This window comes from Vulpes vulpes, chromosome 9 (assembly GCF_048418805.1).
Source record: "Vulpes vulpes isolate BD-2025 chromosome 9, VulVul3, whole genome shotgun sequence".
NCBI lineage: Eukaryota > Metazoa > Chordata > Mammalia > Carnivora > Canidae > Vulpes > Vulpes vulpes.
The window spans coordinates 106,518,349-106,758,808 of record NC_132788.1 but is presented as its reverse complement, the minus strand read 5'-3'; the positions used below and the strand labels follow the sequence as shown (position 1 = coordinate 106,758,808).

Here is a 240,460-nt window from a genome sequence, read left to right as displayed (position 1 = left end):
GAAAGCGAATGTGGCAGAGGGTGGAGATGAGAGAGGCCAGCGTGGCCGGCTCACACCAGTTGGGTGTGTAGGTCGTGGTGTGAGATTCACCCTAGGGACCCACTCTGAGGATCCTGCTAGAACTTTTCAACCCTTGTGAGGTTCTGAGTACCAGAGAGAAACAGGCCCTAGCTAGCAGAGCAGAGAGAAGTTTCCAGGGGCTCCAAGCCCGGGGCAGGCTGCTGGGGTGATGGACAACAGGAGGGAGGGCAGAGGGGAGGGGGGCCCAAGACTCACCCCAGAACTGCACCAGGGGGACCAGCGCTGTGCCCAGGGACTCCATTCCTGGCCCACCAGGCCCCCTGTCCTGGCTGGTCTGCCCCCCAACCCCCCTCCTATATGACAGACATCCTGCCACAATCTCCCCACACACACACGCCCACCGCCACAGAGGCCGGACAGCAGATGGCCTGCAAACTAATGCTGCTTAGGGCTCCGCTTCCCAAAAGATTTTTTGTTTTTAATCTGAAGGGCAGTTTGTGTATGTGATCGGGATAATGCGTCCCATCCCAGCGAGTGGAAATCTTTCTGGGAGGTGCTATATAAACACGCCTGAGCTGGGGTGGGAGGGGGGCAGGTCGGAAGGTTAGGTGATGCAGGTGTGGGGCCCAGGAGCGGGCAGCAGAGGCCTGAGCTTGGATTGAAGACTGGGATCCCAGCTTCAATTATTTGGCCCCCAGTGGTTGAGCAGCTACCTTCGGCTCAGGGCGTGACCCCGGGGTCCCAGAATTGAGTCCCGCATCCGGCTCCCCGCAGGGAGCCTGCTTCTCCCTCTGCCCATGTCTCTGCCTCTCTTGGTGTGTCTCTCATGAATAAATAAATTAAATCTTTTTTAAAAAATGAAATTCAGAGTAGATTTTTGCTGACGGCTTCAGGTCTCATGACAGGTATGGGGGGTTCCCCTGTCCCCAGAGCCTGCAGAGAAGTTTGGGGGCCTAAGCCAGGGTATACATAGGCCCTGAATTTCTCCCAGCCCTGCATCTGTCACCCCGGGGCTGGGAGGAGATGACGGACTCTAGGTGTCACCCCAACCACGGTGCCAGGACCTCTTTTCTCACCCAGGAAGAAGGCCTATGGGCTCCCCAGCACCGTTCCCATCAACCACAGGATGGCCGGCGGGGCACAGAGCGCACCCCAGCCCAGGGCCACACAGCTTCCCCGCCTCCCCCGTCCAGGCCACCGCCTCCCTTGGACTTTCTCAAACTCCACCCTTTCCCCACCCTCCGCCGAGAGGCAATGCTGAGGATCCTGGCTAGATCCTGGATAGATCTGGCCGCAGGCTGGATCCTGGATAGATCTACCCCAGGCTGACAGGGAAGACCAAGCTGGGCACAGGCATTCAGAGCCCCGTGGATTCCGGTCGGGCAGAGAGGCGTCTGGAGGAGGAGACCTGAGAGGTTGTGCCTTGGGGAGAGAAAGGAGGCATCGGATGCGGAGCATCTGCTTGTGCAAAATGTAAATGCCAGGAGTAAACGCAAGGAGTGTGAGCGGTGAGGGGCCAGATCTCACGGGGGGTGGGGGGGTAGGGGGTGGAATTCCAGCCTTGGGAGCAGCCGAGGAGCGGCAGGGGTGCAAGAGTGGAGGGGCTTGGGCACCACGACTAGGTTTGGGCTGGAGGCCGGGCGGCAGGGCCGGGGCTCGAACCCAGGCAACCTGCTGCTCAGCTCCCGGCTCTCGGCAGCTCACTCATCACTACCAGCCTCTCGGGGGGCGGAGGGGCGCGGAGACCCCGGCGCGGGACTACGATTCCCAGCATGCCGCGGGGGGCGCGCGTGCGCACTGCGGCCAGTGATGGAGCGCTGACGGGGGGCGCGGCGGCGGCGGCGAGGGCTCGGCGGGCCATTGGCTCGTGGTCGCGGCGAAGGCAGCTTGAGGACTCGGAGGGCGAGCGGGGCCCGCGGGCCGGGCCGGGCCGACCTGGGCTGCAGCCATGGAGGACCAGAGGGTAGGAGCGGGGCGGGGCGGGGCGGACCCGGGGCGGGGGGGCGCAAGGGGGAGGCGACCAGGTGATGCCGCAGCCCCCCCACCCCCGCCGCAGCTTTGCGGCCGAGGCCCCACCCCCGCCGCAACCACGCGGGGATCCAGCCCCTAATTCGGGACGCAGAACCCGCCCCCCCCCGGTTGCCCCGACCTCTCATCATCTTAGCCCGGGTCCTGGCGCATCCCCTCCATGCTCCCCACACGCGCCCAGTATCCCGGCCCCAGCCGCGACCCATCCCCCCTCCTTCCATCGGGACTGCGGACCAGGTGTCGGGACCCTGCCCCACCCTGCCGTGGAGGACGTCCCTCCAGCTCGGCAAGGTGGTCCCACCGATCCTGCACCCCCAGGAAAGGGACACGTCTGGGGCCTGGGTCAGGGTTGGGGCCCCAGCAGGATCCTCCCACGCGGTTTCCTTCTCTCCAGGCGTCCCCTCCCCCAGAGGTCCCTCCCCCACTCACTTACCTGGGCTCTCAGGCACCGGTTCCCCAGGTCCCTCCTTTCTTCTGGCCAATCCCTGTTCCCAAGGTATCCCCTTCCCCGCGTTAGCAACCCCTTTTCTACAGGCATCATTTTGCTCTGCGGTTTTCTTTCCCCAAGGTAGCCCCTCACCCCAGATCATGCCCCGCCCTCAGTGTATAGGAACAAGGTCGAAGGCTTTGTGTTGAGACAGCGCTGGCTCAGGCCCAGGGGCTGCCCCTTCCCCAGAGGCTCAGTCGTGTCCTTTCCCCCCTCTCCCACCCACCCCCCGCCCCCCGTAAAATGGGCATGCTTGCAGCAGGTATCTGCTAGGTGAGGGAAGGTAGGGCCAGAGCCTCGCCCAGGACCTGCCTCGTGGCGGGTGCCCGAGCTCACTGGCGCGCTGGCTTCCACATCTCCTGGATCCCCGGAAGGGAGAGCAGGGAACCCCAGGTGGGAGAGCCCGGCCAGGCTGAGGGGCTCACCAGCCCTGCCTCTGCACATGCTTCCCGTGGGGCAGGAGGCGCTGCGGAAGATCATCACGACCCTGGCTGTGAAGAACGAAGAGATTCAGAGCTTCATCTACTCCCTCAAGCAGATGCTGCTGAACGTGGAGGTGAGGAAGGCACCTCCACAGAAGGGATGGAAGGCCGTGGGGAAGTCTTGGACAGGTGGGTGGAAGGGACAGTGGGAGGGGGCAGTGGGAGGGTTAGCCTGTTCCTGCTGATGTCCATCAGACTTGGCCTGGGGACCGAGTCCAGGCCTCAGTTTCTCCATCCAAGTGAGCACGGGGTTTGGCCAATCCTGGCCCTTCTGACCACACGACATCTCTCCAAGGCAAACTCCACCAAGGTGCAGGAGGACCTGGAGGCAGAGTTCCAGTCCCTCTTCTCCCTCCTGGAGGAGCTGAAGGAGGGCATGCTCATGAAGATAAAGCAGGACCGCGCCAGCCGCACCTACGAGCTACAGGTGTGTGTGTGTGAGGGGCTCTCCCACACCCCCACCCAGCCACGATTCCCCACTGCACCCCTCAGACTCAGCAGAGCCCATCTGGCCTCAGCGTCTTCCTCCAAACCTGCTCCTCCCCCCACATCGCTCCTTGGAGATGCCTGCAAGTGTCTGCAGTGTCCAGAACCAGACACCCCAGTGCCATCGGCCTCATCTCCTCTTTTTCCTGGTCTCTTCTCTGCCCCCTCCCTGGCTGTGATCCATCAGTCCCCACCCACCTGCTCTCCTTGATCTCTATTCCTACCACCCACCTCCACCGCCTCTTCCCTGTCCCCAGGGCCCCACCCCTGCATCTGGCTGCTCCTCCCCTCCAGTCCTCACCCAGGGCCTCCAGTTTCTCAGCCCTTCCCACTGGTCCCCGTATTTGGCAGCATCATCTTTTGCCGACCCCCCCCCCCCAATGGCTCCTGTGGGATCTCAGATTCTAAATTGAGGCCCTGGGGCTGCATCAAAACCTCCTGGACCACTTTCTAGCATCCCAGATTCCCATCCCAGGAGAATTGGGGGCCTCGAGGCTCAGGTGTGGCCCGGACATGTGAGTTTTTAAGAAAGGGATCCCCAGGTGATTCTGAAGTACTGCAGGGGGTGGGGGGTGAGGCCCAATTTCCCTCCACCCTACCTCCCCCACTGGGAGTTGGAGAAAGGCGTGGTGTCCTGAATCCCAAAGGCAGTGGGGAGGCCCGGAGGGTTTGATGCAGTGGGGTGAGGTGTCTCTTCCTTTGGTGCCGTGCTACTCCCAGAACCAGCTGGCGGCCTGCACTCGGGCCCTGGAGAGCTCAGAGGAGCTTCTGGAGACAGCCAACCAGACCCTGCAGGCCACAGACAGCGAGGACTTCCCTCAGGTGGGCACCTCAGAAGCCAGACCAGTAGGGCCATGCAATAAAATACAGGACACCCAGTTAAATTTGCACTTTAGATCGACCACAAGTGATTTTTAAGTGTAAGTATTGCCCGTATTACATTTAATATAAATATGTCCCAAAGATCACATGAGACAAACTTATACTAAAAAATTAGTTGCGGTTGATCTGAAAGTTAAATTTAACAATGGATAATTTGTTTAGTATGAGTATATCCCACGCAGATGTTTAGTATAAGTATTTCCAGATGTTGCATGGAACATATTTGTACTAAAATATTTGTTAGGTATCTGAAATTCAAATATAACAAAGAATAATTTTAAAAAATATTTTATTTATGTATTTTGAGGGAGGAAGCAAGAGAGCAGGGGGAGGAGCAGAGGGAGAGGGACAAGCAGACTCCATGCTGAGCGTCGAGCCAATGTGGGGCTTGATCCACAACCCTGAGATCATGACACAAGCTGAAACCAAGAGTTGGATGCTCAACTGACTGAGCCATCCAGGCGTCCCCAAAAGGGAATAGTTTTTTAGTTTTTTACATCCATCCAATATTTAGAGTGGGACGTAGTTCTACCAAAAAATCATATTGTTTATCTGAAATGCAAATTTAACTGGGCATCCTCTATTTGTATTTGCCAAACTGGCTAACTGGATATAATGGGCACTAGGCACTGGGGGTGGAGGTATGAGCCCATCTTTGCCCCCATCCCATTGGGGCCCAGCCAAGTGTTTCTGCCCCAGTGGTGGGGGACTTTGGCCAGGGGCTACCACTCTGGGTCTCAGTCTTCCTGTCTGTATAGTGGCTTTCTGATTCAATCAAGAAAACTCTTTGAATTTTATTATGTTGCTTTTTCTAGGCTGCCAAGCAAATCAAAGATGGGTAAGATGCTGGGATCTGGTTCCCACCCCAGTGCCCCACCCCTGGTGTGAAGGTGGGGATACCCAGGTGAGGGTCTCTACGCCCAGAGCTCTGGACCAGAAACAGGGGGAGTGGGTCTCCCACATACTTCAGAGAACAGAGCCTGGGCCCCCTTGAGATGCCTGCCAGCAGGCTGCCTCCACCTTTTCCCTGCAGTGTGACAATGGCCCCTGCCTTCCGCCTATCATTGAAGGCCAAGGTCAGCGACAACATGAGTCACCTCATGGTGGACTTTGCACAGGAGCGGAGGATGCTACAGGCACTCAAGTTCCTACCAGGTGAGAAGGGAACTTTGTTGGGGCCTGGAGTCTGGGGTACCCTGAAAAAGGCCCAAGTAAGCCTGGCATTGGAACTGACCCTGGGGGTGGAGCCCTGAGGACACCCTGCCCCTGTGGGTGGAGCCATGAAGAAGCCCGCCCCTGGTGGCCAAACCTGAGAGGCCCCACCCACAAGGGGTGGGAGTCCCACGAAGGCCAGACCCTATCACAGAATTCTGAAAATATTCTGCCTCTAAATGGTGGAATCCTGAGAAAGCCCATCCGGTTTTGGGTGAACCCTGAGAAAGCTGTTCCCCATCACCCCACCCTAGTGAGTCCCTGGGAAGCTCCTTCCCCAGGCCCCGCTATCCGGAGGGGCCCTGCCCCCAAGAAGTGCAGGTGGAGTTGCAGTTAGGGGCCCCTGCAGGCCCAGGACCCTGACTCCCACCCCCACCCCCTCTGTCCTGGACAGTGCCCGGCGCCCCTGTGATTGACCTGGCTGAGTCCCTGGTGGCAGACAACTGTGTGACGTTGGTGTGGCGCATGCCGGATGAGGACAGCAAGATTGACCACTACGTGCTGGAGTACCGGCGGACCAACTTCGAGGGCCCGCCCCGCCTCAAGGAGGAGCAGCCCTGGATGGTCATTGAGGGCATCCGGCAGACGGAGTTCACCCTGACGGGTAAGGACAGCTCAACCCTGCCACTGACACACACCCCAAGCCCGGGGCAGCTCAGCAGTTCAGGATCCCCTTTCCCCTTTCAGCTGGGGGCCTGGCTGAACTGATTGGAGTAGCTGAAAGTAATAATAATGAAATCGATATTGATGATCGCTGCTGCACCACTAGTGGAGGGCGTAGCTTGCTGCGTGCTGAACATTTTGCCCACAGGCAGTACATGTGCTCATCTCATCATTAGCATTTTACAGACGAGGGAACGGGCGGGGAGAGAAGGCCTTCTCCATCCCCGTCTTACCTGTAGGATCCAGCGCTCGTTCATTTCAGCATATTGAGCGCCTGCAGTATACCAGGCCCTGCCCTGGCACTAGTGAGCAAAGCGGACGAGAATCCCTCTGCTCGTGAAGCTGGCATCCTCCCAGGGTTTGGGGATTTCCTTGGCAGTTGTAAGAAAGCAGAAAGCATGGGGGATTCCCCAGCCGGTGGGGGAGGGTCTGAAGAAGGGTAAAATTGGGGGTCCCCAATGAGTTTCAGAATCCATTTTGAGCCAAGGGAAACCCTCAGCGGGGGGAGAGCCTCACTGACAAGATAACGATCACCATAGCTCTCGGGCTGTAATCAGCCAGTTCTTTATCTGTAATTAGCATACATGGTTAATAATGAGCATGCTAATTGCTGGGAAGAAAAGCTACCAGCCGGCAAGAGGACCCATTCTTTGCATAGGAATCAGAATAAACATACCCCACTTTTCCCCCAATATATTTATTTTTATTATGGCAAAATGCATATAACACAAAATTTCCCATTTTCATCATTTTTAAGTGTCCAGTTTGGTAGTAGTAATTACATTCATAATGTCGTAAAACTATTAAAACTGTCATACCATCCTCGTAACTTTCCGTCCTGCAAAATGGATACTCTGTCCCCCTTAAACGCTAGCTCCCCAGCCCCCAGCTCCCACCGTCTACTCCCTGTCCCTGTGACTTTTACTGCTTCTAGTACCTAATGTGAGCAGAATCCGACAGGATTTGGTCTGTTGTGTCTGGCTTACATCACTGAGCTCAGTGTCCCCGAGGGACATCCCTCTTGTAGTGCGGGCCAGGACTTCCCTCCTTTTTCGGGCTGAATAATGTTCCTGGGTTTTCGCCACTTGCAGTGGCTTCTGGGATTGGAGTTCAGTGTCAGATCCGAGGAACCGACATGAACACGTTGTGCTGTGTCGGTCCGCATTTTCCCAGTGATATATACCTTCACCCACCTGTGCGTGGGGAATCGCCTACGCGGTTTTCTCCCATGTGCAAACTCATGTAACCGCCACCGCGATCAAGGTGGAAGCCTGCTGTATCACGGGCTTCCTGACGCATCACCCCCTCGCCATGCCCTCTTGCCTTCTACAACATTCCTAGCGAGTGAATTGCACAGGGTAGGACGTTGAATCCATCCAAAGGTGTGTGGTACTGAGGATGTGGATGTGTACACTCATCTAGCTAACTCACCCATGGGGTTATTTGTCACCTACCTGCCATCTCCATGGCTTGGACAGTCAGGAGGGTTTGGGTTTACTGTTCATAACTGATATGCTTCGACCCATCTCATCCTCATGTGAACCATGCTTAGGATGGGGAACACGATGGCCGGTTTGCAGAATAGGAAACTGAGACCCACTGTGAGTCCAGACCATCCATAGTCAGATGGGTTCCAGGTTTCTGAAACAGAGAGTTCTGGTTGGTTCTGGGGGCAGTGGATGGTGTCACTGAGCAAAGTGCTGAACTCTCAGAGAAGGGGATCCAGAGAAGGGTGAGACAGTCTTGGACACCAGGAGGAAGTGGCAGCCATCCTGAGGCTCGAAAGAGAAAGGGTGAGTGGAGAACAGCCTTCTTTTTTTTTTTTTTTTTTTTTTTTTTATTTATTTATTTTTTTTTTTTGAGAACAGCCTTCTAAGCAGAAGCGCAGCCTGATGGAGGGCTCAGAGGCCAGAGCACTCTAAGCCTTTGTCTATGGAACCTGTTGAGTTTGCCACCTACATCTGTGGCGGGGAGTGAGAGGAGGAGTGGGGTCTTTACAAGGCAAGGGGAGCTATGGAAGGTTTTAGAACAGGGGGTGCTGAGTGCTCTTTGGATAATCAGAGAACAGGCATCCCATAGGGAACACTCAGGAGGAACCTGGACATGTGATCTGGGCTGTAGGTTAGGCTGTGGGTTCTCCTGTGGTTGAAGGGTATCTGAAGGGCAAGAAGGGGTCAGGGAGCAGAGGGAGATGAGTAAGGGCCCCAGATGGAGTCACCTCGACATTTAAGGGTGTCGAGGAGGGAGGAACCTGCAGAGAAGACCTGGGGAGAACAAACAGAGTGGGGCAGCCGGGAGATCGCAGTAACATGGCTGCCAAGGAAGGAGAATGTTCCAGAGGGAAGGAGTGGTCAGCCAGAAGGTCCTACAAGGTGGAAACTGACAAAGCCAGAGGAAGGAGAGGGAGCGAGGTGACTGAGAGGAGGTAAGGATGTAGACAGCTGTCCAGAGGCTTAGCTTGAGGGGAAAGACAACAAAAGACACCTTGGTGATTGCTTTTTATTTTTATTTTTTAAAGATTTTATTTATTTACTCATGAGAGACAGAGAGAGGCAGACACAGGCAGAGGGAGAAGCAGGCTCCATGCAGGGATCCCGGGACCCCAGGATCACGCCCTGGGCTGAAGGCAGGTGCCAAACCGCTGAGCCACCCAGGTGTCCCTGCTTTTTATTTTTTAAGACTGGGAGAAACTCGGGATCCCTGGGTGGTGCAGCGGTTTGGCGCCTGCCTTTGGCCCAGGGCGCGATCCTGGAGACCCAGGATCGAATCCCACGTCGGGCTCCTGGTGCATGGAGCCTGCTTCTCCCTCTGCCTGTGTCTCTGCCTCTCTCTCTCTCTGTGACTATCATAAATAAATAAAAATTAAAAAAAAAAAAAAAAGACTGGGAGAAACTAATACAGAAAGGAGGACAGAAGGGAGTAAGGGACATAGCCTAGAAGTAGGGGAAATCTTTAAATAACCCCACATGGAGCCAGGGTTCCAGCAAATGCCTTGCTCACTTTTGCTCCCTGCATTTGTTGGGTCTGGGGGCTGCGTTGTGAAGGAGGCTTGTCAAATGCGCTGATAAACTTTCCCAAGAGTAGCTTCCCCCTAGCTGGCCAGCCCAGAGAAGACAGAGACTCTGCTCCCTATAATATAAACCCAGTGTCCCAGGAAAGGTTCTTATTGGCCAGTTTGGGTCACATGCTATTCCTGAGCCAATTGCTGTTACTGCCTCCTAAAGCATCCTGATTGGCTGCTCCGGGTTGGAGGCGGAGCCAAGTAACCCACAGCCCCAGGGGTGAATGAGGTGGTTTTTCAGGGATAAGAGGCCTTTTGCCAGGTGCTCCATAGAATGAGGAGTGGCGGGTTTGCCATGGGACACAGGGACCGTGGCTTATTGCTCCCAGCGTACACAACGTTGAGATCCCTCTGTTGCTCCTAGGTCTCAAGTTTGACATGAAATACATGAACTTTCGCGTGAAAGCCTGTAACAAGGCAGTTGCAGGCGAGTTCTCCGAGTCGGTGACCCTGGAGACACCAGGTGACTGGCTCCCACCCCTACCCTGGCTGTGACTCCATAACCCCTCACCCTGGGGCCCCAGGTACTGGTGTGTAATGATAATCTTATAATCAGGGTTCTGTGACCCTTTTTGCTCTGGCTGCCAGGAAGCTCAGAGCTTGGTCCACCATAGATTCCTCAGCCCGGCTGTCTAATATAAACCTGCTGTTTTTTTTTGTTGTTTTTTTTTTTTTTTTCTGCTGTTGTTTTTTGCTTTTGCAGTTGATCCCATTTTTCCTGGATGGTTTTTATACTTTCTCTTTCTCTCTCTCTCTCTCTCTTGCACACACACACACACAGACACATACTCATCTCTTCTAAAAAAATAGATAAGGGTTCTTAGAGTTGGGGATGGGATGTAACACCTCTGCGTACCCTTCGAGGAAGTCCTTCCGCAGTCTAGCTTCCCTGTCGTCCTATTGCCCGGCCCCTTTCCTGCAGTTAAGCCCCGACAGAAGCCCGGAGCACAAGTGCTTTGGAGAAGCCTGCAGACCTAAGGGACCTTGAGGCCACGAGCCCTCGGCCTTCACGGCCCCGGCTGCAGGCTCTGCCCCTTCTGCTCTTGTCCATCTGTCTGTCTGTCTGGGTGTCTTGCTGCCTGTCCTCTCTGTATCTTCTGCCTCTGAGTCCGTCCGTCAATCCCTCTCCCTCCGTCTTTCTGTCTTAGGCCCTGTCGTCTGGTTTCTGTTCCCTGTCCCTGTCATGGTCTGTCTTGGTCACTGCCTGTCTCTGTGTCTCTGTGTCTCTCCGGGTTTCCCCATCTCTGTGACTCCCGCGTCTGCCCGGCCCCAGCGTTCATGTTCCGCCTGGATGCGTCCACATCTCACCAGAACCTGCGGGTGGACGATCTCTCCGTGGAGTGGGACGCCATGGGCGGGAAGGTGCAGGACATGAAGACTCGGGAGAAGGACGGCAAGGGGCGGACGGCGTCTCCTGTCAACTCCCCGGCCAGGTAGGACCCCCCTCCGCCCCAGCCCAGCCGCCCTCCTGAGTGTCTGGGGGACAAGCGGGCTGGGCAGGGTGGCCTGCATGGTCAAGGCTGGGGTGGAGGGAGGGACGCGGGGTGGAGGAGCTCAAAGAGTAAATGGAGGGAGAAGAGGTTTGGAACTGGTTTTTTTTGTCTTTGTTTTTGATTTTTTTTTAAGATTTTATTTATTTATTCACGAAAGACACACAGAGAGAGGCAGAGACATAGGCAGAGGGAGAAGCAGGCTCCCTGCGGGGAACCCAATGCGGGACTCGGGACTCGATCCCAGGACCCCGGGGTCACCCCTGAGCTGAAGGCAGATGCTCAACCGCTGAGCCACCAGGCGTCCCTCTAACTGGGTTTTGACAGTCGAATCATTTTCCAGATGAGGAAGGGCACGGGTGTGTTCTGATAGGCGGGGCCCAGTGCATGAACAGAACCAAATCCTGTGAAGGATTGATGGAGGGTTCTCGGTGGCTGGGTGGACCAGGAAAACCCTCCTCTGGGGGCAGCGAGGGCTGAGCGAGCCTTCCCCTCCCTGCCGCTCACAGAGGTGTGCCATCCCCCAAGAGGATGCCCTCCGGTCGTGGGGGTCGGGATCGCTTCACGGCTGAGTCCTACACGGTGCTGGGTAAGGAGGGGCAAGGACAGGAGGACAGAGGGACACTCTGGGCAGGGCCCTGGAGGTGGGAGGTGGGCGAGAACTCCCCTGGCTGGGGAAGCTGAGGTAGCCACCAACAAAGCTCTCTGGGAACGGTTCCAATAACCTGTTGCTGTGGTGCTGGGGGAGTGGGAGGACTGGGGGGTGGGGGCCTCCTGGGGGTGGAGAGAGCTTTTGGAGGCTCTGGCCTGCAGATCGGCCAGGGGCTGTCCTGGGGTTTGTGGAGTACCTGGGATTTGCAAGTAGCTGGGAAGAATGGTTGCCAACACGGCCGATGGGTTTATGGACGAGTCAGAGAGGGTCGCCGGTGTGGGAGACAGTGAGCACTGGGGTGAAGGAGAGGCTGGGGCATGGGGAAGTCAATACGGACACTCGCACCTGGGAGGGGGCGGAGTTGGAGAGCAGCTGTGTTCTGGAGATGAGCTAAGGTCTGGGGAGAAGTTGAGGTTCTGTGGAGGACCCGGATTTTCTGGAAAGCATCTGGGATTGGCTAGAGGTGGGGTTCGGGGAGGAAGCAGGGGAAGGGGCAGTGGTGATGGTGGTGGGGTGGGTTTGCAGAGGGAAGAGCCCAGCCTAGCTGAGATTGAGGGAGTAGCTGATGTCTGGGAGGAGCAGACCCAGAGAAGACATGGGTGTGAGGGGCTAGCCCTGTGCCTGCAGAGGAGCTGACGCAGTAGATGGGCAAGGGCAGTGGGGCGGGAGGGGGCAGGAGCGTGCAGAGAAGCTGAAGCTCGGGAGTCGCCGGGTCAGGGAGTAGCTGAGCTGGCAAGAATCTAAATCTGGACTTGGGAGAATGTGCACTCAGGGATTAGCTGAGATCCAGAGGGCATCTGAACCCTGGGAAGAGCTGAGGCCTGGAAGACGTTGGCTTCCACCAGGAGCCAGGGGTCTGGGCACAATCTAGATTCACAAAGCAGTAGGAAAGAGGCCCAGGGTGCCCGGGAGTATCCGCACTCCGTAGGACATGAGGCCTGTGGGAATACTTGGAGTCGGCCAGGAGCAAGGGTCTGGGGATTGTCTAGTCTCTGGGATGAACTGAGGACTGGGGAGTATCTGAACGTGGGGAAGAGTGGGAGACGTTTCTAAGGCCTGGAAATATCTGGAAGGAGTAGCTTGGACTTGCAGGGAATCTGAAAAGATCAGTTGAGGCTTGAAGAGCAAATCTGAAAAGATCAGTTGAGGCTTGAAGAGCATCTGGGCTGAGTATCTCGAGGAAGTGGATGCAGCCTGGGGACCACCTAGAAGGAGTAGCTGGGAACTGAGGAGTATCTGGAGGGAAGAGCTATGGTCTGAGGAGTATCTAGGTGACAATCCCTTTGTGGAAGGGCGTCTGGGACGCGAGTCCACCCGGTCCCCGCCGCCCACCTCACCCCACAGGGGACACACTCATCGACGGTGGGGAACATTACTGGGAGGTGCGCTATGAGCCGGACAGCAAGGCGTTCGGCGTGGGGGTGGCGTACCGCAGCCTGGGCCGCTTCGAGCAGCTGGGCAAGACGGCCGCGTCCTGGTGCCTGCACGTCAACAACTGGCTGCAGGTCAGCTTCACCGCCAAGCACGCCAACAAGGCCAAGGTGCTGGATGCCCCCGTGCCCGACTGTCTGGGCGTGCACTGCGACTTCCACCAAGGTGACCCCCGAGCCCCAGTTGGAATCCCTCGCCACCTCCCTGGGTCGGCTCTCTGCCGCAGACGCCTCTCATCAGGCCCCTCTGTCCCTCTGTCTCCACCCCAGGCCTCCTGTCCTTCTACAACGCCCGTACCAAACAGCTGCTGCACACCTTCAAGGCCAAGTTCACACAGCCCCTGCTGCCTGCTTTCACAGTGAGAGCCCTTCGGTGGCGGCGGGGTTGGGAGGGCTGGGGTGGGGGGGCCCTGGCTTTGCTCCTGAGCCCCCGCGCTCCCCTCACTGGTCCGCAGGTGTGGTGCGGCAGCTTCCAGGTGACGACAGGCCTACAGGTTCCCAGCTCTGTGCGCTGCCTGCAGAAGCGGGGCAGTGCCACGAGCAGCTCCAACACCAGCCTCACTTAGGCCACTGGACTGCCCCCGCCCTGTCCGGCTGATTTTGGGGAGGCCCCTCCCACCCCCAGGCCTTGGTTGTTTCAGCCGGCACCCTCTTCTCACTTGCTGCTTGGAGCCTTAACTCCTGATTGGGGGGGTCACCAGTGGGGAGTGGGCACCAGGGCGGGCCCTCGTCCCCCACCTCACCTCCTAATAAAGGTCAATCACTGGCCAGGCCGTGCTGATGGTTCTTTGGGGCTGGGTGGCACTGACTGTGCCCCGAACCTCTCTGGACCTCCACTTTCCTGGCTGTAAAATGGGCCTTTCTTGTAGGGTCAGGTGGTAGGTTTTGCTGAGTGGGGCCTGCTGTGGGAGGACATCTGACAGACCCTCGCTGCCCCCTCCCCACCCCAAGCCAGGCCAGACACATAGGCCCCCGGGTCACTTGAGCTTTTATTCTGGGAGGAGCTGTCTGCCTGGCTGACTTGCACACCCCAAGACCGGCTCACTGATCCCCAGCACGTCCAGCTGAGTGCTCCAGCGCCCGCCTCCTCTGCAGTTTCTCTTCCAGCTCTGCCGTCAAATCTGCCAACCCTGGGTGAGGGCGGGGGGTGACCAAGGCCTCAGTTGCCGCAGGGAACCCCAGGCCAGGCTGTCCTCCCCACCCCACATCCACCAGAACCTGCTGCAGAATTTGCAGGGCCCAGTAAAAAGTAAAAACGAGGAATCTCGAGACAGCACAGCATTAGACCAAGCGAGGGACCCTTCGGAATGGGGGTCCGTGTGATCGTGCAGGTCAGCCGCCTGGGAAGCCCGGACACCTCACCTGTTGTGGGGAATAAGGCCTGCGCTGAGCCGACTGCCAGCTTCTTGGCCAGGCCACCGTTGACGCCTTTGGGCTCTGGAGGAGAAGCAGGGGGAGGCTGAGGCTGGCTCTTGCCGGATGAGGAAGGGCTGGGGAGGAGGACCCCTACCTGGCTTGGGTGCGATGGGCGGCTTTAGAGACTTTGCCAACTTCCTGGGCTTCGGGACAACCTGCCAGCTGGGGGAATGCACTGTGTGGACAAAGGTGTGGTGTGTCACAGCTTTTAGCCTCCTCCCCACCCCGCCCCTGTCCCCGTGTCACCCACTCCCTCCCACCTACCATCCTCATTCTCGTAGTCGGCAGCTGAGGCGTCTGCAATGGGGATCACGTAGTTCTCGTTCTGGTTCAGAAGTTGGGGTGGCTTGTCCTGGCTTGGCGGAGGTGTGATGGGCACGGGAGGCAGCTGCTTGCGGCCACCCGAGGCGGGTGCAGGCCCTGGTGGGAACCAGAAGTCACTGTCTGGGCCCACATGTTGCAGGGACACCTCAGTGTGGCTCTGTGTGCCTCCGAATGCGGATGCATGTATGCGCGCCTGGATCTGGGCACGGGACCCTGTGCATGTGTGTGTTTTTGCACGTGCCCATTTAGGAGTCAGTGTGTTTGTGCCCCTGTGTGGCATAAACACGTACGCTTGAGTGCATCTGCATAGTTGAATATATGTAAAGGGTTTGTACACACACACACCTAAATGTGTGCGTACGTGCATGAGACTGTGTGGATGCTACAGTATGTCCGCAGCTGCTTGTCTCTGTCTGTGTTTACCCGCCTACCTATAAATGTCTGAATCTATGCTCGTGAGCATTTGTGTGTACACGCGGGCGTGGCTTATGTTTGCTACACAGGACTGGAACTGTGTGGCACCCTTGTCCACGTGGGGGTCTACACATGAGCAGGTGGATGCAGTTCGTGTTCGTGAGTGTGCAGTGTGTAAGTGTGTACATACATGCCCACTGTGCACAAGGGTCCCCCTGCCCAGCCCCGGGAGGCCCACACTGCTCACCCCATGGACCTTTCCAGCCTCTTCTTCCTGCCCCATAAACTGGACCGCCTCCCACCCCTTTCTCAGCAGCCACCCAGATGCCGGTCTCTGGGGGGTCCTTGCTCCAGATGAAGCCCAGCTCTACCTACTGAAATCGTTTGAGACCTTAAGCAAACACCCCCTCCTCCAGGAAGCCTTCCCCCTACTCTACCGCCGCCTGCCCCAAGTCTAGGCACCGCTGCCTTCAGCCCCAGGTTCAACTGCACAGGGCTGGAGTGTGTGCAGCTGTTTCCCCCTCCACAACCCGCAGGGCAGGGTCTGGGTAATTTCTGGGTCCTTGCAACTCCGGGTACAAGATCAGACTCGGGCGGCACCCTGTGGGTCCCAGGTGTCCCCCCAACTCTGTCCCAGCGGCGGCCGCTGGCGGGGCCTCACCTGGGCCTGGGGCCACGGGGGCCGAGCTCGCCACCCACACACTCTCGCCGTTCTCTTTATCCGCCTCCACGTGGCCTAGAACAGAGAGTGGTCGTAGAGGAGGTGCGGCGGCTGGGCGTTGGCCCAGGGGTGCCCCGTGGGAGCAGGGGCCCCCCGGTTCCCTGAGGCCGCACCTAGCACCTTCTCGTAGTCCTCGTTCAGCCGGAAGGGCACCAGCCTCCTATTGCTGTTTGATACGAAATAGTTGACCACGGCATCCAGCGAGGCACACGAGAGCTGGAGGCGCACAGGGTCGCGGTCAGGGCCGTGGCGGAAGGGGCGCAGACCCCACCACTGAGCTTGCGGACCCCGGCCCAACGCTCACCGGATCCTCCACGTCGATCACATATTTGGAGCCGTCACGCTTCACCTTGTAATGCCGGAACACCGGCGTCCTGCGCGGGCCGGGGTGAGTGGGTGGACCTGCTCGGCCGGGGAGGACCCCGCCCCGTGTCCTGGCTCCGCCCCCACCGAGGGCCTAACCTCTTCCTGCTCCCCGCACACTGACCACGTCCCGTCCTGGCGTGGCTCTCTGCGGAGGACAAGACTCAACTGACTGCATCCTCCGGGAAGACCTAGGCACTGCCCCCGGGGAGCACCGCGCCCTGATGGCTCCACCCCAGGAGGCCCCGCCTCCCTGCTGGCTCCGCCCCCAGGGTTCTGACCCCACCTTCGACTGGCCGGACCCCTCACCACCGTCCCAAAGGAGGCCGCAGTGCCAGGTTCCGATCCACGCCCAGAGTGGCTCCACCTCCAAAGCCTGATTCAACCGCGGCGGGGAGGGCGGGGCCAGGATTCCACCCAAAGGCCCTAACTCCGCCCAAAGGGCGGGTTTCCACCCCTGGATTTGATTTCTTCCCTGCTGCAGATGCCAGACCCAGCTCCGACTCCGCCCCGAGGGCCGATCCTAATCCAAAGGTCCTAATCCAAAGGTCTGACTCGCCTCTAGAGTCTCGTCCCCGCTCCAGGCATTGACACCTTCCCGCCACCCCGGGCCCCGCCCCATGAGCTCTGGCCCCGCCCCGGCCCTGACTCCGCCCCCGCGCTCGCCCCTCCTCCCACCGCGGCGCCGCGCATGCGCACCCGTGGAGCGTCTGGCGTGTGGTGACCGACACGTTCGCGCCGTCGCCGCTGGGCCGCAGCAGCAGGTTCCCGCACTCGGGGTAGCGCTCCAGGAGCAGCTGCGCCTCCAGCCGGCTCACCCTCAGGAAGCAGCTGGGGGGCCGCGTCCCTCACTCAGGGCAGGCCCCGCCCCCGTGGAGCCCCGCCCCCTAGATCAGCCCCGCCCCCTAGATCAGCCCCGCCCGCCCAGGAGCTCCGCCTTTAGCCCCGCCCCGAGCCCCGCCCTCTCAGGAGCTCCGCCCTTAGCCCCGCCCCCACGGAGCCCCGCCCCCGCAGAGCCCCACCCCCGGAGCCCAGCCCCGTCCCTGGCACCTGGACCAGTCCCCGAGGACCCCATCCCCGCGCTCCGCTGGCGGCCCCAGCTCCCCACCACCCCCGCCCTCCCGGGGCACTCACGGGGGCACCTCGAGCGCGCGGCGGGCCTCCTCTTTGGCCAGGGCCTCGGCCATCATGTACAGGTGTCCGGGCAGCAGGGTCAGGTTGGACGGGACACGCAGCTGAGGGGCGAGGGGGCGCCCGAGGGCACCCAGCCGTCAGGGCACAAGCGGCTTGTGCCCGTGTCACACCTACGGGCAAGGGGGGTGCGGCATGCGGGCCGCGCCAGGATGGGAACCGGGGTCTGGGGGCCCCTGGAGCCGCCTTGCACCTGGGGGGGGCGGGGCAGAAAGGCTTTGGAGGGGACATGAAGACACTTGGGCGATGGGAGGGCAGATGAGACTCTAGAATGTAGGGTCTCAAACCCAGCGGCCTGCAGGGGCCAGGCAGAGGCCCGATGACTGAAAGACAGATGGGGCATGTTGACCGAAAAACCCCAGGCTTTTAAGCACTGGCAGGTAACTTTTACATTTTTTGCATAAGACGTTTGTGGGCTCCTCCACGCCAGAGAGGGGGCTGGCAGGAGGGGTGTAGGATGGAGAGAGCAGGCAAGCCGTCCTACCTCGACCACCGTCAGGATGAAGCCTTTCCACATCTCCCGACACTCCAGGCTCTCCACCTGGGGAGGGAAACAGAAAGGGTCCATGTCGCTGAGCCTCACCCTATTCATCTGTGAAATGGGAATGAGGAATAGTAGTTGTTCCCAAGGTTAAATGAGTAAAGTCGGATTAATCTAGGATGTCTGAAGGGAAGTCCTTGTGGGATGCTATTCTGCAATGTCACCAAATCAATGTTTATTTATCGTATCTATTCGTTTATTCTACATTGACTTTTTATTTATTTTTTTCAAATTTATTTATTCATGAGAGACGCAGAGAGGCAGAGACACAGGCAGAGGGAGAAACAGGCTCCCTGCAGGGACTCCGATGTGGAACTCGATCGCAGGACCCCGGGGTTACGGCCTAAGCAGAAGGCAGACGTTCAACCGCTGGAGCCACCCAGGTGTCCCTATACGTTGACTTTTTCAAAGATTTTATTTATTTTTTAAAAGATTTATTTATTTATTTATTTATTTATTTATTTATTTATTTGAGAAAGAGAGAGAGCGTGCAAGGCACAAGCAGGGGAGAGGGAGAAGCAGCCTCCCCCTGAGCAGGCCTCGATCTCAGGACCCTGGGATCATGACCCAAGCTGAAGGCAGATGCTTCACCAAGTGAACCACCCAGGCGCCCCTATTTTATTTTGAGAGAGAGAGAGAGAGAGAGCGAGGGAGCGAGAGAGCGGGAGAAGCAGACTCGCCCACTAAGCCACACTACATGGACATTTAAAGCAACATAAATCTGATCGTATGTCTCTTGTGCTCTCAACCCTCCCAGGACTCCCTCCTCCTTTGGAGTAAGTGGGGTGCAGAGGGCCGTGGGGTGCAGGCCTGCCCCCCCCTCCTCCCTCCTCTTCCCTCCCCTTGTCTCCCCTGCCCTCGCTCTGCTCCAGCCACCCTGGCCTCCTCCCTGCTCCTGCAGCACACCAGGCCTCTGCTGCAGAGCCATTGCACAGGCGGCCATGTGGCTGGCTCCCTCACGTCCTTCAGGTCCTAGGTATGCCGTCCCTGGTCACCCTGTGTGACGCTGTAACCCCAACCCCCCTGTGTGCTTTCCCTAGCACCTGCTGCCAGCTGACACTCCAGACATTTCACACATTTAGGTTGTTTGTTGTGTGCCTCCCGCCTCCACCCAGACTCTAAACTCCACAAGGGTGGGAGTTTTAATTGTCTTGCTCACTGCTGTGCAACCAGGAGAATGCCTGGCACACAGTAGGTGCTCGATCACGTGGGCTGAGAGGTCGCGGGAGGGCAGTGACCCATCCGCGGGCTCCAGGCTTGTTCTGGCTACTTTTCCCGTGTTACCCCGCCCTGCAGTTGTAGGAACTGGGGTGTAGAAAAGTTAAGTGACTCGCCCAGTGTCCCCAACCGAGCGGTAGACCCCATGTGAGATCACGCTGGTGTGTGTTAGTGGTGAGTGTGACAGGGAGGGGCAGGCCTACCTTGAACTTGATCTCTTGGTTCCAGAGGACCAGGTTGAAATAGATACCGGGGTCTCTGGGGTTTCCGCCGGGCGCCTCATCGCTGAGCCTCACAAATGCTCCGAGGCCCAGCTTCTCCACGTGCTGGGGATCCAGAGGCAGGACCTGAGCGCGGGGCTTGCTGCGTCTCAGGCCCTCGGACTTGGCGACACCCCCGTGCTCTCTGCTTGGTCCCTGCGGTCAGGTCTTGAGCCTCATGCCCATCCTTACCTGCGAGTCCCGATTGCTATTATAGAAATAGAGAGTGCAGCCCTGCAGGCCCGCCCAGAACTTCTTGTAATCCTGGGGACCAAAAGTAGAGGGCAGAAGGTGAGAAGGCAAATCTGGGGACCTCCATGACACCCCCTCCTGCCTCAGGACCTTTGCACTGGCTCTTCTTGCTGCCTGGGTACTCTTTCCCCGGACCTTCACACAGTTTCCTTCATCACCTGCTTTGGGGCTTTGGACAAATGTTGCCTTCCCTGGGAGGCCCACCCCATCCGTGGCCCAGCTTCTGGGGATCCGTTAGTCATTATTCTTTGAGGAAGGACCCAAGAGAATTTTGATGGGATGGGAGATCCAGAGCTGCCTCCCTCTATACCCCTCTGGAGGGTATAGAGGAAGGAGCTTGGCACCTGGGTGGCTCAGTGGTTGCATGTCTGCCTTAGGCTCAGGGCGTGATCCTGGGGTCCTGGGATCGGGTCCCACATCAGCCTCCCTGCAGGGAACCTGCTTCTCCCCCTGCCTATGTCTCTGTCTCTCCTTCTGCATCTCTCATAAATATAAATAAATTAATTTTAAAAAAAAGGAGCTCTAGGGGAGAGTTGAACTATCCACCCACCCACCCATCTGTTTACTCATCTGCACGTACTCACATCTCCCTTCTCCTTGCCCACCCAATAAATGTTTATAGGGATCTCCTAATTTCACAAGGTTCTGGACCCTTGAAATCCTGCAGATTCAGGTTTTCTCCCCCAGGATTTTGAATTATAAGTGTCCTAACTCTCTGGAGATCTTAGGGGCTGACATAGCTGAGATTGTAAGATTCTAGGGGTTTTTCCCAGCAAATATTCCCCGAACGCCTACTCTGCACCCAATTGTGTTCCAGGCAAAATAATAAATGAGACGTGGCTTCTGTTTCTAAATAGATCATTTTCCAGAAGAACATAGAATACACAGTTACTAAAATCTGGGGGTGCCTGGGTGGCTCAGTTGGTGCAGCGTCCAACTCTTGGTTTTGGTTTGGGTCATGATCTTGGGGTCCCAGGATCAGGCCCTGCATAGGGCTCTATGCTCAGTGGGCCATTGGCTTGAGGCTTCTCCCTCCCTCCCTCTGCCTCTCCCCTCCCCCTGCTCATGTTTTCTCTCAAATAAATAAAATCTTAGAAAGGGGGGGGTGCACCTGGGTGGCTCAGTTGGTTTAGCCTTTGGCTAGGGTGGAGATCCCGGGTCCTCGGATTGAGTCCCACATTGGGTCCCTGCTCAACGGGGAGTCCGCTTCTCCCTCTGCCTCTGTCTCCTCTCCTCTGCTCATGCTCTCTCTCTCTCAAAGGAATAAATTTATATAAAATAAATTATATATATATATATATATATTTTAAATATTTTTTTTTCATTTTCTTTTTTTTTTTTATTTTTTTTTTAATTATTTATTTATGATAGTCATACAGAGAGAGAGAGAGAGAGAGGCAGAGACATAGGCAGAGGGAGAAGCAGGCTCCATGCACCGGGAGCCCGATGTGGGATTCGATCCCGGGTCTCCAGGATCGCGCCCTGGGCCAAAGGCAGGCGCCAAACCGCTGCGCCACCCAGGGATCCCATATTTTAAAGCACAGATACTAAAATGCTCCTGGGAAGAGAAATTAGAACCCCAGAAGGGACAGAACATGAGCCTTGAGATCACAGAGGAGGAGAAAGGCCTTCCAAGTGGGAATCTGGGAAGACTTCCTGAAGGAGGAGTTAGTTTAATTAGTCCATAATGACAAAGAGGCTAGTTCTCCCGTTGACGGCTGGCATCCGCTCATCAAGCCGCCTATTCCTCCTCCCTTGGCTGCCCGTCCGTCCGTCTATTCATCCGCTAATCTACCCACCCACCCGTCCGTCCTTAGGCACATACATATATTTGACATTTACTGAGGACCTACTCTGTGCCGGCCACTGGGGATAGAGCAGTACGTGATTAAACTCAGCATGGTCGGACCTGCTTCCTCAGCGACTCACTATACACCATTTCACAAGGTATCTAAGCTGCCCCGTGCCTCAGTTTCCCCACCTTTAAAATGGCCATAGAGAAGTACCTATGTGGGAGGATGTTGTGAGAATAGGGTGCACGCATACCAGTGAGGCACCGGGGCCTGCAGTCAGGTCCGCAGACCACTGAGGGCGCCCCCTCTCCTTGTAACCATGACTACGGCCCTGGCCTCCCCCTTTTGCACTGGAGAAAGCCCAGGCACAGAGATGGAGAACCCCTTGTCAAGGCCTGGGAGTCAGGAAGGCGTGGAGCAGGGATGTGAACCTGGGTCTCGCCCTCTGGGGCCAGGCCTTGCTGAGCCTCTGCTGTCTAGGTGCTGCCTGGGCTGTGCAGGAGGTGGGCCCTTGGAGGCACAAGGAAGGGAAGAGGGAACTGCATTGACGGTGGCTCTGGGGATGCGCAGAGGAGGCGGTGGGCGCTTGTTTGGGGGTGTAGCAGGGATGAATGTGAGCAGTGGGGAGGAGGAGATGGGGCTTCAGGGGAGGAGGGCCGGGCTTGCCTCAGTATCTGGTCCCCGACGTGTGGCACCCCCAGCTTTCACTGTCCCCACATGCCACCTGTCCTGGCCTTGCCCCAGGCAGCCGAGGCTCTCGGGTCCCTAGGGGCTGGGGGGTAGGGCATGGGAGTCAGGAGGCTTCCCATTTCCTGGTGGAAGCCCCTGGTCCTGTTTGTATCCAAGAGACAGAGAGACCACGAGGGAGACAAATGGAAACAGGCGGGGAGAGGCACGGAGAGAGGCAGCCAGATGGCGGGCGAGGCTCTCCCGGACCCCAGCGCACGCCCTGCCACATCCGGGACCCACAGCGGCCCAGATGCAGAGTCCAGGCTCAGGGAAGTGCTGCCAGCCACCCAGGGGCCCAGCGGTGCCTGCCCCCGCCCCGCCTCACCTGGTCATGAGGTCCCTTCTTCTCCAGAAAGCTCTCATAGTAGTGTGAGGGTAGAGCACCCTTGGCTTTGGGGACCCGGGGTGGACTTAGGGCTGAGGCCATGGTGGCCAGGGCTTTGGCCTGGCCTCTCCCTCCAGTGGGTGCCCCAGCTGGGCAGGGAAGCAGAGAAACAGGTTCCAGGGGAATTTCCTCTTCTGTCTGCCAGCTCTGGGTGGGTGCTGGGCCGGGCTTGTCCTCCGGGAATCCCAGCCTCTCTGGTCTCCCCCAGAGGTCTGGGAAGCCTGCCCTGCCCGCGTCACGGAGGAGGAAGCCACCGGGAGGCTTTCAGGGCAGAGCAAGGGCTGGGCAGAGGGTTCACTGGGAGGAGGGACCTGCCTAAGCAAAGGTGCGGACGTGAGAAAGGGAGAAGCCAGGTGCCAGAGTGGCAAGGGCTGTGGCAAGGGAGGTCACAACAGGAAGGAGCTTGGGGCCCCGAGTGCCCCTGAGGCTGCCCGTACTTTAGACCATCCTGGCCTAGACCCACCAGGAGACCCGCTGGGATTTTGATAGTGTGTCAGTCGGGGAAGACCTGACATCTTGACTATGTTGAGTCTTTTTTGTTTTTGTTTTTAAATAGATTTTTTAAAAAGATGTATTTATTTATTTATGATAGACATAGAGAGAGAGGCAGAGACACAGGAGGAGGGAGAAGCAGGCTCCATGCTGGGAGCCCGACGTGGGACTTGATCCCGGGACTCCAGAATTGCACCCTGGGCCAAAGGCAGGCGCCAAACCGCTGAGCCACCCAGGGATCCCAGATTTTATTTTTAAATAATCTCTGCATCCAACGTGGGGCTGGAACCTACAACCGTGAGATCAAGAGCCACTCACCACGCTGACCCACCCCTATGATGGTCCATCTTATCCATGGACATGGTCTGTCTCTTTGCTTATTTAAATCTTTGATTTCGCTCATCAGCACAGTATACTTTTCTCATATGCGTCCTGTCCCTGTTTTGTTAGACTTACATCTAAGAATTTCTTTTTTCTTTTCCTTTTTTTTTTTTGAGCAGTTTAAATGGCAATGCACTTTTCGTTCCAGATTTCACTGCTAGTACACAGTCGTGCAGTTGATTTTTTTTTTAGGTATACATTTAAAAAAATTTTTTTTAAGTAACCTCTACACCCAGTGTGTTTCTCAAACCTATAATCCTGGGATCAAGAGTCCCATGCTTCACCAACTGAGCCAGCCAGGTGCATCTATCTATCTATCTATCTATCTATCTATCTATCTATCTATTATTTTTAAAAAGATTTTATTTATTTATTAGAGAGAGATAACACAAATAGGCAGAGCAGTAGGCAGAAGGAGAAGATGAAGCAGACTCCCTCTCGAGCAGAGAGCCTGACACAGGGCTCAAGCCTGGCTGAGATCATGACCTGAGCCAAAGGCAGAAGCCCAGTCAATTGAGTCACCCAGGTGCCCCCATATGAAAAGTTTTTATTTAAGGGGTACCTGGCTGGCTCAGTCAGTAGAGGATGCAACTCTTGATCATGCGGTGAGTTTGAGCCCCCCCCCCCCCCGCCTTGAGGGGGCGGTAGATCGTACTTTAAAAAATCTTTAAAGTTTTGTTTAAATTCCAGTTAAACGCACATGTTATATTGGTTTCAGGTGTACAAGATAGCAACTCAACACCTTACAACACCCAGTTCTCAACAAGTGCACTCCTTAATCCCCATCACCTATTTCCTCCACCCCCACCCCCACCTCCACTGTGTTCTCTATAATTAAGGGTCTGTTTCTTGGTCTCTCTCTCTCTCTCTCTCTCTCTCAATGTCATCTATGAATCAATTGCTTCCAAACTCCCAGTACTGTTAATATTTTGCCCTCTTCCCATGAGCCACACCATAAGCATATAATAATAATGGAAAAGCTTGAAATATTATGAGAATTACCAAAATGTGACACCGAGACACAAAGTGAGCAAATGGTGTTGGAAAAATCGTGCTGCATGATTGTCATAAACCTTCAATTTAGTTTTTAAAAATGTGAAGCACATCAGCACGAGGTATTCCTGTACATTTCTTGGCATTTTCCATGTAGACCATCACATCATCTGAAAACAGGGCTGGTTTTCTGTCTTTCTTTCCAATTTGTATGCCTTTCATTTCCTTTTCTTCCCTTATTGCAATGGCTAGACTGTGTCAGTTACGGGTGCCCTGTTCCCTCTGCTATGGGGGAAAATGTTTAGTCTTTCACCATTAAGTAAAATGTTAACTGAAGATTCGTGGATTTTCTTCAGCAAGTTGAGGTGGTTTCTGTCTTTTTGTAGTTTGCTAAGAGTTTGTATCATGCGTGGGTGTTGAATTTTGTCAAAAGCTTTCCCTGAATCGATTGAAATGCTCTTTCGACCTTTCATCCTTAGTTTGTGTGTTAGTTTTCTGTGACTGCTCTGGGCAAATTATTGTATAAGTAAAGGCTTAAACAATACAGATATGTTACCCTACAGCTCTGTAGAAGTTGTATACGGATCTCACAAAGCTGATATCAAAGTGTGGGCAGGGCTGCATTCCTTTCTGAAAGTCCAAAAGATGAATGTATTTCCCTGCCTTTTCCAGCTTCTAGAAGCTTCTTGCATTCCTTGGCCCATGGTCCCCTTCCTCCTTCTACAAGACCAGAAATGCAGCTACAATCCTTACATCATATCACTCTGAATTTCTTCCGCTGTCACTTCTCTCTTCTGCGTCTAGGAAACTATGATCACATTGGATTCACACAAATAATCCAGGATAATTTCTTTCAAGTCAGTTGATTAGCAATTTAAATTTCATCTGCACCTTAAATCCCCTTTGCCACATAGCCTAACATATTCACAGGTCCTGGGAATTAGGATATGAACATTTTTAAAAAAGATTTTATTTATTTATCTGTGAGAAACAGAGAGAAAGAGAGAGAGAGACAGAGACAGAGACCCAGGCAGAGGGAGACCTGATGGGACCCCAGGATCATGCCCTGAGCTGAAGGCAGACGTTTTAACCCCCTGAGCCACCCAGGATGTGAACATCTTTAGGGAATCCTTACTCTACCTACCACAGCTTGTTAAATATGATAGATAACGTTGATTCTTGAATACTGAACTAGCTCTGCATCCCTGGAGTAATCTCCCCCTCCATCATGGTGTGTAATTATGTTTATATGATGCCAAATTCTATTTCCTAATATTCTGTAAGGATTTGTTGCATCTGTTCACAAAGAATATGGTCTATAGTTTTCTTTTTTTCCTTCTTTCTCCTCTCTTTTCTTTTTCTTCTTCCTCTTTTTTTTTTTTTTTTTTTTTATGTTACCCTTATCGGGTGTTGCTATCAGGGTAATGCTAGCTTCGTAAAATGAATTGGGAAGTGTTCTCTCCTCTTCAACTTTCTGGAAGAGATTATTTATTTTTTTATTTGAGAGAGAGAGAGCAGAGAGAGCACACAAGTGGTGGGAAGGGACTTGACCCCAGGACCCTGAGATCGTGACCTGAGCCAAAGCCAGATGCTTAACCAATTGGGCCACCCAGGCGCCATTGGAAGAGATTATTTTAATTAATTAATTAAATAATTAATTTGGAAGAGATTATTTTAAAATGGTGTTAATTTCTTCTTTGAAAAAAAAAAATTTCTTCTTTGAAACTTTGGTACAAATCTCCATCCCGCCTTGGAGATTTCTTTTGGAGGAGTTTTAAAATTACAAATTTAATTTCCTTACTTGCTATAGGGCTGCCTGGACTTTATACACATAGCAAAAATAGCCTTTGGAATCCATTAAAGGGGTGTGTGACTTGGCAACATCTCCACCTGATGAGCTCTTATAAGTTGATAACAATACCTGCCATAAAGGGGCGCCATAAATGGTTAGTGAGGTCACAGCAATTTATTTTGACTTTATTTACCAAAGGCAATGGGGAGCCATTTAAGGATTTAGAGCAGGGGAGGGAGGCGGTCACAGTCACCTTTTCATAAGATCCCTCTGGGGCCGTGGTGGAGACAGATAAGGAAGATGGAGGGTATGGAGACCTGAGGCCCAAGGCTACGACCAGGGTCCAGCTGGGAGAGGCAGGAGGTCTGGCCCAGGGTTTTGGGAACAGAGTCAAAGAGAATAGGAGCAAGGACAAGGGGGAATAAACTGAGGTCAGAGCCTGGAGGTACTGGGAATGCCCGGTTGGTGGCTGGACCTGCGGTGGGAGGTGGGGGTGGTGTGGGGAAACGTGGGGAGGCATGGAGTTGACAAAAATTTGTCCAGCTCTTATTTTATTATTTTTAAAATTTCATTATCATTTTTTAAAAGACTTTATTTATTTATTTGAGAGAGAGGGAGAGGAAGCATGAGCAGGGGGGAGGGACAGAGGGAGAGGGAGAAGCAGGCCCTCTGCTAACGGGGCCTGATGAGGGGCCCAATCCAGGAGCCTGGGATCATGACCTGAGCTGAAGTCAGAGCCTTAACCAAAGGAGCCACCCAGGCGCCCGCAGCTCTTCTTTCATTAGGTGTCGAGCCCTGTTCTCCAACAACCCCGACGTCGATATTATTATTGTCCCAATGGTGAAACACAGAGAGCCACATGGGCAGTCCCTGGGTCCCGTGGGACTCCAGACCACGCTCCCCGCACATCCCCGCCCCCACCCCGAGGTCCCGTCCCCCCTTGCAGACCGGCCGAGCAACCCCGCCGCCGGCTGAGCCCACCCTGGGCCCCCAGCAGCCTGGGGAGCCTCCATCCCGGGCTTCCCGCCCCGCCGGAGGCTGGGGACTCTCCGTGCAGGGAAGTGTCGCTGCGCCCCGGGCCAAAGGTCCCGGGACAGGGACCGGGGACAAAGGACAGGGCTGCAGCAGCAAGGCGACCTGCCGGCGCTTGATCCGGGATCTGATTGGCTGGCAGAGGACCGGACCCTACAACTGAATGGCTACGTGAAGCCCGGGGGCTCCTGTTGATTGGCCGAGAGGACAAGCTTGGCGGAATTAGCATCTTAACACCGATTGGCTGGGGGAATCCGGCGGCTGCTGCCTATTGGTCAGAGTTTAAACGACCGTCTTCTAATTGGCTGCTGGGTCTGCTCCAACCGCGCAATCAGCTCGGGCTGGAAGGTAACCCTTTAGAGCCTGCGCCCCCGGGCGCCGTGACTCGCTCTCCCGGCCTCAGTTTCCCTCCAGGTCTCAACGACCGAGGCCTCTGGCCCCTCAAGTGTCTCATCTCGTCCCCACAGTCCCCCGTGGCCCGCAGCTCCAGGCCTCCATCCACCCGGTCGGCTCGGGTGGAGCCACTAGTTCCCCGAAAGCAGGGAAGCCCCGGGCCTCAGTTTCCCCGCGCGCCGCGGCAGGCCGAGCCCCCCGCCCGCCCCCAAGCCGCGGCACCTCCCCCTCGGGGCGGGGCCGTGTCACGTGCCGGGAAGAAAGGGCCCGCGGCTCGCCGAGCGCTCGGGGCGCCCGGGGCGCGGTGGTCCCCGGGGAGCGTCATGGCAGGTACGGCGGGGGCCGGGGGGCGGGGGGCACCGAGGGGCGGCGGGGGCGCGCGGCCCGGTGCAGCCTGTCGCTGCCCGCAGCTCCGGAGCCGCTGTCCCCGGCGGGCGGCGCGGGCGAGGAGGCGCCGGACGAGGATGAGGACGAGGCGGAGGCCGAGGACCCCGAGCGGCCGGCTGGAGCGGGAGGCGCGCGCGGCGGCGGCGTCGGCGGCGGAGCAGGAGGCGGCGGCGGAGCAGGCGGCGGCGGCGGCGGCGGCGGCGGGCCCGGGGCGGCGGCGGGGGCGGGGGCGGGGGGCTGCGGCGGCCCGGGGGGCGCGCTCACCAGGCGCGCGGTCACGCTCAGGGTGCTCCTCAAAGACGCGCTGCTGGAGCCGGGCGCCGGGGTGCTGTCCATCTACTACCTGGTGAGCGCACGCACCCTCCCATCCCCGCGGGGGCAGGCCGGGGAAACTGAGGCCCAGCAGGAGCCCTTTTGGCTGGGCGACCCCGTTCACCCGGCGCCGGCTGCAGGGGGGAGGTGAGCTGAGGACAGCACCGCTCTCCCCGCGGGCGGCGTGACTTTGCTCAGCCTCTCCACATCCCAGTGTCCTCGTGCATACATTGAGATTTTTTTTTCCCCCTCGCGGGGTTGTATGAGGATTAAGTGAACACGGCGCCCAGCGGGGTGCCTGCGACCCCTTGAGGGCCTTAGGGGTTCGTTGCTGTTGCTGTGAGTCTGTGAGTGGGAGCAGTTTATGGACCGAGCGCTTGCTGCGTGCCAGGCTGTGCTCGCGGAGACCCCGTCCCTGCCCTTTGGGGGCTCACAGTCCACTGCGGGGTGGGCAGGCCCAGAACTGGGCGCTTTCAGCCCAGGCCCATGAGGACTGAGAGTGGACATGCAGGTGCTGGGAGGAACGAGCCTGGAAGGCTTCCTGGGAGGGATGCTGTGGGCGGGACGGGTGCCCAGCCCTGGGGAGCAGCAGGTGGCAGGTGGGGGCCTTGGTGGGTAAGAGGCTCTGGGCCCAGCCAGGCCACTTTGCTGCAGGGAAAGAAGTTCCTGGGGGACCTGCAGCCCGACGGGAGGATCGTGTGGCAGGAGACCGGGCAGGTGTTCAACTCACCCAGCGCCTGGGCCACCCACTGCAAAAAGTTGGTGAACCCGGCCAAGAAGTCTGGCTGTGGCTGGGCTTCTGTCAAGTACAAAGGCCAGAAACTGGACAAATACAAGGCAGCCTGGCTCCGGCGACACCAGCTCCACATGCCCACAGCTGCTGCCGACGAGGTGCGTCCTTCGGCCTCCCGAGCAAGCTCTCCCTGACTCATTGTAGCGCCAGGAGTGCCCCGAGTGAGGACACTGGAGCTGGGGCCCTGTGGGATGAGCAGGAGTTTGTCAGAGCAAGAAGGGAAGAGTTTTCGGAGGGAGGGGGTGGCACAGCAACGCCAGGTTGGTAGAAGCGACCCAGCGCCTGCAGACCCAGGATTAGCCGATGCAGCTGGAGGCTCACATGCCTTAGGTAGCTGAGGGGACTGGAGACATTGGCAGGGGCCGGGTGGACTTAGCCAAGCACCCACTCCGGTCCTAAGTCGTGTCCGTAAGTAGAATGAAGATGATCACAGTCCCCGCATGTATCAGATAGGTGCGTCTGGCTGGCAGGTCCGGAGCCTGTAGGGCCGCTGGCAGGCTGGAAAGAGGCGGGGAGGACTCGGGCTTTTACCCTGAGGTGGGTGGGAGCCCAGGGAGGCTGTGGGCAGAGGCTGGACGCACCTGACTCACGGGCCCACGGGTGCCCCCTGGTGGCCGCTGTATGCAGCACAGACGGGGGGCGAGGGGGGCGGCTGGGGACTGAACTGGTCCGGTGGGAGATGATGGGGTGCACCATCCTGACAATTGATGGGGGAAGACGTGGGCAAGTTTTGGCTGATTTTGAAAGTGGATCTCTCGGGAATTGCTGCTACACGAGACGTTGGTGTTAAGGGAGATTTTGTTCTGAGCAAGCGGATGCCTGGAGCTGCCCTCGGCAGAGGTGCGGGGATTGGGGAGGAGCAGGTGTGGGGGACAGTCGGTGGAGTGTGGCCGAGCTGCGTGAGGGACGCCCCGGAGCCCCCCCGGCAAGGAGGCCTCCAGGGTCAGCTGAACCCCGAGTCTGGAGCTGGTGAGGGGTGCCTGGAGACAGGACTGTGGGTGTCATCCTGGCATCGACAGGGGGAGAGCAGAGGAGACTGCCCCCGAGGGGTCCCAGCCTGGGCTCCGAAGGGGTGGGGGGTGGGAAACCGAGGGTGCCGGACAGCGGGGGAGGAACCCAGGTCCCTGAGGAGTTCCCAGGGGAAGGGGGGACGGGCCAGTCGGTCCCTGCAGCAGCGGGGAGGATATGTGACTGTTGGATTTGGACCCTGGGAAGTCGCCCCAGCAGGAGCAGTTAGGGGAGATCAGGAGGAGAGATGGTTGAGAGCATCTGGTAAATAATCCCCTAGGCACGGGCTTGCCCCGCGAATTGGGTGGGCAGGCGGCGGGCTGCTTGCTTTGCAGAGATTCTCCCTTCTCCCTGATGCCCCCCCTGTGCAGCTGGAGGCCAGTGTCTGGTTTAAAGACGAGGAGAATAGAGCTCAGGGAGCTTAGGGCGCTTGCGGGAGGCTGCACGCTGGGAGAAGGCAGAGGCCAGGTGGGCCCCTCTGCCAGGCGCTCAAACCTGCGCTGCGGCTGAAGCCTAGGCCGCTCCTGCTCGCTCCCGCCCTCTGGTGGGCATCCGGGGCGGCGGCAGGAACCTGGGGCTCGGCGGAGGCGTGGGTGGGCCGCGGTGGGGGGGGCGGCACCCAGCTGAGCGTCCTGCGGCCCTCCCCACCCCCACCCCACCCCACCAGAGCCCGGCCAGTGAAGGCGAGGAGGAGGAGCTGTTGATGGAGGAAGAAGAGGAGGAGGTGCTGGCGGGGGTCTCCACGGAGGACAAGAGCCGGAGGCCACCTGCCAAGGGACCCTTGGAACCTGCCCACACAGGTAAGAGGCCCGGGTCAGGCCTGGCCTTTTTCTCCGCGTTCCCAAGATGCCTGGCTGACGTCCTAGCCCGCTGCCTAATTTCTTTCCCACGCTGCCCAACTTCCATGCTCCCTGTAGGATTTCTCTGCCTCAGTGCCTGTTCCTTTGGCCCCCTGCCTGCTTCTCTAGGTCCTCACCTGATTTCCTAAGCCCTTCATCTGGTATTTTAATCTTCTTTTTTTCCTACTTGTTAACCCGCCGCCCGATCTCAGTTCTGCAGCCTGATTTTTCAAGCGGCCTCTGGAGGGTTTTTTTTTCTTCCTTGGGCAGCCTGGTCTCTATTTTCCAGTTCTGGGCTGGGAGGGCTTGATTGCTGCCCTTTCCCCCTTGCCCCACATCCTGCAGAGGCCGTTCCCCCTGGGAAGCGGGTGGAAAACAAGATCCGGGTGCCTGTGCGGTACTGCATGCTGGGCAGTCGAGACTCCGCCAGGTCAGACACGCCCTGTGCCCGCCACGCACACGCACGTGCGCGCGCACACACACACACACCCCAGTGTACACGCGCTCTGCGGGAGTGGGTGGAGCGGGGGGCAGGAGTAGGGTGGGCTCTGGGCCTCCCCTGTGCACAGCTGGCTCTGGAGGCCCGGGGAGCCAGCTCGGGCGTGAGTGCCTGAACTCTGGGCCCCACTGGCTCCCACAGGAACCCCCACACCCTGGTGGAAGTAACCTCCTTCGCTGCCATCAACAAGTTCCAGCCGTTCAACGTGGCCATCTCCAGCAACGTGCTGTTCCTGCTGGTGTGTGCCCAGCCGCCACCCTGTCCCTTGCGGGCCGAGGGCCAGGCCTGGGCAGGTGGCTGGGCAGCTGGGAGGGGTCCCTGGAATGGTAGCTCTGAGGGCATGGACCTGTCTGGCCTGTTCATTACTGGTATACAGTAGGCACTCAGTGTTGAATGAAGGAGGCTGGTGGGGCGGTCCTGGTACACCGCGAGGGCTCCGGCCCTGAGGATAGACATTTGGGGCCAGGCCACAGCCTGAGCCCTCTCCCGATGTCCATCCCCTCCCAGGACTTCCACAGCCACCTGACTCGCAGCGAGGTCGTGGGGTACCTGGGGGGCCGCTGGGACATCAACAGCCAGAGTGAGTATTTGGGGCAGGTGGGCAGGGGGGTGTTTGAGACCAGGTGGGCAGGGGGTATTTGGGGCAGGTGGGTATTTGGGGCAGGTGGGCAGAGGGGTGTTTGGGGCAGTGGGCAGGGAAGTGTTTGAGACCAGGTGGGCAGGTGGGTATTTGGGGCAGGTGGGCAGAGGGGTGTTTGGGGCCAGGTGGCAGGGAGGTGTTTGGGACCAGGTGGGCAGGGGGGTGTTTGGGGCAGGTGGGTATTTGGGGCAGGTGGGCAGGGAGGTGTTTGGGACCAGGTGGGCAGGGAGGTGTTTGGGGCAGGTGGGCAGGGAGGTGTTTGGGACCAGGTGGGCAGGGGGGTGTTTGGGGCAGGGGGGTGTTTGGGGCCAGGTGGGCAGGTGGGTATTTGGGGCAGGTGGGCAGGGAGGTGTTTGGGACCAGGTGGGCAGGGAGGTGTTTGGGGCAGGTGGGCAGGGGGGCGTTTGGGGCCAGGTGGGCAGGGGGGCGTTTGGGGCAGGGGGGGGTTTGGGGCAGGGGGGTGTTTGGGGCCAGGTGGGCAGGTGGGTATTTGGGGCAGGTGGGCAGGGAGGTGTTTGGGACCAGGTGGGCAGGGAGGTGTTTGGGGCCAGGTGGGCAGGGGGGTGTTTGGGGCCAGGTGGGCAGGGGGGTGTTTGGGGCCAGGTGGGCAGGTGGGTATTTGGGGCAGGTGGGCAGGGAGGTGTTGCAGGGAGGTGTTTGGGACCAGGTGGGCAGGGGGGCGTTTGGGGCCAGGTGGGCAGGGAGGTGTTTGGGGCAGGTAGGCAGGGGGGCGTTTGGGGCCAGGTGGGCAGGGAGGTGTTTGGGGCAGGTGGGCAGGGGGGCGTTTGGGGCCAGGTGGGCAGGGAGGTGTTTGGGGCAGGTGGGCAGGGGGGCGTTTGGGGCCAGGTGGGCAGGGAGGTGTTTGGGGCAGGTGGGCAGGGGGGCGTTTGGGGCCAGGTGGGCAGGGGGGCGTTTGGGGCCAGGTGGGCAGGGGGCATTTGGGGCCAGGTGGGCAGGGAGGTGTTTGGGGCAGGTGGGCAGGGGGTGTTAGGGCCGGGTGGGTGTCTACACCTTCTCCCCGCCTCTGTGCAGTGCTCACGGTGCTGAGAGCCTTCCCCTGTCGCAGCCGGCTGGGGGACGTGGATATGGCAGCCAGCATGGAAGAGGAGGTGAGGGGGGCACAGGGGGCCAGGGCGCTCCGGGGAGGGCTAGGGTGGACACAGCTGTTCTGGCCACCGGGTCCTGGGGGCTTGCACAAGTGTGCAGATGAGTGTGCGTGAGCCCACGGCCCTGCATGCTCTGCACAGGCAGCCAGCACCCTTCCCTCTGGCACCCGTTTCCTAGCCGTGCCTGGCAGGTAGTGACAGCCCAGCGAATGTTAGCTGCCACCCCAGTAGTGTTTTCTGACACGCCCACTGCCCGCTGGCACCCCCAGTGGCTCTTGGGGACAGGCGACTAGGGGTGGGTTCGGCCCACCTTTCTTGCTCCTGGGGCCAGCGCGGGGCTCTGCTTGCTGAAGCCCCGGGGAATGCCGGTCCTGCTCAAGGGCACACACGTCCACCCAGCTGTCCAACCATTCGAGTGCCTGCTGTGTGCCCAGAATTGTCCACGAGCTAGGGATACAGCAGTGCCCCCAATAAACTTGTGGCTTTGCTCCCTGACAGGTGCAGCTTTTTAACGTATTTGTTGACCGTGGCCCCCGCTGGCCCCTTTGAGGGTGGGCGCCGCTCTGTCTTGGTCCCCGCTGTGTCCCCAGGCCTGGTACACAGCAGGCGCGTCCGAAAAGCGGCCTCACGTGGGGACGGAGCTGGGCGGGTGCGCGGGAGGCTGGTTGAGCCCCGGCCTGGCCTGTGCCCCCAGATCTACCAGAGCCTGCTCCTGCGGGGCCTGTCCCTGGTGGGCTGGTACCACAGCCACCCGCACAGCCCCGCGCTGCCGTCGCTGCAGGACATCGACTCGCAGATGGACTACCAGCTGCGGCTGCAGGGCTCCAGCAACGGCTTCCAGCCCTGCCTGGCCCTGCTCTGCTGTGAGTCCCGCCGCCCCGCGCCCGCCCCTCCTGGGCCGCAGACCCTCCCTCCAGGCCCAGCGCCCGCTCTCTCTCCCCCTGCAGCCCCTTACTACTCCGGCAACCCGGGCCCCGAGTCCAAGATCTCCCCGTTCTGGGTGATGCCGCCCCCCGAGGTAGGTGGGGCTGCTGCCGGCGGGGGTCGGGGGGCGCGCCCCGGGCCTCAGTGTCTCCCGAGAAGCGGGAACAGAAGCCCTGCACCATCCGAGGTCCCTGAGGGACCTGGAAAGGCCTGGCCTCCAAGTGGGCCATCTGCCTTGCTACTAAGGCGGCCGCCTCCTCGAACCTTCGTCCCCACGTCTGTGCTGGGGTCACAGACGGGCTTTGGAAAGCCATCCTCGGCCTGTCCTGCTGTGGGCAGGGCCACGTGGCCTTGAAGCCGGTGGCAGCGAGGAGCCAGGCCCGGAGTCTCGATTCTCCCTTGGATTGTGGGCCCAGGGCACATCCGGTGGATGGGGTGCTGGAGGTGGCTGGTGGTGACCGGCGTGTGTCCCTGCCAGCAAAGGCCCAGTGACTACGGCATCCCCATGGACGTGGAGATGGCCTACGTCCAGGACAACTTTCTGACTAATGACATCCTTCATGAGATGGTGAGCTCACTCCCGGGCGGGGCGGGGCGGGGCCCCAGCTGGACGGGGGTGATACTGCAGGACTCCGGGGCGCCCAATGTGCCACATCAGGGCATGGGTCAGACTTCTCTCCTGCGGCCGAAACTCAAGTCTCGGATTCTTGCCCACCTCCTCCCTCCCCACACCGCCGCCAACCTCTTGGCTGTTCTGGAACTTGCTGGAGGTGCCCGGCCTCACACCTCTGCCCCTGCCACTGATTGTCCAAATGAAGACTCGTGAGGGACTTCAGCTGGCGCCCAGATGAATGTTTTCAGTGCCCAGGTCCCAACAGCCGTTTAAAAAGCAGCTAGTTGGTCACACCTGTGGGGTTGGGCTACACTGTGGCCTGGGATGAGGCTACGCGAGGGGGGCGGGGTTGCTCAGAGTCATGGGTGCCTCCCTCTTCGGGGTCCTTCCGCCCCCCCCTCCAGGGGCCTCCTGAAAGCTCCCTTAGTTCTCCCTGGAGATGCTCCTCAGCGGTCTCTCCGGGGTCCTGGGTAGCTCCTATATGCTGTATAGGCCTGGAAGCCCCATGAAGGGCGGCGGTGGTGTCTGGGCTGCTCGCTGCTGTATCCTGGGCACCCAGGACAGAGGGTGGGAGCAAGGGGGACCCATCGGCCCCCTGTCCTGTAGATGCTGCTGGTGGAATTCTACAAGGGCGCCCCCGACCTCGTGAGGTTCCAGGAGCCCTGGAGCCAGGAGCACACGTACCTCGACAAGCTGAAGGTAAGACTCACACCCTCAGTCTCCCATAAAGCCCTTTAGGAAGACAGTTCTTGGGGAGCCCCCCAATAATCTAACCCTGGGCAGCCTGGGAAATAGTGCTGACCTAATTTCTTCCGTAGAAAGTATCTCACCTGGCTTTTAAAGCTGCAAGGAGCCTTGTTTAGTCACAGGTGGATGGTGACAGTGACAGGGAACCAGTATTAGGATGCAGATGAAAGCATAAAAGGTCGGAGCAGCTCTGCTGGGCCCCCACAGCATGGGTGCTGCGAGCGAGGGAGCAGGGAGCCTGTGGAAGGGGCTGTGGTCTGGTCCAGAGCCTCAGTGCCAGCAAAGTTGAACCAAGCAGAGAAGCTGGTGCACTGAGGGGTTTCTCCAGCCCCCTGGCCCTACCCTCAGGGGACACTTAAGGGCTTGGTGGCCGCGGAGGGTCTTACTTCCGGCCTGGAAGTCCTTCTCAGAAGGCATTTTCAATTGCACTTGGGAGAGAAAGGCCGTTTTGCATGCTTGCTTGTTTTGTCGAAACTTGAGTGGCCACAGCTTTAGCTGCCATGGGTCCCCTCCACCCTGTCACTGGGCTGGTGGGGTGGGGGCGGCTCCCCACCCAGGTGAGAGCCCGGCAGGGAGGCCGCTGGGGAGAGAGCAGGATGTGGAATGTGCAGATAGAACCCCCTTTCCCCGCCAAAACCCAGAACATTCCACGAATGGGCCTCCTTTAAAAATAAAACCTCACTTTAGAACACATTGTGTACCTTGGTTAGTAAAACCCCTCTGCCCTCTGGGGGTGGAGTGAGGCCAGGACCACTGGGCACAGCCCTGAGGTGTCAGCCCTGCTCGTTTCAGATCTCCTTGGCCAGCAGGACACCCAAGGACCAGGGCCTGTGCCACGTGCTGGAGCAGGTTTACAGCCTTCTCAAACAAGGGAGCTGAGGCATCGCCTCCGAGGGCCTGGGGGGCCTCTTGGTCAGACTCTGAACCCCAGTGGTTCCGGCTGAGGAGGAACAGGTCTGGGGTTTTGTTTGCAGCTATGCTGCTGTCCCTCTGCAACTCAGCTGCGCAGTGGTTGGGGCGCAGACAATAAAGGGAGAAGCAAACATCCTGGGCGTGTGTGTCACCTGGGGATGCCTTCCCCTCCCCGCACGTGTCACCGGGTTCTTGGCTGGTATGGGAAGGATGCCTTTTGTGCAGCCATGGTGGCGTGGACTTCCTGGGGCTGGAGCTGCAGGGAGCTGTGGGGGATCTACTGCCGCGCCGGTGGCCAGCACATGACCACTGTCCCTCCCTGGCTTGTGGGGGGCTAGTACTCTCCCCGGAGTGGGCCCGGACAGGGGACCCTACTGGAGAGCTGTGCATGTCTGGGTGAGCTTGGGGAAGCGCCACTGCCCCCCCCCCCCCACCTTGCACCATAACAGATGTTGTAGAAAGAGACATTTAATACTTTTCTTAAAAAAAATTCAGGATTACATTTCAACCTGCCCTCGATTGTGACCAAGGCTACGCTGCTCATCTTAGCTGGGATGCACGTGCGTCCCTCGTGGAATGGCAATGAGGGGAGCCTCAGGAGCAGAGCTTGGTGTCCCCGGGGCTTTGCTGGGTCATCAGAGAAGGGGAATGTGATCCAGTCCCGAAGTCCCCCGGTTTAGCCAATTTTTGGATGAGGCAAGACAGGAAGTGGAAGCAGGGCTGGGCTCTGCTGGTCAGGGCAGCTGCCTGCCTTGGTCTGAAGGGAGATGGCTACGGCCACCGGCTTAGGATGGGGGAGGTGCCTGTGACCCTCCTGAGGGGTAGTCCCAGCAACCAGGGGTCTGGGAACATTCACTCATCAAAGCCTTTGTATTTGACCTTCAGCAGAGCAGAGGCTGGAAGACTCCTGTGGTCCCGTTTGTGGTGCACACGTGAGTGCCGTGTGCATAGCTGGTGGTGGCAGCTCGTGCCAGAGAAACGTTCCGTGTGCTTGTCTGGGGTGGGGTACCCTACGTGTGGGAACAGAGGAGGGGGTGCGGGACAGGGTGGAGGGCACTGGTGTGCAGGGCTCAGTGCCCTGCAGGGAGAGACGACAGCAGCTCAAGGGCTGCTCAGGACAAGGCTGGTCTTTAGGGGAACCCTGAGAACCCCAGGATTGTCTCTCCCCAGGGAGGTGGCATCTGTGGGTGTGCCAGGGCCTGGGGAGCCCTGGAGTTGGGGCCAGGAAGGAGTGTTGGAAGGTAACTTAAAGACAGGGTGGTGAGTCCTGGCCAGGGATCCTACTCAGAACAGCCAGTGGCACAGATATTCCAGCTCATGCTGTTAAGGGCAGGTCTCCTGGCGGGTGGGGGGACCCCAAAAGAGGGGAGGAGCGAGGGGGGCCCACCTGGAGTTACCCATTCCTGGAGAGGTATTCCTGGGGGGCGGGAGGAAGTTAGTGTTTCTAAGAGCACCTTAGTGTTAGCCCCTTGGGGCCCTGGGCAGGAATCCTACTCCCTGGGCCCTGGACTGCTGCATGGAAAGGGGACTGTGGGTGACTGCTAGTGGAAGCGGGCCCCTGCCTCCCCGGGCCCCCCGCCCCCTGGCCGCCCCAGCGGGGCCTGCCTTCCCCAGTGGCCCCAGGAGCGCAGGCAGGCTCAGCCCTGGCTGCAGAGGCAGGTGGGATGCAGGCCGCCTGGACCGGGCTGACAGGGTCACTGAGGCAAGGGCACCAGCACCTCCACGTAGCTGAGGGGGAAGAAGCCCGACTGGCCGTGGAGCATGCCCTCGTACCAGTTCTCGTCGATCTGGTTGGTCAACGTGATGACGTCACCCTCGTGGAAGCCCAGCTCCCCGGCATTCTCAGGCTCAAAGTCGTACAGAGCTTTGCAGCTTGGCTGGTCCAGGGGTGCTGGGGGCAGGGGCTCGGCTCAGACCCCTGGCGCCCTCCCTGCCTGCCCACCCCACCCTCCCACCCGGGTCCCTGTGAAGGACAGGTGCTATTTCCTCTGTTGCCCATAGCCTTGTGAGAAAAGAGGGACAAAAGGGAGGGACATGGGCTCCATCAGTGGTCACCACAATGCTCCTGGGGAGAGCCAGGTATGCCCAATGGCATCAGGGTGACAGAATGACCAGAAGCCCTCAGGCTGCCTCTCGGAGAGCCTAGAGGCTGTTGGACACCCTGGGTGCTCATAGCAGGGCCCCACACAGATGGGAAGGCCCCAGCACCTAGCTCCTCCCCTGCCCGAGATGGGCCAAGAGGCCTTCTGCCAGAAAAGCGGAGAAGGGCCCTTCTGAACAGACTAGAAGGCAGTTAGACACGGAGGCGGGGAGCTTGTGAGGGCAGGGCAGGGTCTGTGCCCACAGGGACACTCACGCATGCTCCTACTGGGGGTCCGGATGGGCTTGTCAGAAGATCGGAAAGATGACGAAGCTGTGTGCAGACAAAGCAGAGAGGGTGGGCCGGGAAACCGGGGTTGGGCCCCTTCCCTAGAGGGAGTGGGGTGGGCCTGGCTCTGCAGTTTGGATGGAGCGTTGCACTGGGGGTGGCCCCCTCCCCACTTCTTACCTGGAATCTTGGGGGCCGTGGCACAGGGGAAGCCCCCATTGGACTGCTCAGGCTCCCCCAGGTCGAAGGGCTCCCGAGGCTTGGGCTTGTATTCCCGCTTGGGGCGAGAGGAGGCGTCTCGCATCCTGTGTGCAGGGAGGAAAGCCGTGAGCAGCCAGCAGGGCCTGAGCGGTACATGCCAAGATGAAGGAACTTCTCCGTCCCTACTGCTGATGCTGCTGCCCAGGACTTGGGGTAGGAGGGTGGGCCCTGGACACAGAGGCCCAACAGGTCTAACCACAGGGCCCCCTAGTTGGGCAGCTCCCCCAGCTCAGGGCCTTCTCAGAAGCCGCCAAATGGCCAGATCCTGCCAAACCCTACAGCCCCCTTAGCATGCCCACCCCACCTGGGGACACGGCTGCTCAAGGTCATCTTTCTCAGGCCCTGGACTAGTGGACAGCTCTCAGAGGGGAGCCCTGTCTACCCTTGCGCTGTGTAGCCTACCTCCCCAGGCCCTGGGGTGCGGGAGGAAGTTAGTGCTCCTCCGTGGGGGAGGAGCTGAGCTCTGAACTACCTCATTCTCTGGCCTCCCAGCCTCAGGTCACTCCAGTCCTCCCCTCTGACAACTGCCACAAGCCTGATGAGGTCTTGCTGCTTCCCTGGAACCCCCACCCTGTGAGCGCAGTCTAGAGATTCTTTATGAAAAGAAGCCAGCCACCCTGCTCTGACACATGCTCTGAGCAAGGCTGGACAGTTGGGGGAGGCTAGTGGTGGTGTCTTGGGAGCCCTGAAGGGCTGGCCCAGGACTCCACAGGACTGACTCTAGGTTTTCAGGGCACCCCAACTCAGCACAAAGCAAGATGGGGCTCCCACATGGAAGGCCAGGGGCTGGAGCTCACCTTCGCTTGAGCTTGTCGGCCAGTTCGTCCAAGATCTGCACGGCCTGCCGGTGGTAGTCCAGCTGGGCGTCCACCAGCGCGCAGAGCTGGCTCACCTGCTCGATCTGCAAGTGACCAGCACGCTGAAGGGGCAGGCCTCCCTGTGACCCCTACCTCCAAGGCCACCTCTCAGAGAGCTGGGCCAGAGTGCTCCCAGCATAGGGGCCGGGCCCCCCTCTCCATCTGCCCACCCTTGTGCTGCAGCTGGAGTAGAGTGGACGATTTCAGGGGGCCGGGGAGACTGCCCCTTGGGTCTTGCAGCTGCCCCTTGGGCCTAGGAGCCGGGCATGCATGACTCCACCCACTGGTTGCGCTTCCTCGGGCTCCCCACCAGGAGGGCCCCAACGTACATCAGTCTCCAGGAGGTTGTGCATGCTGGTCTCAGCCACCTCCTTGGACTCTTCGAACTTCTCCAGGGCCTGGCGCAGCTCCTCATCGGGAATCCTGCCCTGTCGCTTCTTCTTGTAGTCAAAGTCCAGGCGGCGGCCCTCTAGCTTTTTCAGGTGGTGCTGCAGGAGAGGGAGGGCATTGGGACTATGAGGCAAGTGCTAGGGTCTGCACAGGGAGGACTGGCACGCTGGGCACGGTGTGTGGCAGGGGACAGGTGCTGGGGGGGCCACAGGAGGATGGCATGCGGGGCAGGGCAGGGTGCAGGTCGGGGGGCAGCACCTGGATCTCCTTCAGGTCTTTGTCGCACAAGTTCTGCAGGGGGTCGATGAAGTTCTGCTTGACCTCTATGTCCAGGGAGTCTTTCACCTCTGCCAGGCGCTTCATGGACTCCCCTGCGTCCAACAGGGCGTCCCCTACAGCAGGGCAGGGAGTGGGGGAGTAGCTGTCACGGGAGACCGTGGCCTGGGAGTCCAAGACACCCCAACTTCTAAACTGCTCTCTCATCCCATGGACCAGATGCCAGAATTCAGGACAAACCAAGGAACCCTAAAGTCTGAACCTGAGCCCGAGCAGCCAGGAGGAGCTGGTGATGACAAATATCAAACACCCTCTGCCCCCATTCCCTAGCATCAGTTCTGGCTTGAGAGGACAGGCCTTCCAAGGGGTCTTGGCCCTGTAGGCAACACCCCAACTCTCCATCCCCACAGAGGATGGCTGGGTGTCCTTGGGAGCCTCTGTCACCCTCGTCCAGGGGATTACCACGCACTGCAGGAGGCTCTGGGGCAGTGGCATCCCGCCATCCAGTGGTAGCCACCCCAGCCCTGCAGCCCACCCGGCCGGCCCTCCACAGCCCTCACCGAAGTTGGACTCGCCGCCCAGCTCCTTCCCGTGGCGGATCATGCACTCGCCCAGCAGGCCCTCTGACTGCGGGTAGCCAGGGTTCTTCACTTGCCCTCGGATTTTGGACACCGTGTTGAGCATTGTCAGCTTGGCCCGTGAAGCTGCAAAGGAACGGGCCAGGTAGGTGTGCAGCCAGTCTGTCAGGAAGCCACCAGGCCTGCCCTTGGCCAGAACTGCGGGCTGCTCCCCTCTCTGGGTTCCTCCCTCTCCTCAACACCCTGATTTCTAAAGTGCAGCCCTGGCCCAAAGAATCTTGGTTCCTATGCCTGCTTGGTTCCAGCCAGGCTCTGAGAACCTCCTGCATAGACTTTCGTCCTCTGGACTCCTCTGGGCCTCCTCGTCCTGGAGCACAGCTCTGATCACAGAAGCTCCCTTCCCTGGCCTGCGGAGTAGCACCCCAGGGCGGAGGGCAGGTACAGGCATGTCCAGGTGCCCCAGACATAGCCCTCCACCTGGCGTGGGGGGAGGAGCTGAGCACTTGCCTTTGCCTGCTCAGGTTGGTCCCTGGCACAGGCCTCAACGGGAACTGGCTGGTGTTACTGCCTGTCCCACACCCATCACCTCCTGCTCGGATTTGGATTTTCCTTAGGGAAAAGTCCCCATCTCTCTCTCTCAGACTAGGTGACTCCCACCTCATGCTCCAAGGGTGGGGAGACAGCTGGGGCCAGGCAAATGGGTGGGCAACCTGTTCTGATGGATCCAATGGGTTGCTTAGGTGGAAAGACGCTCTTTTCTTCCGGGACTATTAGCTGTAAGGGTGACTTCACACTAAGGCTGCCATACAGAATGAGAGCTGCCTCATGAAATAGAAAGGAAATGCAGGACTCTAGGGATATCCTCTGGACCCTTGGATCCAGCCACCCATGAAACCCGCCTGCCTATCCCTGGCCATTTCAGTTCTCTGAGCCCATACATTCCTGTTCATGCTCCAGAAGATTGCTGGTTGACATAGGCCCCTCCTGGCTGGCTGGCCCCCCTACCTGGGTTGGGCTGCAGGTACTCAATGGTTCTGGCCAGCACTTCTGTCACAGCCTTGCTGGTAACATCCACCTTCTGTCAAGAGAGGCAGTGTGTGGGGTTTTGTAACCATTGGGAAGCCAGAGGCCAAACCAGGAGTCCCTGGACAGCCCTTGCCCTGCACCCCAGAGCCCACACAAGAACCGCGTGCTGCTCTGAGGGCTGTTGTCTGCCCTGCTTCCCAGGGCTGGGGGGTATCCATCCATCTACAAGCCCCACCCATGGCCCAGCTGTAGCACTGCTGTGGCCCATGAGGGTAAACAGTGCTGGGCATCAGACTGGTACCTTCTCCATCTCTTTGAAGTCTTCATCAAGCTTGGTCCCTTCAGCCCCTCCGACCTTCTCACTGACCAGCTGGGGGACAGAAGGAGGGAAAACAGTGTGAGCTTCAGATGAAGAGGAGCCCTGAATATGCCTTCTAGCCATGTCCACTGCCAGTGGGAGCATGTAGAAGGGTCAGCTCGTCCATATCGGCTTCCCAGGGATGCAGCTGATGGCCAGATGGGTGGCTGAGCAGGGCCCTGGTTCCAAACCCACACCCTCCTTCCAACCCAGGGTGGGGGGAAAGGAGCTCCTGCTGGAAGCCTTCCCTGGCCAAGCAAACCCCTCGAGTGCCCACCACCCCTGGAGACCTGCCTGGGGGCAACCACAGTTGAGTGATGTCCCCTCTCGGGGCTGAGGTGCCCACACCCAGACAGTGATGCCGCCCTCCCCCACCCCTGGCTGAAATCAGTTCAGCTTCAGGTGTGGCAAAGAGGTTCACCAGAGCCTCTTCCCCCAGGGATCTCACACTTCCTTTTCCCCACTGAATTCCTGCCTCTTTGGGAAGGAATCCTGTGAACCCAGGGGCCAGCACTTCCTCAAAATACATTCTCCCTGGGCACCTCTGGGAAACAAGCAGGTCCGTGGTGAGGAGGAAGTTCTGTGGCTGAAGGGACTGAATGGACATGGGGATGACCCGGTCCACAGCTTTGTGAACGCCCCCACCCCCCTCCAGCAGGATCCAGAGGAGACAGGGCCTTGTGCTCCAGTGGGTTTATACCTGGCTGAGCCGCAGGTGTAGGAGAGCTAAAACCACCGCAATGGGGGGACAGGAAGGAAGCAGGGTCTGCCCAGTGACTGCTGCCACCTGCAGCAGCTTGGGTCATGCACTATCCTCTAGAGGACCTTGTGGGACGGGCAGAGGCTGCCCTCCTGCTTCTGCTAACCGCTCCATAAGGAAAGACCCTGGTCTCTCCCTGGGCATTTATGGGCCGTCCCAATTTATTTCATGGGACAGTTTCACTTCTTTTAATGATGGTAAAACAGGACGTTCTCAAATTCAGTGGTTGCCAGAGAGGGAAATGAGTGCACTGCCTGACGTGAGATGAGACTCTTCTGGTGAACTAGGAGGGAGCTGAAGCGTAGGTGCTCAAAACCACACCTTCCGGGGCCCCGGGGCTGATGGCCTGGCTCAGTGCAGGAAGACATGGTGTGGGGCAGACAGGGACACGTCTCCCAGGCAGGAGCCACATCCTGCCCCTAGGGGAAGGCATGGGCAGACCCCGCAGCCTGCCTGGGGTGGGGGGGTCGGTGGCAGAAGTGCCTCCCCTGGGAACCCAGGAGGCCTCAGCTCCTCAGGCACGCGTGGGGCTGGTTTTACTAGGCACCGGAGCACACAGGAGGCCACGCTGGAAGCACCTGGGCCCTGCCAGTCTCCCTTCACCATCTAGGAGCTCAGAACCCATGTCCCTCAGGCTGCAGATGACCATTCTCTCCGAGGCTCACAATCTTGGAACCGGCACAAATGCATAAAAGGATGACAAGAGGCCAAAAGGATAAAGGAAAACCAAAGGAATCGTGTGCTGATCAGAGCAACAAAGGGTGGCACCTCTGAGTGTGGGGCTCCCCAGGGTGCAGACCACGTCTGGCAGAGAGGAACCCAAGTGCTTCATGGAAGAGCTGGACATGGGGCTGGCAAACAGGATACATCTTTGGGCACGAGCAGCAGGTTTTTCAGGGACCATGGGCCTTCCATCACTGAGCAGCCAGCCCCAGAGGCTCAGCGGTTGGGATGCTGCCTGAGTGGAGGGGCAGGAGGGCGGCAGGGGGCCCTGCCCTTGAGGAAGGCTATGACCCTGACATTTCAGTCCTGCCCGGGAAGAACACACACATATCTTCAGACCCAACAAGCGCAGCAGACACCACCATGGAAACCCCACCTCCACCTGCAGAACCAGCACGGCACACAGAGCTCGCCCCCCAGGCTCCCTCAGTGGTAGGTCACTACAGCCCGATCCTGCTCTCATGTGGGCTGGGAGGAAACACGCAGTGCCCGGTGGGGCCCGCTCTTCCTCTCCACATCTGAGAACAGCCAGGGACTCCCATGAGCTTGTGGCGTGGAGGGCCTGTTCCCCACTGGCTGGGCCCTGTGTGGCTGTGGCACCTTGGAGGACAGGAAGGTGGATGGTGACCACCGCCCACTCTCTGCAGGCTCCTGGCCCCACCCAGATGCTCGGAGCCTGAGTCACAAGCAGTGGTCCCATAATGGCTGCCAGTGTGAAACCTATCCCCACCGCCTCTCTGAGGCCAGCATGAAGCCCAGCCCCAGGTCAGGGGCTCTCCAAAACCCTGCCCCAGTCCAGGCGTTAGCCTGTGCCCTAGCTCCCACCAGGTGAGATCCAGGACCTGGTGGCGGCCTGCTGGTGGTAGCCTCTGGAGGTGAGCTCCCTATTGCCCAATTCCTGACACTTTCCAGCTCTTTTCAAGACTGGCTCCTGAGCTCTACTCTGCCATGCCCACCTAGGCTCCTCGCCTGCTTGGCCTGGCGCTGCCTGCATGGTGGGCCTCAGGGTAGTGACTGTGTCCACAAAGGGCCCAGAGTGGGGTCTCTCCTGGGCAGCTGTGTGTCAACGCCCAGGACACCAGGTACCTGCTGGTGAGTGCGGCTGCACTGTGGCACCTCTGAGCAATGAGGCTCCTATCTTCTTCAACAGCCTTATCAAGATTCTGTGGGCCTATCCCAGGATCTACTGCTCATTAGTTACCCTTGGATGACGGAAGAGTTTTAGTGCCAGCACCTCAATCCAGCCTCAGAACACCGCCAGCAGCTAAAAGTTCCCTCTCTTCTCTCTACTGGTACCTCTTCTGGAAACTGCATGACTGGACTCACACCATACATTTGGCCTGACTGATACTACCCCCATACTACTTTTGACTTTTGGGAAAAGCATGCTCTACCCCCAACCCAGATGGCAGGCACTCCAGGATGGGGCAGGAATCAGTGGCTCCGTGCGCCCTAAATTTAGGCTGCAGAGATGGGTACTGCTGGGGAGGGAGCAAGAGGCCCTGCTCCTGGACGCCTCCCTGCATGCCCAACCCCCTCCTGCTGCTTTCTGGCTACTCTCCAGGCGTATATCCCACCTGGCCTTTGAATGATCATATTTGCAATGGCATGTCTGCAAGTGACTGCATTGGGCAGACAGTGCAAACTGTCACAGGCTCCTGCATTGATTAGTAGTGGAGCCGCATGGGGAGATGGCACTACCTGTGACTTGGGCACCTGAGAGGTGAGCAAACCTGGAACACAGCTAGATCTTCACCCACATGACTTCCATGCACAAATGTTGGCCTGTGGGCATTCATAATAAAGACCAATTGCGGGAGAGGCTATTCTTTCAAAGCCTGGTGTTATCATTCCAGACCTTGGCCATCTTTGGAGAGAAGCAAGGAATCTGACTCTTGGGAGAGAAAGAGCATATGCAGTGGAACTAGTCCGAGAAAGGACTAAGGAAATACCGCATGCCATGAGCCAGAGGACAGCTGCTCCAGGAGTCAGGTGGAACTCAGGCAGGAGAAGTTTCTTTTACGGTACGTGGGTGAAAGGCGGCTGCCTGCACTGGCGTGCATGTCCCAGGAGGCCTCTTGGTGGTAGTTGGAGAAGCAGTTCAAATCCTGAGGAGTGGGAGGAAGCCAACAGCAGACCTCCCAACTGAGATGACTCCGCAGGGAAACCTGACCAACACCCGTGACAGGGAAAATGAAAGGACCAATCTGCAGGCTCAGTGACCTGGGCAGACGATCTGCTTTGATGACTTAAAGATTTAAGAGAAAATAAGAGGAGGAGGAGGAGGAGGAGGAGGAGGAGGAGGAGGAAGCCGGCATAGAGGAGCCAGGAGGAAGGGAGATGTGCCGGGCCACTCAGGGCCTCACTGTCCCAGATCGTGCTACACGTCTTCCCACTCCAGCGTCCTGCACCTTGTCCAGCCGCCTCATGCATGGGTGGCCACTGGCGGTCCTCGAGGACCTCCTCCCAGGTTAACATCAGAGGCCACTTGACCTCTCCTGGTCCAGGCTCCCCCCAACCCGTGTCTGCGGAGCTGACTGGTCGCTGCCTATCTGTGGGTTCTGGGACAGCATTTCCCACGCTAGGCTACAGAGGTATATGTGAGCCCCAGACCAGGCATGGAGGGGAGAGGTTGCTGCTAGGCCTTGCTGGAGTGCCATGGTGAATGGCACACAAGAGGTGACTGAGACACAGGCCCAAGGGCAAAGAGGGCCTTGAGGGTCCGGCCCAGCCACTTGCTATGGCCCTACACTAGCTGTCCTAAGGATCTGGGCCAGCCAACAGGCCTCTGGCTCTCAAGAGTGAGCACCGCTGCCTCCAGTTAGCAAGGGCTGTCAGGATAGGGGTCAATAGGCCTGTACCAGCAAACTACCACATTGCCAGATGAATTGTGTATAAAGTGGGAGGGGATACAAAAGGGGCATGAAAGTCTGTCCTGGACTTGGGGAGCACCCCTCTGGCAAGGGAGAGGAGGATGTCTGATAGAAAAGCAATGCAGAAAACAATATGGTAAGAATCACAAAGGAGGTGTAAATATGCCCAAAGGGCAACAGGACATGGCTCCCAGCTGGATGAGCCACAAAGCCAGTGCTATCTGAGCTGAACCTGAAAGGGCAGGGTCCCAACTGGCAGAGCCAGGCCAGGTGGGCAGAGAGAGTTCTGGATGAGATGCAGGTTTGGGGCACAAGGGCTACCATTCCTGGGCTATTACATGCCAGGCACTGGGCAGGTACATACATCCTATCTACTCAATGAGGGTGCAGGGACCAGCAGGCCCATTTCAAGGATGAGGAAACTGAGGGGTGAGAGGCCATGGAGCTGTAAGTGGAGGGCATGAGTGCTGTGCCCAGACGTGTCCGACTTGCCAGTCCACCTGTGCTGTGTCCTATGCTGGAGGATAGGTCAGCGACAGGATGTGGGTGAAGCCTGGGGCCTGCAGGGCCTCTGAGGGCTGTGGGGAGGTGTCAGAATGCCGTGTGTACAATGCCTGGACATGGGAGGCCCCAAGAGCCAACAGTTGATGATCCTGGGCAGAGCTGAGAAATTTCTGAGCCAGAGTGACAGCATAGGGTGGGGAGGGGAAGGGCCTGAGGAAAGACATGCTCCCTCCAGATCCCTTCCAACTCCACCCACCCTCCCTGCCGCCTCCTAACATCTGGAGGGCTTGGAGCCAAACTCTGCAAAGCAAACCCCTCTAGTTTCCATCACGGTCTTCTGTCTCGTGACTCAGAGTCCACGGCATGGGCAGAGCTGAGGCTTGGCTGCTGCCCTGCTGAATACGAGGCTGCTGGCCTTCCTGCAGCTGCCACTCCTCTGCCCGTGCTCCTGGGCCCCCACTTTAGGGGCACTGGCAGACACACCAGCTGGCATTCTCTTTGGTTAATGGGGCTCTCTTTCTGGAAGGGCAAGGTGAGCTGAGCACACTCCTGGGGAGGTAATGTGTGTGGTGCACTGGCTGCCCCCCAAGAAGCCTCCTCCTCTTGTGGTCTCCATCCCTACCCAGAAACCTTCTGGGGCCCCTGGCATCACCAAGATACTCGGGACAATTTCCAAAGCCAGGGCCCCTGTGAGTTGCTCGAGGATGAGCTTCTTGCTGACTGAGGTGGAGTTCCCACGTGGCTCTGAGAGCAAAGGCCACGAGACATGGGGCTGGGCCATGGCTCTGGGGGTGAGGAGGAGGTGCCAGTGAAGTAGAGGCCAGAGAAACATCATCTGAGCCCAAATAGACCTTCATACCCCTCCTGGGAGGAACCAGAGGATGTGAAGGAGACATGTTAGCAAAAGACTGAAGGCTCTTGGCACGGAGCAAGACATTTCATCTGTCACAGGTCCTCCGTAAATATGTGAGCTGACTGAGAGAATAAGTCACCACTCCTTTTGTTAAACCCCAGAGAGGTTCTGACAAGTCAGAACTTCCTTTTTTTTTTTTTCTTTTAAAGATTTTATTTATTCATGAGAGGCAGAGAGAGAGACAAGAGAGACAGAGAGTTCTGCCCAAGTCAGAACTTCCTAAGGTATATTGGGGGATTCTGAAATTTCCCCAGATTTGCTGGTACCCTTGTCATGACTCAGGGCACACTTTCCTCTCCTTGCCATTGAAACTAAATGTTTTCTTTCCTTTATTTTAAAAAAAATTTAGGGGATCCCTGGGTGGCGCAGCGGTTTAGCACCTGCCTTTGGCCCAGGGTGCGATCCTGGAGACCCGGGATCGAATCCCATGTCGGGTTCCCGGTGCATGGAGCCTGCTTCTCCCTCAGCCTGTGTCTCTGCCTCTCTCTCTCTGTGTGACTATCATAAATAAATAAAAATTTACAAAAAAAAAAGATCTTAAAAAAATAAAATAAAAATAAGAAAATTTATGCTTTATTATTTTTTAACTTTTTACATTTTTAAAATTATTTTTATTTTTTAAATTTTATTTTACTTTTGGGCAGCCCAGGTGGCCCAGCGGTTTAGGCTGCCTTTAGCCCAGGGCATGATTCTGGAGACCCAGGATCAAGTCTCATGTCAGGCTCCCTGCATGGAGCCTGCTTCTCCCTCTGCTTATGTCTCTGTGTGTGTCTCATGAATAAATAAATAAAATCTTTTTAAAAATTCTTTTATTTTACTTTATTTTTAAATTTTTTATTATTTTATTATTTTTATTTACTTTAAAAAATTTTTTTTATTTTTTTTTATTTTTTATTTTTTAAATTTTTATTTATTTATGATAGTCACAGAGAGAGAGAGAGAGGCAGAGACACAGGCGGAGGGAGAAGCAGGCTCCATGCACCGGGAGCCTGATGTGGGATTCGATCCCGAGTCTCCAGGGTCGCGCCCTGGGCCAAAGGCAGGCACCAAACCGCTGCGCCACCCAGGGATCCCTAAAAAATTTTTTTTAACTAAATGTTTTCTAAAAAGCAGCTTTGCAAAAAGGCACAGTGGAAATGATCAACCAGGAAAAGTCTGCTGGGGCCCCTGGGAGGCTCAGTCAGTCAAGTGTCTGCCTTTGGCTCAGGGCATGATCCTAGGGTCCTGGGATGGAACCCCACATTGGGCTCCCTGCTCGGTAGGGAGTCTGCTTCTCCCTCTCCCTCTGCTGCTCCCTGTCTATGCTCTCTCTCTCTCTCAAATAAAGTCATATATATATATATATATATATATATATATATATATATATAAAAGAAAAATCTTCTTAAGTTATGTTACACACAGAAACTCCAAGTTGGGCGCCTCCACCACCAGATCAGGCCCCAACAGGCAAACACGCACCCTGGACACACTTCCACACGTGGTACAGCTGGGGTTCACTGGGAACCTAGTTTTGGCACCAAAGGATCATGGCTTCTGAAACCCTAAGCCACAGGGGCTGCGGTGGATGAGATGCTGGCTCAGAAGCAGAAGCCGGAGGTCCCCCAGACTGCAGGGACGTGCCGGCTGCTGGTCCTCTAGCTGGAGTGAGCCTGGCTGTTGTCTGGGGAGAGAGCCAGAAAGCTGTGGAGAGGAGCCTGGCATGGGGGCCTTGGTCAGACCTGGCCTCTTGCCGCCTAAACCCCGTGGTCTTCTGTGACCTGCAGGACTGGTCGTTCAGGTCACGTCTCAGGCTAGCTCAAGCTTTCCACATCCCTGCACAAATGAAGCTCAGGGCGGCTTGGCTCCCGGCTCCTCGAGATGAAGGATGGAACTCTGGGCTGGCACGGGAAGATAAAGGCTTTGCTGTCTGGAAGGCAGCGAGCTGAACACCACATGAAGTCCCAGCTGCTGCTTCCCTGCCTGGCACATGTTGTTCAAATGCCGAGGGGAACACTCAAATAGGAAAATCCCTTAAAGTCACCTGTCTGGCTTAATCCAAAAATCTGAGCTGGCTATGGCAAGGGCACCGGGAACAAACCAGGAAGTGACCACTGGAAAGAAGTGACTTTAGAAGGAAGTGGCGAGGCAGGCAGGGGACTATCACCCAGTGGCTTTCAAGGACAGAGTGGTGAGCCAGATGACAAAGCTGTGTGTTGCCATTGCAGAGATATGACAGGGATGCAGCTGAGGCCTGCTCTTAAAGAGCTGACCTCTGCTTTTGCAATGCAAGTCCGAGTCCTGGTAGTGAGATGCTCCCACTGGGCAGATACCGAGAGTTGCCCTTTCAGGTCTGGGCTAAAAAGAACTTTTCTTCACTGACAGCAGAGGCTGCAGACCTGCGCTAGTGCCTGGTTCAGCAGTGTTCCCTGCAGCTGTCACACGGTTCGCCTGATGAGGCCTACAACACTTAAGGATCTGTCACAAGGGCCCTGTGTTCCTCTGAAGCCCTCCACATGCCTGAACCAGGCCAGCCCCCACCCTGGCTCGGACTTTCCTCGTTCCTCCCCAGGTCTTGCTCCTGCCTACTGTCCAGAACCCTCCATGAGTCAAGTTGGGGCCTGCCACAATCTCCTGCCACCTGCCCTGTTTGCACTGCAGCCCCCAGGATCGCTCCCTTCCCCCTGGTCCCCTGTCCACCACTGAAGCCTAATCCCTGCGTGGAATCAGAGGCCTTGGCTTCAGTGCAACTTCCTGTTAGAGTCCCTGAAGCCTGTCAGAGCTCTTCCCGTTCTAACTCTGCATGCCATGCATGCCATGGATCCCACGTCTGTCCCTGGCTGACCACAAGCTCCTCGGGTGCAGGGACCCCCTATGTCTGGCTTTCTGGCCCAACCCAGCACACTGCGTGGGTTTGATGGCTACCATCTGACTGGCTGGCCCAAGCCCCACTTGCAAAGGGCAGGCTCAAGATGAGGCCTTTTCTCACCTCCCAGGGTGTGGCTAACAAAACACAGGCACAGTGGTATGGGAAGACCTGAGGCTGGGAAAGATCTGTTGCATAGGAGGCCTCGGAGGAACAGTGAGGGGCTGAGCAGACAAAGGCAGTTGCAAGGTGCCACTTCTTGTTGCTCTAGTCCCAGTTACCAGAAGTTATGGAGCACACCTCAGCCCTCTCTGTTGGAGGGAAGTGCCTTGTTCCTCCCCGCAGGGTGACTCAGCAGTCCTAGGAGATGGGGTAACCAAGAGCTCACCCTGCCTGGCCCCAGCTCCACGTGAATGGTGTGAGGAGAGGGCAGGCGGGCCAGCACTGGCCACAGGCAGGGATTTCCCCTCACATTCCATCTGGCCAGCAACCAGGGGCTGAGCACCCTCCCCAGTGGCCTAAGGTCCCAGGCCCAGCTCCTCTGGGGGAGCCTCCCAGTGTCCAATCAATGAAATGGAATGTTGGCCCAGGTTCAACTGTAAAGACTGGCAAACCTGGGATTTTCACAAAAGTGCCAAGTTCCCCCAAACTTAACAGAACTGGTCCCTGCTTTCATCAATGGTTAACCAATTGCCTAGTTGATCTCAGAGAATCTGGGGGAAGAGGTGGAACCTGCTGGGTATTGAAGATAACCACCTTCTAGCTCTGAAGCACTTATCACTTGCAGAAGGAGGCAGCATAGCAGGAGCTGAGAAGGGGTCATGCAGCCCAGATGCATGTTCTGTGGTCTTGCTCCCCTGACCCCGATGGAGGGAGAGAGCTGCTTAAGACCTCCAGCAACCGCCTGGCCCAGCTGTAGCCTCTGGGCAGGTATCCTCACTTTATAAATGGCATAGCTAAAGCCCCAAGAGATGATGTACCTTGCCCAGGGCCAGAAAGTACAATGCGCAGGTGCAGGGGTGATGGGGGGTGCGCATGTGTGTGACCAAGCCAGGCAGAAGTCCCAAAATAGTTAAATCCAACCCAACTCCAGAGGCTGTCGGGTTCTCTGGAGTTGTTTCCTCATTTTCAGAGGCTAGCTGGGTGTCAGGGTGCTGGGAGATGAGGGAGCTAATAATGAGCATGGGTCTGGAGACTGCGGCTAGCACTTGAGGTGGGCTGCAAACCCCAGCCCTCCCATCAACGAGTGTGGGGCCACATCTCAGGCCCTGTAAGTGGGTGGTTAGGAGGACCTTACCTGCTCCTGGACGCCAGGCCAAGAACCCAAGTCTAAAGGAAAGCAGCCACCCAAGACTACTTTGAGTTAACCACACTGGCCCAGACGCCAGAGACCTGAAGTCTAGGGCTGGCTTTGCCCTGAGCCTTCTGGAACTCCACACGATATCCATGGCTCAGGGCTGACATGAGGCCAAAGCTCCTGGAACATTACAGAGCCTGTGTGAATACCAAGGGGGCACCAGACCGGAGCTGTTCAGGGGATCCACCAGTCTCCCTCTTGCAGACCTCTGCCTGCGGCATGGTGCTGCTAACTTGGAAAGAATTGGACAGGACCTCTCTCTCACCTTCCTGCTGACTGCGGCTTGGCCCAGAACATATCCCAGGAAAGTGATGAATCTGGGCAGCACCAGACTGTGGGGGTGGTGGTGAGGGGGTGACAAGCCATAAAGCTCATTCTGTCTCCTTCCAGGACAGGTGGAAGGAACAATACCTGCCGTGCAGGGGACTCAGCTGGGCCTGATCCCAGCTGGCGTCCCTGGCTGTATAGATGGCTTTTACCAATGACCGAGATGCCAACAAATACTTTTAAGGCTCATCTCCCTGGAAGAGATCACACCTGGGACTCATGGTAGGGCTAAAATGTCAGGGTATATATTGTTCTCCTATGTTTTATCTTCTGATCTTGGGGATGAGGCAATAGGACTGCATGTTATACAACTCGGAAAGTCAATTTTAGATGAAAACTCATAAAAAGAAACACCCAACCTACAAATAAATGTAATCCCCCCTGCCCCCAAGTCCTGCCTGGCTGGGCAGCGCCAGCTCTGCATCAGTGTGTGTGCCATACGGCGGCCGCCAGCTGCCGGTCCACAGCCAGGGTGGCAGAGCACGAATGAGTTCCGCATTCGTGCAGAGATGATAAGGGCATTCTGCAAACTCATCTGGTATCAATGGTAGAACTGACGTGAGAATAGCCCTTTGGGAAAAGGCCCTCTGCTCTGAGGCTTGGAAATCTGCTTGGCCCCTGGAAGGCACTGACACAATGTCCGTATCAAACACTGTGAGCACAGCCCACCACACAAAGGCCAGGCACCCAGGCACAGGTCTCAATGAGGGGTGACATGTACCCCAACCATGACAAGCTACAGTGGCCCACTGATCAATCTAAAAGCCCAGAGCCCTTGCCACCTGAAATACAGATGCCACCTCTCCTGTCTCTAAGACCCTTTCCATTTTTAAAGCTGCCTCTTCCAAGAAGCCCTCCTGATTCTCTACCACCTGCCTCCTTAACTGGATAGGAGTGACATGGCCACTGTCCACGTCTCCCATCACATTACTGGTACCTCCTCTCTCAAGTCCCTGCCCACTTCGGACTTCACCTTGGACCAGGCTCAAGTGGGCTGTGTTTTCTATTCTGTGAAGTCAACCGCCTCATTCCTACCTCCTTATGGTCTTCCACCCACTGGACTGTGAACTTGAAGTGAGCAACCCCATCCCTGATAGGAAGCACTTTGATATGACTCCATACAGCACTGTATGGTGGCTACACTCTAAGAGGGCAGCAGACTCAGGAGCTGGCCGGATGGCAGCACCCCTCCGTACCCACAACTTCCTTTTGTTGCCTGCTTGTGGGAAATTCAGGTGAGGCTGGCACTCTGGCTGGAGGCTGCCAGTCCAATTTCCCTGCTCTCCACCCAAGGTCTTCCCACAGCTGATTCCCTCACCAGAGAGCAAAGGGTTGAGTTAATTTGCAAAGAAAAAAAACCTGAGGAAGCCAGGCCCTGGCCGGTTAGTATCAGGGGACCTGCCCCGCCACCAACCGCCACCCCCCCTACCCCCCAGAGTGGGATGGTTTCTCAATGACAGGAACCCCCGTGAAAGCAACAATCTGTGGTTTGGGAGGACACAGCACAGGAAGGCTGACAGCAAACAGGCTCTAAAGGCCAAAGAGAAATGTGCTCGATTGGAGTTGGGGAGCGTGGGGCGGGCAGAGCTCAGACTTGGAGCTCCTTTAGGCAGCTCCAGGCAGCAGCTCTGAGTGGGCGCTGAGGAATGTACCATCACCTGACTCTTGCTCGCCTGTCATATCAGGGTGGTGATAACAAGCTTGGCTGACGGGTGACTCATGGCCATGGTGGCCTATGGCCACCAAGACCAATCTCTTCAGGAGTGGCTACATAAGCACCCGGGCAGGTGCTGACCCCAAGACAGCACGTGGCAAGCAGGAGAAGGTGAACTGGTCAAACCAAGGCCTGCTGTGGGTTAATGCTACGCACTGTGAGTGGGTCGTGTGCAAAATGCCAACATTCTGTCACCTTGCCTGGCCACTCCTCCACCCACACACACCCTACTTGTCCAGGGGCACCCGCCTATCGAAACTGCAGAGTCAGTCTTGGAAAGCCACAGCTGGAAGGAGTCTAGTCTCAGAATCACTGTCCAGCCACCTCAACACAGATGAGGCCCAGGAGGAGGGAGCTGTCAGTCAAGTAGGCAGTTCCCGTGGTCACAGAAGCAAATGGCCCCTACTTCCCCAGCTGCCACCCACCCTGTAGTGAACAGAGTAGGTGGGCCTATCCTTCCTCACATGTGTGCGCACGCACGCACACACACACACACACACACACACACACTCATTCTGCTGTCAGCACTCATGCCCCAGCACTGGGTGAGCGCCCAGACCTTCGAGGTTCCCAGAGATGCTGCTGCAGACCACAGATGCAAAAGTACAGTTCTCGGGGGCCCTTTCTCCTCCCTCAGGGCTCATCTTCATGCCAGCGATGCCACTTGAGACAGCCTTGCTCCACCTCCTCACTCCTACTCCCCAGTCCAAGGCTCTCCATCCCCAAACATGAACTTCCGGTCGGCAGTGAGGCTACTGTGAGGAGCTGGGAGGACAGCATGGGACTGGGTCCCAGTAGATGCTTGTGCAACCAGTACTTGTTGAGATAATAGATACATGTTGGGCCTGCACACCCTGCTCTCCAGGAGCTCCTGGGAGGGCTCTCTCAACTGAAACAAGCACCGCCTCTGCCTACCAGGCCATGACTATGAAAGAACGCAGACTCTGCTGAGCCTCAGTTTCCTCAACTGTAAGATGGGAAGTAGGGATGACATGCTGCGGGACTCAAGTGTGAATGTGCTTTAGAACTCACAGACTAGGGGTGTCTGGGTGGCTCAGTCAGTTAAGCGTCTGCCTTCAGCTCGGGTCATGATCTCAGTCCTGGGATCAAGCCCTGAATCAAGTTGGGCTCCCTGCTCAGTAGGGAATCTGCTTCTCCCTTTCCCTCTGACCCTCTACCCTGCTCATGTGCACACGCTCTCTCCCTCTCTCAAATAAATAAATACTTGAAAAAAAAAAAACAAAACCCACAGACTACAGGTATGCACCTGTTGCTCACTGCAGAACAAGTCACCCGAGGAAAGGAGGCCAGGAGTGCCATGTGCAGGCAGCTGGGGCAAACATCCTACAACTTGGGCAAGGTCCAGCAGCAGGATCTGCCAGGTGGCCCACACAACAGGGTGAAAGACTTCCAGGGGAGCCCTCCTGAGGGATCAGTGCCTCCTCCCCCTACCACATGACCACACATAGCCAGGCAGCTGTGTCCACAGCAGGCTGACCTGCTAATTCTTTTTTGCAACAGAAGCTCCAAGAGATCAGTGATGGGACCTCGACTCCACAAAGCTCTCAGCACTAGGAATATCTGTTGGTGGGCGGCTTTGATAAACAATCTCGATGCTCTATTTGGGGGAAAGGGAGAGAACAGGGCATAGAGATGAAACAACTTGGTCTGAAGGAAGATGGCGGGTAGGAAACCCCTAGTGGAGAGTAGCTGCTGTCACACAACAGCTACCGTGTCATGACCCAGCTACTCCAGTCTCCAGGCTGCCCCTCTTCCCACTTTCACCCAGCCACCATGGTGGCTTGTTGGCCAACCCTCAACGCCTCTCGAGCAGATGTCTACCCTCCATCCTGGCTAATAGGATTCCTAACCCTCAGCCTCCCCACCCGAGATGCCCGTTCTCCCCATCCTTCAGATGGCGCTGGTGTGGGCATGCATTCCTGAATGCAGCAATGAAACTCTATGAATGAGAGTCCACCCCCACAAGCTGGGGAAGGGGGACGGCTATGCTATTCTGACTCACGGTACTCCTCAGCAATGCTTTTTTATGTTTTGCAGGAGAAAAGCAACCCTGTCTTCCAATCTGGCTGCCTTTCTCCCTAGGCCTTCCTGCTCTCTTGTCACCCCTGTGATACATGTTGCTGCTTTTTAAGCTAGGAGCCGTAAAAGTACTCAAATCCCTCTCCACCTCGTGATGCTGATCTAGCAGCCAGGGCTGCCTCCCGGCACCCAGGGCTGCCTCCACTTCCCCAGAAGGACAGAACTCACCAACGGAATGTGTATGACTCCTGGATAAGTGGGGGAAAGAATACAAAAGGGCAAGCCAGCAGCCCTGAGGCTCCAGCACTTGCTCTAGCTGCCTGCCTAGGAAACCCTGTATGCTTTTTTGCTTTCTTCCTCCCATGGCCAAATGCGAAGCCAGAGTCTAGGGTCATCCTGGGAATCATCCCTCGTTCCTCTTTGCAGGCGCTTGTCATAGGACCCTGTGTTACTGAATCAGCCCTGTTCCACTTAGTCAGCACCCGTGTTTGTGATACTCTCCTGCTTGGAGTTGATCTGCTCTGTCGGAAGGGGGATGAACATTTGGGGTCAAAGTCAGAAGTCCAGATCCCCCCACCCCTTTGAAAAGGCTGCCCTATTCATTCAACAACTATTTATTATTATATATAACGAGTATAACAGAGGAACAAAAGATTAGTAAAATCATAGGCAAAAAAGATTAATAGCAGGGTCTAAGCTAAGGGACCTATACGGAGAAGTCACTTCCTCCCTGTGGGGAAGAGAACCAGGGACAGTTCACAAAGATGACCCTGAACTTGGCTTTGAAGGATGAATTGATGCAGAAAGGAGAAAGGGACATGATGTGAGGAAAGGCAGAGACAAGGGGTCACGGGATCTGCACCAGCGCAGACGACGCTGGTTGAGGGCTGGCATGGAAACAAATGCCCAGGATGGGGTTCTGAAATGTCTCTCTTAGAGATGTGGGGAGTTGTTAAGCAAAGAGTATCTGATGTCAGTCTCCAGGCTTCATGATGGGAAGAAAGGGACCTTCAGGCTCGAGAACCGCCAAGCTCCTTCTATCCAGTTAGCAGGAGCCAGAGTAGGTCGAGATCCCACCATAGTATTTCCTGTGATGTGCTGCCCTGAGGTGTAGATGCACAGCAGTGTTTTTTGCATAAAACCTGAACACAGAGCCAGTTTTCAAATTCATGTTAAACAATGGTGATGGAGATTTCCTATCAATCCATCAGCTTTTAAGTCACCAAGGTGGGATCCAGGAACCAGGGACTGACTTCTGCAGAGCTTCAGATTCACTTCACGGAACCCTTTAATTGAAGATGGCCATGAGGGATGTGCTCTTAGCATGGTGACACAACAGTGACCCAGAAGTTGACCTGGCAAGTGAACCGATCCTATTTTCTTGCTGACGCCGGCCATTAAGTTGGAGGCGAGAGCTAACGGGGGATAAAACATGTGTACATGTGTGCATACACCCACCCCTTTAAGAAGGAGCTCTAAACTTTTCTATCAGGACAAGACTTTAAGACAGGGCAGACCTATGGCTGCCATAACAAATTACTACAAGCTCAGCGACAAAACACAAATTTCCCAAACAACACAAAACATTACAAACCTGATATTAAAACAACAAAAAAATAAATCTTGCCTCTCCTGGCTTCTAGAGCAGCCCCCATTCTTTGGCTGTGGCGTGGCATGGCCTGTCCTCAAAGTCAGTGATGTAGACCTGCCACGCTCCCTTCCCCTGACGCCCTGCTCAGCAGTCATACTTCCCTCTCACCACAGAGGGGACAGGAACCTGCCTTTAAGTGCCCTGATCACTAGACAGGGCCTACCAGGTTAATTCCGAGGGATCTCTGCATCTCCAGGTCCACACACACTCTGGCTCCCATCGGCAAGGCCCCTGCGCCAAGGCAGCACATTCACAGGAACTGCTGGCAGGTCTCACCACTCATTCATAGCTGTTCTGTTCTAGAAAGTCACTGTGAACACTCAACTGTTGAATATGGAACCACTTCTCGTGGGAGAAACAATGGGGTTCGGTTCTTGTGAGCCTCTGGTCACAGCGAATCAATACCTAACACCTCATGTTACATGCATTTCTATCTAAATACACCTTATAGGGATCCCTGGGTGGCGCAGCGGTTTGGCGCCTGCCTTTGGCCCAGGGCGCGATCTTGGAGACCCGGGATCGAATCCCACATCAGGCTCCCGGTGCATGGAGCCTGCTTCTCCCTCCGCCTGTGTCTCTGCCTCTCTCTCTCTCTGTGACTATCATGAATAAATAAAAATTTAAAAAAAAAATTAAAAAAAAAATAAATACACCTTATATAATACATGCTATTGACTCGTCTACACTGAATTTGGCCAGCAGCGCTGTAACCCCTTCCTGAAGGAAGCTCATCTGATACATGGGTTTCCTGCCTAAGGCACAACATGGCCTTCCTGCACTCAGGAACATAAGCTGGCACCATAGCTCTGCTTGGGGTCATTTCAAACAGCAAAATCACCCACAAAAAGCACAAAGATGCAAAAAAACATGGCACTTAAAGTATACTGCAAGGACACTGGTTAATAGTCTGGGCTGACACATCTCAGCTGGGAACATCGGGAGACTCAAAATTCTTTGCTGCTCTGCAAATTTGCAAATGACTGCAAAGTGCCCTGAGTATTGATTTGGGGGCTACAAATAAATAGTAGCAAACAGGTGAAAGTGCATGCACAGAATCTCCAATCAGGGAGCTCTGACTGCATATGCCAGTGCAAGCGGCCCTTCGTGACAAGGCTGGATGCCAGGTGCTTTCTGCAAAAAGCTCTCCTCACTGTGGAGAGCAGAACCGAAAACACAGCTATTGAGGAACTGACAGGCTGATGAGTAAATGAATTCTGTGAGGAGGACACAGGGCAGATGGAGGGTTCTGGGTGCTGCCTGTGGCTGCAGGTTTCCCCAGGGTTTATCCCTGGTCCATGAGCCCTCTGGACCACCCCCAACCAACTCTGTGCCTACAGACCCTCTGCCCACCCACTCAGAGTCCTGGCTGAGGCCCCCAGGCAGGCAGCAGAACACACTTGAAATATCACCCTTAGGAATGTTCAGACACAGGTCTCCCCCAGCTTCGGCCTGGACTTTAGGTCATGCAAATTGAATACAATGTGGTTTTTTTTTTTTTTTCCAGACTGGTACCAGGGAAAACCTATACTGTTATATTAAACAAGGTGTAAGTCTGGAAAACCTCTCAGACACATCCCAAGGGGGACATCTGCAAGAGTGCTCACTGCCACACAGTTTGAAAGAGCCAAGACCTGGAAACATCGTCAATCCCCACTGGCAAGGGTTGGATAAGTGCCCTGCTGTACAGTCACACCGGGGAAGGCTATCCAGCTAAGCAATGAAACTAGGGCTACATGCATTCGGGTAAACGGGAAACACTAACGGTACTGAACAAAAGAGCAGCTTACACCAATAACCACATGACAGACAGCATTTAGAGGGGTAAACCTGCAAAACAAGATTGCATACTTTTTGGTGATAATTCATGTGCAGTAAAGTTGTAAATCAGGGAGAGGCTTTGCCTGTGACTGCACTGCTCTTAGTGAAGCTCTTGTGGGCATGTGGCTATTTCTTTGTATCTTTTCCTATGTCTGAACCACTTGATGATACACCAACAACAGCAGTGATGCAACACAAGACTCATACACAACCTTATCTATTCACATGTAACTCAGCAGCTAGATAATGGTTATTGACAATACATAACATGGTGCGTGATTCCATGTAGCCAATCAATGCAACCATGTTAATAGTGAGGACATAAGGATGTGATTAACGATAAGGAATGCTAATAACAGCAGTAATCACCTTATCACGGCGCCTGAGAAGTGACGTGCCCTCTACAGCACCCCAGCACCGACTGCCTCCGGGCCTGGTGACCGCCCTGGTAGCTACTCAAGTGACCTCTGCAAGAAGGTCAACCCTGTGGGCTCTGCTGCAAAGCCAAACGGACTTTTGGACTCCAGAAGCACAATGGAGGCAGTTGGGCAAAAGGACTTTCTCCCTGCCCCCCTGACCAAGTGCACTTTCCTCCTGAGTTGCAAACACTCCTCTTGTCTCTGCAGCTTTCCACCTAAGACTCCACTTGTATTGAGGTGGTAGAGAGGCTTCACTCAACAGAAGGGGCTTGTCAGTGCCTCCTGCCCATCCTGAGCTGAAGCTGTGGAAGCTGTGGGAAGCACAGGCAGGATCAAACACTCAGGTGCCCCTGAGGCTGCTGGAAAGAAAGGAACCTTTCATGGAGCCGGACACAAATGCCTTAGACTTCTCCGCTATGAAGACATTCCATGCCAAAGCTGGGAGAGAACCACATCTGGATTTGGATTTCCAGGACCTCACAGCCCACCTTGATGTGGGGCATCACTTGCACATGTTTCAGGGCCCTGACCCAGACATCCACTCGATGGTCAGTGGGGAGCTACAGCAGCTCCTATGTTCCACAAAGATGGGGAAATGTTGCCTTGCGCAGAGCAGAAAGCAGCAAGAGACTAACCCACAGCAAAGGTTCTCAAATCTCAGGACCTAAGGGTCAAACCTAGACCAGCCAGGTTGGATTCAAGGATGGAGAAACCTCACCCCAACCCTCAGCTGCCCTCTTCTGAACCACAAAGGCTGGCCTTCAAGGGCCAGCACTGGGCATCTGACTCTAGACAATCACGGCTCTGATGGATGTCTGCCCATCTGCCCCAAGAAAAGGAACAGGAAGTTCCCAGTTTCCTTTCTTTTTTTTTTTTTTTTTTAATTTTATTTATGATAGGCACACAGCGAGAGAGAGAGAAGCAGAGACATAGGCAGAGGGAGAAGCAGGCTCCATGCACCGGGAGCCCGACGTGGGATTCGATCCCGGGTCTCCAGGATCGCGCCCCGGGCCAAAGGCAGGCGCCAAACCGCTGCGCCACCCAGGGATCCCCCAGTTTCCTTTCTAGAGGGGTTTCTTAAGAATGTGGGTCTCTGCTCAATCCTGAGGCTGAGGTTCAAAATGACAGTTCATCATTCAATCATTGCACTTTAGAAAAAATTGGGCTGGGTGGAGGGGCACTAGTGAAAGATAAGCGAATTATGGTCCAACGTGATGTCTGTGGACTCCCTGAGAGTATCAACTGAACTGTGACCTTACTGTCATGCTAATCCAAAGCCAAAGGGACAATCTCTGAGCTTTGATTTCTTATTTATTTTTTTTTAAAGATTTTATTTATTTATTCATGACAGAGAGAGAGAGAGGGGCAGAGACACAGGCAGAGGGAGAAGCAGGCTCCACGCAAGGAGCCTGACATGGGACTCGATCCAGGGTCTCTAGGATCAGGCCCTAGGCTGAAGGCGGCACCAAACCGCTGAGCCACCCGGCGGCCCCGATTTCTTATTTTTAAACCCGTTGGACCTGTTTCTGATGGAGGGCTGTTAGCCCCTCTACTTCCCTAGAGTTCTGCCTAGGCTAAGCAGAAGCCACCCCCAGGGACATTGTAGGAGGCCACTATCACTGTCACTGGACTGCCCCACTCCCACTCTCAGAAGGAGCCCACCATTTCTGACAATTTGGTCAGTAAGCCATGGCCCAGGGAACCCCAGGCCTGTCACAAACCACCAGGCAGCCCTGCTTTGACAGGAGCTCAGGTTTGATGAGAAGAAAAGCACATTCTGGTGTGAGGACGTGTTTGGCATGTGGCATGTGGGCAGGAGAGCACTGAGGTGCACTGGTCAGATGCCCAGAGGACGGAGAAGTCTTTCCAGTGAGTGGCCACAGGAGAAGGTGAGGATAAAGAGACATACAAACAAGGCTTTAAAGGGCAAGCAGGAAGTGGACAGAGAGACCAGTTGGGGTACAGAAAATGAGGCACAAGGTACACGGTAGTACAAGGTAGCTTACTGAGCAGGCAGACCGGTCAGACTGGAGCCGTCAGACTGGAGGGTGCCACCCATGAAGGGAAGGGGTAGGATTTAAAATTGGGACCAGGCAGAACTCCAGGAGGTCCTGAATGCCAGGTCAGCTGGGGATGTTTACACTTCCCACCCATCCCAGGCTCTGCTTCCTTTAGGCCTGCTGACCCTACAGCTCTGGCATCTGCACCCACAACCCATGATGCAACCATTTGCTCACTAGTGTGCAAATGTCCATCCATCCAATACCAACAGTTCCCAAAACAGGCCAGGGGCTGGGCTCAACTGGGCACACAATAATAGCAGAACCACACGGGCCTGGCCTACAAAGACTTAGGATCCACCGACAAAGATGTCAATCTCCATTCTCGATTGGAAAAGCAGCTATAAAAGAGTCTGAGAGGTGGAGAGACAGAGGCTCTGAGTGCCTCAGAGGCTGGGGAGACACATGAAAAGGCTGAAGGGACACATGAAAGATGAAGTGATGTTTGCCAGGCCAAGGGGAGGCAAGGTTGCTGGAGCCGGGAGAACAGTCCCGCGTCCTCTCCGACACTCAGACACTCAGTGGATACCTCGCATGGTTCTGCTAGGACAGTACTCCCTAGACTGGGAGCCCTGCTGGGCCAGTAGCTGCTGGGTCTGTGGTCTCAGTGACGCCACTGGAGGTGCTTGATTCCCAGGTGTGGACCTCTGAGCAGCTGGGCAGTGACCCGATGCTGAGTCAAGTCCTTTGGAGGAAATCACAGTCTATTTTCCTGCTGTGGTTGGGAATCGCCGCGTGACCCCCGTTCTCTGGGCTCAGTCAGCAGGTTTTTTTCTAGGAGCTGAACGGAAAAGGAAGATGGAGCTGTCCTCTGGGATCCTGCATTCGTTCGTTCGTGGAACCCTGGTTACTGCCTAACAGGAAATGAGCGGAAATGTACCCAAACTGCAGTGCTCAGTAGAAGCAGCTGCCAAATCCAGCCCTGTGAGCGGCTGGGGGGTGGGGGGGTGAGGGGGTAGGACAAGGGAAGGCAGGGAGGAAGGGGAGGGGGAGGGAGAGGAGAGAGCAAAGATGAGGGAAGACAGAAACCAGCTGCTGCCAATCTGACACACTCCTCCATCCAGCTTGCCAGGAACAGCTTTGAAAAAGAACCAGAAAAAGCTGCCCCTAACACTTCACCAGGCAGGAAAAGCCCTTAGGGTTTGAGTACTGGGGTAAAGACACCTCAATAGGCCTGCAGAGCTCCTAATCCCCTGGAGCTGGAAAACTTCAGCATCAAAACCTTCCTACAGCTTACAAGTTTCACCCCCTGCATTGGAAATCGGGAACAGAAGACTAGTTGACTTTCCTCCGGCCAATCCTCCACCCCCAACTTGCCACAGTGCCAAAACGTGCAACACACTCGCCTCCAAAATCCTACGGAGGAAACTGGCTACAGGGATCAGTTTCAAAATATCGGCAACAACAGAAGAGGAGGAGAAGGGCTAAGATGGGCCAGAGCAGAACTAATCGGCCTATGTCCTTGGGTCAAAGGCCACGGGACACACATGCCAGAGGCAAAGGGCAGGCCTCAGTAGGCCCTGTCACTGCATCAGAGCACTAAGTGTTTCCTCTGAGGGAAAAAGCAAGCAGATGCACATATGGACACCTGAAGAGCAAAGGAATGGGACAGCCCCCAATTTCTGAAACTGAGCAGGGAAACACTATGAAACCCCTAAGCTCAGTAACTCGCAGACTATAATTAAGTATCCTATGGCTCTGCCTTCACGCTGAGCCAAATAAGTAGGGAGAAGTGTACCTGGGCACGCTAACTGGTCTTTAATAAACACAGGGTTCTGAGTCAGACCTGAACTTGCCACCTCATGTTTGGCAGACACAGGTAGCGAATCAGAGTATGGTGCCCTCTTGGTCCTGGTTGTTAACAAGAATATGTGGGACTCTGCTTGGTTACAGAGTGCCTCCATGACTGTGGACAGTGGTCAGGTGAACTCAGTTTTACAGACAGGCCTGGAAAGTGGTAGGGTTTAAGGAGGTCCCAGGATCCCTCAGGGGAGGGCGGTCTCACACTTCTGTAGCTCCACAGTCCAGCCTAGAACACCAGGCTGGTTATTCTATCCACCCAGCAAGTTGGTGACCCAAAGCCCAGTGGGAAGAGGAACAGCTCTGGCCAGGGTCCCATAGGGTCTTCTTACAGAGGGAGTCAGGAGAGTTGCTTCCAGCAAAGTTGGACTTAACCAAGTTCCCATTACATATGGATATGGCCAATGGCCAAAGCCATTTCCACATCTGGTGCCCCAAGGCAGACGGTCTTCAGAAAGTTAGCCTGCAGCTGCTGAGCTCAAGGATCTGGGGCAGGGACCCCATTTCGCCTGTCACCTGTTATTCTCAGCACACAGGTTCCATGCTTTTGTTCATACTCAGGCAAAAGATCTACAAGTTCCAGACTTTTGTATCTAAGACCATTCCATGCTTATTACTTAACAGGCCAAACTCTTTGCTAGGAAATCAAAAGCCTAATTCCTCACAATAAGATTTTTTTTTTTTTAATTTTTCTTTATTTATGATAGTCACACAGAGAGAGAGGGAGAGAGGCGGAGACACAGGCAGAGGGAGAAGCAGGCTCCATGCACCGGGAACCCGACGTGGGATTCGATCCTGGGTCTCCAGGATCGCGCCCTGGGCCAAAGGCAGGCGCCAAACCGCTGCGCCACCCAGGGATCCCCTCACAATAAGATTTTAAAAATAGTTCAGAGCAGGTAGTAACTGGGGACGTTCCAAACACCAGCCATGTCCCCCAGACAGTACTTATTCTTTTTTTTTTTTAAACTTTTACATTTTTTTTTTAATTTTTTTTTTATTTATGATAGTCACAGAGAGAGAGAGAGGCAGAGACACAGGCAGAGGGAGAAGCAGGCTCCATGCACCGGGAGCCCGATGTGGGATTCGATCCCGGGTCTCCAGGATCACGCCCTGGGCCAAAGGCAGGCGCCAAACCGCTGCGCCACCCAGGGATCCCTGACAGTACTTATTCTAACAGGCTGGGGTCCCAGGTGCCCCAGCCCACTCCTCACCCCATGTCTTTCTACAAAGTCTGATCTTTCCTTCTGGGCACAAACCAGGGCCTAGCAAGCATCCAATGAATTTCAAAGCTATAGGAGGAGAATTTTCCTCCTAGCTCTGAAGGAACCAATCTTTCAGTTCAAACTCTCTCTCCCTCCTTTCAGGCCAAAAGAAAAAAAAAAAAAAAATCCAGCCAGCACTCCAGGCAGCTGCCAGCTCTATCCCTAGTTACACTCTCAAATCTGGCCTGACCACAAGAATTATCAGAAACCAGCAAGCAGCTCAGGCCTGGAAATTAACATTGTATCACAATGAGAAGTGAACTTCCAAGTTTGGATCTCACTGTCAGGGTCCCCTTGCCTTCCTTAGTCCCCTAGAAATACGCAGATTCAAGCACCTCCGCCAGTTCTAGATGTACGTAAGTACCAGAGGGGCCCAAGGGCCCAGACAGACACCGCTTCCTTCTAGCACTTTCCCCTACAGATTCTTCACCAGGCCTCAGTCCAGCAGCGGCCAGCTCTTAACAAGAAGTAAAAGCGCGCGCAAACTTTCTACTCCAGCCCAAACCGACCTTATAAGAGACCTGAACATTTTCACTAGAGACGAACTGGCACGGAATTTGCCCAGATGCTGCCAGATTACTAATAACTCATTATTAATAACTCATTTCTTACCAGCATCATCAGAGAGATCAGAAACTTTTAATTAACATCATAGTCTCAGCTGCTAGAAACCAAGCCTCTCCATGCCCCACTCTCTCCCACATCCACTTCTCAATTTAGAAACAACACTGTTCCAAGCCTCTGAAATCAACCTGTTTCGAAGCATTGTTTCTCAACCTGGTGCCACTGACATTTGGGGCCTAATAATTCTTTGTTGTGGGGAAGGCTATCCTGTGTACTATAGGATGTTTAGCAACCACTCTTAGCCTCTACCCACTCAATACCAGGAGCACCCTTCTTCCCAAGTGCAGACAACGAAAAACCTTCTCAGACATTGCCAAACATCCCTGAAAGGGCACATGGAGTGGAGGGTGGGGAGGACTTGTCACCCCAGCTGAGTACTGATGCAAGCTTAGACCTTCTTAAAGATACCAGATGCCAAAGATACCCTGGAGTTCTAACAACTTGGGATCTGGATGCTGAGTTTCATGTAGGTGTTTATTTGTGTAGATGTGGTCATCCATGTTTTGAAAACTAAGAAAGGCAGGCAACTACCACAAGAATGGCCCAGGTGAGATTTTTGTTGTTGTTCTATCGGGTTTTTGTTTTGGTTTAATTATCCCTGCTTTTCTCAAATCGTAAAGCAGGGTTTCTCAACCTCGGCACTACTGACATCTGGGCCCAAATAATTCTTGGTTGTGGGACTGCCCAGTGCGTTACATAGAGTGTTGAGCGGCATCCCTAGCCTCCACCTACTTGATTCTAATAGCAACCCAGGTTGTGACAACCTAAAATCTCTCTAGATATTTCCAATGTCTCCTAGAGAATAGAACTGGCCTTGGTTGACAACCACTATCCTATAGGAAGATATAAATGTCCCCACATTGTGCTCGCTTCGGCAGCACATATACTAAATGTCCCCACATCATTTTGTGTAAAAAGAATAGTATGTTTATCCTTATGGCAGATAAATGAGACTAGTGGCTAAAAGCATACTGCCTGTCCACAAGGTGAGAGTTCAACAGATGTTAACTACTGCCTTATACTTTTCAACAGCCAACCCTACTCTAAGGACAAAAGGATGAAAATGGGTGTACTGAGGATAAGAAAAGAATCACACAAAGAGATGGACACGTTTGGATAAACAACAGAGATGCTGGGGGCCTGTGGAAACTATTGCAGAAGAGAGTGGAGCACAGCCAGCATGATTCTTGAGAGCACAACTCAGCAGAGGATTTATCAAGAATCCAAGACAGCCGCTCCCAGAGTAGGATGTGGCCATCACAGCAATTCTTTGGGATGGGCCTCAGAATGGCGAGATCACAAATTGGATCAGAACCAGCAGCTTATACTACACAGTGTCTTCCATTCAAGGTTTCCCTCACAGATTTGAATGCAGGACACCCCCCTACCCCTGCCCCCTCAAGAAAAAGCTCTGGTGGCCAGTCTGAGCAGCCTAGCCAGTTCCTCTAGCAGAGTGTGCCTGCTTGGGACAGTATGGCCCTCCAGCATAGGCCTTGAGAGCTAGGGGTTGGGAGGAGAGGGCTTCTCCTGCAGGAGGGACTACATCAAGGTCCAAGACAGCAAGCACCATCCCCAGTTGCTCTGGTCAAGCCCTGGTGGTCTGATGCCTGTTGGGCAGGGTCCAACCCAGGGCCAGGTCACTTAATTCTACCCTGCTGGGACAAAGGGCTGTACTCTCAGCAATAATGCCAGAACCACCCCCCACCCCCGGATTAAGTGTCTCTTCCTCTAGGGGTTAGCCATCATCTGGGGTTTGCCCTAGATAAACACTAGCGTGGGGTCATGACTTTTTTCCATCAAGGGGCAAAAGGTTCCAGCTGAGTTACTGTAGACTTATTTCTCTTCTCTCCTACTGAACTTTTCTAAATTGTGGGAAAAGCCCAGTTTGCCAGCAGGGCCCACACAATCCCTAAGATGGTCGCTCATTCCTCCACGGATTCTATCCACACAAAGTGCCCACCTACGGTTCTTAATCTGGGATGCGGGGATCAAGAGGATTCAAGAAATCTGGGGCTTCGTGGATCTGAAACTATAAACTGAATCTCCCACTTGCTCAGCTTTCTGGAGAGTGGGATCCACAGCTTTCACCAGATTCTTGAGCAATGGGGCTGGGACATTCCAAAAAAACAAAACAAAACAAAACAAAACAAAAAACAACAACAACAAAAAACCACCCTATACTTACTTGTCACGTGTAAAAACATACATACTCTCGGATTCAGCATTCTCCTTCTGGAAATTTATCCTATAAACCCAATCCCACCTCTGAGCAAAGATATTCACTGGCTATTCATTGTGTGTAGCACAAACTGACAGGAAATGATCCACACATACATCAACAGATGACTGGTCAAAATTTAACCAGTCCCCCAAAGTTAACTGGAATACCAGCACCCATTAAGATGATCAAAGAGAGGGGATCCCCGGGGCGGGGGGGGGGGGGGGGGGGGGTGCTCAGCGGTTTAGCATCTGCCTTCAGCTCAGGGTGTGATCCGGAGTCCTGGGGTCAAGTCCCACATCGGGCTCCCTGCAGGGAGCCTGCTTCTCCCTCTGCCTGTGTCTCTGCCTCTCTCTCTCTCTGTGTGTCTCTCATGAATAAATAAATAAAATCTTAAAAAAGAAAAGAAGATCAAAGAGACTCTAGGGGTATGCTCCAGGGCAGTGGCTCTGGGGTGGGGGCAGAAGGGGACATTTGGTAGCAGGGGGAGGTATGTGTGGTGTCAGGACTGGGGGGGGGGTGCTCCTGGCATCAAGCGGGTGGGGCCAGGGATGCCCCTCATCGCCCCCACAGTGCCCAGGACAGCGCGGTCTGAGGCGGAGAATTCCAGCTCTAGCGTTATCTCCGAACACATGGAACGGAAAACCGAAAAAGCCGAAGCACAAAGGGCTACACAGACCACGGTACCACCGTGTGCGTGTGCGTGTGCGTGTGCGTTTTTCTAGGAAAGGTGTAACCGATCTTCGGAAAAGATGCCGATGCCCCGGGGGACTGGAGGCGGAAGCGGGGCTTTCCCCTCCACCCTTTCCCAACTTTGTAGCGGGTCCATCAAAAGGGGTTTTCGTTTGTTTGTTTTGGAGAACGGCTGCGGACGCCAAGTTTCCCTGCCCCCGGGCTCTCTGGCAGGAGTCCTGTGTCGACAGCCTCAGGGCAGTGTCTTCCTCGCCCGCTCCGGGCCCGTCTACGCGAGGGAAGGCGACAGCGTCCGGGTCCGCGTCCCGGGGCGCCGCCGCCCCTCCCCGGGGTCTGCCCACCCTCCCGGGGAGACCCGAGCCCACATGGCGGGCGGGCCTGTGGGCCGCCTCGTCGGCAGCCGCCGTCCCTCCCGGGCGGGAGACCCCCTCAGCGGACGCCGCGCGCCGACGCCGCGCCTCCGGAGCCGGCGGCCCCCTCACGAGCCACGTCGGGCCTGGCCGGGTCCCGACTCCGCACAGCCTGGGGGCGCGGCGCCAGCTCCCCCGCCTCGGCCGCCGCTCACCTGGCTCGCCTTGTAGAACTGCTTCTTCAGCCCCGCCACCGACATGCTGCCTCCCGCCGCAGGGGCTCCCGCCCGGACCCAGCGAACCGGAGGGACCGCGCAAGCGACAGGCTCCCGGGCGCCGCCGATACCCCGCGCGCCTCAGCGGGCCCCGTCGGCGCTGCCTCCACCGCGCTCTCGCCAGCTCCGCGCCCGCCCCGGCGCCGCCTCAGGCCCCTCGCGCGCCCGCGCGGCCAGGATATTACATGGCAACCGCACACTTCCGGTGCCGGCCTGCGCGCGCCCCCGGCCCCGGCCCCGACCGCGCACGCGCGCCCCCTGCCGGCCGGAGAGCGCACGCGCACGTCTTGCCCTCTCCCCTCCCCCGCTTTGAGGCCGCCTCCGACAGCGAGCCGACAGGAACGAGCCTAGAGAGACCCTGGAGGCTACAGCGCCTCCTGGCGGCCCGGAGGTAGTCCTAGCGTTTTAGGAAAGGCGCTTAAATCCTGGAGAGGTTGGGAGGCCGGGTTTGTAAATCAGACGTCGTTCGCTAATCTCAGCCGACCCAATTCTCTGTGCATTTAGTCCCTTCCACAAGCACCGCCTTCAGCCCTGCCACGTGCTCATCCATTTAGTTGCCCTAGTACGACATCAGGGTGTCCCTTTATTGCTTTTCTATCCCCCTGGCCTCCCTGCCCAGGCCAGACTATCGCACCCAGTCTCCTCGCTGGTATGCCCACCTGCAGGTTCCCCCTCCAATTTTCCCCCTTAAAAATACTCAGAGGGACGCCTGAGTGGCTCAGCGGTTGGGCATCTGCATTCGGCTCAGGGCGTGATCCCGGGTGCAGGGATCAAGTCCCACGTCGGGCTCCCTGTGAGAACCCTGCTTCTCCCTCTGTCTGAGTCTCTGCCTCTCTCTGTGTATTTCTCATAAATAAATGAGTAAATTCTTAAAAAAAAAAAAAAAAAAAGATGCTCTATAACAAAATGTATATCACATTAGTCTACTATCCTCACAATACACTCTCAACTTCGTAGCATGGCCTTACAAAGCTTACAAATTTTGGCTCCATCAACTCTTCTGACTTCAGCTCTCTTCCTCTTCTATAACCCATGATCCCTGTTTACTGTGGGCCTTTTCTAAGGTTGTTCTTTTCTGGCACATTTTCCCCCAATCTCCCCTCCCCCGCCCCCCATCCTTTGTGCATAAAAGAGAAATCTGTTGGGAATGTCACCTCTTTCAGGAAATTCAGTTTTATACATGTTAATTGATTTTTGTTTTTTATATCAATTGTTATTGAATTAACTGGAAGTTAATAATAAATTGGAATGGATAAATTAATCTGAAAAGAGGAACAAGAAAGTGGCTAGAGCTAACGTGCTTGCAACTTCAGTGCTGAAATCTGACAGATCTGGGTGCTCTTCTGAAGCAGAAGATTGCTAGAAGTTTCCAAATGCCTCAACAGAAGGTACTGGACTAGATGGAGGATTATTTCAGATTATGTATGCCACAAATCTCCCTCCCTAAGATCCTGATGGGGCTGTTACCGAATAGTTTGTTTGTTTTTTGATTCCCCATGTGATTCTGAAAGGCACTCTGAATGGTGACCTACTGGTTTCAATCATTGCAAAATGCCAGAATGTCATGATTCATACGGGGAAACTCAGGCATTGAGTAAGACATGACTTGTCCAAAGTGATTTTAATCTGAACTCCCTATTTCTCCACATTGCTTCCAAACAATTCAGCTTTAATTATCCAATCTATAAATTCAATAGAATTCTAAACTTGATCTAAATTTCATCTTCTTTCCTCACTTCTCTGCTTGACAGATTAATTGGTGCTACAGAAAACCAACTCTAGGACGCCTGGGTGGCTCAGTGGTTGAGCGTCTGCCATCAGCTCAGGTCAAGATCCTGGGGTCCTGGGATCAAGTCCCCCTTTGGGCTCCTCGCAGGGAGCCTGCTTCTCCCTCTGCCTATGCCTCTGCCTATCTCTGTCTCTCATGAATAAATAAACAAAATCTTGAAGAAAAAAAAACCAACTTGAAGGCTCACAGGTTGACACTGAACGTCTGTGTTCCATGTGAAGCTTGTAATCAAATGGAGTTTATGCATTTGCTCATCTATTTATTGAGCCCTTGCTAATGCATCAATCATGGAGAGGTACTGGGGATACAGGAATAAATTATTCCTCCTCTCTTGGAGCTGGTGACAAAGACACATACTAAATCAAATAACACGCTAATAAAAAAAAATAAGCTGTAATTGCTTCAGAAAAAAAGAACTGCAAGGGAAAAAAGGGCGGGGGCGGAAAAAAGGGGGGGGAAGAACTGCATTGTAGGAACTTCACCTTGTTGAGGACAGGGAAAGGCTCCCCAAGGTGCACATCTAAGATCTGAAAGTTAGGTGGAAACTAGCCACGAAGAGAGCTGCGGAAAGTTTTCTAGGTGAGGAAAGACCCTGTGCAAAAATGCTGAGGATAAAACCACAAAGATCCATTTCATTCATTCCCTCTGAATATGTTTGGTGCGCATTAAATGCTTCTAGAGCGCTGCACAGAATCTATTTAACTTATTTTCTCTTATAAAAAGGCATTTATAATTTTGCTACTGATGATACTCAACCAACATCCAACGAGGATCAACTACAAGCCTCGCTCCTGCTCTAAACCAGTTTCAGATTGTCACCCACCACCCTACGTAGATCGTTTCGTCATGACGTAAGAGCTGGCCCTCCTCCTGCCGACCTATCCCACGCGCTCAGCCAATCACAGGGCGGAACTCTCAGTTTGACATCTTCCGCCTCCAATCGCAGGGCACCTCCTCCCCGCCAATGACCGGCGGCCGAGAGGAAGCCCCGGTCCTCCGCGGGAATATCAATAGGGGAACCCTGGGAGGAATGGAAGACGCGGCTCTCGCGAGGATGCTCCCGGCGCTCCCTTCTTCCCGAGGCGGGTTGTCACGTGACGCAGCCTCGTCCAATCGCCGCGCGGCCTGCGGGGGTCGCCGCGGTTCCCGCCAAATACGAGCTCGGCGGCCGCGGCAGCAGCGGCGCGGGCGGGAGGGCGAGCGGCAGTGGCCGCCTGAACGGAGCCCGCGCCTCCGCCGCCTGAGGGGAGCTCTAGCCGCCGCCGGGGCGATGCTGGAGGAACTGGAGTGCGGGGCGCCCGGCGCCAGGGGAGCGGCCGCAGGTCGGTTCGGGCCCGCGCCGAGGGGAAGGGGGGGCGCGGCGCGCGGCCTGCGCAGGCCGAGGCGGCGGTTGGGGGCGGACGGACCTCCCGGCCTCGGGCCCGCTCCTCGTCGGCGGCCGTTGGGTCGGTGCGGCCGTTACGGTCGGAGCTAGGGTCTGGCGACCCGAAGGGCTCCCTCCTTGACGTTATTGTTGCGGCCGCGACCATTTTTCTTCCGGCGCTTTGGCTTCAGTTCGTCCTTGCGGGGCTCTTTTTTTCCCCCTATGCTGACGGGTCGGTGTGGCCCGGGGGGTGGAGACTGAGGCCCCGCGAGGCGAAAGGGCTGCCTTTGCAGGTTGCCGAATGCGTCTGTGTCCCCCGAGCAAGTTGGACCGTGCAGCGGCCCTCTGGCCGGGTGGGGAAACTGAGGCCCGGGGGCACATGAGCTCGGGGACCAGACAGCTGCATCTGCGGGTCAGGGCACGCCCAGGTAAGAGGTTTGGGTGGTGGGATCGCCAGGGAGATGCGACTCCCGGCTTCTTGATCCCGCTCGCTCTGCGGGGTGAGGACCTGTCTTCCCCTCCCCCACCCCACCTTGGGAGGGGGCTTTCTAGCACCCGGTGGGGACCTCCGAAACGGGCGATGGTGAACGGGCGATGGTGAACCAGGCCGCCTGTCTGCCTTGCTTGACTCCCATTTTGTCCCTGGCACTTGCACAGTGCTTGGCACAGAGTACAAGTTGGTTGGCTGAATTAGGGGTTGACAGGGAGATAATTACTCCACCCCAGGGTCTCTCAACCTGGCCACTGTTGACATTTGGGGCTGTCCTGTGCACTGTAAGGTGTCGGGCAGCATCCTTGGCCTCCACCCGTTAGACCCTAGTAGCAAACCGTTTTCCCTATTTGTGAGGACCCAGAATGTATCCAAGCATTGCCAAGGTGCCCTGGGAAGGGTTGCAGAATCGCCCCCTCCCTGTAGCTGAGAACCACTGCTCCAGTTGTTTCCAGACTTTGAAATTTCACAGAGACATAAAATTCCCATCAGTAAAGTTGGAACCGATTGTCATGGGCCGTCGTTTGATCCAGTAACAACATTTAATTTAGAAATGTAAAAAGCACTACTTTGCGGTGACCATTCTACCATACAAGGAAGGGGTGTTTTAATGCTACGTAAAATTAGGAGGCATGTAATCTCAAAATAAAGAGCGTTTGGTAACTTTAGACACGAAGTGTGTGTGAATGGTATGTGTACCTTTGAACAGTTGGGATCTCTGGGTAGGCTGTTCCTTTATGTTGACCCGGGGTAGCTTCTAGGCTTAGGTCACTGTGTTCCACTTGTTTCAACACTGGTGACTCAGGGCCACACTAGTGAATACTTGTGGTTGACCTAAAACTACATTTAAATAGGTAGAGATTATGTATACTTTGGTTGAAAGGTGAAATTATGTCTTTAGTAACTAAGGACTTAAAAGGGTATTGAAATGGGTAGAAAGGAAATGTGAATCCTCAGGGTATTTGTATTCCAAGCATAGGGGGGTAGGCGAGAGCAGTTTCATCTGCTGAGTTTTTTTAGAAACTTTGAAAAAAAAAAAAGAAGAAGAAATAAAGAAACCTTGATCTGCTTTTTAAAAATACTCACTTGTATGTATTTTTTTACAAAACATGTAGATTGCCCCAAATAACTAACCTAGGTTTTTTGTAAGACAGATCTCCTAGCAGGTGTCATTTTCTAAATTTATTTTAACCAATTTAAGGATGTTTTTCCAAAGACTTAGTCCTATTTACAGTCATTCCTGTATCAGCTTCGATATTATTAAATGCTTTTTTTGAAATTTTTTTTTTTCATGCAGGAAAACATTCTCCCTTGTTTCTTCACTTCAGCTCCAGCCTGGCAGGCTCAGTATGCTTTGAATTGTTTTACCTGTATAGGCTCTATTTTTTTTTTTAAGATTTTATTTATTAATTCATGAGAGACACACAGAGAGAGGCAGAGACACAGGCAGAGTGAGAAGCAGGCTTCCCATGGGGAAGCCCAATGTGGGACTCGATCCCGGGACTCCAGGATTGTGACCCGAGCCAAAGGCAGACGCTTAACCACCGAGCCACTCAGGTGCCCCAGCGTATAGGCTCTATTTTGAAAGAAAATAAACCATATTCTGATTTTGCACATTTGGTGGTGGGGATGGGTTGATTGGAGGAGGACATTTTGGGGTCATTAATTGTGAAATCGGTAACGCAGTGTTTTCTGTCATCTGTACTCGTTCCCTTTCTCTCTCTCTCTTTTTTTTTTCCTTAAGATTTTAAGTAATTTCTGCGCCCAGTTTGGGCTTGAACTCACAATTCTGAGATCAAGAGTTGCATGGTCTACAGACTGAGTCAACTAGGTGCCCCGTCATTCCCCTTTTCACTGTCCCTGTTACTGTGCTCATTGGTGTCCCACTATGTGCCAGTTCTGAGCTACGTGCGAAGGGTACAGTGTGGAACAAGTCTCCCATTGTGTTGGGAAGGGGGGAGACGTCATGTAAGTTTCAGAACGATAATCACCACATGAAGATGAGAAGGAGTGAGAGAGTTGAGAGCAGAATTTCTCAACCTAGTAACATTTTGGGCAGATAATTCTGTCGTGGGTGCCATCCTGTGTATTTTAGGATATTTAGCTGTATCTCTGTCCTCTACCCACTAGACACTTCCCCCCTCATGACAACCAAAAATGTCCCTAAACATTGAACCCCATGGTGGGGGTGCCATAATCACCCCTATTGGACAACCACTTTGGACATGTTAGGTGTTGCATATTTATTTACTGCTTCATTATTTCCAACTTTTAATAACCTATCCTTTGACATTTTCATTCACAGCCGTGGATTGCAAAGACAGACCAGCTTTTCCAGTCAAAAAGTTAATACAAGGTAACTTTCTGGGAAGGTGTTAAATACTGTTCCTAATTTATATCCTTCATTGTCTCATCAGTTGTATTTTTAATTTCCTTTGAGCAGAGGTCTTCTGCTGGGGTCCTCAGCAGAAGCCTCAAGGGCTGGGGGGAGATTAATGGTTGCATCTTCCAATCAGAACCTTGGGAACCCATGTGATTATGTTACTGTTTTCTTAGGTTCCCAGGAGCACATCTAGTGGTTATTGCCTTTACTAGGGTTTCTCTACTTCAGCATTATGGACATTCTGTAATTTTTTGTCAGGATATGGGGCTGTCCCATATATTGTAGGGTTTAGCAGCGTCCCTGGTCACTCACCTAAATCATGATGACCAATAATATCGCCAGACATCCCTGGCAGGGACAGCTGCCCCTGGTTGAACCACCATTGTACAGGAAGATAAATGTGTTCAAATCCTTTTGTGTGAAGAGTGGTTGGTATTTTTACCCTTAGGCTAGATTAGCTAAGTGACTATATACAAAACTGAGGCTTCTGGTTTTTAAAACTTGGTATCTCGTTCCCCTGTAGCAGCTTTCCTCCTCCTATGATGACTGATAGCAAGTTTGGTGTTGAGGGGAGTCATAGGAAGAGCAACAGTCTCTGAGGGGCAGGGGCAAACTTGAACCCAAGGGCATGAGTGGTTTACAGAAATCCCCATCTGCCGGCCCCACCTCCATCCCAGCAGGTTGATACTTGTTGAGCATTTGGAATATTCAATTATTGATGGGCTGTTGCTCTTTACACTTTCCCTGTAAAGATGGCCTCCTCTCTATGTTTCAGCTCGTCTGCCCTTCAAGCGCCTGAATCTTGTCCCAAAGGAGAAAAGCGAGGACGGGTCGGATGACATGAGGAGCTCTGAGGGCACTCCTGCACAAAGTCAAGTACCTGATGTGGAGACCTCTTTGGATACCTTGGAGAACAACTGTCATTCGGGTTCTGATATAGATGGTAGTCCAAAACTTGTCAATGGGAAGGGTCCCTTAGATAACTTTTTAAGAAATAGAGTCAAAACCAGAATTGACCAGACCATGGTCATCATTGATTTGACGGAGGACTCAAGTGACCAACTGGATGATGTTGTGGCCCACAGTAAACTAAATTCTGCAGCCTCTGCCTCCGAGGAGGCTGTAAGCAGAGTCAGAGAAGAAGCTGGAGGTGACAGGGGGCTGCTGGAGGCCAGTATGGAGGATGAGCTGACGTGTCCTGAAGAGACCCTTTCAGACACTCCGTGCAAAACAGAGAACGAGGGTGCTGGCTCAAGGGGCACAGAGAGGAGTGGAGATGGGCAGAAAGGCTCACCCCCAAGCTGCCGTGTGCTGACGGGTGGTCCAAGAACATGCTTCGAGAAGGACCAGGATGGTTGGAGTGAAGCTGGGGGCATTTTTTTCAAAGGGAAGGTGCCTGTGGTGGTCTTGCAGGATATCCTGGCTGCGAAACCTTCTCAAGCCAAGTCTCCAACGACACCTGCACACCAGGGCATGCCCTCTGAGAGTGAGATGCTGGAGTCTGGCCCTGAAGAAGACTCTGTTCTTAGCCACTCATCCCGGGGTTCTTCCTCTCCTAGCAGCTCACCTGAGGGGCAGTCTGCTTCCAGAAAGCAGCACAGCAGTCCCAGGCCCTTCCCCTCCTCCACACCTATCCGCAGAGTAAGTATCTCTGCTGAATGCCAGTGTGGCAGTGCTGACGGGATTCAGCCTCTTGCTCTTCACCTGGGAATACTGTGTCACTCAGGTGTTTGGTGGCTAAGCAGGCCACAAACAATTCTTTTGGTATCAAAAAACCACTAGTGGTGTTCTGTTAAATGTGCATTGTGATGTACCGGTGGCCCTGTTAATCACCAGTGTGTAAAGTGTCTTCTGTGAACTGTCATCTAGGTAGCCATGGTTGTTCACACCTAATGAGTGGTGCTAGTCAACTTAGTACTTTTAATTAGGAACGCTTTGTAAGCAGGCAGCTGTGACCCCTCGTGTCACATGTTAGCTCCCTCCAGTTTTCCTTGCCATTCCAACACAGGCTTGTAAGGGTGTTGATGGTAAAGAGTCAGGCAGCATTGGTGAAGAGACCCCAAGACAGCAGGAGAAATAAAATGGGGATTCCGTAGGTTCGGTTCTTGTCAGCCTAGCCACACATCTGAAAAACCTCACCCCAGAGCAACAAGAATAAAAGGAAAACCTGGCACCATTTTTAAGGACCACAGAAGGATGACTTAGGAAATGCTTGTTTCTATTACTGATTTGTAATTAGCACAATGGCAGCAGGGTCTTATGGGTAAAACAGATAAAATCAGTCAAGAATCCAGAAATGTGTTTAATTAACAGTGTTCTTTGTTTTGGGTATTTTGGTTTTTGTTTTTCTGTTTTTTTGTAGAATTTTTGTGTACATTGCATTTTTGTTTAAGTAGGCTCCATGCCCAATGTGGGGCTTAAACTCGAACCCAAGATCAAAAGTTGTATGCTCCACTCACTGAGCCAGCCAGGTAACCCTAGGTTTTTTGGTTTTTGGGTTTTTTTTAAATGTAAGATCAGATTCTGGGTTGGATCATTCAATCTGTACTTTATCTGCTTGATTTGACCTTCATTACTTTCTGAGATTTGATCTCTAAGGGTCTAATTTTTCTAGATGATTCTATGGCTTTTATCTCCTGAAGAGTTTAGAAAAAAAGAAAAAATGACTTTCTTTTTAAGTTTTCGAAGTGTCAAGAGTGGAGCGATCTGTTTTTCTTGTAGATGGAGATACATTTTTAAACTTCCACCTGAGCCATTATTCAGTCTCTTAGAATCAGAGTTGAAGAGTGCATTTTTGCCGCCAGCTATCTTTCTTGGTCTGGCCAATTGCTTGAAATTCTTCCAGACTGCTGTTTCTGTTTTTTTTGTTTTTTTTTTTTTTTAGATTTTATTTATTTATTCATAGAGGCACACACACAGAGAGAAAGAGAGAAGCAGAGACACAGGCAGAGGGAGAAGCAGGCTCCATGCAGGGAGCCCGACGTGGGACTCCATCCTGGGTCTCTGGGATCACGCCCTGGACTGAAGGCGGCACTAAACCGCTGAGCTACCCGGGCTGCCTTGCTGTTTCTATTTTGTCGAAAGCCTCTGTCGTATGACATATTTAAAGCCAGTTAGCCTAGAAAACGGGACATGTGTACATGTGTTTCATTCTTAAGCACTTTTTAAAAATTTATTCATTAGAAACACAAGAGAGAGGGAGAGACATAGGCAGAGGGAGAAGCAGGCTCCCTGCGGGGGGCGGGAGGGGGGAGCCCTATGCCAGACAGATCCTGGGATTCTGAGATCACACCCTGAGCCCAAGGAAGATGCTCAACTCCTGAGCCACTGAGGTGTCCGTTAAGCACTTTTTTTTTTCTTTTTTAAGATTTTACTTATTTATTCATGAGAGACCGAGAGAGAGAGAGAGAGAGAGAGAGAGAGAGGCAGAGACACAGTCAGAGGGAGAAGCAGGCTCCTTGCAGGGAGCCCGATGTGGGACTCGATCCCAGGTCTCCAGGATCGAGGCAGACGCTCAGCCCCTGAGCCACCTGGGCTGCCCCAAGCACTTCATTTTTTAAGTTTGTTTTTATGCCCAGAGCCAAGCCCAAGAATCCCAAGAATTGGGAAGTGACATAGTTAGCCATTGTTATGAAACTTTTTTTTTTTTTTTTAAGATTTTATTTATTTAGGAGAGACAGAGAGAGGGGCAGGCTCCATGCAGGGAGCCTGACGTGGGACTCGATTCCAGGACTCCAGGATCACGCCCTGGGCTGAAGGCAGGCGCTAAACCCCTGAGCCACCCAGGGATCCCCAACAATTTTATTTCTGTCTGCTGGCCCACAGGGCACTCAGGACAGCTGAGCAGGTGAACTGAGTGTAGTCACTTAGATCCTGCATCTGATTTGCCGGGTCTTACTCTGAACACAGGCTTAGAGCTCTGAAATGCTCTAGAAGGCAGTGTTATCACATGGCTTGGCAAATAATTTACACTGAGTGGTGAAGGTTCAGACCACCCCAGAGCCTGTGGCAGAAATCTGAGGCTACCACCCACAGATGGGCTGGTCCATCACAAGAATGGAAGTAGAGCCCCTTGATGGTCATTGACACCAAGTGATCATCAGGTGCCTCTGGGTGCTTTGAGAGTGAGACTCCTTGAGGGAGTGGCTGGAGACAGACCACTTGCAGCCACAGGCACAGCCTTTTACTTTATCTCCTATCTCCCCCCTTCCCCCCCAGCAGGAGTTTCTTGATTTGCTGGTTGGTTTTGTGTTTGGTGTCAACTAACATCTCCTAGGGGGGAGGGGAGTCAAGGTTTTCCTGATGCTTAGGAGTGTAGAGAATATTTTTGTTTTTCCACTTTTCCTCCACCTCCTCCTTTCCAAGTTGTAGCTAGAACCTCACTGGAAGCTTACATGTTGTTTCATGTTACTAAGCAACATGTTTGGTTTTAGTTGGGTCTGGTAGTCCTGGAGTTAGTACCATAAAATCACCGCTGCATTTGGAATCCCTAGGCATTCTCTGATCCTCTATTGTGTGTGTGTGTGTTTCCCTTCCAAGGAACTTGTTAAATGCAGATCCTGCTGTTTCTTCCCAGGGAGTCTGATCTAGTCCGCCCAAAGAGCTTCTTCAGTTCTATTTTGTTTTTTAAAGTACTCCAGGGGTTCTAGAGAATCTCAGTTTGAAAAAATTATTTAGGAACACCAGTTTTAGATAATTCAGGGTCTTCTGACTGGCCAAACAGTGACTATTTAGCATTAGAGCATTTTACCATTTGGTATAGAACCATTTCGGAGTTTGCATTTTAGCTGTGTAATTCAGCCTGCCTTATTAGTGATTCAAGATTTTTTTTTTTCATACATGATGATGTTGATGCAGCTGTGTTACTGGAATCTCTGCATCTATACAAATAAACCCAGATCGCTGGAACTTTTCCATGTATAACTGAAATTACACAAGTATTAAGTTCTTCATTTTTTAAAAGATTTTATTTATTTATTCATGAGAGACACAGAGAGAGAGAGGCAGAGACACAGGCAGAGGGAGAAGCAGGCTCCATGCAGGGAGCCTGACACAGGACTCGATCCCCGGTCTCCAGGATCAGACCCTGGGCTGCGAGCGGCGCTAAACTGCTGTGCTACCGCCAAACCGCTGTGCCACTGGGGCTGCCCAGTTCTTCATGTTCTAATGGAAGCGTGACAATCTCAGACCTCCCAGGAGGTTCTCATTATTTCACATTTCTCTGTGTGGTGTCTGTGAGAGATCTCTTGGGGAATACACAGTATCATTTTGTTTCTTTATGTGAGCCATGTGTTGTAAATATGTTTCTTTTTCATTCTGGAGTGTCTTCCACTATGGCCTGGGAAGATCTCTTGTCAGTTGCCATGTCCTGTACCTTGCTGTGGAGCTACTGCAGCTTGCAGAATCATTCTCATTGGTGGATGTTTCCATTGTCTTTAATTCTCAGCCTTGACAGAATAACTGTAATGAGCTTTCTACATGTTTCCTTGGGCTGTTGTTAGATAGCATATCCAGCTCCCAGGTTAATCTTGCCTGCTTGCTCTCCATCACGGCTGGAGCAGTTGAGTTCTATCTCTTCCCGGCTGCTATCTCTCCCCTGCCGGTAAGTTTTTAGCTGCTTCTGTTGCCTGCCCACCTCTCCTTACCTCATTCGCTGCTGCTGCTGAGCTAAGAAACTAGATCTCCTTATATGTAAAATCAGACCAAGTGGCTCTAAAAGGATCCTGCAAAATAAAGTGCAAGGATATTGATGCACATAGTTAAATCAATCTTGACGACATGGGATAGGTGATATGTGTATTTTAGCTTCCTTCTGGGATCTTGGGTCTTGTTTTTGGCAGCTGAGTTCCAGATAGGTAACACATGTGGCCTCTACTTGGCAAGAGTTCCATAAACACTTGTGTCACACATATCAAGAAGATAACATTTCAGACCTGTAAGGCCCACCTGAGTGCCTAGTGAAACAGTAGATATTAGTTCTGCATGAAATCATAATTGCTCTGGTGGTTGGAGATCATTAGCTGGCTCCTGGGAATCATGTCAATTCTGCTGTGCCTGGACTCCCAGCAGGGGAGGCATTGTAAAAGGCACTGATTCTGCATCTGAAATTCACCAAATGTGGGCGAGACTGTGTTTTCCCTTCAAGTGCCCTCGCTTGGGAGTGGGAGTGGCAGTCGCAGTCACATTTGGTACTGTAAGTTTGAATGCAAAGGACAACAACAGATATAGTAACTTGCAGATTCTGCTCTTGAATCTTTTGTGGTGGGGATGAAGTCCAGAGATGTGACAGGCATAGTGGACTCTCGAGAGGCAGATCCTTTTTCTCAAGCCCTTGGTAAAACCGCTTTGGTAACAGACAGGCTTGAGCATCCCCGCACAATGTTGGTGGCTTTTGACAAGGTCCTGCGGCATGTGGCTTTCATAAGACTGCTCACCCATGTCCTAAGGGAAGGCTTAATCCAAAAAATTCAGTGTGTCCCAAATAAGAAGGATGTCTTCTTGAATTTATTAACCTTTAAGTTTTATTCTGTAAGAGATCTTAGGCTTTCTCAGATGGAGAAACCCTTGCCACCTAGCTTTTGTCCGTATGTCAGAGCATTTTAAGAGAAATGGGCCTTTGATTTTTTCAACACTTCAGTCTTACATTTTGGCTACCTTTCTGAGTCTCAAAGGAGTCTGGAAAGTTCATGTTTTTCCAGTCTGCACTCTCTCTCCCCACCGATGATTTAGTTTTCAGAATTTCCTGCTCTGGAGGTAGCTTAGGCTAGTAGTCTGAACTTGTTCATGCTCAGTGTGGTGAGTGAATCAAGCAGTGTGTCTTGGTGAGTCCCTGCAACCCGAGTTCACTTGACAGAAGGGCAGTAGAGAATGTTGTGCTTTAGGATGCAGGGGTCCTAGACCAGATCACCACCTCTGGCAAGCTGACCTTATTTCCTGAACATTTGCTCCACATTTCAGAAAGCAGGGAGTACACATTGGTGGCTCATGGGAATCCAACCAATAGATGTTTTATTTGATTTACAGTGATTTTAGATGTTACCTACAAAATATAAATACAATTCCCAATATCAGCCCCTCTTAGAAAAATCGGAAGGGGCAGCAGTGCCGGGCACTACTTGCCAGTAAGAGCCCTGTCCTTATTGGACAGGGTGCATCCTCTGTTCTCCATGACAAACCCTTCTCCACGTTACCTGCCTGATGCCAAAACTGGCTCTCCACTGCCATTTAGGTTTGAGCCTACCCTGTTTCTTCTGTGCTTGGCCCCCTTCATTTTTGTGATCTATCTCCCCAGTCTCCTGTTTGTCCCTAGATGCATGCACATGTTCATTGGCCTTCATGATCCCACTATGACATGTTGGTTTTTTGGTTCTGTTTGGTGGGAACTGGTCACTGGAAAGGTTTTCATTATGCTCTTGTGAAGAAGTTCTTAATCATGCAAGTCCCTTATTCCCCCCTTCCCTTTCTTTCCCAAGTGAGTGTGCTATGTATTATATGTGCTATAGTGATTGTAACAATTCATGTTTAAAGAGAAATGTCTTTCATTTCAGATAACTAAGAAACTGATCAAAGCTTCTGCAGAGAAGGACAAGCTCAGACTGCAAAGAGTAAGATGTTTCCCCTGAAATAAAAAGTTAACCTATTGTTCTTTTTGCCTTAAGTAGTAAGCAAGGCCCCATGCACCTCCTTTGCCCATTGTCACCTTTCCCCGCTTGTCCTGACAGTGCCTTTGAGTCTTGCTTCATATCTCACAACTGTGCCCCGGGACTTGCGGTTTGCATCATTTTTGACTTTGCTAAATCACACTAAGTTTTTTTTTTTTTTTTTTTAATTTATTTATGATAGTCACACAGAGAGAGAGAGAGAGAGGCAGAGACACAGGCAGAGGGAGAAGCAGGCTCCATGCACCGGGAGCCTGATGTGGGATTCGATCCCGGGTCTCCAGGATCGCGCCCTGAGCCAAAGGCAGGCGCTAAACCGCTGCGCCACCCAGGGATCCCCACACTAAGTTTTTATGTAGCCTTTTCTAAGCTTCTCCTATTATTATCGTTGTTATTACTACCGTCTTGATAGTTGCGTATCACATTGTAGTTGAAGCTTGCCTCCCAAAGAGCCAGTCCCTTTCCCTGAGTCCCAGACCCCTTCCCATGTGCTCTGTTAGTTTGGTGGCCATGACGCTAGGTGGGTGATTATTATCTAGTTTTGCCTTCTGAGTCTTCACTTCTGTTATCTTGGGGTCACCATGTGTTGCACACTGCAAAGCAGAGGACTTTTTTCTCATTGCCATAAAGAACAGAGAAAGCCAGTGGGCTTCTGCCTCCATGCCAGCTTGTGGGAGGGGTGGTGATGACACTGGATCTGCGCTCACCCAGTACTTCCTGTGCTATCCGCCTATGGCTGCATTCAATTTTTATGAGTCACATTTAAAAAATATATATTTTATTTTATTATTTTATTTTATTTTATTTTATTTTATTTATTTTATTTTATTTGTTTATTCATGAGACACACACAGAGAGAGGCAGAGACACAGGCAGAGGGAGAAGCAGGCTCCCTGTAGGAGCCCGATGTTGGATTCAATCCTGGGACTCTGGGATCATGCCCTGAGCCAAAGGCAGATGCTCAATGCCTAAGCCACCCAGGCGTCCCTATGAGTCAGGTTTTGGTGGCGGTTTTAGAGTTTCTCTTATTCTTGGAATTTCAGAGGTGGGCACACGTGGGGTGACGATGCACGTGAGGTTCAAGTATGGCTGGTTTCCAGAAGTCTTCTGCCTTCTTATTTAGCAATGGGGACAGATGACTCCTTACCACCTTGCACATTTTCCCCAGACCAGGCACCTTCTTCAAGTATCCCATCCATCAGAAGAAAGTGCTTTGTAAGAACATCTCTAACAGGGCACCTCCATGGGTTTCGTTAAAGCAGCCAAAAGTTTCTCAGAACAGAGGGTAGGATATTCCCTAGAGACAAGGACATAGCCCTATGCCCAGAGGGAAAGTGGAGTTGCCAGGCTCTTCATGTGGGGAAATCCATTTCTTTTCTTTATTTTTTTAAGATTTTACTTATTTAAAAAAAAAAAAAAAAAAAAGATTTTACTTATTTATTCATTAGAGACCCACACAGAGAGAGGCAGAGACACAGGCAGAAGGAGAAGCAGGCTCCCTGCAGGGATCCTGATGCGGGACTCCATCCTGGGGCTCCAGGATCATGCCCTGGGCAGAAGGCAGGCACTCAACCGCTAAACCACCCAGGCATCCCATGGGAAATCCATTTCTGATGGAAATAGTCCTTGAAAATTACCTGGTGCTGTGGCAGAGAATGAGCCCCCCGTGTCTGGCAGGCGAGCATTTGAGTAGGAACTCAAGCTTATGTAATAACACAGTGCCTCAAGCATGTACCAGTTGTTGGGAATGACAAACTGATGTAAAGATAAAAGCAAATTCATTTCCCCCCCCCCCCCCGACATAACAGGTTCCAGGTCCCTGTCTCACTCTGATCTTCTATTTCAGAGGAAATAAGATCAACCTTATAATCTGATCTGGTTGGGTAGCGGGATGTGGGAAGAAAAATGCTCTTGCTTTAAAGATAGGGAGGCAAAACCTACATGTGTTTTTGTGTCTTTATTTTACCACGGTTTTATGATTAGGTAGCCCAGATCTTCTTATGTCATTGTTTCTCATTAGGTAAAAAGATAAACTCCACCCCATGTTTAAAGATGGTATTTTGAGCGAATCTTATTTTGAATGGCCCTGAGGTCTTGGGACAAATGGCCAGTGGACATCACTGTTCTAGTGGCGGGCAGTGACAGGTGCTACAGGGTGGCCCGTGTGGGAGGGCGCTGGCCAGTGGGGGGGTCCTGGGCGGGCCACCTCTGCTCCATCCAGCTGTCTGTGGGCCCTCCTGGGAGGCACAGGGGCACAGCTGTGGGACCATCTCTTGGCTGCAGGATAAGGAACGTTTGGGCAAGCAGCTCAAGTTACGGGCCGAGAAAGAAGAAAAGGAGAAGCTGAAGGAGGAGGCCAAGCGGGCCAAAGAAGAAGCCAAGAAGAAGAAGGAGGAAGAGAAGGAGCTGAAGGAAAAGGAGAGGCGCGAGAAAAGGGAGAAGGATGAAAAGGAGAAGGCGGAGAAGCAGCGGCTCAAGGAGGAGAGGCGCAAGGAGCGGCAGGAGGCGCTAGAGTGCGTGTGCCCTTGGAAGGTGGGGGTGGGCAGGGAGGCGGTGCAGGGCCTAGGCGGGGCAGGGAAGCAGGAGTACCTCCACCCCCTACCCCCAGCACACAAGCATATCCTCTCCCCACCTCCACCCCCCCACACACACACCACACACACACTCTCCTGCAAGGGACCTATGAGCCACACCTGGGGCTAAAGCCAAATTTCCTGTCTCCCAGGGCAAAGCTGGAGGAGAAGAGGAAAAAAGAAGAGGAAAAACGGTTACGGGAAGAAGAGAAGGTAGACTGTCCTCCCAAACGGCTGCTGGTGTTCCCTCCATCTGGGGAAGCCAGGTGGCCCCCGCCAAGACTGGCTGCGTGTTGATGGGTTTTGAGAGCTCATATCAAAAGAATGCTTTCAGCTTAAAAGTGCTGGGGCTCCTGTTCTAGAGGCCACTGTCCCTCTTCATTTCTTCATGCTCATCTCCTTTTCCGTTGCAGCGCATTAAAGCAGAGAAGGCTGAAATCACGAGGTTTTTTCAGAAACCAAAGACCCCCCAGGCTCCCAAGGTGAGCTTCTGGCTTCCTCTGGCTTGGCTTTCTCGGTCATGTTCTTCCTTTTGAAAAGTATAAGGGTATTTTCTGACCAGGTAGCTCCCCTTTCATCAAGAGAGGGCCTCTGCTTACAAGGGAGCTTTTATTTTATTTTTTTTTTAATTTTTTTAAATTTGTTTATGATAGAGAGAGATAGAGAGAGGCAGAGACACAGGCAGAGGGAGAAGCAGGCTCCATGCACCGGGAGCCCGACGTGGGATTCGATCCCGGGTCTCCAGGATCGCGCCCTGGGCCAAAGGCAGGCGCCAAACCACTGCGCCACCTAGGGATCCCACAAGGGAGCTTTTATTTCTGGTAGAGTCTGAAGACTCAGTATTTTGTTATTCGTTATGTCTTTGAAAAGGCTAAAAGTGGCATGTTTGCTAAAACTGCTAAGCGTTAAGTTGCTTCATGAACAGTTTTGCATTAGGAGCTATGTGGAAAGGTGTCATCGAAGACCTAGTCCTTACCTTCAGAGAACTGAGGCTCGGGATGGGAGGCAAGATTAAGCGTAAGTCAACAGTCTAGAATGCAGCCCAGGATTCTGCGTCCCTATCCTGGTGTTTGTCACCCTGTAAGCAGCACCTGCTTCTGGAAACCCCAGACTTCCTTCCCTGCCCCTCGGTGCTCCAGAGGTAACATGTAGTGGTGTCGTCTAGAACTTTGACTACATTCACACCTCCATATATATTTGTTTATATACATAATGATTCATGAGTTTGTTATGTCTCTATTTTGTTTACATAGCTGTATCTTGGATTCTTGCCATGCTGGCTCCTTTGGGTCGGCTTTGTTCTCTCTTGCCACTTAACATTTCATAGTGTGGATGTTGTCACAGTTTGTGTGTCCATTGCAGTATCAATGCCCCATCGGTGGCACGGTGAGTGTCACTGACCCTCCTCTCTGCATACATGCCTTTCTTTAGGACAGCCACCGGGAAGTGGGCTTGGCCCACAGTCCAAGGATACACACTTCAGAATCACTAATTGTGTTAGTTCCTATCTGGGCACCCTCCCAGTGGGAAGTGCTAATGTCCATGCTGGGCATCATGGGGAAATATGCTCTTCTCTCCTGCACTAGCACTGAATGGAACATGCTTTCTTTTAACCTCACCAATCTAGTCGGCAAAAAAAAACATTCTTACTTCATTTTACATTTTTCCTTGATTCCACTTGGACATCTTTTTGCGTGTGTTTGCCATTTTATTTATTTTTTAAGATTTTATTTATTCACGAGAGACACAGAAGGCGGAGACATAGGCAGAGGGAAAAGCAGACTCCTCAGAAGCCCAATGTGGGACTCGATCCTGGAACTCCAGGATCACACCCTGAGCCAAAGGCAGATGCTCAACCACAGAGCCACCCAGGCATCCTGCCACTTTATTTCCTCTCTGTCTTGCCAATTCCTATTTTTTACCTATTTTTCTATAGGATTGGCTTTTCCTCTGAACTCTAGGAGTTATTTTTACAGCCAGGATTTTCTTTTTTACTCATTTATTTGGAGAGGGGGGAAGAGAAAACAGGGAGGAGGAGACTCCCTATTGAGCAAGGCACCTGATACAGGACTCTATCTCAGGACTCTGGGATCATGACCTGAGCTGAAGGCAGATGCTTCACCAACTGAGCCACCCACAGCCAGGATTTTCATTCTTGGTGACACATGCTGTAGATACTCCCTCTCAGTCTGCTACTTGCTTTCTAACCTGTATATTGTGTCTTTTGTCCTTCAGAAATTTTATGGTTTTTTTGTTTGATTTTGTAAGATTTTATTTATTTATTCATGAGAAACAGAGAGAGGGAGGCAGAGACACAGGCAGAAGGAGAAGCAGGCACCATGCAGGGAGCCTGACGTGGGACTCAATCCCGGGTCTCCAGGATCACACCCCCCGGCCGAAGGCAGCGCTAAACCGCTGAGCCACCCAGGCTGCCTGAAATTTTATTTTTTAATGTCAACATTATAAATTTTTTATGGCAGTGGGCTTGTGGTCACAAAGCCTTGTTTACCCTGTAGCCATTGACAGACACATTCTCTTTCTTAGTTTTTTTGTTTTTTTTACTGTTTGTTCTAGTTCATCTGTTTTTAAAGATTTTAAGTCACCTCTACACCCAACGTGAGGTTCAGACTCACAACCCCAAGATCAAGGGTCGTATGCTCTACCAACTGAGCCAGCCAGTCCCCTTTGTTCGTTTTTGTTTTTTTTTTTTTTTTAAGATTTATTTATTTTTTCATGATAGACATAGAGAAAGAGAGAGGCAGACACAGGAGGAGGGAGAAACAGGCTCCATGCCGGGAACCCGATGTGGGACTCAATCCCGGGACTCCAGGATTGCTCCCTGGGCCAAAGGCAGGCACCAAACTACTGAGCCACCCAGGGATCCCCCCCGCTTTGTTTGTTTTTTTATGTATAGTTCCTTAGCTTGACCAGAGTTCCTGGTCATATGGGCTTGGCCCTAACTCTGTCCCATATGGATGCCTGACATCCCAGCACCTGTTCATTAGTGAGGTGGTTCTTGGCTTTGGCTCTGTTTTGGGAATCCCCAGGGAGCTTTACAAAAATACGGAGCCTGGATCCCATCCCTGGTGTGGGCATTGAGGTTTTCAGCAGCCTCCAGATGTCCTGCTGTGTGGCCATGGTGAAGGCTGTTGCTATAGTGCTCTATCCTCAATGGGGTCAGAGGCTGGCTTTCCTATACTGAGCTTTATAGATCTAGGCTCTCCTCCTGACTCCCCAAGTCCTGCTGTGCTGCCAGCTTTGGGATCCACTGACCGACATGGGAGATGCTAAAGCAACTCTGAGGGGCAAACTAAACCCACCAGAATATGTGGCGGTTAATTCTTAGGGAAAAGGCACCGACCTGTCAGGTTTGTGTGTCCGCTTTCAGTGTTGAGATGGGATTGGGTTGTAAGTCATCTTGTTGTCAAGGTTTGGCTTTGGATAAGCGGTCAGTCTCCCCGGGGTCTCAGTTCCCTCACCTGGGAATTCTGGTCCTAATGTAGCCCACCCCCTTCTTTTTAAAAAGCCATGTTTTTTGAGGTGTAATTTATGTAAAATTCTCTCATTTGCTGAGTTCTGACAATGGACTCCACAGCACCCCCGTGCTCCCCCATCCCATACTCAAGGTCTAGAGTATTTCTGTAACCTCACTTGGCTCCCTGTAGTTTTGCCTTTTCCAGAAACTAGTATAAATGACATCACGGAGGGTGTAGCCTTTTGTGTGTCTCCTGGGATTTAGCAACCTGGATGAATGTGAAAAGCAATGTGCACATGCCATGTGTCCAGCATCTCACCCTCATGGCTGCTGAGTGGTGGGCGTCCCCTCTCATAAGCATGCTATCACATCCTCTTCTCCATTTCAGACCCTGGCCGGCTCTTGTGGGAAGTTTGCCCCTTTTGAAATTAAAGAGCACATGGTTCTCGCCCCTCGGTTTCGGACTGTCTTTGACCAAGACCTTTGTGATCAGTTGGACCAGCTCCTCCAGCAACAGAGTGGTGAATTCTCCTTCCTGAAAGATCTGAAAGGCCGTCAGCCCCTCAGGTCCGGACCCACCGTGGTTTCAAATCGAAACACGAATATTTATAACAGGTTAGTGGGTGGGGAGACAGCCTTTTGCCTGTTGGTGAAATCAGAGCGCAGTTGGAAAGTCCTGGAGGGCCCAAGGCAGAGTTCTGGGTTTAGGCCCGCTGCTGGCTCATCGTGGCCAAGGGCTAGTTGTCTTCCATCCTGGACCTAAGGCCTGAACCTTCAGACCTTGCTTTTTTGGCTTCCCCTGAGCTTCTGAAGTCTCGTGTGCAGTGGCTTTGCCAAAAGCCACAGTGCAGACTGCTTGGCTTGGCCTCCTGGTCTCTCAGAGAGGGGATCTTATTTCTATGCTGGCCTCCTGGGAAGGACATTTCACTGTTCTCTTTGATCTGCTTACTCTCCACGACCCCACTTCTGTAAATGCTGTGAGCCAGCAACTTGGCAGTTTTGTTTCTCCCTCCTCCTTGCTCTGTGTCCCTGGAATAAACGTCCCTTAGCTTTCTTGGGAGCAGGTGGTTGGTTACCCATCATGGTAAAATGTTGATGGCCTATTTTTTTGGGAAGCCTGGGTGGTCAGCGGGTGGGTTGTGTAACAGGCACATTACTGGGTTTCCTTCTCAGTGATGTGGTGATCGTGGAGAGCGGCAAGGTCGACGGTGTTCCTGAGAGGAAGAAGTTTGGCAGGATGAAGCTCCTACAGTTTTCTGAGAATCATCGACCAGCGTACTGGGGAACGTGGAATAAGAAGACAACCATCATCCATCCAAGGGACCCCTGGGCCCAAGACAGGGTGAGCAATGGTCCAGCCTCACCTGCCTTTCTACATTTCCTTCTCATTTTGCCTTTTTTGCACTGGTCTCCTGGATTTCATAAGCATTGTAGCTTTTCTGCTCTGCCACCCCTGAAAGACAACCATGACGCCCTGCATCCTTGTTTTCTCAGAAGCTCCTGGACTATGAGGTGGACAGTGACGAGGAGTGGGAAGAGGAGGAGCCAGGCGAGTCCCTGTCCCACAGTGAGGGGGTAAGCACACACCTGCACCTGTGGTTTCCCCCAGAAGGCCAAGGCAGGCCCTAGGCTGAGTTCACTCACAGCCAGCCTTTGACCCGCGGTGTCATCTGAAATTTCAGCCAGATCTCAGGGCTACCTGGGAGGCTCAGTTGGTTGAGGGTCCAACTCTTGATTTTGGCTCAGGGTTTTGAGATTGAGTCCCATGGCAGACTCTGCACTTAGTGCAGAGTCTGCTTGAGATTCTCCCTCTGCCCCTCCCTCTCCCCTCCCACTCTTTCTCTCAAATCAATAAATAAGTAAATAAATAAATAGATAAATATTTAAAAAAAAAAAAGAAGTTAAAAAAGAAGTTAAGAAAAACTAGGTTTTCAACTTCTCTTGAAAATCCTATTTGGTGACACTAACCCACTTGGCAGTGGGACCAAGCAGCGTCTACCCTGTTAAGTGGGGCATGCTTGCCTGTGTTCCACCCGACTCCCATGTCAGTGTCAAATAATGGGATTCATTCATGGGATTTCTCCCAACCCTTGAGGTGTCCATAAGAATGATGCCCAAGGCAGTAGATGGCTTTTCATTCCTTAGATGTTTGCAGGTTAACCTTTTTTTTTCTTTTTTTGCAGGTTAACTTTTTTTTTTTTTTTTTTTTTTTATGATTTTATTTATTCACGAGACAAGAGAGGCAGAGACACAGGCAGAGGGAGAAGCAGGCCCCATGCAGGGAGCCTGTTGTAGGACTCGATCCTGGGACTCCAGGATCATGGCCTGAGCCGAAGGCGGCGCTAAACCACTGAGCCATCCAGGGATTTCCCGCAGGTTAACATTTTAAATGAGACATACTTTGTTGGCTATGTATTATGAACTTTTTTTTTTTTTTTGAGGATGATGATGATGAAGTAGGAGAGGATGAAGATGAGGATGATGGTTTTTTCGTGCCCCATGGGTACCTGTCTGAGGACGAGGGAGTAACTGAGGTGAGGCATGAGCTGGGAGGTGACTGTCCCTGAGAGAGCTCGGCCGGACCGAGCTTAGTGGCTGTTAGCCTGTTTGTGACCCCAACAAGTAGTCATCTATGGGGTTGTAGGCACCTGGACTTAAGTTTTACTGGGGAGGGTAGTGGGATCTGCAGAGGTAGGAGAGACTCCCGGGGTGGTGACCGCATGAGCAGAAGGCTGAGTTAGAGAGGCTGGGAGGTGTGTGGGTCAGACTGCTAAACCCCTTTTCCTTTTATGGTTTCTTAGTTGAGGCATGATGAAAGTATAAGAAAACACACAGATCCTAATTATTGAGCACAGCGAGCTTTAATGATTGACATTTGTAAATCTGTCGCCAAAAATAAAATCTAGAACTTCCCGTCTCTCCAGATGGTTCCTCCATGTCCCTTTGAGGCATCCCCCAACCCTTGTCACCAACATTCTAGACAGACTCGGCCAGATGGTGAAACTTTGAATGGGCTGGTTTTAGGGTTCGGACAGCTTTTCAGGTCGCAGTGCTTGGGTGGTGGAGAAATGTTGGAAGTATGACTGGGGGAATGGTTTTGTCTCTCCAAATCAGATGCAGGGGGAGGGATACCTCATATGTGTGTCTGTGGAGCCCATGAGTCTTCTGTCTTTAAGTGCGGTGTTGGAGCGTGGGAGGGGCCTAGCCCTGAGGGTGAACTGGGCGTGGGATTTGGGGTTGCTGATTGCATGACCCTGGCATCACACCCTCCCCAGAAAATCCAGAGTGGCCTTGAGTAGCTTACTGGTGAGGTTAAGAGAGTACCTGAGACTGCCAGTCATGGCCAGAGAGGACGGTGCATCCTGAACAAACAGCACAGGGCATAAGTGCCTGTCTCCATGGAGTCTAGGAAAGCACTCTGCTGTTTCCCAGATGGTAATGCTAGGAAGAGGGGTGCAGGATACAATGGGAGCTGATACGTGCAGGGTGCAGCAGCCCTGATGGCGGATGAGCAAGCTCTTCCCTCCTGGTGTCTGGGAGGCGGGAGGCGAGGGCACAGGGGCCTGGGCGCCCTGAGTAAGCATTGCTCTCCAACCTGCAAGGAGTGTGCTGACCCAGAGAACCATAAGGTTCGCCAGAAACTGAAGGCCAAAGAGTGGGACGAGTTTTTGGCCAAGGGGAAGAGGTTCCGCGTGCTGCAGCCTGTGAAGATCGGCTGCATCTGGGCGGCTAATAAGGACGGTGGTGCCGACCTGAAGGTGCTGCAGCAGTTCACGGCATGCCTTCTGGAGACAGTCCCCTCCGAGGAGGAGCAGACACCCAAGGCCTCCAAACATGAGAAGAGAGACCAGCAGAGTGAGTGTCTGTGCTTGGTGGGAATGGGAGGGGACCAGGCTTCTAGCTGTCCTAGGCCCAGGGAGACTTTATTAGGTGACTGGATCCTGTGAACAAATAACAAAAGCCAGTGCCTGCTGAGCACATCTTTTCGTTCTTCACTACAATAGCAGTCTGGGCACTCCTTTACTTAACACGCTTCCCCAGAGTGCCTGGCCCGCCCGAGGTCACACATATCCCTAAGGACTGTGCCTCCTTGCTCTTCAAAGCCGGAGAGGCCCAGTGGCTCAGAAGGAGAGTGTGGTGATCCCGACTAGGGAGAAATAAGCACACACCGTGAGGCGTGCTAGTTTATCCAGAGAAATCCCGCCTGGAGAAGGTTGGGCTTCCCGGCCTCCTGCAGCCGCCACCCCAAAGCTGACCGCGTCTCTGACCTTGGTGACAGACCAGGGAGCCTTGTGCAATGTTTGCTCTGTCTCTCTCTCTATCTCCCCCGCCAGTCTTGGCCCAGCTGCTCCCACTGCTGCACGGGAATGTGAACGGAAGCAAAGTGATCATCCGAGAGTTCCAGGAGTGCTGCCGCCGGGGGCTGCTCGGCAAGGACACAGGCAGTCCTGACAGCAGCTCTGCCAGCCCGGCCAGCCCCGGCTCTTCCCGCCCACAGACCCCCACCACCAGCGAGGACACCACCGTCCCCTCCAAGGCCAGGCTCAAGCGGATAATTTCTGAGAACTCAGTATATGAGAAGAGGCCTGATTTCAGGATGTGCTGGTACGTCCACCCCCAGGTGCTGAAGAGCTTTGATCAGGAGCACCTGCCTGTGCCGTGCCAGTGGAGTTACGTCACCATGGTGCCCTCAGCCACCAGGGAGGACAGTGGCAGCGTCCCCGCCACAGGACCCAGCCAGGGGACGCCCGTCTCGCTGAAGCGGAAGTCAGCGGGCAGCATGTGCATCACGCAGTTCATGAAGAAGCGCAGGCACGACGGGCAGGTGAGGGGTGGGGTGGGGTGGGGGCGGCTCCCCCACAGGGGCTTATTTTAAACTTCAATAAAGTTTATATTTTTTAGAGCAGTTTTAGATTCACAGCAAAAGTGAGCAGAAAGTGTAGCAATTTCCAACGTTTGCCCAGCCCCTGCGTGCACGGCTTCCACCTCTATCAACACAGCCCCAGAGCTGTGCGTTTGGCATAGTCGACCTGTCATTGCACCCAGAGTCCCCAGTTGATGGTCGGGGTCACCCTTGGTGCTCTACGTTCTATGGGTTTGGATGACTGTGTGATGCCGGGTGTCCACCCCTGTGGCTCCTACAGAGCTTCACTGACTTACACATCCCCCCGTGCTCTGTGTCCTCGCCTCGTCCCTCCCTCCAGTCTCATCCACTTACTGTCTCTGGTTCTGTCTTTGCCCGACTTGCAACCACACGGCATGTGGCCTTCTCAGGCTGGCTTCTCTCACTCAGGGATTGCCTCGAAGGTTCTCCATGTCTTTGCCTGGCCCGGTGGCTCATTTCTTTTCAGCCCCTACCAGTGTCCCGTGTAGTTACTTTTTCCATTTTTTTTTTTTATGTTTTTGTTTTCACATTCACTTACCCTAGTGATGTAGCATTTATGCTACACCAGGGCCTCTGCTAGACCTTGCACGCACAGTGACAAGCAGAACCCATCTAACTGGAGCACAGACAGGAAGTTGTCACACGAACGGCTGCCTAATCACAGATGGGCCGCGCTCACGGGAGCAAGTGCAAGGAGCGGGGCATCGGGACCTGGGGGTGACCGTGCTGCGCAGTCTCCAGTGCCGGCTGCGTGCTCAGAGGGGCAGGGGTCCCCAGCCACAGCCTTCGCTGATGTTGGTATATATATATTTTTTCCTCACTGGATAGAATTATGAGGAGTTTCGTTTCTTTCACGCGTCGCTTCTTACTGGAAACCTATTTTGCGTAGTGAGCCCTGGGTCATCTTAGGCATCTTACAGAGTTACAGATTTTGAGAGACTGGATTTTATGAGGAGATTGAGATGAGGGTGTCTTTTAAGAGCTGGTTCTCCGGCTCTGTCCAGTGCCCTCTTTTTTGGGGGGGGCGGGGGAGTATGGCTTGGGGAGCTGCATAAGCTACGTCCCGGAGGCTGGGTGGTGACGCCCTCTTGCCCCCCAGCTCCTGCTCGCTGCTTCTGGACATGAATCACCATTCAGCTTAGAAAATAAAGTGGCTGTCAGAACAGGGAGGCAGAGAAATTGCTCCTGGAATGAGGCCTGGCCTTTTCCCTGCTGCCCACAGGTGGATGATGCTTTGGATACGTTGTAAACATGCCTCTTAAACTGTGACTGTCCCTGGCCTGAGTACACGGCCGGGTACAGGGCTCCAGCCCACCTGTGGACACAGCTTGTACCTTGCCTCATGGGGAGCCTCCTGGGTGAGGAGTTGGGGCCTCAGACAGGCACATACTAATTTCCCTGAGCCTCAGCCCAGGTGATGGGCTGTGTTAGATCTCTTAGGTGTTCAAGCTGTGTTTGAGTGGGAGAACCTTTCCATGGGCCGTATTATTGTTACCCCAACAGTCTTAGAGGGACCCCGAGTGTGGCCAGCTCCAGTTGAAACCAGTGGTGGGAACCCCAGCTTGAAAATAGCTGAGCTGAAAAGCAACCTGGTTTGTCCCTTTATGTGTGCAGCACGTGCAGGCATCTGCAGGCATCTGCCCCGCAGCCCTCCCTTGGGACCCCGCTGTGTCCGTGGCTGTGGAGTCCCACATGTTCTCATGTGACAGTCATGGCTGCATCCTGAGCTCCACCGCGGCTCCCCCCTACCCCCGGGGTGGTCCTCTCTTGTGTTCCTGCCTGATCTGCTTGCATGGAGGACAGTGGTTTTAGCCACTATTATGTGTTTCTTCAAATGCTGTGTACTGTGCTGGGCGCTTTATGTGAGTCTGTACATTTTGTTAGTAAGATGCTTTGTTATCTTGCGGAGCCTCCAGAAAAGAAAAAAACTCCCAGTTAAACTAGTGTGGTGACAGTGCCTGCCCAGGTGACAGGTGGATGCATGAGAAAGTGTGTGTCTGGGGATCTGTGAAATAGGTTTCATCTGATGATACACGCCTGAATAGCCCTCTGCTCCCTCTGCACACCCGTGGGGCCTTGGGGAGGCTTAGCAGTGTTGGGGGCTCCTCGGAAGGCCACACAGCAAACAACCATGCTGTAGGCCCCCCGTGGGGCTTACCTGCTGCACCCGGCATTCTAAAACACTCTGGGCAGAAGGACCACCTAGAGAGTGGGCTAAAACCTTTCTGGGCATGCTGGACCCGGTGATTCTGATTCAGTAGGTCTGAGTGAGGAACCCGAAGTCTGCGTTTTATTTTACTTTATTTTTAAAGGTTTATTTTAGAGAATGAGTGAGAGCACAAGCTGGGTAAGGGGCAGAGGAAGAGGAGAATTTCCAGCAGACTCCCTGCTGAGCACGGAGCCAGACACGGAGCTCCATCCCAGGACCCCGAGATCAACCTGAGCTGAAGGCAGACGTTTTGCCAAATGAACCACCCAGGCACCCCTGACGTCTGCATCATAAAAGCCCCTCAGAGGGGAGCCTGGGTGGCCTGGACGGTGAGGCGTCCAGCTCAGGTCGTGATCTCGGGGTTTGTGAGGTTGAGCCCTCCCATCAGGCTCCGCACTTAGAGTGGAGTCTGCTGGAGATTCTCCTTTCCCGCTTCCTCTGTCCCTCCGCTTGCTTGTTCACAAACATGAGCATTCTTTCTCTCTAAAATAAAGGTTTAAAAATAATAACAGAAGCCCTTTAGGAAATCTCATGTAATGGGCCCGGGATGCAGGGGGTGGGTGGGTGGTGACGCAGTGTGTGCCTTGCAGGGAGGGAAGCCCTGAGACCCTGCCTTCTGGGGATGTTCAGTTAGTGTCGCCCCTGCTCTGCATAGTGGTCCCTGGTGTTGGGCCGCTGGTAACAGGCCCTGACATCACAGCTTCAACACATGGGGGTTTGTCTCAGCAACAAGGGGTCCTGAGCTCCTGCCAATGACAGGCGCTCCCTGTGTCCTACACCCTCCTTGGTGTGTGGCCTTTGTCATCGTGGTCACAAATGGCTGTCACACTTCCAACCAGCAGGATCAAGGCAGCAGAGACTTTCTATTTAGCTGTAAAGGGAAACCCTCCCCAGCAGCCTTCCACCTGAGTCTGGCCAGAATCCGTTGGCACAGCCTCCCCGGCTGCAGGAGAGACTGGGTAATGAGGCTGGCCAGCAGCCATGCACAAAATTCCAGGTCTGTTTTAGAAGGATGAGGTGGGAGAATGGCTTTGGGGCATGCATGAAGCAGGGCTCCCGCCACTGCACAGCACCCACAGAAAAGCAGAAGACACAGGTAAACTTCTAGAAGGTAAGATTGGCGGCCCGGGAGCGTATGGAGTGCTTCCACTTGTGTTTCGGCAAAGCCGCGACTCGATGCTTCTGTACCCCTGGGGGTACATATAAAGGTGCACGGATATTTTAAATATTTTTTTATTTATTCATGAGAGACAGAGTGTGTGTGTGTGAGAGAGAGAGAGAGAGGCAGAGACACAGGCAGAGGGAGAAGCAGGCTCCATGCAGGGAGCCCGACGTGGGACTTGATCCCAGGTCTCCAGGATCAGGCCCTGGGCTGAAGGCAGGCGCTAAAACCGCTGAGCCACCCGGGCTGCCCCTGCACGGATATTTTAGATTGGGTTGGGCTTTTTTAATTTGTGGGAATTTAAATTTTTCTCCAAATTTTTATTTAAATTCTGGTTTTTGTGGGGGGGGTTTTGTTTTTTTTTTTTTTTTTTTGGTGGGAATTTTAAAATCTTTTTGAACTCACAGTAGTCCCAACACTCTGTGTGTTCACAAGGTGTTACGATCAGTAAGATGAACGGGCTGCGGCGTGGCACCAGTTTTGCTGCCAGAAGTCTCGTGTGGCCCAGGGTGACTCAGGCTCTGGGCCTCAATTTTCTAAGATGGGGAGAGCCCAATTTTCCCTTTAGGTCAAAAACCAACTGGGATCAAAATGACCCTGAAGAGGTGTCACGGAATTAATTTCTTTGTCGTGACTAAACGCCGTTGGCCCCTGCTGGCAGTAGTGGCAGCTGAGGGGCACTCAGGATGTCCCCTGGACTCCCGGTGGGGGCTGAGTGCCTGTCCTGCAAGTCCTCCTTGAGGGCTGCAGATGCGGACTGCAGGGAAAGCCTTGTTCCTCTGCACGTGCGTGTCCTGTCTGCAGGGCCCGTGAGCGGGGAGAGCTGAGTACATCTGGTCTGTTCCTTTTCCTTGACAGACACAACCAAGTACCTCCCGATCAGCAGAGTTGAGAGCCGGCCTGTGTTGAAACAGGAGGTTAGGGATCCCTGGGTGGCGCAGCGGTTTGGCGCCTGCCTTTGGCCCAGGGCGCGATCCTGGAGACCCAGGATCGAATCCCACATCGGGCTCCCAGTGCATAGAGCCTGCTCCTCCTTCTGCCTGTGTCTCTGCCTCTCTCTCTCTCTCTCTCTCTCTCTCTGTGACTATCATAAATAAATAAAAATTAAAAAAAAAAAAAAAACATTAAAAAAAATTAAATGTTTAAAAAAAAAAAAAGAAACAGGAGGTTGGAAGGTGCCCTTGGCATCCTGCCTGTGACAGCGCTGCTTGCTCTGGGGGCTGTGCTCGGGTCCGTGGGGCTGCGCCAGGGCAGCGGTCTGCACACCAGAGAGTCCTGTGCTGTCCCCCATTTTCCAGGAAAAGGCAGGTTTCTGTAGCAGAGGGATTGGTTTCAGGAGTGTTTTTGAGAAATAGTCCCCCTTTTGAATAAGCCCATCTCTGCCTCTGTCAGCTCTTTGTTCAGTTACAGAGCAGGGGTGCTTGTAGGGGTGGTCGGGGTTTAACACTGGTCCTCCTTTCCACGCTTTCTGTCCCCTCTGCTGAAAGCCAGCAAAAGCAGCTCAGCAAAGTCGGTGGAAATTATGCACTCAGTGGAGGCCCCGCCTGCCCTCGGCCCGCAGTGGCTCAGGGGGTGTCGTCCCAGGCCAAAGTGGTCTAAGCAGGAGAGTTGTTGGGTGCCGGGCCGAGGGACTGAGCCCCTGGGCAGAGAAGGAGACGCTGGTGGGCTGAGTTCTCTGCTGTTTATTTCAAGAGAAAGTGGGTCCTTTATCACTGTCTCTTTCAGACCAAACCAGAAACCCAGATTGCTGATTCAGGAACAGTTGGCAAATCATTTTTGTAATGTAAATACGGCTGGTGGTCATTTTCAGAGATCTGAATGAGGTCCTTTGAGGGAACCTTCTCTCCCCGCACAGGGCTCCTTTGCTCACCGGCTCTCAAGCAGTCACCTTAAACTTGTCGGAACGGGTAGCGGTGGTGCAGGGTCCCGGCGGCCCATCTGCTGCTGCTCATGGCCGGTGCACCCTTGTCTGTCCAGGTTGGAGCTGGGGACCTGGATGGCTTCCAGGCAGACACGGAGGAGGAGGAAGAGGAGGACGGCGACTCTGTGATCCTGGACATCTCGGATGTTGGGGGTGAGAAGGGCCCCCACACTCCTCTTTCACCAGCCTGGCAGGAAAGGAAGAATGCACGCCCTCTCATTCCCATACACCACCTGTCTGTAAACTGAGGGGCTGAGTCAAGAGACCTCAGGAGGCGCTGTGCGGGCTGGCCAGGTGTAGGCAGGGGGATCTGGTCCAGGGTCTGCAAGATCTGACTTGTCTGAAAGCTGCCGTGTGCACCCCAGGACGACTGCGGTAGCCATAGCAGAAATAGGTATGGTAACGCCGGCAGCTGGGTGCTGACCACAGCGTGGCGCCGTTCTGGAGGCCTCCCAGAGACCCCGCAGGACTGCGCCTGCAGTGCCAACCCATGGGCTGAGTCCTGGGAGGGGAGCGGTACAGTCCTGGAGTGGCCTCGACTGTAGATGGGCCTCAGGGAGACCTGAAGGAGGGGGAGGGGAGCGGAGTGGGTGGTGAGGGGGGCCAGCATTTGGCTCTTCCCAGGTGAGCTCAGGAGGGGACAGGGTCTGAGGGCTGGGAGCAAGTAGCTGTCGGAAGGGGGAGCTGTGGGGGCAGGGACTCAGGCCCCTACCAGGTCTAGGGGTACAGCCAGCTAAAGCCCCCTCCCTCTCTTGCCTTGCAGAGGCCCAGGCCCCATGTGGAACCACTTCTGGAACTGGGGGGTCCGTGGGAATGGACACCAGTGAGAGCCCCCTGCCTGCCAGCTCGCTCGGCCCCTGCTGAGTGCCCCGCTGGCCCGGTGTATGTATGTAGAATGGTTAGGGCATTCACAAACGCCTCTTGGATACTTGAAAGTCCTATGAGTCCTGTGTAAAGAGCACTTTGTCCTGCTTCGCAGACCTCCCTGGAGGTCTGGAAAGTTTTATATAGGATGTTTGATTTGTTCCTTTTAATACTTGTAAAAATCCCCCCCCCCCAAAGCTGCATATTAATCTTCCTTTTAATAAAGCATTATTGCGATGTGAGGACCTGTGCGGGGACAGCCCGGTTGCGCCTGCGGGCCCCCAAGCAGGTGCTGTGATGAGATGCTTGTAAATGAGTTGGAGCCCCCTGCGGCTCTAGACCTGATGTGGGTGTGTATAAACTTACTGTCCAGCCCTGACCCGGTGCATCTGTTGTCTTTTCTAATGTCGTTTCTCGAGAGTGGGTATGTTCCATCACCTGGGGCCGGGCCCCCGCTCTGTGCTGTGCTGGTGGGTGTGCACCCCCTACCCCGTGCGTGGTCTGTCCTTGTAGAAAGGGTTACCCCTTGCAAAAGCACCATCCCAGTCCTTTGCTGTGAAATCCTCAACCGCTATGCTGTCCTCGTTCCAGGTGCAGCTTCCAGAAAGTGCTTCTGCTGGTCTGTCCCTCCTGCCCACCTGTTAGGGAACTATGGCTCCGGGCTGACATCTGGCTTGGGCCACACCTGTGCCTGAAGCAGCCCTGTGTTGGGGCTGTGATAGGCCCCGCAGTAGAAGCCTGGAGCGGGGGGCGGGGTGGTGGTGGCAGGTTTTGGTAGAGCTCCTGGACTCCTGGCCGCTCTGTCGAGTTCTGTTCCTGCTGCCCCCGCGGAAAGGGGCACCTGCCATGTCAGTGTTCAGCATCCACCGGATTCAACTGAGACAGGGTGAGCCACCCCACCCTCAGGACACTGGAAGGCCAGGACCCTGATCCTCCTCCAAGGGCTCCACGCCTCCCACCCCGCTGGGTGAAGGCCCTGGCCAGGCTCCCTGCTGGAGTCCCTGAGTGCAGGGACTACCCCAGTCAGTCAAGTCCCCTGAAACTCGTTTGAGTTGGCCACCTGACAACTTGGAAGTCAATTCCAAGTCACCGGTGGGGAGGAGACCGAGGAGGGGGCAGCAGAGCTGTGGGGAAGCTAAGGCACATGCAGGGGCTACTTGCCGGCCAGGGGCCTACGGGGGCATTTTTGGTTTGGAAATCACATTGGGGCCTCAAAGCTTCAAGTCTGTCCATCACCGAGCTGGTGGCGGCCAGAGAAGCAGCCCCCATAGGCCTCTGTGCAGGGAGGAGAGTGTCTGGAAGGGGCTGGGGTCAGGGCCGGCTTGGAGTGGGGGATGGTCTAGGTGAGCGGTTAGCTCCCCTTGGGGTGTGACCAGGGGCAGGGCCTCTTGTGCTCCAGACTCCGCCTCTTGTGCCCCAGACTCCGCTTCCCTGCCTACTCGTTTCCTGTGGCTGCTGGAACACATCACCACTTACTTGGCTTGAAGCCAAACTTGTTTTTACGGTTCTGGGAGTGAAAAGTTGACATGAGGCTCACAGGTTAGAAGCCGGGGGGGGCTGGGCCTGGGCGGCTCAGCCATTGAGCTGCTGCCTGTGACCCCCAGGGTCCCGGGATCGAATCCCGCATCAAGCTCCCTGCATGGACTGCATGGAGCCGGCTTCTCCCTCTGCCTCTCTCTCTCATGAATCAGTAAAATCTTTTAAAAAAAAAAAAAAAAAAAACCAGAGTGGGGTGCCTGGGAGGTTCTGCTAAGCGTTGCCTCAGGCTCAGCTCAGGCCCTGGAATTGAGCTCCTGTGGGGCTCCCTGCTCAGTGGGGAGTCTGCTCCCTCTGCCCCTCCGCAGCCTGTGCTCTCATACTCTCAGATAAATCTTTAAAAAAACAAAACCAAACCAAACCAGCGCGGGCAGGGCCAGTTCCCTTTAGAAGCCCTGGGGGACAGCCACGGGCCTGCCTCTTACAGCTGCCCGTGGCCGGGAGGCCTTGCGGTCCCTCCACCTCACACCTACTTGGTGTCTTCCATCTCCTCTGCCTCCATCCCCTCCCTTCAGATGCTAGGACCCCGTGGTGATGTCACACGCACAGCTCCTTTACAGTCACATAGTTGCCACCACAGGGACAGGGCTGAGACCGCACCACCCACGGGGCCCTTGCCGCACAGTAGCACAGTAAGATGACCGAGAACAGGGCCTGGAAGAGGCCCCTGGGCAGCCGGTGCTTGGCAGGTACCCACCTGGCCCCGTCCCCCAGGAGCCACACAGGCCCCCCGTGGGGCAGCTCGGCAGCCATGGCCCCCACCCTGCGTGGCACAGCCTTAATTCAGCACCAGGAGACTCGTCAAATGTCCTGTTTATTCAGATTCAGTTATCACAGAACCGTGTCCTGATAGGCCCTACATCTATCTCCCTCCGCTGTCACTGTCTCCAGCAACCCCGTGGCTCAGCATCAGGGCCAGGGTGGCCACCTGGCCCACGCGGCAGGCCCACTCTCCCTCCTGGGGGCTCATCAGGTGGCTGTGGCGGGCTTGCACCCAGGGGGATGACGGCAGCGGCCCCCCGGGAGCCCTCTCCAGGCAGCGGCGCCAGGCACAGGTCTCGGCCATGCTCCTCCCCGGTGCCCGCAGTGCTCTGTGCACCCACCAGGGCAGGCAGTTCTGCGGGAGGGGGACTTCCGGGGGGGCGGGGAGGAAGCAGGAGAGCATGAGACAGACCCACGCGGGCTAAAGCCAACCCTGCTTTTATTTCATGAGAGCTTCTCGATGGTCGCCAGGAGCTCCGGTTTCAGAATAGATGAGTTGGGTTCGGCCCCAGCCGCCCTGATGTCGTCCAGCACAGCTGCGTCCCACGAGAAGGTCAGGAGGGCCGAGGGCACCTGGGGTGGGGCGACAAGCCTCAGTCTCCCTCTAGCCTCGGTGATGGAGCTCGCCTCTCCACGCTCAGGCCCTCGTGCTGGAGTCGGGGCCACACTCGCCCAGGCGGCTCCCTGCCAGTGACGGCAGCCGCCACAGCCTGTTCCCGCAGGCTCAGGCACCGGGCACCTGGCGGGACTCCCGCGTCCTCCCAGGGCGTCCCTCATCCCCCATCTGCCGCGGTTCTGCCCTCCAGAGAACTCCGGGTCGATAGGTGGGAAGCAGGCACAGGCACGTCATTTGGGGGGACGCTGCCCGAACAGGGGAAGGTGGGACTGGAACCCAGGACCCCGGCCCCCTGCTCTTACAGCGCACAGTGCTGAGAGTGGCCGCCCTGGGAGCCCGTCACTCACCAGCCCGCACTCGTTGAAGGCCAGGCTGTCCTCCTCCGACAACTTCTGCCCCCCCGAGGCCAGCAGGTCGAAAGGCAGCCAGTCGCTCTGCAAGGCCTCCCGCACGAAGGCGTACAGTGCTCCCACCCGCTCCCGGGCGTAGAAGGTCCCTGGGTGGGCGGCACGGTCAGTGGGGCTACAGTCCACAGAGCACCCACTCCCAGGGAAGCCCCCCGGAGCCTCCCCACCACAGCACCGGCCCCCACGGGCACCCACCCTGGAGGAGGCAGCCGTCGGGGAGGCGGACGCGCAGCAGCGTGTAGGTGTACTTGCGCAGCTCTCTCTGCTCCTCCCTCTCCCGCATGGCCTTGGTTCGCAGCACGCTCAGCCGCTCCACGGCCTCGGACCGGAGCCTCTGTTCCCGCTTGATCTCTTCCGCCGTGAGGTTAAAGAAGTCCCCGGGCAGGTCAAACTGGGAGGCCATGGGCGAGGGCCGGAAGACCCGACGCTGGCGGGCCAGTGTGGCCCGCACGGGCTCGGCGACCAGCAGCTGATCCTTGTGTCTCTGCAGGCTCTGGGGTTCGGCCACCGCGGCCTCACTCAGCACGTAGAACTCCTCTGGGCCCTCTGGGGTGCGCACAGATGTCACTCTGCTGCCGCAGGGACAGCCCCCACCCCCTCCCAGCAAAGCCAAGACCCTGCTCTGCCTCCCTTACCCTGATCGGGAACCGGAAGCAGTGCCTTCTGGAAGCCAATGGCCTCAAAAAACTCGTGGGTCCCTTCCAGGCAGTTAATGCGCTCCTGGGAGTGGAGCCAGAGGTCACATAAGGGCCTGGGGCCTCCGGAGGCCACTGGCCTCGCTGCCCACCCTGCCCAGCTCAGGCTTCCCTGTCTTGGAGCCACTGCTAGCGGGGTGAACCCGCTGAAGCCGTCTCCAGACCTGAGCACGAACATGCTCGCCTCCACCAGCTGCTCGCAGAGGGCACGGGACCCCCGAGGTCAACCACCAGGTGAAGGAGGAAACTGAAGAGCCAAAGGGCAAGCAAGAGAAGGGTCCCAGAGGTGGGGGAGACAGGCGGCGTGTGACCCTGGAGGCAGGAAGGGGCCAGGTGGCATCCACAGCCACCAGGAGACGCCAGGCGCCCTGCCAGTGGTACATGCGCCAGGGCGGGACCAGGAGATTTCTCCACAGGAACCACAAGTCTGTGTTTGCAGAAGAAATCTCACCAGTGCCGACGACGTCTTCCCCACTAATTGAAATCAAAGTCAAGGTGCGCCAGTGATGGCGGGCAGTGTGGACAAAATACTTTATGCACGACCTGTGTTCACAAAGCCCTGGCTCCCCGGCTGCCACCTGCCGCCCACCTCCAGCTGGCCGCCGGCGGGCCACCTAGCTGCTTCCACCCTCGCTGGGGCCGGGCGCGCACAGGCCCTGAGGGACTGAAGCCACCACGGTGGCAGCCTCACCTGGAACACTTTGTTCTGCAGCTTGATCTTCCTATATTTCTCCTCCTCTGGGTGCAGGCAGATGTTGTCCAGGTACCTGGGTGGCGTTGGCGGAACAGGGAGCAGCAACTGAGAGTCATACCCGGCCTTGTGGTGGGAGTGACCCCAGAGGGGTGCCGTTGCACCTTGGCCACCCCTTGCAGCCCCTCCCCACCACCGCTTCTGGGTGCTGACAGCTCCCACTGCTGCCCCCGACACAGCCCACGGGGGACCGTCGTTGGGCCTCCTCCTTGGTCCAGCCTCCCCTTGAGAGCAGCAACACACAGTAATGGGGTGCAGCAGGTGCATCCAGAGAAACGGACCATAGAGTCTATGGGTCCCCAGGGGTGAGGGGGCTGGAGGAACACGGACTTCCTGGCATTCCGTCCTGCCCCAGGCCTGCTCGAATAGGTGAGAGTGGGTGCTACCCGGCCCCCTTCACACGTTGCTATGATGATCCCCAAGGAAAGCCAGGGCTGGGACCCCCCCAATTTGGTAAACCCCCTTCGTTTTACAGACAGGTAAACTGAGGCCCTGAGAGGCCAAGCCCCTTTCCTGAGGGCTTGGGGAGTGCCGGGTGGGGCCTGGCTGCACTCCCAGTGCTGTGCGCCTTCCAGGCACCCCCAGCAGGTTGTGGTGGAGGCCCCGGGTGCGGGGAGGGGTGGAGAGGGACACCCTGGTGGGAGGGCAGCCGCATGCTCACTTGGCAATGGTGTCCACACCCAGCTTCACCTTGTCCCGGTCTCTGTTGAACGTGTGGATCTTCATGATGGAAGCAGCCACTGGGTCAGTGGAGAAGTGCTGGCGGGAGGGACAGAAATGCATCAGGCATCCCCTCCCTCCTCCCAGCAGCCCGGTCTCACTACTCAGGTGACACAGGTGACAACAGTCAATCCAGTGGCAGGCCACGAGGGTTTCACTGAAATAAACTCAACTGTGCATTCTAGGCAAAGGAAGAGAAGAAGACCCCCTTCAGTGGCTCCAGCCTAGGCCTCACCCTGCCCTCCCCTCTAGGGAGGAGGGGGCATCACAGCCCAGATCATGCCACCTCCGGTACTCCACCTGACAGACCTTTGCCAGCCCAGTTTTCCATTTCAGTTGCCAGGGTGGGACAGGAGGGGACACAGACGTAGAATGGCTGAGAAAACAGGTCTGCAGAGGACAGGTGGACACACAGCAGTAAGAGGGGGGATATTCTCAGGACGTGGCCGGGCCCGAGTGACCACCCCAGCCTCCTCGGAACCACTGCAGACCCCACCCCCACCCCCCAGGGAAGAGCAGCTGCTCTTCACAGGACATAGGACAAAGGAGCAGAATGTCCAGAAAGGAGGCAAATCCATAGGAGAATCTACTTTGTGATAAAGATAGATTTTGCAGCTAGGACCAAAAAGCAGATTTTCAATAAAAGGAGGGGGGGGGGGGGGGGGAGAGGGGTGAGGTTGGGTAGCTATTAGGGGAAAAAACACTGGGCAGCCCGGGTGGCTCAGCAGTCTGGTGCCTGCCTTCAGCCCAGGGCGTGATCCCGGAGTCCTGGGATCGAGTCCTATGTCGGGTTCCCCGCAAGGAGCCTGTTTCTCCCTCTGTCTGTGTCTGTTCCTCTGTGTATGTGTGTGTCTCATAAATAAATAAAATCTTTAAAACAAAACAAAACAAAGTTTTAAACTTTAAACAAAAACCAAAACAGAAAAACACTAGAAAAACTATGGAAAAGGGACACCTCGGTGGCTCCGTGGTTGAGCGTCTGTGTTTGGCTCAGGTCGTGACCCTGGGGTCCTGGGATGAAGTCCACATCCGGCGCCCTGCAAGGAACCTGCCTCTCCCTCTCTCTGCCCGTGTCTCTGCCTCTCTCATGAATAAATAAAATCTTAAAAAAGCAAAAACAAAAACAAAAAAAACCAGAAGAATCATCTTAATCGTAAAGTGGGGAAGACATTTCTAAGTGTGCCACAAAACGCAGAAGCCCCAGGACCAACACATTTAATTACAAAGATCAAACACTTCTACGTGGGGAAGCAACCACAAATGCAATCAAAAAGTAAAAAATGAAAAGAAAATATTCACAGTTCATGTTATAGGTAAGAGAACAGTTTCCCTAACCTGTAAAGGGCACCTACAAATCAAATTCAGAAAAAGTCCAGGGGCCCTGGGTGGCTCAGTTGGTTGTGTCCAACTGTTTAGTCTCAGCTTAGGTCTTGATCTCAGGGTTGCGAGTTCAAGCCCTGTGCTGGGCTCCACACTGGGCATGGGGCCTACTTAAAAAAAAAAACAACTCCCAACAGAAAAATGAGCAAACGATGCATTCTCCTATGAAAACACGGCCAAGGGGATCCCTTGGTGGCTCAGCGGTTTAGCGCCTGCCTTTGGCCCAGGGCGCGATCCTGGAGTCCCGGGATCGAGTCCCACATCGGGCTCCCGGCATGGAGCCTGCTTCTCCCTCCTCCTGTGTCTCTGCCTCTCTCTCTATGTCTATCATAAATCTTTAAAAAAAAAAAGAAAGAAAAAGAAAACACGGCCAATCTGAGCCAAAATGTAGGAAATGCACATTAAAACTATTCCGCGATGTTTTCACCTATTGATTCGGGCAGGGAGAAAGAGTCTGCACACCCGCAGTGACACAGGTGCTTTGTGAGGCGCTGCTGGAGGAGCGGGATGGGGACAGCTGCCACGGGAGGCTCGGCTTTAAAAAAAAAATTTTTTTTTAAAGATTTTATTTATTCATGAGACACACCCCCCCACACACACACACACCTCCTTCCTCCGGGGCTCCCTCCCCGGGACCTGGCCCACAGCTCCAAGCAATGAGCAGCCAAGGCTCCATCACCCAACTGTTCTCCATGTGCTCCTCAGCAAGGGGCCGGCCAGAGCCACACGGCTACAGGACTCAGGTGAGGTACTAGCAAGAATGCACAGCTTCCCCTCAGATGGTTCAGAAAAAAACTAGAAAGGGGCAATAGAGTACTGGGGAAAATCCTTAACACCTGGGACCTCGGGGAAGGGCGACAGGCGTCCCCATCCTCAGTCCTCGGTCACGTGACTATGCTTAGCTCCTCAGCAAGAGAGCAGTAAGGAGGCAGATGGAAAATTAAGGCTGCTACTGGGGGGCCCTAAAGCAGGGAGATTAGCCTGGATCATCCTGGTTGGCCACGTGTAACGTCCAGGTCCCTTCAAGGGGAAGAGAAGAGAGGTAGAGACGGGGCCTGGCCTCGCTGGCTCTGAGGACAGAGGCAGACACCACGGACGGCCTGGACGCTGGACACGGCCAGGCCGCGCACTCCGCCCTGGAGCATCCGGAAGGAACTCGGTCCTGCTGCCACCTTGATTTTGGCCCAGGGTGACCTGTGGCGCGCCCCTAGCTTCCAGGACTGTGAGGAATGGGTGCTGCTCAAAGCCACCAGCTTTGTCACAGTTATGCCGGTGACAGGAAACTTGTACCCTGGGTGAAGGGGGCTCAGGGGTTCGACAGCTCTGTGTATATGGAACCTCTCTCTGAAAAGGGTTGGAAATCACTTAGACTGGTGGCCTCCAGGCAGGGAAGCCTCCAGACAGGTGGCTCTTGCCCACCCACCCTGGCACACTGAATCTCAGACCTGCCCAATACTGCCTCTTCAGAGACAGGAACACACACCATCCACGCAGGCGGCGGCGTCACCAGGGACCTGTGCCACCAGCTCTCTGAAGCGGCTCTGGAACCATGGGGGGCCGGGGGGAGCAGGGGGGCAGGACACGGGCGGGCACTCACCGAGAGGATGGCCTCTTTGATGTGGGCGTCCCGCTGGTCCTTCCTGAGCGTGGCCCCTGTGAGCGGGCACGTGAAGCACACCCCGGGCACGGCCAGGTGGGCTGATCCCTCCTCTCTGGGCTCAGGCACCTGGGGGGATGGGGGTGCAGGCTCGGAGTCTGACTGTGGACAGAGGCCGGCTCGAGCCACAGCCCAGGGACACCGGGCCCCGCACCCAAGCCCCTCCGAGCCCGCCTTCTGCTCCATAAAACTGCTCTGCGGGGCCAGCTCAGAACTGAAAGAGGTGGGAACAGAAAGCACGTGGCAGCTTTGGACAAGGAGCTCGTGGGGGAGGGGGGGCGAGACTCATCGTGCCCTAGATGAGCCCAGACCGCTCTCTGGACCTCGGTCCCTACGCCCTGTTCAGGGCCTCTCCCACTTAAACCTCAGTGAGACCTCAAGGGTCAGGCTGCTCAGGTCCTTTCTGCCACGCTGGCCTTTAAAGTCCACCTCCCCCAGCAAGGCCTCCCTGATTACACCAGTCTCCGAAGAGCCCTCCTACCTCCCCGGAAAGTGGCTGAGGGCAGGAGTCAGTACCACTTCAACCGCAGCCTGCCTCCACCGTTCCAGGCAGGGTTCCCCACGCTGCCTTTGTGCGCAAGGCCAGACCTCTACCCACCCCGGCACCGTGAGCTTACAGCCCCGGGCTGGGCACCCGACTGGTAACGAGGAGATGACCGACCAGACCCTGCTCCGGGATGCCCCTCGGGTGCCCTGCTGCCACGCGGAGGTTTTTACCATGTTGGTGCCAGGGGCCTCTGTGCTCCCACTGACAGTTGCTTCAGCTCGAAGTTCCTTTCTCACTGGAAACAGGGCAGAGACGGGCGGGTTGTCGGCTCGGCTCTGTCCCCAGGCACCCCCACCCTCCCCTGAGACGGAAGTGGGCCAAGTTCTAGTCCTTCCCCCTCAGGGTCCCCCTGCCTGAGCCTCTCCCAGCCGCCCCTAGGCTTCACCTGACCGGCTGATGGCAACCCCGTCCCAGCTCCCTTCCCCCCTCTTCAAGCTGCCAGACCCCAGAGCCCTGGCACCTCCCGCTCTCACAGCGTGAGACTTCCAAGCCTCCAGAGCTGCTAGTCATGTAATCACTTGCACCGGGGGCCAAGCACAGGCCTCGCTCCACCTCCCTGCCCCGCCTGGGAGGACGCCACAGCTCACCCTGGTTCCTGATGGACTCCTGAGACGTGGGGCCCCGGGCCTTGGGCTGCTTTTGTTCAAGCCGGGCCAGGGCTGCTGCGGCTGCCATCTGGGCCTCATTGGTGGGTCCCTGGCGGGGCTGCCGCACTGCTGGCTGGTTGGGTTTTTCTTTGGGGGCTCTCTCCCTGGGGAGAGACAGAGGGAGAGGTGACAGGGGGTCAGCCAGAAGCGCTTCTGTCCCTCTCCCACTCCTGCCCCATTGGACAGACCATCCCTCTTTCCCAGGGGCCACCCGCGGCCACTAAAAGGTTCTAACAGAGGAGCCCCCGCGGCCCCATGGCAGTCCTGCTCCCAGCTCTGCCCCTCAGGGCACGTCCTGCGTGGGCGAGGCCTTGGGTCATAGCGGCCCCCCACATGGGCAGCCTGGTGCAGCATGTGAGCAGACGCCCCATCGCCTGCAGAAACCTATGAGACTCAAAGACGTCACCCCTCTCCTGGCTTCCCCTCCTGAGTGAGAGCAGCCCTTCCAGGCCAGGACAGCCAGGCGCACGGGCCATGTGCCCAGGACTGTGCCAGGCCGCACGGTCACACCTGGGAAACAAGCTCGGGCTGCGTGTTCCCGGGTGCACTCAACGCAGAAACGACCTGCCTCCCCTGCGGGAAGTCCTCCCTCACACCCTGCTGAGTCACCTGCCTCTCCTCCTTCCCTCCAGACCTCTCCCGACCCCACAACTTGGAATTACCTGTATTACACCCGCAGAGCTTTCTGATTAGCCAAGGCTCTGGCTTCGTGGCCTCACCCCTCCTGCTCTGCTCAGACACACAAGTGGCCGCCTTTCATGTCCCAAGGCCTCTGGGACCTGCTTCCTGCCCATCCCTGCCCCTCTGCCCTCAGCTGACTACCTCGGGTTGCAGAAAAGATGAATCCCGTAGCCCCACCCTAGCCCCATGTGACATTTACTTCTATAAAAACACCATTTTTAAGACACCTCACCTGCCATCCCAGGCTCCCCTGGGCAGCCACGGGAAGCCTTCTAAAACCTAAGCCCAAGCTTGTCGCTCCTGCACCAAGCCCTTCCACCACTTGCCCGACATAATCCTGAGGCCCCCTTCACAACCTGCCCGTTCCCCGCCTTCACACCTCTCCATCTACGTTGCTTTCCCGCTGTTGCTCCCACAGGCCCAACTGGGTCCAACCACAGGGCCTTTGCACATTCTGCACCTTCTGCCCAGAATGTTCTGTCTGCATGTAAGATGAGGAAGGAGGTCTGGGAGCTGCTGGGGCTGCTTCAGGGTGTGTGTGTAAAAGGAGACTGATTTCCACATGGCTGAACCTCACCTCCTCCAGCTCTCGGCTCAGATGTCTCCTTCCCAGAGAGGTGTTCTGGGATGCCCTAACAGTCCCCAACCTCATTTGCTGTCCCCTGACCCGGCTTATGTTTCTTCCCGGCCCTGAGTACCACGTGATCTCTCACCACATGTGCACTGGTTTATCTGTCTATCTCTCCCCACTGGAAGGCGAGCCCTGAGACCGACACCCGAGACACCCATGACAGTCCTTGTCACACACTCAGCCCCAGGCCTGCCCCAAGTGTGTCACAGAAACCTGGATCTCCACGCTACCTCCCTTTTCTCTCCTCCCAGGCCTCCTGGTGGACACAGCCATTGTCCCCGCGGCCCCCCCTTCCTGGAAGGCTCAATCCCAGCTCCGCCAGCCGCCCCTCCCTCCTCTACTTGCTGAACGGCCGAGTGGACCCCCTCGTCTGGTCCATTCCCCCTCTGATCCCCCCCGGCCCTCTCTTAGGCTGCCCTCCTCTCTCCCAGGACCTGACGCAGTCCACCGGGCCTCCCTCCCCGACTCAGGAACCTGGCCCTCATGGGGCTCCTTCTTCCCAGTCCCAGGAACCCTGGATCCCCATGACGGATGCCCTGATGTCATGCACCCACTCTCCCTCACCCACCCCCGCTGCCCCACGATTCCCCTGCCGCCCTGCCTCTCCTGCATACCCCTCACAGCCTCCCTCTCCACCACTTCCCGTCCTAGACCCCACTCAGTCCCCAGGGCCCCCATCCCTGAACACCCCCTTTGCTCGTGCCACCCCCAGAGGAGCTTCCTTCCCAGCCCACCGGGGCCGCCTCCGACGGCCCCTGCTCCAGCTCCACCGGCTCCCGCCCACCGAGTCTCCAGACTGGCCCCAGGCCCTTTCCTTCCGTCCACAGAGGCCTGCGCGTGTACTCCCCCGACCTTCCCTCTTTCCGTCGGCCTCAGGACCTCCCTCCTGACTCAGCCTTCGCCCACAAGGTCCCCATGTCCCCCGGCACGAGCTCCCCACCTCCACCAGCCGGCCTCCGCGTCCCTCCCCGACCTTCCTAAACCGCTCGGACCCCCGCTCCTCGCCCCGCCGAGACCTCTTCCAACACCGCCTCGGGCTCCCCGGCCGAACCACACTCACCCCGTCCTCCCTCCACCACTGGGGCCGGGCCGCTACCGCCGCGGACGCTACGCCTCTGCACCTTCACGACCCCAACTGCGACCTCCGAGCCCTCGGGTTCCCCCGAATCTAGGCGATGCCCCTCAGGGCCCTCCCCGCCCACCTGCTGCCCTGCGGCCTCTCCGCGGACCCCCACCGCGCTCCCTGCAACCCCGCCCCCCGGCCCCCGCCAGCCCCGCCCCCTCGGGCCTCGCTCCCCGCCCCGCCCCCGGAGGCTACCCACCCCCCTCGCCCCCTCGCCCCCCGTGCCCCGCCCCCAGAGGTCTCCCACCCGCCCCTAGCCCCTTCTGGCCCCCCGCCCGTCCCTGCTCCCGGGCCTCTACACCCAGCACAGGTCACGCACCCCACGGACTCCGTGAGCTTCTGACCGGGCCCCGCGCTCTTGAACTTGATGTCAGCCTTGATCTCCTGGAAGAATTTCTTCATGGTGGCGGCGGGCCCGGCGGCGGGGGCCCCGGGGGGCGGGGGGCACAGGGCCCAGTCGGGTGGGGCCGGCGGGCGCGAACAACCGGAAAGAAAATACCTCGGGGCCGGAAGTCCCGCCTTCGCGCGGCCGCCCACGTGACAATCGGCCGGGCGTGCCTCTCTAGCTCTCCGCGCCTCGCTGGCCCGCGGCGGCCGCTCCGTACGCTCGCGGCGCGTCTCGGTGCTTCTTCCGGATACTCTGTTGCCAGGGGCGACGAGCGCGCTTCCCGCCCGAGGCTGCGCGGGCGCTGCTTGCACCGCGTTCTCCAAGGCGGCGATGGGAGAGGGTGGGACCGGGCCACCGAGCCTCGGCCTGCGTGGGGGCGTCGGGGCCGAGTGGAGCCGCGCCCGTGCCCGGCGCTGGGGTTCCCTCGGGCACACGCGCTGGGGGACGCGGCCCCGCGGGGCTTGGGCCGGGGCGCCCTGACGTCATCGTGGGGCCTCTGGGATTCCGGGAAAAATCCGGTGCAGCCCCAACTGACCCTGCGGAGCTTGGGTTCCCTGAAGCGCCCGCCTCGGAGGAGGATTGCGGGGCTCATGATGCCGTCAGAAAGCTTTCAATAAATGTCACCCGTTATAACGACTCATTTCCTATTTGGGAGTCGGCCTTGTTAGCAGCGGGGAGGGAAACCACTCCCTGACCTCGCAGACCTCGCGGCGTCGTCGACGGGTCAAGTCTGCGGCAGGGCAGGGCAGGTGGGGTTAGGTGCTCGAGGGAAAAGGTGGACGCAGGGAACGAGGCAAAAGGTTGGCAGGGCGGCCGCGAAATGCAGGGTGTCTGGGCATCAGATGCTATAAAGGGTCTTTAGCAGACTCATTTTTAGGAGAAGCACACCAGTAGCTGCGATTCATTTGGGTTTTGTTCTCTTTTCAATGCTTTCATCCATTTTCCCCACCGCCCTGCCCCAGGCAACCCACCCACCTGCTCTCCTTATGGATGAGCTCGCTGGGGTTCTTCATGTCCTCACTTTTGTTTCTGTTCCTCATATGAAAGAGATCCTATACTGTTTGCTTTTCTCTGACTTACTTCATTTATTGCCCTTGGGGTCCATTGATGTTGTCACAAATGGCAAGATTTCATTCTTTTCTTGGGTGAGCGATGTTCCGCTCTATTTCCACACTACCTCTTCTTTATCCATTCATCCATCGTGGGCGCTTGGGTTCTTTCCATAGTTGGCCATTGTGAACTGTGCTGCAATGAATGTGGGGGTGCGTGTATCTTTTCTAATGTTTTTGTTTTCAGGTACTCAGAAGTGTAATTTTTGAGTTACATTACTTCTATTTTTTTTAATATTTGAGAGATTTTATTTATCTAACAGAGAGATGGACAAGCGGACTCTGCACCAAGCTTGGAGCTGATGCAGGGCTCCATCCCACAGCCCTGAGATCATGTCCTGAGCCAAAACCAAGAGTCAGATGCTCAACTGACTGAGCCACTTAGGCACCCCTGATACTTCGGGTTTTAATATTTTAGGGGCCTTTATTTACACTGTTTTCCACGGTGGCTATAACAATTTACATTCCCACCAGCAGTGGATGAGGCTTCCTCTTCACATCCTCACCAACACTTGTTTGTTGTCTTGATAAGTCATTTTAGCAGGTGTCAGGTGAAAGTTTGTAGTTTCGATCTGCATTTTCTTTTTTTTTAAATTTTTTTTTATTTATTTATGATAGTCACAGAGAGATAGAGAGAGAGGCAGAGACACAGGCAGAGGGAGAAGCAGGCTCCATGCACCGGGAGCCCGACGTGGGATTCGATCCCAGGTCTCCAGGATCGCGCCCTGGGCCAAAGGCAGGTGCCAAACCGCTGCGCCACCCAGGGATCCCTCGATCTGCATTTTCTTAATGCACCTTGTTGATCACCTTTTCATGTACCTGTTGGCCATCTATATGTTTTCTTTGGAAAGATGTCTTCAGATGGAGGAAGGAGCCCTGAGCTAAGAAATGCAGGAAGCTTCTAGAAGCTGGAAAAGGGAAGGAAAGGGATTCTCTCCTAGAGCCTCCAGAAGGAGCACCATTTGGCCAACACATGGATTTTAGGTCAGTGAGACTCTCAAAAATGGAAAAGGTAAACTTGCATTATTTTAAGCCACTGAATTGTGGTAATTTCTTACATAAACAATAGATAAGGAAAGCAACCCCTAGACTGTGTGACCCTATTTCTTTATTTCTTAATAAGCTCTGATATTTCTTGCCAATTTATTATTTTTTTAAAGATTTATTTATTCATGATAGAGAGAGAGAGGCAGAGACACAGGGCAGAGGGAGAAGCAGACTCCATGCCGTGAGCCCGATGCAGGACTCGATCCCAGGTCTCCAGGATCACGCCCTGGGCCAAAGGCAGGCGCCGAACTGCTGAGCCACCCAGGGATCCCCTTCTTACCAATTTATAAGGGAGGTTGCAAAGTTCTAAACACACTGTCCGTAGTCCCACAACTTGCAGAGGGAAGATTCAAACCCAGGACCAGCAGATCTAATGATACTTAATTAAGTGCTTCACAAATCATAATGCACACTCGAGTCTCACGGAAAGCTTGTTTATTACTATTTTTTTTTTTTGAAAGCTTGTTTAAATGCACATTCTGATGCATAGGTCTTGAGGAGGCTATGATTTTGCATCCCCATCCTCTCTACCTCCCACCCTCGCACAAGAGTGCAGGAGGCTGTTTTAGGAGGACGAACTTCCCCTGGCACTGAGCAGGCTCATGACAGATGATTATGTTACCCCTACAGCTCAGATAGGGGGCAGCTCTTGGGTAAGTGGAATCCAACACCCTGGGGGGTTCCAACCCCTGGTACTACCCCTCTGTCTCAATTTCTTCATCTGGAATCAGGGCTGACAAATAACTGACATGGGAGTGAAATTAACTATGTGAAAAACATACCACATAATAGGGCTTGGGAGCACCTGGCTGGCTCAGACTGCGGGGCATGCAAATCTCCATCTCAGGGTAGCAACCTCTCGCCCCCCTCATTGGGGGTAGAGGTTATTTAATAAGAGGGGCGCCTGGGTGGCTCAGTCAGTTAAGCATCTGCCTTCAGACTGGATCAGGATCTCAGGGTCCTGGAATCCAGCCCTGCATGCTCAGTGAGGAGTCTGCTTCTCACTCTGCCCCTCCCCTGCTCACTTGCACATGCTCCCTCTCAAATAAATAAATAAATCTTAAAAAATTAAAAAAAAGAACATTTAGGGAAATAATTCAAAATGTTATTAAAGGTGCACTTGGGTGGCTCAGTTGGTTAAGCTTCTGCCTTCCGCTCAGGTCATGATCCCAGGGTCCTGGGATTGAGCCCCGTGTCTGGCTGGCTCCCTGATCGGCCAGGGAGCCTGCTTCTCTCTCTCCCTCTGCCACTCCCCCTGCTTGTTCTGTCAAATAAATAAAATTTTTTAAAAAGTTATTAAAATTAAAATGATAATGTGCCTGGAACATATTGACTGCTCAAGAAATGTTACTGAATTTTTAAAGACTTTATTTAAAAAATTTTTTTTATTAAAATTTTTTAAAGATTTTATTTATTCATGAGGGACACAGAGAGAGAGAGACAGAGACAGAGAGACAGCCAGAGGGAAAAGCAGACCCCACGCAGGGAGTGCGATATGGGACTCGATCCTGGGTCTCCAGGATCGCGCCCCAGGCTGAAGGCAGGTACCAAACCGCTGAGCCACCCAGGCTGGCCTATCTATTAAAGATTTTAATTAATCTTTATTTGAATTCATGACCCTGCGATCAAGAGTCATGTGCTCTAGGGACTGAGCCAGGCTGGTGCCCCTGAATGTTACTTATTATTGTTCTTGGCTAAGTGTGGAATAAATATTTCCTCATGATCAACCCCCAGTAAACTGGGACCAGGCCTGCAGCACACAGTAGGTGCTTAGGCTATCTGCTGGTGAGAGGGGGCTGTTGCAGTTCTGGGTGGCAGCGGTGGCATCCTCTCTAACTTGCCTGTTCTACCAGGTGCCAGACCCCATTTCTTAGGGAACAGGAAGTAACCTCACCTCCACAGGTGATGACTCACTGCTCAACTGTTGTCTTCACTGGCCTCCAGTCTGGCAGGAGGACATGGATCCTTTCCTGCCTCCGCCTGCCACTTTGGCGGGCCCTCCCCACCTTCTGGGATGGTGCTGGCCCCATCTTTCATCAAAACCTGATAATTTCCCAGCTGCTCAATGTAGCTCAGTGAGGTCTGGGCAGGAGGTCTGGTTTTCTGCACCAGTTCAAGGTCTGGGGGAAATGTGTGCACAGAACCAGGAGGGCTTTGGAAATGGGGATCCACAGAAGTGGCATTTGAGCCCTTGGACCTCATGTATGAACTCAGGCAAAGCATGCCCCCCCCCCCCCCCCCCCCAGCCAGGGCCTCAGGCCTCATCTCTGTATCTAATTCAGGCCCCTCCACACCATCTTCCTCACTCCTTGTTTGACTTCCACGCTTGTCCCCTGTGTGATTTGGCAAATATAAGGGCAGCCCGGGTGGCTCCACGGTTCAGCAGTTTAGCACCGCCTTCGGCCCAGGGCGTGATCCTGGAGACCTGGGATCAAGTTCCACGCCAGGCTCCCTGCATGGAGCCTGCTTCTCTCTCTGCCTGTGTCTCTGCCTCTCTCTCCCTCTGTATCTCTCGTGAATAAATAAAATCTTTTAAAAATTTTATATTTTTACTGTGGTAAAACACACACAACATAAAATGTACCATCTTAACCATCTCTAAGTGCACAACTCAGCGGCATAAGCACACTCACACCATCATGCATCCACCCCCATTATCCATCTCCAGAACCTTCCATCTCCCCACAGGGAAACCGTGTCCCCAGGAAGCATTGCCTTCCCCACCCCTGGCTCCCATCATGTCCTCTCTGTCTCAGTGGATGGGTCTCCCCTAGCGACCTCCTGGGAGTGGGGTCATTCAGGATTTGTGATTTGTGTCTGGCTTATTTCATTGAGGATAATGTCTTCAAGGTTCAGCCATGTTGTAGGATGTGTAGCAAGTAATTTTCTAGTCTAGGTATGTCACAAATATTCCATGAGACAAACAGAACATACACTGAAAAGGTATTTGTTGTGTGTCTGCAATTCAGATTCAACGAGGCCTTTGAATTATCTGAAAATTCTACCTCACAGCCCTTCTCAGCCTGAGAAATCATTGTTAGACACAGCTTCGTTGATATGATTTACATACCCGAAATTTCACTTATTTTAAGGATACAATGCAATGAATTTCATTATATATTTGCAAAGTAGTAAAACCATTACCACAATCTAGAATTTTCCATCACTCCAAAAAGAAACCTCATACCCCTTTGTATGAAATTATAAATTTAACTCTGGATTCCTACCCCTAACTCACGGTAACTGCTTTCTGCTTTGAAAGATTTTGCCTTTTTTTGACATTCCATCAAATGGCATATGGTGTTGGGAGAATATGTGACCTTTTGTCCGGCTCGTTTCACTGAGTATAATATTTTTGAGACTCATCCAGGTTGCAGTGCGTGTGTGTCAGCGCTTCTTTTCTTTTTATTGCTGAACGGTGTTACTTGAAAGGATATGGCACATTTGGTTTATCCATTCACCTGTCGATGGATACTTGGGTCTTTCCACTTTTTGGCTGTGTGAATCATGCTGGAATGAGTTTTAGTGTACAAGTTTTTGTAGGGAGTGTGTGTTCATTTCTCTGGGGTAGATATCCAGGGATGAAATCGGTTGGTCATGTGGGTAAGTCTATGTTTAACTTAAAAAAATATATATATATTTTGAGATCTATTTCATGTGCACAAGGATGTATCTTGAGGGCTCCCTGGGTGGCTCAGGGGTTTGGTGCCTGCCTTTGGCCCAGGGCATGATCCTGGAGTCCTGGGATCCAGTCCCATTTCGGGCTCCCTGCATGGAGCCTGCGTCTCCCTCTGCCTATGTTTCTGCACTCCCCCCTCTCTGTGTCTCTCATGAATAAATAAATAAAATCTTAAAAAAAAAAAAAAAGGATGTATCTTGAGACCAAAGTATTATCTTTGTGCCCTGTGATCAGATCTCTCCAAAGTTTTCCCAAGAAGCTAAAAATAAAAGCCAAATTTCTCACAAATGTCCACAAGGCCCTGGGATAGGTCCTCTGTGGACCCCTATCGCTTTCCCTGCCTGCCCCACTCACTTGCTCCATCCTCTCTAGCTTAGAGGCTTGCGTTTGCTATCCCCTCTGCCCTAAGTGCCCTCTCAGTATCCACTTTACTCTATTGGGCCAATCTTTATTTTTATTTTAAGATTTTATTTAGTTATTCATGAGGGACACATACACAGAGAGGCAGAGACAGAAAGAGAAGCAGGCTCCATGGAGGGAGCCGGATGTGGGACTCGATCCCGGGACCGTGGGATCACTCCCGGAGCCAAACGCAGACACTCAACCGCTGAGCCACCCAGGCATCCCTGGGACAATCTTTATTCACCCTGCATCTCCAGCAGAACTACATCCTCCAGAAAGCGCTCTCTGGTCCCTCCCCCCACTACCCCGCATTTTAAGCACTCTGCCTCTTCCTTCGAGTTCCTATCAAGGGTCCTCAATGCACAGAAAGGAACGGGGCAGGCTGAAGGCATCTAGTGCTCCCGGCATTTCGGAGGGCTTTAGGGCTGATGAAGTCACTTTTACGCCCCTCCAAGATTGGTACCATTACGAATCCCATTTTGCAGGTGGGTAGACTAAGGAAGGCACGGGGCTTAAGGAACGTGGCCACGCGGCGCACAACACGTTTTTTCTAAAGGTCTTACTCATTTATTAGAGAGAGAAAGCACAAGTAGGGAGGGGAGGGGGAAGCAGAATCCCCGCTAAGCAGGGAGACCGATTGGGGGCTCGATCCCAGGACCCCAAGATCATGACCTGAGCCGAAGGCATTGACTTAACCAACTGAGTCACCCAGGCTCCCCCACTTTTTTTTTTTTTGAATGAACATGCAAATCGAGCATCTTGAGGCCCTAGCACCGGTGCTCAAAACCCTTCCACGAGTCAAGCAGGGCAGCCTCGCGTCGCCGGGAGGCTGTTTATCCCAAGAACGCCCCGCGCCCCGCCCCTCTGCGGGCCCCGCCCCGTGCCCCGCCCCGAGCTCCGCCCCTCGGACCGGCAACGGCGCGTCCCTGTTTTGAGTTGAACCTCTGTCCCCTTACCCAATGGCGAAGAGCTGCTTAAGCCCCGCCTCCCGCGGTAGCCAATGGCCGCTCCCTACCTTGAGGCCTTCCCGAGGGGTGGCCAATGGTCTGCGGCTCTCCGTTGAGCCCCGGCTCCGCGGAGCGGGAGGCTTTCCGGGCCTCTCCCCCTTTGTGGATTAGGCCCCCTTCCAGTGGTAGCCAATGGCCGGCCTCCTGCTTAAAGGCCCTCCTTCTGCGGAGGTTCCTGGCCCGCCCCTCTGCCCCAAGCCCCGCCCCGGAGAAGCCTGGCGGCCCGCCTCAGCGCTCCCCGACAGCCTCCGTTTCCCTCCTCCCACCTTTCCCCTTTCACCTCCCATAACCTCCGCCCCGCTCCCATTAGGCCTCTGGGTCACGCCCCTTGGCTCCACCCGTTACCCAATCCCGTTAACTTGCTCTGCTCCAACCCCTCTTCTCATTGGTCCTCGTGCTCCTCTATCCCCGCACGTGGTCCTGAGCGACGGCGTCTCCCGCCCGTGACGGCCGGAGGGCGGGACTTCCGCAGACGCCCAGTCCAATAAGCACCCGCCGGCCCTCTGCCCAGGCGGCCGCCCCCCGCCCCCTCGGCGCCCCGCTCCCGCCCCCGGCTTCGCCTCCCGCTGCCGCCGCCGCAGCCGCTGCCGCCGCCGCCGCTGCCGCCGCCGCCGCCGCCGCTTCCTGCGGCCTGGGCCTCCCGCCGCCAGCATGCCGCATGCCTTCAAACCCGGGGACTTGGTGTTCGCCAAGATGAAGGGCTACCCGCACTGGCCCGCCCGGGTGAGGCCGCGCGGGAGATGGGCCAGGCAGGGGGGGTGGGGCAGTAGGGGCGCCGGGCGTGAGGGACCCGCGCAGCTGGGGTCCGGGGGGGGGCCCCGGGCTTGAAGGACCAGCGCAACGGGGTCTGGGGGCCTCCGGGCCTGGGGGAGCCCGCGCCGGGCGTCTGGGGGTCCCCGTCCCTGAGGGAATCTGCGCCGGGGGTCTGGGGGTCCCGGGGCCTGAAGGAAACCGCGCCGAGGTGGGGGTGGGGGGTCCCGGTGCCTGAGGGACCCGCGCCGGGGTGGGGGTGGGGGGTCTCGGGGCCTGAGGGACCCGCGCTGGGGTGGGGGGAGTCCCGGCGCCTGTGGGGACCCGCGCCGGGGTGGGGGGTCTCGGGGCCTGAGGGACCCGCGCCGGGGTAGGGGGAGTCCCGGTGCCTGTGGGGACCCGCGCTGGGGTGGGGGGTCCCGGGCCTGAGGGACCCGCGCCGGGGTAGGGGGTCCCGGGGCCTGAGGGACCCGCGCCGGGGTGGGGGTGGGGGGTCCCGGGGCCTGAGGGTCCCGCGCCGGGTTGGGGGGGTCCCGGGGCCTGAGGGGATCCGGGGTGGGGGTGGGGGGTCCCGGGGCTGAGGGTCCCGCGCCGGGGTGGGGGTTCCCAGTACCTGAGGGGATCCGCGCCGGGGTGGGGATGGGGGGTCCCGGCGCCTGTGGGGACCCGCGCCGGTGTGGGGGGAACTGAGGGACCAGCGCCGGGGTAGGGGGAGTCCCGGTGCCTGTGGGGACCCGCGCTGGGGTGGGGGGTCCCGGGGCCTGAGGGTCCCGCGCCGGGGTGGGGGTTCCCGGGGCCTGAGGGGATCCGCTCCGGGGTGGGGGCGGGGGGTCCCGGCGCCTGTGGGGACCCGCGCCGGGGTGGGGGGGACTGAGGGGCCCGCGCCGGGGTGGGGGGTCCCGGGGCCTGAGGGAATCTGCGCCGAGGTGGGGGTGGGGGTCCCGGGGCCTGGAGGACCCGTGCAGGGGTAGGGGTGTCCCGGGGCCTGAAGGAAACTGCGCCGGGATGGGGGGACTGAGGGACCCGCGCCGGGGTGGGGGTGGTCCCGGGGCCTGAGGGAAACTGTGCCGGGGTGGGCGGGTCCCGGGATCTGAGGGAAACCGCGCTGGGGGTCTGGGGTTCTAGGGGTCCCCGTGCCAGAGGAAGCCCGTGCGGGCAGTTTGGGGGTCCTGGAGCCTGAGGGAGCTTGCCTCCGGGATGTGGGGGCCATGGGGAGGCCCAGAGCCAAGGGAGGTGGGGTTTGAGGGACCTGGGGCCTGAGGGGGCAGGGTTCGAGTTTGAAAGAGCAGTCGGTGTGAGGGGAGCTGAGGAACATGGGGTTTAAGCAGAGGAATCGCGCTGACAGGAGGGGGGTGCCTCAGACTGAGGACCTGGTTGGGAGCGGGCTAGGGACAAGGGCTGAAGTAAGGGAGAAGGGTTGAGGGTGGAGCCTGTGGGGGCTGAGGGAGGCCAGGGCTGGAAATGAGGCTGGGGGCTGTGTTCACAAGGTCACTGGGGCTGAGAGGACTCCTCTGATAATGTGCGCTGCCAGGGACCAGAGCTTGGAGCAAGACTCGCTTGCGGGACCCAGGGGCCTGGTGCCCTGTGAGGAGCTCCTCTCCGCTCCTGGGGTGGAGGAGGCTGGCTGGGGTGTGGAGTTGAGGGAGATCTTGGTGCCCCTCCATGATACTTGAATCAGATACCTTTTTGGGCTCAAACCCAAAGAGATCATCTGAGGGAAGAGGTTGAGTCCAGGGGACTTTGGGGATTCCATGTAGGAGTTGAGATCCAGGGGACCCAGAAGGTCTGACGGGTGCAGGTCTGAAGGGCATCCCAAGCCTGGAATTCCCACAATGGAAATTCAGGCACTATCCAGGGTCGGCCGATGTGGAGGAGGGACCTGGAGGTTGTCATCCCCAGGTCATAGGGATAAAGTCACCCCAGAATCTAGGTTGGTGGAATATGCATGATAGGACTGAAGGAATTTGGCGGTGGGGGGTGGGAGGCCCAGGCAGCAGCAGGGGGCATGGGAAGGGTGAGGCTGGAACTGAAGGAGCACAGCTCCAGGCTGTATTATGAGACCATTGGAGGTTTCAGCCTCGCTCCCTGCTGGTTGGACCCTCCTTCCCTCTGGGTGGGAGTAAGCAGAAGGGCGTCAGGCAGAGCTGGGGGTCTGGGTCCAGAGAGGCTGCCACGGGCCAGGAAGGGGCCCAGGGATACTGACCAGATGTCCTGAGAACAGTAGGAGCTGGTGCCACCGCTAGGATGGCCGAGCCTCAGGCTCAGAGGCGGGTCCTTGGTGAGCCCAGAGCACAAGCCTGGCCTGCAGGGTGTGGCAGGCTAGTGCTCAGGGTGATGAAGTTTGGAGAAGCTTCTGTGCAGGAGTGGGGTGCTTGAGATGGATGGCGGAGGCCCAGGGATCAAGGACTTTGAAAAGTAGCCCAGAGAACTGAGGAAAGAAGTTGGGTGAGGGGGGAAAGTTCCAGCAGCCCCCAGGCCTCGAAGAGGATGGGAAAGAATTAATGGGGACCAGAAAACTCACTTTAACCTGATTTGCTTGGGGTTATTTTCTTGGGGGACACTAGAGCCATGAAACTTTATAGGTACTTCCCTTCCTCCCAGAGTACCAGCTTCTCCCTCTCCTCTGTGCCCCTCCTGCCAGCTCTCTAAGCCCGGAACATTTCCAAGCACCTGATTGGAAGTGAAGGGGCTGCTAGCCTCCTGTGGGGAGGTGACTGACAGCTGCCGGGGCCCATGGGCCTGTAGGGAGAGGGTGGGACTTCCTGGATGCTCAGGGCCTGTCTCCTGCAGCCCACCCCCCACCCTCTGCATCCTTGGAGCTGCCAGCTGCAGCTTCTGGGAGACCGACCACCACCGATCGCCTCTTTGCGATCGCCTCTTTGCGGGAGGGGTTCTGTGGGAGGGCCCTGGGAGTGTTTAGAAGCTGGGCTTGGCCCCACCTCCTGGCTGCTCAGGGGACCATATTTGGCTTTGCCCAGGTGAGGCACCTACCCTGGAGGCGGAGAACACTCTGGGGGGAGGGGACAGGTATGCACCGAGGGGGGTTTTATAGAGAATGCAGATGCCTAACTGGAAGGTGATGTGTCCCCCTCAGTTGAAGGCTTTCTTCCTCCCAGCATGCTTTCCCCAAGTAACTTAGCTGATTTCTTGATTTCCTGGGCCAGTGGGTGAAGCTGTCCCCCAGCCACCTCCTGACCTGCCTCTCACTACAGATCGATGACATCGCCGACGGTGCTGTGAAGCCCCCCCCTAACAAGTACCCCATCTTCTTCTTTGGTACACACGAAACGTAAGTGTCCCCAGGCGGGGCTTGATTTTCCCACCTGGTGCCTCCTGGGTGACCTGACTCACCTGGGACTGGCCCCATGGTGCCTTTCTCCAGAGCCTTCCTGGGACCCAAGGACCTGTTTCCTTACGACAAATGTAAAGATAAGTACGGGAAACCCAACAAGAGGAAAGGCTTCAATGAGGGACTGTGGGAGATCCAGAACAATCCCCACGCCAGCTACAGTGCTCCTCTGGTGAGTACCTGGGGATGGGGGACGGCTGGTGTGGCATCTGCCGAGTCCAAGTCATGCCAGGCACTTGTGCACCCTGGGCACCATAGGTGGTCTTAGCTTGCCTCATAGGAAAGGAGCAAGGGCTCATCCTCCCTTGGGACTACTGACCATCAGCCATCGTTCTCTGTCAGGGTATCCTGGGACGTCCCAGGCACTGTAGGGTGAGTAGCATCCCTGGCATTCCCCACTCCATGCCAGTAGCATCTCCCTTCCCCCCAAGTCGTGACACCCAAACACGATGTTGCCAGAGTGCCCCTGGGTGGGGTGGAGGGCTGGAGGGCCGCCTCTGGTGAAACCCATTGCTCTATAGTAAACTTGGATTTATAATAGTGTTATTATCGCTCTTAAGAAACCTTTTGTTTTCTCAGGGAAATAATTTGTTTTTTCTCAATAGCAGCCCTCTCTTTCCCTGCAAGATTTTAGGCTTGGGAGAAAGCTGTAGTTAATAGATGTAAGAGTTCTTGCTTAGGTGGGAAAAAAGTGCCAAGAACCACAGAAATGGCATTGCAGTGGTAGATCAGTGTCCAGAAATGTTCAGGGAAAGAAGGAATTGAGAAAAGTTGAAAAATTCATGGAAAGCCTTGGAAGGCTGCAGAAGGGTTGCAGAGAGCTACCTCATTCTGGGCAATTTGGTTTGAGGTGCAGATGAGGGGAGGCTGGGCTGGGGTTCTCTGTTCTGCTTTTAGCCACTGTCCCCCAGTGTTTGTTTTGTTTTTTGTTTTTTTCTGCGGGAGGCACAAGGATGCAGAGTAGTCTGGCTTCAGGCAGGGTGGGTGTCAGCTTGGCTGGGAGGCCAAGCAAACAGACTACAGGGGGGCAGACGGCAGGGGGCAGAGCATCCTTCCTGGGGAAGGAAAGGGTCCGCTGTCTGGTCCATGGGGAGGGACACAGGAGGCAGAGAGGGTCTGGTGTGTGTGTGAGTGGAGACCAAGGAGCTCTCTAGTGTCTTATCTTGCATGAGAACTTGGGGTCTCCAGCCTGTGCCTCTCCTGCGGCTCAGCCACCACTGATCCAGTAGGTGCTGCTGTATTGAGGGATCAGCAGTCCAAGGTGAGGCAGGCCCACTTCTTACCCCCTGGGAGCTCACAGTCCAGAATTCCGGGTTTGTTTACCCTGTCTTTTGAGTGTTGAGAGTTTGGCACCCCCTTATCAGGGCCAGGCTCATGTTTAGTGGATGTTAGTGATGTTCTACTTTTAACTCATTGGGTGGGTCTAGGGGAGGGAGGTTCCGCCTTTGGTGCCTGCTGCGCCTCCCGGCTTCGTGGGTGAATGGGTCAGAAGGTCTTCAAGTGAGTTGGGTTCTATGTGATCCTTTTCTGGCCCCGGCTCAAGTACTGTTGGATATGTCCTAACCTTATTGCTGCTGGTGAATCATCACACCATTTAATATTTATTACACGCCCACGGCTTACTAAGTGCTGTGTAGATGCCTGCCCTCGAGGAAATAAACTCAAAAATGGTTCAACCTTGACTTTTAAACTGGCCCCACACAGACTCCCCGGGTTGAGAAGTAGCTGTTAAGTGTGAGAGCTTGTCTTGCTGTTGGCTGTCTGAAGAGCCTTTGGTGCCAAACAGAACGTCTATTTAAGATGCAGATTTGTGGGGCACCTGGTGGCTCAGTAGGTTAAGCATCTGCCTTCAGTTTGGGTCATGATCCCTGAGTCCTGGGATCAAGTCCGGAGTCGGGCTCCCTGCTCCTTCTGCCTCTTCCCCCTCCCCTGCTTGTGTACCCTTGCATGCGCTCTTTCTGTCTGTGTGTGTGTGTCTTTCTCTCTCTCTCTCAAATCAATCAATCAACCAGTCTTAAAAAAAAAAAAAATAGATGCAGATTTGTGGGCCCTGCCTGTGGAAACTTTGGTTTCAGGGGTCAGGCCTGGGACCCCTGATGTGTTCCATAACCATGCATCAGCCTAAGTGTTTCTGAGAGAGCCAGGTCGCAGGCACTTGCGGAAGAGGCACTCTCCAGGTGCCTGAACAGTCTCTTTGTTCAGCCTTCAAGTTTCTCAATTATCTTTCCATCTGAATGGGAACACAGATTCTCGGTTCAAAATTGAAAAGATACAAAGGTGCATAAGAATAGTGGGAAGTCAGCCCTGCCTCCTGGTCACTCTGGTGCGATGTCCTGTCAAGGTAGCCACTGCTCTTCATTTCTTGTATATCCTCCAAGGTTCTGTATTCATATCACACTCTCCACAGCTTTCCTTTCTAAAGTATAGAATTCTTTTTGTTGTTGTTAAGATTTTATTTATTTGAGAGAGATAACAAGAGAGAGCACAAGGAAGGGGGATGGGGAGGGAGAAGCTCCCCACTGAGCAGGAAGGCCTAGTGTGGGTCCCAAGACCCTGGGACCATGACCTTAGCCAAAGGCAGATGCTTAACCAACTGAACCACCCAGGTGCCCCTAAAGCATAGAATTCTTAACTTTATTGTTCTCCAAAATATATCTTTCTATGTAAGTTATTTATTTTTAATAATCTCTATACCTATCATGGGGCTTAAACTCATGACCCCGAGTTAAGAGTTGTATGGTCCATCGACCAAGCTGTCCAGGCACCCCCAAAATACATGTCAATTATTGGTCTACATGCAGAGAACAGCCTCATTCTTTCCGACAACCTTAACTCAGTTCTCCCCCAAGAGAGGATGGCAAACCAGGTTCCCGCATCTCCTTGCCAAGGCGATGGAAGTGGTATCTGAGTGTGGTTCCAATGTCATTGTCCTTTGGTCCACACAGTAATCCTGAGAGTCGCCTTTTCCATTTTCCAGATAAGCAAACTGGCCCAGAGTGACCCGGCTAGAATCTGAGACCTCTTAGACTTAGACCAGGGTTTTTCAATATTTGTGGCTGGATTGTTCTCAGGCAGAAGTAGGGAGGGGCCTCCTGGGCACTGTGGGGTGTTTAGCAGCATCATTGGCCCTCACCCACTTGATGCTAAGAGCACCCCAGTTTTGGCAGCCCCATATGTCCCCAGGAATTGCCAAATACCTCCAAGAGAACAATAGTCATTTCTGGTTGAGAAACATTCTGGGTGGCTCAGTGGTTGAGCATCTGCCTTTTTGGCTCAGATTGTGATCCCAGGGTCCTGGGATCGAATCCCATATTAGGTGCCCCACGGGGTGCCTGCTTCTCCCTCTGCCTATACCTCTGTCTGTTTCTCTCATGAATAAATAAATAATATCTTTAAAAAAAAAAAAAAAAAAGAACCATTGACTTAGGAGGAGTGTAGAAATGGATGCTTGTCCCTTGATAGAGGAAGAGGGACAGATACCTGCCTGTTCACGGTTCTCAAGCTGGTGAGAGTAAGCTGGAGCTAAAGCTCAGGCCTCCCATGTCCCAGGCTGGAGGAGGGCCCAGAGAATAACCTCTGCACTGTGGGTCTGGGATTAAGGGCCCTGCTGTGTGAGCGCAGGGACCTGTGTTCAAGTCCCGGCTCTAGCACTTGCTTACCATGAGCCTAGAGGGTCCACCTCACCTCTTTGAGCCTCTGTCTCCTCATCTAAGACAGAGGGTCATGGTGGTGTCAGCATCTCACAGGTTGCTGGCGGAGCCCCGTGAGCAAACACGCAACAGGCACCCAACACAGGAACACAGTGCTGAGCAGGCGATGAGGTGCTAGTTGGGAGTGAGGCCAGGCTGAACATGTCCTTCCCTTTCCACCTGTCACCTTCCTGAGCCATTAAGGCAGTGAGAGAAATGAATGCTCACCTCATTCACCTGACCATTGGGTTGGGGATGCTTGGAGGTTGGCTGGCTCTTGGTGTTTGTCTCCTGGTTCCTCTCTGTACCCCATGCTTCTCTGTGTGGATCAGATTTCTCAAAACCTTTGCCAGCAGGTAGATCCCGTGGGCCGACCCCAGGAGATCCAGAGTTCCTGGCTTTAGCTACAGGCACAATGTAGGGCTGGTCACTTACCTTCCAGAGTCATTTTTTCAAGTTGTGGGACAGGCCTGTTGGCCCAAGGCACCTGGCCAGATATGAGAGGCACAATTTGGACCCCAGTTGGCTAGGAGTTTGGCAGAAGCAAGGAGGGGTTTTAATTAGCAGTAGCTGCGTCTGGTGGCCTGGGCTTAGAGGCCAAGGCATACCTGGCTGGCATCCCGCCCCTGTCACGTACTTGCTATGAACTTTCTTGCCACCTTTCCCTCATCTGCAAAATGAGGGTGACAATTCATACCCAGTACACACAGAGAGATAGTAAGCTTGGGGCAGGGGCTCACACTGAACTAACACCAGCTCTTACTGCCACGAAACTGACCCTTCTGCAGAAGAGCCTTGGGCCTCGGTCACTTAGCTTCCAAGCTTCTCTGCCACCCCTCCTGTGGAAGACAGGGGTCATATCTCCCTTCCTCCTGCCTGGGCTGTCATGAAGAGAAACCGTGCCCTGGCGGGAGGTGTGATGGAAGTCCACCGAGAAAGTAGGATTATCCTCTCCCAGCGTTTTAGGTTCGGGGCCTGACCTACACAGTATTACATTCTTCAATTTTAATTTTGTTATACAGATCAGGCCCTGTCATCACGCCACAGGGAAGACAAAAGGTGCAAAGGTGCTCAATGCCAAGTGCGAGGTCTGGCCAACACCTGGCCTTTATTTTTCTCACCTGTTGACCCAACCATGTAAAGGCTGAGTAGGCATATATCCCCTCAGTCAGGGAAGGACTGGGGGCTTCCTACAAGAGATCATGGACAGGCTGGGTTCCCTCCCGCCCATTGCCTCTGGCTGCCCCCACCCTGGCACCCACATTTCCAGTCTTCTAATGCATTTCCACGTTATGTGCCTTGCCTTGTCCTCTGTCCAGCACTGGCAGGTTCCCTTCCCTCCTAGGCTCCTAGCGGCTCATGCTTCTGCTTCTCCTGCTTCTTGGTCCCAGTCTTGCCACATGCATCCCGTTGGTGTGGCTATGGTGGGTCTCACACGTGTTCTTGTTCCCTTCTTGGCCTCCCTGCTTTTTTCTTTTTTCTTGGCCAGCATGCATGCCCCACTCTGACCCATTGATCCCTGGCAGTGATTACACCAAGGGAATGTGACTTGTTGTTGTTGTTGAATTAGGGAAATTCACTATTTTAACCATTTTAAGCAAATACTGCAGTGCTTTTATACATTTATAGTGTTGTGCGATCATCCTTGCTATCTAATTCAGAACATTCCACCACCCCACAAGGAAGCCCCCTCCCCATTATCTGTCACCCCCATTTCTCCCCTTCTCTTATCCCCTCAGAACTTTTTTAAGTAGGCTCCATGCTGATGTGGGGCTTGAACTCATGACCCTAATACCAAGAGTGGCATACTCTACTGACTGAGCTGGCCTGGTGCCCTAGCCCTAAGAACTGATCACATTCTGTGAATTTGCACATTCCACATATTTCCTATAAATGGACTCATATTTGGTCCTTTGCTCCAGGCTTCTTTCACTGAGCATGTTCTGGAGGTTCATCTGTGCTGTAGCCTGTATCAGAGCTTCATTCCTTTCTATGGCTGATTAGTGTTCTGTCCTATAGCCATCCCATGTTGTGTTTCTCTATCCGTAGGGGGACATTTGGGTCATTTGCAGAGAACGTAGCTCTAAAAAATATCAATCTCTTTCATTAAAAAAAGAGAGAGAGAGAGAAATCAGTTATACAGTCAAGAAATACCATGAAATAACATGATCAGATTTTGCATTCAGGCTTGGCTGCAGAGGATGCCCCAAGACGTTGCAGCACCTCCTCGTGCCATGTTATAGCTGTGCATTTCCTTTTTTATTTATTTTTATTTATTATTTATTTATTTATTTATTTATTTTTATTTATTTATTTATTTATTTATTTGCTGTGCATTTTTTTTTAAAGATTTTATTTATTTATTTTATTAGAGACACAGAGAGAAGTAGAGACACAGGCAGAGGGAGAAGCAGGCTCCACGCAGGGAGCCCGATGTGGGACTCGATCCTGGACCCTGGGATCACGCCCTGGGCCAAAGGCTGATGCTCAACCGCTGAGCCACCCAGGCGCCCCAGCTGTGCATTTCCTAATCAGTCTCCCCGTTAGCCCATGAGCTCCCCGAGGGCAGGGGTATAGTCTGGCTCATGTCTAGGCCAGGCCTTCAGCACAGGGCCATATACATTCAGTGTTCTGTGGCATGCTCTGGATGAAGGAGTGATGATGAAATATGACTGGGGCTCATCTGTTTTCCTCCCATGAACATCAGACATCCCAAACAAGTTCAGAAACTGGCCTGAGCAAGCCCTAGGGTCTGGCCGTCATTGTGCCATCTACCAGGTGCCCTAGATCCTCCATAACCCTGCATAAGCCCCAGCTCAGCCTGCCAACTTTTCTTCTGCCTACCTGCACAGTCCCGGGCAGCCCCGGTGGCTCAGTTTTTTAGCGCCGCCTTCAGCCCAGGGCGTGATCCTGGGGACCGGGGATCGAGTCCCACGTCGGGCTCCCTGCATGGAGCCTGCTTCTCCCTCTGCCTGTGTCTCTGCCTCTCTCTCTCCTCTCTGTGTATTCTCATGAATAAATAAATAAAATATTTTTAAAAAAAAGAAAAGAAAAGAAATCGCAGTCCCTGGCAGGTCAAGCCTGGAGGTCCTGTGTTCATAATGATGAAAGTATTAGTAATAGAAAAAGCAAACTCTGGGATGGACCTCTGGCCAGTCTGGGTGGGCACTGTCCTTGGTATGTCACATACCACTACTGCCTTATCTTGGCCACAGCCCTGTGAAGCCAAAATGGTGTTATCCCCATTGCTCAGATTGGGAACTGAGGCACCAAGAGGCTAAATCACTGGCCTGGGATTTGATCTGTAATCCTAGCACCTACCACACTTGTCCATCTTGCCCTCCAGCCTTAGTTCTCTGGACTTTCTGGGCCTTGGAAAGTGAGGAGACCAGACCCTGACGTTTGAGACCCTGTTGTGGGTTTAGCCCTCTGGGTCACTATCCTGGTTAGGAAATCCACCCCAGCCTGGTGGTGACTCATAGTCTGTGCTGCCCCCCGCCCCACCCCCAGCCGGTGAGTTCCTCTGACAGTGAGGCCCCTGAAGCTGACCCGGCAGGTGGGAGCGAGGACGACGAGGTCCGGGGAGTCATGGCTGTCACAGCTGTGACTGCCACAGCGGCCAGCGACAGGATGGAGAGTGACTCAGACTCAGACAAAAGCAGCGACAACAGTGGCCTGAAGCGGAAGGCAGCAGCCCTGAAGGTAGGGGCGGCCCCTGGGGGTGGGTAGGGGGTGGGGCGAGGCTTGGGCCCTTCCATCTCCCCCAACTCCCACCCTAGGCCTCTGGCAGCCTGCACTCCCCACCCTGCCTTTCTTGTTTTTGATATGCGGTTTCATTCCGATTTACTTTATTATTTATTTTTATTTATTATTCTTTGACATGTGTCATCTTATTAATCTTTATAATATTGCTCAGTAGACATTACCGTTTCCACTTTGTAGATTATCATCTCGGGAAGGGCTGTGTGCTTAGCGCAGCTCTCTGGTGTGCAGTTGAAATGCTTTCCTGTATTAACCCGACCTTTTACTCAACACTAGCCAGACTGAACAGATACTGGCAAAACTAGAATGCATGTGCTTGCTCTTGGCTTTTCCCTCCCATGAGACTCCTAGTTGAAATTATCCCCTTAGTCTGAATATGCAAATAATTTTTCTGCATGTTTAACATACTTTTTTTTTTTTAACACGCTTTTTAAAAATTGAGATATCATTCACATACCACAGCATTACCCTTTCAAGATACACAATTCACTGGTTGTTAGTACATTCATGGAGCTGTGTAACCACCACTGGCTAGTTCCAGAACATTCTGTCATTCCAGAAGAAACCCTGTCCCTATCAGCCATCACTCCCCACCCCTTCCCCAGCCCCCGTCCCCCGCAAACCCCCTTCCCATCCATGGATGAGCCCGTTCTGGATGTGTCACACATGTGGACTCACACACCATGTGGCCTTCTGTGTCTGGTACCCTCCCTGAGCATCATGGGGTCAGGGTCTGTCCCTGGGGCGGCGCTTATGGGCATCTTGCTCCTGTTCATGGCCAGTCATGTTTCCAGGTGTATGGTGGATACATTGTATCTGTTCATCAGTTGATGGACATCTGGGTTGTGTCTCCTTTGCTGTGAACATATCACTGAGTATGTGTGTGTGTAGGTCTGTGGGGATGTGAGTGTTTGGTTCTCCTGGAAGGAGCCTCTTTCTTGCCTTGTCTTGTCTGCCTTTTGCCTGCTTCTAATCATTCGGTTATAGAACGGACTAGGATCTAGCATCAACTTCTTTGGCAGAGTAATACTTTCCTCTTATTATTTACAAACATAACATTTGCTCTTGGTTCCAATTGTAATGATAAACCATGCTCATTATAAGTTGTAAGATGTAAAAAGTGTGGAAAAGCTAGTAGAAAATGCCCATGTTACGTGGGGGCCTTCCATGCCGAGGATCACAAGCACCCAGATGTATTTCTTTGCAATCCCACATGTACTTCACACAGGGTATGGCTGCATAAAGCCCATAATTGGTGATCATACACACCCAGTGTGTTTTGCTGAGCATTTCTTTGTCGTTAAATATTAAGTCGTGGCCTTCAGCAGTTGAGACGTAGTTTGTGATGTGGGTGATTTCTAACCAATATATTATTAAGACTCTTGGCTTTTTCCCCAGTTTTTATGATATAGTTGGCATCATTTTTTAAAGTTCCCTGTGATTTCTGTTTACAGTTGCTGGGGATGTTAAACAGGAGGGTGTAGGAAACAGCCCCCCCCCCATGCCACCCCTTAGAGGTAAACCCCTATTTGTAAGTCAGTACTTATTTAGGTTTTTTTTGACCAACTTTACATTAAACTGATCTAAGGTTTTGGGTTGAGGTTTTTTTTTTTTTTTTTTTTTTTTTTTAGATTTTATTTATTCATGGGAGACAGAGAGGCTGAGACATTAGGCAGAGGGAGAAGCAGGCTCCCCACAGGGAGCCCGACCCGGACAAGATCCCAGGACCCTGGGATCACGACCTGAGCCAAAGGCAGGCACCAGATGTCCCAAACTGATCTAAGTTCTTGTTACAACACCTTTTAACCACACCAGGGAACATTTAAGAGACCTTTTCCCTGCCTTTTCCTGCTAGCCTCATGGCACTAGCACATCCACAGCTCTCCTTTCCCTGATCCACAAGGGATGGTGGTTTTCCTGTGGGGACGACTTTCTATGTTCTCTCTTTGGTTAGCATTAACTTGGTGTTTTTCTGTGGATCCACGTTCTGCTCTTCTCATCTATCCTCTGGATGACTCTTAATACTTCCTTCATGGGGCAGCCCCAGTGGCGCAGCGGTTTAGCGCCGCCTGCAGCCCAGGGCATGATCCTGGAGACCCTGGATCAAGTCCCATATCAGGCTCTCTGCATATCAGCCTGCTTCTCCCTCTGCCTGTGTCTCTGCTTCTCTCTCTCTGTGTCTCTATGAATAAATAAATAAAATCTAAAAACAAACAAACAAACAAAAACTTCCTTCATGAGGACTGTATGGCAGGCCCTGACCCCAGCCCCGAGGCCCTGGTAGCTCAGCATTGCCTGCCCCCCACCCCTGGATCTGTTCTCTCTAGGGTTCCAAGATCTCACTGCTCGGGGTCCCTCCCCACTGCCTCCCCTTGTACCCTGGTGTGTGGATATCGGGAGAGAGGGTCCTGGGTCATTTTAGTCCTCATGATTCCTGCCTTTTTGTCCTAACTGGAGTCCCTGAGTGCCCGGGTTAGAGTGCTAGTGAGCTAAGAAGGAAAAGCATGCAGCGCTCCTAGGCCATAGACTGCCTCTGCCCCGAGAGGGAGTGGGGAGTGTGAAGTTCAGTGAGCTTTGGCTCACTACCTGTGAAGTAGCTCCAGGCTCCAGACACAGCCCACACAGCCCTGCAGGTCTGGCCCCAGCCAGGCCCCATCCCCATCCCTTCCCTGACCAATCACCAGCCTCGCTGCCTTCTACCCGTGGGGCTTCATACATGCTATCTCTTCCATTCTTCCATCTGTCCCTCTTTCCCTCTGGCCTCCAGAGTAACCTTAGATTCCCATGGAATGTTTCAGTTTGCCTCTCCTGAATAGAACATAAACTGTACGATGGTAGGCCCCTTAATCTCCCATTGGTGTGTCAGAGTGTACAGGTGTGCCAACTGGCCTAGGAAGGTCATATGGACTAGGCAGCTTTCACACCAGAAATTAGTCTTGCAGGCTGAAGTCTGAGATCAGGTGTCAGGAGGGCTGGTTCCTTCTGAGGCATCTCCTCAGCGTGCAGACAGCAGCCTCCCATCCTCATGTGATTGGCCCTTCTGTGTCTCTGTCCTGACCTCCTCCTATAAGGAAATAGGTCATACTGAATTAGGACCACTCCACTGACATCATCTTTTATTTATTTTTTAATATTTTTTAAAATTTATTTGAGAGAGAGATATTACAGAGGGAAAGGGAGAAGCAGACTCGCTGCTGAGCAGGGAGCCCAATGTGGGGCTCAATCCGAGGAGCCTGAGATCATGACCTGAGCTGAAGGCAGATATCTACCAACTGAGCCACCCAGCTGCCCCCAGTGACACTGTTTTAATTTAATTACATCCTTAAAGATCCCTGTACCCAAACACTGTACCCTTCTGAGCTCCTGAGGGTCAGGGATTCAACATAGGAATTTTAGGGGGACAGGGCCTGGAGTAGAGGAGATGCTCAGGTGGCTATTGTTACGAGAACTAACGTGTCTCGGGTGTGACACAACAGAGGGAAAGTGTTGAATAACTCAACAGTTGCCAGCTAGGAATACCCAGGTCATCCCTGGCCAAGATTTCTAAAGTTTGGTTTGTTCTTTATGAAAGTTCTCCTGTCAGCCTCTTTCGGTGGATATCAAGGAATGCATGAACCCCTGAAACTGAATCCAGGCTATATGCACGTATGTGTGTATATGTGTGTTTTTAATTTTTTATTGAGGTGAAATTCCCATTAAAAAGTAGCCATTCGGGCAGCCCCGGTGGCGCAGCAGTTTGGCGCCACCTGCAGCCCGAGGTGTGATCCTGGAGACCTGGGATCCAGTCCCAAGTCGGGCTCCCTGCATGGAGCCTGCTTCTCCCTCTGCCTGTGTCTCTACCTCTCTCTGTGTGTCTCTCCTGAATAAATAAATAAATAAAATCTTAAAAAAAAAAAAAAGTAGCCATTCTACGGTGTGCAGCTCAGTGGTGAACGGTCTCTTCCCAGCCTTTGTGCAGCTGCCTCCTCTGTCTAGTTCCAGATCGTATGCATAGGTGTTCTTCTGGGGAAAGGATATCTGGGGCAGGTTTCTTCCTTTTTTTTATTGAGGTAAAGTACACATAATATAAAATTTGACAGTTTAAGTACACAACTCTGTGGCATGAAGCACACTCACACTGCTGTGAAGCCACTGCCATCACTGTCTCTAGAAATTTCCATCTTCCCACATGGAGACCCTGTCCCCAGGAAGCACTGACTCCCCAACCCTTGCCCCACCCCTGGCTCCCACCATTTCCTCTCTGTCTCTGGGGAGACTTCCGGGGAGTGGGGTCATGTAGGAGGTGTCCTTCTAGGTCTGACTCCCCTCTCTGAGCACAATGTCCTCATGATTCAAGAACCCTTCTTTTTTTTTTTTTAGAGAAATGCAGAGACACAGGCAGAGAGAGAAGCAGGCCCGCCCCACGAGGAGTCTAATGTGGGACTCAATCCCAGGACCCCAGGATCACAACCTAAGACAGAGGCAGATGCCCAACCACTGGGCCACCCAGGCGTCCCAAGATCCCTGGTTTTTTTTTTTTTTTTTTTTAATTTTTTTTTATTTATTTATGATAGTCACAGAGAGAGAGAGAGAGGCAGAGAGACACAGGCAGAGGGAGAAGCAGGCTCCATGCACCGGGAGCCCGATGTGGGATTCGATCCGGGGTCTCCAGGATCGCGCCCTGGGCCAAAGGCAGGCGCCAAACCGCTGCGCCACCCAGGGATCCCCAGATCCCTGGTTTTTAATCAGATCCTAAAAACAGTCCCTGCCTCCTCCCAGAGGTTCCAGAACCTCAGCTCTTCTCCGGGGTGCAAGTGGCCAGGCAGGAGACAGCTCAGCAAAACACACAGGCTTTCTGATGGCTGATCTGTTTGGGCTGCTTGCCTTCTAGATGTCAGTCTCAAAACGAACTCGAAAGGCTTCCAGTGACCTGGATCAAGCCAGTGTGTCCCCTTCTGAGGAGGAGAACTCAGAAAGCTCATCTGAGTCAGAGAAGACCAGTGACCAGGTGAGCAGGTGGCTGGCTTTGTGGGCGGGCAGACATGCACACATGGGAGCTGAGCAGTGGCCAGCCAGAGGGGCCCATGCTCAGCCCCCTTCTCTCTGCCCAGGACTTCACCCCCGAGAAGAAAGCTGTGGTCCGGGCACCTCGGCGGGGCCCCCTTGCAGGACGGAAGAAAAAGGTAGAGGTGTTTTGTTCCCACTGCTTATCTGTAGGAAACCCTGAGAGATCTCTCCATGGTCACCAGGCACTGTCCGTGGTTACAGTCAGTCTTTTTTGGAGGAGGGTAGGGAACAGGCCATAGTGCCCTTGGGACCACCATCTTCCACCTGTCTCCACTGATGGCCTCACCTATAGTTTCTGAGTTTCTGAGTTCAGAGCACTTTTCTGGAGCCGAGGAGTGTTCCTGCTCCCGAGAGGAACATAGAGACCGGTTTGGGAACCAGGATACTAGAACCTTGGCTCTGGAAGGAAGTAGCAAGGTGCTCATAGGGGCCCCACATGAGGGATGGAGAGTGTGTGTGTGGAAGAGAATGCAAGCCTGTCACGTATATGTGTATGCACAGATGCTGTGAGCAGTGTGTGCATGTGTCCCAGTATGTATGTTACATGCATGTGTGCACAAGTGAGTATGTGCCATGGGTGGGGGGAGATAGGAGGTGGGCAGAGATAGCAGGAGGAGGGGAGCTCATCTAATTGGGCCTCCAGGCCAAGTTTTGTGTTAGAAAGAGTTTTAACCACTGGAAACAACAGTGGTTCTCTCTGCCTCCCCCTTTTCACCAAGGAGAGGGTAAGGCCTGGGGGCATCACCCACCATGACTGAGCTGAATGATCAGGTGGCTGCAGGCACATCTGGGGCTGCCTGTGATTCCTGGCCAACATGAAGTGTTTCTAGATGGAGGAAGGCAGAGGTTTGTAGGTCAGGGGCTGCAAGGGGCTGGCACTGTCCTTGGCCTGTGTTCTGCTGACCATGCCCTGGCCCCTCTTAGAAGGCACCTTCGGCCTCCGACTCCGACTCCAAAGCAGAATCCGATGGAGCAAAGGTCGAGCCAGTGGCTGTGGCCAGGTCAGCGCCGTCCTCCTCCTCCTCCTCCTCCTCTTCCTCCTCTTCCGACTCGGATGTGTCTGTAAAGAAACCTCCTCGGGGCAGGAAGCCAGGTAGGGTCCCGGCGGGGTGCCCCCTCACCTCTGACTGCCTAGGGGGCCACCCTGAGGAAGAGAACCTGGGTAGACAAGGCCATACTCCCCTTTGCTGTAGCAGAGAAGCCACCTCCAAAACCACGTGGGCGGAAGCCAAAGCCTGAGCGGCCCCCGACTAGCTCAAGTAGTGACAGGTGGGTGAGCAGCAACAGGTGGGTGATGGGCTAGGGTTATGTGGGTGGGCCTGGCACCTCGGTCCTCTAACTGGCATGCACCCCCAGTGACAGCGATGAGGTCGACCGCATCAGCGAGTGGAAGCGCCGGGATGAGGAGAGGCGGCGTGAGCTAGAAGCCAGGCGGCGCAGGGAGCAGGAGGAGGAGCTGCGAAGGCTCCGCGAACAGGAAAAGGAAGAAAAGGAGCGGAGGCGCGAGCGTGAACGCGGGGAGGCCCCCGCCAGCGGGGGCAGCAGCGGGGATGAGCTGGGGGACGAGGATGAGCCCGTCAGAAAGCGTGGCCGCAAGGGCCGGGGCCGGGGACCACAGTCTTCCTCTGACTCGGGGCCTGAGGCTGAGCTGCAGAGAGAGGTGTGTGCTGTTGGGGTGCGTCCTGAACTCCTGGAGAGGGTAGTGACCAAGGGGCTTCTCTGTCACACCCACCCCTTCCGGCAAGTCCATTCCTGACTTCCACACATTGAATGAGCACCAACTGTGTGCTGGGTGCTGTGCTAGGACCTAAGGGCCAGGGATGTAGTGATAAAGCAATGAATGAGACACAGAGACCCCCACCGTGAAAGCTGACATTCAAGCAAGAGAGATGGGACAACATGAGATGCATTTCACACTGTTCTTGCTAAGAACAAGAAAGCAAGGTCAGAAAGAAAAAAAAAAAAAAGCAAGGTCGGGGGGCATAAGCTTTTGGGGTGAGGTTTTCTGTTTTAGGTAGGGTAAACTCTAAAGGCTTTAGTTGAGAAGGTGCCATTAAGTAAGGATCGGGACAAAGTGAGAGGTGGTCTGGAAAGCTACCCAGTGGGGACAGCACTCTAGGCAGAGGGTATAGTCCATACAAACGTCCTGGGGCAGCAATGGGCCTGGTATGTTGGAAGAATTAGCCAGTAGTCCGTGTGGCTGGAGCAGAGTGGGTGAAGGGGAGAGAGGGGGTCAGGGAGCATAGGGAGGGGATGGGCAGGTTGAGCGGGGCCTTGGGGACAGAGGGGAGGACTTGGGCTTTCAGTGAAGTGGGAGCCCTGGAGGGCTGTGGGCTGGTGAGGACTTGACTCAGATGCTCATGGGCGCCCTCTGGTGCTGCTGTGGGGAGGCGGGACTCTGGGTGAGCCTGGAGCAGTTAGGAGGCCTCTGATGAGCCTTGGTAGTGACCATCAGGCACTGTGCAGTCCCCGCAGGCCTGTCTACTGCCCACTGTGTGGTCCACCTGAATCTGAGCCTGACTTTCTGGGCCTGTCACCTTCTAGATGGAGCCCCATATAATAGGAGGACGGGGGAAGCAAGACAATACTCTGTTCTTTTTCTCTCTTCCTTTGATCACAAAAAGGAGACCAAGACCCTTGCCACAGGAGAAATGTGTGCGGTGGGGTTGCCCCACCCATTGAGGGAGTAGTCCTTTTAGGGCCTAAGAGGCCACTGCCTGGGGACAGACTGGACACGAGTCCTTCCCACCTCATCCTGCCCATCACACCAATTCCCAGCAGTGCAGAGGTGGTGGCAGGCAGTGTCCGGCTATATCTCTAAGGAGGAGAGCCCCCACTGCCCGCCATTCCAGCCTTCCCTTTCTCTGGCCGCTGCAGGCAAAGAAGACAGCAAGACAAAGCACAGAGCCTACGAGGAGACCCAGCCAGAAGGAGAAGAGAGGGCGCCCCGAGGAGAGGCCCCGAGCCAGGTCAGCACCCGCTTTGCCTCTTTCTGCCACAACTACCTGGGGGTCCAGGTTGCCCCATGCTGGTCCCTGTGGTTCTCAGCCTCCTGGGGACCCATTACCCCTCACCCCTTTTGGAAGGGACCCAATTTCCAAATTTAGTCTTAGATCCAATCTAAGTGTCCCATTCTTGGGGCCCCATCAGCTTATGTAGGAGGCACTGCTCTGGGATTGAGATTCCACCCCCAGGGGATACCACTCCATATCTGTGGTGTCACACTGAGGGTGCTCCTGGCATCAAGGTGGGACCAGGACACTCCCCAGGAAAGTGACCAGTGGTTCTGAGACCCTATGTCCAAGGCCCACCAAGACAGGACACTGTTCCTTTCCCTGCTCGCTGGCCAAGTGGGATTCCGGCATCAGTGAGTGAACCTGCCCATGGGATTTGGCAGCCAGCTGCCAAGTAGAACATCAAGTCTGAGCTGTGGAAACGGGTGTCAAATTGGGCTACCTTTCCATAATTCATTCACCCAGGTTTTTGTTAAGAAGCCACTCGCCCGGGCAGCTCCAGTGGCGCAGCGGTTTGGCGCCACCTGCAGCCCAGGGTGTGATCCTGGAGACACTGGATCAAGTCCCACATCAGGCTCTCTGTATGATGCCTGCTTCTCCCTGTGCCTCTGCCTCTCTCTGTCTCAATGAATAAATAAATAAAATCTTTAAAAAAAAAAAAAAGAAGAAGCAACTAACTCTCAGTTGCATATTAATAATGGTAATTCTAAGACTTGATGTCATTTGCTGGAAAGAACCCGAGGTTGCTTGGGTCACCTTCCCGGTCGCTTCAGGTACCTGCCTAGACCAGGTCATGATGGGCCTGACCCACCCCTTCCCAGCTTCCAGGGCTCCCTGAGGGTGTCCCTCACAGTGGCTGTGGGTCCATCACCACACACTCAAGGACACCAGTGGCCGGGATGGGCGGGACTAAGGAGTGTGACTTCACAGGCCTGCGAAGGTGGAGCGAACCCGGAAGCGGTCAGAAGGGTTCCCACCTGACCGGAAGGTCGAGAAAAAGAAAGGTAAGGAGCCGGATCACTGAAAGGGAGGAGGTGGTGCTGAGGAGAAGCTGGCTCCCGTCACCTCGGTGGTGCTGGGGCAGGTCCTCAGGCAGCACCAACAAAGGGGTTGTGGGAACTGGTTGGGTGTGGGGGTCCAGGCCAGGTGGCTCCCTTGGCCCTGCGCAAGCCCAGCTGCTGCCTTCTCTCCTGGCTGCAGAACCTTCCGTGGAGGAGAAGCTACAGAAGCTGCACAGTGAGATCAAGTTCGCCCTGAAAGTTGACAATCCGGTGAGGTCCTTGTCGGGGCCCCGAGGCCATGGCATAGCCACATCCTCTAAACCAGGGATTACCCCAGTCCCTCATGTCTGCAGCTCCCTTAGAAGTCTTAGGAAACCAAGGCAAACCCAGGGTCTTTGTTCTTCTGGGTGTTTTCACGGAGGGCCCAACTTGGCCACCTCAGGTGCATTGCTTAGCATCTCCACAAGGTGGTGTCAGCCAGCCCTCCCAAGTTCTGCAGCACAGCCACTGTCCCTGGGGTCCCCTGGCACTCCCTCCCCCTCTGCCACCCAGGTAGCCCCATGGGGCCCCATAGGGTTCTTCAGCTAGGTGCTGTCCCTCCTCACTCACCCCTCCACCCCCCAGGATGTGAAGAGGTGTCTGAACGCACTAGAGGAGCTAGGAACCCTACAGGTGACCTCACAGATCCTGCAGAAGAACACAGATGTGGTGGCCACATTGAAGAAGGTACGGTGGCATCCCAGCATTGGAAGGGGCTGGTGGCGGGCAAGGCAGGGGTGTGCCCAGGGAGCCTGGGTTCCCGGCCACAGCAGCTCTTGGTCAAGGAGGACGCCGGTGAGCCGGCAGGCAGGAGTGCGCTGTGCTGTGGTCATGGGAAGCACTGCCAGGGGTGGCAGCCCTGGGGGCGGGTCTCTGGCGGGGGGTGAGACCAGCTGCATCTCCTGAGCCAGGCCTCTTGCCGGCCAGATCCGCCGTTACAAGGCCAACAAGGAGGTGATGGAGAAGGCCGCGGAGGTCTACACCCGGCTCAAATCTCGGGTCCTGGGACCAAAGATTGAGGCCATCCAGAAGGCGACCAGAGCTGGGGTGGAGAAGGAAAGGGCCGAGGTGGAGAAGGCCGAGGAGGCGCTGGCTGGAGAGGAGGCTCCCATGGAGAGGGTAGAGGACGAGGCGAATGCTGGTAAGGAGCAGGGCAAGAGCCCTCTGCGTTCCCCGTGCCCCATAGTGGGAGTGGCATGTTCCTGCTGGCACTCTGCATGCCTGGCTGTGTCCCCACAGTTGCTGAGGTCTGGTGTGCACACACACACCTGAGCTGCTCAGAGACCCTCAGAGCCAGGCAGCACTGGAGGCCATGCATGCGGTGGGGTGGGCCATGTGTGGGAGCGTTGCTAGGATGAAAGAGGTTATCTCCCATAGGGGCTGTGGCACTGGTCCTTACCAAATGGGAGGACCTTCTTCCTGCTGGGGTTATGTGGTGCCCATGCTGCTGAGAGGTGTTCCTTCAGACTGGGGCAGGATGGCTCAGGGACGCCCTGCAGGGGACATCACCTTATTTCTGTCCAAGCACCTAGCAAGCTTTTTCCTGTTGCCCTTGGCCACTCATTTACTGGCTTCTTTATCTTTAGACTTACATGGGCTGGGGCCATCTGGGAGGTGCATCTGAGAGGTGCAGGGGTGGGGGATGTGGGCATGCCCGGGGTCAGGGACCTCAAGGCCGGTGGAGGCTCCTTCAGGGCCCCTGGCCCCGAACCAGCTCACTTGCTTGCTCTCGGCGGACAGGGCTACAGGGTCCCATGAGTCTTTCTCCCGCCAGATCTCTCGGCCCCGGTGAACGGTGAGGCCACATCCCAGAAAGGGGAGAGCATGGAAGACAAGGAGCAGGAGGGAGGACAGAACTCCGAGGAGGGGCTGGGCTGTGGCTCCTCTGAAGAGCCATTACACAATGAGTAAGTATTGCCAAGGGCCATGGCTCCAGAGGCTGCTTCCCGAGAAGGCCTCCACGGTGTGGGCTGCTCGTTCTGGCGATGGCCACAGGGACCTGTCCCATCCTCACCTTTGCAGTTGACCCTCAGGTCCCCCATCGAGATTGCTCTGCAGCTCCAAGCTGCTCTGGGCCCGGCCCCTTGGAGGATCGCCTCCTCCTGGCACTCCGGGAGTGGGCACCATGAGCTGCTTGAAGCTGACGTCGCCGTGCTGAGGACCCTGGGCCTGCCTGTGCTTGGCGGGGGCCTGGCTGGGGCGGTGTGGGAGGCTTTGGACACAGGCTGTGCTCCTAGGGTGCTCGAGTGTCTGCTGGCGGTGGCAGGCCAAGGGCTCACCCCCACCATGCTGTGCTCCCACCAGCAATGCGCGGGAGGGCTCCGAGCTGGATGCACCCGGGAAGGAGCGGCAGGAGCGTGCAAGGGTGCGGATGGACTCGGAGTCCCTGGACGAGGAGGACAGCTGAGCCCTGGCGGCCAGGCCCACCTGTCACGCGTAGATGCCCCAGGCCTGCCCCGGCCCCCACCCGCCACCTGCGGAGCAGAGACCTGTTGGGGAAACGCCATGCTGTCCCTTTGTATCTGTCCCCTGGGTTGTTTTTCTGCCTAACTTCTGTGATTTCCAACCGACATGAAATGACTATAAAGGGTTTTTTTAATGAAAGTCACTTTTATTGGCTCGATTTTCTAGTGTTGCTGGTACAGCTGTCCAGGGCTCGTCCAGGGACAAAGGGTTTAAGCCACAAGGTCACTGTTCACAGCAAATGCTCTGACACTGCCCTTGCTGGGTCTGGGCCTGCAGGGCTGATGGTGAAGGAGAGGGGAGAGGGGAGGGGGGAGGCCTTTTCAGAAGTAATGCAGCCTCAAGTGGAGGCTGTGGTTTGACCCCAGACAGTCTTGCAGAGCCTTGCTCCCATTCCTGTTCCTACCCAGGCTGCAGGTGGTTCTGGGGCCCCCGAAGCAGCAGCTCAGGGGCACTCAAGCCATTCAGGCTTCGGGGTTGCTGTGAGCTAGCCGTTGTCCTTGCCATTCAGAGGGTGTGAGTGTTGGGGGCAGGCCTTGCTCTGTGACCTTGGACAAGTGGCACTCCCATTCTGAGCTTCTCATTCCTCACCTGTAAAGTGAACCCAGGGTCGGCAGACAGACCTGTGTGCAGCTCCCAGCCAGGTACCTGCACACGGCAGTTGCTGGTTAAACAGTGGCGTCCACTGTGTGTCCTCCACCTTGCCCCTGGCCAAGTGCCTCCATCTCAGCCGAGGTCATGGTGCAGTGTGGCACTTCCTGGGCCTGGCATCCCCTGTTTGGTCTGGCTGGATATAAGCTCCAGTCACTGTGCTCAGTTTGTGTGAATGACTGTGCCCAGCACCTCCACCCGTGGTGGAGACTGAGGACGGACAAGCCTGAGGGGCTTTCTGACTTGTCCCCCCCGCCACCTCTGGTCTCACCACGGCTGGCTCCCAGGAGCCAACAGCAGCCCTTTGGGGAAGGCTGGCCTCTCGTCCTGAGCTTGGAGCCCCCAGTCATTTCGGAGAAGAGGGTGGTATGAAGGCACCTCAAGTCCCCTTAAGGGAGGGAGGTGGCCTAATGCGGGAGTTGTAGGTGGGATACGGTTCCAGGAAGCAGGGCTTACCTGACAGGGTTCCCCCCAGCTGGAGGACAGGTGAAGCCCAGTGAGGGAGCACCTCAGCTTTCCCACATGCCATCCATCTCACGTGGCTTCCCTGGGCGTTTGGGGACAGTGTGGCCAGGAAGGAGGGGATGCTGCAGGTGTCCTAGCCCCTATTCTCCAGCCTGGGCTGAGCGTGGGACCATGTTGAGCATATTTTATCTCATTACCCTTGGGGCCCCACTCCCACCCCGTGAAGAAGCCCTCTCCTTCCTTAGCCTCAGCCCAGGGGCCTTGGGGACCACAAAACATCAGCACAGGGCGAGGTGGGGGGATGCGCTGAGGCGGCAGGGCCCCCCAGTCTGATCCCCCAGCTGGGCCAGTGCATAGGCATAGTTGGTGGCTGCTGCAGCATCACACTCAGAGCCCCTCGGCCACACCGGGCATCAGCAGAGGCGGTAGAAGCCTGCCGCCAGGTGACAGTAATATTCTGGTACTTTCTGGTATAACAGAACATGGTTGCTGAGAGCCAGGGTATATGCTTCTGGGATGAGGACAAAGCTCCAGGAGCCCAGGATGGACCCAGACTGGGGTGCCCCAAAGATAAAGGGGCTCCTAATGGAGGCTACTGAATGGAGAACCTTCTAGACCTAGGCATGTTTCCACTTCTCTTTCCTAATTGGAGTGCTTGGTTGAGACCTTCAGGCAAAGGCCCTCTGTCAGCAGTCATAGCAGCCCTGGGCCCCTAGGCCAGGAGAAGGCCCAGGGGTCCTTGGGAAGAAAGGGTGGACGGCATAGGTAGGGCCAGAGCTGGGTGTGCACACGGCCGAACTCCAGTAGTTGGTGCTCCTGCTGGTGCCAGGCAGCGCCAGCCTGCAGGGTCCGGACCTTTAGGGAGTTGGTGGGGGCTGGAGAGAAGGCTCGGCAGAGGGCTCTGTGGGCAGGAGGGACCTACAGCTGCTGCCCAGTGGGGTGCAGGGCAAAGGGCCCCACCAGCCAGCAGAGCGGCGGGCCGTGCTGCACACTCTCCAGCAGCTGCTCCAGCTCCCGCCATGCCTGGCACACAGCCCCACGGCTCTGGGCCAGGCGCTCTGCCGGCAGCTCTTCCACGGAGCTGGCCGAGGAGACGAGGCTGTAGAGCTCACAGAGGCTGTGGCGCGCCCGCCCGACCTGCTGCTGGAGCTCAGAGGGGAGGCCTTGGAGGCTGGAGGCCAGGGAGCTGTAGGCCACGTGGAGCTGCTGGATGAGGCTGCAGGCCCTGGACAGAGCCCCGGAGTCCGGCACCTGTGGGAGATGGGGTGGTGAGGTAAGCTGGGGTTGAGGGAGGAGAGGGAGCCGCGGCCCTCTGTTACACACCTCTTGGGGAATGCCTTCTTCCAGTCTGCTGCTCGGACTCTGGTCCAGCCATGACTGGTCTTCTGGAGCCTCCTTGGCCTTTTCAATCTAGAAAGATAAATTACAGCTTCTCAGCAGGGTCCTTTCACACACTGCCCTGGGGATATTCCTGGCCCTGGCCCTGGGGCCTTGTGTCCAGACCTTTCCATGGTGGAAAAGCCACAAGTTTAGAGCCAGCTGTGCCAGGATAGACAATAATCCATATTCTCTTTGGGCTTGTCAGAGACCAAATAACAAACCATCAGTTCCCAGTTCAAAATCCTTCCATGGCTCCCCAGTGCCCTTTGGATACAATCTAGCTCCTCACCGTGGCCTACAGGGACTGCTCCCTGGGACTTCCCAGACCTCATCTCCTACTGACACTCTGTCACGCTCCGCTCTGGACACACTGGCCTCATTTTGTCTTCTGACCACTTCCAACATGCCTCTGCCTCAGGGCCTTTGCACATGCTGCCTGTTCAGCCTGGAGTATGCTTCCTCTGGCCTTTCACGTGGTGCCCATCCAGTCTTGGCTCCAGGTGAGGCCTTCCCTGGCCACCCAGTGCAGTGGCCCCTAGTCCCTCCCTGTCAGGTTTCATTGTTCTCCTTATAGGCACATCTCTGTTGAGTTACTGTGGATGTTGGATGTTTGTTTCCTTGCTGTTTATCTACCCCACCCCCCCACCCCCCACCTCTTGGGTGGAAGCTCTTTTGGCAGCTTTTCTTTCTAGATTGTTTTTTGTTTTTTTTTTTATTCATGGGAGATACAGAGAGAGAGAGGCAGAGACACAGGCAGAGGGAGAAGCAGGCTCCATGCCGGGAGCCCGATGTGGGACTCAATCCCAGGTCTCCAGGATCACGCCCTGGGCCGAAGGTAGCTCTAAACCTCTGAGCCACCCAGGGATCCCCTCTTCCTAGATTGTTGGGTCCCTGGCACATTGGAGCCTCCCCACCCCACCACCAGTTAAACAATCTCCCTTGTCCCAGCAGCTCGTGGGTGGGCAGAGTGTGGGCCAGGTGTGGACTCCCAGCTCACCCTGCAGAAACTCCCATCTGGGTCCTGCTGGTCAGCTCCAGTGCCCCATCCAAAACCAAACTCTCCGTGTTCACCTCAACCCACTCAGCACCTCCCCCAGGGTCCCCTGCTGAAAATCTCCCAAGCAGAGATGCCTGGCCAACTCTTGATCTCAGAGTTGTGAGTTCGAGCGGGCTGTTGGGTGTAGACATTACTTAAATAAAATACTCAAAAAGAAAAAAAATTTTTAAGCCTCCAGAATGTCTTAGGGTTCCTCTCTCTCATGCCTCCCATGGCTCCTATGGAGCCCACCTGTAGACCTTGTCAGCCCTGCCTCGGAGGCACTTCCAGGAGGACATGGGTGCCTCTCGCTGCCCCTGCCCCTCCCTGGTGGCCCCACCATCCAACAGTTGCCAGGATTTTTGTGGAAACCTCACTGATCTCCTGGGTCCAGCCCATTCTCCCATCAGCAGCCAGAGTGACGCCCTAGCAAAACCCCTGTTGGGTCAGGCCACCACTCAGTCCTGGGTGCTGGGTGGGGGCTGGGCAGCATCCCTGGCCTCACCCCCTCGATGTCAGAAGCACCTTCTCCTGCAGTTGTGACAGCTACAAATGTCCCAGCGTCCCTGGGGCCTGATCATCCTTGTTGTGACTGTTCCCACTGGAATGGACCAATAGTCTTCAAACTGGGGCTCACCGGAGCCCCCAGGGCACCAATTAAAAACACAGTTGTGCGGGCACACCCCGGGGATCCTGATTCAGGTGGCATTGCCAGGCTCTTCACTGCATGTGTAAGTGGGGCTGATGTAGCTGAACATCTAAAATCCATGACCCATGACCTCGGGAACCTGGAGGTCCTCAGAGCTAGGGGTCCCTCACCACCTGCCTCAGCCACTGCGGGTTGCTGCTGCCGGACTGTGCAGCTCAGCGCTCCCGGTGCAGCGAAAGCGGCACAACTGTTAGCTGTCAGCCATGGGGAAGGCCTGTGCCAGCGGATCCTCACGCCGTGCATGCTTACCGGTCACCGCACGTGCCTGGGGGTGCAGGGGGAGATAATCTGAGGAAGGTGCCAGGGGGAGGGGAAGGCTCTTACCACCTGGAAGGAGTCCTCCAGCTGGGCCAGCGCGCCCCTGGCCTGGAACTGGCCGTGCTGCAGGTGGCTCAGGGCATGCTCAAAAGCCCGCTGGCGGAAGCCAGGGGCCAGGTCGCCCAGACGCACAAAGTAGCTGCCCCGGTCGGCCGTGAGTACCTTTGGCCCAGGTTCGGAGGCAGCAAGCTGAGCTGGAAAGGAAGACAGGATTACTTAATCTGAGAGGCCCCTGGAGAATCCGGGGCTTGGGTCTTACAGAAGCCAGGCCCATGGGAAGTAGGGCCCACCTGTGCTGTTCTCACCTTGCTCCTTGGCATCCATGGGGTGGAAAATATCCCCCACTTCCCCCAGTTCAGCCCCGAGCGTTGCAAAGCTCATGGGTCCTTCGGGGATACATGTGGTGGCCGCAGACCCTGCATCCTCCCTGCCCGGCGAGGCCCCTTGAGTGAATGTTGCCACAGCGGTGGCTTCCCTGGCAAGGTCCAGGCCTGCACACAGGGTGTCTGGGGCACTGGCTACTCCAGAGGATAGAGCCTCCAGGGGTCTCAGGATGGTTTGTTTCCCTCCTTTGTCTGGGCCACTGTAACTGGTGAGTCCACTCCAGACGGTGTCCTGGGTACCTGGTAACCAACTCTGGATGGTCTGCACTGCCCCTTTGGTCACACTCCCTGCTCCTGTGAGTCCAGTGGAAACTGCTTCTTTGGTGCCTGTCAGGACTGTCTTGGTGGTGTCCAGACCAGTCTGAACAGTGCCCTTGGCTACACCCAATGCCCCAGTGAGCCCAGTAGATAGGGTGTCTTTGGTGCCAGTTAGGATAGTCTTTGAAGTGTCCAGACCTCCCTGGACAGCTCCTTTGGCCACGTTCATGGCACCGGTCATCCCAGTACACACGGTGTCTTTGGTGCCTGACAGGACAGCCTTTGATGTGTCCATTCCAGTCTGGACAGCTCCTTTGGCCACGTTCATGGCACCAGTCATCCCAGTACACACAGTGTCTTTGGTGCCTGTCAGGACAGTCTTGGTGGTGTCCAGACCAGTCTGAACAGTGCCCTTGGCCATTTTCATGGCCCCTGTCATCCCAGTGGAGACGGCATCTTTGGTGCCAGTCAGGACGGCCTTTGATGTGTCCATGCCAGTCTGGACGGCTCCTTTGGCCACGTTCATGGCACCAGTCATCCCGGTACACACAGTGTCTTTGGTGCCTGTCAGGACAGTCTTGGTGGTGTCCAGACCAGTCTGGACCGTGCCCTTGGCCACACCCAGTGCCCCAGTGAGCCCAGTAGATAAGGTGTCTTTGGTGCCTGACAGGACGGCCTTTGATGTGTCCATGCCAGTCTGGACAGCTCCTTTGGCCACGTTCATGGCACCAGTCATCCCGGTACACACAGTGTCTTTGGTGCCTGTCAGGACAGTCTTGGTGGTGTCCAGACCAGTCTGAACAGTGCCCTTGGCCATTTTCATGGCCCCTGTCATCCCAGTGGAGACGGCATCTTTGGTGCCAGTCAGGACGGCCTTTGATGTGTCCATGCCAGTCTGGACGGCTCCTTTGGCCACGTTCATGGCACCAGTCATCCCGGTACACACAGTGTCTTTGGTGCCTGTCAGGACAGTCTTGGTGGTGTCCAGACCAGTCTGGACCGTGCCCTTGGCCACACCCAGTGCCCCAGTGAGCCCAGTAGATAAGGTGTCTTTGGTGCCAGTCAGGACGGCCTTTGATGTGTCCATTCCAGTCTGGACAGCTCCTTTGGCCACGTTCATGGCACCAGTCATCCCGGTACACACGGTGTCTTTGGTGCCTGTCAGGACTGTCTTGGTGGTGTCCAGACCAGTCTGAACAGTGCCCTTGGCCATGTTCATGGCCCCTGTCACCCCAGTGGACACTGCATCTTTGGTGCCAGTCAGGACGGCCTTTGATGTGTCCATGCCAGTCTGGACAGCTCCTTTGGCCACGTTCATGGCACCGGTCATCCCGGTACACACGGTGTCTTTGGTGCCTGTCAGGACTGTCTTGGTGGTGTCCAGACCAGTCTGGACCGTGCCCTTGGCCACACCCAGTGCCCCAGTGAGCCCAGTAGATAAGGTGTCTTTGGTGCCTGACAGGACGGCCTTTGATGTGTCCATGCCAGTCTGGACAGCTCCTTTGGCCACGTTCATGGCACCAGTCATCCCAGTACACATGGTGTCTTTGGTGCCTGTCAGGACGGTCTTGGTGGTGTCTAGACCAGTCTGGACGGTGCCTTTGGCCATGTTCAAGGCCCCTGTCACTCCAGTGGACACTGCATCTTTGGTGCCAGTTAGGATACTCTTTGAAGTGTCCAGACCTCCCTGGACAGCTCCTTTGGCCACGTTCATGGCACCAGTCATCCCAGTACACACGGTGTCTTTGGTGCCTGACAGGACGGCCTTTGATGTGTCCATGCCAGTCTGGACAGCTCCTTTGGCCACGTTCATGGCACCGGTCATCCCGGTACACACAGTGTCTTTGGTGCCTGTCAGGACAGTTTTGGTGGTGTCCAGACCAGTCTGAACAGTGCCCTTGGCCATTTTCATGGCCCCTGTCACCCCAGTGGACACGGCATCCTTGGTGCCAGTCAGGACGGCCTTTGATGTGTCCATGCCAGTCTGGACAGCTCCTTTGGCCACGTTCATGGCACCAGTCATCCCGGTACACACAGTGTCTTTGGTGCCTGTCAGGACAGTCTTGGTGGTGTCCAGACCAGTCTGGACAGTGCCCTTGGCCATGTTCATGGCCCCTGTCACCCCAGTGGACACTGCATCTTTTGTACCAGTTAGGATAGCTTTTGATGTGTCCATGCCAGTCTGGACAGCTCCTTTGGCCACGTTCATGGCACCAGTCATCCCAGTACACACGGTGTCTTTGGTGCCTGTCAGGACTGTCTTGGTGGTGTCCAGACCAGTCTGAACAGTGCCCTTGGCCATGTTCATGGCCCCTGTCACCCCAGTGGACACTGCATCTTTGGTGCCAGTCAAGACGGCCTTTGATGTGTCCATGCCAGTCTGGACAGCTCCTTTGGCCACGTTCATGGCACCGGTCATCCCGGTACACACAGTGTCTTTGGTGCCTGTCAGGACAGTTTTGGTGGTGTCCAGACCAGTCTGGACAGTGCCCTTGGCCATGTTCATGGCCCCTGTCATCCCAGTGGACACAGCATCTTTGGTGCCAGTCAGGACGGCCTTTGAAGTGTCCAGACCTCCCTGGACAGCTCCTTTGGCCACGTTCATGGCACCAGTCATCCCGGTACACACAGTGTCTTTGGTGCCTGCCAAGACAGTCTTGGTGGTGTCCAGACCAGTCTGGACAGTGCCCTTGGCCATGTTCATGGCCCCTGTCACCCCAGTGGACACGGCATCCTTGGTGCCAGTTAGGATAGTCTTTGAAGTGTCCAGACCTCCCTGGACAGCTCCTTTGGCCACGTTCATGGCACCGGTCATCCCAGTACACACAGTGTCTTTAGTGCCAGTCAGGACGGCCTTTGATGTGTCCATTCCAGTCTGGACGGCTCCTTTGGCCACGTTCATGGCACCGGTCATCCCAGTACACACGGTGTCTTTGGTGCCTGTCAGGACTGTCTTGGTGGTGTCCAGACCAGTCTGGACAGTGTCCTTGGCCGCATTCACTGCGCCGGTGACTCCACTGGCTACAGTCTCCTTGGTGCCCGTGAGTGCAGACCGGGTCATGCCTAGGCCTCCCTGCACCACACCTTTAGCTGTGTCTACCATGTTGGCCATCCCGGAGGAGATGGCACCCTTGGTCTTGGTCATCTTGGAGCACACCAGGTCCTTTGCCCCAGAGATCATCTGATAAGAAAGGACACATGTCATCAACAGGAGCACTGGAGATGCTTTGCACCCCAGACATCAGCTAACCTGACCTCTCGTGTGCCTTAGGGATGGGGACTGTCCCCCAGAAAGCCTGCCCCTTACTCCCAACCCTGACATAGTTTCCCCGCACACTGTTATCCAGCCAGGGCCTTCCAGGGCCCAGCCTCGACCAGCCCTGTCCTAGTGCCAGACGGTTGCCCGTGATTCAGTAGGTCCCCATTGCTGATGGCAGGTCCCTATACCTCCGGAACCCTTGCCAAGACTCCTGGACTTGGGCTCAGCCAGTGCCTGTCATTGAATGACATAGTTGTTCACCCTGCCTACTCTTTACTTTTGGCAGATTTCGAACCTGGTTTCCCTGTTACAGCAGGTAGACCACATTGCTCATTAAAATGAGTATATTCAAGTAACAGCATTTAAAAAAGAATAATAACCTGCAAAAGGACGGGGACGAGCATTGAGTCCTGGGATCCTGTCAATGATTCTCATCATCTCTGACGTCCCAGAAGGCGGTTTTTCTCATCAGTTAAACTAACAAAAGGCCGTGATGGCCTCAGAGCTGCCAGTACAGTTTCCCTCACCAGTTCGATACTGCCCTCCAGGGGACATCCGTGTTTGCCTCGACTTGGGCGGGGAGGGGGCTCCGGGTATGGAGCGGGCAAGGCCCGGGGATGCTGTGCAAACCCTGGGATGCCCCACAACCAAGCCCAATCTGGCTCCACACGGCCACAGTGCTGAGGCGGAGGGGCATAGAGTGAGCACCTGCTGCCCCGCATCATCCCAAGTGGCATCTGGACTCCATGCCTGCGGAGACCTGGGTTTGAACCTCAGCTCTCTGCTCCCCCTCCCCCAGCCCCCGCCGTGTGACCTCGGGCGAGCCCCCTCTCTGAGCTCTGTCTAAGGCTCGGTGGCTAAAACAGCACCTCTGCCGAGGACTGTGGAGGACCGAGGACCGGAATCAAGGTGCCTGAGGCACTTTGCAGGGAGTAGGTGCTCAACTAATGTGAGTAGAGAGGCTGTGGGGACTCGGCCGGGAGGGAACAGGGTGTGGGTGCCAGGGTCTGGTTTATCTGGGCCAGGGGGCCTGTGGCGCGCTTCACCCTTTGTGTTTCCGTCTGTCTGAGCTGAGGGCAGAGGAGCAGCAGTACTACTCCAGGGTAGGGGCTTGTGCTCGCTGACAGTTGTAACAGGGCTCTGGCACCTTGCCGTGACATCAGTTCCTATGCTCCGCCAGACCTTGGAGACGTGATAGCGCGGGGGGTCCCCATCGTCTCGGCAGCCTCCAACCGCCCAACGCTCAGGAACCACACTACCACTACCACGCCTTGCTGTGTGACCTTTGGCAGGTGGCTCGCCTTCTCTGTGCCTCAGCTGTTGTGCAGGGTACTGCACTCCTCCTCCCTCACAGGGCCGATTAACTAGCAAGCGGCGCCCAGAAAGCACGTGGCCCAAAGCCTGACACAGGTGAGTTACCAGTGTTCTCTGTCCCATGGTGCTGGGGGGGCGGGGGCGCTCTCTGGGGCCCATGCTCGGAGGTAAGGCAGTGCCGCTCCCATTTCACAGACATGGCAACTGAAGCGCCGAGGGGCAGCAATGGCTGGAATCCCACAACGGGACACACCAGGCCATCTGCCCCCTCCTTGGCCTGTGACAGCACAGCCCCTCAGGGGGCAGGCACCCAAATATCCTAGGAGGGCCCCCAGGAGGAGGTGGGAGCCACGAGGCTCTCCCAGCACCTCTCACCTTGTCCGAAGGCGGCGGCAGCTTCTCTCCGCTGGCCGTCTGCTCCAAGGCGGTGGCTGCTGCGGGGACAAGGAGCTGGTCAGGCCACCAGGAAGGGCGAGGGATGTGGGCCGGCGTCAGCCACCCCCGTGCCTGTTGCGCAACCGGTGGGCACAGCCTGAAAGGTCAGGAATGTCCCAGCCACCCTGCCAGGGACAGCCATGGGTCTGGCTCAGTCTGACCCTGAGTCCTGGAGCTCCTTGAGCTCCTGGAGCAGAAGTTCTCTGGAGCTTTTCTGTGCCTGGGTGCTGGACACTCCCCCGAGGGGCATCGCGGGAAGAGGATTCGGGGCCCGCCCCGCCCCTGCCGCAGCTGCCCGCTGCCCGTCGGGCCAGGTATGTGGAGCAGAAGTCAGCTGCCCAGGGCTCCGGGCCCAGAGTGAGGCCCGGTCCAGGAGCCGCCCCCGCTCCAGGCTCCCCTGCACCCGCCCTCTGCATCCCCAGGGCTGCCCCAGCAGAGTGGAGAACCCCTCCCCCCCGCTCGTGTGACCCCCAGAAGCCAGTGTCTCTCTGGGAACCAGGATGGAAACCGTCAGTGAGCTCAAACACGGGGAACACCCAGCCCCTGGCCCACTGTGCATCAGGAATGGGGTGGGGGACAGGGGAGGGGCTGAGAAGGTAGGAGACGTCGTCGCTGGGAGACAGGCTGTGTTCACAACCCCACTGTTGCTGCTTATGCTGCTTTGGGCCACTCACCGGCCATACTGATGCCTCAGTTTCCACATCAGGCACCAAATGAGCATGCCAGCCTGCAGCGTCTATTGAGACGACTCTGGCCCATAAGAGCCACCCCCAAGTGTCCAGAAGCCCCTGCAGGGGGCTTTCCTCCAGGGACCCGCCTCCAGAGCCCCCACCTCCATGGTGCTGTCTGCTCACCGTCATTCCCGGGCTGGGCAGAAGCACCTGCCGGATCGGCGGCGGGCCGGGCCTCTTTCGCCGAACCGTGGGCGCTGGCCATCAGGTTCCGGGCAGAACTGAAGCCAGGCAAGGACCCCAGGAAGCTCCCCAGGATCTACAGGGGGCAGGGGGCAGCGTTGGCAGGGCCAGGCCTTGGGGCAGGGCGGGGGAAAGCATCAGACAGCCCTGGGCTCCTGCGTGACCCCAACAGGGACAGTTACCGCTCTGAGTCTCAGTTTCCTTGCCTGGACAATGGGCAGAGTCAGCCTGCCTCCCATAGACAGCTGAGAAGACCATCCCCCAGGGCCCCAAAGACCTTTTCCCTCCACCGCCCCCACTTCACAGAAAGGGAAACTGAGACCCAGAGACACCCATGGCTGGTTCAAGGTCACACAGTAAGGAAGGAGCCAAGGGTTGCCCGAGCTCCCCACTCCCTCACCCTCCAGCTTGGGACAGGAGGGAAGAGTTGGTGCCATGGCTCTGGGAGCCTTCCCGTCCTCCCCAGGAAGCCCTTCCGGACCCCAGTACCATGAGGTCACCTTCCCAAGGGTCTGGGGGCTCCCGGGCCCCAGAAGGGATCTCCCCCTCCCGCGCCCCCCCTTACCTTGCCCTTGGGTTTGGGAGGATCTCGGCCTCCTTCTTCCTGAGCCGACATGGTAATGATACTGTAAGCAGCTGGAAGGGGGGCCGAGAGGGCATGTGGGTCGGGGCCCCCAGGCCTCCCACCCCACGCAGCCCCCCGACCACACCCCCAGTCCCAGCTGCACGCTGGCGTGGCTCACCTGGGGCGTGTGAGGGTCCCTCGGAGCCACAGGCACACAGCTGGCAGCCGGCTCAGCTCTCGGCTACCAGGCCTTATAGGGTCTGGGGCAGGCGCGGGCCCGGCGGCAGAGGCAGGCGGCCAGCGGGCTGGGGGAGGGCCCTGGGTGGTCACGTGCAGCCGGCCCGGCCCAGCGTGGGCCCTGGGCCCAGCACCTTTCCCCCGCTAAGAGCACCAGGCGGCCTCTGCCCACAGCTCCCACCCCCACCAGGCTGAGGGTTCTCGGGCCATCCCACGTCCCCAAGGCCCTGCCTGCGTGCTCACACAGCCGCCCGCTTCCACCCAGTTCAGATCTCTGTTCTGCTGAGACGCCTCAGCCACTTGCCACCCTTGGGCCTCGATTTACCTTCCGGGCTCCTCGCTATGGCTCACGAGGTCCCACTTTCTCTTTGTCCTCACCTCCTGCAGCTCTCTCCCCTTCGCGCATTCTTCTGTAACACATGGGGCACCTTGCTGTTGCCCCAACACACCAGGTGTGGTGCTGCCCCAGGACCTTTGCACATGCTGGAGGGCCCTTCCCCACAGCACACAGTGCCCTCCCTCCCCTCCCTCAGGCCTGTTTTGTTCCCAGCTTGTCTTCTGCAATCGAACTGTTCCTGGCACACGCCCTGCATTTAATAAACATTTGGCCAAATGGGCCAACTCGCAGGATAGTTCTGAGTGTGAAACGTGGTCAAGCATGTGACCTGTTCACCCCAGTGCCTGGTACCCAGCAGAGGTACTCAACCAACATTAACTTAGCCTTGTCCAGGCAGAAAGGGAGAAGCAGGATCCCCCCTGAGTGGGAAGGGGACTCGTCACTCTCCAGCAGGGACTACTTCCCTTGATCAAATAGATGGAAACATGGTGTCTAAAGAGCCAGGGGATCCTGGGAGTGAGATGCAGGCCTGGTGCTCTGGGGACAGCCCAGAGCGACTTCCTGGAGGAGGCATCCCATTGCCTGAGGCCACAGAGCCAGAGTGGCAGAGACAGGATTCAAACCCAGCCCGTTTGCAGAGTGGGCCGTCTGTGGGCAGATGCACAGACCAGCCGTCCCCATGCTAGGTGTCCCCTGCCCACTCTTGGGATGGGGATCCCAGCTGCGTGCTGGGGGATTGGGGGGCAGACCCCGTGGGTGGCCCTGGGCACCGAGCGGGGAGGAGGGAGGTCTGGACATGGCCCAATGAGCCCTAGGTCATCTCCTTGGAGCCTCCGCTGTGTTTGCCAAACACTTGGGGAACAAACTGCAGATGTCCCCCAATCCTGTCCTTCCTGCCAATGCTTCCCAAAGGTGGTGGGGCGGGGGGGGACACTGGGTGTGCCCTCCCCTGCCCACGGGCCTGCCACAGCCCAGGGAGGGCGGAGAAGCCCAGCAAAGGTGGTAAAAGTGATCGTCAACACGCGCATCAGGACCCACCCTCCTCTGCCCACAGCTTTTTGGGGCTCCCATCTCCCCGGATGATACCTGAGTCCTCCTCATGACCCTGGCCCCCTGTCACCTCCCTGTCATCCCCTCCTTCCTCTATCGCCTCAACTCACCCTGATCCAGACACATGGGCCTCCTTGCTCTTCCCCCAACAACCCAGTTCCGGTGCTGCCCCAGGGCCTTTGCACGGGCTGCACCTGCCAGAATCCCCATTGGCCTTTGCTTATATGTCACCTCCTCCAAGAGGTCTTAGACCCGCTCCCCCAATTTAAAAATATACCCCCCTCTCCCTGCCCTCACACGCCCCCCGTCCTCCGTCCTTTGCATGTTCTTTGTCATCTATTAAAACTAAGGCAAATCATGTATGTATTTGTCCTATTTGTCGCCTCTCAGCTGCACTATCAAGGCCCAGAGGGCAGGATTTTTACCTGGTTCGCTGCCCTCCTGGCACACACACAGCAGGTGCCCAACAGGATGTGTTGAGCGAACAAATGAATGAGTGAATGGCAGCTCCCGAGCGCCAAGCATGTCCCGGGACCGAGCACGGCCGCCGCACAGAGGGAAACCGCTGGGGTGAGGGAAGGCTTCCTGGAGGAGGTGGCATTGGGGCTGGGGCTTGAGGATGGACGGGATGTGTCCACGAGATGGGTGGTGGGGTGGGAGAGCACTGCAGGCACGGCCGGGGCGAAGGCCCCCAGGTGGGGAGGTGTGCACAGTCCGGTGGGACTCCAGCAGCGTCTCTGGAGGGACCAGAAGTTCTCAGCTGCCCCGGCGAGGAGTTTGGATGTTTGGTCTGAGGGCGAGTGGGAGCCACGGAGGTTCCTGAGCAGGGGCGGGGAGGGGAAGCTGCTAGGGGGCGGTAGTTCAGCCTCCCGGCACTGCCCCTGGGCCAGGTCCTAGGGAAGCCAGGGGCCACCCTGACCTCACCACGTTACACTGTGCTTTCCTAACACCCCACCCGGCCACAGGGGAGTCTGAGGGGTGGCCAAGAATTCAGTCAAAGGACGGGAGGGCCCCCCCAGAGACTGGCCCGTGGCCCTTCCCCTACCTCTGTGTGCCCCCATCCTGGCCAGTGCAGCTGGAGGACTCAGCAGGCTCAGCCCCTGCGGGTCCAGGGAGGTTGGCATGGGAGGGGCTGCTCCATCTGACTACTTCTTCCCTCAGATCCTGTTCTCCAGTTTCCGAGAAATTCATTTATACTAAAGTGTGAACAGCTTCCATCCCAGGAAGCTACACCCACATGCCTAACCCAGGTGGGGAGGGCGCTAGTGGGGGGTGAGGGGGACTCCAGACAGGCTGGCAGGCTGGCCAGAGAGGCATTCTCACTGCTTTCGAATCTTGAACCTTGGCTTGTGCCACACAGTCCCACACCTGAGCAACTGCACACCCGGCACCCTGCAGCTAAGACCCACCCCAGGCCTGAACAGAGGCCATAGGCCTTTGGACAACACAAAGCACCTTTATTCTAGAGCACGAACCCCAAAGGGCAAAGCAAGTGGACGTGCAGGTCCGGCTGATACAGCTGCATATCCTCAGGGACCCTGAGTCCAGGATGTACAAGGTGGCAGGGGAGTGGGGGGTGCTCATGTTTCAAAACCCCAGAGGCCACTGGGCAAAACATGTGCTTCTGCGGGTTTTGATGTGCTTCTTGGGGTGCAGGGATGGGGGCCGCAGTCAGCTGAACCCAGCTGGGGCTAGTGGGACCCGAACTGAATTCCAGTCCCCATTGTCCCGGGAAGGACTGGGGAGAGTCTGAGAGCAGTGAAGCGGGTCTGGGATTCTGAATTCAGCTCCCCCCACCCCCAGCCCTGTCCTCCAGGCGAGGTCACCGCGTGGGCTGTCAGCGCGCACGTGCGGCCACGAGGGGGCAACAGGGATCCCGGGACACTGGCCCTCGTGGCCTCTGCTGCCCCACTGGCCCCACGTGGTCAGAAGTCCAGCTCTGGCATCAGGGTGTGCTTGGGGCGGCCGGGGGGCGGGGGCTCCTCCTGGGGAACGTCCTCCGGGGGGGCCGGCCCGTCCCCATGCTGGGCCTCCCAGGCCCTCTGCTGCGCCGGCCAGTCCAGGTGAGCCCAGCGGGGGTCAGGGCCCCCCACCACCTCGTCCACCAGGGCCTCCAGGTCAGGCGGGGGCGCGGACCGCTCCACGAGGATGGGCGCGAAGGGCCCCACCAGCCAGGGGAGCGGCACGGCCTGCAGCACCAGCTCCAGCAGCTCGTCCACGCAGGCGTGCGCCCGGGCCACGCTGCCTCGGCCCTCGGCCAGGGCAGCGGCCGGCACGTCCCCGAAGCAGCGGGCGTCGGCGAAGGCGGACTGCAGGGCATCCACGCTGCGCCGCACCTCGGCCACCTTGTCCTGGGCGCCCCGGGGCAGGCCCCGCACACTGGTCTCCAGCGCGTCCACCGTTCCCTGCAGCTCCCTCATCAAGCTGCGGGACAGCACCAACGTCTCCAGCTCCGCCTGTGGCAGAGGGGAGGGGCCTCAGTGTCCCAGACCGGCGCCCTGCCTGCCTCAGTTTCCCCATGGATGCTCCCAACAGCTGGCCTCAGCACTTGGTTTGAGACAGCTGGAGCCCGGCCTCTGGCAACCCTGGGCAGATCCAGAACGCACCCCCACCACACACACACCCCCTGGTCACCCTCTCCCCGCCACCCTACCTGGCTGCGGCGGCGGCGGCCGTTCTCTGGGGAGTGCTGGTTCCAGTCCTCCCAAAGTTCGTGCACCTTCCCAGGGCGGGCCGGGGCAGTGGGGGTCGCCCCGCACTGCATGAGGTTGATCTGAGGGGACGGAGGCAGTGGTAGTGAGAGCTGGAGGATTTGGGGGCTCGGGGGTGGGGGGCCCAGCACCCTAGCCTGGATCTGGTCTCGATGAACATCTAGAGAGCATCTTCTTCCCTGCAGCCTTCCCCGCCTACTGATCTAGCCTGGCCCACCTGCCCGGTCTCTCCTCTGCTCTTGGCCAGACCCTGCGCCCCGTGGTTCCCCTGAAGCTCAGACTCACTTTGGCCGTTTTGCTCCATCTGCCAGGAACAGGTTTCCCTCCACCCCACGCCCCTGTCTGGCTCACTCCAGTTTAAGTTTCAGTGTAGATGCCTCCGCCTCCAGGAAGTCTTCCCTGCTCCCCTCCTGGCTGGGCAGATTCCACAGCACCTGCATGTTCTCCATCATGACCCTGATCCCCCTACTGCGCTGTGAGTGTCCTGAGGGGGCCACTGCGCCCTCTTCGGTGCCCGGGGCAAGGCAGGCATCAGAAGATAAATAGAAATAAATTGGAGTCCATCCGCGCTCCGGAAATAGGACTCAGCCTTAGAAGGGAGGGACATCCTGACACCTGCTACAACGTGGATGCACCTTGAGGACAGCGTGCCCGGTGACGTAAGCGGCCTCGGGTGCTCATCCGCGCCCTCTGGTGGCGGCTGCGGGGAGGGCAGAGCGGGGTCCCGGATGGAGCTGGGGGACGGGCTGGACCAGGCCGCAGGAAGAGGAAGGGGGGCTGTGGGCAGAGCTGCGGCACCCGCCGCTGTGCGGGGCGTGGGAGTGGAGGAGAGAGGGGAGTGGAGGGTTGCTCCCGGGCTTTGACCTGACCCCCCTGCAAGGACGGAGGCCGAGACGCAGGAGGAGCAGGTCAGGGGCATCTGAACTCAGCAGTTCAAAGGGAGGGATGGACAGTGAGGGAATAGTCTAGAACCTACAGGCTGCGGAGGATTGGGATGGGTGGCAGGTGCCCGGGGGAAGCGGTGCTTTCTCTCCTGAGCTACCCTGTCTATAAATTCCAGGTCCTACATCTCCTTCGCCCGGAGACCCCCTTCTGTCTCCCCAGGCTGAGCCTTGACCCCCACCCCGAGCTGCCCCAGCCCTGAACACACGCGACCGGAGGCAGCTGGGCCCGGCTGTGCCTTCCCGCTGCAGACCAGCTCAGGACCAGGTACGCAGCTGGCACTCAATCCATGCCTACTGGCCTGCGTCTTGGGGCGGGAGTGGGCAGAGGCTCTCACCAGCTCCAGCGTCTCCTGCAGCTGGGCCAGCGTGTCCTGGGCGTGGTGTTTCTTCTGCCTCAGTTTCCCCAGGGAGTGTTCATAGGCCAGGTGGCGGAGCCGTGCTGACAGGGAGCCCAAACGCACAAAGTAGCCCTGATGTCTCCTCTGCTCCTCCACTGAGCCCACTTCCGGGCCCTCAGCCTCGGCTGCCAGGGCCGCTGGAGGATGGGACGGAGGAGAGGTCAGCGTGGTCGCCTCTGCACATCTGCTCACCCTCCCTCTGGGTTCACAAGCCCACGGGCTCCCAGATTTATTGTTTTCCTCTACTGCTATCAATTCGTTTAACCTTCCCCAGACCCTACGACGTGGGCACTGCTATCAGCCCCATTTACAGATGAGGAACACCGAGGCAGAGGGAGACGATGTGCAAGAGGCAGACCTGGGATTCCAGCCCAGGCACCCTTGACCCCTCTACTAAATGGTCTGTTAAGAATACACTTGACGGGGCAGCCCCGGGTGGCTCAGCGCAGGGCGTGATCCTGAAGTCCCGGGATCGAGTCCTGCGTCGGGCTCCCTGCGTGGAGCCTGCTTCTCCCTCTCCCTCTGCCTATGTCTCTGCCTCTCTGTGTCTCCGATGAATAAATAAATAAAATCTTTTTTTTTAAAGATTTTATTTATTTATTTATTATGAGAGACACAGAGAGAGGGGCAGAAACACAGGCAGAGGGAGAAGCAGGCTCCATGCAGGGAGCCTGACATGTGGCTCGATCCCGTGTCTTAGGATTAGGCCCTGGGCTGAAGGAGGCGCTAAACCACTGAGCCACCCAGGCTACCCTAAATAAAATCCTTAAAAAAAAAAAAAAAAAAAAGGAATACACTTGACAAGTGTGTGGCACACAGTAGGTGTTTCATAAATGCCTCATAGCCTTTCTGTGGAGGAGGGAGTGCCTTGACGCGTCCCCCAAGTGCCATAAGGCAAGGGGGTTGAGAAGTCAGATCATCTCCAGGGTCAGGCAAGATGTAGAAAGCTGGAGAATGGTGTGTTTGGGTTTTTTTTTTAAATAAGATTTTATTTTTTAAGTAATCTCTACCCCCAACGCGGGACTCAAACTCACAGCCCCAAGATCAAGAGTGGCCCACCCCACGGACTGAGCCGGCCAGGCGCCCCAGGAGAGGGCAGGTGCCTTTCAGCTCGAGTGTTTCGCGCTGGAGGACAGGCCGCAGCTCGGGATCGGGAGGGCGCGATCTCATTGTTAGATGCACGGGATGAGTTAGAGCACTCTATGCCCTGCCTAGGCCAGCGCTGCAAGCAGGAGGGCCGCCAGTTCGAGGCTGTGGCCCTCACGTGCGTAAGCCCCGTGCCCTCTCAGGGTCTGCGTGGTCTGATGTCTAGGAGGATGCGGGTCGGGGGCTGCGGGGGTGGACGGGACGTCAGGGCTGGGCTCCCCGCCCTGCGTCCTGCTGGACTGTGGTGCGGCCCTGCGCAAAGTGCCGGAGCTCTGTGGTGCTCTGTGGTCCGTGACCTCAGGGCATGCGGGCTGGGAGAGGGACTGGGGAGCAATGGGGAGGGGGGCCAGCCTCACCCAGCTCATCCTCAGTCATGGGCAGGAAGTGGTCCACCAGCTCCTCCGACTTGCCCAGCACGACGTCCACGGCGTGGCTCATGGAGCGCTTCAGGTCTATACTCCAGCGGCGGCCCTGACGTGCCAGGCCCACCACGCCTGTCACGCCGCTGGCCACCGTGTCCTTGGCTGAGGTCACCACCTGGTGGGAGGGGGCACCCTCCAGGTTCTGGCTCCCTTCTCTTACCCAGCTCCTCGAGGCTGGGTGTCAGGGGTCCCTGGCCCTTCCTGGTGCGGGGCCTCAATTTCCCTTCTGTAAAATGAGGGGAAATAGAGGTTCCCCCTCCCGGGGTCGTTGAGGGGATTATGGGCACCAACTGCCACATCTTCAGTGCTCGGTCAGCTCGGCGGGGGCTGATCATTGTAACTTGGCTGGTGTTGAGTGGGCCCCAAACCGGACTCAGCCCCAGTGTGGTGGGCCCAGGTCCTGGGCTGGTCCCGGAGGAGGCTGTGCTGCTCCCTCCCACCGCCACCCCTCTCCGGGTCCCCACCGTAGGGGTCCCCACCCTACCATGTCCGAAGGTTGCTGGAGAAAAGGCAGCTTCTCCAGCTTGTCCAGCCCCCTGCAGGCGAGATTGTTCACTGTGGCCACTGGAGGGGAGAGGCAGGGAGTGAGGGCAAGGGAGGCGGGGAGGATGGAGGGAGGCGCGGGGTGGGGTGGGGGGTCTGTGAGGGTGTGGGGGGAGACACAGGATGGGCCCCACCCCCCCTGCCCTCCTGGCCTCAGCCCTGCCACCTGGCTGCTGCCAGCGCCAAGGTGACTCCTGCCCCGTGCTGGCTGGGAGGGCCCAGCGGGCAGGCTCAAGGTCACGCAAACTGGCTGAGAAGGAGGCCGGGGAGGTGGGGAGGCCCAGGGCTGGGATGGGACCTCGGTCCACCAGAAGCCAGCGGTCTTTCCACCCCACCCCCACCCCTCTGCCAGGTTGGGCCCCTCAGCTGGCACAGGTGCCTGGGGAGATGTGGGGCTCAGGTCGCCGTGGGGGCAACGACAGAGAGACAGATGAGGGAGGGAGGTCGACAGGAAGGAACCGGAGGTTCGCCAGGCCGCTGGATGAGGGACGACCTCCACAAATGGCTAAGGGTGGAGGTCCTGGAGATGAAACCGGAGAGGGATGGTGGGCTGGGGTGTAGGTAGAATGGGGGATGGGAGGGGGCAGGGAATGGGAGATGGTGCTGGCGGGATGAGGGAGGGCCAGACGGGTGGATGGGGTACAGGCAGGTGCACGGACTAAAGGCGTCCACATGGGTGGGACTGCGTGGAGTCCACCTCAGCAGGTGCACTCCAGAGCATGGCGGGGGGGCAGCGGGGCAGGACCCAGGGGTCGGGGGGGTGCTCACGCTGGGGCTGCAGGTGGCTGAGCAGCGGCTGGGCGTGGTCCAGGGCCCGGGTGGTGAGGCCGCACACGCAGTGCTCGGCCAGGCGGCAGGCGGAGCCCAGCAGCGGGTGCCTGTCCTTAGCAGCACTGTAAGCATCCAAGACGGCGGTGCACGTGGTCCTGACCAGGGGCAGGGCCACCACGCGCTGTACCGCGTTCTGCGGGGAAGTGGGGGCATCAGAGGGCTCCCCCGAGGGTGTGAAGAGCTCTGCCGCACCTCTGTCCTGCTTCCCTTCCCGAGGCCAGGATGAGGGGCGGGAGGGAGGGTTGAGGGACTGCAGGCTTAACTTGGGGCTTCGGCCTTCCCATCTGTAAAATGGGTTTCTAGGGCTGGGTGAGTCGTGGAGCCCACATGCGTGAAGTGCGGGGAGCAGGGACTGATGCAGACATGTGGCGTGACTGCTGTCCTTTGTGCTGCTGCCGTGGAGGGCGCCGAGGTGCTGGACACGGGACGGGTAGCCGCAGAGACCCAGAGGTGGAGGTGCACGGGGGCGTGGGGGTGTGGGGGGAGATGCTCCCCGCCCCGGGGCCTCACTGTGCAGCTCTGAGCCCCCTCCATGGTCCAGCGAGGATAGGAAGGGGCGGGGGTACCTGGTCTGAAACTGTCCCAGAAGGGATATTCCCACCCCCCTTCCCTGTGCCCCTGCTCTGCTGGGGGGCAGCCCCTCACCTGCTGGTCCTGCTCACACAAGCTCGTTGTGGGGGGCTGAGCAGCCTCGTGGTCTGACATGCCTGCTGCAAACACCCTGCAGGGCAGGACAGGGTGAGAGGGGCCTCTCCACACCAGCCCTCCTGGGTCCCACCTAGGCCTTGGGGTCTGTCCTGCTGGGCTTGGGCAGGTACTCTTCTCTCTTGGGACCATAGTTGTTTTTTTTTTTAAGATTTTATTTATTTATGATAGACATAGAGAGAGAGGCAGAGACACAGGCAGAGGGAGAAGCAGGCTCCATGCCGGGAGCCCGACGTGGGACTCGATCCCGGGGCTCCAGGATCACGCCCTGGGCCAAAGGCAGGCGCTAAACCGCTGAGCCACCCAGGGATCCCTGGGACCTCGTTTTTGGTAATGATAGGAGCAGCTGGGTGGTTCAGTCGATTGAGTGTCTGACTCTGGGTTTGGCTCAGGTCATGACCTCAGGGTCTTTTTTCTTTTTTTAAGATTTTATTTATTCATGAGGGACAGAGAGGCAGGGACACAGGCCAAGGGAGAAGCAGGCTCCTGGCAGGAAGCCCGATGTGGGACTTGACCCCCAGACCGGGATCACGCCCTGAGCCAAAGGCAGGCTGAGCCACCCAGGGGTCCCGATCTCAGGGTCTCAAGATGGAAGCCCATGTTGGGCTCTGCGCGCAGGGGGGCATCTGCTTGAGGATCCTCTCCCTCTCCCTCTGCCTCTCCCTGGCTTGTGCATACTCTGTCTCTCAAATAAATAAATCTCTTTTTTTCAAATAAATAAATCTTAAAAAAAAAAAAAGGATGATGATAATACCTACCTCCCAGCATCGCAAGGGACATGGACAATGTATGCACAGGCTCTGTACACAGTAGGTGCACACTAGAGAGCTCTACAAGGTGGGGATATTGTCGTGATTCAAAGCATGGACTCTGGAGAGGGAAAGACCTGGGTTCAAATCCTGCCATTACCTGCTGTGTGACTTTGGGCAAATGCCTTCACTTCTCTGAGCTGTTTCCTCTTCTGCAAAGGAGGGGAGGTCCCTGCTGCCCCTGCCCAGCCCCCAACTCATCCTTCCCCGACAAACTGCACAAGCAGCCCCCGGCAGGGGTGGACGTGGAAGCTGCCCATTCCCAATAAACGCACAGCCTGACAGGGAAACCGAGGCGGCCGTGGCGATTCCAAGGCCACTCATGTAAGCAGACTCAGGGTGGGGAGTTCGAGCTGAGACTCCCCGCTCCCTCGCAGTTCTTTCCCCATCCCCACCCTGCGCCCTCGGAGCCCTGGTCCCCGCCCAACTGGGTCCCCAGCTTCAGCCAACTGGGCCAAGGGTCTCGGCCACCTGCTCCGGCCCGTCATCCCCCTCCTTTCTCACACCGCTGGATCCCCTCCTGCCCACCTGATCCGGAGCCCCCAGCCCTGCGGGGCTCTCCCGGACGCCCTCCGCAGGGCACTCACCTGGGCGCGCGCAGCCCCAGCCCCCGAGCACCGCGGCGGACCCCGGACTCGGGCTCCAGGCTCCGCCCACCGCCGGCCCCCCTTATAGCAGCCGGGTGGGCGGGGCCTCGGGTACTGACCAATGGGGAGGGGCTGCGCGGAGGCGTGTCCCCGGGGGCGGGGCTCCAAGCCCACCCGCCCCACCCCGCGCGCCTCTCTGGGGCTCCCGAGGGCGCACCGCGGTTGTCATAGTAACTTGCGGACGCTGGATGCCCCAGGATTGAGCTACTTCCGTTGGCCGGATCTGACCACCTGTCACCCTGCTGTCATCGCGGAGACGGTAGAGGACGATCACTGCCCCCATGACTTCGGCGGAGGCGTGACCTTGGGCAAGTCCTCAAGGTCTTTCTTGTTGTTTTAAAATATCTGTCCTTTAACTCGGCCAGGATTCCGGCTGGCCCATGCCCTTGGACCCCCATTTTGCAGATGAGCAGACTGAGGGATCTGATTCAAACCCCGCTCTGCCAGACTCCAGGCCCCTCCCTGGCTTTCATTTTTTTTTTTTTTAAGTTTTTTTTTTTTTTTTTTTTTTATTTATTTATGATAGAGAGGCAGAGACACAGGCAGAGGGAGAAGCAGGCTCCATGCAGGGAGCCTGATGTGGGACTCGATCCCGGGTCTCCAGGATCGCGCCCTGGGCCAAAGGCAGGCGCCAAACCGCTGCGCCGCCCAGGGATCCCCCTCCCTGGCTTTCATCATCATGGAATGACCACCATCGTGAGCATGACCATTCTTCCAGGGAGCATGTCCCCAAACACCCAGGGGTCCTCCCCAAATCGGACTCTGGCTCCCAGCATGCCCAGCCCTGTGTCCACAGGTGGCTCAAGGTTCCGAGTTGGAAGAACACAGGCTCCAGGCCTCTGCCCATGCCTTGAGCTCCACCCAACCTGCCCAGGCCTGCCCTGGGTGGCTATCCCCCTGGGTTGTCATGGGCCAGCATGACAAATTGTTTGGAGACCTGAAGCAATCTGGTTTAATTTAAACCTTCCCCAGGACACAAGCTCTGGCAGGAATCCACCGGTAAAATGACACTCTGGGCAATGGTCAGAGTTTTATTTCCAGTTAAGTCCTGGATGGGGGGAGGGGGAGGAGAAGCCGAGGGCCATCAGATCCCAACTGTTATCCCTTTGGAAGCTCACGTCCTATACCCCAGACCCTGGATCAGGCCTCTTCTTTCCTTCTCCTTCCTCCGGAGGACTAAGAAGAGAACCTGGGAGATGCTGGGAACACAGTGAATTCCAATAGTCCATTCCCATTCCACACTTATTAACCCCTCAGGTCCGTCTCCAAACTGAGAGATGCTGGCTACCAGGGAACCCAGTCCCAGTCCCTGCATTTGGAGAGCCCCCTGAAGTGGGGGAGCAGAGCCAGATAGAGACAACCCAGCGTGGCCAGGGCTGGGCCAGCGGGAGGCCGAGCAGGCTGAGGGAGCCTGGAGACCAGGAGATCTGGAAAATAGGGAGACATTCTTCTTCTTCTTTTTTTTTTTTTAAGTAGGCTTCATGCCCAGTGTGGGGCCCTGAGATAAAGAGTTGCATGCCCTACCGGCTAAGCCAGCCAGGTGCCCCCAGGGAAAGATTCTTGGAAGAGGGTACAAGGAGGCCAGAGAGCCCACGGTGTGTTTTAGGAAGCGTGAGCCAAACCAGCCCCGGCAGCTCCGGAAAGCTGAAGGTGAATGATTTGCCAAGGAGCATGCAGCGTCCTGCCAGGCCCGTCTCCCCACCGCAGACCCAGGCCTCAGTGTGACTCGGCTGCTTCTAGGAGCGTCTGGCCCTTCAAGGCTTCGGGCCGAGCGCAGCGGGTGTCGTTCCTGGAGAACATCTTGTCTTTGTTGGCCACAAGCCACCCATAGAGGTCGTCCAGGTTGTGATCACAGATCCAGGGGTTACCAGAGATGTCAAAGCCGTCCTCCATGTCCCGGGTGGGCTGCCCCAGGGATGTCCAGAGCCCCTTGGGCACGCTGGTGAGCGAGTTGTTGGAGAGGTCAAGCATGTCCAGCTGCTGCAGACCTCGGAAGGCACCGGTCGCCACCGCGGCCAACTTGTTGTCGCTCAGGAAAAGGTAGCGCAGGCCTGGCTGGGGTGCCAGGAGCCCCTCTTCAAGCACTTGCAACCTGTTGCCCTCCAGATGCAGCCTTTCCAACTGCAGGGGGCCCCTCAGGAGGTCAGGGGGCAGAGTCTTCAACTGGTTATTACTGAGGTCAAGGATGCGCAGGGCGGTGACGTTGGCCAGCAGCCCGGGGGGCAGTGTCTGGAGGTGGTTCCCGGACAGGTCCAGATGCCCCAGGGCTTTCAGCCCGCACAGCCACGAGGGCTCCAGGACGTCCAGCCGGTTTTCCTTTAGCACCAGGGTGTGAAGAGCAGCCGAGACCCGGAACAGGCCGGGGGGCAGCTGGGTCAGGGCATTGCGGGTCAGGTCGAGTACTTTCAGCAGAGGCACCGGCAGCAAGAGCTTGGGCGAGAGGCTCTCCAGCTGGTTGGTGGAGAGGTGCAACTCCTGGAGGTTAGAGACGCCCTGGAGGGTGTCAGCCCGCAGCTGGGTGAGGTTGAAGAACTCCACCACCAGGTGGACGGTGTCGGCGGGGAAGCGGCGAGGGAGTTTGGCAGGTGGGTGGCAGGAGACGGAGCTGCCGTTGCTGGACGGGAACACCAGGCAGGTGTCACGGTCCGGGGTGATCCCCTGGGCTGAGGCCACGGATAACAGCAGCAGGAGCAGTGTTCTGGAAAGATGGGAGCTCAGACCTCCCAGGCTGTAGATAGTGACAGAAGAGACACCTAGTTCGATGAAAGCATCCCAAGAATCTGCTATTTCTTGTCTCCACTTCCCCCATCCTGGACCATGCCACCTCCTTGCTCCCCTCGACTAGGGCATCACCTCCTGCTCCTCCTCTGGCCTCCCCCTCATCCCTCGCCCAACTGCCAGAAGTAGCTGCTATTCCCCAGAGCAGTCTAACTCTGAAAACGGAGTTTCTCAGTCAGACCCATAACTGCTACCCTTCTTCATTGGCAGCTCAGCCCCATCGCGCTGTTAATTATTTACAGTCTCATTTGCTAATTTCTTCTGCTCTAGCTTGTTTTCTGGGTCATTTTCTATTTCCCTGGCTCCATATTTTGAAGGCAGAGCCAACGAACTCCTACTTAGCCTGCAAAGCCCTAGCTCCAATGCTTCCTTTTCCATGAAGGTTTCTCTGACTTTCCCAAGGTTCCCCCTCTGGGGTCTGTCTCTTTCTGTCTGGCCCTGAACCAGCAAGGTTATATTTCTGTGGCCTGTTCCATCTTGCTCCAAAATGCTTGGAACAATCCAGGCCTCAGAAAGGAACTCTAAACATGAAAAGTGTATTCTGCTTTGTGCAGATCTGGGGCAGGCTTTTGGCCTTGGGATGGAGTGGTTTACAGTTGGCACCATAATCCTCGGAGGGCTGGGGCTTCTGCGCCTCCTGGTCTGCCCAGCAGGCCTCTGATGGGGTGTTGGTCGGGCAGTGCTGGGGTCTTCTACCTCCTTCTCTGGCCCGGGGTGGGGGAGACTCACCTCTGGCTTCGCTCTGGGCTCCAAGGGGACATAATGGCCTCTCTCTTTTCCATCTGTGTTCCCTTGGCCCGGTGAGGTAGCCTTATACCCTTGGACCGAGGACAAGGCCGCCAACCACAGGGAAGTCCTTACCCACATCCTGTTCCCGTTACTGGCTGGACCTGAGCCAGGCAGGGGAAACGGAGTCGTCAAAATTGCAAAACTGCTTCCTGGCAGTGGGAGGGCAGCAGGGAGTTGCCTGCCCCTTCTTTCCCTGCTTCTACCCAGTTTTTCATTTCCCTGAATCCTGCTTTTGGAGCGTGGGCACCCAAGAGTCTCCTGGGCTGAATCCCCGCTTTCCAGTCCAGGAATCAGAGGTTGGGTTCACAAAGCACCATTTTTAGAGGACAGCTCTTTAAGCAAGAGATACTCTTTGCACTAAATTTGGGCAACCAGGAAGCTCAACGAAGAGAACAAAAAGCATTTGTGTTGAACTTATGACATGTTGTTGGCCTTTTTAAAAAATGAAATAATTTATAAAAATTAGATTTCAAAAGTAAGCAATGCCAAAAGCCTCCACAGACTTTGAACAATGGCCTGGGAGGCACTGAACCTGGCTCTGGCTCCCAGCTCCGCTAGGAATGGCTTTATTTTGTGATCTTGGGCAAGTGGCTTCAGTTTTCTTGGCCTCAGTTTCCATATCCGTGGAGTTGAACTCAATCTCCAAGGGCCCCTTCTGCTCTTTCTTTCTTCATCTGAAGCTAATGTGCTGTTTGTTTTGGATCCTTCTCATTCCCTAATGCATTTGGAAGCTACAAATTTCCCTTTGAGAACTGCTTTGGCTGCACCTCACGGGTTTGGCTATCCAGTGCTTTCATTCTTGTCGCATTCTAAACATTCAGGTGTGATGTGTTATCTTTACCTGCACCCAGGACTTTGATCACGTCTGGCCATAGCCTCTTCTCCCTGGCCAATCTCTGGAGTTTTGTCTTTATTGAGCTGTAAGAATGAATATGAGTTCTGTCTTGTGGACACACAGGTTCAGAGACACACATGCAGGCTGATCGTGACAGGCATAAAGAAAGACAGATGGAGGGGGCCTGGGTGGCTCAGTCGGTTAAGTGTCTGCCTTCAGCTTAGGTCATAATCTCAGGGTCCTGGGATGCAGCCCCACATCGGGCTCCTTGTTCAGTGGGGAGTCTGCTTCTCCCTCTCCCTCTGCTTCTCCTCCTCCTTGTGCTCTCTCTCTCTGTCTCTCTCTGTCAAATAAATAAATACAATCTAAAAAAAAAAAAGACAGATGGATATTCTCGTGAATACACAGGTAGAGATACCACACAGAGGGGAAAATGTGTAGGATCACACAGACACACAGACAAAGCAGGACACGTCAGACAGAATAACAGATCTGTAGAGGCGGACACGCAAAAACACATACCCACAAAAGTAGGCATAGGAGCTGAATAGACAGTTTTCCAAAGAAGACACCTAGATGGCCAATAGGTACATGAAAAGTGCTCAACATTACTCATCATCAGAAAAATGCAGATCAAAACCACAATGAGCTATTACCTCACACTTGTCAGAATAATTAGAATCAAGAAGACAAATAACAGGTGTTGGCAAGGCTGTGGAGAAAAGGGAACCCTTGGGGGTCCCTGGGTGGCTCAGAGGTTTAGCGCCTGCCTTTGGCCCAGGGCGTGATCCTGGAGTCCCAGGATCAAGTCCCACGTCAGGCTCCCTGCATGGAGCCTGTGTCTCCCTCTGCCTGTGTCTCTGCCTCTCTGTCTCTCTGTCTCTCTCTGTCTCTCATGAATAAATAAATAAATAAATAAACAAATAAATAATTAAAATCTTTAAAAAAAAAAAAAAAGAAAAGAAAAGGGAAACCGTGCACACTGCCAGTGGGAAACCAAATTGGTGCAGCCGCTGGGGAAGACAGTGTGGAGGGAGAGCCCTCAAAAAATTAAGAATAGAGATATATGACCCAGCAATCCCACTTCTGGGTATTTATCCAAAGAAAACAAAATGGTAACTTGAAAAGATATATGTATTCGTTTGTTTGTCGGAGTATTATTCACAATAGCCAAGACTAGAAACATCCTAAGGGTTATTGACGTATGGATAAGGAATATGTGATTAAAAAAAAAAAAAAGAGAGGGGATCCCTGGGTGGCTCAGCAGTTTGGCGCCTGCCTTTGGTCCAGGGCGCGATCCTGGAGTCCCAGGATTGAGTCCCACGTCGGGCTCCCTGCGTGGAGCCTGCTTCTCCCTCTGCGTGTGTCTCTGCATCTCTCTCCCTCTCTCCCTCTCTCTATGTCTATCATGAATAAATAAATAAAATCTTAAAAATAAATAAATAAATAAATAAAAAGAAAATGTGACGCACAGACACTGGAATATTATTCAAGCATAAAAAAGAAGAAAATGCTGCCATTTGCAACAATGTGATTGAATCTTGAGGGCATTACCCTAAGTGAATTAGACCAGGACAGAAAGACAGATACTATATACTCTCATTTATTTGAGGAATTAAAAAAACCCGTAACTGAGAGCAGGATGGCAGGATGGCTGCCAGGGGCTACGGGGTGCAAGAAATGGGGAGATATTGGTCTAAGGATACAAACGTGCAGTTCTTTTTTTTTTTTTTTTTTAGATTTAAAACATTTATTTATTTGTGAGAGAGAGAGAGAGGAAGAGCACCAGCAGGAGAAGGGGCAGAGGGAGAGGGAGAAGCAGACTCCTCGCTGAGCAGAGAGCCTGAGGCAGGGCTCCATCCCCGGGCTCTGGGATCATGACCTGAGCCGAAGAAGTCACACGTCACCAACTGAGCCACCCAGGCGCCTCCACCCCTCAACCCCATTTTTTCTTTAAAAATTTATTTATTTACTAGAGAGAGAGGGAGGGACAAATGTGCAGTTCTAAGATGAATACACCCGGGAGGGGTCACGTACAGCGTGGTGACTGCAGTTAACGTTACCGTATTATATACTTGAAAATTGCTAAGAGAGTAGATCTGCAATATTCTCATCACTCACACACCCGGGGACCTACGGGAGGAGATGCACTGATGGTGGTAATCCTCGTGCAAGGTGTGCACGCATCAAATCACTGGGTTGTGCGCCTGGAACTCAGTGCCGTCCATCAAACCTCTCTCAATAAGGCTGGAGAAACGGGTTCAGGAGGAGCCATGGGATGTCATCGCGGTGCTTTGTGTCGCTTTGCTTACTAACAGTGTCCCCCAGCACAAGGAGGATCCGGATCTGTCCTGTCCACTGCCCGGTCCCCAGAGCCCAGCACACAGCAGGTGCTTCACGGACAGGGGCGGGAAGGGAGGAGTGTGAACGTGAAGGCATAACGCTGAAGAGATCTCTTAAAGTGAAATCAGATCCTGCTCCCTGCTTAAAACCCTCTGATGGTTCCCTGTCGCACTTAAAATAAAATCTGTAAGGCTGGGGTGGAGGTGGAGGTGGGGAGTTAATGTTTAATGGGGACTGAGTTTTACTTTGGAAAGATGGAAAGTTCTGGGGATGGATGGTGGGGGTGGGTGCCCGGCGGTGTGAACGGACTTCATGCCATTGAGCTGTGTGCTTTAGGAAACGGTACCCCAAAAAATAAAATATAAATAAATAAATAAATAAATAAATAAATAAATAAATAAATAAATAAATGAAGGTACCAATGGTGCATTTGAATTGATGTAGATTTATGTGGATTTTACAACAAAGAATTTTACAGTCCTCACCTGTGAGGCCCTGCCTACCTGGAGCCCTGGCCCTGCTCTCTCTCATCTGCACCTGCTCCTGCCCAGCCCTCCCTCCCCGCGCTGCTGGGGGCTACTGTGGCCGCCCTGCCCCTCCTCCAAGCAGGTCCCCACTGCAGGCCTTGCACCGGCTCTTCCCTCTGCCTGCACACCTCCCCACAGCTGCTTTCTCACTTGTCACCTCTCAGCTCAAGTGTCACCTCCTCCGGAGGTCCTCCTTGACCACCCCCTCCCCCACCCCATCACCCCTGACCTAGCACGTTATCTGGCCTTTTCACTGTGCATGTCACTACTTCAAATCCAGGCCTAGGGCAGCCCACGTGGCTGAGCGGTTTAGCGCCGCCTTCAGCCCAGGGTGTGATCCTGGAGACCTGGGATCAAGTCCCACGTTGGGCCCCCTATGTGACCCCTGCTTCTTCCTCTGCCTGTGTTTCTGTGTCTCTCATGAATAAATAAATAAAATCTTAAAAAAAAAACAAACGAACCACAAATCCGGTCCTAATTTGTGTGTATGGGGTCGATACCCCCCCCCGCCCCGCCCCACCTCACCCTCCCCAGGCTGTGAACTCCACGATGACAGGGATCTTGGTCCCAAACATGCCTGGCATTCAGCAGGGGCACAATAAATATTTGCTCAAGTGTGAATCAGAAACTGGCCCATCCAGATGAAGATACCGGCCCCTCTCCCATTTCCACACCCAGTTCCCCCAGAATTCTGCTTGTGGTCATGAGTCCCACAGGGCGCTCCCAACTGCCCTGGGCGACACTGGGGTCCTGCCCCCCCACCCCAGGAGACAGAGCACACCCAGAGGCATGGGGGCCGGTGGTTGTAAACAGTTTTATTGATGGGGAGGGGGTTGGGGGAGGCAAACTCCAGAGAGGGTCCAGGACTCAGCTGGCCACTCAGCTGGCATGCATGGTCAGCTGGAGGTCAAGGGAGAGGTCACAGGGGGACGGGTGGCATGGGACCCTCTGACCACCCTGGGGCCGTATTTACAGTGGGGCCCGCCCGCCTTCCCCGCCCCCCAGACCACCAAGCCCTTTAGACAGCTGCTGCCGATAGGACTTCTGGGCAGGCCCTCCCGGCCCCCTGCCCGAAACCCCTTCTCGTCTCCCCCTCAAACTCCTGACCGGCACCTCGGAGGCCCCCCGGCCTTCTGGAAGCCCCGGCGCCGGCTCAGCCAACGCCCAGGCCGCTGGGGCCACCGCCTCGCACACAGACAGGTACACTGCACGCTGGCCCGCCGCGACACACACACGCCGGCAGCAGCCCTCGTGGGCACACACGCACACACACCTCCCTCCCCTTCCTGGCCCCTTGCACACGAACACGGCATGCACACACGCACACACACCCACACACGCCAGGAGCCTGGGTTGAGGAGGGGCCTGGAAGGCGGGGGTGGGGGTGGGGCGGTTGGGTCCGCAGGTGCGGCCCCTCCCGGGCCCCGCCGCCTCCGAGCCCCCGGCTGACACCCCGAGAACGGAGTTGTGCAATTGGATAGAAATCTGCAAAAGAAACGCCAATTGGAAAACAAACCCAAATCCACGCGCAGGTCAACCTCAAATCCGGTGCACATTCCTCCCGCCCCCCCGCAACCCCACACCGCCTCAGTGTCCCGCGGCCCCGGGCGGGGCGGGGGGCGCGGGGGCGCGCTCGTTGTGCTTCCGTGCGGCCGAGGGCCCCCTCGCGGGCGGGGCGGGGGTCTTGAGCACCCACTGGAGCTGGGCCGGCTCTCTCCTCCTGGTTCCCGTGGCTGGCACCGCCGAGGCGGGGCGCCCCGGCCTAGGGCACGGGGGGCGCAGTCCTGTCCGTGCCCCCGTAGGCGAGGAGGTGCGCCAAGTCCGTGGCGGGCCGCGCGTGGCGCCCGCGGGGGCGGTCGCCGGGCCTGCCCTCGCCGCTGTTGAACGTGTGCGTGCGGCGCAGGGCGGCGGGCGGCGGGCCGTGGGGGCCGGGCCTCCGCAGGCTGCCGGTGGGCGGCGGGCTCCAGGGCCGCGGGAGGCCGTCGGCGGCGGCGGCGGCGGCGGGGGCGGGGTCCGAGGGGCCCGTGGGCGCCGACACCACGCGCCGGCGGTCCGGGCTGGCGTGCGGGGTGAGCGGGAAGTCGCCGTGCGAGGCGCGGCCGGGCCGGGCGTAGAGGCGCGCGTCGGGGGCGGGCTCGCCGGGCGCGGGGGCGGCGGGGCCGGCGGGGGCGGCGGGGGGCGCGGGCGGCGGCTCGGGGGCGCGCGCGGGCGCCAGCAGCAGCAGCGACGACGAGGCGGAGGCCGAGAGCAGCGGGTGCCCGTGCTCCCAGGCGCGCGCGCCCAGCCCGTGGGGGTGCGGCGCGGGCAGGCGCTTCTGCGGCAGCGGCGTCTGCTCGGGCGTGGGCAGCAGCCCCGAGTCCAGGTCGTGGGGGCCGCCCTGCAGCAGCGTGGCCTTGGCCCAGCCGTTCTGCATCAGCGGGGCCAGCAGCGCCTCGGGGGCCCCCCCGGCGCCGCCCACGCCGCCCACGCCGCGGCCCCCGGGCCCGGCCGCCCGCCGCTCGCCCAGCCGGCTCACGCTCAGCACCGCCTCGCCGCCGCCGTGGGCCAGGATGGCCTCCTTGTCCTTGCGGCGCGCCAGCTCCCGCCGCTCGCGGAGGCCCACGTACCAGCCCACGCTGAAGCCGGACACCACGGCGCCCACCACGAAGGCCGCCACGGACGACGTCACCAGCAGGTTCACCGACACCAGCCCCGCGCGCTCCTCCGCCAGGCTGGCCCGCAGGAGTCCTGGGCGGGAGGCGGCGGCGTCAGGGCGCTGCGGGGGGCGGGGCGGGGCGGGGCGGGGGCCGGAGGGGGAGGGGCAGCCCGGACCCCGCCCGCTGCCCCCCGGTCCTCGCGGAGTGTGTCTGCCCATCTGTCCGCCTCTTGGCCTCTCTCTGTCCCTCCCCTGCCACCCCTCCTGGAAGTGCGACCCCGCCCCTCCAAGGCCCTGACCGAGGCCACCCCCACCCCCCATCTGGGCAGCACTAGGAGACCCTGGTGGTCCCCCCTGCCCCCGCTCACCTGTACAGTCCCCTAAGCCCGCCGTGCTGGCCCCGGACACGTCCTGCTCGAAGGTGCCTCTGACGGGGTGGGAAGGGCGGTCAGCAGAAACCGCCGGCCAAGCCTGATCCTCACCCCCCACCCGGTCTCCCTCCCCCCGCCCCCCTCCCCCGTACCTGGTGCCAGGGCTGAGGAAGATGCAGGAGCCGTCCGGGGCCCACCCGCAGTAGGGGTCCTGACTGCCGATGCAGTTCCTAGGGCAGACAAGTGACCCAGCGGGTGCATCAGCCGCCGGCCCTCACGGGCACCTCTTACCGCCAGCTCCGGGAGGCCCTGTGTCAAATCTTTGCACTTAGGGGCTACTTATTCCCCCCACTTCATAGGTAAGGCTCGGGCCAGTTGGCTTCTGCCCAAGTGGCAGAGCTGGGCTCACTACTGCCATGCTGGGGGGCTCAGATCTCTCCGTGTCGAGGGCTCACGCTGAGCCTAGGGGCGGGCCAGGACTCTACATCTGATCTGGCCACCCCTTAAAGGCAGGGAGGCAGCTGTCTTCCTGGTCCCCAGCTTTTGCTCCGGCGGCTCTTAAAGATGTCTGGCAGATCTCGTACCTTCCTCTGCCCACAGCCCTCCAGGGCTCTCGCCCCTGAAAGCCCAAGTCTTCCCTATGGCTCACAACACCCTGCTCAACCGCCCCCCTCCCCTCCCAGTCCCCCCACCTTCCCTCTCTTCCCCTTGCTCACTCTGCTGCAGCCAATCGGGCCTCCTTGCTGTTCTTCCAACATACGAGGCCCGATCCTGCCCCAGGGCCTTTGCACAGGCTATATCCCCTGCCCAGCTCATCAGGCTCATCCTTCAATGAGTCAGGACGCTGTTGGGCCCCGGACTTGAACGTGGCTCTCCCGGCTTCCCATGCTCATTTCCCCTTGCTTCCCCATCACCTCCGCAACCTGCCCCAGGGGGAACTCACTTCATGCACCCTGAGTACTGCTGGCAGCGGGCCACCGGCACGCGGACCACACAGCGGGGGAAGGCTGCCAGCAGGCCACCTGAGGCTGCGTCCAGCTCCAGGCTTAAGAGCCGGCGCCCTGCCTCACCGCCGTCCGACCGTCCACACCTGGGGGCGAGGAGACTGTGAGACTCAAGGGCAGGCCCCGTCGCCCTGCCCACCGGGCCCACCTCCCCACCTCTACCCACCCCACCTGTCTGGCCGGTAGGTCTCAAACTCCTCCAGGAAGACACTGGGCCCAGTGGTGCCTGAGGTGCTGGCATTGGGCCAGATGAGGAACTTGAGGACGGTGCCCACCTCAGAACCCAGGAAGACAACGGTGTGGTTGCCCCAGGGGCCAGCGCCCACGTCCACAGCCACTCGCGTCAGCTGGTGCCTGGGGCCAGGGTGGGCAGGGGGTCAGGCTGGTCCCACAGTCCCTGTGGGGCCCTGGGTCATGTAGAGACAACACCCATGCCAGGCAAGGTAGGCATGGGCATGGCGACATGGGGGCATGTCACAGAGAGACAGGCCCCCAAGCTGGGCTCCTGCCTGGGTCTGTCCCCCGCCGTCCCCATCACGTGCCCCCCCGGGGTGCTGCATACCCGGCTGGCTTGAGGGTCTGGCTGCAGCAGGACCGCTCTCCACCTTGCCCTCGTGCCCACCGGGGCCCCGTTCTTCCTCCCCACCCACCGCCCTGGCCTGGGCTCTCCCCACCACCCACCGCCCCACCAGGGCCCCAGCCACGCATGGGGACTGACCGCATTAGAGTCCGCACGATCCAGGGCGCGTGGCCCAGAGAGGGCACCGCTTCGTCCATCAGGGGGTGGGTCTTGACAAAGTTGAGGATCTCATCGGGGAAGGCGCTGGAGGCATTGTACTGCATGCCGGGAGCCGCACAGCACCCAGGCCTGGGTGGGGAGAAGTGCTGGTCAGGCTGCACCTGGACATCCCTACGCAGGGGCTCTGATTTGCCAGCGGACCTGCCCGCAGGGCCTCAGCTTTCTGCATCTGTCTAATGGGCGCGGCTGAAGGGCAGCGACAGATAACCACCTGGCAGTCCCGGCCCTTCGTCCTAGGGGCGGGACCCCACCCAGGCACCCGTTTTGGGATCAAGGGGGCTCTCACCGGGGCCGTGGCACCTGGTCCTCCGGCACGGGTGTCCAGATGGACTCAGGGGACTTCTGCTCACGGAAGCGGCCTTCAAACACAGCAGCCACCTGAGTCATGTCAAAGGCGCAGACAGCCGAGCCGGGGATGCTGGGGGAGTTAGGTGAGAGGCAGCGGTGAGCCTGGTGGAGGGCACTGCCTTGGTCAAGCGTGCTGGAGAGTCTCTGTCCCCGTGAAGCTGTCGGATGTTCAGTCCCCTGGGCCACCCAGCCAATCCAGTCACTCTGCTTCCTCAACAGGGTCCCGACTGGACCACAGGTCACCTCCTCCACGGCCACCTGCATCCCTCCATGGCCACCCATCATCACTTGCCTGGATGTCCAGTCTCCCGGATGCTATACTCTTGCCCCCTTTCAACCCATCCCCCAGGGAGCTTTCCAAAAATGCAAATCTGATCTTGTCTCTCTTCTGCTCCTCTCCCATGGCTCTCAAAATGTAGTCCAGGCTCCTCCCAGTGGCTCATTCCCTCTCCGCCCTCATATCCTCTGCTCACCCCCTCCTCTTCAACCACAGAGGCCTCCTCCCTACTGTTTAAACATCCCGACCTTACTGCAGCCTCAGGGCCTTTGCACATGCTATTCCTCCAACTTGGAATGCTCTTCCCTTTCCTGCAATCTCATACCCAAGTGTGCCTTGCTCCAATCTCCCCTCCTCCAGGAAGCCCTTCCTGACCCCCTCCTCTAAAGGCAGAGGGGGGGGATCCCTGGGTGGCTCAGCGGTTTGGCGCCTGCCTTTGGCCCAGGGCGCGATCCTGGAGTCCTGGGATCGAGTCCCACATCGGGCTCCCGGCATGGAGCCTGCTTCTCCCTCCTCCTGTGTCTCTGTGCCTCTCTGTCTCTCTCTCTATGTCTATCATAAATAAATAAATAAATCTTTAAAAAAAAAAAATAAATAAAGGCAGAGGGGGAGGACATCCCCCATCTGCCCACTTCTGACCAAAGGGCCACGGAGGGTCGATATCTGGCCTTGTCCTACCCCAGCCTGGGGCTGATGCCGCTCAGGAGTCCAACCTTGCCCAGGCCAGGCCCCAGGGAACATATGCTGAATGCAGGACCTCTCCACTCACATCCACCCCGTGCCTACAGTTTGTGCCCTTTGGGGCCCTCTGACCTGTTGCTGGGGGTGGAGAACACAGCGAGGACCACGGGCCGGCCCCCCAGGCTGACCACACCCGTGACGGCCTGCAGCACGTTAAAGTAGAAGTGGGAGTCCCCAGGCACAGAGCAGTTGAGCCGCGCCTTCAGGAAGGACGTCCACTGCTTCTCCAGCACCCGAGGGGAGCCTCCCAGGTCATTCTTGCACACCCGGGCCACGCGGGACACCACCACCTGGAGCAACAGCAGGCAGATGGGGACCTGAGCCATCACCCAGGCCAGGACAGAGGGGTCCATCCCTGGCTCACTGTGGGACCCCAGACGGGGACCCCATACCCCTCTGAGCATCACATTCCCCAGTGGAAACATGGGGGTGTCAGGTGTAAGTCTCCACGTGCCATGGATCTTACGTATTTACGGATCGCTCACTAGGTACCAGGCACGTAATTCTCAACATCTCCTACATTCCTCCCAAACTCGACAAAGGAGGGGACCTTTGTACAGATGGGGAAACTGAGGACCAGAGAAAGAGAAGTGACTGGCCCAAGGTCACAATAGTAGTAAATGGAAGGCTGCACACTTCACTGTCCAGCTGCCTGGGTGGACTGAGGAATAGGATCGATGAGCAGGATGAAGGATGGATGGAGTAGTGGATGGTTGCGTGGATGGATGGATGGATGGATGAACGAATTTGAAGGAGATAATGATGCATGGATGGATAGAAGGATGTGTGTATGGATGAATGGACAGATGGGAGATGAATGGGTGGGTAGGTGCATGGGTGAGTGGGTTGATGGATGGTTGGACGGTAGGTGGATAAATGGGTGGTTGCATGGAGGAGGAGGAGTGGATGGGCAGATGAAGAAGGACATAAGGATAGATCAATGGATGAGTGGGTGCATGGGTAGATGGATGAGTGGATGGGTAGACAGAAGGTTGAATGGCATGAACAGGGGAGGGGGGATAGATCACTGGATATACCGAAGCGCGAGCAGGAGGTGAATGAGCTAATGAGTAGGACAGAGAGGTGGATGGTTAGATGTATGAATGAATGCACCGGTAGCTGGATAAATAGGGGAACAGGAGATGAAAGGGAGGTAGGGCAGACGAGCAGATGGCTGGCTACCTGGAGGATGGTTGAGTCAACGGGTGGGCAGATGAGTAAATGGAAAGATGGATACATGAACTGATGGAATTATGGGTGGGCTGAAGAACACACAGATGGGTAAATGAGAAGGTGGCTGAGTAGGAGGGTGGGTAGATGGATGGACAGTGGAGGAAGGATGGATAAACGGTTGAGAGACGGTGGGTGGACAGGTCATAGCAAGCACCCGAGGACTGGAACCCCAGAGGTGTTACCTGCCTTCAAACCCATGAACCTCACCCAGGGCTGTGCACACCAAGGCCGCTCCATAATGTCTTCCAGCCTCGGAAGCCTGGTCCTGGCTGGAGTGGAGGGTCTTGAGGACCAGAGGTGGAGGGTGGAACCCCTTGCCCCAGGTGGAGATTCAGGGAGCCACCTTTACTCCCCACTCCCCATGACCAGAGCCTTTCAGCAACATGCCCCACCACCAGGGCCTCTCGGGGGTGGAAGAGATGGGACTTACCTTCTCCAAGTAGTTAAACTCCATCGCGATCTCCCGGAAGAAGAAGTAGATGTGGCTGCCCCACTCCACGGCATGGACAAAGTAGGGCTCTGTAGGAGAGGAGGGGTCAGAACCGAGCCTCTGACATGAGGAATGGAGTTTCTGGGGTGTGAACAGATCAGCTCGGGTGAATTATTTTACAGAGAACGGGGGACACTGGCCGATCACCCAGGCAAAATAAAATAGACTCAAAGATTTTTTTTGGGGGGGAATGCTGGGTGTCAGGATCCCAAAAATCACTATCTCTACCCTCCACAAACAGCAACATCCACTATTTTTGTTACCTTCCTCCTTCATGTGTTGAAGAGCTAAGTTCTGCCTACACCCCTCTTGTGGTTCCAGTTCAAGCTTCTAAACCACCCATTTCCAGCAAGTTCTACTTCAGATCCAACTGACATCTTTCCTCTACTTTATCTTCTAAGAGGTCAGTAGGTTCCTAAGATGGGATGGGAGCCCCCTTCCTGTCTCCTCTGGGGGGGGGGGGGTGGGATTCGATGAATGCCTGCCCCACCTTTGAACCACTTGGAGTCGTGTTTCACGGTTCGCAGAGTGGGCCGGTCCCCCAGGCTGCGGTAGATGACAGCATCGATGGCTAGGAAGTCGGTCACCGTGGCGGTGAAGAGCATCCCTTCTGGATGGGCGGGAGTTGGGGAGAAGCAGGCGAGAAGTTGCGTCAGATCACAGAGGCCAGGGGGAGGGTGGGTCACAACTTGATCTTGTTCCAAGACTGAGCCCAGAGCCCAAGGGAGCTCCTGTCCCTAGGCTGAGCCCGGGCCCCACGTAAGCCCAAGCCCAGGCTGATCTCCAGCTGCCCCAGCTGAGCCCTGACCTTGGCTGAGCGCTGACTGTGGCCAAGATCCTGCGTGTTTCACAGCTGGACAGACAGATGGCCTCCCAGCCACCTTCATGATCACCCAACTCCAAGAATAGAAAATGCCACCACTGGTCAGGGCTGGGGGCCCATCAGACGGTCAGCGCTGGGGGACACTCACCAGAGAAGAGGGCAACGTTGGCATGTTTGGGATCGTACGGGCAACGGGCCATGCCGCTGATGTTGTCACCGAGGGGCTGCAGTGTGTCCATCTGGGGGGGCGGGGCGCACAGGGCCTGAGTGACAGCGCTCCTGGCCACACCGGGCAGCCCCCCCCCCCTCTCCCAGCACCCTGGACCCTGAGGGATCTTGGCTCCACCTCGGATGCTTGTGTGACTTGGACAACCGCTTAAACTGTCTAGGGCTTAGTTTACTCTTCTGCGAACAGGTCTAAGAGTCAATCCTTGTTAATCCTATAACTGGATTCTAGCTTAAGTAGCTGTGGCTTCCCGGATCTCCTCCGGAAGCCTCCTAGGGGGCTCTGGGGGCGGGGGGCGGAGGAGGGCATATCCAGTAAGGCTTCCCGTAGGAGGTGATGCGGCCAGTCGAGGGCAGGTGAGCCCTGGCCAGGAGGTGGACCTGGGGCAGGCGGGGCGTCCCGGGGGGAGACTCACGCTGTAGTTGGCGCACACGGGGTTGAAGGCGTTGGAACCGCACACGAAGAGCGTGGATTCGTCCCGAAGCAGCAGCACCTTTACAAAATTTCGACACTCGCCCTGGGGTGGGGGTGGGGGAGAGAGAAGCCGTGGTGGGCGTGGCCACGGTGTGGGCGTGGCTAGTGCGGGGGCGGGGCCGGGTGTGGGCGGGGCCAGGACTGGGACCCCCGTCGGGGTGTGGGACTTGAGCTTCCGGGACTGACCGGGGCTGTGGGCGTGGCCACGCCTGAGGACCACTTGGGGGCGTGGCCAGGCTCGGGGCGTGGCCATGGCAACCCGAGGGCTCCGGCCGGGTGGGGGCGTGGCTGGAGGCGTGGCCAGGGCGCACTCACCTCCTGCTTGCCCTTCATGCGACACACGTTGATGTCACTGGGGTTGGAGCGCCAGGTCAGTTTCTGGGAGCAGAGGGAGTGGTGAGGGGAGCGGGATCCCTGGCGCCCGATTCCTGCTCCCCAGCATCGCGTCAGGGCCCCCGCGCAGGAGCCTCCAGGGCTGCCCCCACCCCTCCCACCTGTGCCCCCTCCTCACCCGCTGGTACCGCAGCTCCGTGGTCGTGGGGGGCTCCAGCTCCACCCGGTACAGGTTGTCCCTAGGGCAGAGGCACAGTCAGTGAGGATGGGGGCCTCCATCACCCCCCCGGCCCCCACTCCCCGTTCTGCAACAGGTCACACGCAGGGGTGAGCAGGGGCCGCAGCTGCGGGCAACTGCAACACCAAACATGCCCTCGCGTGCTTGCTCATGCCGTCGCACGCATCCCCACGCCCGAAAATGACCCACGGGTTCTAGCACACTCCAAACGCCTTGACAACGCCAGCTCGTGCTTACACACCCCATGGCCTTAGGGGCCTACACCCAACCCCGTGAACTGTCTAATGCCCTGCCATCGGGTGCCATCAGGTGCCCCTCCCACCACCTCCAGTCTCCCCAGGTTCTTCCCTCTCACCCCCCGCCGCAGAAACTGCCCTGGTCAAAGTCACTGACGACCTCGTGCCAAGTCCAGCAGTCACTTCTCTGTTCCCTTCGCCCCCACTGCAGGGTCTGACTGGCTCGTACCCCTTCTCCTGGGAACTCCTCAGGGATCTGGCTCCCCCGCCCCCATCTGGCCCCCTCGGTCTCCCACCCCTCCCCCCGGTGCCCAGGCTGGGTCTCCTCTGGAGTAACCCCGTCTATGCCCACAGTCCTGTCTCCAGCCTGGCCCCACCCTGAGGTCAGCTGACCCTGGAGATCCCCTTCCTGGGGTTCCGGGGCGTCCGTCACTCAGCTTGGCCACGCTGCCCCCAACTGTCCCCTACACCTGCTCCTGCCCCATCGCTCATCTCAGCTGAGGCCACTCTTCGAGGGACAAAGGCCACAACTTGGGAGTCATCCTCAACTTGCTGCCTCTCCTCCTCTCCCACACATCAGCCAATACCATCAGCTCTGCCTTTAATGCCCACCGAGAATTTACCCCCTTCTCGTGCACTCCGGGGCCACCACCACCCCAGTCCACCATGAACAGGGCAGTCGCCTTCGCTTTGGCCTCCCTGCTCAGGCCCTCGACCATCCTTCCCTCAGCAGCCATCAGAGGGCGCCCATGAGCACCTGAGTCTGGTCGGCCCTCTGCCCCCAGCCCTCCGGGGCTCTCCATCACTGGGGTAAAAGCCCAAGTCCTCCCTGAGGCCCACAAGGCCCCACACAACCTGCCCTGTCCCTTCCCTGCCCTCCCCGCCTCCCTCTCTCTCTGTCACCCACTCTGCCCCAGCCAATTGGGCATCCTCAATGTTTTTCCAATACACCAGGCCGGATCCTGCCCCAGGACCTTTGCATAGATTGTGCTCTCTGCCCAGATTTCTCCCTCTCCCCCAAGATGTCCCCATGATTGACTCAGGTCTCAACTCAAATGTCACCTTCTCAGAGAATCCCTGGAGCTCCGCATCAGCACCCTCTAGAAACCCAGTGAATTTTGACCAAAGAGCTGTCCCCACCTGCAAACACACCATAGCCGACTCTGGGCTGTAACCACAAGTGGAGCTGAGACGACACCCTTTATAAAGCCCCAAGGACGCCAATTTGTACTCCAGGCAAACAACATGGCCCAGCATCCAACCACCCCCAAAATGCCACCACCTGCTCCCCACACCTCACCCTGCACACTCTGCCCGACAATCCCTCATACCTGTCCCCGATGAATAAGGTCCTGTTGACCCGCAGGACTCGCTGGATGTGGAGGTCTTCAGCACCCTCTGCTGGGGTCAGGCGTCCTGGCCCGCTGCCCACGAACACGGGGTAGTGGTTCAGGTCTGGGGGAGGGTTTGGGGAGGGGTGTGATCCAGGGCTGGGGTGAGCCTGGCCTGGTGAGCCCCCCAAGGAAGTGGGCAAGCAGACCCGGCTTTGGGGAGCAAGAACCCTCCCTGGGGTCACCTGCTCCCCCAGGACCCCCACTCACAGTCCCTGGGGGCCACGCTAAGCGGCGGCGGCTCCTCCGGGAAGAGGCCGTTGGCTCCCCCCAGTAGCAGCAGTAGGAGCAGTGGGGCCGGGCGAGGAGGGGGCGCTCGCGGGGTCCGCATGGCGAGGTCCGGGCGACTAGAAGTGACACCTGCGGGGGGGGGGGGGGGGGTCGGTGGCTGGCGGTGAGCGGCGCGGCCTGCAGTCCCGCCCTCCGCCGAGAGATGGCGCGCGCAAGCCGCAGCGGCCTGGGCCTTCAAACCCCAGGAACATCCCCGGGGGCAGTAACAAAACATAACGCCAAGCGGGCAGTAATAGTAGCGCCAGCACTTATGGAATCATCAGAAAGTTCTTTTTTTTTTTCTTTTTTTTTTTTTTAGAAAGACCTTTCTGACCACATCGTAGTGAGAGCTCCGGAAACGGGTTCTAACAACCACCACCACCACCACCACCACCACCACCATCCCGTAATGACAATATTTAAATGACTTTTAAATTAAATGATTTTAAAGAATCAAAAAGCATCATGAGAATGATACACACAACACTTCGAAACACGTACTTGAATAGTTCAATCTTAAAACATATATTCAAGGATTCTTAGAATTAAAACACAACAATCCTGGGGCGCCTGGGTGACTCAGTGGGTGTTAAGCAAGTGACCCTTGATTTCTGCTCAGGTCGTGGTTTCTGGGGGGACGGGGGAGGATGACCCAGCCCGGTGTTTGCCTCAGCACTGAGTCTGCTTGTCCCTCTCCCTCTGCTCCTCACCCCTGCTTGCTCACGCTCTCTCTCCCTCTCAAAGAAATTAATAATTAAATAAAATCTTAAAAAAAGAAAAAAACACACAACAATCTTAAAATGAAAGGCTCAAAAAATTGTTTTTTTCAAAGTCTCCCAGAATTTTATAAACAATCTGGGAACTGCTATACTTTAGAATCGTAGAATATTCCAGCTGGCAGGGGACCTCAGAGGGACCCCGGCAAGTTTGACTTCCTTCCCCACTCCAGCCTTCCTGGCCTCTGCTGGAATACCTGTGTGACAGGCACCTCACTACCTCTCAAGGGAGCTTTCTTCAAGGGAATCTGGAGAACCTGCCCGGTGGTGTGCGGCGTGGAGGCTTCCTCCGGTTGATGATCGACAGTCAGTGGAAGTGTGAGCAGAACTCACCCTCTGGAACCCAGCCCTCCACAGCCCTGCCAGCAGGGGTGCAGTCTGGTGGTCCTGAGTAAGGAACCTACGGCCTCGTCCTTCCGGGAAGCCCCAGGCAAGGCCTGTGCCTCAGTTTCCCCATGCGCGCAGCAGGGACATCTCCACGCCCTGTCCTGGCCTCAGAGCTCCGAGACTCTGAACCTCTGGAGGTGAAGGTGGTATGAGGACTTTGGCCCTACAGTGCCTGCCTCTGAGGATTCAGAGCCAAAAAACAGGAAAGCCTTGCATGGAGCAGCAGAGCTTCCTCTTCGTGACCCTGGACTTCCTGGATTTGTGACTCAGCAGACGCCCGGATCCTACGTGTTCGTGGGACATGCCTCTGCTTCCTTAAGAGTTTCCTTCCCTGGCTCCTCCCCTGCTCGGCAGCCTTCCATGGCTCCCAGGGACCCCCAGCCCCGGCACAGCAGTCAAGGCCCCCGGGTGGCCTCCAGCCTCCCGCAGCCTGCTCCACCCTCAGGCCCAGCCTCCTCGGCCACAACACCTGCCTGGGTCAGCCAGGCTTCTCAGGTGCTCTGTCCTTCTTTTTTTCAACATTTTTCTTTTTTTTTTTTTTTTAAGATTTTATTTATTTATTCATGAGAGACACAGAGAGAGAGAGAGAGGCAGAGACACAGGCGGAGGGAAAAATAGGCCCCATGCAGGGAGCCTGACGTGGGACTCGATCCCGGGACCCCAGGATCAGGCCCTGGGCTGAAGGCGGCACTAAACCGCGGAGCCACCAGGGCTGCCCCATTTTTCTTTAGTATTTTAAATTTTTAATTTTTGAAAAGATTTTATTTACTTATTTGACAAAGAGAGCATGAGCAGGGGGGAGGAGCAGAGGGAGAAGGAGAAGCAGGCTCCCTGCTGAGCAGGGGACCCCGTGTGGGGCTCGATCTCAGGACCCCGGGACCACGACCCAAGAGGGAGGCAGATGCTTAATCCGCTGAGCCTATATTGTGTTAAATATATATAACATAAATTTATCATCCTGACCATTTCCAAGGGCGCAGCTCAGGGTACGAAGCACACTCACCCCGCCGCGCAGCCTCCCCGACCACCATCTCCAGACCCTTCCGTCTCCCCACACGGAGGCCCCGTCCCCAGGAAGCACTGACCCCCGCCCCCTGCCCCACCCCTGGTCCCACCACCTCCTCTCTGTCTCTGTGCACGGGCCTCCTCTGGGGACCTCCTGGGAGTGGGGTCCTGCGGGAGGCGTCCTTCTGGGCCTGGGTCCCCTCCCTGAGCCCGGTGTCCTCGGGGTCTGTTCATGCAGGGGCAGGTGTTGGGGTCCCTTCTTCCCTGAGGCTGGGTTGGGATTCCGGGTGCAGACAGACCGCCTTGTGCTTATCCATCTACCCGTCGATGGAAACGTGGGTTGCTTCCACCTCTTGGCTGTCGTGAATAATGCTGCTATGAACATGGGTTTGTGAACATCTCTTGGAGGCCTGTCCTTCGATTCTCGGGGGTATAAACCTAGGATCACGTGCTAATTCTATGTTTAACTTCTTTGAGGAACTGCCAGACTGTTGGCCACAGCGCTGCCCCAATCTCACATTCCCACCAGCAGCCCACGAGGGTTCCAATTTCTCCACATCCTTGCTAACATGTTGTTTTCTGTTTTTTTTTTTTTTTTTTGTAGTTGCCATCCTAAGGGCTGTGAGGTGATGCCCTGTGCATTTTATTCCACGTTCTATCAGAATAATATGTAACCTAAGAAACTTCCAGGGATGCCCAGGTGGCTTAGCGGTTAAGAGTCTGCCTTCGGCCCAGATCGTGACCCCAGAGTCCTGGGATCGAGTCCCACATCGGGCTCCCCGCAGGGAGCCTGCTTCTCCCTCTACCTGTGTCTCTGCCTCTCTCTGTCTCTCAGGAATGAATAAATGAAATTAAAAAAAAAAAAAAAAAGAAAAGAAATAAAAGCTTTAAAAAATTTTTAAGTTAATTAATTAAATTAAATTAAAAAGAGGGATCCCTGGGTGGCGCAGTGGTTTGGCGCCTGCCTTTGGCCCAGGGCGCGATCCTGGGGACCCGGGATCGAGTCCCACGTCGGGCTCCCGGTGCATGGAGCCTGCTTCTCCCTCTGCCTGTGTCTCTGCCTCTCTCTCTATCTCTCTGTGACTATCATAAATAAATAAAAATTAAAAAAATTTTTTTTAAATTAAATTAAAAAGAAAAGAAAAAGAAACTCCCAAACAAAGCTTCCATTCACTGGCCATGCAGCATCGTTGCCAGGGGCAGGACCCCAGAGCCAGGCTGCAAGGGTTCAAATCCCGGCTCCGCCACTGATGGGCTGAGTGACCCTGGCCAGGTTGCCGCCCGCCTCTGGGCCTCCATCCCCTCATCTGTAAAATGGGCATGGGCAGTCCCGACCCCACAGGCCCGTGGCGGGTATTAGCATAGCACCCGGCACACCGCAGGCGCTCAGTAAATGCTGATTATTACGATTCCTGTTGTTGCCGTCGGCATAGTAAGTACCAGAAGCTGGCGCTGGGGGGCTTCCAGGAATTACCTCACAGAGCCCCCCCCCACTGGCTCTAGCAGGAGTGGGGTAGCACCAGCCCATTCTGCAGACGTGAGAGCGGAGGGTGTGATTTTGGGGCTGTGGTCCCACCAGAGACGATGCGGCCGCCGGGTGGAACCCAGGCTCTGCTCCTAGGTGTCGAGCACCCTAATGGCCACAATGAGACCAACGACCACCCAGCGCGCCCCCTCGACCCTCGACCCAGGGAGGCTAGCAGTCACCTAACACCCGAGGCCCTGGGTCAGGATGGGACGGGACGGGATGGTGACTAACTTTTCCTCCTGGTTTTCTCAACTTTGTGATGCAGCAACCGGGGGCTGGGAAGGAGTCCGTTTGCTCCCTCTGTCCACCTGCCCCAGCCCCACAGGTCCACCCAGGGACCCCTGGGACCCAGCCTGGGCTTCTCGAGCCTGGCTCTTCCACCAGCCCCGTCGTCCCCTAGCCAAAGAGTGGGGTGTTTACCCCTCCATCCCCTCCCCTGCCCTGAGGGCTCTGCAGCCCAGCCCCCACCTCCTACCTGGTCTCCGGGCCTCCAGTCCTGCCCCTTCTCTATCCTCCTCAAGGTGGCACAGGCATCTTTCTTTTTTTTTTTTTTTTAATTTTTTTTTTAATTTTTTATTTATTTATGATAGTCACAGAGAGAGAGAGAGAGGCAGAGACATAGGCAGAGGGAGAAGCAGGCTCCATGCACCGGGAGCCTGATGTGGGATTCGATCCCAGGTCTCCAGGATCGCGCCCTGGGCCAAAGGCAAGCGCCAAACCACTGCGCCACCCAGGGATCCCCCACAGGCATCTTTCTAGAACGCAAATCTCACCTGTTTTTCCCCTGCTCTAAACTAGGGTCTCTTCCCCTGGGCACTGCTGACATCCAGCGTGACCATTCTCTCGGGGGTGGGGGGCATCCTGGGTACTGCGGGGTGTTGAGCAGCATCCCTGGCCCCCACCCCTTGCTGCCAGGAGAACCCCCCATGTGACAACCACTGGTTTCCCCAGACATTTGTCCAGTGTCCCCTGCGGGGCAAACCCATCCCCAGGTGAGAACTTCTGCTCTAAACCCTTCCATGGCTCCCCAGCTTCCTCCAAATGAAGTCCCAGCACCTCCTCTCTCCATCCTGTCTCCACCTCTGGACATCTGTGCATGCTGTTCCCTCTGCCTGGCACACCTTCCTCCCACTCCCAGTAACCCGGTACTTGTTCTTCTCAGACACCTCCTCCAGGAAGCCTTCCCAGATCAGCCCAGATGGGTTTCCTCCAGGTTCCCACGTGTTCCCCCTTAGCGTCCTGATCGCCCCATCTTCTAACTGCCCAGCTGTCTGTCTTCCCCACTGGACTGTGAGCCTCTGGAGAGGGCAGGACAGGGTCTTGGCCACCACTGTGTCCCCAGCACCCTGCGCACAGGGCCCTGCATACAGTGGGAGCTCAAAAAATAATAAAGGTAGCGAACACCAAGTGCTTACTATGTGCCAGGTATTGAAAAAACCTAAATTAATTCATTTAATCCACACAACACACCCGAGAAGTGGGTACTGTTAATATACCCCCAGACAGATGGGGAAACTGAGGCAGCAGAGCTGAAGCTGAAACCTGCTCGGTTAATATTATTTTGATTATAACACAGAACTGAACTCCACGTGCTCTTTTTGGGGGGAGTCTGGGCCACTTTGGGGCCAACTCACTGCACTTGGCCTCGGTTTCCCCCCCGACCTGGGGCTCCTGGAGGCCCCAGCACTTCCCCCCGGCCCCCGCCCCCCCAAGACCATCTGCCTCTGCATGAAACTCGAGGCGCCTCTGCCAGCAGCCACCCGGCGCCCGCCTGCCCGGAAGAAGCGCCACCACCTGCCCAAGCACCTGGCCACCGGGAGCCACCACCAGGGCCAGACGGGGCGGCGGGGGGGGGAGCCGTGTGGCCAGCAGGTGCACCCCGCGACGTGGAGGGTATCTAGGCCCCCTCATGTTCGCCTGCCTATGGAAGGGGCGTGCCTCCTCCTGCAGCCCCAGGGACACTCGTCCACACCCACACTCGTCCACGTCCCACGGAGGGACAGTCGTGGAGCAGTAGCGCACCAGCCCCCATCAGGTCGCCTCACGCTGCGGCCGGGCCTCTGCTGCGGCCTCCACCTCTCGGCACTCGAGCCCACTGTGCAGATGAGAAGACTGAGGCGGGGGCAGAAATCCCTCAGGGCTGCTCTGCTTTAGCGCCTCTGCTCCTCGGGGAGCCCCCGGGCCCGACTGCCTTCCTGTCCTCCCCGCTCCGTAGTTACTATAACTTTTTTCGTTTTTAAGATTTTATTTATTCATGAGAGACACACACAGGCACAGAGGCAGAGACACAGGCAGAGGGAGAAGCAGGCTCCATGCAGGGAGCTGATGCGAGATTCGATCCCGGGACCCGGGGTCACGCCCTGGACCAAGGCTCAACTGTTGAGCCACCCCAGTGTCCCCGTAGTTACTATAACTTTGACACAGGTTCCAGTTTCCTTCTGGAAAACCTCTCCCACCCGGCACCTCTTCGGGCCTCTGGCCTCTGACACTTCGGTGTAAACTTTAGGATCAGCTCGTAAGTTCCAAACAGGTAACACATAAAACCTATTGGGACTTTCACCTGAAGGATGCTGGGAATCAAGGTGACCTCGCGACTGGCGGCTGAGGCTCCCCCCGCAGCTGGTGCCCCCTCTGTCACCCCTGCCTCAGGCGCCGCCTGGGAGTCCTGCCCCGCTCCCCCAACACCCTGGCCCCCAGCCCCCAGTCCTTTTTTTTTTTTTAAATTTTTATTTATTTATGATAGTCACAGAGAGAGAGAGAGAGGCAGAGACATAGGCAGAGGGAGAAGCAGGCTCCATGCACCGGGAGCCCGATGTGGGATTCGATCCCGGGTCTCCAGGATCGCGCCCTGGGCCAAAGGCAGGCGCTAAACCGCTGCGCCACCCAGGGATCCCCCCAGCCCCCAGTCCTGCCGGCTCTGCATTCACCTTTATCCGGAAATCTCACTCCTTGCCAGCGCGGTCCTGGTGAGGCCCCTACGCCTCCTGCCCCTGCCCTGCCCCTGCCCGGACCCTTGCAGTGTCACCCCCCCCCCCCCCCCCCCCCCCGCCCCGCGCCCTGGTCCAGGCTCCCCGTGGCGGCCACCAGACGGCGCCCGTGAGTCATCAAGTCAGGCCCTGCCCTCCTCTGCCCACAGCCCCAGGGCAAAGCCTCCCCCCTGCCGCCCCCAGACCCTGCAGGATCTGGCCCTAGCCCCCTCCTCCCCATCTCCCACGCCCACGCTGCTCCAGCCACACGGGCCTCCTCCCACAGGGCAGGTGCGCTCCTGCCCCAGGGCCCCCGGGGAAGGATAACCACATCCCTCCTCACCTCAGGTCTCTGCTGCAAAGCCACAGCCCCCTCGGGGGCCTCCACCCTCCCCACACTCTCCGAGGGTCCAATTTAGACCCTTTGCTACTCCGAACCTGGCCCCTCAGACCAGCAGCAGGGGCCTCACCTGCAGCCCTTGGAAATGCAGAGCCCCGGGCCCCACCGAGACCCGCCCAACCTTGCAGGGACCCGTGTGCACAACAGTCTTCGTGCACGGGCGATCCCTAAGTAAAACAATCACCCACATAGCCTGTTCGGAGCCCGTCTGCCCCCCCTGGACGGTGAGCCCCGGGACAGCGGTCTCGGGTGTGTCTTGGTCAACGACCTGTCCCCACCGCATGTGGCACACCGCTGGTGCTCAGTCAGGGCTTGTAGGTGAACGAACGAAGCGTCAGCATCAGGAGGGGGATCCAGACGGGGTTTCCTCCCTGGTTCCACCTGGCCCGCCCCATCCGCACACGCACGTGTCCACAGGTGTGGGCCCCCCCGCAGTGTCCATAGGCCCCGACATCCACAGCACGTAACACCCTCTGTGTGTTCTCGTGTATCTACAGATGCAGCCCCAGCGCCCCCACGCGCCCCCGCACTGGCAGGCCGTCTGCACGACACACAGTGTGTCAGCCTGCGTGCCCCCCGCCCTGCCCCCGTGAAGCTGCTGCCCGCCACCCCCCGTCCCCACTTGATGGCCTTCTGGCCATCAAACAGTTTCCGAGGGCCTCAACTAACTGTGGGCACCAGGCGGGCCGTTCCCCGGTCTAATCTCGTTGGTGGGTTGGGGAAACTGAGTCCCAGAATGCGGGTTAGACACACAACGCAGTTGGCCGAAGAGCTCCAGGTTAGCGGCGCGGCGTCCGCAATTGCTGGGCCCGGGGTTCAAAGCCTCCTCTCGGCTGTGAGCCCTCCCACGCTCACCCCAAACCCCACCCCCACCCCATGTGGGCCTTGGTTTCCCCATCTCTAAGCAGCAGGTGACCACAAGCCCAAACCTACGATGTGGCTATGACATGTGGCTATGACGACTAAAGGACACAAGCCAGACCAGCGCCTCTGCCCCCTTGACCTGGGTCGGTCGTTTGCAGTTTCCGGTGGGGGGGGGCACCTTCAAAAGGGGAAATGCGAGGGATCCCTGGGTGGCGCAGCGGTTTGGCGCCTGCCTTTGGCCCAGGGCGCGATCCTGGAGACCCGGGATCGAATCCCACGTCGGGCTCCTGGTGCATGGAGCCTGCTTCTCCCTCTGCCTATGTCTCTGCCTCTCTCTCTCTCTCTGTTACTATCATAAATAAATAAAAAATACCTTTAAAAAAAAAAAAAGGGGGGAAATGCGATTTAAATAATGTGTTTTGTTTAACTCCCTAGATCCAAAACAGCGTTATTCCCACAAGCAATCAATGTAAAAACGATCAAGGAGGCATTTCAAGGGCTGGTTTTCCCACTTAATCCTCGGAGCCTGGTAGGTGTTTTACACTAAGGGCGCATCTCGATTTGGGCGGGCCACGCGAGATCCTGCAGCTCCAGGGGGAGGGCTGAGCGACCAGCAGGATCACCGTGGTGTCGCCAGTGTCACCACCGCACTCTGTCTGTACATTGGAGGCTCTGGCCACATGCGCCTCCAGGATGAACCCGCCCCCGCGGAGGATCCCCCCCATCCCCTCTGCCCAAGCACAGAAGTTCTACTTTCAATCTACCTTAAATCCTTCTTGCTTCCAGAAGCTCCCACCGGCTAAAGGCCTGGGGGCCTGGCACGTCCCACTTGGGCTTTTTGAGAATTGGGGTGGAAGAGCGACGCCACCCTCCCCTCTGGTCCCGCTCCCCTCAAGCACCTCTTGGCCAGTGCAGCCCGCACCAGGCTCAAAGGCCTGCAGTGGCTCCCCAGTGCCCGCCGAAGAGCAGGTGGACTTCGCGTGACACTCGAGGACCCCTCCCACCCCGGGAACGACCTGACCCTTCCCTTGCCCTCCTGTCCTGCCAGGCGTGTGTCGAAGTCCCCAGTGCCACATCCAGGTCTTTCCCGAGGGGGACATCTTCCACCTTCTCAAGGCCCGGCTGCTCCCCGGGAAGCCCCTCAACCACCCAGACAGGGTAACCTCACTTTTGCTGCTCAGCCGACTCCTGCTCGCCATCTCTATCGGCTACGTGTGGGTGTGCCTTCTTCCAGGAAGCCTTCCTTGACTGCCCCTGACACAGCCTCGGTTTCCCTGGGCTCCCCCAGCCCACCACACCTCCTTCAGCTCCACCCAACCCCATCACCCCGGGGACCAACTGTGTACCCCACGTTGGGAGCTACTCATTCACTCATTCCACGAGCAGTTATTGTGTGCCATCTGTGTGCTGGGCACTGTCGCAGGCATGGGGACACAGCGGCGACCAAGCCTGTTGCCAAGCCCTGCCTTTCTTGGGGCCCCTCCATCCACTGGGGAGATGGGAGGGGACACATGTTACCAAATAACGGAACTTGGGGACTTTGATAACATTGACCAAGTAGAAGTGCATCAGGCGGGGGAGGTAGTGGCATATGGTAAAGGGGCTGCTCAGGTCTGGGCTTGGGGGGACCGCCTGGAGGAGGGACATTCCAGTGGAGGCCTGGAGGCTGGCACGGGACAGTGGGGAGGATGTGGGGCAGGGTGCTCCACGCGGGCAAAAGCCTGGGGGCTGGAACCGTTACAGCAGGAAGGTCCCAGACCTGGGAGGCTCCCCCTGCACCAGACCAGACACCAAGCCTCAACGTCCTCGCCCGGCACGGAAGGCACCGCGACAGGGCCCGGTATGCGCGTGCGGCCCGGCTGGGCGGCCTTGGGCCAGCCGCTCACCCTCTCTGGGCCTCTCTGCACCTCGACAGGGGACTCCGGGCCAGGCCAGGAGTCCGCTGCTCCACCCGCCAGGGCCAGGGTGGGGGGCGGGATGCTTCCAGTTCCAGAGAAGGAGCTCCTGCCCCAGGATTCCAGGGGCCCGGTGTCCCCGGGGGGATCGGGTAACCCAGCCGGGCAGCCGGGCCCCCGCGCCTTCCAGGTCTGGTTACCGGCTCTGCTTACAGCTGCCTCCTCCAGCTGCCTCAGTTCCCCCGCCCCCGCCCGCCGTGGCCGCCCAGCCGGGCCTTCGGGGCTGTCTAGGAACTTGGCACAGCAGCCAGAGGGAGTCCCTGGGGCCGCGGCCGAGGAGGGGCTGCGGAGAGGGGCCCCTCACCCTCCAGAGGCTACTGGATGCCGGTTAACTCGTCCCTCGCCAGTCTGGGGTGCAGCGGCGCCTCCTGCTGCCCCCCTCTGTGAATCAGCTCCGAGGCACACAGTAGGCGCTGCCTGAATACCGGCCGGGTGACAGCGCACCGAAAGTCCACCTGTAAGGGAGCTGCAAGGGAGCTGTCTATGGGAGACTCTGCTGAGCACCTACTGTGTACCGGCACGGCAGGAGGTTCAGAGCGCCCTGGTCCTGTGTGTCAAGGGCTCGCCCGAGCTGGGCATTCAGGAAACACTCCATTCATGCTGAGTGTCTCTCTCGAAGAGGAAGAGGATGGGGCTCAAGAGTTCCTGAGCCGCCTTCCACGTCCGCCCACGGGGACTGCAGCTAAGATTTCTCGAAGCCCCTACACCCTGTGGCCCCGACGGCCCCCCAGCAGGAACTCATTTCCTGCCCACGCCAGCCCAGCGAGGTCAAGGATGGAAAGACAGGCCCAGAGAAGTGAAGCCACTCGGCCAAGGTCACGCAGCATGGAAGGGCGCAGCCAGGATCCCCGACCCCGGGCCCACTGGCTTATGCCGCCCCTTGCTGCGTGCCCGTGGGCACGGGCTGCGGAGCCCAAATGCACGTCGGCGGGCGAGCAGCGGAGACCCCGGAGAGGCCGTCCTGTCCCCGGGCCACTCGGGGTGGGGAGGCGGCGGCGTGGAGAACAGGTGGCAGGGGCAGGACCTCAAGGGGGGGCCATGGACTGGCCCCCGGGGCTCCAGGCCCAGACGGGGAGAGGGTGGGGGGGCTCCTGGGTAATTAATTTTAATCACTGTTTGGAAATTGGGCCGCCAGGAGGCAAATCGGAAGCAGCAACTTGTAATTAGGAACGGGGAAGGGGGGGCTGGCTTCTCCACGATGATGCGGCGACCATTCTGAGAAAATTAAAGTGTCATTTATACCCAGCGGGTAATTAGAGGGCCGGGAGGGGGCCGCCCAAGGGGGCTGGGGGTGCCCAGGGAATCCAGAGTGGGGCTGGGGACGGGGCGGACACCCACCGGTTCCCAAGTGGGGAAGTCTGGGCAGGCCTGGGGCTGTTGGTGAGCTGGGCCTGCTCCTGGGGGGCAGAGGGCAGGAGAGGCTCGCGCTAGGGGGCTCCCCTCTGGGGAGGACAACCTCGTTCTTGCCCTTGGGGTCCAACAGCATGGCGAGCCCAGCCCTCCTTTCTCGGGATTCTGGGAGCCCTCGTGTCTCCCAGGTGGGCGACCCCTCCACTTGGGATTCCTCTAGCCCACCTGCCCCTCCCCCAGAGGCCTTGTGTGGGAGGCCACAGGTATCCCCAAGTGGGACCCCACTGAGAGCTCCTGGGCGGGGAGCAGGCAGGGCTGGGCCGCCTGTTGCTGGGAACAGAAGACCTGGCAAATGAACTCGAAAGACAAAGGCGGGGAGATAGGTCCTGGGGGACAGCCCTGGGGTCAGAGTGGACCACAAGTCTGGGTGAGTCAGGGCTCAGGAATGGCAGAGATGCTGGCAGAGGGACATGGGTCCTGGGGGATGGGGCGTGAGAACTGCACATTAACAGAGAAAAATAGTGGGGGCCCGAGGCCCCTGTCTTCTGACCTCAGAGAATTTGCCGCACTAATCTGTGCCCCATCTCCCCCCGGAGCCTGGGGCTCGGACCCTCAAAGGACAGTGACGGCGAACACCCAGGGGCATCTGTCGTGCTCCAAGCCCTATGCTGTGGGCCTTACAGAAAGTACTAGTGGGGTGGGCGGGGCGGGTTCTTCTTAGCCCTTTACAGTTGGGGAAACTGAGGCCCAGAGTGGGTGAGCAACAGGCCCAAGGTTGCACAGCTAGGAAGCGGCCAGGCTTCCAGGCCATACAGTGTAGACCCCACACTCTGGGCCACAGTGGGCCGCACCCCTCAGAGGAAGGGGCCCCGTTTCCCTCCTCCCGCTCTTTAAGTCCCCCACCTCCTCTATCCACCACCTTCGCCCCCCTCCTGCCTCTGCCCGGCTGGCCCCCATCGTGGCTCCCCTGGGCCAGCACGGAGGCCTCCGCCCAGTCGCCCAGCTCTGGCCCTAGTGGCCCGGAGACCGATGCCCCCACAGCAGCCAGAAGAGGGCCCTGAGCACCCGAGTCAGGTGCCGCCCTCCTCGGCCCCACCCCTCCAGGGTTCAAGCCTTGCTGGCTGGCAGTAGAGCCCAAGTCCTCCCCTGAGGCCCCCAAGGCCTGGCAAAGCCTGCCTCTCCTTCCCCTCTCCCCCCTCCCTCGCTTGCTTGCTTGCTCACTCGCCCAGCTCAGCCACACAGGCCTCCAATGCACCCAATGCAGCCGGCAGGGTCCTGCCCCAGGCCCTTTGCACCGACCACACCCTCTCCCTGGAATGCTCTTCCTCCAGATCCCTGCCTGACTGGCTGCAGCCCACTTTCCAGGCCTCTGCTCCGATGCGGATGCGCTCCTCAGGGACGCGCTCTTTGACACCACCGGCTAAACAGCCCCGCCCTCCCCGCCTACATCGTCCACTGTTATTATCTTCAGGAAAACGTGTTAGAGTCGATTTACTTTATTTCCTAGTCAGGATCCATGTGTCCCCCGCCTGGCTGTGGGTCCAACAAAGGCCGGGCCGCGTCAGCCTTGGTCATGTCTGGGTACCCAGCACCCAGCACCCAGCACCCAAGAGCATAGGCAGATGCTTATTAAACCATCTTGAGTGAGCGCAGAGACCGCACAGCTCTAAATCAGATCAGGGCCAGAGGCCACAAGTTTCTGGTTTTCAAAGTTAATATTTTCCCTGGAGTAAGCAAAACAATAGGACTAGGCCTGGCGGGTCCCTTGTGTCCTCATCTTTAAATGTTCAGCCCTAAGGGACAGAGAACAGCATCCACGCTTTACAAATGGGTAAGCCAAGTCTCAAGGGAGCATGAGTGCGTGAGTGAATGAGCAAAGACGCTTGACTCAAGCCCAAGTCGGGCTGACCCGAGTGGGCAATGTCTAAGGGCAGTAATTCAGTGAGGGAGACTGTCTCAACCACCCAGGGGCTCTGACTCTTTGGCCTCCCAGAAAGGGAGAAAGTTCTAAAACTATCAAAGTATGTAGCCACCCCTGTGCTGCGAACTCCTACACATCCACCATAGCCCCAGCCTCGATGCCCCTCCTCTGCTCATCTTCTCTGATCCACTGGGCAGAGACCGACATGCCCCAGCCCCATTTGCTCCTTGTGCCTGGGCTCTGACTCCATGGGGCAGAGAGGGCCAGGGTCCGCCGGTTTCCCCTTCTCCGGGCCGGGAAGCCCCTCAAGGGCCAACTAGGCACTGGAGCTGAAGCCTTCTTCTCTGGGATCCCCCCGTCACCCAGCGTGGGACATGGCACACGGGAGCTTCTGTGGGGTGACCGATCTCTCCAGCTGCCCTGGGGCCAGGTCTCCCCCAGGCTCCTCTGAGAACCCATAATCCTCCTCTGGGCTCCTGCAGTTGGGAAGTTCTCCCCTAGGTCCGCCCTTGGGAGGCAAGGTGCATCCTGGGAAACGTAGTCCTCACTGGCCTGGGCCTCTCTCCCTGCAGGGCCCTGGGGTGGGCCACCAGGGGAGGGTCGTGGAGGGGGGCTGCTGGGGCCCCATACCCCACCTAAAGGAGTGGAAGAGGGGTCCCCGGCCTCTCAAGTGCCCCCCACGGCACATCCTAATGCCCGTCGCTGTACCTGCGCATCCCCCACGGCCGTGATGACAAGAGAGTACGGCCCAGTCCAGCCCTGTCAGGCCAAGCGCGGAAACCTGGCTGGGGGGGGCGGGGGGTGCTTCAACCACAGGGTGTGGGGCAGGGGGCTGGGGCCTGAGTCTGGGGCTGCCCTGAGCCTCGCGTTCCCCCCACTTGTGCTCAGTGAGGCCCCGCTCCCAGTCAGCCCTCATCACTGCTGGGTCCGGGTCTTGGACGAGTCAAGCTGAGAATCCCCAGCCCCTTAAGCAGCTTAGAGTCTCAGAAGCACCGTCTCTTAAATGTTACAGTTCAAAACACCCACAGTAGCTGGGAATTTCAGAGCAACGTGGAAGGGCGCCTGGGCCCCAACAGATACCAGATTTATTTTTCCAGGATTCTGGAAAGATGGCTATCAACCTCACTTGCCTGCCTCCCGGGACAGGCAACTCACCACCACTCCAAGCAGCTCACTGGGCTTCCAGGAGCCCATCTCCCGGTAGCTACCCTTCCCTTGGGGTGCTTAAGGTCTAAATCGTTGCCGTTCCCTCCTCTGCTCTAAAACGCCCTGTGGCTCCTAACTGCTCTTGGGATAAAGCCCAAGCTCAACTTGACATTCTTGGCCGCTCTCCAGCTCTCAGGCCCAATTGCTCATTATCTCCCACCCCGAAAATAGTCCAGCCACTCAGGGCTCCCCCAACACGCCCTGCCGTGGCTATGCTTGCCTCACCCTCTCCCTCGAATCCCGGGCCCCCTCTTCTCCTGGCAACATCCTTCCCATCCCTCAAGTCCAATTCCAGCTCCCCCTCCTCCAGGCAGCCGTCCCTGATTCCACCTGTCCTAAGGCTTGGCCGAGGCCTGTCTGGGCCCCCAGCATCTCCTGACAAAGAGCCAGGCACACAAGACGGGCCACACCCTGGGGTCAGCCAGGGATACCACCTTCCCAGGAGACGGGAGCGCCCGGCATGTCCTTCAGCCTCCAGGGACCCAGCTCACCTGTTCTGCGGGCTGACGTCAGGGTCACCTTTCCAAGGACAGCTTGATTTCTATCTTCCAGGTCCAGCCCCAGGTAACCCGGCAACTCCCACCTCAAGCCCTGGGCAGCCACTGCGGTGGACAAACCCTCCTGCAGCCTGTCTCCAGCACTTTCTTAGCCCAGTGGACAGAGGCGGACAGAAAAATCTAGAGGTGGAGGGGGCCCCTCCCGGGGCAGCAATACCTCTGCTCAGAGACACCTTCTCACCTTAAAGCAGAGGAGGTGACAGGATCCTGAGGACCCGTGGGTGCTCAGCCCCGGCACAAGGAAGACAGGAACTGGCGGGAGAGTGAGGAGGTACAAATCCAGGGCATCCTTGGGTGACCTCTCTTTGCCTCATCTCCCTCCACTCAGGCCCTAAACCCAAAGATCGCCTCCGGGGGAGATGGCAGCCCAGAGAGGGCTAGCCGCCCCCCCTCCCCCCGTCTGAGGTCACACAGCTGTGCTCCTCCTCTTAGCCCCAGTTTTTCCCTCTACGCCGAAGTTTTTCTTTTAGAGAGGGCTGGGGCACCCGGAGCTCCGGGTCTACATTTCCACGCAGCCCGGAGCGGACAGGGGGTGGGCTCTGGGGTAACCTTCCGGAGGGCTCCTGGGTTTCAGCTGGCAAGGCGGCTCCTTTCCCCCCAGCCCTGTCTGGGAGAAGGAGGGGAGAGGTCTGGCTTCCTTCTCTACCCACTGCGCCAATTTCTTGGGCCTCAGTTTCCACATCTACTCTTGGGAACGGGCCAGTTCAGGGCTGCCACCTCCCCAGCATTCAACGGATCTCCCATAGGCCACAGTGACCTCCCAGCCAACTTCCCCGAGAGCTTGGGGCCCCCTCCGATGTGGGCCCGGACCCTGCCCGGGAGCCCCAGCCATCTCCCCACATCCTGCACTCATTCTAAATAGAGGTTGGGGCAATTGCCCAGATACATCCCCAGATTCAGCCCTAAAGGAAACCAGGGGCGTGTCCTAGGAGGTGGGAAAGAGGCTGGGTGGGGGGAGCCCATGGAGGAGGGGATGCTCCAGCCAGGGGACTCCTTGAGAAGCTGAGGGAAGGCGGAGAAATAGGAAGAAATGCAATTCTGTAAATGGGGTGGGGGGGGTCCCCTCTGCAGGCCACCCTCCCACTTTCCTCCTTAACCCCAAAGCCAGATCCCCAAAGCTTGGAGGCCCCTCCCCAGAACTCCAAGCCTCAGTCGACCTCCAGGCTGCAGGTCAAAGATGACACCCTAGGGGTGGGAGGGGGTGGCGGTGGGGCGAGGCGGGGAGGACACCAAAGACCTCGGAGGGCCCAACAGGGGCTGAGGGGCTGTGAATCATCTCCAGCCCCGGGACTCTTACAAATACTCCCAGCTCCAGCATCTACTGGTCCAGGGCAGGGGCAGGGGTGGCTGGGGGGGGGTCCTACAGCAGCGCCCCCTCTGGGAGGTGCCCTAAACTCGGAGGGCGCCCGCAGGCGGAGAGCAGGGCGGAGAGGGGGGGCACGTGACCCCCGCCCCGGGGACCAATCAGCGCCCGCAGGAGGGGGGCCCCACTAGGCGCCCCCACCTCTCCCGGCGCGCTCGGAGAGAGACGCTTTCTTTGTCCCTTTGTCAGCTCTTGGGGGGCCCCGAACCCCCAGGCCCCCACTGCAGCGAGGGGCTCCGGGCCCGCGGGCTCTCTGCCCCCACCGCGGCCCCTCCCCCGCCGCCCGGGCCCCCGGACTCTCCCGGGCCGGGCGTGCGGCAGGAGAGGGCTCGGGGCGCCCAAGGTGCGGCGGCTGGACGCGGAGCGGGGCGGAGGGGTCGCGCCGGGCCAGGACCACCGCACCGGTCCCGGGTCCGCCTCGACTCGGCGCTCAGGGCTCCGCCCCCCAGCACCCCCCGCGCCCCCGGCCCGCAGGCCCCTGTCGGCCCCGAACCCCCCACCTGGGCCCCAATCCAGCTCCCCAGCGGCGCAGCCGCGAGCCCCGTTATTGTGCCTCCCACGGCCCCCCCGGACAGAGTCTCCACCCGCTGCGGTGCCGACAGAACCCCCATTATAGCTGCACATCCAGGCCCCCAGGCAACAATCCAGCCCCCCCCCCCCCCCCCCGGCTGCGGTGCCATTAGACTCCCCATGATGGTGCTTCATTCAGCGCCCCAGGCCCAGCCCCAGCCCCTCCGGAGCGTCGCCACCGGACCCCCATGACGCCGTTCCACACGGCGACCCCCATCCAGCCCCCTCCCCAGCTGCGTCGCTGACAGATCCTCCCGCGATGGCCCCCCCCAGAGCCCCGCGCCGGCCACATCCATCCCCCTCCCGGCGGCGGGGCCCTCGGGCCCCCATCCCGGCGCCTGACCCGGCCGCCCCGGCCGACGAGTCGGCCCCCCGGCTGCGTGCCGACAGACACCCCGGGACCGCGCCGCCCCAGCCCCCTCCGCAGACGCCCCGGGGCGCTTACCTCGGAGCCGCCGCGCCGCGAGTGCGCGGGAGGGAGCGCGAGGGCGGGAGGGCGCGGGCGGGGGGGGCCGTGCGCGCACCTGTCCCGGCCCGGCCGGCTCAGCCGGGCATCCCGCGCGGGGAGGGGGCTGGGGGCGCGCGCTCTCCCCGCCCCCGGCCCGCGGCGCCTGGCTGGGGGGAGGGGGCTCAGCCCCGGCCCCCGGCGCGCTGGCGTCGGCTCCGGGGGGGGCGCTGCGCGGCGGCCGGACCCGGGGCGCGCCGCGGCCGCATCTCCTCCGCCCGCCGCGGCCGCCGCTGCGACTCGCGGCTCCGCCACCTCCGCCCCCCCTCGGGCACCCCCCCCACACCACCAAAGCCGGGCCGGAGCCACGCAAAACCCGGCCCGGAGCTACGGCGGCGCGGAACGGAGAGAGGAGCCGGGTGGGCGGCAGGAGGCGCTGGAGGCGGAGGTGGGGGTGGGGGTGGGGGAGCGACCCGACAGGAGGCACCCTGCTTTTGTCTAGGTGGGGGGCCTAAGTGATCTCCCTCCCCCCCCCACCGACTTCCAGGACTCGTTCCCGCTGGCCAGACTCGCATCCCCAGGATCCATCCCCAAGGGGGTGATGGAGATGATGCGGCGTCATGAACCCCTCGGTCTATGTAGCCCTTTTCATATGTGAGGTCATTTATTCAGTCCACGAGCATCATGTTCAACAACACTCAGTGGACACGTGAAGAAATTGAGGCACAGGAAGGCGTCTCCTCCAAGGTCACTCAGAAATTGTCTGATTTGAACCTAGGCGAGCGGACTGCAGAAATCACCCCCTGCACGGCCTCTGTCTCCTCTGTCCAGCGCCCATACAGCCTGGTCCAGAATGGGGTTCACAGAGGGCAGCAGGCCTCCCTGAGCCAGTGGGGAGCACTCCTGCCTCCTCCCCTTTCCGACTCCAAGACAAACCCGTGTTCAGGTTTGGGAGACCTCCCTGTAACCTCCCCGACCCTCTGTGACCTTAGGAGAGCAAAAGAACCCTCAGAGCCCTAGTGGTATTATTCTCTGTCCAAAGCACCTCCGGTATGCGTATGTCTCCCCCACTGGGCTGTGTGCTGTCCTGTTCCCCTGGCATCTCCAGTATGCAGTGGGTGCTCAACAAATGTTTCGCTTTATGCATTTATCTAGTAGCACTTCTTGCATACACACTGCATGCCCGGTGTCTCCTGAACATTGAATAAAGTATCTCATTCATTCCTCATGGAAGCCCCACGAGGCTGCCCCAGATGGGACACCGAGGCACAGAAACATCCAGAAGCTTGCCTGAGGTCATGGATGGGAAGTAAGCATTGGTCATCTTGCTGCTGGCTACTGAGCACCTTTTATGTATGCTTTACCCTCTTTATCCTCCACGGTTCCCAGCAGTCTGTGGGCTCAGACACATCATACGGCTCCCATTGGCCATGCACGCAGCAGAGAAGTGGGGATCAGACTCCGAACCCCACTCCTCAGGATACACTAGATCCCAGGCAACCTGCATCCTCGCTGGCATCTGCGGAGACGATCCGGTTCTTCCAGGCCCCAGCCATCAGCCAGGGGCCGGCCGGGAGACCACAAACCTCCGCAGGCAGCCAGGCCTTCCTGCTAGTGGTTTTGCCCTGATCCGCTTTCCGGCTGAGCCAGAGTCCCAGGCAAATCAGCCAGCACCTGCTCTCCACCAGCCCCTGCCCCCCCCCCTCCCCCCACTGTCCTGTTGGAAGAAGGAGGCCTGCCTGACAAGGGAGGGGGCTAGGTCAGTAGTCGAGCTTGGCGCCCTGGCTCTGCACCCTCTTCCCACCTCCACACCAGTACTCGTGTGGTGCCCACCCCTTCGCATGCCCTCTCTTGCCCGTGGCCTTGGCCAGACTGGACTCCTTTGTAATCTATTCCTTCAACAAACATTTATTGGACACCCACTGTATGCCAAGTTCTGGGCTGAGCAGCCAAAAAGACACACTGACTCGCTGCTACCTTCAGACTAGCAGGGCCGTAGAAGAACCAGGGGCAGCAGATCTCAAGGTTCAGGTCCAGACTGAGATAGGCGGGGCCCTGGGACCCAGTGAGGGTCCAGGAGGACCACAGGGAGGTGATGTGGGGACCATAGAAGGACCATAGATAGATCTGACAAAGCTTATGGGGCGAGGGAGGGGTGCGGAAAGGTTACCCTAGGCACAGGGGCCTGCCTGGGACAAAGCCCTGAGGGAGGCCCCACCCCCGCAGGCGGCTCAGCTGCCACCCAGGCTTGGGAGGACATGAATGGGTCTTTCATGCCCTGGACCAAGGCAAGGTCAGGCCGGGCTGCTCCCTCCCCCCCAGCCCTGGGCTCCTGACTGTCTGAGCCCTGACCTGGAGGGGGTGGCAGGAAGTTCACAGTTTGCCCTCGGGGGGAGCTAGGGAGGCCCGGGGAGGGGAAGGGCCAAGCCCAAGGTCACGAGCACCAGCAACACCCTCCTAATTGTATCAGTCTGAGCAATTAGTCTGAGCTCAACCAGGCCTCAGTTTCCCCTCCTGAGCGGCCGGGTGGAGCGGCGCCGCTCTCCCGTCCCGCTCCGACCCCGGAATCCAGTGCGGGTTTTGCGGGCGCCCGCGTCCGCCGACACCTTCATCCCCGCGCGGCCGGGCTGCGGCCCGGGGTCCGAGGGGGCCGGGGGAGACCCGGAGGGGCCCGGGCGGCCTCGGGGGCCCCGAGGCCGAGGCTGGCCTGGCGCCTGCGGGAAGGGGAGCCCCGCCCGGCGGCCAGCGCGCCCCCTCGAGCGCTCGCGGCCGGGCCCCCGCGCTGTGTGACCCCCGCCGGCCCCTGCCCGTCTCTGGGCGGCGCTGGGCCGGGCTCGGGGCAGCGGCTCAGACAGGCGCGCGGCCCGCTGCGTCCCCGGGGGCCCCAGCGCGGCCTTCCTAACCGGGGCGGGCCCTCTCTTAAGCCCGGGTGCGGGGGTCGTCGCGGCGGGGTCGCGCCCCGACTAGCGGCCGGGGCCCGGGAATCCCCCGGGGGCTCGGGAAGGGCGGCTCCGATTGGCCGAGGCCGCGTGTGACGTCAGGGCCTCCCCGACGCCCCCTCCCCCAGAGGCACGTGGGGGCGGCCGCGGCAGGGGAGGGGCGCGGGGTCCGGGCGGATTCGGGGTGTCCCCCCAGCCCGAGGCGGCAGCTGGGCAGCGCAGACGCGATTCTCCTCGGACAGATTTTTCCCTAGTCCCATATCCCCCTCCAGCCCCCCCAGAACGGCAGCTGCTCGGGCGGCAGATGCGCCGGCTAAATCCGCCCAGCTGGTCCCTCCGCAGAGCTAACCGCCTAGAACCCATTGTGGGTGGGTAGGGGGGTGTGTGCGCGCGCGCGTGTGTGCGTGTGTGTGCACGCGCGCTCCTGGGGGTGGGGGACACGGCCCTGCCCCCCCCTGCCCCCTGCCCTTCCACCCTCGTTCCTCCTCGCAGGGCAGGGCCGGGTGGGCTGGGACTGCTCCTGTGGACCCTTCCCCAAGTTCCAGTACCCTCCCGGAGCTCCTGAAGGATTGGGGGGACCTGGAGCCCAGAGAGGGTGTGGCCTGTCCTGAGACTACACAGCACCCCGGGGCCTGCGGGCGGAGAACGCCCCGGGTGCGCGCATTAGATTCTAATGCTGAGCTCCTGTGTGCAGCTCCAGGATCCTAAGGCAGGGGTACTACTATCACCCCATTTTCAGGAGTGGAAACAGCCCCCCCCCGGGGGGAGAGGGATGGCTTGGCGGCTCACATAGCAGGGAATGGAGCTGGGACTTGAACTCCAGGCTTTTAATAATTTCCAGGAGCTCAGGGACCCCTTAGTTTGGAAGGCTCTTTTTTTTTTTTTTTTTTTTTTAATATTTTATTTATTTATTTATTCATGAGACACACAGAGAGAGGTAGAGACACAGGCAGAGGGAGAAGCAGGCTCTCTGCGGGGAGCCTGATGTGGGACTGGATCCCAGGACCCCAGGGTCACGCCCTGAGCAGAAGGAAGATGCTCAACCACTGAGCCCTCCAGGCGTCCCTGGAAGACTCTTAAGGCAAGTGATTTGGGGTCACTCACTCAAGTGAGTGGGGTCTTGATGGCCCCTGTGTTTGGGCCCCTCTGAGCCTGGCACAGACCTTCCCTCTTTTGCTTCTTCAGCCCCATTAGGTGTCACTCTCATCTGGAAGTACTGAGGGTCCAGGAGGTTTTCCTGGAGGAAGAGGAGGTGGCTCCACTCTGAAATTTTGGGGTTTAGCCGTCAAGGGCTTGAGGGGTCTTTGAATATGTCCTCTTATACCCAGCCTGTCCTGCCTCTGAGCCTTTGCACTTGCTGTTCTTCCCATCTGGAATGTTGTCCCCCACCACCCATCTCCAATCTAACCTACCCTGCACCCCTCAGGTCTCAGCACAAATGTCACCTCCACGACAGCTGCACCATCCCTTCCTGTCCTCTTACCCTGCTTTGGTTTTCTTCATTTGATTTTTCACAACCAAATATTATACATCGTTTCCCCCATAGCACTGTTTCATTCCCTGCTGAACCCCCATTGCTTAGAATGGTACCCAGCAGGTACTCCATAAATGCTTGTTAGCCAGAAATCGCCCGGATGTGGGCATGAAAAGGGGGCCAGAGGGCAGAGGGTACCCATGGGGAAGGCGCAGTTGGTGGTTCTGTCTTGATGTGTGTCTAGGAGCCTGGGCCTTGACCCTGGCCTGTGGTCCCTTCATCCAAAAGAGCCCTCCCAGACCCCTCCTCCTTCTGTGCTTCCCCCACTCCTCCCTCCTTCCCAGTCCTCCAACAGTCCTGCCTCCGGACCTTTGCACAGGCTGTGCCTACTGCCTGGTGGAGATATTCTTCCCCTAGGTCTCTGAATAGTTCCGTCCTCCCCTGCTCAGGCCTCAGCCCAAATGTTCACCTCAATGTGTCCCCATCTAAATAACCACCACTCTCGGGGCCCCTGACTGGCTCAGCTGGTAAAGCGTGTGACTCTTGATCTGGGGTTTGTGAGTTGGAGACCCATGTTGGGTGTAGACGTTATTTTAAAAATAAATCAGGGATCCCTGGGTGGCGCAGCGGTTTGGCGCCTGCCTTTGGCCCAGGGCGCGATCCTGGAGACCCGGGATCGAATCCCACGTCGGGCTCCCGGTGCATGGAGCCTGCTTCTCCCTCTGCCTGTGTCTCTGCCTCTCTCTCTCTCTCTCTCTGTGACTATCATAAATAAATAAAAAAAATTTAAAAAAAATAAAATAAAAATAAATAAATAAATAAATAAATAAAATAAATAAATAAATCAATAAATGGAAATCCCACGGAAGGGGGAAACCATAAAAAATAATTTAAAAATCACCACCATTTTCTCTGCTGTGATTGCTCTGCTGTACTTTTGATTGATGGCATTTCTTTTTATCATTTATTTGTTTCTCTTGCAACCCCACCCTCATTCCCTGCTGGTTAGCCGTGCCAGGGCAGGGCTGGAGTTTGCCTTGGTCTCCACTGGGTCCCTGGGGGTTAGGACAGGGCCTGGCACACAGTAGGCACTCAACAGGCATGTTGAACAGATGAATGAATGAATGAATGAATGAGGGGCCTAGGAGCTCTCCAGAGTGTGTCCTTGCCATATGGATGGGGGAACTGAGATTCAGTGGGGAGCCCAGGGTCACACAGTTCCCTTAAGAGCAAAATAGGGCAATAGGAGATCACCCCTTCAGGCTGGGGAGGGGTATCCCGTGAAATAACCACTAAAGGAGCATGTATTAAGCACCTACAGTGTGCACTATAGGCTCCAGGCACTTTGCACATTTTCAGCTGGGCCGGGGATTTGAACCGGGGTCCCGGGTCGCAGAGTTTGCCCAAATCCCCCTCCCCCATAGAGGTTTGCGCAGGGCCAGGCAGTCAGTGGGGAATGGCTGAGGGCTGCCCAGCCTGCCACCCCCTCCCCAGCCCCTCACACCCGGGGGCTGGCCTTACTGCCACTGAGTCTGGCAGGAGCTAAAAGCGCCACACACTGGCCCAGGAAACATTAGAGAGAAGCAGCAGGATTCACTGCCCGATTTGTGAGGAAATTAGAGCAATTACAAGCACTTCCTCAGCTCAGAACCACTGGGATCCTCCCCCCAAGGGCCCAGGTGTGTTCTGGGCTGTCCCAGGTTGTCCCAGAACCCCCTTCCCCAAGGCCTCATGTGCAAATGAGGGAAGACACACCGTAGTCTCCAGAAGTGGGAAGTACAGAGGGAAGGATCCAGAACCTTTGAGCCCTGGGGTCTGTCCTTGGATGTGGATAGAGAGGGCTCAAGTCCACTGTCGCTTGAGGGGAGGAGGAGAGAAGGTGTCACATTATCCCTGTTCAAAATCTGCCCTCCCTGGGCTTTCCGACCCAACTTAGTGAACACACAGAGCTCCTTCCTCAGGGCCTTTGCACGCGCCGCTCCTGCTTGGGAAGATCCTTGTGTGCCTGGCCAGTGTTTCAGTCTCCCAGAGGCCTTCTCTAACCATTTTTGGGGACAAGGCAGCTCTTTCCCACCTTGTTTCCTTTCCTCTAAAATCATCTCATTAACCCATTTTTTAATCAATCATAGAGGGGTGAGCTGCCCTTCATTTGAAGCAAGCAAGCCAGCCGGCCAGTGGTGGAACGGGTGTGCTCTCTGCAGGAAATTCTGGCCACGTTACAACATGGATGGATCTGTACGACACTCTGCTGAATGAAAGAAGCCGGACACCAAAGGACACATCCTGCACGATGACCCCATGCCCAGGAGGTGCCCAGAGGAGGCCCGTGCACAGAGACAGAGAGGAGGTGGTGGGAGCCGGGAGTGGGGCAAGGGGTGGGGGGTCAGTGCTTCCTGGGGACGGGGTCTCCGTGTGGGGAGATGGAAGGTTCTGGAGACGGAGGGTGGGGGGTGCACGGCGGGGTGAGTGTGCTTCCTGCTTAGTGCCACGGAATGGAACACTTACAAATGGTTAAAACAAATGTTACATCATGTACAGTTTGCCACAATAAAAATAAAAGGAGAATCAAAACTGTTATGGAGAAAAAAAACCAGATGGCGACAGCGGGCGGGGGGTGGGGGTGGGGGGTGGTATGTGTGTGAATGACCTCAGCTGGTGGCAATTCGGTCATTGCCACCAGGGCTCTCGACTCAGGTGACGCTGACGTCAGCGTATGGAGGTGCCATGGGTGGGTGCTGAGCTCACATTCCTCGCTTGTATTTCTCATGCCCTTGCGCACCCCCCGCCGGGACCACCTCTGCTCCGGCCACAGGACCTCCACGGGCTTCAGGGAGCAGAGCCGAGCCCGTGGGGCTTGCCCCTCATGGAGCGACTTATTCAGCTAGTTTTACTGAGAACCTGGTCTGTACTGGGCTCTCCTGCGTGCTGCTGGGGACACAGTGGGGACCAGGACAGAGCCAAGGCCTGTCCTGGCGGAGCACGGGGCTCAGGGCAGGACAAGGTTAATTTATTTGACAAGTATTTATGGAGCACCTACTGGACGCCCAGCTTGTTCTAGTCGTGGGGAGCGCGGCGACGGACAGAAGAGACGAGTCCCTGGCCTTGTGCGGCAGCCCGGCGTTCCAGTGGGGTTGACAGATGTGAAGCCACATAAACAAGTGAAATCTATTCTGGGCCAGATGATGCTAGAGAGAAAAATTAAGCAAGGAAAGAAGATGAGGAGTGCAGGGGTGGGAGAGACTTTAAACAAGGGGGTCAGGGAAAGCCTCACGGAGGAGGTGACATCTGGAGACTGAAAGGAGGTGAGGGGAACACTTGTGTAAACATGGGGAAGAAGAGAGCATCATGTGGGGCGAAACAGCCAGTGCAAAGGTCCTGGGGCAGGACCATGCATGGCCTGTCGGGGGAGGTATGTGGCTGGAGCAGTGTGAGCACAAGCCAGTGAGGGGGAAAAAGGGAGTGGGGGCAGGTCGTGCAGGGCACTGTGACCCTCAGGAACCCCCTTTCCCCTGCCTCAGGGCCTTTGCCTGTGCAGTTCCCACCTCCTGCCTGCTGCCTCCCTCCCTCCCAGACTCACCCACCAACATCTCCTTCCTTCCCCACGTGAATGTCTCAGCTTGAGTCTTCCCCACTCCAGCCTGGGGCCCCAGGGCCTCTGGCTGTGTCAGTCCAGGCCCGTGGGCTCGGTCTCAGCACTGCCCAGCACAGAACCTGGCACAAAGCAGGCGCTCAGGAAAGACTGAGGCACAGGGCGAGCGTCAGGGAAGCCTCTCTGCCTCCAGGGTCCCACAGAGCGATGGCGATCCTCGATCCTCGTCCCAGCCCTGCCCTGGAAGTACCACCAGGCCAGTGGCTCCCCTTGTCCAGACTCAGTTTCCCCTTCCAGAAGATTCCAACCAGCCACAAAGGTGGCAGAGGTAGGAAACGTGCGGTGGGGGGCAGAAGACCCCCCCCAGCCATGCCCGCCTACGTCACTGGCCGGGCCTCCCTCCCTGTGTCCCTGTGTCCCTGAGTCCCTGCGTCCGTCCTTCCAGCTCCACCCCCCCCCATGGCTCCCTCTTGCTCTCTTGCTGTCTCTGCAGTTTTGGGTCTTCTTGCATCTTGGGATTTCTCTCCACCTGCCTCTAACCCTTTCCTGCCTCCCTAAGCCTGTCCCCACCTGCTTGAGTGGGGACCCCCAGGGGGCTGAGACAGCCACCCACTCCCTAGTTCCCAGTTCCCCTAGGCCAGTGGGCTTTCTGGATGGGGGATGGGGGGGCTAGGGGGGCAGAAATAAATACTCATATCATTTACCTAAAACCTGCTCCATTAGCATAACGATAGCAGGAATCTACAGAACCGGGCAAGGGAAATACCAACTTTAATGACCAACAGGCAGGGGAACAGCTTGTCCTAAGTCCACCCCTTTTTTTACAAACGGAGAAACTGAGGCCCATGGAGGTGAGGTCTAGACAGGGCCTCTGCCTTCTCAGGAAGTGGTGGTGGGGGTGGCGGGGAGGGGGGAATCCATGGACTCAAAATAAGAAGACAATGAACAATTAAAATAATTTCAGATTGCTGTAAGGGCCGGGGGTGGGGGGAAAAGAATCAGGAGCAGTAGCCACCTGGGAGCATCAGGGAAGGCTTCTCGGAGGAGGTAACATTTGCACTGAGACCTAAAGGAGAGGTAAAAGCCAGTTTGGGGTGGGGGGGATACAGGGAAAGGGCAGAGGGAACAGCACACACGAAGGCCTAGGGGTAGGACTATGCCTGACGTGTTGGAGGAAGGAACAGTGAGGAGATGCGAGCCTGGAGAAGGTGAGCAAGGGGGAGAGAGGGAGGAGGGGAGGGTGGGGAGAAAGTGGGGCTGGGGGGCATGAGGAAAAGTTTGGATTTTTTGTCAAGGGCACTAGGGAGCCATGAGAGAGTTTATAGTGAGGAAGGGAGATGATCTAACTTTTAAAAAGGTCTCTCTTGGGGGATCCCTGGGTGGCTCAGCGGTTTGGCACCTGCCTTTGGTCCAGGGTGCGATCCTGGAGTCCCGGGATCGAGTTCCGTGTCGGGCTCCCTGCATGGAGCCTGCTTCTCCCTCTGCCTGTGTCTCTGCCTCTCTCTCTCTCTATGTCTATCATGAATAAATAAATAAAATCTTTAAAAAATAAATAAATAAAAATAAAAAGGTCCCTCTGGATGTCCTTGGGAGATGTACCCGGGGTAGGCAAGGCCCCCGGGACCAAGGAGGTGACTGCAGTGGCTTGGGGGAGCATGTCGGGAGCCTGGACCAGGGCAAGGAGCCACAGAAATGGAGAGAAAGAGGCTGATCTGAGCAGTATTTTGGATGCAAAGACAAGGGATTGGGGGAGTGAAAGAAGAAAGAATCCAGGAGGAACCCCGACCATTTCCCTGGAGTCCCTTCCCCAAGCTGGGTCCTCACCCCCCCACCTCTCCCCTCCTCCCGCTTGGCTCATATCACCTCCACCAGGAAGCCCTCTGGACTGCACTGGCGGAATCGGGACTGCCTGCCTTGGCCCTGCCCACTTCCCAGAGCTCGGCACAGCACACAAGTCCCGTGTGTGCCCTAAGAGAAAGAAAGAAGATTCCAGGGTTCTAGGACCTGAAGGTTCTGACCACCCCAGGGTCCTCACTCTGGGCTGAGAATCTCACCTGCACCTCCCCGGACAGGCCCAGGGACGCTCCTCTTTTTCTCAGCCATCTTGGGGGGGGGGCGGTGGGAGGGATGGGGGCAGGTTGAGCTCATTAGGGGAAACCAAGGCACCATTAGCCGCTTGCCTCCAGGGCTTTCCGGTCGGGGTCCTTGGGGCTGGGGGCTTTGGTCCAGCCACTGGAGCAGGGGCCCCGCCAGGAGAGATCCGGAGTGGGAGAGGCAAGCCCGGGAGGGGTGGAAAGTGTCTATTTTTCCTGCTGCAGCTGTATTTATAGATTCCCTTTGATGTACCAGCGGTTGGCTGACCTGGTTCTTCGCTGCTGCGGGAGGAAGACAGGTTCTTGGAGCTGCGTCTTGGAGCTAGGCGGCGGGTCCCAGCGGGGTGGGGGGGGTGCCTGGGTGTGGAAAGCCTGGGTGTGCAGTGACTGGGCCCCTGGACTTGGGAGGGGGCAGGCAGGGAGCCAGCCTCGGTTTCTCTCTTTTATTATTTTTTTTAAGCTTTTATTTCTTTATTCATGAGAGACAGAGAGGCAGAGACACAGGCAGAGGGAGCAGCAGCCTCCCTGTGAGGAGCCCCATACGGGACTCGGTCCTAGGACCCCAGGATCACAACCTGAGCCAAAGGCTCAAACGCTGAGCCACTCAGGTGTCCCTCGGTTGCCCTGTTTGCAAAAAACGGGGCTGTCGGTGTCCTGTTCTCGGAAAGTCGAAAACGTGACTCATTCCTACATAGAGTAAAACACGCGACAGTGGTTGATTAAGTCATCATACAGGGAACAAGTTCGATGGTCAAGCTGGTTCTAAGACCATTTAAGGAAACCAGGTATTTATTAGGATTTTTCCTTTTGAAGATCAATAGGGTACAATCAGCTGAGATACGAGCTCGTGAATGTCCTACATGCCACGAAATTCTCTTTCCTACCACCTGCAAGTTCCAAGTTCACTGTATCCACCCAGGGCCCGGGCTCTCAGCGGACGATAAAGAGCAAAGCCGAGGGGAAGCACACTGGTGGCGAGCAAGCTAAGCTGCCCTGTAGAACTTTCCATGACGAGGGACAGGTTCGGAATCCACGCTTTCTCACGCAGGGGCCACCGGCCATGGGGCCCTGGGGCAATTATTACCCGGTGGTTAGTGTGAGCGAGGTCCTGGATTTGTTATTTTATTGGAGCCGACTTAAATATAATAAAATTTCAAATAAAATTGACGTCATCATCCGTGGCTGGTGACATCGTATTGGACAGCGCGGTGAAAATGAAATAATCTGTGCCAGCCGCACCCCCCGCGGGCCACTGAAAGCACCCGGTGTACTCGCTCTTCCTTCACCCCCAAGCTTTATATATGTTTTCTTAACAGGTATAAATAACAACGGTAGCATGACGGCAGCGATCATCACGGCCCTATTCAGGGAGCAGCCCCGCGGTGCGGGGTGTCACCACCCAGGCCCTAGGAGAAGGGTCTCGTTGAGCCCAGTGGGTCCCTGCTTTGTAGCTTTGTGACTTCATGCAAATGGCTTAGCTTCTGTGGACCTCGGTCCCCACGTCTGCCAAAAGGGACTTCTATTAAGGGTTCCCATGACCTCATTTGATTTGGGGAAGAATTAAATGAGCTAATCCATCTAAAGAAGGCACAGGCGAGCTCGAAACCATGCTATTGTTAGTTCTCCTGGATGGATTCTTTCACCCCTGGGAGTCCTAGAAACTTGCTCGGTTTTCACATCTGTGAAATGGGGTCAAACTACACTTGAGAACTCAGAATCTTGCTGCAAAGGCAGAGCTCATTTGTAGAAATGCTCTGAGCCTGGCTCCGGGCACACGGTAAGCACAGGGGTGTGGGTGTTCCTGCTGGTGGTGGCCACGACCAGAGAGGGTGACTAACTTCCCAAGGCCCTATTACAACCAGGCAACGCCAGGGAGCTGGGAGTTGAAGTGGGGTCCTTCCAGCTGAGGTCGGGAGCAGTGCCAGGGCTCTCCACCGGGTCAAGAGGGACGGCGTCGGGCCTCTGAGGACCCGGCGCCCAGGCTCCAGGGTTAAGCCCATGCGGCAGCTGAACTTCCGTGCATCTACTCCTCTGAAATCCCTGGGAAGCAAGGCGTCAGGTGTTCCGGAACAGGCGCCTGCTCTTGACAGGCCACACACACATGGAGGGACAGCTGGTGAGGACTGGTGGGCCAGGGAGGAGGGGCCCAGGGGATGGGGGCACCTTGGCCAGAAGAAGAGGTCACAAGCTGCCCCAGTGAAGCCGCCCCCAGACAGGGGCCGTGAGCCTTCTCTCCACAACCCTCCAGACCTCAATTCTCTCATTGATGTTTGGCAAATATTTAGGGAATGCCTGCTGTGCACCACATGCCCTGCTGAACCCTGTCCTTAAGCACTGTGAAACTAAAGCTCAGAAAGCCATGGTCACCTGTCCAGGTCACACAGCAAAAAGAATGGCAAAGCTGGAACTGCAAGCCAGGGGCTCTTGCTCCTGCCTCAGGGCCTTTGCACCTGCTGTCCTTGACCCCTCCCAATTAGCCCTGTGTAGATGATACCTCCTATAAGAAACCTTCCCGAATCCATCAGCTCCCTAATTCCTCCATCACTGCCTTTTGACCCCCACTGACCCACCGACCATCTCCCCATGTTGGGGCTGTATCCCCTGCCCCCAGCACAGGCTTGCAGACAGCAGGTACTTCTTAGATGATAAGATGAATAGAAGAGGGTCGCCTGGGTAGCTCAGCGGTTGAGCGTCTGCCTTCGGCTTAGGGCATGATCCCAGAGTCTGGGAATCGAGTCCCACATCAGGCTTTTTGCATGGAGCCTGCTTCTCCCTCTGCCTGTGTCTCTGTCTCTCTCTCTGTCTCTCTGTCATGAATGAATAAATAAGAATCTTAAAAGATGAACGGAAGAATGAAGTCAGAATTTCTACCCATCCTCCATTTCAAAATTGGTCCCTTGATGGGAGGGGTCCCTCGGTGCCAGAGGTCTACACTGGAATTGAAGGGGATAGGCATGGACGAAGTCCTTCTTTCAGTTTCTGGAATACCCCTGGACTGGGAATTCCAGATAGGGGGTCTCTGTAGGTGTGTGCTGGGTAATCAATCGGGCGGGGAGGGGCACTGGGTGCCCCCAGAGAGGGGAAACTCAAAAGCTCTGGGTGTTCTAGTCACAAAATATATAGGTGTTGCTGCAGTTGAGGAAGGGCCAGGGAGGCCCCGTGGGAGAGGGGGATCCCATTTCTTTTCTTTTCTTTCTTTTTTTTTTTTATATTTATTCATGAGATAGAGAGAGAGAGAGTGGGGGTCCCATTTCTATTTGGACTGTCCGGGAAGGACGGTCCCAGGCCCCCCTCTCCTCCGAAGGAGCTGAAAGGTAGGAGGGGCTCAGAAGGGGGATGAGGCCCAGAGTGGGACGGGGGTCAGGAAGGGGAGGGGCGCGGAAGGGGGAGGAGGCTCAGGAAGGGGAGGGGCTCGGGGAGGAGAGGGGGCTCAAGGAGGGGAGGGGCTCTGAAGGGCGAGGGGTCTCAGGAGGGAGAACGTTTGGGGAAGGAGGAGACTCAGAGTGGGCGTAGTTCTCCGGGAGCGGAGAGAGCTCGGGGAGGGGCGGGGACTCCGGGAGGGGCGGGCCCAGGGGCGGGGAAATGGGGGCGGGGCTCAGGAGGGGGCGGGTCGGCGCACCTGCCTCCTGGGTCTCTCCCCCGCCCCTCCCGGGGCCCCTGGACTCGGGTTAGGAGTGGATCGTGTCACCGGGTTTCGGGTCCATCCAGAAACCTGCCCTCGTCCCCAAGGCTCAGGGTCGCTCCCAGCTCGCACCCCGCCCCCCCTTCTCGGGTCCTCCGGGTTCCCCCCACCCTCCTCCCCACCCCCCCAGTCAGCTGTGTCCGTATTTATAGCGGTGAGGACCCACGTCGCTTTACTTCCGAAAGGGATCGTGTCCCTCGCTCCTGCCTTCGGAGCCCCCACACCTGTTCCCCGCACGAGCCACGCGGCAGGGGGCGGGGCGGCCTCGCTTCTGGGGCCGCGTGGGGCAGGGGCCAGGCCGCTCCCTCCCTCCGAGGCCCCGCCCCCTGCCGGGTCCCGAGTCCCCCGGCCTCCCCCCCCAACCCCGTCTGATCTCAAGACCCCCTCCCTGCACACCGACCCCGAGCCGCCCGGTTCCCAGGCCCCCGAGGCCCCCCGGCCCGCCCGCTGCGGTTCTCCTCTGCCCCGCGCTTCGCCCAGGCTGCGGGCGCGGGGGCTGGGCGGGCAGGGGTCCGCGGGAGGGCGGGGGAGGGCGGGGGAGGGCGGGCAGGGGTCCGCGGGAGGGCGGGGGAGGGCGGGGGAGGGCGGGCAGGGGTCCGCGGGAGGGCGGGGGAGGGCGGGCAGGGGTCCTCGGGAGGGCGGGGGAGGGCGCGGGAGGGCGGGGAGGGCGGGGGAGGGCGGGCAGGGGTCCTCGGGAGGGCGGGGGAGGGCGCGGGAGGGCGGGGAGGGCGGGGGAGGGCGGGCAGGGGTCCGCGGGAGGGCGGGGGAGGTCGGGTAGGGGTCCGCGGGAGGGCGCAGGAGCCCCCTCCTTCCCCCCGCCCCCCCGCGGTCACTGGTCTCTGGGCAACACTGGCCAACCTCGAGCAAGCAATGGGGCCCTGCGAGCCTCGACCGAGGCGGCGCTGCCTCCGGGAGGGGCCTTAGCTGGGGACGGGGTCTTAGGCAGCAGGCGACCAGGCAGCCCCCAGATGGAGAGAGGTGAGTGAGCCGGAGCCCTGGGAAGCCTTTTCCGGGTGCTGTCTCCACTGTGTCCCCTTCGGACCCCACACCCGGTTCCCTGAGGCCCCCACAACCTGACTGCTGCATTCTGCTGTGAAGCCCACACCACCCATGGGGAAACCTCTCCGCGCCCTCCCCAGGGTTGGAGACTAGGCCCTGGGGCAGGGGCATTTGGAGACCTAGCCCTGGGGCAGGGCTGAGGACTAGAGCCCCAGCTCTGGATCCCCCCCAGCGCGGCCCCACGGCTCTACTGAGCCTCTTTCCTAGTCTACACAACACGCAGGTAGCAGGACCCATGGGCTGGATTGTTCTGTGGGTCCCGTGGCTCCCGCGAGGGAAATCAGACGCTTAGCCCAGGCGGGGTCAAACTCCGGCCGCGGGCGGGACCACGTCACTGCTCCTGGCCTTGGTTTCCTCCTCAGTAAAATGGGGATTGTCACAGTGTGCACTTCCCCAGATGTTGAAGCAGGTAGTACACACACCCGCTGGCCCCTGGTGACCCTGCGTCAGTGGTAACTGCGACTTTTATTCTTCATGTTCCTTTTATTTCCCGTTTAGTTTGGGTCTTTATGAGGCTCAGAGGGGCTATGGGGGGGGTCATGTTTCCAGGGCGTCCCAGGCCCCCTGGGCTGGAGGCAGGGGTGTGGGTAGGTTTGTGTGGGACTGCTGAGTGGCCGAGCAGGCTTCCACCTCACCCCCTCCCTCCACCTGTCCCCGCAGCCCCCACGGTGGGTGCCCCTGCCAGTGGCCACCTTCCCGGAGTGCATTTTCCCGGTATGGGGGTCAGGAGAGCCCCATCGGAGCAGATTGGGGCGGGGGCAGGACAGAGAAGGGAAAGTGGGAACAGTGAGTTTAGACAGACCTCTCAGAATTTGATGATAAAGAGCAGAAAAACAGAGTGGTCACTGGAGAGGAACGAGAGATAAACACAAGGTTGTTTTTTTTTTTTTTTTTAAGACGCAAAGTGTCTTGAACAGTGTAAATGCTCACCGAGCGGATGCCGCTAAATATACTTTTATTAGATAATAATTAAAATCATTATCCTAATGACGGTTATTACCAGTTCCCGACGCTTTGGGCAAATCCCAGACGGCTCCGAAGTCTGTCATTCCCTTCAGCCCACAGAGGAAGGGCTCAAAGTGACAGCAGGTGCCAGGGGCCCGAAGCCCAAGGTCTAGACCCAAGGGTGTCCATGTGGAGGCGTCGTTTCTATTTTCATGCTTTGGTGGCAAAGCCCAGGAGGCTGCCGATTCTTGCCTCTCTGACGGTGTGGAGCAGTAATGATGCTCTCCAGGGAGGGTGAAAGCTGGAACCAGCTTCTAGAAGCTGGTCAAGTGGGGAAGGCCCCAGACCAAATCAAGGCAGGGAGCTGGGAGGTGCCAGTGGCCACCTTCCCCCCCCCCCAACCGCCCCCACCGACCCCACCGTGGACAGTTTGCAGGCTTGAAGGTTATGTCTGGGAGGGGCTACTCCCATAGTTGGGTCTGAATGCTGATACTTTCTGCCAATGCACACTTATTGAGTACCTACTGTGTGCCAGGCCTGTCTGGGGGCTCTGGGAACTCAGGGCCGGTTGTGCCAGGTATTACCAAAGAAGCTCCCAAACACGACACATACAACTGTGACCAAGAGAGTTTTAAGGAATCAGAGACTCACAAGGGGATGAGGGAGCCAGACTGAGGAAGAGACACCTGAGCCGAGAACAGAAGCACAGGCAAAGGTCCTGGGGCCACGTGCCTTGAACTAGCCCATTGTCTTCCAGTCTCAGAACCTCCTCCTCTACCCCATGTGTGAGATGGAAATAATCAGGCCCGCGTGCACTTGCGGCCACCCGTGCCCTCCCGGCATGCTCCAACGTTGCCTTTGATAGGCTTTACCCTCCTCCTCCCGGCCCAGGGACCAGCTTGCCTAGGACACGCATTTGTGTAGGTTCACGTGGCGGGGATGGCCCTGAGTCCACAGGTGGGCGGGGGCCCCAGTCCTGGGGGCCGGAGACCCTCTCCGAGAGTAGGGAGGCAGCGGGGCCTCCTCCTGCAAAGCACAAGGTCCAGCCCTCAGGCCTTCCTTCCTCTCCTAGAGCAAGGGGCCCCCCTCCCACCCGCCGTGGCCTGGCCCCCCGCCCAGCGCCGACCTCGAGAACTCGAGTCCCCCCGGGGATGCGGGCAATCAATTAGAATTGGCAGCCGCTGCCTAAGTAAAAGGCTTCCTTTAAGGAGGAGGCAGGAAGAGCTGCTGTGGGGCCGCAGCGGCAGACTGAGCCAGGGCTACAGGGTCCGGGCTGGGTGCAGGGGCACAGCAGGGCCAGGACGCACGGCCATGCCTGTCCATGGCCTCGCGGTCCCTTGGGAGTGACACACATGACACCAGGTAACCCACATGGGGTGTGATGGGAACGCACGGGCAGCAGCAGGGACCAGACGGGACATCAGGGCGGTGGGCTTCCCGGAGGAGGTGATACATAAGCTGAGCTCTGAGGGACGCATAGACGTGAGTCCTGAACGGAGAAGGGAGAAGGCACATTGCGGCACGGTTAGGAATTATCCCGCGCCTTCTGGTTGTCTAAAGCGGCAACAACCAACTGCGGGTGACAAGATCACACTCCCCTGGAGATGTCCGTGTCCTGATACTGGGGACCTGTGACTGGGTTACCTGACCTGGCGAAGGGAGCCTAGGCTGCGGGTGGAATTAGGGCTGCAAATCAGTTGAGGTTAAAACGGAGAGATGATCTTGGATTATCCGTGGGAGCCCAGTGTCCTCGCAGGGGTTCTTGTAAAGAGGAGCAGAGGAACCCGAGGGAAGGGATGCGAGGAAGGCACCGGGCCTTGCTGGCTGTGAGGCAGAGGACGGAGGAGGAAGGGCCGGAGCCTCCAGCTTGGCCTCCAGATTCTGGAAGAGGCTCCACGGGTTCCAGAGCCTCCTCCTGGAGGACCAGCCCTCTCCCCCCACCCCCCCGGGTTTCACCTGGTGAGGCCCCTGCCAAACCTCTGGCCCCAGGACCTAAAACTACTAAATGTGTGTGGTTTGAAGTCATAACTTTGAGGCAGACCTTGGGGGCCCCTGGCTTGTTGCTGTGACGTCCGGGTGTCTGCCCCCCGTCGTCACACGGCCAAACCTCCGTGTGTCCGAATCTTACTTGCTTTTCTCAGAGACCCCACTCCCGGCTCACTGGGGCCGGAGATCCTCAGCGGATGGCACCTGCGAGAAGCCTGCTTCCACATAAGGTCTCATTCTGAGGTTTCGGGATGAGGGGGCGGGGGGGCAACAGACTTGACTTTTTGTCTGCTTCCTCCTGTGAAGTGCCAACCCCAGGAGGGCGGGAGCTCTCCCCCCTTGGATCCCACAGCGTCCCCTATGCCTGGAATACTGCCTGGCGCACAGTAGGCACTCCGTAAGTGTGCATTCGTTCGGCAAGCGGTTATGAGGTGCCTATGGTGTACGGGGCCTGCGGGCCCTGGAACTGATCCTAGGGAGGAGGCTATGGGGCCTTGGTCTTTCCACACCTTCTCTGCAGAAGGAGGAAATGTCCGATTCTTCAGTGATGCAAGGGTCCGAGGCAAAGAGTGAGGGCTGACGAGAGCTTGACCTCTGGGTCTTCTCTGTACAGCCCTGGATATGGGGGACTGGGAGGTGGAGGGAGTGGGCAGGGAGCTTCGGCAGGAGGAGTGAGCCCCGCTAGGGGTCGGGCCAGGATTGGGGGGCAAAGGTGGATGGAAGGGGTCTCCCGCAGGAGCTGAGGACAGAGGCTGCACGAGGGGTCCTGGCTTCACTGCAGTGGCCAAGACTATCTGGGGGCCCTGTCTCCATGGGGCTCCCAGTCCTGTAGGAGTGATGGACTCAGCACCAGGGATTTACAACTTAGGATGATGAGGGTCATGATGAGGGACACCCCCCCCCCCTGGGTATTTTGTGGATGTGGGTAAGGCACCTGGCCCAGTCTGGGGATCGGGGAAAGGCTGCCCACAGAGCAAGGGTGATTGAAATTGGGACCTGAAAGCTGAGTAAGAGTAGGAAGCAGAGAGAACCTGGCCCAGGCGGGGGTTCAGCATGTACAAAGGCCATGGCCTGGGGTGAGAACCAGAGAAAATAGTCTTTTTAAGAACTGAAGATGGGGTACGCCTGGGTGGCTCAGCAGTTGAGCGTCTGCCTTCTGCTCAGGTTGTGATCCCAGGTCCCATATCTGGCTCCTCGCAGTGAGCCTGCTTCTCTGTCTGCTATGTCTCTACCTCTTTCTGTGTCTCTCATGAATAAATAAATAAAATCTTAAAAAAAAAAAAAAGAACTGAAGACAGGAATATAGTAGATATGGTGGTGAGGGTCCACTTATGCAGGGGTGAGTCTGGTTTATTATTTTGAGGTCTTTTGGGGAGGTTCATATTTGCCTGGTGAATCTTTTTCTGTTCTTTGACTTTTAAGCTTATCTGCATCATTCTATTTTTTTTTAACGTTTTATTATGGAAAATTTCAAACACATATAAAAGTAGAGAAAATACTACAAGAATCCCCGGCTGCTCATAATCAATGTCAACATGGATCAATTCATGACTGATCCCGTTTCACCTCTTTTGGTATTACTTTGATGAAATTTCTATTTACCACACAATTTCTCCATACATAGAACAGTTTGTATCTCTAAAAGATAAGGACATTTGGTTAACAATTTAGCAATACATCCCCCCAAATCATCAAATATCCCATCAGACTTTAAATTGCCAACTATGTAAGAAATATTATACTTTTTCCTCCTACAGTTTGTTTAAGATTTTATTTATTTATTCATGAGAGGCACAGAGAGGGGGTGGGCAGAGACACAGGCAGAGGGAGAAGCAGGCTCCATGCAGGGAGCCCGACGTGGGACTCGATCCCGGGTCTCCAGGATCACACCCTGGGCCAAAGGCGGTGCCAAACCGCCGAGCCTCCCGGGCTGCCCTCCTCCTACAGTTTAAAGCAGGATCCAAATAAGATCCACATACACACAATTGGTTCATTTAAGTCTCTTTTGTTCTATAGATTTCCATCCCTCTCTCTTCTTCCTCTGCAGTTCACTTGTGGATGATGTAGCATTTGGTTTTAGGTGCCTGCCTTCAAAAAAACATAGGAGACGGATTTTGTTTATTTTTTTCCATGTGTCCAATCTGAGAGTCTGGGTCTTCCAAGTGGTGAGTTTAGTCCACTTACATTTATTGCATTTATGGACATATTTGGATATATTTTCATCACCTTCTTTTCCTGTGTTTTCTGTGCAACATGATTTTTTTCTGTTGCTGCCTTTTTATCTCCTCTCTCACCTTCTGTTGAGTTCACTGGATTTTCTTTATTTCCTCCGTATTCCCTCTAGAGATTTGGAAATGATCCATTCTCTTCCTGTCCTCTGGGCAGTCACCCTTGTACCTTTCAACCTGCACTCTTAGTGCATCGTAGCAGAAAGTTGATCAATGTCTCTTTGTATCTACCAGCAAGACGAGGTCTAAGGATTTGTGCCCATCTCTCTCTCTCTCTCTCACACACACACACACACCTGCCTCTTCTCTACATGCCACTCTTGTCTGGTATTTGAGTCCCACTGGGGCACCCCCAGGGATGGAGAGGAGAGTGGGGCGCCCACGCGGGTATTCACTAGAATGCCAGAAGTAGAGATGGATTCCGGAGACCCTAACTCTCTGTGTGACTTTGGGAAAGCCTTGCTTTGGGCCTCAGTTTCTCCATCTGTGGGAAAGCATTATGGAGTCCGTCCTGTGCTCACGTCTGGATTTTGAGCCCTCTACCGTCTCCTTCGTTTCCACCACCCAGGCAAGAACTGTGTAGGCAACTAGAATGTCATTTTGAGATGAGGGGGCTTCAGGAGCTGAAGGAGAATGCTAATGTCATTATTTACTTCACTGAGCTAAATAATCTCGGGAATTGCTCATCGGGGTCTGATAATTCGATTGGGTTTCATGCACAATTAGGCCTTCAGAGCTGAGGCATTTGTACACGAGTTCAGGGAAGAAGCCAGTCTCCCTGCCAGAGAGGCTCAAGGTGAGGGCGAGGCAGTGGCGGCCTCTGCCCCGGGCCCAGGAAAGGGTCAGATGTGCAGGCCAGCAGGAGGCCTGATGTCCCGAAGTCGGCAGGTACAGCTGGAGCTGGAGCAGAGACCAGTCAGGTTCAACTTGTCATTGCTCGTTTATTTTTTTTAATTATTTTTAAAATTTATTTTTATTTTTATTTTTCCATTGCTCTTTTATTACCTGACTTCTATTTGGAGAAATTTTTTTTTTTAAACCAAGTCCGAAAAAAACAAAACAAAACAAAAAAACCCAACCAAGTCCGGAGAACAGTATCACGTAAAGACCACCTCAGCTCATGAATATAGGTGATGTGTTGTTTGTTTGCCGGAGGTTTGTGTTTTTCTTCTCATGTGAAAGAATTCAGAAAGATCAATTTTAAACGGATGCCTCGGTGGCTCAGCAATTGAGCGTCTGCCTTCGACTCAGGGTGTGACCCCGGGTCCTGGGATCAAGTCCCACATTGGGCTCCCGGCACGGAGCCTGCTTCTCTCTCTGCCTGTGTCTCTGCCTCTCTCTCTCTCTCTCTCTCTCTCTCTCTCTCTGTGTGTCTCTCATGAATAAACAAATAAAATTTAAAAAAATTAAAAAATAAAAATCTAAGCCAGATCTATCCCTCCTCTGTCCATAGCCCTCCAGAGTTCCCCCCCACCCTGGAGGTAAAAACCCAAATCTTCCTCTCACCCGTGCTGCCCTGCTGGACCTGCCCCGTCCCCATCCTGTCCTCCCCGTCTCCCTCTCTCCCCCTCACTCACTTGGCTGTAGCCACATGAACCTCCTTGCTGTTCCTCCCATATGCCAGGCCTGGTGCTGCTGCCCCAGGTCCTCTCTGGAATGCCCTTCCTCTAATCTTTTTGTCCTAGAGATTGGTCACCTACCCATCCTTTAGTGCCTCTGCTCTGAGTCCCTTTGGGTGGGAGACGCAGCCTTCACCCTCCCACCCAAAGCAGAGCCTCCTCTCTCCCTCTGCTCTACACAACCCTCCCCAAGCAGCTCCAGCTTCCTTCCACCCCAGCCTGGGCACCAGGGCCAGAGAGTGGTCGATGGGGGAACCCCCTGGGCATGAACACCTGCCTAGGCACCCAAATTCTCTGAAAGAATCCCGGACAGCAAATGAAACACGCATGATCCAATGTCACCGTGTGCCTCTAAGGTGGCCCCGGCTGTCCCGGATGCCTGTGCGTCTGTCTGCAGCACCCCTTATCTGTGCGTCTCTCTCCCCTCTGTCTCTGCCTCCCTCTCTGCCCTCCCCCATCTCCCTCCTTGTCCCCCTCTGCCCTCGCCCACGCCGCGTGGGCCCCCACACCCTCTATCACCTCCCTCCATCAGCACCCCCTCCTCCCTCTTTGCCTCTCCTCTCTCCCCTGACGGTCTGTTTCCGTGCTTGTTCACAGGGATCTCAGATGTGCAAGGTGTCTCCTTCTCTGCTGAGGTGGAGTCCCCCCCTCTATTTCCTCGTCCCTCCATCTGCTCCCCGCCTCCCCAGGTACTCAACTTAGAGCTGGGAGGCGGAATTGAAATGTATCCTGTGGCCTCACCTTCTCCTTTGCCGGGGGAGTGGGAGGTGGAGGGACCAGAGAGGGAAAGGAGCCTCCCCAAGGTCACACAGCAACTGGCCTGAAACCCCCTGTGCCACTCCCAGTGTCCCTGCTTGCTGTGTGACCCCCCCCACCTCAGTTCAGCTTCCTCATCTGTATGGGGACAGCAAGAGGGACACCACACTGGGGGACAAACAAGCCAGGACAGGGAAAGTGACTAAACATGTGAAAGATGGTGTCATGGGGACCTGTGTAGAAGGGGACATTCCCAGGAAGGGTGACTGGGGGTGCACGGGCTGGGTGCCGGCAGGCAGACGGGGCGAGCTGGTCGGTCCTGCCCCAGATGGGAGTGTGGACTGTGGGGGCTGGGCAAGCCAAGAGCATTGTGTTGCCTGGCAACGAAGATGAAGCTGACAGACTGGGTCAAGACCACTGATGTCCCAGCATCGGGGGTGGGGGTGGGGGCTTTTAAGAAAAGGGGGTGGGGATCCCTGTGTGGCTCAGCGGTTTGGCGCCTGCCTTTGGCCTGGGGCGCGATCCTGGAGTTCCGGGATCGAGTCCCACGTCGGGCTCCTGGCATGGAGCCTGCTTCTCCCTCTGCCTGTCTCTGCCTCTCTCTCTCTCTATGTCTATCATAAATAAATAAATATTTAAAAAAAAAAAAAAGAAAAGGGGGTGGGCATTTGGGATTCTGCTGGGAGGGGCTGACATTAATCAGGGAGAGAGAGAGAGAGAGAGAGAGAGAGAGACCGAGAGAATTCATTTGTGCCACCCTTATGCAGCACCGACTGTGTGCGAGGTGATGAAAACACCAGAGTAAGCAAAAGACACAAAAGTCTCTGCCCTCATGGGATTGCTATTCAGGGGGCCAGGGATGAGTAGTGTGGGCGTCGGGGAGGGGGATTTTTATTTTAGACCAAGAGTGGTCAGGGAGGGCCTCTCCGAGGAGGTGATGTTTGAACATAGGCCTGGAGGAGATGAAGGAGGAGGCCATGCAGAGAGACGGAGGAGGAGCCTTCCAGGCAGAGGGCACAGTATGTGCAAAGGCTCCGAGGCAGTTACTGGATGATAAAGGGTGACTATATATATATATATATTTTTTTTTTTAAATAGTAACAGGATAATATTCTAAATCCAAAATCCTCTATCACTTTTAACTGCTGCATAATATTCCAGGGCACAATAATAAAGTAACATCCTGAATAAAGGGAACCCCGGGTGGCGCAGCGGTTTAGCGCCTGCCTTTGGCCCAGGGCGCGATCCTGGAGACCCGGGATCGAATCCCACGACGGGCTCCTGGTGCATGGAGCCTGCTTCTCCCTCTGCCTATGTCTCTGCTTTTCTCTCTCTGTGTGTGACTATCATAAATAAATAAATTAATTAAACAAAACAAAACAAAAAAACATCCTGAATAAAGCCCTGATTCTAGAAGGGCCCTCTGAGGACACCCACCTCCTGCTCTGTCACACCCTTGGGTAATCCCCTCCCATCTGGGTTGGGCGGGGGGGACGGCCTAGGACTCTAACCAGTAAAACGCAGCAGAAGTGATGGCATATTACTTCTTTTTTTTTTTTTTTAAGATTTATTTGTGTATTTATTTATTTATTTGACACAGAGAAAAAGAGCACAAGCAGGGGGAATGGCAGGAAGGAGAGGGAGAAGCAGACTCCCCATGGAGCAAGGAGCCGGACGTGGGGCTCGATCCCAGGACCCCAGGATCATGCCCTGAGCCAAAGGCAGATGTGTCACCGACTGAGCCCCCAGATGCCCTGGAATGTTACTTCTGAAATGAAATAGGTGACAGATATTGTAACTTCTGTTTTTCTGTTTCTCTCCCTCTCTCTCCCTCCATCTCCCTCCCTTCCGCCTCCCCCACTTTCTCTCTCTCTCTCTTGCTCTTGCTCTCACTCTCACTCTCAACTCTGCTTACCTGCCTGCCCCGATGGAGAAGTCCACCTGGCAAGAAACCAAATCCTGCCAACATGCATCGGGCCTACTTGAAGCTGAGCCTGCCCCGCTCACACCTTCAGATGAGACCACAACCCGGTTCCTTCTGGAAGGTGGCCTTGTGAGACCCTGAAGTGGGACGCTCAGGTAAGTCACACCTGGGCTGTGGACCCACAGGAACCATGAGTAGTCACGTGTGTTACGTGAAGCCTCTAGATTTGGGGTCATTTCGTACGCAGCCAGAGATGATAAAGGCAATAGGCACGGTTTCTTCCTTGGGATCTGTTTCTAGAAGGGGTGGGAGCGAGGTGGAGAGAAAGGGAGTGGCAGAGGCTTACAGGTGGGACAGGCTGGGAGGGGCGTGTCTGGGGCTCCGAGAGTAGGAGTTTGGGCTTGGGTCGCACGCAGGGTGGTGGGAGCCACGGGCGATCCCGTGGCAGCATGGGATGGGATGAGTCTGGCTTTGGGATTGGCCTTTCTGGTGGGGGCTGTGTGGGGACTGAGCTGGCGGGGTGAGGGCAGGCCTGGCGACCCCAGGAGGCCCCCGGCCGGCAGCCCCACTCTGCTATCGGCTCTGACCACATGTGCCTCACCCGCCAGCTACCCCCAGCTCACCCTGCCCTGCTCCCTCTGCCGCCCATGAAAGAGAATGGAATTGTATTTTTATAGCTTGTGTTGTTTTTCCCCGAACTGAGTTCCATGTGCACTGGGCTAAATTTAAAATCAGTTGGATGTAGGGTGATCATGTTCGCTGTCGCTCCCCCTGGGGAAAAAAATCAAACGCCTCCATTCAGGTGCTGTTTCTCTCTGGGCGAGGGGTGCCTCTGGCTGAGGAGCTCCAGGGCGGAGTCTGGGACATTCACACCTGGACCCCAGCTCCCTCCTCCCTGAAGCCTGACGCTGACCCCCTCTGTCTGAGCCAGGGGCCACCTCTGGGGTCCCCAATAACAGTGCTGGTCACACCCTGTCCTGGAACCACCCATTTATATGTTTGTCACCTCCTTGGGAGTTTCCCTTTGCTGTCCCTGTGCCTGGCACACCTCGGCTACACGTCCTAGGGCTGGCTCACCCTTCGATCTCAGCTCCAGTGTCCCCTTCCCTCGGAAGCCCTTCCTGACCACCTCAGCTCAGCAAACTGTCCACTCCCTTTCTTCTTGCATTTTTTTTAATACATTTCTCTTAGGCTCATGACGGCAAGTCATTAGGTACAATTACAGGAACTGGACTTTGCCCATCCCCTTTGACTTCTCAGTCACCCTCCCCAAATAATTCATTTACCACTCAGCAAACATGTTTTAAGTGGCTACTGCACTAGACCGTGTATTTGATGATTCCCAACCCTGTGCACATGTTAGAACCAGCTGGGGAGCTTCTAACTCTGTGCCCCTCCCTTCCACCTGCCCACCCTTTGCAACGTGAGAGATTGGGAATTGCTGCGCCTGGAGCTGGGAGCTGGGAGCTGGGGTCATGATCGGAAATGTGCCACCACCGGGTAGAAGTTTCCAGGCTTCCTCCTCCCTCACAAAGCCATGCTCACTGCTGCCAGCCGGTCTTCACTGAAGCCAGCCCCTTTGCCTGACACACCCTCCCACTTCTGCCCCCAGCTATTTAAATCATCCACAACTTTCTCTCTTCATTATAATAATGTATTTTTAATTTGGGAGAAAAAAATAAAACTGACGTGTAAAGATGAATTTAGCAGACACCTGTGTGTCTCCCAGCCAAGACGGAGGATGAAGGGTTAAGGCCTGCCCTGGTTGCTGCAGGTCCTTTTCACCTTAGAAAGGAGCCGATTAAAACCTTAGAACTAAGGGGGGGGGTCTCTATTTGAGCCCCACCTTCGTGTGTGTGTGTACCCTCAGGCCCTCAAAGCGAGGGTTATTTCGTGCACTAAAAATGCATGTTGGTTCGTGTACTCACATGGTATATAGCATTCTGCAAGTAGCTTCCCCCACCCCCCGAAAAAAAATGCTCTTTAAAGATTTTACTCGTTGGAACACCCGTGGCTCAGCGGTTGAACAGCTGCCTTTGGCTCAGGGCGTGACCCCGGGGCCCCGGGATCGAGTGCCACATTGGACTCCGCACAGGGAGCCTGCTTCTTCCTCTGCCTGTGTCTCTCCCTCTCTCTGTGTCTCTCATGAGTAAATAAATAAATCTTTTTTAAAACAATTAAGATTTTACTAATTTATTTAGAGTACGTGTGAGTGGGGGAGGGGCAGAGACTCCCTAAGCAGACTCCGCGCTGAGTGTGGGTCCCCGTTGCCAGGGCTCAACCTCCCGACCCTGAGATTCATGCACGACCCGAGTCAAAAATCAAGAACCAGACACTTCACCTACTGCACCCTCAGCTCAACTTTGTGACCACACCCTGCCCCTCCAGTAAGTGACTTGGCGTTTGGTCAGGGACCTTATCACCTGCCATTTCATTATGTGCTCTATTAGATAGTGTATTCTCGTCCCCATGAGGGCAGGGGACTTTTTGGTCTGTCTTTCCGCCCTGCTGTACCCTCGGCGTCCACGACGGTGCGGGTGCACAGTGGGCACCCATGGAGCAGACGCTGCCGAGTGGGCATCGGGCTGTGATGTGGCTCCGTGGGGTCCTGATGCTTCTCTTCCCCGGGGTTCCGGCCCGCGCTCCCTAAGCGCCGGTCTAGGCGTCCGCAGGATGGCCCTCCTTCTGGAGGCTGCACAGGAGAGCCCATTTCCTTGCTCTTTCCAGCTTCTAGAAGCTTCCTGCACCCCTTGGACTTTGCTTCCGTGGTCGGTTCTTCTCAGACTCTGGTGCTCCTCCCTCCCTCCGGTAACAACCCTCGTGCTGCCCGGGGAATCCACCCTCGCCTCCCCCGCTCCGGGCTCCTCATTCCATCCCATCTGCAGAGGCCCTTTAGCCGCCAAAGCTTCAGGGGATTAGGACTCCGAGGGGGAGGCTACAAGAAGACTGGACACGGATGCATTCATTCAAGCTGCAAACACTTATTGAGCGCCTCCTGTATGCCAAGCTGTTCTGAGCGCTGGAGACACAGCGGGGAGCAAGGCAGTGGTTCTGGCCTTCGTGCAGCACAGATTGTAGGGACAGGAAACACAACCGGCAGAGCGCAGTGTCTGTGGTTGGCTGTCAGCGAGGCTCGGCCTGGGAGGGTGACAGCTCGGCGCCCGGCCCTGGACACTGGCGGCAAGCCTTGCCCACAGTGCCACACGCGCCTGGTCGCACGAAGGGCAACTTTGAGGCTGCTTAGCAGGGCATGAAATAACCTCAAGGTCCGTCTGCGAAGACGCCCCTTAAACGTCATTTCCATCCTTCTCAAGTCTCCTGTGGGGGTGGGGATGGGAGGAAGCTGTGATGCTTCTCCCACCCGCCGACCCCGCCACCGGCCACAGGACCCGTGTCTGCAGCCCGCCGCAACCAGCCAGATTCAGATTAAATTGTATTTCCATCAAAAAATTAAAATTAAAAAATTAAATAAATTTTAAAAATTGTATTTTCAGTGAGCTCCCATCTACGACAAGGAGGCTGGTTTTTCTCCCATCTCTGTGGTTCAAAAAGAAAAAGGCTTTTAAAAACCAATGCATGTATTCATGTTCCAGATGTTAGTGGGGTTCAAGGAAAATGTTAATTAAACAATCGTGGCTATAGGGAAATGTAAAAGAGAAGAAGAAGCCATCGACACAGGATTGGGACATGTGATCTGTCCGTTTTACAGCTGGGGACACAGAGACTCTGGGAAAGAGAAGGACTTCCCGTGACCACCAGCCACTGGTGGACTAAAGATCTTTCTCCAGGAGAGGAGAGGAGGGGAGCTGCGTGTATTCCAAACTCCCCACCCCCTCACCAATCTTTGAGCACGAGTCTCCCCCAACCTCCTCACCCTCAGCTAATGAGAGGATGATGCTCTGTGATGATGTCCATGCAATAAGCTCGTGCAAAGGCCCTTGGGCAGAACCCACCTGCCAGGATGGAGGGACAGTGGGGAGACCTGTGGCTGGAGCAGATTGAGGGAGGAGGAGAGAGAGGGAGGTGGGGAGGGCAGAGATGGGATGGGGCAGGGCCTTGGGGACCACAGGGTGGATTGAGGCTTTTATTCCCAGGGAGGTGGGAGCTCTGGAGGGCCTTGGGCAGAGGAGAACAGGACCTGACTCGGAGGCTCAGAAGCCTGAAGGGGAGGGCCATGGTTGAGGGGAGACCAGTCCCGGCTCTGTGTCTCACTCGCTGTGTGTCCCCAGGCAAGGAAATTCCCTCTCTGTGGGCTCAGCTTTCTTCTCTGGTAAAGAAGGACGTCCCAACGCCTCCCTCCAGGGGCCTCGGCAGGGACTCTGAGATCAAGCGTGATGGTGCCCGCTGCCCTAGATTCTGGCTTTATGGTGTCAGGGCTCTGCTCACACACTCTCCCCAAGGTGGGAGGATGAGGTCAGCCGCGCCCCCAGCTCAGACCCCGATGAAGTCACTTAGAGGGGTGGGTGTGAGGACAGCCACAGAAATAGACTTCCCACCTGTGCCCTGGGCCTCTGGGAGAGGTGTGGATGAGCAAACGATGGGAACGTCACCCCTCACAGGCTGTCGGGCGCCATCCCCAGCGCAGCTTGCACTGCCCAGGAGCTCCCTCCTGCAGGAAGCCCTCCCAGATTGCCTTGACCCTTAGGGGGTTTTGCCTGAGGCTGTTGGGAGGACCTGGGGGGGGGAATAGCGGGGGGGGGCACCAGAGAGGGTGACAGACCAAGCTATGAGAGGGAAAGGTAGCCAGAAAGGACAGCAGAAGTGCCCAAAGGGTGAAGGAAAGTGCTGAGCCGGACAGGGAGTCAGGCAGGTGTGGGTCTGTATTTTGGCTCAGACCCTCACTGCCTTTGTGACTCTGGAGGAGTCTTTCCTGGGCTCCGCTTTCTCAAGTCTCCTTAGCAGTCGGCCCCTCAGGTGACCCCCGGGGGAGTGAATGGTTCTCTGTGCAAAGAGGTAAGGAAGCTTGGCGGGGGCAGGTGCAGCCCCGACAAAGGTGAGCCAAGATGTGAGAGCGAAGTTCTGGAAGGCTCGGCCCCCCTGGAGGAGAGCGCCCCCCCCCGCCCCGCCCCCGCTGGCCGGGACTGTTCCGAGCCATTGGGCGGATTACCCAAGAAAATCCTCCCGGGGGCGCCTGGCTCACAGGGCAGCCCCACTAGGTGCTCGTTTTACCGAAGACGACGTTGAGGCTCAGAGAGTACAAGTCATTTGTCTAGAGGAACACAGCAGGGCACCTGCAGAGCCGGGATTTGAACCCATCCAGGAAAGTCTTACTGATGGAATAAGTGATTAGGGTTCATAGTCGGGCTCGACATCCACTAGAACTCCTTGGTGGCTGCCTTTTGTGTTGGGATTAAGGCTCGGGTCCTGGGATGTCTGGGGGGCTCAGCGGCTGACCAGCTCCTTTTGGCTCAGGGAGTGACTCCGAAGTCCTGGGATCGAGTCCTGCATCGGGCTCCCCAAAGGGAGCCTGCTTCTCCCTCTACCTGCGTCTCTGACTGTGTGTGTCTCTCAGTAATAAATAAATAAAATCTTAAAAAAAAAAAAAAAAGACTCGGGTCCCGATCTTCACAGTCCCTCTGGATCCTCCAACTCGAATTCCATCTCTCACCTGCCCACCAGTTGCTGTTTTCATACCTCTGAGCCTTTGCCGTGGTATATTCCCTCTTCCTGAAACACTCTCCTTCTCGTTGCCAGACTACTTCTTCCTGGAAAACTCCTATTCAACCATCAAAACCCAGAGTCCCTCCTCCATGTAGCTTGCTTTACTGGGACCCTCCCAGGTAAACTCTTTCTCCCTTCTGCTCCCTGAGCTCTGTGAACTCCCTGTGCTCTGAGCATCTGTGTAGAGCTCCGTTTCCCCAAGACCTGAGGCCCAGCTCTGGAGGATGAGGTCCCTGGGTCCCTGATCTCCCAGCACAAAGCTGGGCACTCAGAGGGCTGGGGGGTGGGCGGTTGGGGCATAAAAGTGATCAGGAACCACAATCTTAAGTTGTTTTTTTTTTTAATTCTGTGTGAAGGGGGATCCCCGGGTGGCCCAGCGGTTGAGCACCTGCCTTGGGCTCAGGGTGTGACCCCAGGGTCTGGGGATTGAGTCCCACATCAGGCTTCCTGCATGGAGCCTGCTTCTCCCTCCGCCTGTGTCTCTGCTTCCCTGTTTCTCTCATGATAAATAAATCTTTAAAAAATAGTAATTCTGTGTGAAGCTATGGAGCTTCTTTCCTGACTCGGAGCAGCCCCTGCGCTCCTCACACATAACCCCTGCACGTGTGCTGCGAGGTGCTGTGGAGGTGTCCTTGCTCGAGCCACAGAACCAGAAGCTGGAAGTTGGGGACTTCAGGCACAGCTTGATCAAAGAGCCTGGGAACTCACTCTCGGTCAGAACTCAGCTCCGCGGGCCCCCGCTGGCTTCTGGGGCGAGAGCACCCGCCGGTCAGACCAGCCCTGAGCAGATCCCAGCTGGTGTTGCCCATCTCCGGCCTCCTTTCCTGTAGTTCTGTCTCAAGTCGCAGGGCTGGCTCCCCCGGGCTCACGTGGAGTCACGTGCCGCGGCAGGTGCTCCCGGGGTGGGGTGGGGGCCCCCATCTCTGAGGCTCTCGCCAACCCCCACAGGGCTCTGCCTCGGGCGCTCTCCCTGCCTGGAGCCCACGTTCCCGGGAGCAGCCCTCCGCTCATCTGCTCGAGGGTTGGAGGAACCCCCAGCTCCCTCGCCCTTGGGCTGGAGCAGTGCTGGGGCGCAGGCCACCCCATCCCCTCCCGGGGGTTCCTCAGCACAAATGATGAGCCCCAAGAGTCCTCGGTGGCAGCTGCCCCACCGGCGAACGACATGCCACGTCCCGGCTGCCTTGCCTTCCCGCGTGGCTTTCCGCTCCCCTCCCGGGGCTCAGCAGCCCCCAAGGCAAGTCAGGGCTGCAAATACCTCATCCAGGAGGTTGTGGTGTTTTTTTGTTTTTGTTTTTGTTTTTGTTTTTAGATTTTATTTATTTATTCCTGAGAGACACAGAGAGAGATGCAGAGACACAGGCAGAGGGAGAAGCAGGCTCCCTGCGGGGAGCCCGAGGTGGGATTCGATCCCTGGACCCTGGGGTCACGCCCTGAGCCCAAGGCAGGTGCTCAACCACTGAGCCGCTTGGGCATCCTGGTTGTGGTGGTTTTAAAACACGCCCACAAATTCTGCGGACCACCCCCCCCTGAGAAGTGACGTCTGACTCCCCTCCTCTCGCATGCGGGGCTGGGCTGAGTGACTCATTCCCAACAGAAAACGGCAGAAGCGACAGTGGGTGACTTCGAGGTGGAAACGTGCAGGCACCGGCCTCCCCCTTGCTCTCCCGCTCCCCGTCCCGCTCATCGCCCACGCGGGGGAAGGCCGGCCACCGTGCTGCAAGGACGCTCGAGCAGCCCGTGGAGGTGCCCACGTGGCAGAGGCCTGAGCAACTCCCCCCCCCCACCCCCCAACAGCCGTGCGCGGGAGGCCGCTTGGAAGCACAGCGCAGACGTGGGCACATGCATGCCAGCCGCCCGAGGGCACACGCACGGGGACACACAGGCCACATCCGGCCTCGTAACCGCCCTGTCACAGAGATGATTAAGGTATTTAACAACCAAAGGGCCGGGGCATCGACTACCGGGGGCAGGGGCTTGGGGGGCAGGGTCTGGAGGTCCCAGAAGAGCACCTGGCATTGAAAGGACTTGGAATAAAGGGAAACTGCCAGGGACAGCTTTCCCTGAGCATCAAGAACGTGTTTTCTACCCCACTCTGGTGCCACCCACCCCCACCTCTCTGGCTTCCTTCACCCAGGCCTCTGTCCCTCAGCCCAAGGGGAACGCCCAACCCCAGGAGGTTGCAGACCCCCTCCTGCCATGGAAAGGGCTCCCGCCACATTATCCTTCCTTCCGTTGCACACACCATGGTCTGCCTCACCGCAGGACCTTTGCACATGCTGTTTCCCCATCTGGAACTCTCCTCCTGCTTCACCTCACCTCACTGAAGCCCACACAGCTGATGACTCTCAGCTTTAATGCTGCCTTTCCTGAACACCCACCTCCTCATCCCCAACCACATCGGCTCCCCCTGTTTTTTTTTTTTAAGATTTTATATATTTATTCATGAGAGACACAGAGAGAGAGAGAGAGAGAGAGGCAGAGACACAGGCAGAGGGAGAAGCAGGCTCCATGCAGGGAGCCCAGTGCGGGACTCGATCTCGGGATCCCAGGATCACACACCACTGAGCCACCCAGGCGTCCCAATCGGCTCCCCCTGTTAAAAGCACTCACAATTCCCAGTTCTTCACCTTTCTCCCTCTATGGGGGCGATTTTAGATTTACAGAAAAGTCACAAAAAGCCAGCTCTCGGGATCCCTGGGTGGCGCAGCGGTTTGGTGCCTGCCTTTGGCCCAGGGCGCGATCCTGGAGACCCGGGATCGAATCCCACATCAGGCTCCCGGTGCATGGAGCCTGCTTCTCCCTCCGCCTGTGTCTCTGCCTCTCTCTCTCTCTCTCTGTGACTATCATAAAGAAAAATAAAAAATAAAAATAAATAAATAAAAAAGCCAGCTCTCGACTCCTCACCCAGCTTCTCCTAATGTCAGAACCTTACACAACCACCGAATGTCTGTCCAAACCAAGAAGCCAACCCCGGGCACCATATGATGGATTAAAACTCCGGACGCGTCGGGATGCCTCCCGCCTGCCCACCAGGGCCCTTTCCTCTGTACCAGGGTCCAGCACGGGGCCCCGCACGCCGGAGCCCTCACTGCCTCTCCGGGCTGCATCATTATAACTTGTAAATGATTGCCTCGGCCCCGTTTCGTGCCCCCCCAACCCCAGACTCGGCTGCACGAAGGGGCAGTTTGCTCCCAGCTGGGCCCTGGTGGCCACTGGGCACTTGGCACGAAGCTTGTGCTCAGTAAATTCCTATGTGGAACACATGACGGCCCTGGGGGCAGGGTGGGGGTGCCCCGGGTGGGAGAGGCCAGCCCCCAAAGTCTCTGCGGGGGTTCCCATGGACACCTGGTGACGCGCTGCAGGGCATGGCACCTGCCCGCACGGGCTGCCCCAGCCGGTCCCCCCCCCCCCCCCATTGCCCTCAGCTCAGGTGGGAGGGACAGGGAGGCCGGGGGCTGGGAGAAGAAACGGCTGAGAGACAGATGGAGCCGCAGCGGAGCCCGAACCGGTGCTGCTGCGTGTGGCTCAGGAGCAGAACTGGCTCCTCCTCGGAGCAGCCATCGTGCCCCTAAACTGAGGTGTGCGAGGTGGGGCGAAGGGCTGGGGGAGCCGAGGTGTGGCAGTGCCTTGAGGCTCGAGGAGAACGCTTTGTGGAGGGGGGGGCACTGCAGGCTTTGGAGCGGGCTCCCATCGGAGCGAGCGGCTGGGACCTCGGCAGTGTCTCGGGCTCTCCCTGAGTCCGTCTGGATCCGGGGTGGGGAGGCGGGAAGGCAGCTCCTTGGGGGTGGTGCAGTGACACGGCCCTGTGGGGAAGCAGGTGGCCTGAGGGGATCTGCCTGGAGAGACAAGGCTACCCCACCCTAGGGAGTGCCACTGGGACAGGCTTCACCGGGTACCCCCTCTTTCCCTACACCCCTTCCTCCCTGGCCTCCCAGCTCCAGTGTTGCCCACTGCTGGCTACTAGAGGAATTTCCCAATACCCTAATCTCTCTCGGGCTCTAATACCCTCCATGGCTCCCCACTGCCCTCAGGATGAAGGCTGGATTTTTATACCCAGCCTTTGCTGTCCTGAGGAGCCCTGTGTTCTGATCAGGACACACACTATTTCCTGTCGGCGTCCGGAAATTCCCAACCTCTGCACACTTGTTCGGGCGGCTTCCCTTTCTGGAGCACCTTCCCTCCATCCACACGTCTGTCCTTTCCACAATGTCCTTATGCTCCTTCTCACAGCCTGGGAGCGGTGGGCCAGAGGAAAACCCTTCACCCAAATAATAATAGCTGGTCCTCAGGGTGGGCACTCACAGCGCGTTAAGGGTTTTCCTGCATCCTCTCTGCCAGTTTTTGCACCCGGCCCAAAAGATAGGTATCATGGGTCCGATTTACAGATGTGGAAACAGAGGCTCAGAGAGGACCCATGGTCTGCCGAGAATAAGCCAGGAATAAAAAGGGCCCTCCTGGGATGCCTGGGTGGCTCAGTGGTTGAGCATCGGCCTTCAGCTCAGGGTGTGCTCCCCTGTCCTGGATGCAGTCCCACACTGGGGGTCCCTGCAGGGAGCCTGCTTCTCCCTTGGCCTGTGTCTCTGCCTCTCTCTCTCTCTCTCTCTCTCTGTGTCTCTCATGAATAAATAAAATCTTTAAAAAAAAGTCTCAGGTCAGTTGTCACCTCCCCCTGGAAGTCTCCCTGGATTTCCAGTGGGGTCAAGGGATCAGCGTGGGCTTGTGCTCCCCATCACAGCCCTGTCGCTGTGGAGGCGATCCGTGGAGGCACAGGTGCCAGGGCTCTGCTGAGCATCTGCGCTGTGTCCTCCGAGTTTTGCAAACCTCTGAATCTGTTGCTGCGACTGCCCCCATCTTCCAGGAGCCGCAGAAGGAGCCGCGGATCAGGCCACGCCCTCGGGACCCGCCCGCACCTGCACGCACCTGCACGCACCTGCGGTGGGTCCCCGCCCCCGCGCGCCTCCCACACGCGGGCGGGCGGCGTCTGCGCGCGCGATGCTCGTGAATCCTCCGCTGCGCTGCTGGCTGCTGGCGCGGGGGAGGCGCGGGCCGAGAACCCAAGCTGCTGTCGCTCCTCCCGCCCCACCCTCCTCCCCCCGCGTGGCTCCCGGGCCTGCCACCCCCGTGGGGGGCCTGTGCGGGGCTAGAGCGCGGCAGGCGGGCGGGGGGCGCAGGTGGACCGCTGCCCGTGGGAGCTTTTTCCCGGGGCTGACGGTGTGGGGGGGCTTCTGGCCCCCGCGTCCGGTCCCCCGAGGCGCCCAGAGGTGGTGGGGAAGCCGCGGCGGGGCGGGCCAGGAGGGCCTCCTGGAGGAGGCACGCTGCCCCCACTCACCCCACGCCCCGCCACCTGGGCCCATCGCGCAGACGATGCCCAGACAGGCGCCAGGCGGGCGCCCAGACAAGTGGGTCGTTTGTTCTGGGTCGCACAGCCCAGCGGGGGGTGGGGCTTGGTCTCGGGCTGCAGGTGACGCTCGATGCCGGTAGGTGACTTGGACCTAGCACCCTGCTCCTGCATGAGATGTCAGAGGTCACGAGCCCCCGCCACCCATCCCCGGGAAGGCGGAGGAACCGCGGCCGCGGAGCACGCGCAGAGCACGCCCCCTGCCGGCAGCGGCCGGAACCCGCGCAGCCGCGACCCCCACCCGCGGGGGAGCCCGCGTCCCGCTGGTTCAGTGGGGATAGGGTGCAACTCTTGGTCTCAGGGTTGTGAGTTTGAGTCCTACGTTGGGTGTGGAGGTTACTTTTTTAAAGATTTTATTTATTTATTCATGATAGAGCGGGAGGCAGACTCAGGCAGAGGGAGAAGCAGGCTCTATGCAGGGAGCTCGATGCAGGACTCATCCGGAGACCCCAGGATCACAACCTGAGCCGAAGGCAGACGCTCAACCACTGAACCACCCGGCATCCCTAGAGGTTAATTTAAAATAAAATCTTTTTAAAAAAGATTTTATTTATTTATTCATGACAGACACACACACACAGGCTCCATGCAGGGAGCCAGACATGGGACTCCATCTGGGGTCTCCAGGGTCACACCCCGGGCTGAAGGCAGCGCTAAACCGCTGGGCCACCTGGGCTGCCCCAAAATAAAATTAAAAAAAAAATTTTAAGGGATGCTTCGGTGGCTCAGCTAGTTAAGCCTCTGACTCTTGGTCTCAGCTCAGGTCTTGATCTCAGGGTTGTGGGTTTGCCTGCATTGGGCTCCGTGCTGGGCATGGAGCCTACCTTTAAAAAAAAATAAAAATAGGGATCCCTGGGTGGCGCAGCGGTTTGGCGCCTGCCTTTGGCCCAGGGCGCGATCCTGGAGACCCGGGATCGAATCCCACGTCAGGCTCCCGGTGCATGGAGCCTGCTTCTCCCTCCGCCTGTGTCTCTGCCTCTCTCTCTCTCTCTGTGACTATCATAAATAAATAAATAATTAAAAAAAAAATTAAAAAAAAAATAAAAATAAAATAAACCCAGCTTTATAAAAAAACAAACAAACATGTAATTCATACACTACACAATTCACCCATTTGCACCTACAATTCAGCGGTTTTGGTATATTACATTATTCATTTTCTAAAATTGTGGTAAATATATAACAAAGTTTACCGTTATATCCATTTCTAGGTGTACAATTCAGGGTCATTAAGCACACTAACACTGTTGCAACCATCCTCATCATCCATCTCCAGAAATTCTCCATCATCCCCAACACAACTCTGCATTAAACACTAACCATCCTCTCCCTGGGGGCCCTGGTCACCTCTTTTTTTGTTTTTTTTTTTTTGTTTTTTTTTTTTAAGATTTTATTTATTTATTCATGAGAGACACAGAGAAAGAGAGAGGCAGAGACACAGGCAGAGGGAGAAGCAGGCTCCCTGCAGGGAGCCCCATGCGGGACTCGAACCCAGGACTCCAGGATCATGCCCCGGACTGAAGGCGGTGCTAAACCACTGAGCCACCCGGGCTGCCCCCTGGTCACCTCTATTCTACTTTCTGCCTCTATGGATTCCTCTGTTCTAGATCCCTCAAGAAAGTGGAATCAAACAGCACTTGTCCTCTTACGACTGGCTTCTTAAACTTATGTTTTCAGAGTTCATCCACGCGGCATGAACCAGAACTTCCTTCTATGGCTGATAATATTCCAGTGTAGCCACTTTTGTGTATCTGTTCGTCTGTTGATGGACATTTGGGTTGTTCCCCACCTTTTGGCTGCTGAGAGTAGTGCTGCCGTGGACACTGCGCAAATATCTGTTCCAGTGCCTGCTTCCAGCTTCTTCGGGTAGATACCTAGGAGGGGAATTGCGAGGTCACAGGGTCATTTCGCTTTTTTGAGGATCCACTGAACTTTTCCACAGTGGCTGCACTTTTTTACAATCCCACCGACGATGTACAAGCGATCTGGTTTCTTGGCATCCCTGTGGGTGCTTTATTTGTCCTCATTTGCGGACCCGTAGGCCTTCCTAACCCCATGCCACAAATGCAGACGACTGATGCTTAGAGAGGCGAACACACGCGGGGAGATCATGAAAAAGCTGGGTTTGAACCCACCTTGGTCACACTCCACCCACACCCACCCTGGACTCATAGAAGCAATTTGCTGTGGTTTGATGAGATGCTAAAAACAGTTTGCTCTGCCTCTGTGGTCTCATTAGCTACCACCCCGACCCAAAGAAGGGGTCTTCACCGTCTGGCGCAGAGGCAAGAAGGGACAGATCGCTAACAGCTGATCTCAACGGGGTGATTCTGCCCCCTAGGGGACACTTGGCAATGATTAGAGACTTTTTCTTTTTTTTAAGTGACCACAGGTATATGTGAGGGAGGGAAGAGTACATTGCCTTTTTTTTTTTTTTTAAGATTTTATTTATTCATGAGAGACACAGAGAGAGAGAGGCAGAGACACAGGCAGAGGGAGAAGCAGGCTTCCTGAGGAGCCCGATCCGGGACTCGATCCCAGGACCCCGGGATGATGACCAGAGCCAACACCACAGGCTCAACCACTGAGCCCCCCAAGTGCCCTGAATTAGAGACATTTTTAATTGTTGGGACCTGCAGGAAGGTGGTGGTGCTGCTGGCGTCCTATGGGTGGGGGCCAGGGAGGCTGCTCAGCACCCTGCAGGGCCCAGGAAGGCCCCACAGCAGGATCTGGATGCCAATAGCGCAGAGGATACGCAGCCCTGGACCCGGAAGAGGGCAGGACCTGGCTGAGGGCAAGAGGAGGTGGGACC

At 56.6% G+C, this 240,460-nt stretch overlaps 11 protein-coding genes and 1 long non-coding RNA gene across 28 annotated transcripts; 5 read left to right on the top strand and 7 right to left on the bottom strand.

Moving 5' to 3' along the window:
* The first annotated feature begins 1,817 nt into the window (after positions 1-1,817).
* FSD1 (fibronectin type III and SPRY domain containing 1) lies at positions 1,818-13,662 on the top strand. The gene is made up of 13 exons (XM_026019316.2): positions 1,818-1,984; positions 2,997-3,092; positions 3,314-3,445; positions 4,225-4,326; positions 5,202-5,224; positions 5,420-5,541; positions 5,993-6,202; positions 9,687-9,785; positions 10,596-10,755; positions 11,322-11,401; positions 12,809-13,060; positions 13,165-13,253; positions 13,350-13,662. The coding sequence occupies exons 1-13, from the start codon at positions 1,970-1,972 to the stop codon at positions 13,458-13,460; spliced, it is 1,491 nt and encodes a 496-aa protein (XP_025875101.1). The 5' UTR covers positions 1,818-1,969; the 3' UTR covers positions 13,461-13,662.
* A 202-nt stretch (positions 13,663-13,864) lies between these two features.
* STAP2 (signal transducing adaptor family member 2) lies at positions 13,865-22,690 on the bottom strand. 2 transcript variants are annotated; one of them, XM_026019317.2, is made up of 13 exons: positions 22,442-22,690; positions 19,535-19,606; positions 19,286-19,408; positions 17,808-17,864; positions 17,267-17,367; positions 16,832-16,963; positions 16,074-16,143; positions 15,883-15,985; positions 15,710-15,784; positions 14,575-14,730; positions 14,405-14,485; positions 14,257-14,331; positions 13,865-14,024 (listed from the first exon to the last, which is right to left on the bottom strand). In XM_026019317.2, exons 1-13 carry the CDS (start codon positions 22,541-22,543, stop codon positions 13,936-13,938), a joined length of 1,236 nt encoding a protein of 411 aa, XP_025875102.1. In that variant the 5' UTR covers positions 22,544-22,690; the 3' UTR covers positions 13,865-13,935. The 2 variants fall into 2 exon arrangements, with proteins under 2 accessions (XP_025875102.1, XP_072577839.1); XM_072721738.1 differs by lacking the exon at positions 13,865-14,024 and having other exon boundaries at positions 14,048-14,331.
* A 4,824-nt stretch (positions 22,691-27,514) lies between these two features.
* Positions 27,515-36,497, top strand: MPND (MPN domain containing). The gene is made up of 13 exons (XM_072721737.1): positions 27,515-27,914; positions 27,995-28,317; positions 28,938-29,174; positions 30,752-30,884; positions 31,269-31,353; positions 31,564-31,660; positions 31,930-32,002; positions 33,095-33,171; positions 33,863-34,031; positions 34,116-34,186; positions 34,571-34,660; positions 35,312-35,404; positions 36,245-36,497. Exons 1-13 carry the CDS (start codon positions 27,908-27,910, stop codon positions 36,329-36,331), a joined length of 1,542 nt encoding a protein of 513 aa, XP_072577838.1. The 5' UTR covers positions 27,515-27,907; the 3' UTR covers positions 36,332-36,497.
* A 319-nt stretch (positions 36,498-36,816) lies between these two features.
* Positions 36,817-69,873, bottom strand: SH3GL1 (SH3 domain containing GRB2 like 1, endophilin A2). The gene is made up of 10 exons (XM_026019217.2): positions 69,645-69,873; positions 42,422-42,490; positions 42,100-42,172; positions 41,077-41,220; positions 40,499-40,632; positions 40,180-40,338; positions 39,791-39,894; positions 38,913-39,037; positions 38,721-38,777; positions 36,817-38,255 (listed from the first exon to the last, which is right to left on the bottom strand). The coding sequence occupies exons 1-10, from the start codon at positions 69,687-69,689 to the stop codon at positions 38,059-38,061; spliced, it is 1,107 nt and encodes a 368-aa protein (XP_025875002.1). The 5' UTR covers positions 69,690-69,873; the 3' UTR covers positions 36,817-38,058.
* Positions 69,874-72,616: 2,743 nt separating this feature from the next.
* CHAF1A (chromatin assembly factor 1 subunit A) lies at positions 72,617-100,855 on the top strand. 2 transcript variants are annotated; one of them, XM_072721736.1, is made up of 15 exons: positions 72,617-72,815; positions 75,652-75,702; positions 76,505-77,370; positions 83,277-83,333; positions 85,671-85,900; positions 86,113-86,173; positions 86,374-86,442; positions 89,824-90,050; positions 90,609-90,777; positions 90,930-91,010; positions 91,877-91,969; positions 93,038-93,290; positions 93,770-94,260; positions 99,669-99,765; positions 100,376-100,855. In XM_072721736.1, the coding sequence occupies exons 1-15, from the start codon at positions 72,764-72,766 to the stop codon at positions 100,474-100,476; spliced, it is 2,898 nt and encodes a 965-aa protein (XP_072577837.1). In that variant the 5' UTR covers positions 72,617-72,763; the 3' UTR covers positions 100,477-100,855. The 2 variants fall into 2 exon arrangements, with proteins under 2 accessions (XP_072577837.1, XP_072577836.1); XM_072721735.1 differs by lacking the exon at positions 72,617-72,815 and adding an exon at positions 72,837-73,284.
* LOC140593974 (uncharacterized) lies at positions 98,519-98,983 on the top strand. Its single transcript, XR_011994502.1, has 2 exons — positions 98,519-98,608; positions 98,859-98,983. It is a non-coding gene; the product is annotated as an uncharacterized lncRNA (long non-coding RNA).
* A 1,957-nt stretch (positions 100,856-102,812) lies between the features above and the next one.
* Positions 102,813-120,539, bottom strand: UBXN6 (UBX domain protein 6). Of its 6 annotated transcripts, none has more exons than XM_072721733.1 (10): positions 120,270-120,539; positions 110,135-110,298; positions 109,718-109,782; positions 108,941-109,069; positions 105,905-106,002; positions 105,184-105,259; positions 104,433-104,517; positions 103,993-104,343; positions 103,738-103,886; positions 102,813-103,347 (listed from the first exon to the last, which is right to left on the bottom strand). In XM_072721733.1, the coding sequence occupies exons 2-10, from the start codon at positions 110,220-110,222 to the stop codon at positions 103,219-103,221; spliced, it is 1,170 nt and encodes a 389-aa protein (XP_072577834.1). In that variant the 5' UTR covers positions 110,223-110,298; positions 120,270-120,539; the 3' UTR covers positions 102,813-103,218. The 6 variants fall into 6 exon arrangements, with proteins under 6 accessions (XP_072577834.1, XP_025875109.2, XP_025875110.1 ...); XM_026019324.2 differs by lacking the exon at positions 120,270-120,539 and adding an exon at positions 112,949-113,448; XM_026019325.2 differs by lacking the exon at positions 120,270-120,539 and adding an exon at positions 112,567-112,759.
* A 241-nt stretch (positions 120,540-120,780) lies between these two features.
* Positions 120,781-143,519, top strand: HDGFL2 (HDGF like 2). Its single transcript, XM_072721731.1, has 16 exons — positions 120,781-120,984; positions 124,224-124,300; positions 124,394-124,532; positions 131,560-131,751; positions 136,682-136,798; positions 136,902-136,973; positions 137,782-137,950; positions 138,051-138,126; positions 138,214-138,517; positions 139,735-139,826; positions 140,802-140,875; positions 141,072-141,142; positions 141,497-141,598; positions 141,839-142,052; positions 142,686-142,818; positions 143,216-143,519. Exons 1-16 carry the CDS (start codon positions 120,913-120,915, stop codon positions 143,316-143,318), a joined length of 2,007 nt encoding a protein of 668 aa, XP_072577832.1. The 5' UTR covers positions 120,781-120,912; the 3' UTR covers positions 143,319-143,519.
* PLIN4 (perilipin 4) lies at positions 143,502-155,360 on the bottom strand. 9 transcript variants are annotated; one of them, XM_072721727.1, is made up of 9 exons: positions 155,240-155,351; positions 155,062-155,132; positions 154,437-154,572; positions 153,523-153,581; positions 149,535-151,755; positions 148,239-149,336; positions 147,940-148,127; positions 145,814-145,900; positions 143,502-145,741 (listed from the first exon to the last, which is right to left on the bottom strand). In XM_072721727.1, exons 2-9 carry the CDS (start codon positions 155,110-155,112, stop codon positions 145,409-145,411), a joined length of 4,173 nt encoding a protein of 1,390 aa, XP_072577828.1. In that variant the 5' UTR covers positions 155,113-155,132; positions 155,240-155,351; the 3' UTR covers positions 143,502-145,408. The 9 variants fall into 9 exon arrangements, with proteins under 9 accessions (XP_072577828.1, XP_072577829.1, XP_072577830.1 ...); XM_072721728.1 differs by having other exon boundaries at positions 153,523-153,578; XM_072721729.1 differs by having other exon boundaries at positions 154,437-154,651; positions 155,240-155,314.
* A 3,101-nt stretch (positions 155,361-158,461) lies between these two features.
* On the bottom strand, positions 158,462-165,942 carry PLIN5 (perilipin 5). The gene is made up of 8 exons (XM_026019212.2): positions 165,782-165,942; positions 164,326-164,401; positions 163,618-163,813; positions 162,791-162,870; positions 162,241-162,421; positions 160,676-160,875; positions 159,339-159,458; positions 158,462-159,141 (listed from the first exon to the last, which is right to left on the bottom strand). Exons 2-8 carry the CDS (start codon positions 164,383-164,385, stop codon positions 158,611-158,613), a joined length of 1,368 nt encoding a protein of 455 aa, XP_025874997.1. The 5' UTR covers positions 164,386-164,401; positions 165,782-165,942; the 3' UTR covers positions 158,462-158,610.
* A 917-nt stretch (positions 165,943-166,859) lies between these two features.
* LRG1 (leucine rich alpha-2-glycoprotein 1) lies at positions 166,860-169,489 on the bottom strand. The gene is made up of 2 exons (XM_026019213.2): positions 169,349-169,489; positions 166,860-168,569 (listed from the first exon to the last, which is right to left on the bottom strand). The coding sequence occupies exons 1-2, from the start codon at positions 169,399-169,401 to the stop codon at positions 167,558-167,560; spliced, it is 1,065 nt and encodes a 354-aa protein (XP_025874998.1). The 5' UTR covers positions 169,402-169,489; the 3' UTR covers positions 166,860-167,557.
* Positions 169,490-174,424: 4,935 nt separating this feature from the next.
* SEMA6B (semaphorin 6B) lies at positions 174,425-202,604 on the bottom strand. Of its 2 annotated transcripts, none has more exons than XM_072721719.1 (17): positions 202,296-202,604; positions 184,943-185,092; positions 184,673-184,796; positions 183,046-183,106; positions 182,850-182,912; positions 182,476-182,577; positions 181,983-182,073; positions 181,502-181,621; positions 180,952-181,040; positions 179,361-179,578; positions 178,209-178,340; positions 177,842-177,991; positions 177,295-177,477; positions 177,063-177,209; positions 176,272-176,349; positions 176,117-176,175; positions 174,425-175,840 (listed from the first exon to the last, which is right to left on the bottom strand). In XM_072721719.1, the coding sequence occupies exons 2-17, from the start codon at positions 185,061-185,063 to the stop codon at positions 174,876-174,878; spliced, it is 2,703 nt and encodes a 900-aa protein (XP_072577820.1). In that variant the 5' UTR covers positions 185,064-185,092; positions 202,296-202,604; the 3' UTR covers positions 174,425-174,875. The 2 variants fall into 2 exon arrangements, with proteins under 2 accessions (XP_072577820.1, XP_072577819.1); XM_072721718.1 differs by lacking the exon at positions 202,296-202,604 and adding an exon at positions 186,112-186,132.
* Positions 202,605-240,460: the final 37,856 nt, after the last annotated feature.

Coding starts and splice junctions, on each gene's coding strand:
- FSD1 (XM_026019316.2), top strand. Junction 5,225..5,419: donor GCCAAGCAAATCAAAGATGG/GTAAGATGCTGG, acceptor TTTTCCCTGCAG/TGTGACAATGGCCCCTGCCT. Junction 11,402..12,808: donor TGAGTCCTACACGGTGCTGG/GTAAGGAGGGGC, acceptor CTCACCCCACAG/GGGACACACTCATCGACGGT.
- STAP2 (XM_072721738.1), bottom strand. CDS start 22,543: ATGGCCTCAGCCCTAAGTCCACCCCGGGTCCCCAAAGCCAAGGGTGCT. Junction 19,607..22,441: donor AGAAGGGACCTCATGACCAG/GTGAGGCGGGGC, acceptor TTTGGTCCCCAG/GATTACAAGAAGTTCTGGGC. Junction 17,865..19,285: donor ACCAAGAGATCAAGTTCAAG/GTAGGCCTGCCC, acceptor TTCCCTCCCCAG/GTGGAGAGCCTGGAGTGTCG.
- MPND (XM_072721737.1), top strand. Junction 29,175..30,751: donor CCACAGCTGCTGCCGACGAG/GTGCGTCCTTCG, acceptor CCACCCCACCAG/AGCCCGGCCAGTGAAGGCGA. Junction 33,172..33,862: donor CAGCCAGCATGGAAGAGGAG/GTGAGGGGGGCA, acceptor CTGTGCCCCCAG/ATCTACCAGAGCCTGCTCCT.
- SH3GL1 (XM_026019217.2), bottom strand. CDS start 69,689: ATGTCGGTGGCGGGGCTGAAGAAGCAGTTCTACAAGGCGAGCCAG. Junction 40,339..40,498: donor AAGACCTGAAGGAGATCCAG/GTGCTGCCCCCC, acceptor CCTCTCCTGCAG/CACCACCTGAAAAAGCTAGA. Junction 38,778..38,912: donor CACGGCCCCCAAGATTCCAG/GTAAGAAGTGGG, acceptor GTCTGCACACAG/CTTCGTCATCTTTCCGATCT.
- CHAF1A (XM_072721735.1), top strand. CDS start 73,158: ATGCGTCTGTGTCCCCCGAGCAAGTTGGACCGTGCAGCGGCCCTCTGG. Junction 83,334..85,670: donor ACAAGCTCAGACTGCAAAGA/GTAAGATGTTTC, acceptor TCTTGGCTGCAG/GATAAGGAACGTTTGGGCAA. Junction 86,174..86,373: donor GGTTACGGGAAGAAGAGAAG/GTAGACTGTCCT, acceptor TTTCCGTTGCAG/CGCATTAAAGCAGAGAAGGC.
- UBXN6 (XM_026019324.2), bottom strand. CDS start 113,031: ATGAAGAAATTCTTCCAGGAGATCAAGGCTGACATCAAGTTCAAGAGC. Junction 109,070..109,717: donor AGGCCCCTGGCACCAACATG/GTAAAAACCTCC, acceptor CCATCCCCCCAG/GTGCCTGAGCCCAGAGAGGA. Junction 103,348..103,737: donor CCTTCAACGAGTGCGGGCTG/GTGAGTGACGGG, acceptor GCCCCACCCCAG/GTGCCCTCGGCCCTCCTGAC.
- HDGFL2 (XM_072721731.1), top strand. CDS start 120,913: ATGCCGCATGCCTTCAAACCCGGGGACTTGGTGTTCGCCAAGATGAAG. Junction 138,127..138,213: donor ACTAGCTCAAGTAGTGACAG/GTGGGTGAGCAG, acceptor ATGCACCCCCAG/TGACAGCGATGAGGTCGACC. Junction 142,819..143,215: donor GAAGAGCCATTACACAATGA/GTAAGTATTGCC, acceptor TGCTCCCACCAG/CAATGCGCGGGAGGGCTCCG.
- PLIN4 (XM_072721721.1), bottom strand. CDS start 155,112: ATGTCGGCTCAGGAAGAAGGAGGCCGAGATCCTCCCAAACCCAAGGGC. Junction 153,582..154,436: donor TGCCCAGCCCGGGAATGACG/GTGAGCAGACAG, acceptor TTGTCCCCGCAG/CAGCCACCGCCTTGGAGCAG. Junction 145,742..145,813: donor AAGAAGGCATTCCCCAAGAG/GTGTGTAACAGA, acceptor CATCTCCCACAG/GTGCCGGACTCCGGGGCTCT.
- PLIN5 (XM_026019212.2), bottom strand. CDS start 164,385: ATGTCAGACCACGAGGCTGCTCAGCCCCCCACAACGAGCTTGTGTGAG. Junction 162,422..162,790: donor TCCAGCAACCTTCGGACATG/GTAGGGTGGGGA, acceptor CCCTCCCACCAG/GTGGTGACCTCAGCCAAGGA. Junction 159,142..159,338: donor GCCGCCGCCGCCGCAGCCAG/GTAGGGTGGCGG, acceptor CCTCTGCCACAG/GCGGAGCTGGAGACGTTGGT.
- LRG1 (XM_026019213.2), bottom strand. CDS start 169,401: ATGGAAAAGAGAGAGGCCATTATGTCCCCTTGGAGCCCAGAGCGAAGC. Junction 168,570..169,348: donor AGCCCAGAGCGAAGCCAGAG/GTGAGTCTCCCC, acceptor CACTATCTACAG/CCTGGGAGGTCTGAGCTCCC.
- SEMA6B (XM_072721719.1), bottom strand. CDS start 185,063: ATGCGGACCCCGCGAGCGCCCCCTCCTCGCCCGGCCCCACTGCTCCTA. Junction 181,622..181,982: donor CAACGTTGCCCTCTTCTCTG/GTGAGTGTCCCC, acceptor CCGCCCATCCAG/AAGGGATGCTCTTCACCGCC. Junction 178,341..179,360: donor TTCTCCACCCCCAGCAACAG/GTCAGAGGGCCC, acceptor TAACTCCCCCAG/CATCCCCGGCTCGGCTGTCT.